Genomic DNA, 286464 nt, shown 5'->3' on the forward strand with positions numbered 1-286464 from the left:
CTTTTCTCCTTGTAAAAAGTGTTGTAAGAATTTTAAGTGGAAAAAAGCATTACTCTTTTGAAGCTTACCAATGTTTCATCCTAGAACCCATGGGATTAGTAATTGGACGGTAATTGGGGCTACATCCCTTAAAAACATGACGTTTGTCAAATCATGAGTGAGAGAGTAGAAGTTTATTCGAAAATGAAGAGAAATGAACAGCTGAAAAGTAACTTTGCAAGAAGGAAAAAAGTTGTTTTAAAGCGATCAATTGATCATTGCCTCCTTTAATTTTAGGTGGGGAAGAGGACTTGGAGCATTGATCAAATTATATCTGCATCTAAAAAGATTAATTACTAACTCATGTTTAGCCTTTTAGACGTAGATGTAACATCACTGCAAATGAGAGAAGTATGCCAAAACTTATCATCCGGTAAAGAAAAAAATTATGTAAAATTTGACTAGAGTTTGAAATTTTTCCATATAATTGTGGTCCAAATATTCAAATTTCATCGTTGAAACAAAATGGTGGAGTATAATGATTTGCTTAGCTCTTATTTGTTCATAAGAAGGAAAATCCAACCGTTTTGTAGTATATTCTAGTTAGTAATATAATTTTTTTAAGATGTGCAATTTTTCATAGAATAAAAAATTATACATGGTAATTTTTTATTAAAAATTGTAATATTTAATAATATGAATACATTTCATTGCATTAAATTCTATAATTTTTAATACAATTTAGAAAAATCGCTAATAATGTAAAATTATAGCAAGTCAACCTAAAATGAATGAAAGGAACTCATTTCATGATGTAGAACTTGTTTGCTATAATAATCTGCCTCCTATAGGTACATTTAATTTGTTTGTAAAATACCAAAAGTCTTACGATTGGAACTTTTAGGGCAACCCATTTGGAATTCACATGGATCTGGGCCCAAAAGTTTGGAACTAGAGCACAAGCACAGGGGTTGCAACCCAAGTAGCTCTACCCTATGAAAGGGGTTTAGGACCATGCTGCAACTGGACCACCCTATAGCTGAATTTCATTCAAATTGTTTAATCTTACGGTCAGAATAATATGCTAAAATTGAAATCAACGTATGATTGTGAATATGATTTTGGATTTGGATAAGCTTTGGTCTCATCTATAGTTTGTTCTAGGTTAACATTATTATGGTCCATTGAGTGTCACTCCACGAGGGTTCACCTCTAATTCTCACCAAGTGTTGGTCCATTCCCAATGGTGTCAAGGTCCTCCACCTAGCTAGCTATGAAATTTAAATCTCTCACTATCCTACTTCCCCTACTTCTGCAAATTCCTTTTGCATTCCAATTTTCACCATTTTCGATTCACTCATACACCAATCTGAAACTGTTGGACTCTTTTATTTTTATCAGCAAATCATTTTTGCTTTTGCTTTATTTTATTTCCATGCTACTAGTAACATGTTAATTTGGTAATAACGTATTTTCAATAAAATGATTCTTTTTTAAAAATCTTACTAATCTCAAAATAAATTATTTCAAATAAACACTCCCCTTGACTCAGCCTTTTAAAAAAGTGTTATGTACATATATTTTGAGATTTTTTTTGTCTTCAATAAGATTCATGGTTATATATTTATATGTAGGACGATTATTCTAAATTTAAACTCATAAAAATTTTAAAATAATCTCTTCTGTGATGAATGGATTATTTAATTGATTTTTTTAATAATAATTTTCATTATTTTTCCTCTATTTTTAATTACATATGGTTTTGTGAAAAATTTATTGTTCAAATAAAAACCGACAAAAAATTCGGCTGCATAGGCAAGTTTCAATCGATATTATTTTAATAATAATAATGTTCCTATCAAGTGTTTGGACGGAAAAGATCATGAGAAAAGACGTGGAAAAATCTTAAATACCATCCATTGGCATCCAATCAAGTTCAAAGAACGATTATTATCTTTATAAATTATTTTTATTGAATTTGTGCATTGAAATATTACGTCAACCAATAAATAGGAATTAATATACATAATCAGTACATCTATCAAAGATGTTTTTCATACCATATCGACATGCTTTCAACAGTTTATTACTCGTTCAAGATGGAATTTCTCATAATAGACAGCAGTTGATAACAATCATGTACTCAAATTTTGGTATGATAAAGTCCAAAAATAATTAAACTCGCAAGGAAGACCCAATATATAATATGAACTTGGTAGCAAAATCAATCACTATCAAGAAATTCCTTGTCACACACATAAGAGATATGAAATATGTTCACTTAGCTTTTGTCTTATTTGTGATATTAATAAATATGATGGGAAAGTCCAACTTGGTCATTTTCAATTTACACATGGCTCCAAAAATGCGTCCCCAGCCACGACTTTCCACAATAGATATAAAAGATAAATCCCTATCTATATAAGTACACACATCTTGTCATTGTTGCCCAAAATATGTGGTTAAGAGCTGAATATGAATTTTCCATTTTTTCAGTGGGAATGGAAGAACAATACTCACTCTTGCTGGCCTTCAATGTTGCTGATCAAGTTTTAAGACCTGGTAAACATTTTTATCAAATATATAAATAACTTTTTCTTCAATAATCATTTTTTCTAATTGATTTGGAAAAATCATTGTGATCCTATAACATTTTATCGTTATGTATATTCATATTGGCGACTAATACACACACACAAGTGGTGTTTTCTAGTTTCTACATGCAAGATTTGTTACATTGGAATGCTTTCTAAAAATATTACATTAGACAGTCATATGGAAGATGGTCATCAAGAAGCAAGATTGTTGATGATAATTAGAAATATTTAGAACAACCTACTGCACATGTAATTAAGCTTCTGAATTAGTTTTTAATTAACCAAGTTTAAATATAATAATGTATATCTTAAACAGCCCTTCCATGTGGTCTCATGTGTTTCTCCGGAGAGTCCACACATCTTTCTGGTGATGATATCTTCTCTTATGTATATGGTCAAAGAAGTTTCATAAGATGTAGTTTATATATAATCATACATATGCATCTATTCCTTCAGCCATGTTCTTCGTTTTCTTTTGGTAAACGGCTTGTCATGTTCTAAGCATATTCAATTACCTTTTCCTCCAAAACTAGTCGAAACATGTATAATTAATTAATCGTTAATACAAAATAATATTGATCATGTTTCTTTTTAGTTCTATATAAAGTATCTTTGCCGTTATGGTGGTTATTGTGTTGTAAAGAGTGTTCTATATTATGTCAAAGATGATCCCTTTTAATAATACAATTAATTAATAGGAAGACATCAAATAGAAGAAGCAAGCTTGTGATAAACTTTAAATTTTAATCAACTATGCACATTGTCAATTGTGCATCGAATTCGACTTATTTAGCGAGTGTGTGTATCTTTGTTGCTGTGGGCAATGTAAATAATTTGCATGGAATATTTAACATTTATATATATGCACCATTAATAAGAAGAACTATGACTCTTAAGTTTGACCGTGGAATCGTCATTACATAATAGAATATTTATGAAGAAAGATTTGAGCTTATCTCCCAAAAGTCATTATAGATAGAATTCGGGTTTCTTTTGTGATTAATTCAGTGACGCTTCTATTTGGATTGAAAATAAATCTTAAAAATGAGTATACGTGTTAACATGTACGTTTCGGTGCGGTTCAATGTTCTCTCCGTAAATACGAAACTTTAATGAAACAATAATGAGAAATTATTTATTTTTATTCTAAATAAATTTAAAAATATACATTTTTATTTAATATTGTTTTATAAGACGATGAAATAATTATTAAAAATATAGGTAGGTTGATATATTTTTAAAAAAAAATAAAAAGTATAAATTGTTACCGTGATTTATTATTTTATTTTTAAAAAAATTAACAACAATAACTCAATTTTTAAACCCGATTTGAGCTAATTAAGGTGTATTTATTCTCATTCTCGTTTATTTATTTATCATCCTTCCCATTTAATACTTTTTATTTAAATATTTTAATTTTTAGTTTCATTAATAAAGATTAAAAATGTATTAAATAAAATTTATTTCGATAAAATTATATTAAATATACTTTTAAATTTAGATATATACGGGTCATATTTGCTAACATATTAATAGTATTATTAATATAAATTTTTTAATGAAATATGTTTATTTTTAATTATTTTCATCAGTATTAATTCCCTAATATATAGAACTACTAACCAGTTTAAAAGTACATTGAATGCAATTTTGTTTCGTTCATACTGAAATCATGCTATTTAAGTCACTTTTACACACACATTTAACTTTTTTATTTTTATTTTTAATATAGCAAATTATAAACCAAATTAAATTGCAAGAGCGATTGCTTCGTGAAGAACAATTGATACGCAGAGCTATTTATCATACATGAAATATTTATTAAAAAGGTACCTTATGTAATTCTTAAAAATAAATTTGGTGATGAAAAAAAATAATTTCCGGGCTAAATGCATTTTGTAGTTTACACGTCTATTAGAGGTATATAAGCAACCATCATCATCATCATAATAATAATAATAATAATGGAATACAAACAAGAAATGTCATAAATTTCATTAGATTCTTCAAACATGTCACGCAACGATATATATGAAATTGGGATCTAAAGTAATGTGTTTATTGATATTCTTGTCGGTTGTGTGTTGCGTGGATATGATATTATTTTTCTTAAAACAGGATTTTAAGAGTTATCAATTAATGCGCGGTGTGTTTTTATTCAAATCTCTTATATATACTTGATTAGTTGATTATCCATATAAATATTTGATTTATATTCAAATCCTATTGTAATTGTAATTGTAATTTGCGAAAAGAGTTAAAATTTGGTAAGTAATTGTAAGGTCTTTTTTTTTGGGTGGGGGGAATATATTCCTCTGACGTAAGGATCATTTTAAAAAAGTATATGATAATTAATAACTAAACATATGAACATGTATAATAATAAAATAAAAAATATATATCTCGAGTAATAATTCAAAATTTTCCAAATACTCATGATATGGCATAATGATCAAGAACACATTGATTTCTCTTTAAAAGTAAGCCTACTAACTCGAGTAATGATTCAGTCTTTAAACTATACTTAGAGGTGAAAGCCTGTTGTTATTAGGTAAACATGGCTTAATTAAGTGTCTTTCAACCTAGTCATGTTAAAAGAATTATTAAGTGGACCAAAGGATGTACTGCACTTAAAAGTAGTTATTTATTACATTAATTGTATAATAATGCTTGAATATATATATATATATATATATATATATATATATATATATATATATATATCTTAGATCTTCTTTTGTTGTGGTAAGACTCAAACTTTCAATTTTTTTTATTCAAACGAATAGAGAAAAGGACAAAATTTTTTTACACAAAAATAACTTAAACAAATTTTGCATATTTATTTAAGCAAATTTTATTGTCTTAAGTGAATTTTATGCATTTGAGAAGAAAGAAATTGGATGTGGGAGAAGAAGGGATTGGAGATAGGTGGAGATGAGGGAGAGTGAATGATATAGGGGTGATAGTAGAAGGAGAAAAGGTGGAGGAGTTGTGTATGGAGAAAAGAGAGAGAGAGATGGGTATAGGGTAGGGTAAAAGAGGAGTTAGGTATTGAGTGGAGGGAAGAGAAAAGTTGGATATGAGATGAAAGGGAGAAAAGAGTTAAGTATGAAAGAATAAAGAGTGTTGAATATGAAAGTTAAGGAGTGAGTGTTAAAAATAGGGAAGAAGGAGAAAAAAAGATTGAGAGAAAAGATGTAAAATTTGCTTGAATCAACAAAATTTACTTAAGTTAATTTTGCATAAAAAACTTGTAGTGTTTTTTATTTTTACTTAAGTAAAAATAGAATTAGATGTTCCACAATGGAAAAGGATATGTATCCATCACTGTCCGTTAAATGTAAATTAAATGAAATGCTCAAATCAAGTGTAAAAATTTTTAAACTTATACTGATGTAAAAAAATTATTTTCTTGTATGTGTATATATATATAAGATCTTCTTATACTAGTGTAACTTTAAAAACTCTTATACCTAATCTGATACTTTCATTTAACTTAAATATAATGAGTTATAATTTATTACTTTACTGGTCATTAGATTTAAGTTAAAAGTTTTTCGACTTACATAAGAAAATTTCTCTCTCTCTCTCTCTCTCTATATATATATATATATATATATATATATATATATATTTGCATAATAATTCTCCAACAGTTTTTTGTAACAAACAATATGTTTTGGGAATTAAAATGTGATATTTGTACTTGTAAAAAAAAAAATCTACTTATAGATACACAAATTATAAATAACACACCTACAAATTTGAACTTTAATTTTGTCTAGTCCTCACTTATTTGTTTGCATTTTTTTGCTAGATATTTGTTAGCATTTTAATTATTATCTTTTATTTTTTTACATCTTCTTACACTTAATTGTGCTTGGTACAGGATTAAAATTTTATACATGCACTAAAAAATTTTTGTACTCCAGTAAATTAATCATATATTTGTAATTTAATTTTTTTTTTTAAGCATCAACATTTTATTAAGTACAAGTTTAGAATACAATAGTTACTCCAATTCATTACTACTTTAGAGAGAATTAACAATATATATTAAAGAATCATCAATTAAATTCACATACACAATAAATCTTTTTAATAGTTTAACTCTAAATTACTTCTAAAAATAATACTTAACAGAATTAAATAAATATTTAATTAAAAATAAATATAACATACTATTTTATCCTATCTAACATTTTCCTTATCACCAAACAAGTTCTTAATAAAATAATAACTTATGCATTTCATCAAGCAACTTAATAATTATTAATAAAACAATTCATTTATAATAATTTTTATACATTTAAAGACTAAATTATACAATAATTTAAATGTATTATTAATCTAAAATTATAGAAAAATAAACTTTAAATTTAAATATTTTATTATATAAAATATTTATATAATTTAAACTCATCAATTTTTACATATTTTTTAATTATTACCGATATAAAACTTTTACTTTATAAAAATTCATATATAATTTATCTAAGTCTGTTCTCCGTGACATTTTACCTATGCACTTAATGTATGAAAGGATTAATTTATATTAAACTTAATACGTTTAAAAACTAAATTGTACATATCTTACATTTTAAAGATCAAATCAATACAATTTATCATTAAAAATAAGCCAAATTATAATTCCCTACAAGTAGTTATATTTATTAGTTATTATATTTTAAATATAAGACACATCATTCTTAAAATTTTTAAAACTTAAATTTAATTGTAAATTGATTAATATAAATAAAATAAGTTAATAAATAATTACAATATTAAAAAATATTAACACCAACTTTTAAAATTAACTTTAAACAAATAATAACAATAAATTTTATTAAAAAGTTATTAATTAACTTTTATAATTTTAATATAATAAATATATTTTTAAACATTTAAAATCAATTCTAAAATTGAAGGTTAATAAACATTATAGTATTAATATTAATTTGTTTGTAAAAAAATATCTTAATCAACGCAATAATTGACTTAAAAGTATGTTTATTGTAAAGAAGTTAATTTGACTTTCTAATTTGGGAGTTATGATAAATTATGGTGTTCCCAAATACGATGGAAGTGGATCACATGGATTAAGTAATAAGGCATAGAAAACCAAAGGACGGTTACAATTGTTTCTAGGCAAAGACATTGTTTCTCACTCCCCTCATTCAGCCTTGAATAATGCCCTCCCATGTGCTATCAAAAAATTACAAACATTTTAATTATATACTTAATTTATCCTTTCAATGTTCATTTTTACTATATTACAATCAAACTATATTAATTTTTAATAATTAATTCACATATTTAGTAGTTAATTATATTATAATTGATTCTTATAAATCAAATAATTATATTTTAAATAATTTTTTGAATTAATTTCTTATTATATTTAGAAGAATGAAGTATAATAAATAAGTAAAATTGAAGGTACGTGCATGGATCTTCCTTCAGCCACGTAGATATGATAGTTCAAAACCTTTCCCTTTCTCGAAACAAAAACCAGCCGCTTAGCAGTGACACAATACGATGTTTTGGGTTCTGACACTCGGAATTTTCTAGAAAAACAGACTATAAAATGCGTCCTTCAATGAGGTAATCAGTGCAGCTATTCATCACCTTTTCAAATGCACATGCTCAGCACACACTTCAACTATTCTCTCAATTATTTTAATATTCTAAAATTTAATACAATTTTGTTAATGTTCATTTTTTAAATCATATTTATTTAAAACTCACAAATTATTAATAAAATATATTTATTATATTAATGACATCTCATTCATGTAAAAAAATATTATTGTTCACCATGTACTAACAAAAGAATAATCTTTTTCCTTTCAGATATCCACACTAGACTTAGCTTAATTACTGCTCCCAATATATGGGAAGATTAACACATGACTAATCATATTTTTATGTATATTTTATATTTATTATATTGAATAATATTTATATATATTTTAAAAATCATAATGTTCATGGAGGATTATGTTCGAATGTTGGAATAATTTTTAAAAAATTCAATATATCAATTAATATTATCAACTTCTTCTATTCCGTTTGATTTAATTGAAAGAGTTATTTTATATGTTTTTATGATATTAGCTATAGCCATGGAAGAGGGCGGCACCTAGGATACAGGGACTGGGGATTTAAATAAATAAAAAAAAAGGGGCAATTTATGGTAACAAAACTTATAATCAAAGCAAAAGTTGCCACATGCAAAGCCATGGTTTTGCCAGGTGCAATGACCCTATCCCGGATCACTAATATTGCCACATGACCTTTTACTTTGTTCAAACAATAATTTTATATATCACCAAAATTGAATTATTATTATTTTTATAAATATTAATTATCAATATTTTTTAATTATAAAATTTGTGTTAATGCGTTAAATTGTTATATATATATATATATATATATATATAAGTGATTATATTTTATTTTATAAATTAATAATTTATTTATTTATTTGTTATAAAAAGAATGGACAGAGTATTATAAAGGGATAATATAAAAGTATTAATCAATGTCTAAAGTATTAGTTAAAAAATAAAATATTATAATATTTTTATTAATATAATTTTTATTTGAAAAAACTTATACTAATGAAACTAATCTAATAATAAAATGTTGATAAATAAGTGTTTGGAATTGTGCTCTCTTACTTTTCTGTTATATAGTAAATCAATTCGGACGAGGAAATAAAGTCAACCCAATCAATGGGTTCAATGAATCATCTACAGTCTTGCTACCACCAAAACAAAAATGTGTTGTGCTAAAACTTTTAGTACTTGTAGTAAGTATTAATTCCCTCATTTATGTAAAGATATGTAAGATTTTTTGTAATTTTTTTTAACTAAGATAAGATGATTTTTTTCTTAAAATAAATTTTTTTTGTGCTTAATGATATATAGTACTTTTTATTAAAATAATAAAATATCATAAAAGTTAATAACATAAGTGTTAAAACCCTAAACTCTATAAATTTTTTAATAAAAATATTATTTTATTATCCAACTACAATGTTAAGTAAAATCTATAGTGTCTAAGGAGCATGAAATACTTTCATTGAATATATTAAATATAATTTTACATTTAAAAGTTAAAAAAATATTTATTTATTATTTTTTAATTATAATTATTATTAATATTTTCATTTAAAATTTAAAAAATACTATCAATAATAATAATAATAATAATTCAAATACAAAGTGATATATAACGTGTGGAAGTACTATTTATGAATAATATGTCCTTTTTATCGCTCGATGCATGTAATCACTCACCTCAAAAAGGAAAGGGTTTAATTTCTTTATCCTTAAATTGGTTTAAGGTTGTTCTCCAATTAAAAGGAATTTCAATTGAGGGCAAAAGCAATGAGAAAATTAGAGATATAATACCTTAAATATTTTTTATACTGTTTTAATTAAAATTGATTTTAATAATTTATAAAATAAAAATATTAAATAAAGAGAATAAATTTTAATCTTAATTAAAAATAATATATTTTGTCAAAAAGTTATTACATTTTACTTGAGTCTATTATCGAATTATTTTAAATATCATCATCACTTTATTTTTTTTTTCATTATTAATGCTAAAAGTAAAGTTGGAGGAAAGTTATTAGTAATTCAATAGTTTCATAGAATAAAAAATAAAACGAGAATAAAAAATATTATAGAGCGAAAGATTGAAAAACAAAAGTAGGCTAAAAGAGTAATATTTAGCATTTAACTTCACCGATAAATAAAATGTAGTAAATGTCAATGGGTTCAATGATTTGATAAAAACAATAATTATCTTTGATAAATAATTTATTAAAAATAGTATTTTATTTATAGGTTTAACATTTGTATATCATTTAATCATATTTTATTTAGTTTAAAAGGATTTTTTCACATTAACAGCATATTAAATTAAATTAAAAAATGTATGACCATGATAGTTAAAAAATAATAATTTTGATAGAGAATATAAAATTTTGTATACTATTAAGTAATTAAAATATATGCTAGATATGATTATTAAATTCATCGTTACAACATTCAATAGTTTTTGTTGATATAATAACTAATAATTAGATGATAGTATAAGGTATTTTTAGTCTGCAAATATATTTTAATTAAATTTATTAGGAAAGAGCACATCATCAAAAAGCTTTTGTATTATTGCATGTATTACATTAATTTCGATACCAATCTCGATCATAATGGGTTCCATGACAAAAATCCGACCCAATCATATTTTAATACCAATCATATTTACTAAGATTTTGTTCTCTCATATTGCATATCCAAACACATGCCAGAAAATATTCGGTTCAAGGAAAAGTGGGTATAATTTTGTTACTAATTAAAACAACAATGAAAGTATTTAGTTAGTCACGAGATAGAAGAACAAAAAAACATATTTTGAGAAAACGAGGATCTTCTAAAATCTTTTTAAGGTTCTTATTATGACCTCATAGATTTGTTCAGATTTCTTCTTATTTGTTCTTCTGGCTTTTATATTTTATTATTCATAACCATTATATATTGTGCTCTGCCATGTGAAACTATTGCTCGCCAGTCGCCACCATGAAACTAGGAGCTTTTTCTGATTAATAAGAGCAAATTAATACTAATTTTGTTTGAGCCAGTTGGTTAATATATTAATAGCTTAAATTATATGAAAAAATGAATTAATAACTCAATGACACATACTCGATTTTAAAATTTGGTAATTAAATAACCTTTCTAGTGCTTATATTTATATTTTTTACATTATATGTTTTATTTGCTAAAGAGGAAATGGTATATCTATATTTTGAATTTGAAACATTAATATTATGAGCTGGGTAACAAAGATTTGCTCGACCAGTAGAATAAAACATGAATTAAATGGTATTTTTTTATACTCTTACCATTAATTTAAGTCGAGTCATGGGTATTTATTAAAAAAATAATATTTATTTTTACAATTAAACTTGAAAAAATGTTTTATGTCACTCAAACTAATAAACCTATTTTGTACAAGAAAAAGCAATAAACCTATTAATCTTACGAAGTATTAATTTTGATTCATTTAAAATTTTATCAAAAGGCTGTCAATATATTGTACAGGTTAAGATGAATTTTCACAAAAGTTTTTTCACTTTGATAACTCTTTATTTATGAAGTAAATTAATTTCTTTACCCTTAATTTAATCATAAAATTAATTGAATTAATTTTTAAAATGTTATAAAAATATATTAAAATAAAATAATTTTTTTTATAAGAGTCCTGAACTAATTTTAAAAATTCTAATAAGCTCTTATACGATCTTTCAAGTGTGCTTTCTATGTTAAAAAAAAGTCATATATTATTAGTTTGACATTGGATTAGCTTTCATTAATATATATTTTTATTAAAATTAAATTATTAATAGGAATATTATGAATTTATATTGATAGAAAATAAAAAATCATGTTGTGTTAATTAAGATCTGTTATTTCATTTATTTAATTTGTTTGGGCCTTGCCACTACTATTACCGATAATAATAATAATAACACATAATTTTGTTTGTATAATTAAAAAACACAAACATATAGTATCGGTATATCGAATGTTAATATTATACTGTAGTATTATAATATTTATATTAATAATTTAATTTTTATTAATCAAAGGTTATACCAATAAAAATAATTATAATACCTAACACTTTTTTTTTACCATTAGTAAATGATAATTTTAAATAGCAATATATGTGTACATACTCAGTTAACAAAAATTTGATATAATGATAATTATTTTATGATAAATAAATACAAATTTGGCATTAGTGAATAATTAATTTATATTTAAAAAATGTTTTATTTTTTTAAATGAATAACGGGTCAAAGACCAAACGAGTCAATGAAGTTTTGTACACCGTATAAATATATAACAATTAATGTAATGGCGGTATGAAGTACTGATTTAAACTTACCATTACAAAGAAGAAATAACATTTGCGAATATACATAGTGTGTTAAAATTATCTACATCAGCATGATGTTTATTTGACAAAAAAAAGTGTTATAATTATAAATATTATAATTTTATATTAGTGATATGATATATTATGTTTTAATATTTGGTGTACTAATAATGTAATATATCTACCAATATTTTATATTAATAAATTAAATTTTATTAAACACAAGGTTATATTAATAGAAAATAATTTAATAATAAATTGTTAGTATATAACTTTTTTTCTGTGGCATGTGATGTCGTCACTAGTAATCAATTGTTCATTGTTGATACATGTATGTCAATGGTGTTTTATATTTTACCCAATAAAGGGGTGAGAAATGAGTAAAAAGAGTAAGATAAAGAAAAAAAGAAGAAGGAAGATGTTATAAAAAAATAAATAAAGGAAATACATGAAAAAATAGGATAAATTCGAAATCATATAAATATATATATATAACTAAACTGGGGATTGAGGGAAAGTTTCATTAAAAAGGTTATTGCAATCTGTTGGGACCCTTTGTTAATCATGAATTGAACCTAACCCTAGTCTCTTTTTAGTATGTTCTCATTGAACTCTAATGTTTAAAATATTAAATGTCATGTCAGCTTTCCTATCATGCCTAAAAATATAAGTAAAAGGGGAGGATTTATATTCCCTAGTTGACCTTGGACAAATTTGTGGGTATTTCATGACCCTACCTAACAATGTGTCACCAAAATATATATAGGAAATTAATTTTAAAGGAAAGAAAAGACAGATATCGAATTGGCTCAAAATTCACTGGATCTGTACACTTGCTACTAATCTTAAGATTTGATAAAAGTACAGAGAGAGTGAAAATTATATGAAATGTAGTTGTATATCGATATATTTATCATATGCACACTTGTTTTAATATATATTTTTTATGACTATCGAAATATACAAAAGGCCTATTCTAATACATTATTCATAACAATTTGTTTTTAACAATTAGAAAGTTAAACTAAAATATATCCTATAAAGACGGCAAAAGAGTTTCAGTTCCCTATTTGGGTTGAGCTTAAAAATATTATTTAAACTTTAAATTTAATGGCTCAAGATCTCTATTTGAACAAGTATATTTAGGTAGTGACTCTAAGATTAGCGAATGAAAGAGGAATTAGAAAGTGAAAAATTTAGAGAGTAAAAAGAGAGAACTTAGAAAGAGAACAAAAAAAATTAATAGAAAAAAAGAAGAGATAATTAGGTGAGAAAAATTTAGAGAGAGAGAGATTACATAGTTTTAGAGTTAACTTAGAAAAATGTCTTTTATAAATAAAAATATAATAATTTTACATGAATAAATTGGATATATAATCATATAAATTAATTAATGAATGGGTTGAATAGTTTCAATTAAATGAATCATGGATGGAATGTATTTTTCTTATTATATTTCTAATAGATCATAAATGAATTAATTTTACCCGTCCATATAATTTAATTTATTTCAAATTTATGCAAATCACCCAATTGTCACCCTACCCTTGAATTTTCTCTACTTCATTTTCTTTAAAAGAACGTTTAACTTTGAGAACTTGCCTAAAGTCTTTTTTTTTTTCCTTTGAATTTTTTCATAGATTTGAAGTGAACTCATTAATAGATATATAGATAATAAATGTAAATCCTTCAATTCTTTAACAGCACAAATAATATTGAAAACCTTGTAAAAAAAGTTTTCATACAATGGCACCATTTATCCTAATTTTTATTAGTATTATGAAGAATATAAAATGTATTTACGTTTTTTCTTGCCATATCTCAACTCTCTACACCATATTCAAGTTTTCAATATCACTTTAGTACGTTACTTTTCAACATAAAATGCAGGGGCATTATTTTTATTTTAAGTAATCCTTACACTATCACATTTAAATTTTAATTAATTTTGATTTTTTCAGAGTTCATATGAACTTTTCTTCAATTAAATTTAGGTTGGATCAATTTATTTAAGTATAAAATATAGGAGTGTTCATGGGTTGGATTGAGGGGATTTGATAAATAAAATGATCCAACTTGATCAAATTTTCATGAGTTGAGTTAATTTTGACCATTTTTTTCTTGACTTAACTTGAACCAAGCTGACCACGGATAGGTTAGGTTAAGTAGTCTAATTAGCACTTACAACGTTATATAAAATAGTTTGAAAAATAAATGGAGCAAGCAAACACACAAGTCAAGTTGTTATTGACATCGTAGAAGACTTGAAACTAAAATTGAAAAAGAACAAACATAAATAATATTATCAATGTCATAGAAGATTAGGAACGAATAAATGAACACCAAAAAAGAAAAAAGATCCAACATCATAGGCATTGTAGAGGTGAGGTCACAACTTGTGTTAGGGTAGGGAGCTAAGCCAGGTCAGCCGCTGACATGTGAAGGAGGATATGAAGAATAAATGATAGAAGGGAAGAATGGATCATTATTCTTGAAGCCTTTAGAGGTGGAGGAGGTAGGAATGTAATTAAAATTAAGGTCACTAACACCAATTGATCATTGAATTGTGTTAAGTTTTAACACTAAAAACTTGAGACTTCATCCATGCTTTATCAAATTTTAAAATATTTGTATGAACAGATTCATTTGCTCAAACCAATTCACTCATTTTAAATAAGTTAGGTTGGGTTAATCAGATTAATCAAATTTTGTTAACTCGTGAACACTTTGAATAAAATATTTATTTAAGTTGAGCTTAAACATTTGTTTTTTATTTGAATAAAAATATGCATTTTTTAATTTAACTTTATAGAACTTAAAATTCGAATTAGATTAACCTAAATCGGATACAGTTTGCAGTTAAAAAATAAATTAATGACCAGTTTCAAATAATGATATTTTTACATTCCTTTAAGCATGAGATAAAAAATCAGAGATGTGAAACATTTTATTCCTAAGTACCCTTGTAGGCTACAGTATTCAGCTTAGCAAATTATATAAAAGTTGGACACGCGTCTGTTTATTCAAAACCAAAGAGACCTTTCGTTATGATTAAGAACAAACATCCCCCTTGTGCATTTTTGCAAGAGACAAAAAAGAATAATATAACCCAAAAACTTTTTGGTGTCACGCCTTCTCATTCCTCTCGAACTCCAACAACAATCCACTGACTCAGAAATTTCTTAGCAGCATAACAATGAGAATGGGTAATTGGGAAGTGGGACTTGGAACTTATTTTTTTATAATCGAAAGTTGTACTACAGTTCCACCGCCATGGCCATATTCCAATGCAGAATGGGTTAACTTTCTGCTAAGGTGAAGTTGGCAATTGAGAATATTTCATCAATCAAAAGTCATTTGATCGCCCTTAAACTTCGAAGAAGCTAGCCATAATGTATAAACTTTATTTGTCATAGCTAGAGGCCACTGGCTAACTAATATTAAACTATAGTTGCATGTAAAGTAGACTATAATGAGTCTCAGTCACGCGTAATATATATATAAATATAAATTATCATAAACGCGTTTATTTTGTTAAATGTATAATATTGTTTAAGCGATCCTCGCCGCCGACTAAAAAAGCTTAATTAACTAATAAATAATTTATCTTGGACAAAAGTCCTAGCTAGGAAACCAATTACTAATTAGCATACAAAAAATAAATTAAAGAAAATGGTTAAAGAAAAAGGGAAGAGAATCAATAATTGGGGGGAAAGAAGTGGTGATGAATCTCACATAGTAACGAGAAAATGCCCTGTGCAATATGGGGGGGGGGGCTCCTAAGCCATATAGCTGTGGAGAGCAGTGCAAGGCTGGTGTGGAGAGCTTAGGATAAGAAATAAGACACATATCCCTATCATATCATGCACATTAGATATGACTAGCTAATGAAATTAACATATATCTATGTATATATTACTCCTTCGCATATCTTAGTTTGGTGTGTAGCCATTTGGATGATTGTTTGTTGGAGCATTATTTGATATATAGGATCACACAGTAGTACGCTACAGGAACAGGAGCAAGATTGGAATGATGGTGCCTCCCTATAATACCATTCATTCATTCATTCCAAAGCAAATTTAATAATACATCGATCAAGACCTTTAGAGAAACGCCAAGCTCGTAGCTTACAATCTTTTCATGAAAAGGAGAGACTTCTATGAAGTTCATGGCCTCATGCACATGCTTTCCTCTCTCTCCCATGAAATTTTAACAACTTCTCTAAGTGGAGATGTGGGGTGCTCCCTATGATTTTCTCAAAAACAGCTCCTCATATGCAGCCACATAGTTGTACTCGCATATATATCACCTATTTGCTAATAAGGTATTAACACTAATTAAAATCTAACTAGAGCTAGTTAGGTACTTTGTTTTATTAATAACACTTTACTGTCAACTCATTAAAGAGACTTGTTGTTAAGACCTACTTTAAGTTAATTAGTACTACTTTATCGTTAGTATGGACGTTAAGTCATATAATTAATTTAGATTATTTACAACACACCGAAAGCGACATTCTTCAATCATTTCTCACCAGTGAAGTGTACATATCAAGCACATTAACTTGAAGATTCATGTGTCCTTCTGAGTTCCAATCGAAGTACATGAAGGTGAAACTATATGCGCAACTTGCCTATGGGATAACCGGATTGTGTCGTAAAAAGCTAAAAGTCCAAAATCCAAACTAAAGAACTATCTACTCTAGACTGTAGTACCTCGCGGGCGTAGTGTTTGTTTCTTTTTAATCATTTTCATGATTTTCCGGAATGAAATAATTTATAATCTTTCTGAGTAATAGTAATATTTATCTTTCTACTATAAATTTAACATCTTTATAATATAAAACATTAATATTTTAGTAGGATTTAGAGTTTTTATTTAAAAAATACCATAATTTTTATTAAATGATTTTTTTTTTTAAATAACAACTAATCTTCAACATTGACCTTGCATTTATTTCTATGGATAACTAATGGTCGACCTCCAACTAAAAACATACAATTATTTAATTTTAATAAATGCTAAAGTGAGCATGAAGGAGTAAACAATATATTTTTTAACATATTTTTTATTGATTAAAATTTATTCAAAATTATTCTCTTCATTTTAAATTATAGATATTTTTTATTTCAGTATTATTTTCAATTTAGAAATTCAAGGTTTTGTCAATATTTTTTAATCATGTCTTCATTTAATAATTATATACGTGGATAATTATTTTAAAACTTGTCAACTAACTAAAAATAAATAAAAATATTTTAGTGAAAGTATAATAAAGTTTTACATAAGTTCTCTGTGCCTCAATTTTAAAAGACAATAATTTTAAAATAAAAGAAATAAAACATATACGGTTCAGCTCATTTTTTATTTAATAAGCTTTATTTGTAGTTTTAAATAAATTAAATAGTAATAAAAATTGTTAAAATTTATTGCTAACACTTTTCATTTGTTTTACACAAGACTTACTAATAAATATTCTAAAAATATTAAATAAATAAATACTTTTCATCAAGGATTAGTGTAAGATTATATTAAAATTATGAGAAAAGTATGTCAACAATGTTTTTCATATATTTTAGTTTTAATTTTATTTAATATCTTAAAAGTATTTATGAATAGTTTGAAATTAAACTTGTATGTTGTCGACGAAGAGGAATTCAAAAGCAAGAAAAAAGACATATATATTTATATGCATTAAAGAAGAGGATGTGGAAGGAGATTTAAATTCTTGTGTTTAAAAACGAGTATGAGAGTTCGTGAAGAAATACAGTTGGGCAAATGGGAAACAGACACGTGGCATAAGTGGTGTGTGAAAGTGAAGTTGGCAGAGTGGGCTATGCCAATTTGGGTCCAGCCTATTGCGTCACCTCAGCCTCTCGTTGCACCTTCGCTCAGCCACTCCACGTGGGTCGCCGACCCTTAGTCAGCACTCGCTTTGCCACCTCATCATTAACTCTATTTTAGATTTTTCTTCCACCAACATCCACTCTTTTAAAGAATGTAATTATGTTCATCTTGATTTAGATTATTATGTGTAATAAATCATGTTTTGTATTCAAAATCAAAACCTAGGCTAGAATGGTTGTTGTATGGCAAAACTTAAGTATATTCTTTGATGAAATAAATTTATTTTTGTTAAGCTTTTGTGTCAACTATAGTATGCTTTGCTTTATTTATTTATTTAATTATTTTCCTTTCACTATTGTATGGACTATGGACCCCAAGAATCAGATGAGGATGACTTGTCATCATCATTGCCTCCTTATTCTCCTTCCTATTCTGTTTGACTATGCTTATTATTGTAGATCCCTTCCTTCTCTAAAATTGATCTTTTAAATCTTACCCAAAGGTTTGCAAATATGTTTTTGTGTTTAACATGAAACTTGTATACCTCCATGAGAGTAAGTTGCTACCTAACTTAATATGTACATTGAAAATAATCGTTGTATTTTTTAAATAAATAAACAAAAAGTGAAGCCCCATTGTGATTGTGATGATGAAAGAAAACTTTCCAAGGAAATAATAATTTCACACAACATTATGTGCTAATCCTTGCCAATTTTTTTTTAACAATTATACCATAATAGAATCTAATAAAATAATCAAAAGGAATATAACGTTATAAAAGATAATAATAAAAGAATTGCCAATAACAAAGGCTCATGATTTGACAATCAAAATGATATTTGCACATCAAAAGTTCAATATCACAGTAACACATTACAAGTTGAAAAAAAGAAGATAAACAATGACATTGAAATGCGCCATTTTATTATTTAAAACACCAACGAAACTGCATAATTTTTTAATGTAGAAATATAATTTAATGCATTAACTCCCCACAGGATCACATGCACCTATCATACCCAATTCCCTATATAAACCCATTCCACTCACCCTCCTTCTTCATTCAATCCAAAACTCACATTCTCAATTACACAACCAAGTCCCTCTCTCTTAACTTCCAAATCATCATAAACCTTCTTCTTCCACAACCCACATACGAAAACAAAAGGAAAACATAAAAATGGAGAACGTGTTTCGCTTAGTGGATCACGAAGAGTTCTTCTCACGTCGTTGCATTTGGGTTAATGGCCCAGTGATCGTAGGAGCAGGCCCATCAGGGCTTGCCACAGCAGCATGTCTTAGAGAACAAGGGGTACCCTTCATGGTTCTCGAAAGAGCAGATTGCATAGCTTCACTGTGGCAAAAACGCACTTATGACAGGTTAAAGCTTCACCTTCCAAAGCAATTTTGCCAGCTTCCAAAACTTCCTTTCCCTGAAGATTTCCCTGAATACCCAACAAAGAAACAGTTCATAGAGTACTTAGAATCATACGCAAAGCACTTTGAGATCAACCCACAGTTCAACGAGTGCGTTCAGTCAGCAAGGTACGATGAGACAAGTGGGTTCTGGCGTGTTAAGACTGTTTCTTCTTTGAGTGGCTTAACCCGAAACGAGGTTGAGTATATTTGCAGGTGGCTCGTTGTTGCCACTGGCGAAAATGCTGAGTGTGTTATGCCTAATGTCGAAGGGTTGAGTGAGTTCAAAGGTGATGTTATTCACGCTTGCGAGTATAAGTCAGGGGAAACGTTAAAGGGAAAGAAGGTTCTTGTTGTTGGGTGTGGAAATTCTGGCATGGAACTCTCTCTTGATCTTTGCAACCACCATGCTTCACCATCCATGGTTGTTCGTAGCTCGGTAAGTTTTTATTGAGTAATATGATATTATCATGTTGACCCACATAGAAAAATATATTTTTTTATTAAACAAAAAACTTGGGGGGCTAGTTGTAAGATTCATTAATTAAATTTGATATAAAATATGTTTTTCTCTCTTTAATATGATTATGTAAATTGGGATGGAATTGGAATCTGACACGGGTTGTTCTGTTTTTGGATTACAGGTTCATGTGTTACCGAGAGAGATCTTTGGCAAATCAACGTTTGAGTTGGCTGTTATGATGCTGAAATGGTTGCCTCTTTGGCTTGTTGACAAGATTATCTTGTTGTTGGCGTGGTTTGTTATAGGGAACATAGAGAAGTTTGGGCTGAAAAGGCCTTCAACGGGTCCTTTGGAGCTGAAGAACACAAAGGGGAAGACCCCGGTTTTGGACATTGGTGCCTTGGAGAAAATCAGATCTGGTGAAATCAAAGTGGTGCCAGGAATCAAGAGGTTTAACAATGGTGAGGTTGAGCTTGATAATGGTGAAAAGCTTGAGGTTGATGCAGTGGTGCTTGCTACTGGTTACCGCAGCAATGTCCCTTCTTGGCTTCAGGTGAAAACATGTTCTAGATCCTTTGTTTTTAATTTTTCTTATAACTATAAAAAAATAATATATTTTTTTCTAGTATTCTCACCTTAGAAGATTGTCAGTTTGGAAAGCTTTTTGGGGCATATTGGAAGGTTTTGTCCTTTTTTCAAAGTACCAAAAGTTTTAACCCTTTTTTTATAGAAGCTTCTTTTCTTTGAATTTTAATTTTGAACAGTAATTATTAGCACATTTTTTGTGTGGGTGAATAGTGAACTAATGTTATTTGGGTTATGTTGTGTACAGGAAGGTGAATTTTTCTCCAAGAATGGATACCCAAAGATGCCATTTCCTCATGGTTGGAAAGGAAATGCTGGGCTCTATGCTGTTGGGTTCACAAAGAGAGGGCTCTCTGGTGCTTCATCTGATGCTGTGAATATTGCTCAAGATATTGGCAAAGTGTGGAAACAAGAGACTAAGCAAAAGAAACAGCGTACTACTGCTTGTCATAGACGTTGCATTTCCCAATTCTAAAAAAGGACATCATGACTAGCTACTAGTGCTGCTTTCTTTTTTAGCCTCAGGAATTTGTTGTATAAAACAAAATAACAATATCTTGTAAAAATACACAAACCAAAAAAAAAAAAAAAGCACAGAGACAGAGCCCTCTCCGATGACCAAGTTTTTTATGTGGTTGGTCATTTTTCAAATCTAAGGATGATGAGGCTTTTACTTTTTTTTTCCTAATGTTCGTCATGTGATTTATATCTATGTAACAAGTACAGTACGTACTTTAGTGATCAATTTCAATACTAGAATTTCAATTTCCCTTCCAATCTCTCTTTTTTGGTAAAGATTTAAAGGTAGTTTGTGTCAGTCATTTTTCCTTATTTTGGCAAAGAAGTTTATGTGATTGATTAGAAGCGAAAGTTTCAGACTTTCATTCTCATAAATAGTCTCCAAGGTATAAGGATGGAATATACGGTTGGGCCATGGGTGCATGAAGGGGAATTCGCGTTACACAGCCAATAGTTTTTTGCTACATATAGCAATCCCAATATTTGATGAAGAGAAAGGTCAATAACTGCTTTCTATTTTGAGACTTCATCTTATATTATCAAATCCTTTACTTTCTTTCTTTCCACTTGCTTCTTAAAGTCTATAAGCAAGGAAGGTACTGAATCTAGCGAAGAATTTAATTCAAAGCAGCCAGCCAACAAATCAATTGAATCAAATTTCTTCTGTGTGGGATGACGTATCTCACATTAAATGGTTCATGTGATGTAAGGTTTATTATCCTGTTCATCTGACACATTTGCAAATATGGATGTTGTAACTTGGGTTGTCTTTTCTCAAAATAGAAGAGACTTTACTCTCTGCAAATGACAAGTATATATGTCTTCATACTTAATTTTTGTACATTAAAACTAAAAGGTTTAATTTAGAGAGACTAAAACAAAAATTCTATCATTTATCATATCTTTCATTATTTTTATTTAATTTCACAAAATTTACACAATATGCACAAATAATTTTGGTGCAATGGCCCACCAATTGAGTGTTTGTGATTGACAACCAGCCCATAGAATTCTAACATTGAGAGGGGTGGGGGCCATGAAGAACCAAAGAAGGTTACTCAAATATTCCTTTTAAAAATGCTAAATTGGGCTTGATCCACATACAGTACAGAGATGCTGAGCTCATAGAGATGACTGCTGAAGTGCACATGCTTAAAGGTTAGAGCCACAAAGTTGTTGATGTAAATTACAGTCATATCATTTCTGTACAGCGGAGTTCCAAACTATTATACAGTTCACATCACTTGGAAACTAATTATTATGCCATATCAACACAATCACTTGTTTCAGGTTTATTGCATTCAAAATAAATAAACTAAAAAGGAAATCCTGTAACTCTCTAGGAACATGTTCTCCATGGTTAAGAATTGAAAAAAAAACATAAAAATACTGTACTGTGTAAATATTCATTGTTTTTATCACAATTAAAGTATAATTACACATAATATCATATTCAGAGTTAGTTTTAGTTATTCAAATGATGAAATTGATTTCTTTATTGGTGAGAACTCCTATAAATTTTTCGTAATGAATGATGTGCCATAATATATATAATGCCTGTACTTCTATTTCTTTTTTCTGATGACTAAGTTTTTTTAGTTTTAAAATTAAGCATATTTAATCTTTTATCAATTTTTTATTTAAAAATTTTAAGTTATTATTTAAATAAGAAATACAAAATATGAATTTTACATATCACTTATCATATTATTTTTTTCCTTTTTTTTATCTCTTTCCTTTCAACTCATTTTACATGCCTTGCATGAGTATGAAGCAAACGATTTTCATACGGTTTTTGTCAAAATTGTGCAACGAAACTGCCAATCATTTTTTTTCAAAATGACATTTTTTGTGAACTTATATACCAATTCATTTACAAAACATACAAAATAAATATTACTAAAGTGGAAAATACGCTACAATCCCTTCCTGTAATCAACAATAATATTTACTAAGTGTATAATTATTATTGTAGTTTCATAAGACTTTCTTTTCCTAAGTATATATTTATGCACAAAAATACAAATTGTTTTTGGTAACAAAAGTCTTTTTAGAACTTCAACTTTAGAAGCATGCAGGGTAATATTTCAAATAAAAACTGGTGTGAGGTTAAATATTTAACTAGAGATGGTGGAAAATAGTATAATAAAAATGTAATAAGATGCTAATGCCTAAACTCTGACCAACTTATAGGCCATGAACATGAAGTTACGGTAAACAAACTGCATTTTACCTGTTCTTATGAAAACAAGTATAGTCAAAGATTGAACAAAAGTCTAAAATACACAGTAAATATTTTATAGAGGGGATATATTGGCCAAATACACTGCACATCGCACTCCTAAAAATTTACACAAGACCTACAAGTTCGTAGGTACGGAGTTACATATTTGCACGTAAATAAACAACTCACATTAATTTATAACTCATAAATCAAATCACCACCTTCCTAGTCAATGCCATGCAATGGTAATGGTTCCTCTATGACCTACTAGAAAGTATGCGCATAGAATTTGTGTTCAACATTTCATTTCCTATCCCGAAAACTTCAAATTCTGAACCGTCTTTAATAATTTGTTTTCTTGCACTTCATAAACAATGGTGTCGTACACCCCTCAGAATTGAACTCTACTGTTATCCGCATATGTAGCAATATTCACGTAAGCATATACAATTGTTCAACACTTTATGAAGCTTTCAAGAGAGATACAAACCGTGGAAGCAAAACAAACCAGGATTCAACTTCATTTATAGAAATTTTAATATATATATATGATCAATGCATGTTTCGATAAATAACTTAATTAAACACTATGTATTTAACTATTTCTTATCAAAAGAAAATTTATTCATAAATTTAACCGTAAAATTTATAAATCATTTTTAAAAGTCAAAATAAACTCTTCCAAATAATTTCAAGTATTTAATCATATTAAGGTATAGCATTGCTTGTATGTATCGAAAACACCATCAAAGCTCCAAGAAATACTAGTAACTCTTTTACTGAATACATTTTTTTTTTGAAAAAATCATATTATTTTTTATCTTTTATCGGTAGCCTACCGGGGGCATAGAAAATAATGTAAACGTATAGATATATCCAATTTCAATATATAGGATCTGACAAGACTTAAGCTTTTCATCTTTTATAGTAATAGTGCATTAGGTCTAACCAAAAATATGAAAAGATAAGAACCGTTCGTTATACCAAAGTCGATCATTATTATAACTAGGCGATTAGCCTCCAATATTTTGTTAAGAAAACACTTGCACTGCCAAACAAACTAATTAACGTGTTGATTCTCTTTTTCACCAAGAAACTTGAACAAAAAACTACCTTAATTACAAATTGATCCTCTAAGACATGAATTGTTCTGGACAAACTACATAGGAGACTCGTTATATTTCCTTAAAGAATTCCAATTAATGACAAAATATATCAATATTGTCAGATAATTAAATGTTGAGACATTGATACCCCAAGTTGCAGAAAAGAAAGCTTAAACAACAATTGAAAAATAAATTGTTTCAGACAAAGTTATCATGAATTCGTAGTTGACAAATATAGAGTCTTATTCATTTTCATAAACGCGACGTAGCATGTAGAAACAGCCCATATGAGTGCCCATGCCGAATGATTTAAAAATTATGAAAGTTTTCAACTGTGTGGCCCATCTACTAAATTAATCTTCACCACAACAACCTCGAATCAACTTGCATACACAGTTTTCTTCAAATTTCACTGCATTTAACAGCTCAAATTTGTCTTGTTTCTCTTGGAGTTCATTAGATGTTTCCAACCTTTTCTCATTGGTGACATTCACTAGTATAAAAGCGTTAAAAATAAACACATGGGAACACCCTTATTCTTCTCCACCACAAGGACCCATCATTCTTCTGCTTCCTCAAACTATATTTGCTACTTGTGTGCGGATCAGAACTCGTTCTCTTCACATGCTAATGTTCACAATGGACTCACGCAGGTGGACCTACGAAAATCCAAAAATGAAAAACATACCTCTATGGGTAAGGGTTATGGATGTCAAAGCTACGATACTCATGTGAGAAAAAGCAATTTCTTAAAATAATTTTTTACAAGTAGATATGCACTACGTCGCAAAGAACATGTAACTGTGCACATACATATCTGTACTCTTTGTACGTTTTTTAAATGCTACTTAGTAATTTATTATTTGAGGTGAAATCAGTACATCTTAATTGATAACACGTTTATTATTAATTATACCTGTAACATTCGAATGCTAGCAACATACTTTTTTATTCTTCAGTGAAATTTACATATATAGGACACCGTCTATTTAGTGGAAATTAATTACATATAAATTTTCACTCAATAAGAAAGCCTCAAAGAACTATACATGTCGATAATATTTTGATCTTTCTCTCTTGGAAACACTGCTAAAAACATGATCAATAGTCATATTCATCCATCTTTTTCCTCTTGCTGCATTAGCTATTATATGTTACGTGTTATCAATTATGTCATGATCAGTTCTTATCTCTGCAACTAAACAGCAAGAAAAATTATGATTTCTTCCATATACATGCACTGAAACACATCATCAATAAATCAGAATGACTAGAAGGATGCATATACATCATTACATGTTTCTACTCACTCACTCTCTCTCACACACACACATTAACGAGAATCTGTACATTGAGCTGAGTGATCAGCAGCTTCATGATCAGTTGTTTCCCAACATTGCTCATATTTAAAATACTTCTGCTACTCATTTCAAATTAAATTAAAATCAAATGTTAAACGGGTTACCATTGGATCTAGCAACTTGCTTTTGGAACTGGTCACTAGTTCTATTTAATACTTACTGGATGGGACAGATCAAACAAAACATCCTCAAATGTAAGACATGGCAACAAAGATAGGGTCTCATGAGCTATGTTGGGTAGACAATAGCAGTCTCTTCTTCCCAGGCTGTAACCCTTAGTCATGGCAGACCTAGTTGTCAACCCATCCCATGTTAACTATAGGACAATGGTACTATATCACTATCCCACTAAAAGTGGGATCTCACAAGTAAACTTGTGAAATAGTGGACCATGCAGGAGCTAATTAGCTAGGAGTTCCAGGTTAAATTGATGCAAACTCATTCCAAAACCTGCCAACTACGAGCAAGATAAAAATGCTAATTCAGACAAACATTTTAATGCATTTCAAAGTAACTCCATCGTGGAAAATAAAATTACTAAATAAGAGGTATGTTTATTATACAATGCTGGGGCTTGTTTTGAGAATATCAAGGTATAAAGGGCGCCAAGAATTGATTCCCACACAGAGGACAAGCATTCAAAAAGTGTGTTCAAAGAAAACACATTAAATTATACCAGACATGGATTCAATATAGAAGTTAGAATCAGTATCATTGAATTAAAAGTAAATCTATATTTACTTTGAACGCAAAATCAAACATTTTATAAGTCTCATTAACGATAAAAATGTGAGTATACAAAGCCCACACACAATGTTTCTACATACAGCAGAGTTAATTAGATTGATTTTTAATCTTAATTATACTGATATACAATCCTAAATTAAATTACAAGGTTGCTCCTCATTAATTCTATGGAATATACATGATATGCAGCCATAAATATCTAAGATATATATTTTAACATGCACCAAGGACATAAAAAGATCCAAAATGATGGATATATCATCAACGCCAAGTATAAAACACTAATTAACTGAAGCTTATAAAGGTTTCATTTTTATACTTTTGGTTATATACGGAATGAAATGAAACTACAGACAAACGAACAAAAATGATGCCTAAAGCATTCCCTAGCTAACAGCAAGTATTGAAGTCCACCAGCAGCAGGGGTCCAACATCCAACGGATCCAAAGCTCATAATAAATATAAATTGTTTTATGGTATAAAACTATAATACAGGTCCCATCCACATAAACTACGTGTGTTGAAGAACTTCATCGATCTATAATTCAGCGTTGAAAATTACAAAATTCTTTAAAGAAAAAGAGGGGGTTGTTAATGAGAATAAGAAAAGGTGAATTTCAAAAAGCAATTGATAATAATATCATAATACGTATCTTAAATATCTATTGAGCTAGTCGCATACTGCTGTTGATAAAAAATAAACTTAGTTTCTTTGTCCATTATGGGAAAGCAAGTTGGGCCACCATTAATGGGATTTTGCGAGGAAATTCTAATAGAACTGATATAACTAATAATAGACGCGTTAACGTTGACCGAAAATAGACTCAGCTGATTGTTCATACTATAAGGGGAAGCAAGTTGTTAATTTCATCGGTGGACAATCAAATTAATTTTACTAGGGCCAACATTAGTGTGATTGTGAGAAATTTCCAATAGAACAAACTAATAATAGATGTGTGAAACGCTTGTTTGAAATTTTTGTCAAAAAAGGACTACATTGACTTATATATCATCTTCCCCTGCCGAGGATTGCTTCCAATATTATGATCATATCTCACTCATTATGAGGTTCTAACTCCTAACATTATTTTCTAGTCATGGGAAGATTTTTAATGTTTATTTTTTAGGAAGAAATAAGTAATTGAACAGTTGTTAATATGTAGTAAGAAAATAGGTCCCGTTTGATTGTGCTTTTTTTTATGAACGTAGAATTTATAAAATAAAAAAACTAAGTAGTTTGACAAAAACCATACCATGTGTATTTCGTGCCGTATTTCTGTGGTATGTTTCATACCAATAAGCATTAGTTCTTTTAAAAATTATGTAAGAAGTTATCTATTTATTAGAAACTATATGCAAAGTAAGTTTTTTTCACTTGGTTACATATATAAAAAGCAGCTTTTATTTTAAAATACAGCTATACTTTCAATTTTTTAGAAAGTACTCAGAGTGACTTTTTAATTCTATTTTTTCAAAAGCTTAAATAAACATACTAAATCATGTTAACCCAACCTGATTTCAAGCCATTATCACAAATTTTGATTGGACTAAACCTGGCTAAGTAAAAGTGGACTGAACTCTTTGTTTATTGGGTAAAAGTTGACCAAAAAGTGGACTGAACTCAGATTAAGGTTTGAACGCCTATTATATGGGCTCATACAAGCTATTTTTAACCCAAGCTCTGTATCTTGGGTCCAAACATGAAAAAGGTTTTTCTTTTTTTTTGCATTTTCCTATGTATCTTTAAGATAAATAATTATCTGGGCCAATATAAAAACCAAGTAATATTATTGAATGATATTATTAACATTTGGATGAAATAGAGACTTCTATTGCTATCCAACAATCGCTTAAATCATGACAAGGTTTATTTGAATTTTATCAATTTTTTGTCTTTTCTTTTTCTTTTCAGAACTAATATTGGTGAATTAGAGTGATACCAAATAATAATTTTGTTTTATTTAGAGTCTTTTGACAATTATTCATCCATCATTCAGCTTCTTCCCATTTTGTCATCTCTATATCCTTCATAAAGATAATGGCATGTGATGAAGAAAGTGGCCCAGCTACGATAAACATTCAATCCAAGCACATGTGATAAACTTACTATGAGTTGACCGAAAAACAAAGAAAAAGAAAACTTACTTAGGGTAATTATGGATCTGATTTGATATGCATAATGATTTGGCTATTCTAACCCTTGTAATTCATAAAAAAAGAGGGGGAGGGGGGTCTTGTTGAGTAGTTAGGTCGATTTTGGTTCAACTAGCTAAACTTTATTTGACATTGGGTTTTTCCATTTTTAAAAGAAACAAATTTGATCAAATCAGAACTGACTAATTTAAAAGAACAATGTATTAAGCGGTGTATCTTAATTTAGAATATTTGACCAGCTGTAGTATCTCAAATTGATCGTAAATTAGCTGTAAATATTTGATTGCTGGCACCATCTTAGCTAGTTATTTTAGGAAATGACGCAAAGCTTTATTGTATATATACATGTATGATAATCAATACAAAACAGAAGGGGATTCTCTTGATTAATCCTTTTTACAATGTTTGTTTTGTCAATAAGTTAACTAAATCACACAATTAATCTATGTTGAATTGATTTAAAAAGTGTAACTCTTAACTCGGTCAAGCCTAATCCAACTTATGATTATCTTAATATTTGTTGTTTTAAAAATTGGATCGTATTAGTTAAGTTGAGAATTACTCACTTGTCTGATTTACTTGTCCCAAAAATTAAGTGGTCTTAAAATTGGAGAGAATTTACTTATAATTGGTCGAACTGATCTATAATCAATAAAAACTGGTCAAAATTCAATTGGTAGAATTTTAATTTTGTTAAAAAATGAACTTTCTATTTCTAAATTTAATTTTTAACTAAATAAAAATTCAATGAGAAGTTATAAAGATTTATATACATGAATTTTTAACATTTATCCTTTTATTATTAATTCTTTTGTTATAAAGCACATAATATAAATATTTTATATTAGTTCAAAATTTAATGCCTTATTTTTTAATATTGTATATTAATTTATTATTGAATAAAATAAAAAATATTATATATATATATATATATTTAATTGTCATAAATTTGATTACAGTTTAATCATGATTATGCCATTAAATCTATTAGAGTTGCATGGCTTAATGATTAATAACTTTTTATGAAGTTTACTATGACATATCACTTTATTATTCATTTTGTATACAACTCAAGCAAATATCTACTCCAATAACTCTAAAAATACACAACATAGATCCCATAAGTTACCTATACCTCTTTTTTCTTGCATTGGATTCTGTTTTCTTGAATTTTTGGGTAGGATTCATACACATTGGAGCTATTTTCTGTTTAAAAGCATCTTTGATACTAATTTCACGTAAAGTTGCTTAACTTATCTTTTTTTTGTTTTGTTTTAAATGTGTCTCATATATGACAAGCCACCTCATTAATTTAGTTTAGTATATTGTTAATTTATTAAACTCAGCTATTTTGTCTCTTGCGCGCAGAACAATAACTTTTTTCTTACTCTATGTAAGAATTTTTCGGTAATCGATATAATTTTCATTTGGCTGTATTTTTCATTGCAGGAATTTTTAGTGATTAGTTACATTCACAAATGATTGATTAATGATTAATTACTACTCTCTAATCTATATAAGCCGTGTTTGAATCACATATTCTTTCCTCACCATTTTGTTAATTTCACCTTTGCATTCTATTTCTCTCAAATCACCTAAAAAGCTGATTTTCTGCTTCATTCTCTTGAGAAGAGTGAGGAGCATTTCGTTTTTTTTTAACGTGATTCATTTTATTTTTATTCTCTTGGTAATAGCCTAACATTGAGTGGCCTTAAAATGATTATATTAATATGCTCAATTACTTATTTCAATTATAAGTAGGGGAAGTCTCAATTTGCTATGTGTATGAGCAATTGCACATATAGAATGTTGTGTATAGAGATGAAGGGGTAGATATCATAGAAAATATGATACACATTCTTCTATATGAGAAGAAAACCCTTAGGCTTGTGACAGGAAATGCATGACGACAGTCAAATTACAACTAAAATAAATGACTCATTTGAGTTCCTCAATCTCATCCAAAGCATAATTGTTTGTGGATACATTAGCATAATTAACTTTGTTGAATCGAACCACAACTGGGTACCGAGTCTTAGGGTCCTGCACAACACAACAAAGAAAAATCAATGAAACAAGAAATAAAATTAAGGAGGGTTGCCTAAGGTAAGTGAAAAACTAACCTGATCAACAGCAACGACAGAACCAATACCATTGAACCAATAGGACTCCTTCCTAAGAATCTTAACCTGACAAGTGCAACAAACAAAAACTTAGAAGGAGACAAGCTTCGTGTTAAACTGGTAGTTAACTACACATTTCAAGTTCCAACTATTTTGCTTGGAGTAGAAGATTCAAACCAAATTGCATGAGTTCACTGTCCTAGTGTGATGCATGGAATTGAGTTAACTGCTGTCAAAATTTTGCCACATATAACAACAATTTACACATTCTTTCTTTTACATCTTATTTTTACTCTATTTTTTCTTTTTATTTCACTCTTCTTTTCTTATCACATCACTCATTACATTTTTTTAATTTTTAATTTTCTTTCTTTTTATTAAAATAACAAAGTCTAGCATTATTAAGTTAACAACAAACCCAAAAATATATAAGTAAGAGAATTATGAATATAAATTGTCTAAAACATTTTAAACAGACGGACTCCTCAAATTTTTTTTTTTGTCACTGTCACTCAAACTTAAAGCCCACTTATCTCTTGCTAATTATGGATCAAGCTCACGTTTAAGAAACACAATACTTCTCTCTTTTTTTCATTTTATCTCTCTCCTCCTTAAGTCTAAATAACACCAAAATCAAAGACAACTTTTTGTTGTCCAATTTTATCGTTGCTGAATGTTTTTCTTAAATTTATTGAGATAAATTAAAAAATATTTATAATAAAGTGATAAGCCTCAGTAATAAGTCTAAAAGATATGTTTAGAAGAATTTATAAAATGATTTTTGTTCATGTTATTTCAGTAAAATTTATAATCAAATTTACACTGTAAACCCTTCCATAATAAAAAATTTACTAAAAAAATCTTAAACCTAAATGCATCCAAAATAAAAAAATTGTATATTGTGACTCAAATTGACCCAAAAAGGACTATGGTACAAAGGATGATTCCAAACTAAGATAGAAGGGAGAAGTAGAGTGTAAGTCACCTTGGCACCTCTTTTGGGGCCAATTGGTGGAGGCTTGGGTTTGGTAGCTGATTCAGCTTCAGGTGGGGGAGTGGCTATTGCAGGTGTAACTGCTCCTTCTGCACCCTCTTCTGCTGCTCTCACAACAAGCCTACAAGTGTTGTTCTTAGGAGGGTACATCATGAGCATAGTGATCCTTGATGCTGAATTTGTGCTGCTTGTTACATTAGGTGACAACACAAACCCAGAAGCAGCTGATGCCATGTTGCAACTAGCCATCACTCCTTCTATCTCTCTTTCTATTATGGTAATCTAAAGTGTGGCAAAAAAAAATTAATAGCTGAGACAAAAGACAAGAATGAACTATGTCTGATTGTTTATTTTGGAGAATTATGATATCTCATCTCCAGAACTGCGTATCAATCGTTTCCTCCATTACGGTGCTGCCACCTATGCACCATATCCCAATCCTTTGGATAATGTTATTACAACTCATCTACGTGTAAATCTCCGAGTCAACTCACACTCATCACTCGCCCACAGTACATTGTCTCAATCCAAACTTGATAAATATACATATCACTCTCAAGCCTCCAATAAATATTTTAAGTTCTTACGTTAGAAATACTAATAACATTTTTTTTGGAATATTTTCTTTATTATTTGTTAAAATTTATTGAAAATTATAAAACTTATGTTAATCGTGTTCTTAATCTAATATTTTTTTATATTTTTATAGTTTTTAATAAATTATGTTAATCTGACCAAAAAGTTTATATGAACAAATAATGCATTGTACGATATTTGAAGTATTGATACCATATATTATTATTATTATTATTATTATTATTAGCATAATACATCCTATTATTACAAAATTACTTGCTAATGTAATATATTAACAAAATCTATATTAACAGTGTAATTTTATTAAAAAATCATAATAATAGACTATTTTAATATTAATTTATAATAACAAATAAAAATATAATTAAATCTTAATTTTTAAAAGTAATCTAAACCAAATCGATCAGGTAAATTAATTTTGACGGTTAAGTGCTAACTTAACCAAAATTTTAGAAGCGTTAACTTGGTGTAGAACAATGATTTAAAATTTAAGTGAAATATCATTCACGTTCAATTAAGTCTCCAACTGCCAGCAAATTAAATCAATTAAGCTAGAATATTAGATTTTAGTTGAAAGGTCTAAGCTAAGTTATTGTACGCATATGTTTTCTTAACTTGAATAACATTAAAAATATATAAATTTATTATTATTATTATTTATTATTATTAAATAATGAACTTATGTATTTTAATATATATATATATATATATATATATATATATATATAATCGAAGATATTTTCATCATAAATAATGAATACTTTTTATGTTTTAAAATAAAATTTTAAAAATACGAAAGTTTATGATAGGATAGCAATTCGTGTGAAAAAAGTATACAATCTTTGTGTCAATTAATTTAATATAATATATAAAATTAAAATTTAATTAATATTAAATTAAATATTTAAAAAATATAAATAAAAAAGAATTAAATTATATTAATGTAAATTATATAAATAAAAATTATATATTACTTTAATTTAAATAAATTTTAAAATATAATCAAATAATTTTTTTTCATATATATATATATATATATAAAGTTAAGTTTTATTTATACGAATAAGGTGTGAAATAAATTTTGATTCATCTAAATTTTTATAAACACGTTTTATGTGATAAAAATTTATAATCCAAATATTAATTTAAAGATACAATTATTTAATAAAAATTTATTAAATAATGTAAAAGTAAGTATAATTTATTTTTTTTATAAATTAAATATTAAAAGGTAAGATATTCGACATAAAAAGTCACAGCTCACTGAAAGAAAGAATAAATTAGAAGAAAAATTCTAAAACTTATTTTGATAAGGAAAACTCAAATTTATGCCCAAACTCACTTAAAAATAAAAAAGAAAATGCTAACATTTAAAATCGATCTTTTTTTTTTTTTGGTACCCTAGTTCTTCATTTACATATTTTCTTGTTATCCAATCCTATCACTTTAGCCAAGGTTGATAGATTTCAAATTTATGCCCAAGTTATGACATTGGTTTATATATCTCCCTCCATCATTAAAAAAACGCATACAAATTTCAAACTTCAGTTTAATAATTACTAATAAACACTTTTTAAATCTTAAATCCATTAATCCAATACCCATAAAAAATAATTAAGGGCTTGATGATATCTGAAAAAGATGTTGAAATGCTACTTTTCCACGGCTATAATCAAACGTTTTCGGACATGACATTGGTTTTGATTAAGGCGCATTTATTTATGATAACCACAAATATTAGAGGAAAAATCCATTAATTAATTGAGACGTTGCATGCATGTCGCTATCATCACTATCTCGTTTACTTTTATAGATTTTAGCTTGCTTCCACTTAGATGTGAATTTCCTTCTCAAGTGTATTTAATTTCTTACTTTGTATTGTAACCATGATGACTAAATGTTCTTTTTCATGTTCAACCCTTGAATTTGGTCGAAATAGTTCATCAATCTTAGACCACGTTATTTCATCCAAATTGGTTTAAAACAAAGTGTTTAGAAAAAAGATCGAAAGGTGATTATTACCGTTAATGGATCATAATTAACTTCCCTTGTCGTTATTAGTACTTTTTCACAAAAAGACACCGTCCCTATTTGCAAGCCCATTCCCCCACCAATATTTTCATTCGGGCTAAGACTTTTTTTCATATTTTTATATTATGTAAAAGAAATTATTTACATAATTCTATCATATTTTTTTATATTTATGTTCAGATTTTCAGGGTTATTATTTATCCTATTTTTAAATTTCATCTCCTTCTTTATTTCTAGCAGATTATCTATTAAAATTGTATTATTATTATTTTCACTTAGGTTATTTTTGCTGTCCGTGAGGATAAAAATGACGTGAGAAGCTTTAAAAAGTTGTAGGAAAAAGAGATTGCAAGAGGATTACATGGGATATGTTAAAATTCTGTAAGATCTTGTTCAAATTAATCTCCTAAGTTGCCTAAGTTTATTACGATATGAATTCATCCATAAGTTAAGATTATTGTATTTATTTAATTAGAGGATTGGTATTATATTTAATCAGTGTTGCATGTGCAGCTTATACGTCACAGACATAAGAAAGCGATGTGTGTTTTGTGGCCCATTCAAAGATTTTCTCCCCCGATTAACGGCTATGTTTTGTTTAGGTTTTGGCGTATTAGAGGTAACATCAAACAAATTAATCATTGCTAAGTCAAACTTAACAATATTAGATTTAGGGCTCTGCTTTCTTCTTTGTATCCCCCTCTTGTCACCTTTTAATCTATACCTTCTATGTAACACTCAACACACACAAAATCAATTTAATTTAAGAAACCACAGTGATTCAAAATCATAAAAAAATTTCTCAATTCATGACATTCTTTTATGACTCTTAAAGGCAGGCTTGCTTGATTACTTAACCTCATCCAAAATAATGATTCATGTAATAAAATGGCCTAAAGTATCAGAATGTTAGGCAGCGATAAATACATTTTGCCTTTACTGTTCAAGAAACTTTGTTATATCAGTAATTAAAATTGTAGCTGTGATTAATAGATCTTGCTTTTTATTTTTGCAGTGTTAAGGTTTTACAGTTATAGTGATTGAGAACTTTGAAGAGAAAGAGGGTAGTTGAAGCAATAATACCAAGTACTGCACTTCATTGTTATGAAAAAGGTCACAGTAGTTGGTGGTAGGTCGCTAGCATCCCCAACATCTACCAATGTTATTCAGATTTTAACTACCCGCGAATTTGTTCGACCAAAAACCTCTGTCACAGGTACCATTATATGAGTATAAATAAATATTATGAAATTGAAATAAATCGTAAAGTGAATTTAAATTTTAAAAGTAGATTTTTATAATGTTTTATTGAAAGCGCGTTATAGTCGAGTCCACATCCAAGTCACAACAATGGCGAAACTTCCCCGTTAGGTTACTGCAGCAGGTGCCATTTGTTAAGTCCAATGTCTTCTTTCTCCCCTCAAAGCTAACTTGTTAAAATATTCATTGGTGTATATATTCTCCAGCTATTTCACAGCACAATCAATTATCCTAATTTTTCTATTCGTATTAATTATCATAACAGACATTCATACTGTAAATAAAAGCCTCGTACACATTATTTATTTTTTACTAAGTTTTTAATTGTTTTAAACAATATTTATATTCAGTGTTCTAGCACGATTTTATGATCATGTCATTATTAAAAACGCGTTCTTAAATGGTTGCTGTATTAATTAAGCATTATACCTCACAACATAAGTTTGTTATTTATAATTTCTTATTAACAATTAAAATATATTTTATTCTTTAAAATTCTGTCCTGAGTTTAAGAAGAACCAAGTCTTAAATGTTTTACTTGCAAGAGTGATGATAACATGGTACAATCGTACAACAACAGAATATGGAACCTAATGGAAGCAAATCGTGCAGAAAAACGCATACCATATAAATCAAAATACAATTTTTTTAACCTTTTATTTTCATTGTTTTTCCCGACTTGTTTTTATTATTTTATTGAATAAATAAACTCCTAATAAGGAGATAGTTTCAAGATAATTTATTATCATAAAAAATGAAATAGTGTATATATAAAAGAAAAAGAGAAATGGTTAAATATTGATTAATAATAATTAATTAAGCAGAGGCGAAGAGGGGGAGAGTGTGTTTACTCGTAATCAAAAAGCGATATATGAATCGTAGTTAGGAAGAAAGGCTCTCAAGTCCGACAAAGAGAGTCGGTGGAAGTCACACACAGCTAACCACACAAACAACTCTCTCTCTCTCTCTCACACTCTCTCTCTACTTTCCGTGTCGCCGTCGCTTCCGGCACTTCCTCCGCCGGGAATGCCACGGTCGCCGGCCACCGGTCGTCGCGCCAGGTTAGCTCTCTTACTTTTTTTGGTTGTGTGAGCTTTTCAGCAACTATCCTTTTTGGCTTCGCCTCGATCTCGCTGTTCTGGAATCCTCTGCTTTTTCTCTTTCTAGATTTGCTTTTCTCTCTCGCAGCTTTTTCGCCTCAGCCAAATTTTCCGACCGAGAAGATTCCGCTTTCGTGATTTTCTTCCTTTTCGCTGTTTGGGATTCGGGAAGAATGTCCTTTCGCATTTTCGGGGGCAATTACTGTCAACAATATAACCTTCTCATCACTCTGCGTTTCTTTCCAAATCTGAACTGAACCAAAACCAACGGTTTTTATTTTCATTTGCCGACGCGTGTTTGTTGATTTGATTTTTCATGTGAATGCGCTCCTGTATTTGAACAATTTGTTTTCTCGTGCTTCGCGAAAGTTGTGTCTGTGTTCTCTGCTTACTCTCTTATGTTCGTGTTTCTGTTTACTGATATTCATTGCAAGATTACACTACATCAGGTCTATAGTGCTTGTTCTTGTGTTTTCTAGGTATACGTAAAGTATTCCTTGTGTTCATTGCGTTAGTGTTTGGATCTTGTGTTTTTCTGTACTCGTGTTGATTGGTTCTTCTTATTTTAATGGATTTGTCTAAATGTTCTTCAGCTTACAGATCTCCCCAACTTACCCTGATGTTGTGTACTTGTTGTGTGTGGGGATTAATGATGGTGATGTGTATGTGCAGCTGTTGAAATGAATGGGGTGCAAAATAGAAGGGTTCACAATGTTGAGAAACCTTTTCCAGGATGCTTGGGAAGAATGGTGAACCTCTTTGATTTGACTGGTGGTGTAAACGGAAACAAGCTTCTTACGGACAAGCCACATCGTGATGGTGATTTCTCCCTCTTTCTCTCTTCGTCTACACACTTGATTTTTCACGTTGCCCTGGAATGTTTCTCCCTTTTAACAATCCCCCCGGCTCCCAAAATAAAAAGCATTGCTTTGCTTGGTACTAGTCTTTCTGAATGATCTTGCTTAAACCATGTTGACACTGTATTTGGAACTGTAACTGATAGCTATCTTAAAATGAGTTTGTGGTTTTCTCTTGTTGATTTTGGGGTTTGGTGAAGTGCTGGGTTGAGGTGATGACTAAGAGGAAACTTAGAAAAGTGTGTAATTTGTAGTTTGGTAGTGGTTCCCTTTTTGCCTTGTAGTTTTTGGAGTTTATTTCCTTTGCGTTTTTGTTGATTGATTTCTGGATTAACACATAACTCTTGGTGATCTGTCTGGTTTTTATATATCCTGGGCATCATGAAAACCCAGCTGGAGGTTTTGCTAAATTGCCGAAAGCTTTTTTCTATTTCTAAGTTGCCTGGAATAATTATACTTATGATTTCTACTGTTGACAGTTTATGCCATTTTATTTTCCAATCTCGTTCTCACTAAATTTTACTTGAATTGCAGCATCTTCACTTTCAAGAAGTCAGTCCGATGTTGCTCGCATCATGAGTCCTCCGTTTGGTGGTCAGATAGAGGATAAGCTGGTAATTTGGAAGGGGGGATTATTATTTATTGTCATTCAAGCTAATTGGGTGAAATTCAAGCTAATTGTGATGTCACGTGGGGTGCTCCTTTTATTTTTGATTTTTGTATGCTTTGCTGTAGTTGCCTTTATTTAGTTATTTATTTTCCGTTTTCATGGACTTGGTAGATTGTTTCCGACTCAATGAGAGCTTCTTCAAATAAGAAAGTAAATGGAACACCCATCAAGATGCTCATAGACCAAGAAATGTCCAAAGAAGTTGTTTCCAATTCCAATCCACCAAATTTAGTAGCAAAACTAATGGGCCTTGAAGCCCTTCCACAGGGCGAACCTCATTTATCTGTGGACAGAAGCCATAGAGAAGATTATTCTCAACATATTTGTGGTCATTCAGGGTCACCATTCAAACACTGGCAACTGCAAGATAGGTTTATGGACAAGGAAATGCTTCATGAAGTTCATCTGAGCACAGAACAGATTGCTTACAAGGATATATATGAAATATGGTTGCAATCACAGAGAACAAGCAATGTAAGAGACAAGACACCAGAGAGAGAAAAGTCGACTGAAGATGTTAATGGGAAGAAAATGGCACTCATTCGCCAGAAGTTCATGGAAGCTAAACGTCTTTCAACAGATGAGAGACTTAGGCAGTCCAAGGAGTTTGATGATGCCTTGGAAGTTTTAAGTTCCAATAATGATCTATTAATCAGGTTATTGGATTCTCAAAATCTTTATGAACTTCAGCCTACTCCACTAGCAGAAACAAAGCGTATTACTGTTCTTAAACCTTCAAAGATGGTTGACAATGAAAAACCTGGTGGAAAGGGGAAGAAAAATGACAAACAGATTAAGAAACCAGCAAATGTTGGTGCTGCATGGGAGAAATGCAGTCCTGGATATTCTCCAGCTAGTCAGAAACTTGATGAATTTCCAGTTCAACCTACTCGAATAGTGGTATTGAAGCCTAGTAGCCCTGGGAAGACACATGAGATTAAGGCTGTGGTTTCACCAACAATGTCATCACCTCAAAATCTGCAAAGTGGAAATTTCTACCAGGAACCTGAAGATGATGAAGTGCTGCAATCAAGAAAAGCGGCAAATGAAATTACAAAGCAAATGCATGGAAATCTGATGAGCCATCAAAGAGACGAAACATTGTATTCTTCAGTATTTTCCAATGGCTATGTTGGTGATGAGAGTTCATTCAACAAATCAGATCATGAGTATACTACAGGGAATTTTAGTGATTTGGAAGTAACGTCACCATCTCCAAGGCATTCTTGGGATTATATCAATCGCTGTGGCAGTCCTTTTTCTTCATCATCCTTCAGTCGTGCATCTGGTTCTCCTGAATCATCAGTATGCAGAGAAGCCAAGAAACGACTTTCTGAAAGATGGGCCATGATGGCATCAAATAAGGGTCCTCAAGAGCAAAGACATTTGCGGAGAAGCTCTACCTTGGGTGAGATGCTTGCTCTTTCAGATATAAAGAAATCTGTAATAACTGAGGTTGAGGGTATACATAAAGAACAGGAACCAAGCGAATCTGTGTCTTGCAGTCGAAATTTCAATGATGAAATATGTGTGGATGGTTCTCCTAAAAATCTCCCCAGGTCAAAATCTGTTCCTGCTGCTTCTACTGTCTATGAAAATGGGCTCAATGTTGAAGTTTGTGATAATGATGCTGGCAAAGCATGTGGGTCCAAGGAGCTGACAAAGTCAAAGAGTATGAAATCATCATTTAAAGGAAAAGTTACAAGTTTCTTATTCTCAAGGAATAAGAAACCAACCAAGGAAAAATCTTGTCTATCTCAATCTAAAGATGAATCCCAATATACCATCGCTGAAACATCAGCATCTCCAGTAAATTCGCCTGGAATCCTTAGGGATGATGTGTCTCTAAGCTTTAACAGTGGATCATTTGGAGAGTGTTCTCTTCCAGCTCCATATGAATCATCGGGCAAAATTTTATCAGATTCTATCCCTAATGGACAAGGTGTTATACCTCTAGAGGTAATAGCTTCTATTATTCTGAATATTTTGATCTCCTTTTTGTGATGTATTATGTAATTTTTCTTTCTATTTATTGGTTTGAGGTCACTCATTAATGCCTTCTAAATTTCACACCTTGGTCCCTTACCTCCTTTTCCCCTTGCAAAAGAAGGGGAAGAAGAATGGACAAGAAAAAAAATATACAGAAGGGAAAATCAGTATTGAGTATGTATTGCTTCTTTAAACTTTGAAGTATTTTGTTGGGTTGTACTGCTGGCTTTTTTTTTTTTTAATCTGTGCTAGCATCTTGCCAAGTAACATGATAAGAACTGTCTTTAACTGTAGTCTATGCCTTCTCTACCTAACAAATGAAATTAGTCCATTGAAATTTGATGATGTTGTGTCCGGTTTGACAAATTGTTTGGGATTTTCTGTTACTACTGGAATGAAACAAATGAAAACTTTATCTGGTTATGAGCATCATTGGGTCCCAGTTGCTACTTGATAAGTAATAATAAGACTAGCTTTTCTTAGTCAGCATAGACCTAGTAATAGTACAGCACAGTACAACTTCTTTGATTTCATGTTATTGTAGATTATGGAATGATAAACTGAATTTCGTGTGTCCTAGTACCATACAAGTAAAATCTTATGTTCATACTAAAAAATGCTAAATAAGTAGACTGGAATATTCTAAGACAGTTGTGTTTGCTTTTACAGCCTGGATTGACTGTGTCAAAGCCTGCAGTACCCAGGGTTTCTAGTGAAAACCAGGATCAGCCTAGTCCAATCTCAGTTCTAGAACCTCCATTTGAAGATGATAATGCTGCTCATGATTCCTTGGATTGTGCGAAGGGTGGTCAGCTGGGTAATGCTTAGCCCTTGCTTTCAGTCTATTCCTATGGCTGCTATTTCAGGAAGTTCTTTTTGTATATTCCTTGTCTTCTTTATTTCTGTTTTATTACCTGACCGCAAGTTCTTTTCTGTAGGATCACGGGTGCCTCTGAAGTCTAATTTAATTGACAAATCACCACCTATAGAATCAATAGCACGGACCCTCTCATGGGATGCTTCTTGTGCAGAGGTAGCAAGTCCATACCCATTAAATCCCTCATTGGTTTCCTTAGACACCAAGGTAGAGGATCAAGACTGGCTTGTCTTCGTTGAGAAACTACTATCAGCAGCTGGAATTGATGATCAAGTGCAATCTGACTCGTTTTACTCTAGATGGCATTCCCTTGAAAGTCCATTGGATCCATCGTTGAGGGACAAATATGCCAATCTTAATGACAAGGAGCCTCAGCATCTCCATGAGGCAAAACGAAGGCAGAGGAGATCTAATCAGAAGCTTGTATTCGATTGTGTCAATGTTGCACTAATAGAAATTACTGGTTACGGCTCAGAGAATTACTTAATGTGCAGGTTGTGGAGTGGGGGCCACAGCAGGCTCCAAGTCCCAGAGGGTGCACCTCCCCCATTGGTGGACCTTATTGTGGCCCAGATGGAGGAGTTAATATCCAGTGCGATGAGGTCTACTTGGAGGAATTGTGGGGACAGTAACAGCCTGGTGGTGGAGAGTGTTGTCAGAAAAGAGGTTGTGGGGAAAGGTTGGGTTGAGCTTATGGGATTAGAGATGGATATTTTGGTGAAGGATGTAGAGGGCAAGTTGCTAGAAGAACTTGTGGAGGATGCGGTGGTTGATTTGACAGGCAGGGCGTGAATGGTTGAATCCCTGATATGGCTTTCCGCTTTGTTTTTTTAATATTGTAACTCTATTATTGTTGTATTCGATTATCAACGCATGGCCCTACTTACCTAATTTATTAAATTCTACTAAAAAATTGTTTCAATTTGCAGCTATTTTATTAACGAATCTGTAACACATTAATTACTTATGCAACTGCTTAAACTGAGAATATAAAGAATTACACAGGTTATAAATGATTATGCCAGTGTGCAATATCATGAAATTGGATTGTTTATGTTTCACAAGACTATCCGATGATAGAACACTGGATGTCTTTTCCCCTTTTTCTTCCCCTGAAAAAGAATAATTTTGCTCTATGGCAAATAAGAATTGACTAGCTGAAGTTTGGATAGGTCAGAAGTTTGTTAGTGTGATGTCTACAGATGCCACAGCAAAAAATCTCAAACTAAAACCTAACCCAGAAAAGGAAATTCAGGTCTTGCAATTGGCTACCCAGAAAAAGGTTGAAAGAGAAGAACAGCAAAAGTGGATTGATACACTGTAACAAGCTACATTGCAATAAGTGTGTAATCTAATTCAGCTCTGACAGTAGAATAAATTAGTAATGCACACTCGATTTTGAGTACTCAATCATCAACATCTCAACGGTGAGTGTATGTATATTTATGGTCACGTAACATTGTCAGAGTCTGTCTGAGAGGGTACAAAGGTGGCCATAGCTGTGGGCCTGTGTTGCTGCACCATCTGTACACTATGTATGGAACGAGGACCCACCATAACCCCAAAAGAGGGTAAACAGTTCAATCCTCTCTTTCATGTCTCCCTCTTGTAATGATCTGCTGGCTCCCATTAAATCATAATGAATGATGAATGAATGGATTGGATTTGTGATTCACATGTCTCAACATATGGCCACACGAATGATGGCTTTTCCTTAGCCTAACCGTATTCTATTCCACGATTTTAATTTCCTAAAACCACATAACAAAAGCTAAATTGAGAGCATGTTCAATTTGCCTTTTCTAAATGAATTCATACACATCTTTTAGGATGGCTGATGCTATACCAGTACTATGTTACAAAAACGCATGGCACCCACACCTTCCCACCAGCGTGCCCTTTTGCCCCAGCTGCTGTCTCCAATCTTGTCATTTAAGGAAAACCTAAATTACTTTCCTCTCTTTTATATTTGATCGGTTCAAACCATAATAGAAGAGATAGGGACGATTTTGTGAAAGTTTTATGTTTTGTATGTTTAAATTCACAGAGAATAAAAGCTTATATATAGTTAGTTTTTACTAAAAGTAATATACATAATATTAAATGTTATAATTTAAGAAAAAAATACTATTTATTGATTTTTTATTATATACCCTCAGACACACATTAAAGAATTGTACAAGAAATTTTACTAGTTTACTCAGTTTTATACAACTATCTACTTGGCTTCGCTTTTTTTATTAGTTGTGTCCTAATATAAGATTCCCTACAGTCCTACAACTCATCCAGTGTCTCATGTACTAAGAAAAGTATGTGGTCCAAGAACGGGTCACAGGTTGAAACAAGTATTTCCTGGACTTCTTGTTTTTTGGTTTTTATCTTTCGTCAAATCCTATGTAGAATTTGTTTGGTTTGATAAAAAGAGATTATTCAGGATTATACGGGCCAAAACTGGACTTGTGCCAAAAAGAATGCAACTCATTCCAAAAGTATTACGTTATTATATACATATATATATATATATATATGATAAAATTAGTACAAATTCAACAATTGAAAATGGATACAGATAAGGCATATTCGTGCCAAATTTTGCTTGCAAGTTGCCAATTGTGAAATAATGAAAAATAATCTACGTCTTACGAATAATCAGGAGATATAGGTGGTCAACTTGTATTATTTTATCTTGTGGAATGCAATGAAAAAGAAATAAAGAGAAAGATTCTTGGGTGCATATGATATGAGGCAGGTACTAGTCATAGCAGCATATTCTGAAACCTGAATAAAAAGGGGACAAAATTTTTCAAAATGTAAAAGGGTAGAGGCATTTGTCAACACTCAGAAAAAGGAGAAGAATATTCCCAAGTGGTAGCCAGTGGCAGGTGTTACTGTGCAATTTATAACTAGACTAGAGGCCAAAATCATAGCATTGTCAACTTAAAAATTGAAGCACAGAGCTCAGAAATCCCGTGACAGCTCTATCTCTATTAGACTCTGTTTTATAAGTTAAGCTTTTAATATCAGTGTATAAAATAGAATAATTAAATTGTCCTCTCCTTGAAATCCTAAAAATTGCAGGCTGAATCCCCAAGATTAAGCATAGCACGATTCTTGAAAAGGACTATGGTTTCTTTCCCACTTGTCATTTCTCTATCAAATATAAAAGGCATGTAGAGATGCCTCAGAGAGATATACGAAGGTAGAAAAAGCTTTTGCTGCTGCTGCTTCTTTTTCAAGATTTTGCACTTGCTGGAATTGTTACCTTGTCTCAAAGGCACGGTTTCCCCAGAAAACATTTTCAGTTTTAATTTGAATAAGTCTTTTCTATATTAGATCCCAAAATTAACACCACTAAATAAAACTTTTCCAAAATTTATAGAATTTAAATGGGAAAAATCTTAACCTCAATTAGTAACTAAAAGTGTAATAAATGTTATTTTTAAAATAAAAAGTTATTATTTTTATATACTCAAACCTCCTCTATATCTTTATACATGGAAATAAATAAATAAAAGAACAGAATGTGAGACCCAAATGTCTATATATAAATATAACGGATTCTCCAGAAAAATTAATGTTAAAAAAAATGCGAACAACAAAATTGTACACATATGTAATGTCAACAACACATTGTATTGATTGACGAAATTAGCAGTACTCTAGCACTCAATGCCTGACACTCATGCTTGATAGCTGCGCTTGTTACCATTATTCAATCCGTACACATGAAACAAGATAACCTACGTTATATATATATAATCATATTTACAGTCAAAGAATACAAATATGGACTTAGTTATTGAAGAAAATAATGTCTTTGGATCTGGATTCTTGTGTGGGAATTGTATATTCAATTTTATTTTCATTTAAACGAATTTAAACATGCTTAAATGAAAAACTTTATTCAACAAATTGTATGTGTCAAAATTATTCATTTGTTTTGATAATTTATTCGCTTGAGTTAACAGGTATGTCTTAAAATTGTATTTTTTGTGATGAATTTTTGCTGCAGACTGCGCTTGCTTTTGCCTCAAAGAACGTCAAGTGTTTTTAGAATGCTTTGTCTGAGACACCACTTTTTTCTTGAAGAGAGCTGCTACTTTTCTTGGTCTGAGACAATTCACTTAAACGAATTTGTTTGTTAAGCTTAAGTGAGTTTAAATTTGATTAAACAAAAATAAAACTAGGAGCATATTTGTTTGCATTTTTCAGTATTTAGAGAATTAAATCAGTAGAAATTTTTTAGAATATATGTTTCTGTTGCTTTATCATCTGAAAGTAGAAGTCATGTAAAAACGATGTGTACTGGATAGGGCACTGTTTGGTCTTATCTCTAGGAAAAGGTAACCGAGTACCTTTTGGTCTAATATAGCCGAATACACTTTGTCAGATTAGAAGGTAATTAATTCAATCAAGGGTAATAATCAGAATATTATTTACTTTAATTAAAGGGCAAAAATCAAGGCTGACTCAGCAAGTTCATTAGCCCATAACAATGACTATAAAGGAAAGGTAGGAAGTACAGGTAAAGTGTGGACTTTTCAATATAAAATAACATTTATTGCTCAAAACTGAATCCTGACTTCAGCATCGGAGTGCCTTTTGCAGGTACCCTCCTCACGTCAAGTAACATTAGCAAGATACGGAAGGACGTCACTCTATCCAAATAGAGACTTGAAGACTAGTGTTTCTCGAACATGAACATTTTGGCGCCCACTATAGGGCACGATTTGTCTCATTTTTTAAGAGTAATCATGGTACTTACAAGAAGCCAGCAAGGCGGATAGACTCAGCAAGGCGGAACCTCTCGGCAGCAGGAGGATACTACATCTAGTCAATTGATCCCTGAAGTTCTAATAGAGGGAGGTGGCGATGAAAGCCTCTTTGCAGTGTTGAGGCAACTCAAAGTAGAGATGATGGAAATGAAGAAGGAAAAGGAGAAAGACGTTCTTGAGCTTTCGGCTTTGAGAAGGGAAAATGTCAACTTAAGAGGAGAGATAAGAACCCACATACCTTCTCAAACTACACCCCTCGCCCAAGAGTAGGGAGAGTCCTCGACATTACAAGAAAAGCCTAAGGGAACTCCACAAGTTGGAATCCCTACTGAACGAGATGATGTCTCGGGTCAAAGCCCTTTTATTCAGCCTATCCTGGAGGCCAACTTACCCGATAACTAGAGAGGTTTAACGTTAGAAAAGTATAATGGAACGACTGATCCAGGAGAACACTTGGATATTTTCATAACCCAAGTTAGTCTGTATACAGAAAACGAGGCCTTATGGTACAAAATTTTCCCCACTTCCCTTCGAGGATTAGCCCTCAATTGGTTCACCAGGCTACCCCCTTCGTCCATTGATTCGTTTGTAACCCTCACCAGACGATTCAATTTACAGTTTACCACTAGTCATCCTCATCAACTGACCTTGTTGGCTTTGGTTAATATTCGCCAGGAGAAGAAGGAAACACTCAAGTCGTTTATCGAACGTTTTGGGCAAATGGCCTTCTCTATCCAGAACTTGGATCCGACAGTTGCGATGCACCATCTCACAACAGCCCTTAGGCCAGGGCCATTTGTCAACAGTATCTGCAATCAAGTACATGCAAATGGAAGAACTGGCCGAGTTCCACAACCAGGTCTAGATGGAACAAGTGCCCAGTTGAAGAGAATCTGAAGGGAACGAACACGCAAGAAACAAACACGGAAACAAAGACCAAAATATCCGAACTGAACATCTCCCGAGGAGACCTAGGTTTGTAAGTTACACAATGTTAAATACTAGCCAGTCCAAGGTACTCGAGCAGGCTTTAGCAACAGAGATATTGACAATATCAAAGCGCACGAACACTCCCTATAAGGCTAGAAATTGTACTTAGTAAATTTAGTGCACTCTTTCCTCACTCAAGTTTTGTCTTCTTTTTAGAACTTGAAAAGAGGTTTTTCAAATAAGGTCTTTAACGAGACACTTCATCAATAAAATGATAGAACTTTCTTTACAAGTCAATAGTCTCTTATTATTTCCTCCCGAGTACCCCACTCGGCTAAGGTTGAATTAAATATTCCCTCCCAAGTACCATACTCGGCTAAGGTTGAATTAAATATTCCTTTCCAAATACCACACTTGGCTAAGGTTGAATCAAAATTCCCTCCCAAGTACCTCACTTGGCTAAGGTTGAATTAAATATTCCCTCCCCAGTACCACACTCAGCTAAGGTTGAATTAAATATTTCCTTCTGAGTACCACACTCGGCTAAAGTTGAATTAAATATTCCCTTCCGAGTACCTTACTCGGCTAAGGTTGAATTAAATATTCCTTCCCAAGTACCAAACTTGGTCAATGTTGAATTAAATATTCCTTCCTAAATATCACACTCGGCTAAGGTTGAATTAAATATTCCCTCCTATGTACCTCTCGGCTAAGTTTGAATCGAAATTTCCTCCTGAGTACCTCACTTGGTTAAGGTTGAATCAAAATTTCCTCCCAAGTACCTCACTTGGCTAAGGTTGAATTAAATATTCCCTCATGAGTACCACACTCAGCTAAGGTTGAATTTAATATTCCCTCCCAAGTACCACACTTGGCTAAAGTTAAATTTAATATTCCTTCCCGAGTACCTTACTCAGCTAAGGTTGAATTAAATATTCCTTTCTGAGTACCACACTCAGCTAAGATTGAATTAAATATTTCCTCCCGAGAAGTACATCTACTCTTTGTAGAATATTGCATGATGGCGCCCTACAGATGGGGGAAGGTAGAGAAAAATATGAAGAAAAAAAATGGTAAATGATTTAGAAGAAAAAGAAATAAGAGATAAAACATGAGATAGTGAATAAGATAAAAGATTTGAATAACAAATTTTAAAAATTTTGTTGAATGCTACGACTTTAGTTTTGCTCTAAATTATTTTTAAAGTCAATTATGAAACAATGTACACCCACCTTCTCTGGGGATGGGAAATTAAATATGATTTTAAAATTTTTGTATTGTTATATTTAAAACAAAATAAATAAAGTCTGTTGTATTTTGTGTTTGGATTTTTTGGTTGTACCATATTAAAGGCTAAAGTCATGTTAACCGGTATCTTAAGAATTTTGTTTATGGATATATTTAGATAGTGTTTATTTTTTTAATTTAATTTATTTTAGAGTTGAAGTAGGTAATAGTCACATGGTAATTTTGATAATAATAACAACTATAATAATGATAGGTTATGCTAAAATAAGTAAGTTGTATAGTTAGGAATGAAAAGAAAAAGAATGTTCTATCTTATTTCTTTTATTTTTAACTAAATTTGATCTTAATATAACTTTTAAATTAATGAATATGATAAAATAAAATAAATAAGACAAACTTATTCTATACATCGTATTGACTAACTAAACAATAAACTAAAACAAAATATGATAGATAATTTTTTTATTTTCATCACAAAATAAATCTTAAAAGTTACTTTAAAATTAAAATTAAAAGTAAGAATTTAAAATTTAAAATTAAGGTTATTTTATAATTCTATTTAAAGCTAAAAAGTACTTAAAAAGAACTGTTAATAGGTTTTTTGTATTTTATATCTAATAATTTTTCTTTTATTTTTATGGTCTGGGGTATAGAATAGAACAACTGTAATTAAAATAAAGGTAGAATTCATTAGGTTTAGATAAGCCAATTAATGTGATGACGCCATGGAGAAAAATAATTGTTTTGATAAGGCTCCCTCTACCTTAATTTCTTTGTTAAGATTAGATGTCTTAGGTCTTTGGTATCTTTAAACTGTAATTTAGTTTTGTTCTATTTTTTAGGCCCCGTTTAGTATAAAAATAATAATAAAGGTAGAATTGAATGAAATATATAAATTGATGTCATTTCAAACTTTTAAAATGACAACTATATAAGAATATTTTTTCAATGACAAATAAAAAATGAAAGAAGCGATAATGCAAACATTTTAATTTTTTTATTAAATAAATACGACGATTCATAGAAGGTAATGGCCAAAGGCCCACGTTAAAACCCTATCAAAATTAAGCCGTTTACTTAAATTTGGACTAACTAATCCTCAGTTTCAACTGACTATAAGCTTCATTTTATAGATATAAACAGCTATTATTGAAGTGTTATAATCAACATTGAATGCCACCATTAAATGGCATTACAAAGGGTAGATGTGCATGGTCACCATACGGGACCCTCTTTTCCTTTTTTTAGATTTTGCCATTTGATTGATAAGACAAGCATTTTCTTTTTCTGATTCGTGTAATGAAGTAGGTTATTTCCACCAAAGTTGCTGAGTTTATCTTATAATAAAACCCGACCTAAAAGCGTATATACTATGCTTCCATCTAACATTTTTTAGGGGAAAAAAAAAGGTTGAGAATTGAGATTATCCATAACTTAGTCATTTATGCAATTCACATGGATACTCAATTTCATATACCAACCTAATAAATTGGACTGTGTTGGGGATCATACCTTAAAGAGCACACAAGGCTCAGAGCTACTCTTCAAGGTGACTGAAAATTCAAGTCAATGCAACGTGACCATTACGCTTTCATTATTACTAGAAAGGGACTCCAATGCACTCCTCAAGCAAAGTGCATTGCTCTTCAATTAGAGCAAACATGTAAAATGACACCCCAAGGATCAGGGTGATAGTTTATCGGTAAAAATAAATAGCCGATTGTAGTTTGAATTCAGTTTTATTAACATTTTTCTCTTTTGTTTAAAGAGTTGAAATAATTATGAAGTTCATGTAAATTATTCTCAGATAACACCTTCAGTCTATAGTTTAAAAAGTGAAATAAAATAATAGTGCTTGGATGTTAGATTTTTAATGGTAGAAATGTTCGAGCTAATGGTTTGTTTTGGCATAATATGTGAAAAAAGTAGGTTAAATTTTACGTGCATGTTTGAGCCAAGTGTGCTGTGTCTTGAAGAATTAAAGAGACCGAGCGTGTTTGGATAAAATAAAATAGATTGTTAAAATGGTTCCTACATACATCTTAATTGCATTTTGAGACACTGATCTTTCACCTATGTCCTATAGAATAAAAAGATGCTTTAAGAAATTTTATTAAGGAAAGTTTACAATGCTTATAAAAAGTGTAATGTGTTATGATAAAAGAAAAATCTTTAGAACTGTTTAATGAATTAATGATATGTAATCATATACTATATTTAAATCACTCCAACATTAAACGGGAAAAATATTGATCAACTTTTTTAAATTCTCAGAAAGTGATTAGAGGGAATATCCAGTTTTGTCAAAAACGAAAGCATGGGTATTAATGACATGTTAACAACAGTTTCTTTCTTACTTGAGTCGTTTCATTAATTGATATAGTTTATGGTTAGCAAAGTATACAGAACAGATTATATTGAATAATAAGCAGATTCCTTGTTTGTCAATAAGCATATATTAAAATCTGGACAACGCAACAACCATCATAAATGACACTAACATTTTCACTTTTACCTTCATATATGTAACATGTTTGGACACTGGCTTTCTTCAAAAGTATTGCTTATGTCATTTTTCGGACCAATCAGATAAACGTGTACCATGCACCACAACTGAACTTAAAGAGGAAGCTCATTAACTTCCCAACTTCCACTGTCTTCTCAATCCCCCCACCCCTCAGTAAAGTTTAATCATACGTCCAATGATTTGTTGAACTGATACCGTATATGCTTTTATCATCAGTTATAACACCATTCCCTTCGTTTAAAAAAACGGAGATAGATTCTTGTATAAAAGTATTGAGACATCATAAATTCTTATTATATAGTAGTACATTAAAATTGAATACAAATATTGCATATACAAAGTACATTAAGCATGTGTTTAGGTATTACGTAAATCATTTTAATGCTATACTCTATAGTAATTTTTGCGTGGGAGACATGCATACGCTGAAAATGCAATGTTATTCCAAACACCCACTAAATGATACAGTAAAAAAAACAATGTAATAAAAGGTTATATAAGATCATTGAAGGCTAGCCATAGATATCACCCACCAATTAAGTACTATATATACCAATATTTGGGAGAAGGGCATGATAGTGGTAACATAATTAAGCTAATGTCAAGTACTATGAGAGTGGTCCTAGTCATGGCCACCATGGTGGTGGCAGTGATTGTGGTTGATCCAAAGAGAACAGAGGGAACTCGTGCTTTCTTTGTGTTTGGAGACTCACTGGTTGACAGTGGCAACAACAATTACTTGCCAACCCCGGCACGTGCTGACTCTCCCCCTTATGGTATTGACTATCCCACTCATCGCCCCACTGGACGCTTCTCCAATGGCCTCAACCTCCCTGATCTTATCAGTATGTCAATCAATCACCCTTTTTTTCTTATTTCTCACGTTTCAACTATTGTTTCTCATTGAGATTCTGAAAAATGAAAAGCATATGTTGATATTGCACATGCTCTCCAATTCAATTTTCAATTCCCTTGATTCTTTAATTGAATTTGAATACATTATATATGTGCATGCTGACCCATATATGGTTTTGATCTTTGTGGGGTGTGAAATGTTGATGTTAGGCAAGCGAATTGGGTCTGAGCCCACATTGCCCTACTTGAGCCCTGAATTAAATGGACAAAAGCTTTTGGTTGGGGCCAATTTTGCTTCTGCTGGGACGGGAATCCTCAATGACACTGGCATCCAATTTGTAAAGCGCTCTGCTGCCCATATTTATTTTCTATCATATATATATATAAAGTGTATTCAACCTTTAAAAAAATGTGTTAGTATTCCTGAATAAATATGTAAACTGAGAAAAAAAATGAATTTATCGCTAATTAAAAGTTATATTTATAAATAGTTTAATTGAAATTAACAGTGGATGATCCTTAATTTTTTGGGTATTCAATTAATAGGTTGGTATTTTGAGAATGTTCCAGCAGTTTGCATTGTTCGTGGAGTACCAACAACGGTTAAGTGAAGTTGTAGGAAGTGAAAGAGCCAAAAGGGTTGTAAATGGGGCATTGGTTCTTATGACATTGGGTGGTAATGACTTTGTTAACAATTATTTCTTCACTCCAATCACTCCAAGGTCTCACCAATTCAGCGTGCCCCAGTTCTCTACCTACCTTATCTATGAGTACCGAAAAATTCTCATGGTCATTCTTCTCTTCTTTTTTTTTTAATATAATTATATTTTAACACTTAGTATTTTATACTATACACCTTATATAACTAACTATAGTTTATTTGCTTTTAATTTGTATAGAATATCTATACCAACTAAGTGTTAAAATAATATTATTCATTTTTTGTTTTGTCATCTCTAAATTTGATGTTGGTGGATTAGATAACATGTTAACAGAAATGCATGTGTTTATTTCATATAAGTTAGGATTCGTTAAAATTGATCAGGGTTATATATAGTAGTAATACACTTTTATATTCAAAACAATTTGTATAACATCTTTGATTTTAAAAACATTATAGGTAAAAATAGTAGTAACCATTATTAGATAAATTTTTTCTCTAGTTTCTTATAAGGAGGTGGGGTGAGTATTGAGATACACATGCCTGAATACTCATGTACCTACAATCATTAAAAAAATGATTAGAATGGTGCAGCCTGCAAACCTATTTCTGATTGAATTGTAGCCTAAATGTTAATGTAGAGATTGTATGAGTTGGGAGCTCGAAGGGTTCTGGTGACAGGAACCGGTCCACTTGGATGTATCCCATCTCAACTTGCTCAGAGGAGCAGCAATGGTGAGTGTGTCCCAGAGTTACAACAAGCTACTCAGATTTTCAACCCTATGCTTCTCCAAATGACTACAAATCTCAACTCCCAGCTTGGTTCCGACATTTTTGTTGCTGTCAATGCCTTCCTAATGAACATTAATTTCATCTCCAACCCTCAAGAATATGGTAATCTCTTCAACATTTAATTAATATTAAGATTAGGGAACCGATGCTTATTCATTTTTTAACGTAATTGTTGGGGAGAAAATGCAGGTTTTGTGACATCAAAGGTAGCATGTTGTGGGCAAGGTCGATTTAACGGGGTAGGACTGTGCAACCCTTTATCCAGCGTGTGCCCAAACAGGGATCTCTATGCATTTTGGGATGCTTTCCACCCAAGCCAACGTGCGTTGGAGTTCATTGTGGATGAGATCTTCAAAGGAACCAGAGACCTTATGAGCCCTATGAACCTTAGCACCATCATGGCAATCGACTCCAACATCTAATGTAACACACTTTTAATTTCTACCATCCTTGCTTAGTTGCTCTGTAATTCATGGGAGTTTCAATGTTTTAGTTTTCTATGTAATCTGTTCTAATCAATATCTGTCTCAACAAAAATGTCGTAAGAAATTTTTATTAATTATAATTATGTTATTATATTCTGAATTTTATTTTTTATGCACAAGAAATTTTTTGTCTTACATCATCATCTCTTGTACCGCATGCATTGTGTATTAGTCGACGTATGTATTGTGTACTAAAAAGTGTATATCCGTATGAGTACAGCCCAACATGACCAGACTCAATTCTCCAATGGAGCCTAGCTCTTAGGCCCATTCATATGTGGCCCATGTTTAAATTAAAATGTGGCATACAGCTACATGAATAGTGGATCAATTCTACAATCATCTATGATCCTTAGTCAGTAACAAGTAATCAATGTATAAATAGGGGATGGAATTGAAATTTTTATCATTAAGCGTATGATTATTATCAATATAGTCTCAATTTAAAATTGTTTTGAAGTGTTTGATCCCTAATTGAAAAAATATGGTAAATATGCTCTTACTCTTTACCGTATTCGTTATTCTGCAAAACCACTGAGTCTGTGACGTAACCTTGTTAGGTTAATCTTTCTGCACAATGAAATCGTTCAAAATCCATTCTCTTACGTTTATGGTTGAGTAAAATTCCTTATTTATAAAGTCTAAAACTAAATGTGAATAGAAAGATGAAGGAAAGTATTGATACACAAAAGCTATAATTTTGCTATGATAATAAAGTTTTGTATTAGTTGATTAATAATAAATAGTGTATAAAAAAGAGGATTTTGAATTTAAAATATTTTATAAAAATAAATCACTTAAAATTGAATTACTTTTCTTTGTTCTTGAATCGAATCCACCTTGAAATCCTTATAAACTACACATAAATGAAAAACGTTTAAAAAGGTTGAGTTTTTGAAGATAATTCTGCGTTGACTGAAAACCCAATTTCGTTGGGTGCTTTGTCCATTACAGAGAGCACAATGGGGGAGGCTCCATCTCTCATTTCTCTCTGCGTCGACACTCTCTCACACCACCTTCTCCATGCAGAGGACGATGAGCTTCTTCTCTTCGCTATATACGACCTTCCTTTCCACTTACTCAACACCTTAATCACGCGTTTGCCCCCTCTTGCATTGCGCAAATTCCACCATCACATGTATCTCTATTATTACATGATTCACTCACTTTCCTATATTATTAATTTTTAATTTTTGAAATGTTTTTTTATTTTTATTTTAACTAACCGTTTTCTACTTGGTGTTCCACTAAGCTGTGTTATTGTTGGAACAGACCGTTTCTGGATAGGGATGAGGAAGGGTTTTCATTCGATGACTCAACAAATAAGAGAAAACGTTCGAGGTTGAGAGCAATTTCTCATTCCTAATTTTGTGCAAAATGTATTCGATTGGAATCTTTGTTGTTTATGATTTTATTTATTTTATGAATTATAGGGATTGGAATCTAAATTCAGCTTGGGAGAGGTTGTTTAAGTTACGGTGGCCTGATCGTGTTAAGCAGGTTCAGCCAACCGATTGGCAGCAATTGTATTGGGAAAATCATTTGCAAGAGTATATAAAGTGCTATTTGGGTTTATCAGTTAAATTTTAATGTTGGTTTAACTCAAAATTTACATTTTTCTACAATCTACATGATATGGCAGTTGTCTAGATGAAGCAGCGGAGGTAGCTCTAATTCCATCTTTTAATGGATATATTGGTGACATACAGATTTCAGGTGCTATGCTAATTTGCTATCCTTTTTTTATATAATGAAAATTTCTGCGTGAAGTTGCCTTCTGCTTCTAGCTTAGGCAGAAGACTGTTTGCTTTTGAAAGTTGTTATGTATTTGAATGATTTAATTTTGCTCCTAAAATGAAACTGTTGTAGGTTTTTTTTTTAATTTGTACTTGAAGAGATTTGATTGTGACATGTGAGAATACAGATTAGTATCCCTTTTAATGTTTGACACATTAAAGACAGTCTGAGATGCTTTCAGCTGATAACAAAGAATGAATGAGCAATAATATGGATGTTTGAAAGTTTCTTCAATTGCTTGATCATCCCTTTGCATAAATCTTTCATGCTTTAAATATTTTTTGGCACCTCCTGCAGTAGATCTTTTGAGAAAAACCAAGTTGCGAAGTATTTACTTTTTCATCAGTTGCACTATAGTATTTAAGTATCTGTTAATTTAAGGTGTCCCCAACTTTGTGTGTAAATAATCTTATTTTTTGGGCTGCACAACCCACATCACCTTCCCTTTCTATCCACTTGTCTTTGATATTTTATTGAATTTTCTTTACTTTGACCCTCCTTTCAGACAGCATACTGAAATATATTGGCGGTGTGGGACATACAAGTCATTCAACTTGTGACCATTCAAAATTGTCTTACCATTGCCTACAAGTTGGCAGCCATGTGCGGTGAGATGTAAAATTTATGTTGTCTGTCATAATTTTTATGTAAATCAGTAAATGATCAGTTAGGATTGGCTTTAAATAATAAAGGAGAGAGCCATGGATTTCGTTTTTGTGTTCTTGGACAAAATAAGATATTTATCCATCGGCAAAGCTTAAGTGTTGAATAGTTAATTCAATTTTTCTTTGATTATTTCAGATTCAGCGACTAGTTAATCTGTGTTGTCCATCACTGTTGTCACTTGCCACAAGGTGAAAAGTAGGTTGTTGCTGCTGCCCCAAACTGCATCACTACGATGCGTTGAGGTAGTATGCTCACACCATTCTAGGGTTGTGGAAATTACTCATAATGACAATGATAACCCGAATACGATTTAAATGCAAATTAAGTCACGAAAATACTTTGAAGACATAATTTAATCCAGGGTGACTAGGAATGTAACAACGTAAGTGCACATCCAACCAAATGTAAATCAAGAGGCCAAGCAAGAGACGGCAGCAAATATTAGAGATTAAAGGGAGATGTCATTTATCGAGTCTCCTAAAATTGATAGCTGTTGGATGAAGGCTTGTGAATGGTTTTATATTTAACACACCCCCTCATGCCAAAGCGCTTTGGGCTGCATGGGCCCATCATACCTTGTGCTGAAATTCAACTTTAATTTAGTAAAAAGGGGCAATGATGATCGAACTCCTAAGTACTTGGTAATTGAGGCTCTTATATCATGTCATAGACCAACTCTCCTAAACGTTCAAGATATTCAATGAAGGCTCATGAACAATTTTATATCTAACTTGGGATAAAGGGGGAGAATCAGTAGCTTCAATCCAAAATATATAAGGCTATGAATAAGATCATGGAACTAGATGATAAAGGGAACTTTTGCTTCTGAACAGTATGTCACACACTGCTGGTGAATTCAGATCCTGTTTTTATCTTTATTGATTGCTAGGTAAGTTTAGGTGGTGTTTTTAGTAGAACAAAACACTCCTTTATATTAGATACCATTGGTTGCTGAGTCATTTATGAGAGAGTAAATAAGTGAGTTATCTGAAAATGCAGGATCTGATTGCATTAAACACATCATCAAACTTGCTTCCCTTGGGCCATCTGAGGCAGTGTGGCTGTTTTCTACCCTGCCTAGATGATGAAACACCTTTGATGACACTGTTTTCATTAGTTCAAAGTTTAATGTTGGCTTCTCGATGTAGTAATAATGCATCATGATTATATCCATGCTAGTAAATATGTTATATATCTCCGCATTTTATCTTTTGAGCAATTATTTTGCTTCTTATATTACTTTGTCTTGATGCAGTTGCCTGAGGCTGCAAAATGTTCTATGTACTGCAGAAACAAGTGTAAGTTATATTTTCTAGAATATCATGAAATAATCCTTAATTAGTTCCATGGTTTATTTTTTATTTATCTTTTCGGAATTATAGTCATATTCTCATCTGGTCAAATGCATATGTAGTTTTTACAAGCTTACAATGACTGTTCACAGTTACTAGTTTATATATTGTAAGATTCATAATATACTTTTTATTCATCGAGCACTCTTATAATTGACAAATTTTCAATTAATGTTTCTCCTAAGGGGCATTTCTTTAAGCACCCAATTTTGTTTGTTATTGTCACAGCATTTGGGAACTTGTGTTCAAAACTTCAATGATATAAATTTAATTCTTTTTAAATTTTCATATTGGAAAATTTAAAGCTTCTAGTTTAGGAGAATTGAATGATGAGATCCAACGATGTGCATTTTAAAATGCCAGTAAAAGGAAGGAGGAGGCTTCCACGAGTTATTATCGTTTTAGTTAACTGTTTGAGATAGGCATCATATGATGTTTTCCAAAATTTTATCTCTTTAATGCTTTAAACCATGTAACAAGACATGTTGTCATATACTCTGACTTGCAGGGTTTGTTGAGGGAATGCAAACTGCAGAGTCTGGTACTAAGATGTATCAGATCCAAGGAACAGGTAAGCTTCCTTCCTCCTATAGATCTGTATAATCTATATTGAAGAATTTGTAATTTTTAACTTGTCTGTAAATATTTATCTATCTAAATCTTTAATTGGTTGCATTTTTTTTCCAAGTTTCACTGATCCTGTGATTGTAAATTTGTGATAAAATGAGCTGAAACAAGATGACCGCTGTCCTTAAAATAAACAGAGTAGTGCACTACCAACTGTTTACTATTTATATCCTCTTACTTCTTATCTTGTACGGCCTTTCCTAAGACACATATTTAACATCCCAAATTCCAAATTGGAGTGGGTCAGCGAGGAGTGCTAAAAGTACATAAGGCTAGTGTTGTATGATAACTAGTATCTTGGGGCGTAAGCATTTTTGGGCATTGTGTATGTGGTTAGGTTGGGCATGCTCTCAACTTACTTGGACTACTTGGGTTTTCATATGTACTGATTGAAGTGAAGGTGAGATACCATGCCCCTTTTGTGCATAGTTGCTATTGATGGTGACTAATAAGTAGAAAGACATATTTAGCTCTGATATCTCTCTTTCAATTTGTCCTTGTGATGATTTATAATCAAAATATTCAGTACCTTTTGAGCAAATTGGAGAATGTTTTAAGTTTCATACTTGGTGGAGCACCTTCCGCATTGGTGTGTTAAACTATATTTACTTTGCAAATATGATCGATTATATCAATAGTTTCTCTAAGTGTAAAATGCATCTTTATGATCTTCTTGATGTTTTCACATGCATTGTTTCACAGATTTACGGATTATGCAAACTGCTCGCTCAACATTGTAGAACATTAACTTCTCTGGAACTTGTTCACTGCACACTCTCCACTCATTTTATTGATGCAATATTTGGTTCTTTACTCATAGAGAGTGTGCAAAAACATGCAATCCAACATTTGTCAATCATTGCCTCAAGCTTTCTGGAACCATGCTCAGTTTCTTTGCCTAGCGGACTAGTGTCATTTTTGTCTTCAGGAAGGTACATTAGCATAAATTCACCTTTTTATTTTTATTTTGTTGTTTTATGATTGCCATTTGGCAACTATATTCATACTTTGTGCTTTTATCAATGTTTGACATGTTCTCTGAGTAGTCATAATAACTATTTCAAAGACTTTGTTTGAGTTTAATATAATTAATCATAACTATTTCTCAAGGAATTATGTGTATAGTTATTACTCCAAGTTTTTTTTTTTTTTCCTTTGGGTAGAAATTGGTAGCGGAAAGGGAAACATTGTTTATATATAGCTTCCACTTGAATATAATATGACAAGATAATATATGATTATTACATCAATTTCAGAGATATTGAAGAAATTGATAACCTTCTTGAAAGGCATTTATCTTATGATAACATTAGATCAAATACTTCAATCTCCTACAGTCCTACTACGTTTTTCATGTGAAAAAATATTTGTTGGAATATACACAGTAGTATTAATAACTAGTTTTTATATCATTGGAATCTTAGTATTCTAGGCAATGCTTTCTAATTTATTATTCATGTAAATATCATATTTTTTTAATTTTCATTGTAGATAATCCTGTGTATGCCTACTGCCATTCACTCAAGCAATTTTACAAATTCTATAAGTTCTTAATTTCTTAGTGAGTCTTGTCATACTCTTTTAATCATTTGCAAAAGTTTGCATAATGATTAGTTATGATGTTTGGTGTATTTCACTTGGACGTATAACTATAGAATAGCTTTTCTGTCTGCTGAGTGTTTTCCTTCGTTCATGCTAATGCTGCTACTAGGTCCTTGTGCGCATTGAAATTATCTGACAACCACCATGGACGCACTTTTGCCAAAGCTCTTTTTGAGACTCTTCTCAATCTTTCCTCTGGCATATCTGTCCTTGACCTTTCTGAGAATAAAGTAAGTTTTTCATCTACATATGCATTATGTACCATCATTTTTATTATAAGCTGACAAAAAGTTTCATGCACACTCTTCAAGATAGCAGGGTGGCTTTCTGACTTTAATAGGAGATTCTCGAGCTGTTCACATCTGTCTTTAGGAAATGGAAAGTCCTTGCAGCAGTTACGCGTTCTCAACCTGAGGTAGCACCATACTAAATATAGTTGTACATTTTCTGTGATATGAGAACTCTTTAATAACAAACTTCTATTGGCTGTGATGAATAATCCAATGTGTACAGAAAATGAATGAGACAGTGTTTCTACAGTTAAATTACCTTTTTCTTTTGGTACATTTTGATGCAGTGTCTTAGTGCCATGTTTTTGAGTTAGTCTTAGTATGAGCTGCTGTATGACTGTTGACACTTGACAGGCTTGTTGCATTCATATTTCCGTTGCTGTCAGTGTTCCATGAAGAAAAATATTTTTAATCTGTTTATAGTCTTATAGGGGAAACAATTTACGGAAAGATGATGTAGAAAGTCTTAGATATGCTCTTGTGCATATGCCTAACTTGGAGGAGCTGGATATAAGTGACAATTTAATTGAAGATGATGGAATCAGGTCAATTGTATTTCCATTTTATCATTGTATTTTGAAGATATGAAATTAGAGTAGAGTGTTTAATTATGAATTATCAATCTTACAGGAATTTAAGTCTCTATTTTGTTGGATCATGTGAAACATGCCCTCGCATAACTTGTTTGAAATTAGAAAATTGTGACCTGTCCTTTGCTGGAGTGAATCATCTCCTACATGTCCTTTCTACCTTCAAAGGACCATTGAAGTCTCTTTCTGTCGCTGACAATTACCTTGGCAGGTTTGTGCAAAGACAATAAAATCTCTTTTCATCGCTGAATTCATCTCACGTATTGTGATTGGTTTTTCTTATATAGTCAAGTAGCTGAAGCATTGGGAAAATTTTTGAGCACGGCTATCGAAGTACTTGACATTGCAGGCATTGGATTAGGTTCTTATGGTTTTCAAGAGCTTCAAAAGCTAATAAAAGAGGAGCTTAAGTTAGTGAAAATTAATATAAGGTTAAGATTAATACTTACTGCTCTGCTATTGTTTTACTTTTATGTTGCACATACAATCACATGACACGTTTTCCTATTTGTCAGCGAAAATCGTGGTGGGATTGAAACTGCCAAATTTTTGTCCAAGCTCTTGTCACAAGCTCCACAATTAATTGATGTGAATGCAGCGAGTAATCTTATGCCAATAGAATCACTGGCCATCATCTGCTCTGCATTAAAAGTTGCCAAAGGTATTTGTGTTGGTGCTGTCTCTTCTATCGATGACTTGTTGGCTCTTAGATGCTGGCAGGTTGTAACTTCATGATTATTAAATTGATTAGTTGATTGCATGCCCACTAAATTCCCATTTGTGGTTACGTGGATGCTGCTAGGATCATATTATAATCGCAAGAAGAAACTACAGCTAGAAGAATAGTACTTGATATATGTGTTTCCTTAGGAATGTGAAACCATTTTAAATCTAGATAAAGTAAACTATGCCTTCAAGTCTCAACAGTTTACGTTTCTATCTCGAACAGCTTCAGATTTAACTGTGTTTTCGTTATCATGCTTTAGGTAATGTTCAGCATTTGGACTTGACGGGACACATGTGGGACTATAAGCCAGAGCATGTTTCCCTTCACACTGAATTTGTACATAATGGATCACCTATATTGGTTCTTCCATCCCCATCAGCCTCTGCCGCACCTTACGACGATGATCCTTAGAATACAAATTTTGTATGATTGCAATTTATGTTGCACAGCATATGCAATTAATAATTGTTTCTTTCTTTATTTGTCATTATGTTAGCCCAGTCACGCTCAATGCTTGCAAACATTTTATTGGTTTTTTCATGCCTTGATCGTTCACTGTACAACAATGTCGGAAATTTAACACCTGTACATATTGATCAATTTCTCTTTTCTGTGTTTTCAAACAATCTGATTTTTAACCTCTATTTATGGGGTTGTTTTGCTTCCTAGTCTGTATTTTGTAATTTTAAATTTTTAACGTAGCTTGTAGTTCATTAAATGCTGTGCAACGGGACCTGTGCAATCTGTTGTATCAAGAAACACTTGGTTTCGGATTACTTTTATATGAACAGTTAACATAGTGGTTGGAACAATCTACTGTTATTCATTTATAATTGAATGATTACTCTCGTTGCATCAGTTTTGTTCTGGGGCATTCTAACTTGGGGTTAATTTGTATTGCTGATCATGCACCCACCGGACCATCACTAATGCAATAATTGAATTGCAGTGATTTCAGATTCAATAGCGACTTGCTATCACTAAGATGCGACGGTAGCTTAGTTCTTTTAAAAAAAAATATATATCCGTTATAATAATATTAATTTGAAAAATCTGTCACTAAATTAAATCTTTTAAAAAATTACTAGCAGTTTAGTTTTCTAATAATCGTCACTACTTTAGTTCTTCATAAAAATTAATTGGTGACATTTCATATTTTTTAAACTTAATTTATCACCAAATTAAATACAATAATTCATTTTTCACTACTTGAGTCCTCCAAGACTTAATATTAAATCTTAAGAGAATTAATTTGATGGCATGAATTCTTTGAATGATTTAACATCCAAAAGTTTAAGAAGCTAATGATAATTAAATTGATTATTTTCCCTAACTCTTTCAAAACATTGTGTACAATAATCATGTCAGAATCAAGGGGATTTTTTCCGTAGTTTGTTTTTGCTTTTTGTGTTATGAAGTCTGGGTTTTCACTTTAACATTTGTGCGGGCCCATCTCAAAGCCTTCATAATAGACCTCCTTATCCTTCATTGTTGGACCCGCATCATGACAGTAGCAGAAGAAAGTAACTATCTAAGTCATGATGATATGAAAGATGACAAAGACATCCCACCCATTCGGAGGTCGACATTTTATTGTGGAAATCTCTGAAGAACAGTACGAGGAAGCAGCAAGCCTATCAGCTGCATATTTGTAACACCATTCTTCTGTCACCAATTTACTATCTTCATGCAGTTGGCCCTCTCAGTTAAACCATTCCAATTTAAACATTCTTTTGTTAAACTTAATTAAATTCAACCAACCATACAAGTAAATGTTGGTCATAATGGAAGTTGGTAAGAATCACTTGTCTTTTCTATATGTCGTCCTTCTTTTAATATTTCATCTGCATTTTATGTATAATTCTTTAGTCAAAGTAAGGGAATTACATTCAGCGTTGAAGGTTGTTTTAATTACCAAAGATTAAAATGTATATCTGGTTATTCCTTCTAAGTTTGTAAGTGGGTCTCGAAACTTTTAAACTATTTTTAATTGAGTCTATGATCGATTCAAACTAATTAGTTGAAAATTTTAATTAGTTCATAAGTTTTTAAAGTAACTAAACTTGCAACAAATAGTTATTGAACTGAATTTTTAATTAGGTGCTTGCACTTAATAAAACTCTGATGGAGGGATCTAACTAAAACTAATTATAAACTTTTAAAATATAGATTTACAAAATAATAATTTAGTAACATATAGATTGATTTAACTTTTGAGGAGCATTTGGTAGGAAAAAATTTTAATTTAAAAATATTAAATTATCATGTTTAATATGAATATTTAAAATAATTCTTTTAAAAAACTAATATTCACAATAATATTTTTTAATTCAATTTTTAAGAAAAAAATTCATAAAAAAACTGGTAAGCGAAGATTCTCATGAAAGGCCATTTTTTTTGTGATATAAAAATATAATTATACTTCTTGATATTCTTAAATTTATCATAATTATTATTATTTTCTTTATCTTGTCAATTTCTATTCAAAACCTTTGCTAGTATTCCATTATTATAATCAAAGATTATTTAAGCTATTGTGATTAAAATTTTACAACCATCATCACACATAATGATTAATTTAGGTGACAATGTCACTCAATACCACCACCTTGATTTTAATTTTTTATAATATTCTTATTTATTTTAAACTTTGATTTAGTTTTTAGAATTTTTAAATAAACATAAATTAGATGAACAGCATACATAAAAAATATTATCATATAAAATAAAAGCATACTTTTTTTAAAAACCAACATTCATATTTAAATCAAACCCGGCGTTGAAACATTCTAAAATACATTATATAACATTTTTTAACGATATTTAGACATGTGAAATATATTTTTTATATTTCTTAAAGATAAAATCATTAAAAAAAATATGATTATCAAACTAATATTTATACATGATTATGCTTACTTTTAGGTTTCATAAGTATAGATTATGCAATATTTTTCTCTTAATATTTTGTTTTATAACAATCAAATCTCTCTTTTATTGATTTAAAAAGGTTCATTCATTTGTTTACTATATATTTACTAAAAAAAATGTTAATGAGGTAACGAGTTATAATTTATATTATGACATGATATTTAATTGATTTAGCATCATGATTAACTTGTTAAAATTTTTATTTAAATATTTTAATTTAAATTACTAAATAGAAAATGAAGTTTTTAAATAGATTAAAGCAAGTTCACTAAAAGTTTTTATTCCATTGTTACATATAAAAATTAGTTACATCTTGAAAGCATGTTAGTAATTGAATAGTAGAGCAATGAAAGTACTCTTACGATTGATTTAAATTTTTCATTTAATTTATATCAAACTGTTAGGTAATTAGTTATAATTTATTACTTTATTATTAAATATAAATTATATATATATATATATATATATATATATCAAAGCAAAAATAATATCTATTTAAAACATACTTTTTTTCTTGTTGGCAGACAATCTTGGGCAATTTCGTGAGGAGCAAAAATATTTAGGACAAAATTTGGTGTAATTCTAAAAGTGTTTTAATATTTTTAATTAAAATTAAATTTTTATTATAATAATTTTAAATATAAATATTTTATGGAGGTAACAATTTACTCTTAATTTAAAAACAATACTAAAAACATTAAAAAAATTATCCTAAATTTTGTTAAAACATTTATTCTTATTTAAATGTCGTTTGCAACTCATTCCAACATTAACATAAACATTTTAACAGATCTTAAATCATGAAGAATTGGTTTCTGTTTCAGTATAATAGACAAATGTCTTACTCTTATTTGCGAGATGCCAAATTCCTTTGAACTTAAAAAACACACAACACGTCCTTCTCGCTAAAGCCAACCTGTAAAGATGCTAATTATTTTCTTGGTTCAAACTCGAACAATGTTAATATATTTATAACCTAACTCCTAACGTGATGAAGCAAAAGCGAAAGTGGACAACCCCTTTAAATATAAAATTCATATTCTTTTTATTATTTTAATCATCTTTAACTATGTCCAAAATAAGTTGTTCATGAGGCTTTGTCATTAAGTTACCTTTTTTTTCTTGGCTGTTTTCAATTCTCATTGTCCAATGCCAAAACTTATACTTGTCTAAATTTATTTAACAAACCTATATAATAATAGTCATTGAAAGACCCATCAACAATAACTTTTAGAGGGTGTTTGATGGTAAGAATAGGATTAAGATAAATTCTTAAGTAATTTTTTTTTATGTAATGATTCTTTTTGTCCGTTTCAATGTATAGTCTTAGCCATCATTAGGTCATGAAATGTTGAAGACGATGCAATGAATGGTGGAATCATCTTAACGTCTAATTTACACGCTGCCGTTAGACGACAAGAACAAGTGAGAGTCGTACCACACATCACTCACACACTTTTTCTTTATAAAGTTTTGCATTTTCCTTTCCCATTATGAACAAGAGAATAGATTGATTCTCTTGTTTTGCCTTTAGCTTAAGTGAAATGTAAACCCAGAATAAACCTCCATGAGATTTGAGTAACGGGATTATTAGGTAAGGCTCTTTAGTCACACGTTGTTGATAAATTGATATTAACTATTATCATCATAACTCTTACTTCTCAGCTGTGATAATTTTGAAAAGCCTTCGTGAAAGCAATTTGTAGAGGGAACTTAGTTTTGTTTCCCTAACACTTTTAAGAATTTATCCTTATTTTGGAAAATACATAATGTCAATACATATAAGAAAATGTTATATCAACCGATGAAGAATTGGCTCTGACACATTTTGCTGAAAGTACAATTATGATCAAACACATTCTATGAAATCTGTTTTTTCTTAAAATGGGTATGATTACTTTTTTTAGGTGAAATATCCCTGTTCATTTGAAAAACTATAAAATTATATAAGTTCGTCTATTATTATTTCAACCAATAAAAGGTTAAGTTACTCAAAAATTTATTAAATTTTAATTTCATTAGTTGTTTAATTTTCGGGTAACATGGATGAAAAATAAAATATCGAATAGAGTTATAAGTTCTTTCAAGATTCATTTATGAATTAGCATTGACATTGACTTTGTTTTTCAAATGAATTTTAGTTGTCTCGAATAATATAATATATAATGTAATGAATGTGACCTGTAAAATTTTTAAACACAAGTTTACTGTATTTTAATTATTTTTAACCATGCCATGCACAAAGAAAAACCTCATTAATTACTCTTATGCACCTTAGTTATAATTCTTTTACAGATTATCTGATTCTAATAGAATATTTATTTTTAAGTTTGATTAATAGGATATAAAGAATTTAATCAATATATCACAATATAACATCATGCTTTTTTTTTTCTTGTTTAAAATGAAAGGCATAACAATATAAAGTCAAATTGGTCCCATCGGGTGTTTTATAATCTAAAGCGAAATCTAACATTTTAATGTTTTGTGTTCAATATTCATTTATTTATTTCATTTATCCTTTTTTTCCAAGTCACTGACTCCACTGCGTAATTCTTTAGTGTTTACTAAAGTTTTTTTCTTTTTTAAATCACAGGGCACACGCACATCAATGATGCAGTGTGCTTACGATGGTAGACCAAAATTTCTTCACAAAAATCATTTTAACTTTAAGCTTTCTTCTGGTTCCTTTTTATGGTGCCTTAAGCAAGCAACTCCTCCATTCATAAACCTTTTTCTTCTTTTCATATTTGCGTTAACACACACACACAAATAGATTTATTTTTCATATATAGGATTTATATTTATATATATATATATATTAATTAAAATATGATAATTTTAAATTTATAAAAATTTAAAATTTTAAAGTTGTAAAAATGAAATTTTTTTATATAAATAATGCTAATTGAACATCGAAAAGTTTGAAAAATTACTCACAATTAAAACATTATAAAAGTCAAATTTTGTAAAATATAATTTTTAAAAAATAATAAAAAATTTAAAAATAAAAAATGGCTGCTAAATTTTTTTATTTTTTAGAGTAATAATAATTTTTAAAAATTTCTCATATTTTTCATTTTCTTCTCATATAAAAAAGACATAAACATTATTTTATTTAATTATAATATATTAATCATTATCTTTTTCACTCTTCAATTTTACAGGCTCGTGGAATGAAAAAATGATGCACACACTTTAATGTGCTTTATTTATTTTGTTAGCTTTTTTTTTTTATGCTAATCAAATAATTTAATAATACTAATTCTTAATTATTTCTTTCTTATTTTCTAGTTATTTTTTGAATATCAAATAAAGTACAAGAGATAACAAAATAAAACAAAAACTCAACCTAGTAAGACAAGTTTATTAATTAATAAATTTAATTTCAATTAATATTTAGTCTAGAAATTAAGTCAATGAGAAAAAAAGATAATTTAAAATAGAAAATATTAATTTCTTGGACTAAATTTAAACAACTAAAAATGGTTAAGATTTTGTTAAAAAGAAATTATTTATTATATCAAGAATGCAAAGATATTATATATATTAATTTAATAAAAAATATTATTATTAATACTTAACATTAATTAAGGTGACAAAATTGTTTAGAATCTATTTAAATAATATTATTTTAGGTTTGATATTTAAAAAATAAATAAAATTCTGAAACATAAGGATGGTTAAAATTTCAACCACCTGGTCCTCGACCACATAAGCAAGTTTTGATTTCAACTTCATTCTTCGTCTTCTTCCCCGTCAATCTAGCTTCTTCCTCTCTCTCTCTCTGAATTTGACGGCTCCGCCGAATAATCTCATCCGATTCTCTATCTTCTTAGGTTTCCGAGTTGAGCTTGCTCGCTCACTGACTCACTCACTCACTGAGTGCGAACCAGATCTGATTGTGAAGCAGATCGAAATGGAGGAAGCGCTGGAACTCTCACGTGCCAAGGACACGAAGGAGAGGATGGCTGGCGTAGAGCGTCTCCACCAACTCCTGGAAGCTTCTAGAAAGAGCCTCTCCTCTTCCGAGGTCACTTCTCTCGTTGACACTTGTTTGGATCTCTTGAAGGACAACAACTTCCGCGTCTCTCAGGGCGCTCTTCAGGCACTCGCCTCCGCTGTGGTTCTCGCCGGCGACCACTTCAAGCTTCACTTCAACGCCCTCCTCCCCGCCGTCGTCGACCGTCTCGGCGACGCCAAACAGCCGGTTCGCGACGCCGCTCGGCGACTCTTGCTCACACTTATGGAGGTACCTCTCTCCATACCTTACTCCATTCGTGACAACTATGAAGTGTAGTGGAAACTCGTGACTGTAGAATGCTGTTTAGGAATTAAGATAATTTTGATGTATCAAAAGAGGAAACTCTGCGGCAACAGAATCAAAATTATGGCGATTCTGCATGGCCTTTCTATGGTTCTGGAGAATGAAAAATGGACCAGTGGTTACTTGGGTTTATTGCTTAGTTCTTAGTAATATCGCAAGATCTTTGTTCACGACCAACTAATTAGCCGTAGGATCAGGAAGGATCTCTTCCTCGCGTCATTGCATTGTCAAAGTCAGATTTGTTATCTATATATGATCTTATTGTCGCTTCACTTGATTTTTTCTTTTATACTTCCATTCTGTATCTTTACCTAAGGCTATGTTTGAACTGATGGAAAGGGATGAAATGGACTGGAGTGAAGTAGAATGATGATAGGTTCCATTGTTTGGATTGTTTCTATTACTACCTTCATTCCTATTTATTTGTCGAGAGAGAGAATAAAAAATACATAGACCAAGGAATCCAATCATTTTGTCACAATTAATTGTTAAACCTACTGGTTTATTCTTTATCAATGGGTCTCCTTTTGATTTTTGATGGAAGAATAACAGTTAATATTGTCTTGAACTTCTACTGCTACATGGACAAAGAAATAGGAACTAAATTTTTCTCTCTCAAGATAGATAAATGAGAACAGAGGTAGTAGTATGGATTATGGAATGTGGAATGGAATATCACTTGATGGAATGCATTTCATTTCATTCCATTCAATACCCCTCTTTTTCTTTCCCTCCAGTTTGGGGAGTACAGTATGGAACCAGTTTATCTTTTCATTTCATTATAAAAATATCTACATAATGTTTTCCATGTGTGCCTTGTTGTTTATGTTATATCTGTCTAAAAGTGAGGTAAGTCTGTCCTGCTTAAATTTTGAAAATAAAATTTTTTTAAGTACCTTTCATTCTCCATTATTATTATTATGTGCAGGTTTCTTCTCCTACAATAATTGTTGAAAGAGCAGGGTCCTTTGCTTGGGCACATAAAAGCTGGAGAGTAAGAGAGGAGTTTACACGAACCGTCACATCTGCAATTGATCTATTTGCATCTACCGAGCTTCCACTTCAGCGGGCTATCCTTCCTCCTGTATTGACTTTTAAAATTAAGCCTTACATATCATTTGTATATTTAAATACTTTTGGGTCGTGATACTAACTCCTTTGCAAAATTGATCGATTGATCAGGTTTTGCAGTTGCTTAGTGATCCAAATCCTGCTGTTAGGGAAGCAGCTATTTTGTGCATTGAGGTAAGTATGCTATCTTGTTGTCATTTAATATTATATATTGGCTAAACGACTCAGTTACATAATTATGTTAGTTACCAAGAAAGGGGTTTGTGCCATATCATTAGTTAATTTCAATTCTTAAATTTCTTAGCCAAAAGTAAAGAATTGCTAGGGATGTTTCTCTTAACTTAAAGAATGAGAAAATGGCATAAATATTGAAGAATAAGAAAATGGAAGTGTGTCTAATGGAGCACATGGTTTGATGTTATACTGTAATCTCAAAACTGATGTTGTAAAAATTTTATTAATTTTCAAAGCTTGATGCTTGTGAATTTCATGACTCTAATTTTGAGAATTGATCTGATTCTGATCTGTGCCTTTGAAAGTTTGAAGTTTTGTATTAATGGAACTTTTTCAATCATGCATGAATCATGATCATGAATAACTTGATTATGCTGCTCTACTTAGTGGGAAAAGGCTTGGCTGTTTTTGGTATGAGCAATTGATTTCCACTAATCTTAATGGTGTATTGAATGGTTTAGTAATTGATATTGTTATGCAATAAGCTAAGGTTGATTTATTGATATGTTAATAGTCATAGCGATTATGGGTGTCTAAACTATGATGAATGTTATTGTTAATTCATTTCTTTGACATTATCTTTTTACAGGAGATGTATAAACAAGCTGGGCCTCAATTTCGTGATGAGCTTCACCGCCACAATCTTCCTTCATCTTTGGTAAACATAAAACAGGAATCAGTTCCTGATTTCGTTATTATTTAATATATTACAAACACACTTTTAATCTAATGATTTTGGGCCTTTCCATTTTGCATTTAATGTCATCTACTGTGAGAATTTGTTATCTATTGTTCATTGCATCATGCTGGTTTCAGGTGAAAGATATTAATGCCAGGCTTGAGGGAATTCAACCAAAAGCTCGCTCTTCAGATGGTATTTCAGGTGGTTATATTACTGGGGAAATTAAGCCTTTGAGTGCTAATCCCAAGAAAAGTAGTCCGAAGGCTAAAAGTTCCTCAAGGGAGAACTCTCTTTTTGGAGGTTAGAATATTTGTAATTCTAGAATCATAAATGTTTCCATTTGAATTTCATATTGATGCTATTTTTATGCATAGCATTGTGGCCTATATCTTATCTGTATAATTTCCTTCTTGTACTTGCTCTATAATTTTCAATTTGCTAGCCTTGTAATATTCTCTTTAATTAAATTTTGTTTTATTTGAGATGAGTTTCATAGTGGTGGCAATGCTGGAACATACTTTCAAATGTTAACTAATGTGGTCACTATGAAGATGGAGTATGGACATTTTGTTTTAGACATCACATTTTTTGGTTTGAATTTAGGGGAGTTTCAGCTCGTTTTTCTATCTTATTATTAAACTAAGCTTTCTTATCATGATTTTAGAATTTTTAGCTTTTGATTATACTGATGTTATTTCAATTGGCATTAATTGTGGTGATTTTGTTCTTTTGTGTGTCAATATGTTATTCAAACTTTGGGATGTTGTAGCCAGCATATGTATCCTTGGGTAATTCTGGAAAATCTGCCAGCATGATCTTTGGGATTATACCTTTAATTACATGTTGGTCCTGAATCTGACTGGCTTTAGTTGTCAAATGGTGGATATTTTCTTCTCTACTTCTTTAATGAAAATATTTTACATGAGATGCATGTGCAAAATGAGTAAAAATTTAGATGACTTTGTGGTGGAGGCCAAAAGATTAAAGGAAGATAAAATGATATGATTCAAGAGATGAATAGCATCCCAAGGTGTAAATTTGTAAAAAAGGAAAAAATCCACATCACATTGTTAACATTCTGTGTATAAATTAGTTAGACAAGCTGTGTACATTTATCTCCCTTGTTAGCCAATTTTTTGACATATTAATACCTCAATTATTTAAATATGCATTTTGTTTATTGAATTATGAGCAGGAGAAGGTGATGTAACTGTGAAACTCATAGACCCTGTCAAGGTATACTCAGATAAGGAGTTAATCAGGGAAATTGAGAAGATTGCATCTACCCTTGTCCCTGAAAAAGAATGGTCAATTCGAATTGCTGCTATGCAGAGAGTTGAAGGTCTTGTTCTTGGAGGTTGGTGGTCCCAAATTCCAGGACTGTGAGCAGAAATATATGTGCTTATAGTGTAATCTTAAGAGCTTATTCCTATTTCGAGTCTAAAGGGCAAGAACATTTGCTGTTGTAGAAATTAGAATATCTTTACTTGAAGGCTGTTTGAAGTGATCTTTTGTGAATTTGGTATTGGATATTATTTGTTGATGTTGATTCAATGCGCCAATTTTCGTCAACTGAGCTATGGCATTAAAAGAATAATGTCAATGAATATGTTTTTAACAAACAATAAGCAGGAAAATTAAAATCTGGTAGGAACATTGTCATTAACTACAACTGTTGAGGGATATCAGTCAAATGTCATTTCAGTTATATGGGTAAAGTTTTTGACTTTTTGGCATCCTAATTCTACAGAAATGAGGCAGGGGCTTAATTGGTGGCTTAAACATTGTTGCACTTTTCAAACTAAATTGATCAGGGTCAACATTATTTTAAGTCTATTATTTATTTGAATTATCTGCTTCATTTTACTCTTTTATCAATTTTTTTGTCTATTGCTTAAGGAGAAGTGACTAACTGTAATTTTCACTGAAATATTGAATTGTAATACAATTTGTTCTCGTGTGACATGATTGAGGAACTATTAAGAACATTCTTCATAATCTCGTCATCAGGTGCTACTGATTATCCATGTTTCCGTGGGTTATTGAAGCAACTGGTTGGACCTCTAAGCACACAATTGTCAGACCGAAGATCTAGCATTGTGAAGCAGGTGTGCTAATGGTTTCTACTGTCATATATTCTCTTTCATATATCTATATAACAAAACATTCTATTATTGTGTGAAGGTGAAAGTTACAATTTCCTGTTCCTCCTTTGCTGTTTAGGAATATAGGAGATTGGTGAATCTTTTCTCTTGAAGTAATACTGCTTTGTATATCTTAAAGTGAAACATTTATTTATTTTGATTAATTCCTGTCCTTAATATGTTTATTGGTTTTGTCTCGTTATAATTAAATTCAAGGACCTTGTCTATATGTTAGGATCTTATTATCATTACTAATACCCAACTGTTTTTGGTTTGTTTGCTTGCTTTCATCTAGGCTTGCCATCTATTGTGCTTTTTGTCAAAGGAACTCTTGGGTGATTTTGAAGCATGTGCTGAAATGTTTATACCAGTAAGCTCACCTTGTTATCTTGGATTGTCATTATTGTGGTACTTCCAAAATTATTAATTCATGATCTGATAATCAGGTCCTTTTCAAGCTGGTTGTGATTACTGTGCTCGTAATTGCAGAGTCTGCAGATAACTGCATAAAAACGGTAATGTAGTATGCTCATTTTATTATCTGCACCTTCTTATCTCCCTTGCTATCTCTTTTTCACTTTGACCGATTGTCCTCTACTTTCCAGATGCTGCGCAACTGCAAAGTTGCTCGTGTGCTTCCCCGTATAGCTGATTGTGCAAAAAATGATCGTAGTGCCATACTTCGTGCAAGGTATAAATTATCACCTATTGAAAAGACATGTGAGAGTTTTGGTTTATGATTAATACCATTTGCACTGTAGGTGTTGTGAATATGCTCTTTTGGTCCTAGAACATTGGCCTGATGCACCAGAGATACATCGTTCAGCTGATTTATATGAGGATCTGATAAAGTGTTGTGTTTCAGATGCAATGAGTGAGGTAGATTTTTTAGGTTATTTGGCATTTGGTAAATATACATTGTATTAAATTTGTGAATTTTGGCAAGCATTTTCATACGGTTGCTCCTTTCTTAGCTATCAAAAAATTGTGCCACCTTAGGTGTGTTGCAGTTCTGCAAGCACTTCTCTTCTTGTTTGACTATATTTTAGCAAAATTTCAGTTCTCATAAAATGTACAAGTACAATACAATAAATTGCAGTAATGATAATGACATTGTGAAAATCCATTAACTATTTCATTTAGTGGCTGGCTTTATGTCTCAACAGTGTGTCATGTGTTACTAAAAAGTAATTCAGGTTCTGAAAATTTGTGTAATAGAATTTATGCCAAATGATGACTCTATTATGGGTAGCCAAAGAAAAGGGGATCTGTCCAATGCTTTCTTTGCATGTGTGCATGCACAAACACGTGAAAATAAGACCAAGTTTCCTTTCCCAACATGATCAGGGGAGAAAATAAGTATCCAAGAGACAGTTATGTTGTGAAAAACTCACTACTCCTGCCATCACGTCCCTTAGGAGTTAGGACTCAGAATCAGTGACATAAGTCATCTTATTTGCATACGTGTGTTGTTTTTATCATTTGATGCCCACTCCTAATTTGTTTTATTCTTCTAAAAGAAATGGGTCCAAAATGGCATATAATATGTTATTGTTCTGTTTCATTGTATAATATTGATTGGGTAAGATGTTTTGAAAAATTATCTTGCAGCATGCAGTCGTGTTACTCTATATACTATGATCATTTACTTTTTTTCTAGCTCACTTTTTTATTTATCAAATTTCATTGATTTAGGACAGAAAAGTGATAGCATATTCTTTGAATATTGTTGAAGTGTGTGTATCTGAAATTGATTACCATATGAAAATTGATAGGTACGTTCTACTGCAAGGATGTGTTACAGAATGTTTGCAAAAACTTGGCCAGATCGTTCTCGTCGCCTATTTTCTTCCTTTGACCCTGTTATTCAGCGGGTATAAGCTTATGGTCTTGTGGATGCTATTTTTACTTTACTTTGTTACTCAAGTCATCTTTTAAAGTGAATATAAATCACAGTTAATAAATGAAGAGGATGGAGGAATACATAGGCGACATGCTTCACCTTCCATTCGAGATAGAGGTGCACTGATGTCATTACCCAGTCAAGCCTCTGCTCCCTCTAACCTACCTGGTTATGGAACTTCTGCTATTGTTGCAATGGATAGAAGTTCAAGTATATCATCAGGGACCTCTATCTCCTCTGGCATACTTCTTTCACAAGCTAAGTCACTTAGTAAGGGTACAGAACGTAGTTTGGAAAGTGTATTACATGCAAGCAAACAAAAGGTCTCTGCTATTGAAAGCATGCTTAGAGGCTTGGATTTGTCTAATAAGCATAATTCATCTTCACTCCGCTCATCTAGTTTGGATCTAGGTACCAGATAAGTTCTCCTGTCAAGTGTTTTCTTTTTTTCACCTCAACTTTTAGGACTTTATGCCATTCAAGTGGTGTGTTAGTGTTTTTCTTTAAACTATTTATGAGCGGCTAAATTTTTCTCTTATTGCCCCTAGTGCAGGAGTTGACCCTCCATCATCTCGTGATCCACCTTTCCCTGCTTCAGTCTCCGTTTCTAATCATCTTACAAGCTCTTTAACAACAGAATCAACTTCTTCCAGTGTTAGTAAAGGTAGTAACCGAAATGGTGGTCTGGGTTTGTCTGACATAATCACTCAGATACAAGCTTCCAAAGATTCTGCCAAGTTATCATATCATAGTAATGTGAGTATGGAGCCTTTATCATCATCATCATCATATTCAAGTAAAAGGGCCTTTGAAAGATTACAAGAAAGAAATTCTATTGACGATAATGGTGATATTAGGGATTCTAAGCGATTTATGAACCCCAACCATGATAAGCAGTATTTGGATGCTCCTTATAGAGATGGAAACTTCAGGGAATCACATAATAGTTATGTGCCTAATTTCCAGAGGCCACTATTGAGAAAGAATGTGGCTGGACGTATGTCTGCTGGTAGGCGGAGGAGTTTTGATGATAATCAGCTATCTCTTGGAGAGATGTCAAATTATGCAGATGGACCAGCATCTCTTCATGAAGCTTTGAGTGAAGGACTCAGTTCAGGTTCTGACTGGTCTGCTAGGGTTGCTGCCTTTAATTATCTTCATTCTTTGTTGCAGCAAGGTCCAAAGGGAACTCTAGAAGTTGTCCAGAATTTTGAGAAGGTAATGAAGTTATTTTTCCAGCATTTGGATGATCCCCATCATAAAGTTGCGCAGGCTGCTCTCTCAACACTTGCAGATATTGTTCCAGCATGCCGAAAGCCTTTTGAGGGCTACATGGAAAGAATATTACCCCATGTGTTTTCTCGTTTAATTGACCCTAAAGAGCTTGTTAGGCAGCCATGTTCAACAACTTTGGAAGTTGTTGGCAAAACTTACAGTATAGATTCTCTCTTACCTGCATTATTACGCTCACTAGATGAACAAAGGTCTCCAAAGGCTAAATTAGCTGTTATTGAATTTGCAATCAATTCCTTTAACAAACATGCAATGAATCCAGAAGGTGCTGCCAATATTGGCATCCTAAAATTATGGCTTGCCAAGTTAACCCCTTTGGTTCATGACAAAAATACAAAGCTTAAAGAAGCAGCAATTACATGCATTATAGCAGTGTACTCTCACTTTGATTCAACTGCAGTTCTCAATTTCATTCTTAGTTTGTCAGTTGAAGAACAAAATTCTTTGAGACGAGCACTGAAACAATACACCCCTCGCATTGAAGTTGACCTAATGAACTATTTGCAGAACAAGAAAGAGCGACAACGTTTGAAGTCTTCCTATGATCCATCTGATGTTGTGGGAACATCCTCTGAAGATGGATATGTTGGTTTCTCTAGGAAAGCTCATTACCTTGGAAGGTATTCTGCTGGCTCTGTTGATGGTGATGGTGGCAGGAAGTGGAGTTCCCAGGATTCAACACTGGTGAAAACCAATCTTGGTCAAGCAGCTTCAAGTGAAACTCAGGAACATCTGTATCATAATCTTGGGACTGATCCTATTAGTGTTAGTCTTGGTTCAAAAACTAAAGATATTGCTTATGCAATGAATCCAGTGGGTGAAAACATTGGCTCTCAAACTAGCCAACATGGACATGTGGACAGTAGCATAAACATTGAGGGTCTTTCAACTCCTCGTCTCGATGTTAATGGTCTCATGTCATTAGAGCATTTAAATGTTCCTGAACGTTATGTCCATGACAAAGAGCATCCTTCTGAAATGGAACTTAATCATCACTCAGCTGAAGATGTAAAGATTAACTCCATGACAGACACAGGACCCAGCATTCCTCAAATTCTTCATATGGTGAGTTATGCAACTGGTATGGGATGAGTTGGATTTTCAATTTTATTATTATTTGAAAAAATAAAAGATGTTAGAAAGAGAAATAGAGATATTGGGGGAAAAAAATAGGAGGGTGGTTAAGAATTCTCCACGAACAGCAAAGCAGAAAATAATAGAAAAAATAAAACGGCTCTCTGATCTAAATATCAGTAAAACCCACCTTTGCAAAACATTTCAAAACATCCCTAAAAGCCATTGGCAAAAATACTCAAGGAGGCCAAGAACACAGCCCAATCAAGGAGAAAGAATGGCTGTCATTGATGTTAACTAGCATTATGCTGCGGCTAGTAAGAGCAATCATAAGAAACAGGGTGCACTTTTCCCTATTTGGCAGGGCGATTCCAAACCTTTGATGATGAGTTGTAAGAAAGTTGTCTAAGCCTCTAAAATCAGGGAAAGGGATTGTTATAAGCTACCATGACATATCATGTTGTAAAGACACTTGGCTGCTAGTGGATACATCCATATGTGGTCCCTGTGCTTCTCTCTGATCATTGCTTATGTTTATTTTAGAATTGTTAGGACAAGAATATTTCACATTGCAACTGAAAAACATAGTTGTTTTGTGTAGATATGCAATGGGGGTGATGGAAGCCCTATTTCAAGTAAACGGACTGCACTTCAACAGTTAGTTGAAGCTTCTATGACAAATGATCATTCTGTTTGGACTAAGGTATGCTTGATTTTGTGTAACTATCTTCCTGTTCTCAAGTTGTATGGTTGTCAGTTAGTCATTTATTATTATGATTCAGGAACTGATAGAAGATGAGAGAAACTTAGAAAATGTTGAAAGAAAATGCTCATTGATCTGAATAATATGATTTATTTTAACCGGTTAACCCTAATGTGACATACACATCTATACTTAGATGTTTCAGACTAAAAGAATCTGAAATAACTTCTTGGTCAGTATAATACTGCCAGGCTGGCAATCAGTTAACAATTAGTTAACTGCTGCGGCTGTGTTGATACCATACTTAAAAGGCTGTTTATGCTTCTTTTTTAACCAAAAAGCACTATTTTAAGTAAAAGATCTGTTTTTTCAAAAAATAATTATATTAGTAATTTTTAAAGCTCTAAGGAATAGCTGTATAGTGACTGTATTTAAGCTCAAACAAATTGGATAACAATCTGTTTAAGAATGGGAAAAAATAGTTCATCAACTTTATTATTCAAATGTGGTCTCTTGTGTAAAAATGTTTTTAGTTTGATCGTTAATATTAAGTAATGTTCTGTATCTTCCTATTCCAGGATTGTTTTCCAAGTTCATTCTAAATTAATCCCTTGTTAATTTCTTTAGATTTTTCAAGTTGAGTTTTTGCAGCAGATTTTTTTTTTAATTTATCACAAAATTTAACCTGGATTTATACAGCCAGCTGCAGCTAATTAGGAAAGTTTTTGTTTGATCATGTTCAGTAGGTTTTACCCATTATTTTTATGTGCAATCAAGTATTAAATTGCTAAATATATAAATTCTGTTTCTAAAAGGATTATAATTTCTTCAATTTTGTTAAACAATGAATGATGTTTAAACTGTTAAAGAGTGATTTTAATGTGTCATAAAGAAGTTATTTTTTTCTTTGTAGTTTTCTTTTGGCATTTGTATGTAATAGTACTTTCACGGTGTACTTGCAGTACTTCAATCAGATCTTGACAGTCGTGCTTGAGGTGCTGGATGATTCAGATTCCTCTGTCAGAGAGCTTTCTCTCTCCCTGATAGTCACCATGCTTAAAAATCAGGTTCTTACCCCTTTTGTGCCATTTTATGTTTGGGGATTATGCTCTTGATCGCATCTGTACTTGGAGTTATGCAAATTTCTTCTTTTGTATGCATAAAGACATTTTTTGGACTTAAAAAGTTATATCACCAACTTTCTTTTCTTTTTCTTTTTTATTTTACTTATGCTTTTATTGTTTTCAGAAAGATGCCATGGAAAATTCTGTTGAGATTGTAATTGAGAAGCTGCTTCATGTTACAAAAGATATCATCCCTAAGGTAACAAAAGTTGTTCTGTTCTACTTCTACATTGGCTTTCTTTTCCTAGCCTCAGCTTCTTCCATCCGTTGTTTAGGTCTCAAATGAAGCAGAGCACTGCCTGACCATTGTTTTATCTCAGTATGATCCATTCAGATGTTTAAGTGTATGTACTTTTCAAATTTGGCTACTTTTTGGCCCCTTTACTCCCTGTAAAACTTTTGAGAAAAGGAAGTGGGGTTTTGCTCTTTAACACAATGCTAAAGCTCATGATTTAAACTGTTTCAGGTTATTGTCCCTCTACTGGTTACTGAGGATGAGAAAACACTTGTCATTTGCATAAATTGCTTGACAAAGGTAATTGTCCCTTGAATAACCATTTGTTTATTTTGGAAAAAAGTGCCCAATGAATCAATGATATTTCAAAATGTGTGAAGCATTACTTTGTGCCCATATCCTATACGGCTATACCAATATGCTTATGATACTCTTATCAAACAGGCAAATTTTAAGTAGTGTACATATGCCATTGGTCACGAAAACAAAGTATATAGCATTTATTGTGAAAGAAAGTATTTATTATGTCAAAAACACAAAAGTCATTTAATCCTTGCATTTTTAAGTAAATTAGAACTATTTAATAGGGTGTATTAAATGTTCCATAGAGCACTTGTTAACAAGACCCTAAAACTAAAACACATCCTGGGAGTATCTTGCCTTTTTTATTTTTATTTTTAATTTTAATTATGGATACAGCGTGGCCACCTCTTGGTTATCCTGCCAATATACCATTTCTTTTGTCCATTGGCTACTACTTTATTTGATTTTATACTGTTGTAATTCACCGAAAATAGAAATAGCCTGAACCTGTGAATGACATTACTAACATTGGTAGTTAGGGGTCTTAACGAGTCAAGTACTTGAAACTCAAGTTAGGCTTGTGTAAAAAATATTATGCACAAGTTTGACTCATTTATTTAAACGAGTCAAATTTAAAGTTTGAGCTTAAATTAGAAAATTTGAAGTTTAAGTTTGATTTATTAGTTTTTTTTATGACTTGTCATTTATTTTGACAAACTTTAAATAAAATTTTATTTATTAATATGGTATTCATAATATCTTTATGCTAGAAAAAGTAGAGTATGATAGTAATAAAATATAATTTAATTTATGTAAAGATGCTTATAGATAATAATTTATTGATTAATAAAATTTTGATTTTTGATTGAGCTTAATGATGTCATATGATTTATATAACTAACCTTATCTAATGGGTTATTATAGTTGTAAAAATGTCTTAAGATTAAAAATAAAATCATTGATTATGAAAATGGTGAATTTCTTTGAACGAGTATTATGATGATTTATTAAAAATATAGTTCTTGCAAATTAAAATTTGGTAAATGTGATATTATAAGATAATAATAATCAAAATTATGATTTTCAAGTTTACACACACACACACACTCAGAGTTTTTAGCTTGACTTATTTAAATAAGCAAGTCTAATTTTAACTTTGAAAAATACATAAGTTGATAAGCATTTAATGAACCAAACTCAAATAATTCATGAGCAGCGCAGCTTATTATTTACACATCTATATGAAGCACATGGGAAAGTCTTTCCTTCTTCCTTTTTTATGAATGTGTTTATGTATCCTACCTGTATTGCATCCCATATTTTTAAGTATTCACTATATCCTCATGTCTTCATCTTTTTACACTTGCACCACATCATACCATTGGTTCGGTGGAGGTGGTCCATTTTTATGCATAAATTAAAAATATGCTTTATGAACATTTATCTTGTTTAACAATTAACACTATTCCTTTCTTCAGCTTGTGGGCCGGCTTTCTCAGGAGGAACTAATGGCTCAATTACCCTCATTTTTGCCTGCTCTTTTTGAAGCTTTTGGAAACCAGAGTGCAGATGTTCGTAAGGTACTTTGGATCTTTACCTGCTGTAATTTTTGGTTCATCACTTCATACATCTTACGAAATGTCAGACGGTAAAAAATTTCTTGTTAGTTATAGAACAATGCAAAGTGCGTACGCAGTTTTAATGAATCTATGACTACCATGATTGGAATGCTTGAGACCTTTTGGTATCCTCTTAAATAGTTATCTGTTCCAACATTAATAAATTGTTGGGTTAAATATCAAAATGCTCCTTGTGATTTGCTTAATGTTCAAATTGACTCCCTATAGTTCATAAACTTAGGGCATGTGTGGTATTTGAAAATGTTTTTGTTTTCACTTTTAATTATAAAAGTGTCACTTTGTTTTCATTCTATTTCTTGTTTTATAAGTTTGTACAGGAAACAGTGAAAAAAGAAGTTGTTTTCAGTGTTTCCTGTACAAATATTTGAAAATAGAAAACATTTCCTAAAACCAAACAACCCCCCCCCCCTCCCTTTTTCACCTCCAGTTTTGATTAAACTGCAATTCAAACAAATATTGTTTAAACAAACATTTTCAAGTGGAAAACTGAATCACCCCTATTTTGCTAACTATCTTATCCCTTTGGCTAAATCAAGACCTTGAGCATGCAGTTAATATTACTTTTTGTATGTCCATTTTTGTTTTTGTTTAGATAATTTTTTTTATTTCAATAATTGATTACTGCAATTGATGAGTGAGTTGTTCAAACATATTGAGTAAAAGTTACTATACTTTTATTAACTTTGACATAGTAACTGAATCTGAATAGTCAACAACTTGATCGTGCAATTAAGATGGTCAACAATACAGGGGTGCTTCAATTTTCACTTGAAAATGTAATTAGAATAATTTGTTTAAATTGCAACTTAGTCAGAAGTATAGGGAAACGAAATGTAGGTTTCTGAAAACTATTGAGAGTTAATTTACTCGTTAGGAAAACCCCAAGAAGATTTTTGGTATTTAACCCTAAATTATTCTGGGCAAAAAGACAATGGTGTCCCTGATTGAAACATGGGATTATTGAGCTGAACTTGCTTTGAACGATTGTGAACAATTTGTCCATACTTTATTCCTAGTATTAATTTGCCATATTGAATGAAAGAATAGAATGGAACAATCATTCTTTATCCATTCCCTTCCATCATTAGAACAAAATCATTCCAGGGGATCATTTATAACATGTTAAGTGCTAAGAACACACTCTCTAACACATTATTTTTAACATACTTTAATTATTGACTAAAATTTATTAAAAAATATGAAAGTATGAGAGAGAATCATTAAATTACGAATGAGATCTATATTTTTTTATATGATTTTTAATAAATTTTAAGCTATGTCTTGAGTGTTACTAGCATTTTTTTAACGTTTCTAGAAGTTTGTTCTTTTAATGTGTCGAGCTCATTGTATTTCTGCGTTAATGGTTTGATATTTGAGCCCCCCTAAACTTGCGTTGGACCTTCCTTTACTGTGGCAAATCTAATCAGTAGACTACTCTCTTAATTTCTTTGTAAGGTTTATGTATTGAATTTAGGTGATCAACAATAATACACAGCACACTTAACAAGATGACAAGTTTGACTGGCTTAGAGGATCATAAATGTGTCTGGTTCTATCTATAAACATTTTCTTTGAATGAGGGGTTTAGGTTATTATATTTATCACTTTTATAATTTGTACTTTGAGTGTCCTTTGTTTCCTTTATATATACTATGCTGTTTCATTATTCTCATTTTATGTTAATGGTGGATGGCTACAGACGGTTGTTTTCTGTCTCGTGGATATTTATATCTTGCTTGGGAAAGCATTCTTGCCATATTTGCAAGGGCTTAACAGCACACAGTTGAAGTTGGTCACGATATATGCAAATCGGATTTCACAAGCCAGAACAGGCAAAACAATTGATGCCGTTCATGATTAGCAGATTCATTGGTAGAAAAAATTTGTGGGTTTTGGGTGTTGTCTTATTCATTGTTGTGTATTTTGTATATTTGCGTGCATACGAATTTAGAAGTGGGTTTCCATTGTCTTTCCTTCCTCTCTCCATATATATAGTTTCTTTGGTCTTTCCTTTTTCCATGCAATGTTTGTTGGAATTTGTAGAGTGCTGGTGGTGAAATGCAGTGCGCAAGTTGTAATATACACCGAGAAAACATTGATTGTGGTAAATGGTTTTCAAGAAAGTCTCATTGGCTCAGTTACTTGAACATTTTGGACTTCTTTATGAGGACCAAAGCCTTTGCCCAACGAAACTACAAAGCACTACAGGTGCACATGCTAAACACGCTTGCTTTTGGGGCGAACAGAAAACAAAAGCAACTTAGTATTCGAACTGGGAAAAACAACTTCGGAAGACTCAAGTTTGTCATAAAAAGAGGAACTTTGCTCACGTGGGTTGGGGCCTTTCGCCTCTGTCTCGTGTTTAATAATCCTTTTACAACATGGTTTGTTATGCCAAGTGTATGAATGATTTCACTCCAATTCTTGACACGTTTCTTCATGTGATAGTTTATAGAACTAGAAGGGTGAACAAAACAGATCCGTTTGCTTTATCTTCGAGCAAATCCTTAAATTAACCCTTGTGATTGCATGATTTGAATATTTTAATATCCCAGATTTTAAAAATCCCATATTAATTTCAAAGCTTTCAAAATAATTATTTGTTTTCTTAGGGAAAAATGACAGTATAAAATAATTAAGAATTATATTTTACTAAGTAGGGTTTTTGAAGTTTCAAACTAAAATATCGTGTTTATATAATCACCAAGATTAATTTAGGAGTTTGTTCCTGTATCCTTTATTAAATTTATCTTTTATTTATAAGTAATAAAGATAGTATCGACCAAATTTCAAACCATTTAGTTACGTTATGAACTAATGCTCCCAAAAGTCAAATTTGTTGATTGGGGTACAAATTTGAGTTGACTAGAAGTAACTGAACACAATCAATAAATAAAGTAATTAAACAATTTTTTCTTTTTTTTAAATCACTTATTTTTCCATTGAAGTCACGTTAAACATCACCAAACACGCATCTGATGATGTCCACTGCCAAACTCAACATAGCAAAAATGGAAAACAGTCTGTCTGGGATAAGGGGCAGCTCTCTTAACATGACGACGAATTTGCCCATCTTAGAATTAGCATACGATGTGGTTTCCTACTCCCAACAAAAATTGGACGATTATAAGTGAAGCATTAGATAGTCGTTACCTGTAGCTTTGAGTACTGTGATTCAACACAAGAACTAAACAGACTCAATGTTAGGCTAAAAAATTGAACTTTTTACTTCCCTTTTAACAAATTTAAAAAGGATTTTGGAAACCTTAGAAAATTACATGAGCACATTAGTAGCATCATTAGTTTCAATCACTCTCTCAAGAAGCAAGCTACTGTCTAATTACTCATATTCTCTACTTTAATTTAATAACTAGGACTGGGTTTTTAGTCTAACATTAATTATCTTTAACAAAACTGCTTCCGTATTTTTCCAAGTGAATGTGACTCATTCTATAGAAACACTTGGCTACTTACTGTTAAATGGCGAAAAAGGTGTTTTAGCTAGAAGATAGGGACGATAAAAAGTTAAGTCTCGCTAAAAATTTTATTACAGACCACAAAATATAAAAGAAAAAAAAAATAGTAGTCCGTAAACGATACATTCCCAATAAATAGAAGAACTAACAGTTACAATCAGTTATAACAAAACAGTTATGTTAGTTAATAACAAACAGAAGAGCAGTTAAGAAGTTATTGACAAGTTAGGCTACTGGAGATAAACAAGTGGAGCAACTGTGATCTTATAACACGGAAGCATCTTCCTCTGGAATTCCATTTATTTTAATTTTAGACTCAATCTAGATAATTTTTTTAACAAGCATTTATATAATAAGTTAAAAAATCAAGAAGGTAAATGAATCATATATCTTTCATAAATTGAAATCAAATTATATACTTTAACTTATAAGTTAGTCATTGATTACAGCATATCTAAATTGATTAACGGACCAACAATCTATATATTTTTCTAAAGAAATGTTAGTATATTGATCAACTGATATACATTCTTTAGCAATAATTAAGAATAACTCAAAAAAAATAACAAATTTTAAATAGATATATCTTATACAGTTGTTAGCGGTGTTAATTAAACCTATTTATTTATTAACTATTCAATTTACCGATATATGAATTCAATCAATCTATCTAATTATAAAAATAAAAATTAATAAATAAGTCAGATTAGATTATTTGTTATCAGATAAATAATAATCCATCTAACACATTTTATAATTCATTAAGTTAAGTGGGCCAAAATTTCTTAGTAATTAGGCATGAGTCTTGACGAAACGAGTTTTAAATTTTATAGTATTTCAATATATGAATTTACATAAATATTAGTTTTTACTTTTACAAGATTATTTTATGAGAAATATAATATAATTTAAATAAATTGGTTGGACTTTTTATTTTATCAACCAAGGAAATTTTATGACAAAAATGAATACAAGGGGTATTCAAACCTTCGAATAGATGGGTTAGACTTAGATATCTATCTGTGTTAAAAGTAGTTAATAAACAGGCTAGATGATTTTTTATTATACGAATTATGAATGCATTGAATTTTTTAATACATGTTTAACATATCATAAATGAATTAATACTTTATTTTTATCGACAAGCTATGAATTTTTTAAAAATTATCCAACTCTTTCATACCTCTACGCAGAGAAGATGAAATAAGAATCCAATTCTATTTATAAGCAGGACAAACTAGCTAGTAGCATTCTATGATTCTAATAGCAGCTGTAGACACCACGTAATGTATTATTCTCGTTCTGGTAAAAAAAGTAATGTGGGCATGTGTGCTTACCCATGTTTATTCTCTTCCTTGCGTTGTAAGGTATGCATACACTCGATGGCTCAGGAAGAATGAAGTTATATAATAAGTTTGGCATACTCGCGCGCTCGGTTTTCGTGCCAAAGAAAATGAAAGGCAAATAACAAAAGGACCCCAAAAATATACTTCGAAATTTCATTGTCTTCTTGTCTTGTGAAAAATAGAAAAAAGGTGCCCTACGAATTTATTCAAGATAGGAATCATCCCTCTTTTGGGAAAAATATCACTCTCCCTCAGATTTTTAGATTTTGAACAAAATCCAGAGACTCTCTTCCAAACTCAATGTTGATGCTAGCTCACATACAATCTAACACTTCGTTCCTTCTTTTCCATTTCATTTCAATCTTACGTCACAGCTTACTCAATTAACCACATGGGAAGGATATGTGTATATATCTATATATATATATATATATGTATATAGCAACTCAACTAGCTAGCTAGCTATATATTGATCCATTTTCATTCTTCCCCTCCTACTCATAATAGTGGCTTTAGTCTCGGAATTTGAAGAAAAAGGTCTCATTCAGGTTAGTGCTCCTGCTACATTCTCTTGAAACCTAGCTACATGCATATTAACAACTGGGTTTTACTGATCAATATCTTAAATGCATTGATTAAATAATTTTTAAAAAGTTTAAAAGTATGTTTAGAATGTATTAAAACATTAACATATATAAGAGTACACTAACAATATTTGAACAATTTTTTTTATTTTTTGAGCACCGATTACCATTTGCCTTAATAGTTATATATCCTTGTTGTCTAAAGAGGAAAGCATACTTATTAGTTCTTCATTTATTTATTTGTGCAACAAGTGGTGAGGAGACGTAAAAAAGTTGTGGAATCCCAAAACAGAACCCGATCGAATGGCATCTCAAAACTTGGTCACCCATTTAACAGCACTTGTTGTAGATGACAATATACTTAACCGAAAGATTCATCAAGAGATGTTGAAGAGTGCTGGAGTGAAAAATCAGGGAGTGAAAAATGGCAAAGAAGCAGTGGACATTCACTGCCATGGACAAAGATTTGACCTAATTCTCATGGACATGGATATGCCTATTATGAATGGTATTGAGGTACTTGATTAATTATGTTACACTCAAGTTTACCGCTAATCAATTGTGTTCCATATAACAGGCTAAGGAGTTGAACGTTATTTGTTTAGACTTGCTTTACCATTTTAATAAGGAAGCTAGAAAGTATGAAATAATGATTGCCCAATGAAGATGTTTTTATTAAAAATAATCGTGTTTGTTCTTGTTTTTTTATGTTTAATTGTTATATAGGCAACAAAGGAACTTCGTTTAATGGGCGTTCGTAGCATGATTGTTGGTGTCTCGTCACACTCTAGGGAAGCAGAAATACGAAAATTTATGGAAGCCGGGCTGGATGACTACCAAGAGAAACCCTTAAACCCTGCTAAGTTTAGTTCAATTCTTAATAGGATCAACCCCAATTTTACTGGTAAGTGAAAACCCAACCGTGTAGTGTATGCAGGAAAAATTACTTATATTGGGCAAGTTATCAGTTCCCTAGCATGTTTGCAAATTTCACATAGGACTTTTTCTTTATGGTAATTATGTATTCTTCTTTAACTATGGTCAATTATTATCAATCTTTAGTGTTCTCAGATTCTATTTTCTTAGAGCACAAAGTACAGTATCTACGTGAGTATAAATGTTGCTCAAAATAATTAAGGAAAAGACTTGAGAAAGAACACTAGTTCAACTTCTTTAAAACCTAGATATTAATATCTAGCTGTACTGTTTCGCTATATGTAGTCTTATTAATTGCTGGGTATTTTGTATATTGCTACGTGCATGAAACTTTGGTGGCGTTCGTGTTTTATTTCTTTTCTCATTTTATCTGCATCGCCCATATTTTTTGATGCTGGATTAGAGAGGGAAAACGGTAGTCATTGAACAAAAACATAAAAATATTGCGTTAACGGTGTGAAATGAGTCTCCTTTTGATGAACAATTCAATATAAAATGGTATACCCTATTATTTGATCGTGCCAGCATATAATTGGAAAGTAATGTAACATTCACCCATTGAAACCTCAAAGAAAGGATTGTGCATGGGTTTGTAGTTACTTGAATTTAGTTTGGATTGAGGTGTAAGAGTTTGGGAATATATTTTTGAAGGTGTAATGCTCCTTGGAATAGAAGATGCATATGTTACTCCACACTTGCGCTCACGTACGGGTGAAAATGGTTTAATTGCAGGATTGAAAATTAACCAAGCTTACCTCATGTTCAGCTTGATAATGGGCATATAATGCTAAAGTCAAGATGTCAGAATCAAAGAGATCTGGCAAATAATAATTTATTAGTGGAGATAGTTAAGCTTTATGGAACGAAGTGGATAATAATTAAGAAAGAGGTTAAATAATTGAAGGTGTGATTTATTTTTTTCAGTTTTATTTTCTGTGAAATTTTATTTGTTTTAGTTTTTAAAAATTATAAAAAACAATATATTTTTAGTTCCTAATAAATTTGGGATTATACTATTTTATTTAAACAAGAATATTTTGTTAATTTAATTCCTTTTAATTTGTTTGAAATACTTCCTTCAATCGTCTCCAACTATTCAACATCTCTCTCTCTCTTTCCTTCTTCCCTTGTCTACTTTTGCCTTGTAAATTAAACATTCGCAGCACCGTGCTCCACAAAACAAGCAAATGTCCTTTACGAGTGGTAAAATTATATACAAATGGTAAAGTTACTATGAAGTCATCAATACTAAAGCAAGCAAATGTCCTCACCATGCTCAACATATATACATAGATATTTTAAAAGTACGTGCTGTGAACTCATCAAGAGCCTAATTACCTCCTTTTAAAAAATTATAAACAAAGGAGTTCAACCTGAAGATTGAAAGTCTGGAATATTATCTCCTACAGAAAGTAGGCCATATAATATTAACATCGATATCTTCTCTTATTAATCAGTTCCCTGTTTAGTAGTAATTGTCTCTGTAGAACTTTAATTTGACCTTTTTATTTGTATCATTAATATATCAATTGTCTTTCCTAATACCAAAAGATTTGTATTTCCTACAGTCACTTTTTCTTACTTTCATCGTTCCCTTTTTGTTTTCACTTAAAATAAATTTATCTTTTCTAATAATATTTGCATTAAAATTCTCTCTCTACTTTTTCACATTATATAAATTGTTCTTCTTATCAATATCACTCTAGTCTCTAATTAAAATTATCTCTCTAATCAATAAGCATTGCAAAGAGAGCCTCTAAAGTTCTCATTACAATCTACACGTCAATGTTTTGTGGTAGCCCGAGACGACCATTTTTGTTGATAAATTAAGGCAAGCTTAAAGGCAGTTTGATCTTGAATATTAATTTGAAACTTTTTCAAGTAACTTTTTCACTTCTTGATCAATCGACTTTTTCATTTCAAAGTATATTTAAAGCAATTTAAGTTGTATGAAGAACTTTTAATTTTCTGTTCTATATAAAAAATGAAAATTAAAAGACACGCTAGAAGAAAAAAATTTGATAAAAAAAAGTTGCTTCTACCTTGAAAATTTACTAAAATATAATTATAACTCAACTATCAATAATGGATTAGATTTATTTTTGAATTGAAAGTTTTGAAACAAATTATACAAGTGGAAATATCACTCCAGCGGACACCGTCAATCATATAAAAAAAAACTTGATTTATTTTCGAATTTAGATATATTTTTAAGAATTATGGTAGCAATTCTTGCAATTATTGCTTTAGAGGAAAGAAGTTTTATAAAACTAAAATTGATAAATTGTAGAGGAAATAACTTAATTGTATAACGATTACATTTTATGAGAATAATAAATAAATGTGCATTTGTTTTTCTAGTACAATTTTTTTCCTGTTGATTTTTTAAAATATTTTGACCAGAAGTTTTTAAAAATAAAATAGCAAATTCAAATCTATATAAATATTTATTTTCTAAATTAAAATAGAATATGAAATTTAACATAACTCGTGCGTTACAATAACATGAAACTAATTAATTGCCTCGTATTTGTTTTTTTCTTAAAATCTACTATTTCCAAAACACCTGTAACAAATAGACGCAAATGTAACCGCGATGCATTTTGCATGCATATATTGTGATTGCTATTTAACCCACAAGAAATGGTTCAAGTGATAAATATACTTCAGAAATTTGGCTTAAGTGATAGGTAAAAATACTTGTAAAGAGTAAGGATTTTAATGTTTCAAGATAAATTAATTAGTTTTACATTAAAAGGATGAAAACAAATATAATAAGTATATTTTGTAAATTCAATAATATAGCTAAATATCTCGTTAAATTCAAACGTGTGTGCGTGTTTGTTTGGTAATCTGATGGCATGCAGCATATATATAGCTCCTATTAATAATATAGAAATGTTTCTAATGGACTATTGAAGAAAGTGAGGGAAACAAATAAAAATAAAATTTCTAATGCATTTGAAAAAATATGAAGGTTCTTTATTTGTGTAAATTCACGACCCTTGTTACAATTATGGATTAAACGAAGAGTAAAGATGAAATTAGTGTGATACCACCTTTTAATTAAAGTGGACTATATGCTTTTTAATTTAAGCTCTACACCATCAAAGCGGCAACCTATTACTATTTATGTTCTGGTGGCATCATGAGATTATCATCATTATCATATCAAGGGACAGACACAATGTACTGAACATGCAAAGGTGGTTTTTGCTAATTTTGTTTTGCGGAAAAAGAAAATTCACTTCTTCAAATATTAGAAAATATATAAGAATAATGGATACTATCTGATTTGATCAGGATTATCCGTAAAATTTTAGATAGAAGCCTAATACCTAAATAAGAAAATAATCTTTAAAACAATCGCATGCATATTTATTAGCTTCTTTAAAAAAAAAAACATATTTGACTTTTGTATTTCTCAAGCTTTAAATACAAAATAATCCATTTATGGCATAATTAAGTTTCAGTTGTCATTATTGTAATTCTAATATTAAAGAGAAGAAAACCAAAGTTGGACTAATGAATCTAACTTCTAAGAGATATACAAAGTATAAAATGCAAAGAAGATCAATGAAATGGATAAAAGCGACCAAAGAAAGTAAGAATATTCCAAAACTATTTACAACTAGGGCACACATATGGCATACTATTACAATATTTTAGGCACTAAAAGTTAACTAATTGCTAAGGATCTGGTTGGGGTAATTGTAGTCCACCACGAAACGAATTGCCAACTTGCCATGTAACATCAACAAACAAGATTGAATGTGACAAAAGTTATGACGCACAATAAACAACATTGAGTCATATAAAGTAGTATTTTTCACGGTCACCCAAATTGATTTTCACTTTATATAGACCCAAATCATGTAATGTCCTGGTGAGAAAAATTAAATGTGAACTATATTTTAATAGAAAATTGGAATGAACATATGCCTCTGCTTTCTTCTTGCATTATTGTACGGTATAGATAGACTTGATGGCCTAGGAAGAAAAGTGATATTTAAAAAGTTTAGGCATAGCTGTTTTTTGTGCCAAAGAAAATGAAAGGGATTGAATGGAATGAAGTCTCCTACCTCTCCAAAAAATAAAAAAATAAAATTACTTTGAAATATTTTGTCTGCCTGTCTTGCTCAAATTAGGAAAGATGCCCTGGAAGTTTATTCAAGATGGGAATCAACCCATTTTAGGAAAAAGTTTAGAATTCAACAGATTTTGAGATTTTGAACAAAATCCCATAAGATACTTATCCGAATCCAATACTGATTAATACCACACTTTTTTTCTCGTCTCTCTTCTCTTCCTTATGCTTTAATCAGCAGCACACAGTTCTATACCTCTTTGAACCATACGGAAAGAGTATATATATAGCTCTCCTAGCCATCCACTTATCCATCATTCACTCCTATTTGCTTTTGGATAAAGAGTTATCCATTCAGGTCAGCATTACAACATCAGTTATTATAGGATGATCGATCTACTAGAGTTTTAGATCATCTATAATTTACTAATTAATTAATTAGTAATTTGTTTCATATTTTAAAATTTTACATCATCAAATCCAACAACAGATATAAATGTTGGACTGCCAGTAGACCAAGACCACACCTTATACATTTTCCTAGAGCATTATATTTGGACACACAAATATATACACGTATCTAACAATTGCAATTTTTTGGTGTTACAGTGGAACAGACAAAACCAAAAGCTGCTTTGGTAGGAAGAAGTGAAGACAATTGAAAGTCATGGGATCTCGCCAATTAAAGGCACTTATTGTTGATGATGACATGGTGATTCGAATGATTCACCGCAAGATGTTGAGCAGTGCTGGAGTGCAAAATGAAGTTGTGGAAAATGGCAAAGAAGCAGTGGACATTCACCACTCAGGACAAAGTTTTGACCTAATTCTCATGGATAGGGATATGCCCATTATGAATGGCATCGAGGTAACATTATTTTCACCAACACAATGTTCAATGATTCACATCTCAATTACGCGTGATCCTTAATGTTTTATAATAATAATGACGTTTACTATTACCATCATTTAATAAGAATAATCTTGGTAGATTTTATTATAACAAGATTGATTTTTCTATACGTTGGCACCTAGGCAACAAAGAAACTTCGATCAATGGGAGTTGATAGCATGATTGCTGGTGTATCTGCGCGCGCTGTGGAAGCACAAGTACGAGAATTTATGGAAGCAGGACTTGATGAATACCTAGAAAAACCTTTGACCCTCTCTAAGCTTACTTCGATCATTAACAAGACTAACGAATCGCATAACTGATAGATTAGATGGTAGTGGCTGTATATCAATAAAAATGTACCCTTTATTCTTTGAATATTTTTATGTGAAGCTTTCATTTCTTCAAAATATTTAATGAATAATGCACATTATACTTATTTATTTGAGTGTTATTCTGATGCAATAAAATACCACACTCGGAGGACATTCTATTTACTTTGATTTTTATTTTAGTTTATGTATTTTTGCTGATAATTATAAAAATATCATATTACTTTTACTGTAGAAATAATATGAAACTTTTATAATAGGAATGAGAACATATCTATTCAAAGTAAAAGAGAAAAACGATCCAAATACATCTCTTAGATTATCTCAATTACTCATGTTTGTTGTGATTCTGAATTAGTTTTACACGCTTTCAATTTGACTGAAATGTGAGTTGTTTTATGTTAAAAAGACAACTTAAATTACAGATGAAAGTATTGAATTTCGTCAGAAAGATCTAGGCAGAAGTCATTCGTTAATTTTTTTCTTTGTAAACAAAATGATTAAAACTGGAAAATTTTGCAATTGATTAAAAGTTAATTTTAAAGCATAATATATGTGAAAGAATTTTATATTTATTAATTTGTTAATTTTGTCTTTTCATTAATGAGTTTGACCAGGGATTCAAGCGTCTTACAGTGTACACGATACTACTTTTAGCAAATTGCATGTTTAGGAAGAACTCTTTTCAGCTTACATGTATGGTGTAAATCTCAATCTCTTACTTGTGCTCTGGATAGAGTGGACGATCCAGCGGCATTCGGCATACATATCTATTGTTTACGCTAAATGCCTGGTAACAGATAGAAGATCATTATATCTTATGTAACTGTTAATATAATTAATTAATTTAATAAAAGTATATATTCATACCAAATTTGATCATAGTCTATAATTTTATAATAATAACATATCAAAGTTAAACCTAATTAGCTCATTAAAAACGTTCAACTTATTTAATTAATGATGCTCCGATCTTTAAAATTACAATCCCAGGCATTGATCGGATCATTCAATCCAACCATGCATTCCCCTAACTAATATCACTATTCCAAAGTTATTAATAAATGGGCAATTATGCATGCATGCTAAATGGCTTAATTTTTTACTTATGTTTTCTTTGATTTTTTTAATGAGCTTTGAATCCTTTTAGCTATTAAAATTTCAAGCTGAAATTAGTTTTTTTTTTTTATCAAAATATGTGTACTTAAAATTATGTTAAAAGTATTTATAAATATAAATTCAACAGAAATTATAACTAATAGCATTAAATAAACATAGATCCGTAACCTTTCAAATGTAAATTTAATCACTGATATGTATATTAGAAAATTAATTAAACTGTTTTGGTTGATTTTCATTTTAAAATTGATATATATAATTTAATTTGTTAAACCATTTAATATGACATACTAAGCCTCAAATTAAATTTTCAATACAACGATATTGTTTTCACCTAATATTATTTAATCAAATTATGTGAAATGAATATGTAAAGGGTAATGGATACTCTCAATTGAAAGTCTTTGGAAAGTCATCCTAGAAAACTATACCGACTTGGTGAGCATACAAAGGAGCAAATGGAGTAAATTTCCCAAAGCAAAAGCAAGATAGGAGCAATTGGACTCATTATAGGATAAGCAAAATCTATGAAGGCCCAATTCAAAGTGTGAAGCCTCCTCACCAGCTGCCAAAAGTAATTTCCACATGTTTATAACGGGGAATGCATAATCTCCTATATAAAATTTTAATATGACTTTTACATTTCTCTCACTTTTGGTAGACACTAAAGGAGTAAGATCTAACTAATATTTATTCAGAAAGATTTACAAAATTTTAACATAACCTACCATATACAAAATTCCTTCTTCTTGACACATGCTAACTGGTTTGATAAAAACCTTAAATCTTTCACAAACCACCTTATTACCACGATTTTTCTAGAAAATCTAAACCTTGATTTGCTCCAAATTAACTATGTACTCATGGATGGGATAGTGCTATTTTAAAATGGATTTGTTTCCGAAATGAGTCAGGTATATTTATCTCATTTAATATAAAGTATATAAAAATCTTAATTATTAAATTCAATTAAAAATGGCCTCAATTACTAGCTCGTTTTAGAGATAATTTGAACCTTTTTCCTTTTTCTAAGATATTTCGCACCAGTCTACTAAGGAAATACCAAGTGTGGGTTTGCCAGCTTGAACTGTGAGCCCAGAAACGTGTACTGCCTTTTCTTTTGTTTCTACATCTTTCCGTGGCTTCTTGCAATTGGGTGTTTTAATAGTTCCATTTTTAGTTTGCTTTTGTTTTATTAGTCATTTATTTGATAGATTGGAGGGAAAAGAAAAGAAAAAAGTAGGGTATATATGATACTAACGCTTTTTAACCTTCTAATAAGCATTCATTATTGTTTTGATCATTTTCAATTTGAAAGTTTTCTATGCATTGCTGTTTATGAGTTGATAAGATAATTAGTAGTATTGAATTGGACAAGAAATTGCGCTGCGAAAAACTTCAAATTAATTTGGGTGTTGTTGAGCTTCGTAGTAATGCCATTGAAGTGATTCGATTTATGGTATACCATATAAATTTTGACAATGGATTGCAATCTAGCTTACTGTAACACCGTTGAACTGTTGAATTGGTTGCTGGAATGATACTATTCAAAACAAGAGCATAAGAACTAATTAATAACCAGACTCATTTTACTCTGCTCGTACGTCATGATCCTTTAATTTTTCCCTTTTCTTGGAAGGGTGCCATTAACTGGGGACAGGTAATTTCAATTCAAATATTACTTTACAACGCATAACCGGACAGGTGATTTCAATCTTGGGGGGTTAATCCACTTAACTATCTTTCAAATGATATTTTTTGGCACTATGAAATTTTATCTACTGTCTATCTTTCTCACTTTTCAATAAATTTCGGTATGTACTGCATTCCTCAGGACATAAGGTAGAATGTAATTTTGGAGCTCTTAGGTAGACAAAAGATGGTTTTACCGTGGCAAATAGCGTTCAAATTAGATATGATCTAGAACATGTGTGTTACCCTTGTAAAGCAGGTTCCTAGTGCAACAAATAATTTTGTTAAGCTTTTGGGATAATTAAGTTTATGGCTTGGTCAGAGTCTTAATGACCAAGTGGTCTAGATTTTCATCTCATTAATTTAACCAAAAGTTTAGAATAAAAGAAGTGGGTTTGTGAATTAAAGGACTCTTGTTTGAGGGACGGGTTAGAATTGTACTATAAAATTCATGTGACTTAACAGTTGGTTTATGCGAGTAGCAACAGGGTTGTGCATTTGTCTGCTGATGTAAAATGATTCATTAAAGACTTGTTACGGTCACCCTTTCTGCAACAGTCTTTACACATGCCATACTGACCAAACAGTGCAACGTAAGTCACTAGCAGCAGGAACCAAGCCATGGACCTAAATAGCTTGAGTTTATGGATTCATCAAAGGTTTTTTAATCAACCTTGTACTGATTACCGGAACTCACAGAAGCGCTCAAAACTTCTGGGAGGTGCTACTGTTCTAAATAACCATATCTTTTTCATATGTTAGACTAAGTGTATGTTTAGATTCGCGCTTGATGACCTGTAAACGTGGATTTAATGCAGAAATTATAATTAGTAGCGTTAAAGTAAACGTAGATCCATAGAAACTTCCACATGGATCCAAACATGCTTAATTTCAACTTTCTCTTGGTTTTGCTTAAAAAACATTGTTACGGTGACTAACTCTTCTTTATCTTCATGACATACCTTCCACTGTAGATTTTAAGGTACTGCTAATGAAGATGAAGTTGATGAAAAGGAGATCTAGTAACTCTGTACTGATGCTCTAAATGCCTCCAAGGCTGCAGTAGAAGGAATTGTAGTATTGTACTGGTAGTTTTTTGGACTAGATCAATACACAGGTTAGTGTTTCTGGACTAACAAAATTGCTGATAAAATTAAGGCTTTCCTTTTGTTCGAGTGATATTGTTCCACTTATTTATACATCAAAGGATCTCTTGAAATAACAAACCTCGAACTTTGATCAGAAGATTGATATGTACTATGCAGATAATTCACAATGCTGTCAAGGTTGGACCTTGAATGCTTTTGTTCATGGCTTACTGCATAGAATGGAGCTCCATTGCCCTTTAAACGAAAAATTGACTTAATCCAATTTCTTATTGTAGTATTTCCAAATCTTTGATGTAAATTCCAAGTAGTCACAATTAGCCATGTCACAGAATAATGACTTAATACATTATCAAGGAAGAATTACGATTTAGGAACTTCTGTTAAAACTATTTCATCGACTCAAACATAAATTGAGATTGAAAGTGTTTAATAACGTTGAAATTGTGGCTGGTGTTAAAATTTAAACAAAAATTGTTTAATTATCATAAATTGAAATTATTTCTTCAGCCAGAGTTCCTAAATTAAAACGGTTGTCCCAAGCTAATCATAAATGTTTGTAGTATTAAATATCGTATTGTTGGGGTATCAACTCAATGCGGAAGACTGGATCAAATTTAATTGGAAATAAAGAGAAGTAAGAGAATAATGGAGACAAAATTTTAACGTGGGAAAACTCCAAATCGGAGAAAAAAACCCACGGATAACGACGAGCAAAATGATTTCACTATGTAAAAGGGAGAGTACAAAAAGTCCTCTAAAAATATGATGACAAAGAGTAATAAATCACTCTATTTTTTCTTTTAATAAATACTCTCTCAGAATGGAATAAGAGTTACAAAATAACACTCTCAAATTTCTTCTTCTGATCAGTGAATGATCGATTTTCGTATCTTGACCTTTCGTAATTCATTGCCTTTTATAGGCAAAAAAACTGCTACAGTAACTCGTTATTTTTTCAATGTTGACTGTAGCAATTTGACAAATCATGGACGGTGCCTACCAAGCGACTGTAGCAATTTGACAAATCATTGGACGGTGCCTATCAAGCGGAAAAATTGAGCCATCAATGTTGACTAACAATTAATTTTGACTAACAATCTCCACCTTGGATCAATTTTGATAAATTGTTCGACGTCGTTTAAACCCCGAAGGGTGTTCAAGTGGTGTAGAGACCAACCAAGTCCAAACAATGTTGGAACTTGGTTTTTGGAAGAGGCTTAGTAAGCATATCAGCTGGATTCTCAGATGTATGAATCTTCTGAACCATGACTTCACCTTTAGCAACAATTTCTCGAATAAAATGATGTCTCACATCAATATGTTTTGTCCTATCATGGTAGCGGTTATTCTTGGTCAAGTAAATAGCACTCTGACTATCACAAAACACAGTAAGAACATCTTGTGTAAGACCAAGTTCATTAATCAGACCTTTAAGCCAAAGAGCCTCTTTTACACCCTCTGTTGCTGCAACATATTCAGCTTCAGTCGTAGATAATGATGGAAGAGACTGAAGCTGAGCTTTCCAACTAATAGCACAGTTACAGAGAGTAAATATGTAACTAGAAAGAGATCTTCTTTTGTCAAGATCGCCACCATTATCCGAATCAACAAAACCTGTAACTTCAGTTGTTGCATGATTTCTATCAAATACCAAGCCAATATCAGAAGTACCTTTGAGATACCGAAAAATCCATTTTACAGCACTCCAATGATCTTTTCCAGGATTATGCATATGCCGACTCACCATACTAACAGCATATGCTAAATCAGGTCTAGTGCATACCATAGCATACATAAGACTGCCAACAGCACTAGCATAAGGAACGCGTGACATACGCTCCATGTCTTCCTCTGTCTCAGGACAAAGATCAGATGATAACTTGAAATGTGCAGCAAGTGGAGTAGAAACAGGTTTGCAATTAGACATATTAAACCTGTCAAGCACTTTCTCACCGTATTTTTGTTGAGATAGGAACAATTTACCAGCTTGACGATCCCTGCAAATCTCCATACCAAGAATCTTCTTAGCTGCACCCAATTCTTTCATCTCAAACTCATTATTGAGTTGAGTTTTTAATTTTCTGATCAGAGACTTGTTACGTGATGCAATCAACATATCATCAACATATAGTAACAAGTATATGTAAGATTCATCAGGAAGTTTTTGAAAATAAATACAGTCGTCATATTGACTTCTGCAATAACCTTGCCCAATCATAAAGGAATCAAACCTTTTATACCATTGTCTCGGAGCTTGTTTGAGTCCATATAAAGATTTCTTCAATCAGCAGACAAGATGCTCCTTACCAGAAACAATAAATCCCTCAGGTTGCTCCATATAAATTTCCTCTTCCAGCTCTCCATGCAGAAAAGCTGTCTTAACATCAAGTTGCTCCAATTCCAAGTCAAATAAAGCAACAAAAGCAAGCAAAACACGTATGGAGGTATGACGAACAACAGGTGAGAAAATCTCATTAAAGTCAATACCTTCCTTTTGACTGAAGCCTTTAACAACCAATCGTGCCTTGCATCTAGGATCTTCAACCCCGGGAATGTCGTCTTTCTTCTTATAGACCCATTTGCATTTCAAAGGCCGTTTGCCCTTGGGAAGTTCTGTTAAACTCCAAGTACCATTCTTATGAAGACTTTCAATTTCTTCATTCATAGCCACTAGCCATTTTGAAGAATCAGCACAAGAAACAGCCTCAGTATAACTGGCTAGTTCAATGTCGTCATTTATTTCTTGTGCAACAGATAATGCATATGCAATTAAATTATCATCACAAGCATAATTTGCATATCTAGCTGGCTTAGTAATCGTCCTTCTTGGTCTGTTTTGGGCAATGGAATACTCCTCTTCCTGCTGCTGAATTGGAGAAGTGGTAATCTCATCAACATCATCATTACCACAAATATCAGCGCTAGACTCATTGATAGAAGTAGATGGAACATCAACATTAGGAGTTGTAGATTTCAACTCCAACTCCACCTTCTCGCTAGTACCCTGCAGATTATTAGTACTAGTAGAAGAAATCACAGAAGTTTGTTTTCCAAAAGATAATAAAGCATCCTCATTAAAAGTCACATCTCTACTGAGAATTAATTTTTGTGACTTAGGATTCCATAAACGATATCCTTTAGATTCAGATGCATAACCAAGAAATATGCACTTAACAGCTCTTGGAGCTAATTTGCCATCATTGACATGTGCATAAGCAGGACATCCAAAGATTCTCAAATTGGAATAATTAACAGGATTACCTGACCAAATTTCTTCTGGAATTTTCAAATTAAGTGACGAGTGTGGAGAACGATTGACCAAGTAACAAGCAGTTGATACTGCCTCGGCCCAAAATTCACGTCGATGCCATAACCCAGCATTTGAGAGCATACAACGAGCTCTCTCAAGTAGAGTCCTGTTCATTCGTTCTGCAACACCATTTTGCTGGGGTGTTCTTGGAATGGTTTTATGTCTAGCAATTCCATGATTTGCGCAGAACTCATTAAATTCACCGTCACAGAACTCTAATCCATTATCCGTTCTGAGCTTCTTGATTTTTCTCCCTGTCTGGGTTTCAACAAGAGTTTTCCACTTCTTAAAAGTGGGAAATGTCTCATTTTTATACCTAAGAAAATAAACCCAAACTTTGCGAGAAAAATCATCAATAATAGTCATCATATAACGGCGTCCTCCATAAGAGGGAACTTTAGAAGACCCCCAGAGATCAGAATGAATATAATCAAGAATACCCTTTGTACGGTGAGTTGCAGTAGAGAAACTTACTTTTTTTTGTTTCCCAAAGACACAATGTTCACAAAACTCTAACTTACCGATACCTTGATTACCAAGGAGACCTTGCTTGCTCAAAAGATGCATGCCTTTTTCACTCATATGGCCCAGGCGCATGTGCCATAATTTGGTGACATCATTATCAAGCATAGAAGAAGATACAGCTGCTGAACCTGTCACAACAGAACCTTGCAAGAAATATAAAGTACCAACTCGGTTACCTTTCAACAAAACAAGGACACCTTTTGATACCTTTAGGACTCCACCTTCAGATGAAAACTTGCACCCAAGAGATTCAAGGGTGCCAAGAGAGATAAGATTCCGCTTTAATTCAGGAATAAAGCGAACATTAGTCAGAGTCCTGACAACACCATCATGAGCCTTGATCTGAATAGTACCTATTCCTTCAACTTTGCATTGGGTATCATTAGCCATTAAGACAATACCACCATTAATTGGTTCAAAAGTGGTAAATAGATCCTTATAAGCACACATGTGGTATGTGCATGCAGAGTCAAGAAGCCACTTATTTTTACTTCTCTTGTCAGAAGAGATAACAGATGTCATAACATCTCCATCAGAATCAGTCTCAATATTAGCAGCTTCAACAGGTTGTTTACCTTTTTCTTTCTTTTGTTTATTTTCTTCTTTTTTCTTTAAGATAAAACAATCAGAAATATCATGCCCATATTTTTTGCAATAACGACAGGTAGTGTTGGATTTTCGTCCCCTAGATTTGGATCTACTCTTTTTGTGACTAGTACTCCCTTTGACTTGAGTTCTACCTCTAACACTTAGACTCTCACCCTTGTCCTCAGAATGAATTTCAAGATCAAATTTTTCTTTGGATAATAAATTAGATTTAACATCTTCAAAGGATAAGGTATCATTATTATCATACAACATAATTTCTTTGAAGTGTTTGTAAGTAGAAGGTAAAGAGACAACCAACAAAACAGCTTTATCTTCATCATCGATTTTAATATCGATATTTTGTAGATTCATAATAATAGAATTAAACTCATCAAGATGAGATTGAATGGGAGTACCTTCTATCATACGAAACATATATAATCGCTCCTTGAGACGAAGCTTGTTAGCGAAGCTTTTAGTCATATACAAAGTTTCCAACCTTAACCACAATTCCGCAGCGGTGGTTACATCGGCCACTTCACGTAGAACCTCCTTGGACAAGCAAAGTTGGATTGCTGAAAGCGCCTTTTCATCCAACTCATCCCATTGCTCATCGGTCATGGAAGCCGGTTTTTTTAACTTTCCATCTAAAGCTTTCTTTAATCCATTCTGAGTGAGAACGGCTCTCATTTGGACTTTCCAAATAGAAAAGCTAATCTTACCATCAAACTTCTCAATGTCAAATTTTGTAACGGTAGACATTTCCAATTAAATAACAGCTCTGATACCACTTGTTGGGGTATCAACTCAATGCGGAAGACTGGATCGAATTTAATTGGAAATAAAGAGAAGTAAGAGAATAATGGAGACAAAATTTTAACGTGGGAAAACTCCAAATCGGAGAAAAAAACCCAGGGACAACGACGAGCAAAATGATTCCACTATGTAAAAGGGAGAGTACAAAAAGTCCTCTAAAAATATGAGGACAAAGAGTAATAAATCACTCTATTTTTTCTCTTAATAAATACTCTCTCAGAATGGAATAAGAGCTACAAAATAATACTCTCAAATTTCTTCTTCTGATCAGTGAATGATCGATTTCCGTATCTCGACCTTTCGTAATTCATTGCCTTTTATAGGCAAAAAAACTATTACAGTAACTCGTTATTTTTTCAATGTTGACTGTAGCAATTTGACAAATCATGGACGGTGCCTACCAAGCGACTGTAGCAATTTGACAAATCATTGGACGGTGCCTACCGGAAAAATTGAGCCATCAATGTTGACTAACAATTAATTTTGACTAACACGTATGAATGTTGAAAATATACAAACATAAATTGGATTTTTGCAACTAGGAATAAAAGTAAAGTTGGGAAGTCTTCTTTGACAGTCACAAAGGGTGGTGAAGTGATGGACTTAAAGAACCTAGGCATGTGAAGAGGAATAAAGTTGAACTATCATGTGGGCTGCACAAAGAACCTGCGCATCTACTTTGAGATGGGTTAGTTTTCTTTGTTGCTATGTGGGGGCTTTCGGTTTCTTTAGCAGATATCCAGTGAGAATATAATGCTCTTTTGAGATGATACTTTTTTTCTTATTGTTTCCTTCTGCCCCATTTATTTATTGCTTTGGGAGGAGTCATGATTCTGATATATTCTTCTTCTATCCTGATAAAGTCCAACATCATTCATCAGGGTCAAAAGAAAGACGAAGAAAAATTGGTTCATAAGGTATGTTTTCCATTTGAGGCAAGCAAGCATGCTTACAAGGATGATTTCGGTTATAAGCTTTTATCAGTTTATAAATACCAATTCTCACAAGTCACAATTGTATCCAATGTTGTAGTAGAGGGGTTGTTTTTGGCATGTAATTGGATTAGGATAATCCTCACCTAGGATAAGTAGCTACTTAAAGGCTCAGCGCTTTTACAAAGTAAAGATGTCTAAAAGCATGGGGACAAAAGAAGGGAAAAAACGGGTTGTCTAGTATATCATATACAATGTATTATTCTTATAATTAAACTACTTTTACAAAAAAAAAAATATATGTAAGCATGTACTAAACATAATAGCTTATGTTAATCTTAATTTATTTTTTTTTAGGAGACACAATCTCTGTTCTTTCAACAGGACTAATTACAAGAATCAGTTCCTTTTTGAACAAAAAAATCTCATAGCTTTATCATTGGTCTGCAGATGTCGTATAGTTAATATTGAGTATCAGTTGTATTCAAACTTCTAATAAAACTATTTTGCTTATTAAAAAAATAATATAAACATAAAACACATTTCTCTTATTAGAATAAATATGTATACCTCTGTTTCATAATATAAACATAAAGCATTTGATGACGACAGTGAGGCTATTGTTGTAGAAGTAGAACTTTCCAAGGACAAAAACGGGAACTGGCATGGGAGAATTGGGTTAATAGAATCTTCACTAGCATGCTAGTTTTTCAATTTGACAAGGTTATACTTTTATTTATTTATTTATTTTTGGCTGTTTCCCTCATAGGCACACCATTTACAAAGAAATTGTTATGACATATACAATGTCCATAAAAAACACATATTAGGAGATCAATGGCAAAGATTCTTCTTCCACAACTTTTCTAATTGTGAGCTATAATCCACCTTTTAATACCCACAAGGACTTGTGTCTTTCTGTCGGCCACCCCATTCCCCATTGCCCGCCCCCTTTCAATTTAACGAAATATTTCCTGATCAAGGTCTGCTTATATATATATTCCAGATATTTGATTATGTTTCTTTAGGAAATGTTAATTAGTAGCATTTCTTATTAAACAAAGCCAAGTAGCACAATCACAGTACATTAGCAAGAAAATCTGTTTAGTTGGAAAAAAGGTGTACTCATCTGGCAATGAATGAGTTTGGCTTGACACTGATGGATCGAGGCTTCACGAGAACCTTAGGATTCACTTTTGCATATATAGCATAGTTAACGGGTACGGTGGATAGACAGAGACTAAAGCTACATGGTGATTGGGATTTGGAAAATGGTGCTTCATATAGACTCTAGAGTTGTAGCCCAAAGCAGTGCTGGAACTAGCTTTTAAAGGAAGAGTAATAACAGTGGAGATCATTACAACGCTACAGCGCAACATGACGAAGCTAAATAAGTGTGGAGATTTCAGCTAAGTTGTTCTCACCAGACGGGACTAGTGATTTATGACTTGTCGCCGATGGAATTACCACAAAATGCTGATACTTTATTGTATAGGAGCTTTTTCTCTTGCTCCTCCATTTATTTTTGGGCATTTACTCTTCACTTTTTTTATAAAAAATAAAATAGAAAGATAAATTATAAAATATATAATTATTTAAAACTAAAAATTACTCCATGATAATCATTTAAAAGATGAAAGAAATCTTAAGACTCTAAGTATTAAATGAGTTAATAACATTTAATTAATTTCTTCGACAATATATCAGGTATATAAAAAAAGTTTTACATGAAATAATAAATATTTTATAAAATTAAACACGTTTTAAAATTAATTAATTTTAATTTATTCAAAATAAGATCCATAATTTTTAAGTAATTAGACTTTAAAATTACTCGGTAACTTTTTAATATAACTAAATGAAGACTCAAAAAATTAATTTTTTTCAATTCAGTATAAAAAATAAACTAATTATCATTAAAAGAATGAAATTATGTTAACTAATTACTACTATAGTCTAGTACGATACCACCACAATTTATATAATCTATTCTACAATTGTCATTTTTATTAATTTTATAATACTAAAAAAAATTAGTGAATCTCAAAACATTATTTATTTAAAAAATATTTATAATTAATTTTTATGTATTTATATTTTGTTTATCGATTACTTAAATAATTATGATTCAGGTGATATATATTCTTTTAGTTATATTTTTATTTTATTATTAATGAATTTTTATTTTTTAATTTAAAATATAATTAATATTATTTCAGACTTAAAAAAATGAAAGATAAGAAAAACTTATAAAAAGTGAAAGATCTAAACGATGAGAATATAATAATATAAGAGTTTAATTTTAATATATTGTTAGTATAAAAATTTATATTATTAATTAATTAAAATATATAAAAATTAATTATCAAATTTTTTAACATACATTTTTAAATATTTAAATGTAATAAAATTTTATTAAAAAGTATATTATAATAAAAATACAAAAGTATAATAAATTTATTTTTTTAATAAAAACTTATTATTATTAAATGTTTAAGCTCTACGACGTTCTGTATTATATTAACTGTAATATTATTATTAAGTAGTTTTATTGAGATGAAAAGAGTGTTTGAATAAAATCAGATATTAACAAGTTATTATCGTGCAAAAACAATAAATCGCGAATGTTGAAAAAATCATTTCAAAGAGTTTTATTACTTGGATGTGATGAGAGTAAAAGAAAAACAATTATTTCGATTGTTTAAATAAAGATAAATATATTTTCTTATTTAATAAAAATTAAATTTATTGAAAAATAATTTTAAACTTGTTAATATTACCGACAAACAAATGATTGGATAAGTATATCTAAAATGTATTAATTTGGGTAGAAGAAATTTATATTTTTAAAACATGTTATTTTAGATTCAATTTTAAAATTTATATGTATAAAAAATACTATTAAGAGAGATCTTCACTTTAAATCATGCTGGGAAAATTTTAAGAAACCAAAAAAGATAGATAAATAAATAAAGTTTTCCTTTATATAAACTTCCTTCTCTCCTATATTTTTCTCATAACTGGGGATTAAAAAACTTTTTAGCTACGATATACAAGATTATTTTCCTCTCATATTTTATTTATAAAAAAAAACAAATTTCCTCATTTTCTCTTCACAATATCATCATATGTAGAAGAGTTTAATCCTCCACAACAATGGATATTTGGAGATTGTTACTTTTTTGAGGAATTATGACTCACAAAGGATTGTAACTAAGACCAAATTTGAAAGTAACTGTCAAATACAAGAAAAAACCTGTTGATCACCATGAAAACTCTATTTAAATTGATTCCAATTATATAGATTTTCACTCTGTAGGTGACAATCTGACCTGTTAATAGTGCTTTGCACTTCCAAAAGGCACCATTTCCTTAGCTCTACACAACGAATCACAACTTGAAAAAATAATGGCTGAATTGGCTTTGGTATATTCTCCATTCACTGGTTGAGACGCGAGCCCCTTTCGGAAGTAGAAGACCCTGCCTAATTAGTGCTGTGTAATCATCAAAAATTTATATTAATTAACAGATTGTTTCAAGTAAAACACAATGTCTGTCTTGTTTCAACAAAAGTTTTGGATTTGAATTTTGTGAATACCTCTTTTTAGTAAAATGCTTGTGATTTAAAAAACACATATCAAATTTTTATACTATAGTATTAGTAGAAAGAAAGCAACTGCAGGTGAGAGAATCCTTAAATATCACACCCACTAAATATAATTTGATTGTTTGTTTAAAATGTATTCAAACTTACTCTCTTGGAATTCAGACTCTTATTTATTGATTTAGTATTCAAATGAATTGAGAGTTTTAGAAGATGCGATTCTTGCCCTGTGTCCATCTGTAACCCTGTCTTCTGAGTGTCATGGGTATATATATATATATATATATGATCACAATTTTCAAAAATTTAAATAAATGCATTAAAAGAATTAAAATGTTAATATTGTTGTCTAAGCAGTAATATTATATTAATAAAAAATAATTCTATAATATATATACCGTATATTTTAGTTAATTAATAATATTAAATTTTTATACATATTTATACTAAAATTAAATATTTTTATGAGTTTAATCTTAGTACATTGCTGGTGTAACATATTTCATACTATCAACTAATTATAATATAATATAAAATTTTATATTAATTATTTATAAAAATTATAAAAAAATATTATTTATATGATATTTTATGATTAAATAAAACTATAAAAATAGTTATATTATTATTATATTTAAATTAATTTTTTTTATCATCCTAACTTATAAATAACAAACTAATACAAAAATAGAAATCGATTTTAGCGGGCGTGTACAATATGTTATTAAATATAATATTGTGATCCACACAATCACATTCGATAAAATATCATTAAAAAAATGCTCAACTCTTTTTTATACCTACTATTAACCTACACTCAGACACGTATTGTATTATATTATATTTCGGAAATTTTATGAAAAAAAATAAAAATATTTTACTCAATATCCTAAAACTTAATTAATATTTATCGAAATTAATTTATTTATTAATTTTAATAAAGATAAGACTTAAGATCAATATAGATAAATACTTTTACTACTATTCTATAATTAAGGTTAAAGTTTTAGCGCAAAAAAATATCTTTAATACTGATTACCTGTCTCTATTGTACATTACAAAAATAAAACTCTGTTTTTAATAATAATAAAAAAAGTAACACTAAAAATTGTCAATAATACGTACGAGGAAATGATTGGATCATTGATTATAAATAAAAATAAAAAATTGGAGTGAAAAAATGATTTACCATGGCTTGTTTGAAAGTGTTTATTTAATATTTAATACATTTTTTTCTAAATATTGTTAATTATTTTAGAATTAATAGTACTATAATTTTTAATAATTTGAATAAATTAAAGAATTTATTTTATTTCTTTAATAAGTAGTTTGGTGTCACTTATTAGTTATTACCAAAGTGTGTGGTGGGCTCCTTCACAGCAAGTCGTGCCCCCCATAGCACGCACTCCAGAATCTATGCTCCTCTATCCGCACACTTCACAAAACAGGTTTTTTTTTAACGGATTAGATTATTATATTATTATATTTTAGTAAGTTTACTTATTTCTTATATATTTTTATTATTGTATAAAATAATAATTTTACCTTTAATAATTAATGCATGTTTAGTAAAGGATGATTAACAAGTAGGATATTACTCTTCATTTGTTAATAAATTTAATGTCATTAATTTTAAAAAAAAGGATGAGGGGAGTATTTTGGTTCAATTTATTTCTTGGTGTTCTTCTTCTAATACTCTCCTATTTTCATAAAATATGTATACTATTTGAATAGTTTAAGAGTAATAATATCTAGTATAATTAAATTTATTATTTAAATTGTTTTGTTTTTCATAAACTTTGAACGATAATTGATGTTATTATTTTAATTACAACATGATATATGGAATGATACTAAAGAAGAATTTGAGGTTTGCATTATTGGGAGGGAGAGATCTTATCTGTGGGTGGGAAGAGGGAGAAGAAAAGGAAGACCGACGAACGCGTTCTCTCTGGACTGCACCTCCATTCAACTCTCCGTCAGCTGTCCTTTTTGGCCTTCACCCACTTCCCTCCCTTCTTCTTCTTATCTTTATTTTTATTTATATGAATCAAAATCACTGTGTTCCAGATTTCCAAACTCAAATGGACGAAGAACAGGATCAGTTCCCGATTCTCATGCCTTCAGGGTTACCTCACCAAAACAAACCCTCCATGTAACTTCTCTGTTACCTATTTTTCTTTTTCTGTCGTTTAATTAGTTAACGACCACTCGTCAAATTCAAATTTCAAACAGTGCAGAAGAAGACATCATCGAGCTGCTATGGCAAAACGGTCAGGTTGTCATGCAGAGCCAGAACCACCGTCCTCTCAGAAAAACGCCGACGCAGAGAAATTCCAACCACGCCACTCTCGCCGGTCCATCCACGCCGAGGGAGGTTCCACCGCTGGTCCACAACTACAATCAACATCTCTTCATGCAAGAAGGAGAAATGGCTTCCTGGCTTCACTATCCAATCGACGATCATGATTCTCCCTTGGATCAAAGCTTCTGCGCCGATTTCCTCTGCCCGCCGCCCACCGTTAATCACAACAGTGTCATGCAAAATCTTGCCCGTACATCTCAGCCGACGGAGCTCCGGAAGACGCCGGCGTCGATGGCTTCTCGACCTCCGATTCCGCCGCCTAGGAGGACGGAAGAGGCGCCGCCCAAGACGCCGAACTTCGCGTACTTCTCGAGGCACAATGCTAGAGCCGAGCCGGGGCCGTCGTCGACTTCGAAGACCGCCGCGAGGGAGTCCACGGTGGTGGATTCGTGCGACACGCCTGCCGCCACGGCGGAAGTGGCGGCGGCTTCGAGAGTTTCGGAGACTGTGAGAAGCTCGGCAGAGCCGACGGAAGAACCCAGCGGTGCAGCGGCGCCTTCGACGACGAGTGCCGGCGGAGCAAGGAGCACGATGATGTGCGATTTGACGATGACGTCATCGCTGGGCGGCTCGAGTAGCAGCGGCGAACCGGTTCAGATGGCGGCGGCGCAGGAGCGGAAGCGGAAGCGGAAGGGTCGGGAGACAGAGGAATGGGAGTGTCAGAGCGAGGTGAGTGAGTTGACTCTGCTTTGTTTCTTTGTCCCTCTCTCACATCACATTCCCTATGCGTTGGCTATTGTGCGCAGGGGGTGCGACGTGGGTTTTCGCGAGCACTCCCATCACCGCTGCATTGAACATATAACTTTGGGATTCCGTGGCTGTGGCCGTGCCTTTTTGGTACCGTCACTTTCACCTCGCGGCCACGTACGGCCGCGCCACGTGTATGGTGTAATAAATTATATACTTTTGTTCATGGAAATATTGGATGATATTTTTCCGCTAGAAACTTTTAAGATATTTTTCAATGTTCCAAATTAATTATAAAAATCTGAATATAGTTAAAAGGTAGTAGTTTTGTTGAAGTGAAAGATTTGATGACTTGCATAATTGCAGTGTGTACACTGTTGGAATTGACCCCTTCTCATACCGTAGGACGTAGATTGATTTTTTTAATTATAAAAGTGTAATCATATTTTAGTTCTTAAAAACGAATATAACAGTTAAAAGATAAAAAATGGTATGATAATTTTTAATTAGAAAGAAACAAATAAAAAATATTTTTAAGAATCAAACAGCTCCTTAAATTTACAATATAAAATGCTCTTAAAGTACTTATTTCATGTTAGGAACAACTTCTATTTAAGATAAATTTTAATGGAAACATAATTGAAAAAAACTTTTTTTTGTGAAATTAGCATAAATAAATTATTATTTTTAAAATAAGTTGACTTAAATACGCAATTAATTTATTTTTCTTTTCTTTTTGGTTTTAGGGGGTGTTGGAAGTCTAAGTATGCAAATGAAAAAGAAAATTAATCAAAGACCACGTGACCTTGGATCCTACAAAATATTTTCATGCAAATGAGAAAGGAAAAAAGGCAACTCCCTGATAAATCAACTTTACCACGTTAAATCACAAGTAAAGATTTTGATGGCTATAGAATCCGTGATGATTGCAGTGGCTCATCCTGCATTTGGTCGAATCTAGTTTTCTGGGAAATTATGGATGGGTAATGAGTACTCAAGTAAGGCATTAATTTGTGGCACAGTCACATCAACTCAATTGCATGTGTGTCTAAAATTATTAAAAAAGCCATAACCTTTTGAGCAGTTATTGTTAGAGGAGATTTCTATTACTAATGTGACGAGGCATGATTTAATAATAGTGTACACTAATGAATCAAAATTAGCCGGGTATAATACTTTCTTGTTATTATAAATGTGATGTTATTTGTTTTTTGTTCTTCAAAAAAAAGATGCTGATTTTAGTCTACAAATTTAAAATAGTTTCCGTTACTATTTAGTGATAACAACACATCAAATACTACTCTAAAATAATTGTTAACATAATATGATTAACTGTACGATCCATTATTATTATATGATGATAAGAATTATTTCTTAAAAAATTATTTGTGAATGTTCAAATGATGTTATCGTTATGTTCAAATTGGAGATGGAACTCAATTTGTATTCTCTAAGTTGGGGTTTGAAGTGTGGTGAACTATAGTCCAAACTACAAACATACCACTGACTGGTGAGGAGGCATGATGCATGTCTTGACATGGACAAATTATATTTGTAGCACCAGTTGCCTGTGTCACAGCAGTTGATGACACATGCCGTTGTTATGTTATTCACTTTTTTAATTTGTTTATAAATATTCTACAATTTGTTTATATTTTAATTTTATTAATTGTTTCTTTTATATTCTCGTTTCTTTTTGTCTTGCTGGAAAAAGGATGTTGATTTTGAATCAGAAGCAAAGAAACAAACTCGTGGATCAACATTTGCAAAGAGATCACGTGCTGCCGAGGTCCATAATCTCTCAGAGAGGGTCCGTACTTTCATTTCTTCTCTGAGTTCACATCTTTTATTCCTTTTTTCTCAGAAAGTAAAAGTGTTCACTTGGCACTTGCACACAGAGGCGTCGTGATCGGATTAATGAAAAGATGAGAGCTCTGCAAGAACTTATACCTCGTTGTAATAAGGTAAACTGACTTTTTGAATTTATAAGTTTTTTTATTTCTTGAGAATATAATGGGAAGAGTTTTAGATTTTATTTCCTTAAGTTTTTGTTTCTAATTTTGGTTCCTATTCTAAATTCATAGTCTGACAAAGCTTCAATGCTGGATGAAGCTATTGAATACTTGAAGTCATTGCAGTTACAAGTGCAGGTAGATTCTGGTCTGAGTTTGTGTTCTAAATCCATTTCCATGTATACTTCATTCTACTGTGTGCAGATAAATCGCTTAGGCAGATTAATCAGTAATCTATACTGAGTTTATTTATTAAATTATTTTTTAAACAAAATGGTTGTGCTATATGCACCATCTTCCGGTGCTGGAACATTAAAGCAATCTTATAAAGATGGTTTATCTGCATCCACCATTTCCAAATTTGCGAAAAAGATTTTAGGAGGAAGGCGTAGGAAATCTAAGGATGGCAAGGCCATGAGATAGAATGTTGTATACTTCAAATAAATTTTCTTTAGAAAGAAAATTTACATCTTTCAATCGTGAAGTCGACAGACCACGGATGCCGTATATTGTATTATGTTATTCAGATGAAGGATTTTAATATTATTTATTGAAGCGTAAACAAGTATTAGAAAGGACATATACTGTCAAGTGTGGTTATATTAGAATTTTAATGAGTGGGCTAGAAATTTTACAGACTTCTTTATCTAAAATGCTTAAGGCGACCTCTTAGTTATATGCCCTTTACATGTTACTAACCCACCAACTGAGGGACTTTTTATCTTAACAAGTTATTTACATTACATGGCCATATACTTTATTTTTTACACAAAAAGAGAGGGGTACTCATGCAGATGATGTCCATGGGATGTGGCATGGTACCTATGATGTTTCCTGGAATCCAGCAGTATATGCCAGCAATTGGAATGGGTATTGGCATGGAAATGGGAATGAACAGACCAGTAATGCCATTTCCCAATATGTTACCTGGTTCGGCTTTGTCAGCAGCAACTGCAGCTGCTCATTTGGGACCAAGGTTTGCTATGCCTCCTTTCCACATGCCACATGTTCCTGCACCTGATTCATCTAGAATGCAAGCAGCAAATCACTCAGCTGATATCAATATGGCCACCTCTGCGGGTCCACCTGAACCAAATCAGTCACGTATCCCGAACTTCACTGATCCTTATCAATACCTTGGTCCCCAACAGACGCAGTTTCAATTAATTCAGGTATTTTATCCTCTAATATTACTCCTGATTTGGACTTCTGAAAACCATGTGCCAAGTGAAGTGTTGCACGACAGATCCATTAGATTTCTCTGCCACAACGACATAAATTATTTTAGTTTGGTGCGTCTTGTAATAATGTTCTGGTTCGCAAGCCACGTAGTGTGGAAAACTTGTTATTCTGAGGTATCATAATTCCGATTTTATTTTTTACTCCCTCTTAGTTGGGAGGGGAAAATCTCTCAGAACTGCAAAGGAAACTCTAGTTTTGCAAAGTTGCTTATTATCCTTATTTTTTTAATTGATCACAAAGATATATATGGACGTTTATGAGATTCATTTCGGTGTGTAGAATCAAGCAGTGAATCAACCAAATGTTAGCAGGCCAAGCGCCAGTAGGGGCCCTGAGAATCCAGAAAACCATTAGTCAGGTGAATTACCTTATCCTAGTGTTCTACAATATTCGATTAGTTAATTTGGGCGGAAAGAAAAGGATTGTTTCTTATGCAGTCTGGGTCTTAACGATTTTGTTTTGTGCTGTGTTCTTGTGTCATATAAGCTTCTGGAGCACATTAATTTCCACATTTGGTTGTTTACCGTGTCAAAGAAGTATGCTATTTATTTTTCAGAACCAACTGGAGTGTGCAATTTTTCGGTTGTCCTTTTGATATTATCACCAATAATTTCTGCTTGCTACGCATAAAAATTCTACTGATTATTTCTGGATATTATAAAGTATATTGCTACTTCTAAATATTTCAAATTTCTTCTATGACATTCAGGAGAGAATTGATTGTTTGATAGTTACAATCAAGGGCTGACTATTCAATTGGTGCGGCATATAATTGTATAGCTTTTACCAAATGGCAGTGTGCATTGTAAGTCCCGAATACATGATATTTCTGAAAACAAGGATAACCATCATTAACAACTGTGTGCATTGCAGGTTAGATTTTCAGGCACCTATACTACGGCTACCAAATTTTGTAGTGTAAAAGAGATAAAAAGAACTGTTTAGCAGTTCTCAGTAGCAAGCTAATCTATACACGGCAACATGTAAATTATTATAGCTAAGTTTTCTTATTCTTTTTCTTTTATCATATATTCGTTCCCATCTTAAATTTTCGCTGTTCCGAGAGATTCTTTGATATGGGAGGAGGAAATGAATAGATGGTACAACAGATGAACGTCCATTCTACGCCAAACATGGAGGCCACTTTCTTGCAATAGATGAACGTGTAGTCCTCCTCCTGATTCACATTCTTGTTCTGTTCGCATGTACTATCAATTTTCTCCTACTGGGCGTTAAAGCAGCCTATGGACGCTACTGATTAGGAGTGAAAATGAAGCAGTTCTTGATCTACATCACCCAGATGGCTCTATTGTTACGGTATGTTTTAGTCCACTAAAATAGGGAAATTTAAATAAAATTTTAAAATTAAAGTACCGTTACTCACAAAATATGTAATTAGAGTGAGGGATTAAGAGCTTACCATTTAGTTAAATTAAAAGTTAGTAGCAATTTGTGTTTCTCTTTTGGTGAATAGCATTGCTTCGTGCTTATGTGTAGACATGACAAAAACACATCAGTAGGCTGCTGGGCTGTAAAGAACTTGCAAATCTTGCTGCAAAATTTAAAATATGAGCAGATATTCCCAAATCTGAACTAGTTTCGTGTATTATACGAATTTTTTCTTTTAATTTAGATGTAATTTATAAATGAAAAATTAAAGGAAATGATTATTTATTTATTATTATTATTATGACTATAACTAAAATAAAAATTTCATTTAAAAAGACTATAACTAAAAATTCATTAAAATGTGAGGACTTAAAAATATATTTAAATTTAAAAATATTGAAAAATTTAAAGAAAAAAAATCACATAGTTTAATAAAAATAAGTAAAGGAGGTTGAGACTTAAAAAGCATGAGTAAAGTCTCTGTGAATTGGCCAAGTTTAACTTGTTAAATATTTTGTCCAATATATCATTTGTTTTATTAAACTAATAAATCCAAATTTAAATTTAAATTTAATTAAGTGAGCTAAACTAAAGATTTTTAAAGCACTAAATATTATAATGAGTAATCATATGCAACGTTTCAATTTTTTCAAAAGTTGAGTAACACTTGAAATTTTTATATCCTCTGTGAGACTATATAAACAAAGAAAATACATCCTCATTTGAGCTAGCCCAAGGAGTCTGCTGCCATGTCTACAATTGCTCCATAGTAGAACATGCAAGGCAAAGAGTAAAAGAATCGTGCAATTAAGTTTAATGCTCAACTAGTAAGATGTCTATCTAGATGAAAACATTTCCATCAATCCTTCCATTTAGATTATTATCTTCGAGAGGACAGGGAATGGGAAATACTCTTCTTTCTTCAATCTCTACAAATAATATATGAAAGGCAAATTACCTTTTGCAAACTGACTGTATAAATTAAAGTTGAGGCTATTAAAGTGATGGTTAGTTCAGCTGTAAAACAGAGTTATTTAAAACGTTTAGATTATTGTCTATAAGTATCATTGCAAATATTGTAACTTGTCATACTTTTAGAATAGAAACTTTTTTCTACCACTTAGTTCTAGTCTATGCTTGAATTAGATTATTTTGAATAGTTAGGTTTAAACTTTTTCCAGCTTCTTAATAGAGTATGTTTTGGTGCAATTATCGGTTACCAAACAGTTAATTAAGAAAGAGACAAGGTTCATACTAAACATGGAAGATTGAGTATTTGAACAATATTGATCATATCTAAATCCTAAGCTATAAAAGCTACAAAATATTAGTTTAGAGGAAGACATTCTAGAAAAAACAAAGTGAAAATTGGATAAAAGGTATGAATGAAAGCATCCCTATGCAAAGCAATATGTTTAAAATTCATTCAAAACTCTTTGATTATCATTAAATATTTGCTAAAAAAAGAACAGCAAAGAACCACGTTTCTAAAAGGACATGATCATCAATATTAACAAAGGAAAATAATAATGATATGTGGCCTAACCCAACGACGTAGCTGAATTATGTTCATTATTATATCTCAAGACCCTGTAACACAAATTTCAGTTGACCCGTGAGCAAGCCATGGGATGAAAACAGCCAATCTCATTCCCCATTATTTTTCTTATCCTATCAATAAAAAAATATACGTTATTAAAAAAATAACTCTATCTTTTTCTTTATTTGATGTCACAAGTATATATTTTTTTATAAGATGTAACTTTCTTTGAATACAGTAAAACTATTAAGAATCGTAAAGATAATTATAATGATAATAATTTCTATTGCTCGATTATGATATGTAGATGAATTAAACGCCAACAGTAAACAGAGAATCCAACCGTTTTGAGTTCAAGCATGTAGCACGACAGAATAAAATAATATACTTGCCGGCTGGCATCAAACGTAGTCAACAAAGTTTTCCGTTTAATTATCTAAAAGTAATAATTTTTTATTTAAATATTTATTATATTTAAATTTTAACAAATATTTTTTAAATAAAAAAATATTATTTTTATAACGTCATTGAACATATCAATCGACATTTGTTGAAGATCGTATTAACTTGTGAGAGACTAATTGAGACTTCCAACATTCCTCTAATGGAAACTTTGGCATATCCAAAATTACAAGATGATGCAATGAGAGAACTCTATGAAGCATCATTAAACGGATGTGTAAATACCTTAAACACACTGATTCAAAGAGACCCTCTTATTCTGATCAGAGTTTCACTCTATCCCTTCTCTGAAACCCCATTACACATAGCATCTTTGCTTGGACACTTGGAGTTTTGTCAAGTTCTTCTTCTCAAAAACCCAAGTTTAGCCACTGAACTGAACTCAGAAGGACGTTGCCCTCTTCATCTGGCTGCGGCTAAAGGGCACACTCAGATTGTGAAAGCCCTTTTGCTCACAAACCAAGAAATGTGTTTGGTTCGTGACAAAGATGACATGCTTCCTCTCCACTTTGCTGCAATGAGAGGGCACGTGGAAGCCATCAAGGAGTTGATCAAAGCTAAGCCAGATTCCATTTGGGAGATGACTGCGACTGATGATGGTTCTGTTCTTCACTTGTGCGTTCGCTATAACCATTTAGAGGCCTTGAAATTGCTGGTGGAATTAGTGAGAGGAGACCATCAATTCCTATCAGCCAAGGACAAAGAGGATTACACTGTTCTGCATTTAGCGGTGAGACGCAGACAAATCAAGGTACAATTTACTGTTGGTCTGAATACGTTTTTGAATCACAATTTTTTTAGTTATTCGGAACTAATTTTTATAGTTTAGCTCCCTACATTTAATTTCATGCAATTTCGTTTTTATTCTCTCTTACTAACATAGTATAACTAAAAATTAATGTATGATAATCTTTTAATGGATCACGTTAATAATAAAGACTACAAGAAAAAAAATTCATAAAAATACAAATATCAAAACAAAATAAATTATTCAGAGAAATTTTTAAAATCTACTAACTAAAAATATATATTTAAGGCATTTACCAGTTATGCACCAAATGAATTTAGGCTACCTTTTGCCAATTTTGTCAAAGAATACAATCATTCAAGTCAGAGAGATACTTTTACATACATAAGAAATTTAACTTTTTTGTATGTATATTAACATTGCAGATAATTAAATACTTGCTTTCACTCTCCGAAATGAGTACAGCAATAAATACTTTGAATAAGGAGGGTTTAACAGTTATGGAAATTTTGAAGCGCTATCCTAGAGATTTTGTTAATCTTACAATTGAACACATTTTAACTGAAGGAGTTCAAAATGAAGTTATTGCACAAGAACCAGTTTCGTCACCAACCCAAGTTAGCCAACAACAAACGAAACCAACGCCCTCACAAAACATAGCTGTTGTATTTGTGCAACAAGAGGCACACTCACCAAGCAACAATGTCCCTCCACAAGCGCCAAACCTACCCTCACCAAACAACGGTCCTCAACATGCAGAATTCCCTTTATCAAGCAATGATCCTGAACCAGCACATCTATCACCAAACAACGATCCTCCACAACCATCACCAAGCACTAGTCTTCATACTCAACAAACACCAACCCCCTCACCAAACAATGATCCTTCACAATCATCATCACCCTCATCATCAAGCAATGGTCCTCTCCAACGTACAGTGACATCATCAAGCATTCCTAATAATAATAATGAGAACAGTAGATGGAACAGGTTAGAGAGTTTCTGCAGAACCTACTTGCTAAGCCAAGGTAACTTCATAGACAAAAAGACAAGAGAGCAATTGATGGTGGCTGCAACTGTGATTGCTACAATGACTTTTCAGTCAGTGATAAGTCCACCGGGGGGTGTATGGCAATCAGATACAACAAGCGATGGGCATGCATGCGTTGAGTATGGTTTCTGTGAAGCAGGCACTGCGGTTGTAGGTTATGCTTGGTCACCAGATTTTATAAAATTCGTTTTCTTCAACACTGCTTCTTTCTTTTCATCTCTGTGTGTGGTGTTGGTTCTCATAAGCGGGTTTCCACTTGAGAACAAGGTCATCATGTGGGTATTGGCTGTTTTGATGATAGTTTCCGCTTCGTGCATGCTCCTCACGTACATGTGGGCATTGGGCTTGGTTAGCCCTAATCATATTTACTATAGGATTCGTAATATGGGCTATGTTTTGGTTGGTAGTTGGGCTTTCTTACTTGCACTTGTGGGCTTGATTCAAGCAAGTCGAATAATGTTCTGGGCAAGGTCACGCCGCAAGTCCTCAATAAATGTTATACCGAGTCACAGTTCTCCCTAGCTAGATGGCGGTGTGTGGAGTTTGTTGCTTTATGTGCCTTCCTTAATGTGGATAACTGGAATTTTTCTAATATACTTGTATTAATGCTTTAAGGAAATATGAAGTGTGACAACTAACATCAGATTTTAGAAGTGATATTTATGCCGATCGAAAATGATGATTTAGGATATTCTGCTAATGATTCGAGTATACATGAATAAGTGTCTTTGAAATTAGCGTGATTTTGATTTGATTTGAGCTATGGAAACATGCACTTGCTTGTTTTGGAGTATTTTTAGGGGGTCTTATTACAATTTGCTTTGCTTGAACTTAGTTAATTTATCTTTCATTCCTTCAACAAAATAAAACTACCTCTGTTGAGCAATTAATTAATATAGGTACCTAATATATGGCAAAGAAAAAGAGACAAAGCATTACTCTGGATGTATCTAATCTCAAAATTATTGTGACGTCCAAAATGAGTGTTAAGCTGGTATCCTGAATATCACCAAAAGCCAGGGTGATCATGATCATGGGATCACATGGCATTTTACATTCGCTCGACTTTTGGGGTTTATTACAGTTTATTTTTTATTCATAACTATATTTTATAACTATGTTCAAAATCCTATGTGAGGCGCAAAGATTTGCAAGTAGCATTTTTCATTTTATGACGTGGATTTGGGTCTTTTTCTTTCCATTCAGGCATTGTTTCTTGGAATAATATTTGAAACGAACTCTTTAATATATTCTTTTTAACACAGTCCAACTATTAGCTAAAATTTTCCGCTTACAAAAAGTGTTGAAATCAACACATGGAAAATTTCTTGATGAACTAATAATAAGTCTTAACATTTTTTCGGCTTGAATAGAAATTATTTACTTTTTCAGTGGACATCAAATGCTTTGGACAGATCCTCCAGTTTAAATGAGAACTGCTTGAGCAGTTTGTCAATCCAACGATGACTTATTTAGCTATGTTAATAGTTTCTTGGCTGTGCAGAATTAAACAATTTTCGTCAAGTTAATGAAAATTAGTAGACGAAGACAACCATGCTGGTCGCAGTATCTATCAGTAGGGTATTATTCCACGGTCATCATATTGAAGAGACACGATGGCCGATAGGCACTACTTCCCAGTTTATTTTGCTAACATTATTTTATATAACATGCCATATGCAAACCGGGTGAAGTTAAGAGACTATGAAACGTTGACTTAAATTGCATTAACATTAGACGAAGGTGCCCCTCCCCAACCCCCGCATATTATGTCCATCATGATTAATCCATAACGAGAATTGACTTGCTAGGAAGGAAAATCAAGTATCTCAAAGTGTGATCGAAGCTAAGGTATATCTCCAAGGAACTAAACAGAAAAGCAGGAGCTTGATCCTGTTAAAAGTAAACCGACTGCATTGAGCAGTTTCTCCACGCTTACTCCAAAACATAACATTAATGAGACACAAAAGGCATGCATATTACTAACAAGAATGAAAGACTGGACGGACGGGTTCCTTCGTAATAAGGAATATGGAAAAAAAATTTCCAAATTTTTGAAATCGAAGAAAACTATATGTAACTATAGTTGAGATTAAATCCCATGATAACTAAGGCCAAAACCGACCATAATTAAAAATACAAACAAGTAAACATCTTTGGACCGGAAAAAAGGGTAAACTTTTGTTCACAGAACAAGAAAACGATTATGATAAAGAAAGAACGCCGGGGTAAGTGAGGATGATACTTCACATATACAGTCCTTCTGGCACACCTTCTTTCTTCTTAAACATAACTTTATCCTTTGCCTTCTTAAAGTCGGCATGTGTCACCTGAAGTACAAGATATGAAAAAGCATAAAAATAATGAGACATAGAATGTTGGTATCTTGTATTTATTGGCACATTGCTTCTGCTCCAGCATTAAAAGAAAATTGACAGATTCAATTCATTGAAACCCTGTTCTTACAGGGAAAACAGTAGGAACTCTATGATCTAGTCTAGGTTAGGAAGCAGGGAATTACAAATGTTTTACATCCAATACCAATGTCTTTTTACGTTTGTTTTCAAAAATTTAAGGTGCTATGATGGCATTTGCATGCTACCATTTCTTAATATAACAACTCGTTTGAACTAAATTCCAAGAGATAGATTTAGGGGGAGATATTTCCTCAATTTTTCTAGCACCTCAAACCCCTCAATTTTTTTCTGCCACTTTCATCAATGATGTGATGTAGGCTGAGAAAGTTTGATATGTCTAAACTTGAAATATCCAACCAACCTATGCCATATTGTATCTTAATATATGAATGTAGACCATAAACTGAGCTTATTTGTCGTATTACTAAATTCTAATTCCTGACAGCAACAGAGTGCCATAACTGTAGAAATATATAGAAGAAATTCTAACCTTCATTCGCCGTTCCCGTAAAGCAAGTAAGCCAGCTTCAGTACATATGGCTTTAATGTCAGCTCCAGAGAACTCATCCTTAGTCATAACAAATTCTTCTAAGTTGACATCATCAGCTAATGTCATCCTCGAGGTGTGTATCTAAATTTCAGAAGTACGAGACCTTTAAGTCATTTAATTAAGTAGTATTTTCATATTAAGATATCACAGTGAATAAGTACAAACAGTATGCGGGTTGTTGTTTTTACAAAACTAGCCATGCCTACCTGGAAAATGCGTCTTCTTGTTTTGATATCAGGGAGAGGAAATTCAATCTTCCTGTCTATTCGGCCAGGTCGCAGCAGAGCTGGATCAAGGCTTTCAATTCTGTTGGTTGCAAGAATCACTTTTACATCTCCTCTTGAATCAAAACCATCTAACTGGTTCAGCAACTCCAACATAGTCCTTTGAATTTCACGTTCTCCACCTGAGTGAGCATCATACCTGCAATGATATAAGGTATATTAAGAAATGATCCAAGATATCACCCCTCTACCAGTCTCACACCCATTGCGCCCCTCCCAAAATAAAAATCAAGAAATGAGGATTGACAATGTCTCAACACAGTGTTCTAAGCTTGATGTTCAATAACGTACCTCTTTGTACCAACAGCATCAATTTCATCAATGAAGACAATAGATGGGGAAAGATCATCAGCAACTCGGAAAAGTTCCCTCACAAGTTTTGGACCATCTCCCAAGTATTTTTGTATTAGTTCACTGCCAACAACACGTAAAAATGTTGCTGATGTTGAGTTTGCTACAGCCTGAAAGTAAATAAGACTGTGTTAGAGCAAACTGATTGTGCAGTGTGTACTAAACCACAGGCCATACTAAAAATAGCTGAAACAGTGTGACATGAGTCAATGAATGTGTATCATAACTACATACTGGTTGAATTGCATTTGTTGTAAAGATCACAACGTACTAAATCAACTTTAATTAATCAACAGAGAAAAATAAGTGCAGGCTTTCTTAGTTGTCTCCAAATGCAAACTATAACTTTTTAACTGAGTTCAGAGTTAAATGATGTCTAACACCTACAAGGAATATATAATTTGATATAGAATTTTCAAAAGCTTACACAATATACAATATGAACATAATTTTAGCCTAATTGTTCTCAATATGTTAAACATGCATGCAAACCCCACCCCCACCCCACCACCCCTTTTTTTTTCTGCAGGAGAAAGGATAAAAAAACACTGTCGCGCACACATGATCAACAGACATAATATTATAAACCGTATTTAACAGTGTCTGTTATAAAACCACTTGAAGCCGCACATTAAATAAATTAAACCTAATATACACTCACCCAGACTTTAGATGCTAAGTGGTAGAAGAAACTCCAAGGTTCATACTTGTTAGAATATATATGAGAATTTTCCTACAGTACCTTGATCATCTCTTTAGAATTATTTAGAGTATATTACATTATGTCTTAAGGATTAGTTTCCATGTTTTCTTATTATCTCACAATTTATTTCCTTATTTAATTAGGAATTTGGGATTATAATCTAGTATTAGTATAAATAAAGGCTGGTACTTCTACGTTTCTACCATTGTAACACGTCACAATACTCAGGAAAAAAATTCTTCGAAGTCTCTGTTCTCTCAATTTCCTCACTAAACTGCTATGACCATATAATTTCAACAAAATCAGAGTGAATTTTTCTATCTTCATCAATCATTGGTTATGCTTAACACTTGAAAAGATTTTTCTTTTGTACATAGATTGTTAAATAATAGGAAGTCTCGAAAGAAAAGGGTTACAAAATGTCATCCAGGATTCGAAAAGCCAATGATTACTAGCTAGAAAATAACAGAATTTCAGAACGTAATATGACAAATATAAATCAATGCAGATTGCAGACAATGTCATAAAAAAAACACTTTGTAATCCACAAATCAAGTAAACAAGATAATTGCCCAAATCACTTTTTTCCACAAGTAGACATGAGAAAAGAATTTCAAACCCCGTAATATTGAACAGAGGAAATGAGAAAAAGAAAAGATGTTGAATTATATTCCAACACCTTATAAAAAACACAAAAAACTGCACACCTTTGCAAGTAAAGTCTTCCCAGTCCCAGGCTCTCCATATAAAATGACTCCCTTAGGTGGCTTGATACCAATGTCTTCATACAGTTCAGGATGTGTTAGAGGAAGCTCAACTGCTTCTTTAATTTCCTGTATCTGAGCATCTAAACCACCAATGTCAGCATATGATTCCAAAGGTGCCTTCTCAACCTTCATGACGGAGACCATTGGATCAACTTCATCTTGAAGAAGCCCAACAACAGAGAGAACCTGGGAAAGAACCATACATAATAAGAAGCATTAAGTTTCTTGCATGATTGCATCTAATCACATCAACTGTACAATACGAGATGACTGATTCCAATAGTAAAACACTTATGTCAACCTCCACACCACGCTTGTTCCTAAAAAACATATGGTTCAACAAAAATATTTTACCCACAACCCTTCTGACCCTCTTTCCACGATCTGCAGCCCACAAATCAACAAGGTGGTAATGTGCTAGCACGTCTAACTCACATAAGGTTCATCACTTCTTCAACAAGATAGGAACAGTTCCTTGATTATGTTTCTTCCGGATTATGAGACAGTTTTGCCATGTGTACAGTTAAAAGATCTAAAACCTTCTTTCGACACATAATTCCACTCTTCACCAGACTACAACACGCACGAAACCCTGACTCCAAATTTTCCACCTAATCAACAAACAAACCAACTTTCATTCGACTTAACTACAACAAAAAGTCATTAACCTCCACCAATTCAATCCAAAATCACAAAAACACAGCCCAAACCAGAAACCACCACTCCTCATCATTACTTTCACCCACAAAAACATACAATTTAATTTAACCACTAAACCCTACCTTTTTATGCAATAATAATCCAATTTAACTACTAACCCCCACCTCTACGAAACACATTACTAAAATTAATTACAGATTTAACGAATTAGAAGCAAAATCCTACCTTATTATGCATCAATATAGCGCATCCAGGCTCGAGCTGATCCTTATCGACAAAAGACAGGATGCCAACATAGTATTCAGGTCCCACCGAAGACGAAACAATTGCATGATTCTCGTCGATGAGTTCTTCGAGGTTTCCAACGCTCATAGGAGAACCCCTAAGGTCATCGACTTTGGATCTGTCCTCTTCGGCTTTCTCCTCCTGAGGCTTGAGCCGCTCCTGGTTCGCTACGAACTCCTCCTCCATCAAAAGATAGTCCTTAATGCGTTCCAGTTTCAACAGCCTCAGCTTGCACTTCGACAGCGGCGTCACCGTCGGCAACCGCGCCGCCGCTTCCGGACCTTTCTGTTTCCGCTGCTTCCGCCCCACGCGTGCTGGCGGAGCTGCCGGCTCGAACTTCTTCTCCTTCTTGTCCCCGCCGTCGGGTTTCCTGTCACCCGGAAGACCTTGCCGGTTGAGACCACCCGGTGTTCCTTGACCCATGCTTTCTTCCGAATCGCGATTAAGACACAAAGGTGAGAGAGAAAGAGAGAGAGAGAGAATGACGCACTCTACTTGCCTTTGTGCTCAAGTTAAAACCACCGATTGGGCCATTGAGCGCGTTCATTTAACTCTATTTATCCCCGATAATAAGTCTGGCCCTATAAGAAAAAAAAATTGAATTTTGAAATAAAAAAATTCATTGGACCAAAAAATCCAGATATTGTTACTGGACTGAAAATATATATCCAATGGATATTTTGGGCTAAACAGTTGACAATGACGAACCTTTATTAATATGACTGATGGCTTTGCAATTTGTGTTTATGACTGATTTTTTTTTATAGCTCAGTGATAAAGCTCAACAGACATGTAACATAAGATTCAGGGTTTAAACTCAATGACGTGCAAAAAAATAAAAAAAAAAGAAGATACAATTTTATCTTCTTAAAATTGATATTTCAAAGTTATAATTAGAGAAATTAATTTCATTTAAAAAATATAAGTAATTTTAAAATATAAATGTAATCTATTTTTATAATAATTATGATCTTACTTCTAAATTTAATTACATTCATAAAAAACATCTTGAAAAATTAATTTTATTGGAAATTTTAATGATAAATAGCTTTAAACCTAACTAATAAGTACTCACTAAAAAAATCGACAATGAATAGGGAGATGACATTTTAAATGTGTTTAAAAAATATTATCAATGTATGTATAACATTATTAAAAACACTGTAGGTGGACCTTTGGTAGAGAAGAAGATGTGTCTGTGTAAACTATTATTTTACAAGTTAAACAAGCCTGATATTATTCTAGAGGAGACTAAACAAACTTTCTTATAATTTATAATGTTGTTTTGTAGTATTTTAGACACGAAACATATATAACACAATCAGTAACATAATATTTTACAACTCTAATTTGACTTAACAACTGATGCAAAATCTTACTTTATACTAAATTTTTAAAATATACTAATAAATTTATATATGACCCAAATAATGTATATAAATAAATGAATAGACCTAAAACTTTTATGTAATCCAAAGAATATAAGCCTTTCAACAGAATAATAAATATATTTTTTTTAAAATATAACAATATCAATCACACTATCATCGTATTATTTATATTTAGTTAAATAAAAAAAATCCAACGTTCATCGATTCAAATGAAAAGGATAATTGTTCTTTTAAGTAGGATATGAATTTATTATCAACAATAAATAAATAAATAAATATATATATATATATATATATATATATATATATATATATATATACCAACCTGATTAAAATTTAGAGCATGTATGATATTTTTTATACTTTGTTTGATACCTTTTTAAAGGGAATGATTGTCAAAATCATATATTAATTTTATTCTTATTTAATTATAATTTATTTGAAATAATTTTATTTTTATTAACTAGAATAATAATAAATATATAAAGGTGACAATGATCTCTCCTGCCCTATTCTATAAAAAATAAATAAATACAAACTCTATAAAGACAACGAGAACTATGGATAGTGTAAAATGAAGAAAAATTTGCAAAAATAAAATATTTTAAATATTAAATTATGTATATATCTCCAAAAAAAAATTATATAAATGTTATGATTTGAATTGCATAAAAGTTGATTAAAATTAATTTCACACACAAATATAAAAGTTAATTATAATTATTTTTTACAATGCAATAGGAAAGTCGATTATAATCGACTTATGTGTTAAAACATAGTCAATTATAATTGACTTTTGTAATGTATTTTTCACGTGTTATGCATATCCTGCTCATATAATTTATTTAGATTTCTTACCCAAATTAAAAAAAATAATAAAAACTGTTAATATTTTCATATAATAATTTTATAAATTATTAAATAATATTAATATAAAAAAATATTTTAAAGAACATATAATTTAACTTATAGACTATATAAAATTCAAATTTTAAAGTACATGAAATTAAAATTCTAAAGTATAGAAAATAAAAATTCTAAAGTAGAGAAAATTAAATTTCAAAGTATATAATACATAAAATATGTAGATCATCATGCAGCATATATGACTATGGGTCACGCCTGTTGCATCTAAGTCCAGCAAGGTGACTCACTGTTGCACAATGACGATATACAATCTATAATATAGGTTTGCAGTGTGCATGTTTCTCCTCCTACTAACTTTGGTCATGCATGTATTGATCATCTATTTTCTGCTGTTGGACAGGTGTGTGATGTTCCTTCTCCTCTGATGAACCATAAAATGAGGGAGTTTGAATATGTGTTGGTGATGGTCAAGGTAGATTATCTGATGTTGGCACAAATATACTTGTACCGGTCGAAGTTAGCCAAGTCATAATCTCAGGCATTTAACATGAAAGGTGGACTAAAAGATATGTCATGCAATATTATCATGAGTTAGACCTGTGACAAAATATTGCATAAGACTATGAGTAACCTCAGAATCTGACATGAACTGATGAATAGGGTCTGTCATAAAATGCTGGCTAGGGGTCATACATGGTTGGCTAGGACCCGGTATGAACTGGTGTTGAGAAGAACCAACCTGTACTGCTGTTGGTTAGGTCCTAACATAAAGTGGTGACTGGGGTATGTGGGTGTTGGGTGGTATATGTAGTGTGAGTTATGTTATATAGTTGAATTTGTATCAGATTCAACATCGTGTGTTGGGAGATCGACTGATATACTATGCCCAATATGGTAGAAAAGGCAAATAACCTGCAATCTCGGTGACATTGTATTTCACCGCATGACAAAGGGATGTTAGAACAGCAGAATCTCAATTATAGTTTGGAATCTCAGTAAAATCAGTTCAAAAAGGTAGTCACTTCATATGAATCCTAAATCCTGATTTATCTTAAAATAATACCCTACCAAATATTATCATTATGTATGCTCTAGTGTAACGGATAATAGTCTGTCCATCAACATTATGAGGTAATGCTCCAAATGTATCTATAAACCACTGTAAATTTATAGAAAATTCTTTTATGTTACTCTCATAAAAAACTACTCCAAGTAAATCCTCACACAATACCTATATATTTTGATCATAAAATTTTTGCCACGCTCCAATACAACCACTCACAGGGATTTCATCCACACGTAAACTTAACTGAAACATAACATTCTTCAAAGTGATTGTACATTATCCGTATGAAAAATAAAATATATCGATCTCAGCTCTAATGTTCTACAAATATACTTATAAGTGTCACATCATAATCAAATAGTAGAATCATCCGTGCAACATGCCAAAAACTAGTCAGCCTAAGAAATTGTTCCATTATTGAGTCTGAAGGAACCATCATATTATAATATCTACTTTTTAAAATTTGAGCTTCCTGTACAATAACAAAATAATATTACAAGATTTAAATGAAAACATTATATCAAAATTATTATAATTATAAATTACTATAATACAAAACTAAATCATCTAATAATTACAAATATATAATAGAATTTTATTTACATTCTTCAATATAACAATTATAATTGATTTAAAAGATAATAAGTATTAACATTTGGACAAATTTTCAAACATATAATTACATAATCAATAATACATTAAATTAAATACAAAAATAACTAATTATAAATTAACTAAATATATTTAAAAATTAATTTACCTGTGTTAGCAGCTTGCTTGCAACATAATCAACAAAATTAAGTTGATATAAATAGTTATCTATCTTCTGTTGTCTTTACTATCTCCACTATTCTTTGATCACTCTCTCTTACCTCATTTATCTCTCTAATTTTGATTCTCTCTACTTACTTCTCTCTCTTCTTGCCTCTTTTTGGTATCGAGCTATATGGTAGTCATTTAAAATCGTATCTAAACATTAACAGAAGTCAATTTTAGTCATTTTTTGTGCATTATGAAAGTCGATTATAATCAATTTTTTTAAATTTAATTTGCAGTAACGTAAAGTTAATTAAAGTCGACTTCTTTAAATAATGAAAGTTGATTGAAGTCAACTTCTTCAAAGATAAAAATAGAATATAAAAGTCGTCTGTAATCGACTTTTGCATATATGTTTTAGAATATTTATGTAAAGAAAAAAAAAAAAAAGAAGCACATGTATAATTTGATATTAAAAAGCTACACTTATGTAAAAAAGGCTTTTTGAAACTTTGGGCTAAGATTTAAAATGTTTTTTTTTAAATAACTTAATCATTGATAATCTTTAACTAGGCATTGTGTTGTATGTTTAATAAAAGATACATTAAAATTTTTGTTTCATTTAGTTTAATCTGAATCTAGTCTGAATTGCATATTTAGATATAGTAAGTAAATTTATTATTAGAGATTTTTTGCATATACAAAAATTTAACCTGAGACAAAATATTTTTTATTAATTTAAATTTAAATTACAAAAACAAATGAACATTTTTTTAAAATAATATATCCTAAGCATGCATGAAATACATTTAAAAAAAAATTATCTGATTTTTAATAAATAAAACTGACTCAACTTAATGTGAATTACTCATAAATACCGAGAAATCACCAACTTGCTATTCTGCTAATTGAATTTAAGCCATTATAGCTTAAAGAAATGATAAATATTATAAAACCGGAAAATTTTGCTGACTCTGTCGCCTCTTTCTATAACAGAGCAATTTGCAATCAGTGTTTATTAAACTTAGGAGTAATGAATTTGCATTTTCCCAATATAGGTTAAAAAATTTTAAAATAATATTATTTATTAAAAATACAGTATTTAATGTTATTAATACATTAAATTTTATACTATTCTATTGTTTTAAATAAAATTTATTATACATAATTTTCTATTAACTATTTGACGCCGAGCGGTGTTCTCTTTTGCCCACTGCCGGGAACAAGTGAACAACCTGTCATAAGAACATGCTTGTTAGGTTTTGTTACAGAGGTTAGAATAGATGGTAGGTGCTAGTTATTTACTACCGTTGACGCCCCTTCAATTCTTATTCAATTTAATAAAGACATTTTAAAAATTTATAGATATTGTTAATTAATATAATTTTTAATTAAAATTAGAATTTTATTTTAGTAACATATATCGACTTTTAATATTAATATATCATTCTTTAATAAAAAATTATTATATACGTTACTAAAATAAAAAAATAATTTTAATTAAAAACAACATTATTAGTATCTACTGTACTTTATCTAAATTTTGTTGTTTTATATTTAGGCTTTATTTGTTATATTATATGACGTATTATGTTTTTTATATTTTGATCTCATTTTTTCTCACACCCAAATTGTATCTGCTCAGAATATTAAGTAATAAAAAAACTAAGGTGAAATAATAAAAAAGAAATAAATTTTCTGGTGAAAATGTGATGACCATGTTGAATTGGATCACTGAATTGACGTGTGACTACAACTAGCTAGCTGCCATGTCAGTTGCAAGGTAGCATAGTACTGGAACAAGTAAATGTAACACGGAGACTGTTGCCATCTGAAGACTTTAACTGGGCCTGGGCCAGCTACTCCTACTCTATTCAAAACTTCACCAAACTCTGCTATTACTACTTAAATGCCCTTTCACTACCAACAATGTTTTCATAGTTTGTATAATGTTTTTAATTTATCCATGTCATAGAATTTGACATTGATATACTACTTTCCTTGTTTATTCTCTTCCTTACTTACTTAAGAACTCAAGAGACCACACCTACTGAAAGAGATATCACTTACATTTTGTTGAGGACCACCCTATAGCTAGAGATGAGGAGAGTATTTTCTCCTACAAATTCAAATAGTGATAGTTAATCCATTATATATAGAAGGTTGCAGCAAGCACACATTAAATGCTTATATAATTACTTAGGTTTATAGATATAAACATCTTGTTCCGAATTCATTCTTCTTTTATGTGTGTTGGGTTTTTTCTTATAAGAGAATCCATGTGTAATTACATTGATAAAGGCCGTTGAACCTCTAACATACATTCCATATCTATATATAGGAGTAATAACTTAAGTTAGACCTAACCTATGACATCTTGTCCCAAATTCATTCTTCTCCGGGCACTACTTATATCATGTGTTGAGATTATTCCATATAAGAGAATTTACATGTAAATAGCATTTAATACATTATGGCGCACAAGCAATTGAAACTAGTTTTTTTAACCCTCTCTCTTTACAATAAAAAGAATATATATCATACTTTGTAAAACCATATATATATATATATATATATATATATATATATATATATATATATTATAAAATATCACGTCACTTAATAAAAATATATTAAATAAGGTATTTTTAATAAATGTAAAAGAAATTAATTAAAGGCAATTGATGAACAATAAATATATTGGTGTTCATGTTTATACACACTTTATAGTACAAAAAGTGGGATGGATTTTATTCAAAACTGTAACAACTTTAAACCTCAAAAGTTGAAATCATTTTTAAAGTAAAACTTAGTTGTAACTCTTTAACTATGTCAATATTATTTTTTAATTAAATTATATTTTTACTTTCATTATTCGTACACTACAAATTATCGTTCAAAGTTGCTTCGTATTGTTAAATTAATTTTTTTTTATTAAAATAAGACTTTAAAAATACTTAAATAACTTCAACTATGCTTTGTCTTATTTAAAATATTTTGATTATTTTTTAAAAATACTAGTTATTCTACTGAAGTTCAGAAAGAACGCATAAAATTAGTAATTTTATTTGTTAAATAATCGAACAAAATAAATGCACAAGAGAGAGTGAGAAAGAGATAGAAAGAGCATGTAGCAAGTAAGTGAAGCTCATATAGTGATTACATTACTTCCAAGTAAAACAAAAGAACGACGTATGAGTACTATGTTGACACAAAACCTAAGCAAAGACGGACGAAGAACACGTTACAAGATAAACTATATATTTTACTTTCAACGGGCCAGAAACTCTAAAATGCTTGGACGAACGACACATACATAAACCACAATTATTTCCTCAACGAAAAAGAAATACTAGGGTAACTAATTCAAAGAAACTGCGGGAAGCCACCCATGCATGTGCATGACACATGCATGCATGCATGTATGTTCACGATCTCAAGGGAAAGGAAGAACACCGGTTCCAGCACCACCACCAACACCGGTTCCAACACCACCACCAACTCCACCACCAGTACCTCCGAATCCACCAAGTCCACCTATTCCGGTAGTACCACCAAGACCACCAAGACCACCAAGACCACCACCAGCTCCACCGCCAAAACCACCACCTACTCCAGCACCAGCTCCTCCAAAGGGTAATCCATTGTTCCCAATTCCTGAATAACCACCAACCCCACCATAGGTGATGAAGTTCTTCTGGTCCTTCAAACCAGCATCGTTAGGTGCGTTTCTGGCACTTGTAGCCACAGCCAAAGCAAGAACCAACAACGTGATACACCACCTAGCCATTTCTCACCGAGTGAGTAATGATGATATTGCACTCTTCGAGTTCTTACTCTTCAAGTTGAGTCGTGCCCCAAAGTGTTTGGAGAGAGTGTTTTTTTATAGGGGAAGAAGTAAACTAAGAGGGTGAGGGACAGTTGAGGATGGTAAATGAGAATTTAATGTCACTGCGCAGAACCTTGCTGTCATCAGACACATTGTACCAAATACAATTTAAGACTAATTTTCGTATACGTGTATGTATAATTTGGGAGGGAACACAGTATAGTGCCTAAATAAAAGGGACAGGTGAGTCATGAATGGGATCCACAGGTGTCAATGTAATGGAGTGCCAAGGTTTGGATCCGAGGCTAAAGGAACCAGCTGCGGGACCAATGAAGCCATGCGGTCAAGATTATGAGAACTAGATGTCTATGCCAATTAATGACTCTCTGTTACCACCGTTAGGTTATTTCCCTTTTCTTTTTTTTCTTTTTTTTTGAGAAAAACAGAAATTTATGCAACACACACGAGATAAAGAGCAGAGACAAAGTTGATATGATATAATCGGAATATATAATATTATAAAAGTTTATGAAATAATGTTAACACTGATATATTTTCTTTAATCATTGACAGTGTTACAGACTATAAAAATTATGTGAATTTTATTATTTTTAAATTAAATAATGTTTTTTACATTTTTTTATATTTTCAATAAATTTTAGTTAATAATAAAAAATGTATGAAAAAAAATGTTAATATTTTTTATATTTTTATGGTTGAGTAAAAAAGATTATTGTAGCTTAAATGTTATAGCAAATATAATTATATTAAATATTTTAAAAGAATAATTTTGTCATCAACATTAATTTTTTTAAAAAAAATATTTTTTTTGCTAAAGAAAAAAATATTTTTAATAAAAGATACTTGTGTTATAAAAAGTATAGTTTATGTTAAGTTAGTAATTTATTATAAAAATATATATTATATAAAAAATATAAGAAGTATATGTTTGAAGAAGAAATGTAATTAAATATTTATATAGTATAATCTTACATATAAAAAATTAAAATTAAAATTTAATTGTAAAAATTATTTTAAAAATTTAAAAACCATTATACTAAAATATATCAAGAAATTTATTAATTTTTTTTATAAATTATAATTTTTTAATAAATTATTTTTTAAATATTAACTAAATGACCTTTAATAAAAAAATTATTTTAAAATGCTTAATTAATCTTAAACACTGATGTTAATAAAATAAAAAATTATGATATGAATAATATAACTTTTCTATAAACGCAAATACCCTTGGCCCAAAACTTGCAAATTTCTACTACATTAAGTATTTCATGGGTGTATAAATCACCAGGGGTGATATTAATTTTAAGTTTGATGATAACTTACGGACACAAATGGTGTCAACGTTAAAAACGGTAATTTATTAATTAAAGTGTGAAATGAGTGAAAAAATTTGAAAGAATATACAAAGAGATAAAAATATTTTTAAAAATGAAAAATAATATAAAAATGTGAGAAAATCAAAATCTACTTAAAAGGTGCAAAACATTAATTCGTTAAATATTTTATTAAAGTCTAATTCATTTAATTAAATAAATAATCTTAAAATGGAAAATTAACTTCAATTATAAAATGAAAAGTTTTATAAGTTAATAGATCACGTGTGTATATATTATTATTTATCCTGTTGTAACATTTAATGCTTATCTTTGTGTAATTGTACAGTGATGAACATATGAGAAGAAACTACCCTACCAATAAATTTAAAGATACAGATTTTACTCGTGTATTATTTCTATGTTCAGCAGTATCAACTCGCTCTTTTTAGTCATTTAAATATCATTAATTTTAAAACTAGTCTATAAAAAAATGTAAGAATTTTGCCTATCAACATTAAATATGGAATCTGATTAAGAGCCATTAAGGATCAAATTCCAATTAAAAGCGGGGCATGATGCACATTGCACATGATTGTTAAAATTAACAGATATTTAATTTTTAGGATTCGAAGAAGTGACCGTGGAATATTTTTGTACCATAATCTTAAAAAATTGTATAAACCTGTCAAATCTGGTCAATCAGCTGTTAAATAATTATTTGACCCCATGGTTTTTGCAATTATTACTCCCTTACCTTACTTACCTTACTTTATATATCATTTAGTATAATTTTTTTGATATTTTTAATATAATAAAATTAATAAATAAATTATGATATTTAATATTATTATTTAATTTTAATGTATTATATTTTATGATTCTTGATAAAAAAATGATTATACCCAAGTTTTTATTTTGTGTACTTAAATTTACATTAAAAGTTAATTTAATTTTATCTATATGTTTTTATTAAAATTGTTATAATTTGTTAGTTAATAAAAATTGCTTTATAGTAAGTTATTAGTAAGAATAATTCTTAATAAATAAATACATTATTAAATAATAATTAATGTTTTATAATAATAATAATAATAAATAATGTGAAAAATAAAACGTGTTAAAATAAGTCTAAACTGAAATAAAGAGAATAACAAATAATTACTAAGTTAATGTGCAAATACGTGGTTGTATTGGAATAATATTCACTGCTACCTTTTACTACCCAACCTTGCTCTAGAAATGGCAAAATAGGCGATTTGATTTAGTTTTTTATTTTTATCCGAAAACTAAAGCAAAATGTAAAAATGGAGACTTTGTTTAGTTTAAGTCAGTACATTTCAAGCTTAAGATTTTATCCAGTCCAGCAAAAACTAAAACAAAAATTCCTACTTAAACATTAAAATGGATAAATTCATATCTTTTATATTTAAATAAATCAAGTGAAACAAAATTTGATTAAAAAAATTTCAAATTAATTGAACAAAATATTTTTTTTATTTTAACAGTAACATAGAATGTTAAATTCATGTATTTATGTTTAAATAAATTAAGTGAAACTAAATTTGATTAAAAAGAAAGTTCAAATTAGTTGGATAAAAAATCTTTCACAACTTATTTGAATATAAATTTTAAAGTTAAGTTAAATTTATATTTTAATACATTTAATCAAAATAACTCATTTTATTAATTACACTTAAATTCTAAAATTGCAATCATAATGCTAATGTTACCTCATTATTGTATAAGAATACAAAAGGGTTTTCCAATCTATGCTTTAAAAATATTAGTTAAAAAAGGTATTTTTTATTAAAAATTATAAATAAAAAAATGTTGATATAAATTTTATTTTTTAAACTTCTTAATTAATACCTTAAAATAACTAATGGGGTTAGTATCTACCAGATATAATATAAACGATAATTGGACTCGTGGTAAGTAACAAATGCTCGCGAATTAAATACTCTAGTCACAATACCTAATACTCCTACTTTATTTAGTACATTATATTCAAAACAATACCAATATTATATTTACAGCACTACAATTTTGATGATTTAATTTTTATTCTAAAATTAAAAAATTTGTCTTCTTCTTATTATTTAAGTTTGAATGTCAATGTAAAAAAATTATATTTTTAATTTGAGTCATATAATTTTAGTTTATGTTTTTGATTTAACCAAAAAATTTATATATATTTTTTCATAAAATAAATAATTTATAATTATTATTATATTTAACAATTAAATTGCTCCACGTTATTTCCTTATAATATTTTATATTGAGTAAAATAATATATTTTTACTTGAATCTCAGACATTATTTATCCATAATATTCTTAATAATCATATTAAACAATAATAATATTGTTTAAAATTAATACATTATTATTTTGTACTCTTTCATAAATCATCCTAACATTTTAACTGATTTTTATGATAACTTTTTTAATTTTGTATTTATATTTCTATAATTTAAATGTGTTATATATAAAGGCCATAATAAAAAAAATATGTTATGTATAAGAATTAAAAAAATATATTTAATTATATTATAACAAAAATTAATCACATAAATTTAGAAAATATTTTTATTTAAAATTATATGTTTTTTTTATTAAAAACCAATCCAAAAAAAAAAATTGAGAAATAAAATAATATTTAAGTTTATTATTAAATATCTTTATTTACTCAATAAAGTTACTCTGTCACTGTATTGATTCTTATTTTGTTTGATAATTTTTACTAAAATATAATTTTGATATATGTAACTACTAAATTATGAGATATTATTTTATAATTAATTATGAAGCTTATATATAATTGTTCAAAATCATTTATCGACCTGTGCTCTTTTGTTCCCACTGTCCCACAATTTCCAAGAGAAACAGAAAAAATAAATGCAGTGTTTTTAATATTTTAAATTGGATTAAAAAATTTAATGGAATAAAAAATGATGTTGTTTAATGTATTAAAAGAAGGAAGCTTTTGATGAACCCTTCTATACAACTATCATTAAATTATTACACAGAGTCTATAAAATTCTTTAAATAATAACTGATTGTTAATTTAAAATTTAACATGTAAGAGATTGAATTTTAAATATACTTTTGTATAACTATTTTTCATCTTATAGTTAGAAAAACGTTTAAATTTAAAATATTAGAAGACGCGCGATCTAATAGTTTTAACTTAAACCTTTGACATTAAAAAATCAATCGTTACCTAAGCATTGAAGTTAAACCAACTAAAATATTATAAATGATCATATAATGACTGTCTTCATTAACTTTTGTATACTAAAAAAACATTTTAATTACTAACAAAAAAAAGTCACTTTTAAGAACTAAAAAGTAAAAGCTATTGATATGTACATCATGATGGTTAATATTTCTTTACCACCATTTATAAATATAGCCAAGTATTTTTACCATTATTATGGTTTCATGCCGTTGTTATTTAATTTTTTTCCAGAAAAGTTACACACAATATATCGTAGTAAGAATAAATGTTGGACTCGACGCCTGATATGCATGGAAACCAATGAAGAGGCGTTTCAAGTATATAATACTATAATCTTCTATAGTATTTGTTTACTAATATTCCTAATACTTCATAAGAAAAAAAATGAAATGAAAAGGTAAATGTTTTTAATATCTTAGAAATATAATAAACATTCAACACAAGTATTTTTAATATTAACTTCGAATAATTTAGATTCTCTCATGGTTATTTATTGTCCCTATGAACAGATATTTTCCATTCAAAAGCAGAACTCCAAGTTCCAAGTTTCAGATGGGTCAATGCTTGCTAACATTGTAGGTTGCATGTTCTGAATCAAAGTGGTTGACACATGGAGCCAAGGAAGACTATTTACTAAGTGTAGCAGTTAACTGGTCTTCATTCTATTTCGTGTTTGTAAATTCATGTAATCATGTGAGATCAAGAAACTAGTTGGTGACTTTTATATAGTCAGCTCACCAACCAATGAAACTATTTTAACTAATGTCCTTAAACAATATTTGGTTTGAAGTCAATTGGATGCGTTCAATCTTTCGGTTCAAAACTTATGTTTCAATCTTCATTTCCTTCAGTGTTTTTCTCAAACTTTTAGCATCTTTGGGAACCCATTTACTTGATTTCACAGGTTTCTGTAACTTATTTTGTAAAACTAACAGTAAATCAACTGTATCTAAATTACACAGTACCAACACAATATGAATTCTAATGACACCGTTTCAAAACTATAACAACTCCCATCTATGAGAAGTGCTAGAGCTGCAAACTTTAATTTGCTGGGCTCAGCACAAAAATTCAGATTTAGAGGTCTAACTTATCACTAAAACTAAACTAGTTTTAAAATTTAGAGTTTTAATAAATCAAATATTTAAATTTACTTTATTTTTTTTGTCCAGATTTATATTAGATCTCATTTAATAAAATCAGATTTTAGCTATCAAAGTCAGATAAAACAACAAGAAGTCTCTTCTCTTCTCTATAAGCTAATGTGATCAAGTCTAAAGCTTCAACTGATACAATATTAAGTTGAGTCATCTACATGTTTCCAATTAGCAGAGCTGTAATCACGTTGAAGTTAATAATTAATTTTTTTAAAAATAAGATGAATTTACATTTTATCTCAATAATAATATGCATAACAAAAATGTCTTTGCTTTCATGATACAATATTAATTGGACTTCGAACATCAAACAAATTAAACAGGATTCAAAAGTTTTTTATTTTTGGGTCAAAAGTTTAACTATTCAATCATAATCGATTTGGGACAACTAGATATGGACCAAAACTATCTAGCAATGTTAATGGCCTACTAACAGCCCAATGACTGGGCCGAAATTAGTTTTAAACTATTTAATCTGTTCAACTTGACCCAAAAAGTATCTGTGAAAACATAGCCTCTTATTATTTAACATTAAATTTTTTTTATGCTTCTTAAATATTTTTTAAAAAAATAAAGTATATTCATAAACATTAATAAGAAAGTTATATATAATTAAATACATGTATATGTCTAATAAAATAGAGTTTAATTTTGTTATTATTAATATAAATTTCTTAATTATTATCTAATAAAAATAATCTTAAATTTGAATTTTAAAATGATTATTATGAAAATTCACTAACTTTAATCATATGACAAGTTATAGACGACAGAATAAAAATAATTATACAACTAATATATATTTTTGTCCAAAATTAAAAAATTAAGAATTGTCTACTATCAATATATTTAAATTAAATTAATAAATTGTTGACTTAATAAAATGTTTTTTTTAACTTTCTAACATATAATTATAACTATAAGTAATCCTAGAACAGTAGTAATTTTGGGTCAAGGAAAAAGAGGAAGTGAGTTTTGGGCCCTACTACTCTTGTGCAAAAAATACCGTATCCAGTGAAGGCTTTAACCTACATGACCATAAACAAAAACACCAAAATCTTAACCTACGAAACTCCCTGTCTCCCTGTAATAACGGTTCCTCAATTACCCGTTTTCTCCCTAATATTTTGTCTTTTGCCTCAAACTCCACACTGCACTTCTTCTGTGTTCTTTTCACGGGTCATCGAAGAAGAAGCAAATAAAGCCTTTTTTGTCTCCTTCAGAAGAAAGAATAGGTAAAAGGGTCTAAGTAGAAAACATGGTTATTGATGACAATAACATTCTCGTTGCTTGCACAAGTTCCTTTTTTCGACACTCCGATGCTTCTCCTAAAAGGTTTACCCCGTATTTCATTCCTTTTTTTTTTGAGACCCTGTGTGTTGAGTACTTGACTTTGCAATTTATCATGTTAAATAGAATTATACACAAGTTATCATTTTAAATCTTTTATTATTAATAATAATAATAATAATAATAATAGTAAAGATTTGAATTGTTGATTCCTTGAAACGTGGGTGTGTGCGAATTCATTTATCTGATTATCTGATAAATATAGGGCTTTGATGGAGGGAAGATATAGTGGGGATTGATCTGAAGAAAGTGTCTACGAGGTTGTTATATTGAATTGTTATTGAGATGGCAATAAAACTCATCAAGAAGATGAGGTAAAATGGGGGATTCCCGTGTCAATGCTTTGTTAATGGAGAATCATCACCCATCCACTCTCTTGTCCATGGATTCAAGTGCATCATCTCGTGAGCAACTCGATTTGGAGATGAATAGTGAAATTATACCTTTAGGTCCACCTGATATCAATTTGCCTCTGTCATCAGAGCGCGGTAGCTTGATTCCACAGCCATGGAATTCTGTCACGTGTGATATTTTGGATGTTGGTCTTGGCACACATGGATATGAGACTGATACTTATCTCAACTCGACAAAAGCTGGAAGAAAGTGTGCAAAGCGGGTTGATAGTATATGGGGTGCTTGGTTCTTTTTCAGTTTTTACTTTAAGCCAGCACTGAATGATAAATCTAAGGCCAAGGTTGTCAGGGATAGCAATGGTGTTACGGGGTTTGAATTCGATAAATCTGATCTTAAGCTTGATGTTTTCATGGTCCAACATGACATGGAAAACATGTACATGTGGGTTTTCAAGGAAAGGCCTGATAATGCATTAGGAAAGATGCAGCTGAGGAGTTACATGAATGGGCATTCTCGCCAAGGGGAACGCCCTTACCCGTTTAGTGTTGATAAGGGTTTTGTTAGATCTCATAGGATGCAACGGAAGCATTATAGGGGACTTTCAAATCCTCAATGTGTGCATGGCATTGAGGTTGTTCCATGCCCCAATCTGATAGGCCTCGAAGAGGATGAACGGAATAGGTGGATGGAACTCACTGGCCGAGATTTGAATTTCACAGTCCTGCCTGAAGCAAGCGATTTCAGTTCATGGAGAAATCTTCCCATCATGGATCTGGAGCTTGAAAGGCCAATTCCCCCAATCAAGAGTAATTCAAATTCACACACTAAGAAACTACTTAATGGATCAGGGTTGAATTTGTCAACTTATCTGTCTAACCATAGCAATGGTGATGGGTTGGACCTATCTCCTGTCAGCAGCAAAAAAAGGAAGGACCTTTTCCCTAATGGGAATGATGAAGAATGTTGCTTGACTGTTAATACTCCATCTGATTCCAATCAAGATATGGAAATGCAACCTTATGCAGAGCCACTTTGGTTGAATTACTTTAATGGGGTGATGAAGGATGTTTATGGACCTGTTACTGCTGCAAAAACTATATATGAAGATGAACTAGGTTACTTAATTATTATCAGTCTACCATGTGTAGATCTTCCGAGTGTCAAAGTTTCTTGGAGGAACACTGTTACTTGCGGTATCATTAAGGTTTCTTGTATGTGCACATCTCGGAAGCCATTAATCAAGAGACAAGACAGAACATTCAAGCTTACAGCTACATCCTCTGAGCACTCTCCTCCTGGTGAGTTTGTCCGTGAAATTTCGCTTTCAACTCGAATTCCTGAAGATGCAAATATAGAAGCTTACTATGATGGACCAGGATCAGTGCTGGAGATCATGGTGCCAAAACTTCGCACAGGACCAGAAGAGCATCAAGTCCGCGTTTGCCTTCGCCCTCATCTTCAAAGTAATGATCTTATGTTGAGATAGCCACTTAACAAAAATTGTTAGGATTGCCAACATGTTACATAAATCTTTGTTTTGCTAATTTTATACCATATATTATCTCTACAATACAAATGTCTGTTTCTCACATTCTCTCTAGACTATAACACAAAATGAGTGCCTGCACATTTTTCTCTAGCAATTTTAGCTCACATGCAGTTCAATTGTAAGAATAATTAATCCTTAAAACAAAGATTATCAAATCATACCTTGCTTTGTATGTTTTCTATATTTTGCATGGCTTTGGAAATTTTTATCATTTTAATTGTCCTTACATATTCAAACAAGTTTGCTTTGTCACCCAATTGATCAAATCTTCTTTATAAGTTGGTAAAAGTGTAAAAAGTTAACTAAAGTTCCATTCAGAAGCATCTATTAAACTAACCAGTTTTCTGCCACGATGGTCTAATCAAATATGATATAAATCTACAAAAGAAACAGAATGCCTATTGGGTATTGGCGAAGGAAGGACTCGCTAGTCCATGCACTATTGTGTAGAATTTATGAACGGGTTTCCCACAAGTTTCAGGTGAGAGCATATGGTGCATCATCTTATTTGAGAACAAGCTTTTAACAGATGATAAATAATATAGAATTTATGAATATAAAAAATTAAATATTAAAACTAGATTTAATCATATTTAAAAAGTATACAAATATATTTGATCGTTTTGTACCCAAAAAATTGAGTGGTTTATATAATATAGATTTAAAATTTAATATTAAAATTAAAAACTACACCAACTTTAACTAAAAATATTTTTTATTTTAAAATGTTCAAAACAAAAATTAGCAGGTACCCTAGACAGACTTTAATGTTCTGGCTTTAATTTAATCTCTATTCTGAATAGCGTGTCTTTTTTCAGGTAAAAAAAATTACAAGCATGTGTTACTTCAATGCTTTTGGTATCTTCAATAACAATTTGCCTACGATCCTCAAATAATAAATAAAGGCCTACCCGAAAAATCACTTAAAAAAAATATCCTAAAAGGAGGTTACTCAATGCTTTTAATGTAATTTTTCCCAAGAAATGACTTATTACTATTTGAAGGGAATTTCGAGCCTGTGTAAAATAGGTAATTTTATCTAGTCATTTTGATTTTACCCACGCGTCTTGAACATTTAAAAACGACCTCAATTGTTGTCTTAGCAGTTTTAAAAATCTATCAAGACACATTAGTGGTTACTATTTAATGTCTTTAGCGATCATTGCATGATTAAAAAAAATTGAAATTCTTTGCATTTTGCATTAACAGGGAGAGAACGAGCTTATTTTGATGTGCCATTTTAAATTATCTTTTACATGTTTGATAGGGTTTTCTAAAAATTAAGCTCTAAGAAAAGCATAATTTGTACCTTAAAACAGCCTTTTAAGCTTATAATAATATTTTAAAATTGTAGACAAGTTACTTAAAAGTTGCATTAAAAAAATTGCAGAGCACTCCGTTTAAATACAAAATAGTTTTTAGTTTTTTAAAAGATCTTTTAAAAAAAATCACACAAGAACAATCTTTTATAAGTTCATTCAAGCGAAGCTTGATATATTGTGAAATCTCTAATATTATAGTGGAAAATAATTTGCAAAGAGGCCCAAAATCTGGCCCAAAGGCAGCAGAATATACAGGGCTCAATTCTTTGCTCAATTTTGTGGACCAAAAGAAAGTCCAACTCTTTTTTTTACCATTTCATAGAAACTGTAAGGAAAGAGCATAAACTCCATTTATCGTGTATGCAAACAAGTTCACGCTTGGATAAAATTAATGTACAAGATTATAAGTATTTTTATATTATTTTTAATCAAGTTTAAACTTTTACTTCCATAATAATACTAGTATATTTTAACTTTAACTTTCATTACATATATCATATAAAATATATATTTTAATTTAAAATATAAAAAACACCTTTAAAATATGGACAAAAATTAATAAAATAAATAATATTATAAATTTTATTTAATTTTTATTATATTTTTCATTTACTATATTAATAAATATCTCACTTATTTGTTATTTTTCTTTGGCATAAATGTCCAACAAATAACTTAGTAGGAAGGTTGTCATTCCATTTTGTAAGTTAGTATTGAACTAATCCTTATTAATGTTTCAAAATCGATCATAAGCAAGACATTAATTTGATTTTTTTTTAATAAAATAAAGTAATGACTTTTGCAAATAAATTAATTAAGACAAATCCAAAGTCATATGCTATTCAAAGAATCAATTTTATTTTATTTTTGAGAAGTCATTAAAATTGATTTTAAGTACTTAAAAGCAGAATGTTGTTGAAGAATAAATGAGAGGGATCCGGGTCAATCCGACCCGGTTGAATATGAATGTAGGGATAAACTTTTGCTATAGTGAGACGGTATCCATCTAACTCTTCCCCTCTTTGTTTCCTTTCACGAGTTGAATCCCACATCAAAATATTTGTTTTCTATTTTAATTTCTTTGGGGGTAAAAAATAGGTCAAAGCCTAAAAAAGGGTAGATACAATATATATGATGTAGAATTGCATCCTCGCATCTGAAGCTTCTTCTTCTCCATTTTCTAATGATTATTTTTCAAGGTATTCCTTTAACATTCCCTAAGATTCTCATTTTGTTTCTCTCTCTCTCTCTCTCCCTCTCTTTTTTTTTTTTTACCTTAAAAATCTTTTTTTTTTTTTTTTAGAATTTTGTGTGAAAAGAGATACCTTTTTTGGTTTGAAGATTTATGGAGTCTAAGAAAACAAATTTATAGTTTTGTTGGAAATATTTAGTTTTGTTTTTACAAGGTGTGAGGATAGTATTATCATCTGATTTGTAAATCTAGGGTTTTGATAGTGAGGAATTGATATGATGAAGGTGTGTGAGGTTGTTTTGTTGAATTGTTTGTGGGATGGCAACATTGAACCAAGAAGGAATAGAACTCATGAAGGAGATGAAGTAAAATGGGTGATTCTTCTCTTTTCACTTGTCTGTCAATGGAGAATCATCACCCATCCACGCTCTTGTCCATGGATTCAAGTGCATCATCACATGAGGAACTCAATTTGGGGATGAACCCGCAAATCATCCTTTCACTTCCCCCTGATATTAATTTGCCTCTCTCAACAGAGCAAAGCCCTCCTCCACAACCATGGAACTTAGATTCATGTGAGATTTTAGATGTTGGTCTTGGTACTCAAGGATATGAGACTGGGACTTTTCTCAATCTTCCAAAAGTTGTCAGGAAATGTTCTAAGCGAGTTGATAGCATATGGGGTGCTTGGTTTTTCTTCAGGTTTTACTTTAAGCCTGTGTTGCATGAAAAGTCTAGGGACAAGGACAGTGATGGTGTTTCAGGGTTTGATAAGTCTGATATTAAGCTTGATGTTTTCATGGTCCAACATGACATGGAAAACATGTACATGTGGGTTTTCAAGGAGAGGCCGGAAAATGCATTGGGTAAGATGCAGCTAAGGAGTTACATGAATGGGCACTCTCGCCACGGGGAGCGCCCATTTCCATTTAGTGTCGAGAAGGGTTTTGTTAGATCCCACAGGATGCAACGGAAGCATTATAGAGGGCTTTCAAACCCCCAATGTGTGCATGGCATTGAGGTTGTTCCATTACCCAATCTAATTGGTCTTGATAAGGATGAGCAGATAAGGTGGATGGAACTCACTGGGCGAGGTTTGAATTTCACAATCCCTCCTGAAGCAAGTGATTTCAGTTCATGGAGAAATCTTTCCAACACGGAATTTGAAAATTTGAGCTTGACAGACCGCCTCACCCTATCAAGAGTGCTACTAATCCTCATCCTAAGAAACTGCTTCATGGATCTGGTTTGAATTTGTCAACACATCCGTCAAACCATAGTAATGGTGATGACATTGATCTTTCTCCTATAAATGGCAAAAAGAGGAAGGATTTTTTTCTTTATGGGAACGACGAAGATTGTTACTTGGCCGTAAATCCTCCATCTGACCATCTAGATATAGAGATGCAACCAAGTCAGCATCACTGGTTGAATGACTTTAGTGGGTTGATGAAGAATGTTTGTGGGCCTGTTACTGCTGCAAAAACAATTTATGAGGATGAAAAAAGTTACATGATTGTTATCAGTCTGCCATGTGTGGATCTTTCAAGTGTGAAAGTTTCTTGGAGGAATACTCTCACTAATGGTATCATAAAGATTTCTTGTGTGAGCACATCTGGGAAGCCATTCATCAAGCGACATGATAGGACATTCAAGCTTACTGATTCTTCGCCAGAGCACGGCCCACCTGGTGAGTTTGTTCGTGAAATCCCTCTCTCAACTCGAATTCCTGAAGATGCCAACATAGAAGCATACTGTGACGGAGCAGGATCGGTGCTTGAGATCATGGTGCCAAAACTAATTGCTGGATCAGAAGAGCATGAAGTTCGTGTTTGCCTTCGCTCTCATCTTGGAGGGAATGATCTTATGTTGACTTGAGTCAGGAACTTATTAGATTTAAAAATTATTGTGGTTGCAAGTATGGTCTGAAAATCATTATTTTACTTGTGTAATCCACAATACTAAAGTGCATTTCACAATTGTCTCCATTTTTTATCATACTAATTGCGATCGCTGTTTTGGGTCCATGCATCTATTAGGTTTTGATCGTAATCATTCTTTATCTTTTGATATCCAATTCTGATCATTGAATTGAAATTATTAAATCTTACCTTGTCTTTATTGGTATGTTTTGGATTTACTTGTCTGAGCATGTGTTTCGCAGACTTAACCCCAAAAGTGAGGAAGTGCGGTTTAGAGGATAAAGTGCAGTTTTAATTGTTAATTAGAAAATCAACGGTTTAACTAATTTATAATTTGTTTTATATATATATATATATATATATATATATTTTATCAAAATATACGATTACATAGACCAGACAATCTAAACCGTTAATTTTCTAATTAGCAATTATAAAGGTATTTGTTCTTCTAAAGTTTTATCCTTGATGATAAATCCAAGTTTCTTGGTTTCTGTTTTGGTTAAAAGTCTGGTTAACGTGAGGAAGTAACATACCTTCTCCTTGTAAGATCTCTGTTAGTTACCGCCAGTCTAGTTGTTATGCCTATCTTTTGCCACCAGTTACGAGACTCAGTTTCACACACCCACTGAAGAAAAAGTAGTTAATTATTGGATAAATATGTCAAACTACTTGTTTATATTTTCATTTTTCTTGGAAATTGCCTTTGATTAAAGCATTCAACAAGGTAACGAAAGCAACCCAATAATTAGGAGTTTGATAAAACTAAAATTTATGATTCAAGTTTATTTGGACGACTTTTGGGTTAATTATTGTCGCAATTTTATTTTTCAATTGCAAATGTTGAAAGTTGTGGCATTATAGTAATTGTGTAATAAGCTAGTTAATTGTTCAAATTAAAAAATTCTTGTTAAAAAATGAACTATTGAACACTAACTTGCAACTTCACTTCAATTGGAAAATTAATGAGTGTCGTGCTTTTAGTTTTCTTTTTATAAGAAAAATTAGATAAAAGTGTTCAGATACATTGTTAAAAGTGTTCCTACTCTCCAAATAAAACGTTGAGTTGATGCTACAACCATCTAGTGTGATTTCAAATTTTATCTGAATTACCATTTTATTTTCATCCATTGGAATTTAATAGCAATATGATGGTCCTGATCAGAGATTTTAACACGTGGGTATAGATAGTAGGTTTCCGCACCTCATACAAGTGCAGTACCCATTAAGCAGATTTTAAAGAAATTTATTATTAAGAGTATCTAGAGATATCTATCTGTAGATATTAATTATTTTTTTAAAAAATTAACTAATTATAAAATATCTCATTTATAATATTATAATTAAAAGAAAGAATATGTCACTCAAAATTATTTAACTAGTATATCATATATATTTCAATAAAAATAACACAATATTAAGCACATATCAAAATTATTATAAAATAATAAAAGGTAAAATCCATATTAATTTGAAATGTATAAGCACATTTTAATAATTTTTTGACAGATACCCCAGTATAACAGATATTCCAATTTCCTAATCTAGACGGCTAAGACGGGTAGAGAAAAATTCGTACAATTATAAAATAAGAGTTCAAAACACAAAACTGAAGATGCCACACGCGTGGAGAGGCAGTGTATGAATCTATAATTTCTAAATAAAAGATAGAGATAACAAAATCTAATTTCATCTTTATAAAATTTAAACCAGTACCTCTTGGAAGATATTTTCATATAGTGGAGTTGTAGACATATAATTTAGGCTAAAAAGTTGCACAATAAGTTCGACAGGCGAAGAATAATCGCCGATACCAAGTGCCAACAAAATAACTTCATATTTCAGTGATAAATATTTCCTATCATGGGATCCGAGACATACAACTGGTGTTACAGAACTACATATTCGAGCGAACTACAAACAGAGAACTCCTGCGCATCTGTAGGCTAAAGACAGCAGGATAACTGTATCGTGTTATTCAAAGTCTGAAAACAAAACATAATAATTTCTGCAGGTAAATTGCAAATAAATATTGACTATCGTCTAACATCCAATTTAATAAAAGCAAACATAATAAATGCGACAAAACGCTAAGGGGAAATTGTCTTCCTTTCAACTAACTAAAACCATGCAAGTTAAAAAAAAAAAAAAAAACCAACCAAAATGTCATCAAATAAGTAGAAAAGGAGGAAATCAGGTACATTTAGTCGACTTCCTCAATCTTGGGGCCAGCACCACTGCCACCAGAAGGAGGAGCATAATCATCATCGGCTCCACCACCCACATCTGGACCAGCACCACCCTGATACATCTTGGCAATGATAGGATTGCAGATGCTTTCCAATTCCTTCATTTTGTCCTCAAACTCGTCTGCCTCTGCAAGCTGGTTGTTGTCTAGCCACTGGATAGCCTGCTCAATAGCGTCCTCAATCTTCTTCTTATCAGCTGGAGCAAGTTTTCCGCCAATCTTATCATCCTTCACAGTATTCCTCATATTATATGCATAGTTTTCCAAAGCATTCTTGGCCTCAACCTTCTTCTTATGCTCTTCATCCTCTGATTTGTACTTCTCAGCCTCTTGAACCATCTTTTCAATATCTTCCTTTGACAGTCTACCCTTGTCATTGGTGATAGTGATCTTATTCTTCTGACCAGTGGTTTTATCTTCGGCAGAAACATTCAAGATACCATTGGCATCAATGTCAAAGCACACTGTAATCTGTGGAACACCTCTAGGAGCAGGAGGAATGCCTGAAAGTTCAAATTTGCCCAACAAATTGTTATCTCTCGTCCTTGTTCTCTCACCTTCAAAGACTTGGATCAACACGCCAGGCTGATTATCAGAATATGTTGAGAAAACCTGTTCCTTCTTTGTTGGAATTGTAGTGTTCCTAGGGATCAGGACAGTCATCACACCACCAGCAGTCTCCAAACCAAGAGACAGAGGAGTGACATCGAGGAGGAGAAGATCCTGAACCTTCTCATTGCCCTCACCACTCAAAATTGCAGCCTGAACAGCAGCACCATATGCAACAGCCTCATCAGGATTTATGCTCTTGCATAACTCCTTTCCATTAAAGAAGTCCTGCAAAAGTTGTTGAACCTTGGGAATTCTGGTAGAACCACCAACAAGGACAACATCATGGACACTCCTTTTGTCCATCTTAGCATCTCTTAAACATTTCTCAACCGGTTCCATACATTTCCTAAAGAGATCCATGTTGAGCTCCTCAAATCTGGCACGAGTAATGGTAGAGTAGAAATCAATTCCCTCATACAGAGAATCAATTTCAATGGTAGTCTGAGCAGTAGATGATAGCGTTCTCTTTGCCCTCTCACAAGAAGTTCTCAACCTTCTAAGAGCTCTGGGGTTGCCACTTATGTCCTTCTTGTTCTTTCTCTTAAACTCTTGAACAAAGTGGTTCACCATCCTGTTATCAAAATCCTCACCTCCAAGATGAGTGTCTCCGGCTGTTGCTTTCACCTCAAAGATACCCTCCTCAATAGTAAGCAAAGAAACATCAAATGTTCCACCACCAAGATCAAAAATCAAGACATTCTTCTCACCAACGCTTGTAGCCTTCTTGTCAAGACCATAAGCAATGGCAGCTGCAGTAGGCTCGTTGATAATTCGCATAACATTAAGACCCGCAATGACACCGGCATCCTTGGTAGCTTGACGCTGAGAATCATTAAAGTAAGCAGGTACTGTAACAACAGCATTCTTAATCGTAGAACCAAGATAAGCCTCAGCAATCTCACGCATCTTCATGAGTACCATAGAAGAAATTTCTTCTGCTGCAAATTGCTTCTCTTCACCCTTGTAGTTAACCACAATCATTGGCTTATCAGCAGCACCAGCAATGACCTTAAATGGCCACAACTTAATATCACTCTGGACAGAGGCATCATTGAATCTACGACCAATCAACCTCTTAGCATCTGTGACACAAACAAAGCATCTTACAATACGCCATCTCGCATTTAACACTAACAATCATAAAAAATTCAGATCTATTCTGAGAAACTCTAAAAATTTGAAATATATATAAAATATAAGTTAAAAATATCAACACAATGCGTCACAAGCTAAATAATCAGTGAAACCTTCTATAACAAGCTAGATCTAAAAACATGCAACCGTTTGTACTTGAAACAAACTTATAAACATGACTATATTTAAAAATATATAAATAAACACATACAAACAAGGCTATTTACACAATCACATTATAGATCGAGGAAGAAAAATAAAAACGACTAAGCGAAGCTGCATGTGAAAGCAGATCTTACCGAAGACGGTGTTGATAGGGTTCATAGCGACTTGGTTCTTAGCGGCGTCACCGATGAGACGTTCGGTGTCAGTGAAACCGACGTAAGACGGCGTCGTTCTGTTACCTTGATCGTTGGCGATAATTTCGACGCGGTCATGTTGCCAGACACCGACGCAAGAGTAAGTGGTTCCGAGATCGATTCCGATTGCAGGACCCTCTCCTTTTCCAGCCATTGTGTTTCACTGTTCGGGTGTGAGGGAAGAAGAGAGAGAGATCTGAGAAGAGGCTATGGAAACCACAGCGGCGAGCGAGAGGAAATAGAGAAATGGTTCGCTTATATAGTTAAGGTTTGAATTCCTTCCAGAATGTTCTCTTGGTCTAAGCTCGGAGTGGTTGCCAGTTGAATCTGGGTAGCATGCACACTTTTCACGTTTGCATAGTTGATTTTTTGAAACCGTGGGCCCGTGGTGGGCCGTACTGTGTGTCACCCAACAACTCACTTTCAATTTTAATGTTGTTTTCCTCTCCCTTCCTTAGACAGTAGTTCAATTAAGCAATTATTCACAAAAATAAAAAATAAAATTCTAATGATTATTTATTTTAAAAAACTATTACTTATTTTAATGAAATTTTTATTTAAATTATACGTTTATTTTATATAAGATATAATTTTATTTTAAAAAATATTCATAACGTAATTGTATTTAAGAAATAATGTAATTTATTATTGATAATAAAAAAATTATATATAATAAATTTATATTATATCATAAAAAATTTAATATTAAATATTTAAATTAATAAGTTATATATTAAATAAATAAATACATTAACTTATATAAATATTAAATCAATATTTTTTAATATAAATTATTAGTAAATAAAAATATAAAAATTCATAATTAATAAATCTAAAAAATTGTTTATTTTCATAATTAAAATAAAAAACATTGACATTTTTTATTAAAAAATAAAAAAAATACCTACAATGTAATTATAATATTTTAACTAATATATTATAGATCACTTACAGTTGATATAATAATTCAATTTTAAATTATTGCAATTTAGTTCTTTTGTCACTATTTTTTACTTAAATTCTCATTTATTATTCAAAATCATGATAAACGACGTCAAATAAGTTAGTATAAACTTTATTGGCATATAACAATGCCTTTACTTTAAATTAACACATACAAAAAATAGAAGTAGTATTTTAAAAATTTAACTTGATTACACTTTAGGTAATTCAATTTAGACTACGCATATATTTTTAACATTAAATAAAACAAAATTATATATCAATTTTTTTATAAAATATTCACATGTCCGCTTTTTTATTTTAATATCTGGAGCTTGTGATAGATTTGTTATATAAAATATTTTTCGAAGTTAAAGGTATAGTAAACATTTGATAAAATATGAAAAAATGTATACAGTCAGATTAGGATTTAAAAAGAGAAAAAATTAATATATTTTATTTTACATAAATAAAATATTTTGATTAGTGTGTTTTGAGAAGAAGATAAATTGAAAAGACAAGGAATGTAATTTCTAAGTATTTTGAATAGAATACAAAAATTGTAGATTTTACGTAAAAAGAATATCAATTAACCAAAAAAGTCGAAAGACCAAAAAATGACATCTAATTAAATTAAAGATGCTAAAAAACAATGTATTTATTATATTTAGTTAATTCTTTTTAAAATACAGGAAAACTATTAATATTAACTATACAGTAAAAAATGATGATTAAGTAAAATCATCCTCTAGATAATGATTTGTTTTTTTATCTTACGTAATTCAAATATCGCGAAGTGATTACGTTTTCAATTCAAATATTACGTAATTAAAACATGATTTGATCATAGTATAACTTGTTAAAATATCATTAGAAAGTCTCCTTAATTAAGGTTTTGTTTGCCTATTACTCTTTAAAATAGTTTTGAAACTATTTATTTTGATATATGTCATTTTATTTAAAAAAATTTAAACTATTTTTCAAACAAAGAAAAAACCACTGAATGTTGCTAAAAATAGTATTTTGTTTTGAAGGTCACAATATGACGAATGACATTTTATTAATGGCACTTTTATAACAAAAAATTGTAACGAGAATTTAATTCCGGAGTCCACTATAAATAAAAAGGTGTTCACTATGTCTGTTGTCTTTTAAATAGCTGTGCCGATTTGATTGTTTGAATGTATAATGACTTTAAAAACAATTATTTATTTAAGAAAACGAAAATTTTAGATTTGATGGGTGATTCTTACTTTGTACATTTGAATGCAATAAAAAGTTTCAAAGTACGCATTTCTGTAAAAGCTAATAATAGTTATCAGTTGGCAGATTTAGTTTTTAAAATAAATGTTTTACAATTCTTATTTTCCGTAAATCTCATTATGTTTTATATATTGTTTATGGTTACAAATTGTGATTGTTGTTGGCCAATGCAATAACAAACGGAATTTGTAATTTATATTTCTAACCAATGTTAAAGTTTCTTTTGTTAAAGCCGTTAAATAGCATTTTATTTAAAGTTTATGTTCTAATTTTTCCAGAAATAAAAAGGAACAGTGATTGTGAATAACCTTTATTTGTACATTATTTTTGTTGATTTATGTGAATTTTTCATCCAAAACGTCTATTATATAGAGGTTTATAATTCTTCTTAACTTTCAAATTGACAAAAACTATATCAATAAAAACTATCTTAAGACAATGTTCATTTATTAATAATTAAGATTTCTTTTGTAGCGGGAGTTTTAATAAATATTCAGTTGCACTTCGTCTCGGCTTTATGCATGCATGTCAAATTCAAATAATACTTTTAATAATAGATGTTCAATTAAAATTTCTTTATTGTAATAATTTTCAATTCCCTATATACTTTCCTTATAGCAGAGCCCCATGAAAGCTATTTATTAAGCTTAAACACTGAGTTTTTGTTGTGGGAGAGTCCCACAGGAACATGACTGTTAAGTTAAGAATTCAAGTAATTTTTATTTGTGCTAAGCTGACTTCTTAGAGCTTTGCGTGAACACTAGTTAATTGGTAGTTGTACATTAGAATCTTAATGTCATCAAATTGTTCGGCTTGTATTCTACGCACAAGGCAAAGGGGACTATGACTGATTCCATTTTTATTTATGTAACTAAAATTTAGAACAAAATATCACGTTCACCTTGGGGCTGAGGGCAAGGTCTTCTCATTTTTTTATGCGCTGGGAGAGTGAGGTTTTACATTTTACGGAAGGACAAGCGAGAGGTTGATGGTGCACTGTCAAGAATAGTTAATTAAGTAACGTAATCCAAAAAGTAAATTACAAAAGAGTATAACCTACAAGCAAGACAGGTAAATAGCGTTAGAATATAGTTAAATAGAAATAATTTTGAAAATTTTAATTACATTAAAAAATGTGTTTTTTTAATGCGCGTGTAGAAGTATAAGAATTTATTTTTAATGATAAAACAGATAAAAGTTTAATCTATGAATTTTTTATTAGAGATACATCCTTTAGTGCGAAAAATATGCAATTCTATGTTATTATAATTATATTTATCTAAACATATGTTAATTAAATAATACATATTATAATTAAAGAAAATTAATAAAATAATAATTAAAATTGAGAATTAATGTTTTAATTGTAAAAAGAAGATAAAATCCTACTTTCTCTCAATGTCCATATATAGAAAAAAAGAGTGAGTGTGAGAGAGAATACAAGCACAGTAGACTTTGCTTGCTTGGTCTGTCTCTGAAATGTTATATTATTTACCGTAAATTGAAAATTAAGCAAGGTTTTATTATATATTATTTTGGACAATTATATTTGTATTTGTTGCAGATTCATTAAGACAACCAAGCGTTTCTGCTAGTCTGAATGGGAAATGTTACATCTCTCACGATATTTTGAACCTTTGATGTAAAATTAAGAAAAATAAATACAACAAAGTATAAAAATATAATATTAATGTTTTAAAAATCCATCCAAATAATAAAATTCAAATTTTAAATTAATAGTGTCCTCCCCGCCCTCATTCCATTTATTTCACACTGAAATGATTGTCAACAAAACATTTTGTTTTTTCAAAGTACATCGGAAAGTCCAAATGGATTATTATTATTATTATTATTATTATTACTACTACTTTGCTTTAAGAACATTATAAAAGGTTAACCCACGAGGCCATGCAAGATAAATCAAGTGGGTGCTAGTGAAAGCATTGCGGTCGTCTTTCTCCCCTTGGACTATTGTGAAGTTGTTGCCATCGATTTTTGCCATTTATTAGGAAACACACACACACTCTTCAAATTACACCAAATTAACTCAATTTTTCTTCTAGTTCATCACATACTCTACTTTCTTCGTTATGTCAAAAACATCCTCAATTTCTAACACAAGGGCAGAGGTATGGCGAACTCGTCTAGGTTCTGCTCTACGAACAACCTTAGCATGCAGCATAGCAGGTTGCATCTCATACTATAGTCCTGCACCTCTCAGACGCTACTTGGAATTCCCATCTTACACTTATTCAACAACAGTGCTCATAGTGTCGGATGCAACACTGGGTGACGCGTTAAGAGGTTGTTGGCATGTTATTTGTGCAAGCGTTCAGATTATGATTATCTCCATTCTTAGCCTGCAGGTAATAGGACCTCACAACTTCACCAACAGCGTGGCTGCGTTGGCGATGATGGCAAGTACGTTTGTAATTGCGCTGCCAGAATCAACCCACTTGGTGAGTAAGCAACTAGCATTTGGACAGCTAGTGAATGTTTATGTAAGCACAGTGATTGATGGTGGACAAGAAGGGGTGTTTGTGCACCCAATTTCCGTGGTTTGCTCTACTGCCCTTGGAGCTGTGGCTTCTGTCCTCGCCATGTTGTTCCCTTATCCTCGCCTTGCCCACAATCAGGTAACTTGTTATGTCTCCAAAAAGGGTTTGTCTAAGATACTATACATGCCAAATAACTTTATTTTAAATCAACTAATGAAATTAAGTAATTGTAACCAAAATTGTATCAGTTTTCGTTTTCATCTAGCTAGAATGGAGTTATTTATACTATTCTTATGTAGAATTTGAAAAATGTTATGAACTGTTATGTTAATACAGCTGAAACAAACAAGTGATCATCATATTAATTGATTATTCTTTTTACAAATTTCTTATTACCTTTTTTAGGTTGGTTGTATAAACTAGTCCGTTTTACTAACTTCTCTTTTATCTTTGTGATAAATCTTTATGACACTTTTTAACTTTTTCTTCGAAGTGTCATGTCGTGTATTCATTAGAAGAGAGTTATAACCAGATTTTAATTTTCTTCCGGAATTAAAATTCCAGTTTTCAAATATTTTCGCAAACGTCTAACGTTGTGTCTCCAAGTGTCTGTGGACGTGCGTAAAGAGAGAGACATATGGTTTGTTCTTTCCAGCATTTAGCATCACATGAAACACATGAACGGATAGAAAACAAGCCGAGTATGTTAGTTAATTAAATTTCAATATCCAGGTAACTAAAATTTATTATCTTATATAATAATATGCATTTTTTTTATTTATGTACACATTCATCTCAAAAATATATTAAAAAATAAAGGGAAAGATCCAAAGTTATCCAAAAATCATTTCTCCTAATAAATTTGTTTTTCTAGATAGCTTATGAGCATCAGTATACGTTTGACACCTTCACTTTACAGTATTCTAGAATTAATTTGATGCGTAATACTATTTACATGCGAGTTTCTGACAGCAATACTTACATTAGGAAAAGAAACAAGAAAATAAGAAAAATATATGCAGGATAAGGTGAATGAGGCAACGGAAAGAGATAAAAGAAAAAGGTGTTGTAAAAAAATATTATAAAAGATTACTGTAATTAAAAAGGGTATTATTCTATTTGATACTAGTAAGTAGTAAGATGAATCTTAACATGTCACCACGATCACAATCAAATTCTTATTATAACTTGATAAACGGAGAATTATCTGACGTACCGCAAAAAGTTCTTTTAAGTAAATTCTTAAAAGCGATTTCCCTCAAGATAGCTACAATCCTGTTTCCATGTGCATGTTTATAATCGTTAGGGACAAAGAGAGAAAAACGAATTTGGCTGAATATACCCCCAGCATTTTGACAGGTCGAGCAAACGATATGAAAAACTGAACTAATAATAAATAAGTCAATGCTTGTTTTAGATAACCTTTTTCTACTTTTTGTTTTTTTCAATTGCTTTTGACATTGACGAAGTATTGTATATTTTAGAAGCAAATTTAACATTATTGAGAACCATCTTTTAATATTACAAGTATATTTACGATTCTTTCAGAAATCAGTAGCAGTTTTTCACAACTCTTTCTTTAAAAATTTAAAATCAGAAATATCTTGCAACACAATGCTAAAGGAAAATATCTTGCATCCCTGTGCACATGCTTAGCATTCAACAGAGTCACGGAATAAGAAGTAACAAAATGAAAGAGTAGAAACTGCGTTGTTTATTAGGAAAAGGAAATTATTGGAAAGGCAGAACTTCATAGAAAATAAAAAAGGAATTAATGGACAACCCTAGGCTAACGACTTGGATGAGCCCTAAGTTCTGCATGTATCCCTGTCGACAAATGCTAAGAGCTCAACATTTTATATTGGAGGATGCCCTATTTTGCTAAAAAGTGCAAATTGTTATTGATTTTATTCAATATAATAAGAGAAAAAAAAAAGACACTTTCAATTTGCCTTGCTTTCAGACAAGGAAGTTCTATCGATTATACGCTGAGAATACTCTTGAAAGGTTAAATTGCAACATAGAGGCCATCTCTGCCTCAGACAACTCAACTGCCGTTGGTTTCTCCAATCAAGCTAAGTTTCTCTTTACCACAGGAGCCAAGCTACAAGAGAGTATCAGAACTAAGCTGGTGCGTAAGACTAAATCATGGCAATCAACGCTGAACTTACGGCTTCAAGCAACTAATTTTCTAGGAGTTGCAAATGAGCTAAAATATTTTATATTGGTTTTTTCAACAAACAGGATGGCCTGCGCTGGGAACAGCCTCAAACAAGAATTTTCAACCCCGATTGGATTGACCTAGAAGAAAAACTGCAAGCCTTGGAGATACCAATTAGAGGAATGGAGATTGCTCTATCTAGTTGTACTTCTTTTCCTGTTGGCGTCATTGATGAGGAGCTCAGAGGGGTCTTGCACAACTGCAGAGGACAGTTGAACCAAAAATTAGATCAGCAAGCTAATTGCTTCGCTGATTTTGATGCAACCACAACTTCAAAGATGAAAGAAATTATTTTGACCAAAAACCTTTCCATAGCCTATAAAAATCTGCCCACCTCGTTCTTTTTATACTGTGTACATCTTCTCCTAGATAACTCGCCCATTGCAAAGATAAATGATCACATGCTCGGAAAAACTCAAAAAAGTGTGGATTGCCAATGGAACTCTAGAAAGATCAAAGAGATTGTGATGAACTTGATCCCTAGCAGTCACAACTTGACCTTTGCATTCAAGTGCTCTTTTTCATTAGGCCTTGCTGTGTTTTTCGGTTTGACATATAACAAGGAAAATGGATATTGGTCTGGACTCTTAATCGCCCTCTGTTTCATGACTGGACGACATCCAACATTCTCAGTTGCAAATGCCCGAGGACAAGGAACTGCAATGGGATCAGTATACGGGATAATTTGTTGCTTCATTCTCCAAAGGTTTGTGCATTTAAGGTTCATATCTCTTCTACCATGGGTAGTTTTCTCTTCTTTTCTTAGGTACAGTAGAATGTATGGTCAAGCTGGTGCGGTTTCGGCAGTTACTGGGGCCTTATTAGTCGTTGGTATGAGGCACAGTGACACACCTATACAATTTGCACTTGCTAGACTCGTCGAGGTTGCGATAGGACTCCTTTGCTTCGTTGTCGTAGAGATTCTTTTTAATCCCTCAAGAGCTGCAACTTTAGCAAAATCTGAACTCTCTCAAAGTTTGAGGACACTTCAAGATTGCATTGACTGGATCACCCATATTACTCCTAGGGAAAGGGACATGCTATCTTCAAGCTATCAAGCATTGCGAGAAGGACAGAAGAAGCTGAAATCTATTGTGTGTCAACTAGAAGAGTTCACTGTAGGGGCTGAGTTGGAGCCAAATTTCTGGTTCATTCCATTTCATAGTGCCTGCTACAGTAAGATGCTGGAATCCCTATCAAGGATGGTAGATCTCTTGCTTTTTATTGCATACTCAATGGAAAATGTCACACGATTGTCACAGAAGGATGAAGCATTCTGGACAGATCTCCAAGATCGAGTGAATGAGAATGTGCGGATTTTTAAGGACAACATTGGCCGCACACTGAAATTCCTTGAGGAGATAACAAGGATCAAGTCTCTCAGGAAACTTGAAAATGAATTGAAGAAAATAAATCTTCCTTGCGATATTGAGTCACAAGAGTATCTAAATGCAAATGCATTTAGGATATTGAATGGAGATGAAGAGGTCGAAAACATTACAAGCGCTTTCCTCCAACATGTAGAGGAGATGGCTAACAAAACCGATACCAACAAAGATGAGGACATGTTTAAAGGTCAGATGCTTTTTCATTACAGTTGCTTGGGATTCTGCGCCAGTAGCTTGATGAAAGAAACAGTAAAGATTCAGAGCGAACTAAAAGAACTACTTATGTGGGAGAATCCCTCAAGTCAAATAAACTTCAAAGAATTTTATACTAAGATCAATGCTGTGTTCACAGTAAATCTAGCACCGTGATTTAGGGTGACTCTTAGAAGAGGTTTAGCCCTATGAATGAACCAATAACATGTTGCTGGTATCTTATACAAATCATCCAATTGAACAAAATGGTCGAACTACAACAACTAATGTTTGAATTACCCAAAAAGAAAAATCAAAACTTGATGTAACATCAATAAACTCTTGAAGAAAGAAATTACCTAATTCTTCAAGGCAAATTGGATAGCATACTAGCATCCATGGCAAACATATCAGTGACACCTTAGCCTGAATTACTTATGCTAAGAATGCAATATAGAAAGTCAACAAAGGTCACTTTGAAACTCCTGGAAGCAAAAAAATAAAAAATAAAAAAATACAATACTAAATTGCTTATTAGTTTAAATTCTAGCAATAATTGCACAAAATATAGTAGCACATCATCTAGCCAAATCCCCCAAGCTTTAAATTTAGTTTTATCATTTACTTTTTAATTAAAGTTCCTTCACTGCAACACATAGCTTATGGAAGCACAGATAAGTATAGCAAAAAATGAAGGGTTAAGCTCCTTTGATGCTTATGAAAGTTTTAGTAGAGACCTATAATTCAAATTCTCAAATTGAAACTCTTGACTACATCAAATTGATTTTCCATTTGCAAAGCATCTCTGTCTACAACATGAAAATTACATCTTCAAATTTAAAAGCGTTCCTAGTTTCCTTCAAACTTTGGGTCAGCCATGACAAAGTGGTATGCTATCACCAGTACAAAGATGAAGACGCCAAGAAAATTGGCAAAGAAACCCAGATCTTGATCATCAATCATCTACAACATCATAGTCAACAAAATCGATGTCAGTACCTGGTTTCAGATCTCACAAACCGATTCACAACATGCACATCAAATCTAAAATTTATCCAATTAACCACTCCCCCCCAAAAACAAATTTCGATTCTGTCATGACATATCAGTATACAGTCAAAAACACAAATTCCAAACAAAACAAAAATCATAATAGATGCTTCGATTTATTTTATTCCACAACAAGAAGGTTAAAGGAATTAATTTATTTATTGTTCAAAACCCTCATTTTGGACCAATTAATCCAAATCATGCCGATATTATATATTTATACATCAACAGAAACAATAAGACCCGATCTGAGAACTGATACAGAGGCATATCAAGGAAAAAAGTGATAATCGGCGAAAAAGCATAATCGGTATTGGCATTGTAAATTTGGGATGTTGAACGAAACAAAATTAAAAATTTACAAATGGAAAGCAGAAATCGGTGAACGATCTCGTCCATGAGAATAAGGAAAGCATTCAGAAGCGAAATTGAGAGGGGAAGAATACCTTTTTACGCTGTGTCACTTTTCCCTGGGTCGAGTGTTGTCGCGCTTCTAAGGTTTCCCTTCGGTGTTCCCCTACTGTCTTTCAAACGCAAATAAGAAGACGAAGAGTGTTCCCTTGATTGACCATTTTGCCCATCGCAGTTGCCAAAACCTCCACACAGAAAAAAATGAGTAAATATATGAGAAAAACTTTATTTAATCTTTATAACATTATAAAAATTTAAATTTAGTCATTAAATTTCACGATTTCAATCAGTTTAAGGACATCATTAAAGGAAATAACTGTTAAGCTTACAAATGATGATTTAATTTAATTAATCGTAAATTTTGATGACGATAATCAATTTAATTTTTAATTTTATGTTATGCATCAATCAATTTAATCTTCAATGTGAGAGATTAAAATGACTGAATTAATTAATGTCACAATTGTTGTTCAATTAGTAAATTAAACAATTTTCATTATTTATTTCTCTTTTTTTATTTTCTTTTACTTTGCATTCTTAAATCTTAATTTTAAATGTATTTAGGTTTATAATTTTAAAAATATTTATTTAATAATTTATCTTTAAATGATAATTTATATATAAATTTATTTGAAAAATTTATTAAGATAAACTGAAAAATTAATTTTAATAAAACATAAAAACTATTAAAATAAAAAATATTATGTGAGATATATTTTTTATAATCTATTTATAATTTTTTATATATTTTTTAAAATCAATATAAATCTTCTGTATGATCCAAAATTAAAGTGTAACGTCTTAAAATTTTCAAAGACAATGAGAACTAATAGCGTGTTTTTTTATTTAGACTAATGCTTATTTTACATGTCTTCATAATAATTTTACTTAAATTTAGGGTTTAATTGCAACGATCACGTCATTTTGGAAAAATCATTTTATTTAGGCCCTTTAAAACAATAAAAAAATAAAAAAATAAAATTCAATAGCAAAAAAAATTAAAAATAAAATTCCCGTACTCTAATTTAACCAAAAAGCTCACAAGCAAGAATGATAAAATGTTTTAAACTTTTTTCTTTATTTAAAATTCAACTAATCAAAACTAAAAAGTAACAACGCTAACAACTCAACAGGACACACACGTCTTTTCTCATCCCTTCCAAAAGATAGATGCTAGTACTGCAAACAATAAAGAAATTAATCGAATCATATTAGCACTAATCTACTATGTCTGATTATAATTCTGCAGTTAACATAATTACTATTTTGGACCAAGATATTAATGGAAAGTATAAAAAAATAATTTTATTTAATTTTAGTTAAATAATTGGTCTAATTGATCTAATTTAAGTTTAATTTTAACTTTATTTATATTTTTATAATCTGTTTAAATATTTTTTCATTAGATTTGAGGTAGATTTAGTTTTGGATAAACTTATAAGTATTTATAAGAGTTAAAAATAAAATAAAATAAATTTATTTCACAAATTAAAATTACATTATATATATATTTTTTAAACTATGTTACTTGACTTTTTAAAACTTTTAAAAGACGAGTTATTTCTAATAATGGAAATTTCTTTATTTGTTGTATTTTTTGTAAATATTTCTTAAAAAAATTATCTAAATTAAGCCATGGTCTCCTTTAAAATTTAAATGATGTAAATTACTTTTAATTTATAAAAGAATGTTTATTAATTTTCATGTCAAACTAAACATAAAGAAGGAAGATCTTTAATAAGATTTTAGTTTATATAAGTAATTATAATCATCAATAAAAAATATGAATTTGTTATCAGAGTAGATTAGTATTTTATCTCTCAACTTTTAATTTTTTTTTAGTTTGATTATTTATTTTCTATTTTAATTAATTAATTTATAAAAATATATTTTATGTATAGCTTTTTCATAGAAAATATTTCCCTATTAAAATTTTATTCTTGACTTATTAGCACTAATAAATTTTGGTAAAATGTAATATATTTTAATTAATTTTTAACTACATTGTTTTCTTATTTTGATTCTCGTCATTTGAGCATTGATAACAGGTAAGATGAGTAAAAAAGTGAAAAAAATTAAAATTAAAGATTTTAGTTGAACTTGAAAGGAAGGGAAAGAAAAAAAATAGATAGTAAAAGTGAAGATAAAGAAAAAAAAAAGACAAAATATTTTAATTAAAATTTGATAAAACAATAAAAAATAAATAAATAAAAAAGTAAAGATTTTAATTGAAATTTAAACGACGGAAGAATTGCATATGAATGTGTTAAGAAGAGGTACTAAAAGAAGAAACTTAATATTTTTATTAAAGATTACAAAAAGAAAAAAAAATGAAAACATGGATCATAAGTAAAAGAAAGAAAAAAAAGAAAGAAAGAAACTAATTTGTTGCTAATTTTTTCTCTTAAAATATGCTATATTTTTGTTAAAAATAATTTTTTTATTAGTTACATTTTTTAACAAAAATATACTTATTTAAAATATTTTTATAAGTTTAATAATTTAAAAAATTAGAGCTTTAAATTTCCCTCGTCTAAATAAATAAATTAAGCTTAGTTTTTCTTTTTACAAATTAAATTCAATTTTAAAGAGTTAAATTCGGCATCCCTACATGTGACGCATGTTTATGCTTATTGGACTTTCGTATTTAAACCAACCCAATCATTAATCAATAGACAGCGCTGATCTCCATAGTCCAAATAACTTGCCACGTCACTAATCCGCAAAGTAGCGACCCATTCGAAGTTCAAATCATGATAGAATGGACACCGTCCATCGCTAACGATCAGCGGTTCCACATGGTTCACTTAGAAAAACGCGGATCGCAATCGTCATCCGTCGATAAGATTACAATCAACGACCAAGGTCGCGCTTCCGATTCGGTAGACGAAAAACACAAATCGCACCTGTGAAGACTTCGCTCTATATAAACTCCACCTCACACTGTCGTCTCTCAATTCATAACAATCCTCAAAACTTTCACATTCGAAATTAGAAGCAACGTTCGAAGATGTCTGGCCGTGGAAAAGGTGGAAAGGGTTTGGGAAAGGGAGGAGCGAAGAGGCACAGGAAGGTACTTCGTGATAACATTCAGGGCATAACCAAGCCCGCAATTCGCCGATTGGCCAGAAGAGGTGGCGTTAAGAGAATTAGTGGCCTCATCTACGAAGAAACTCGTGGTGTTCTCAAGATCTTCCTTGAGAATGTTATTCGCGATGCTGTTACCTACACGGAGCACGCTAGGAGGAAAACCGTGACTGCTATGGACGTTGTTTATGCCCTCAAAAGGCAAGGCAGGACTCTATACGGTTTTGGTGGTTGATTCTGGTTTTTTTTATTATTAGGGTTTTGATTGGCCTTTAGATGGTCATTGTTGTAAATGGTGGTTTAATTGGGAGTATTGATTTTGTGTTCTTGTGTTAAGCCTTTTGTTAGGTGTACTTTTTATATCCGTTTGAATTAAAATGTCATTATTGGTATTTTGTTTTTTCTTTGTGATTTTAATCTTAGGAATTGACAAATTGTGATTCTGCAATTTGTTGTTATCTGTCGATGACCTGTTTGTTTAATTGCGAGAGGTAACTTGTATATGATCTATACTGTAGCCTTTAGATTATAAATTAAAATCAATGCAATGCAATCTCATACGCATTTGGGTTTTCACATATTAGAATTGTCTACTTGTTATCTATAGGTTTTAAATGAAGCATCACTATGTTAGAATTACCCGGGATTCATTGTCGCTAGATTCTGGTTTATTACTTAATCAGTGATTTTAATAGATTCGAGGAATGGCCATGTCTTTAATTTGTTCCACTGCTGGTGCCAAGGCGTTTTTCCAAACCAGCGTCTGTTTTGCAGAAAGATGTATTCCTGTTCTCTAATACACATCCTCAAGATTCCTGGCTTCCAACATTGTTCGTTGCCATTATTATATAATTTTGTAGATAAGATGTTTTGCTTTGACCTCTAATGCCCGACTACATTCATTACTCATCCTAATTTGTAGTCAACACAACATTTATTGATATCCTTTTATGTTGAACTCGACGCGATTGCTAATCCAGAGGTTTTATGAATATCCCCGAAGCTTTTGAGAATGAATGAGCATTCAGTGACAAGTTTCTACGACCACCAGCTGTACCATTAATAGCTTTGGGAACTAGAAGACGTGCAATTTAGAAGTACAGAGGACTCTTCCGTCCAACAATCTCAGTTTTCATTGGCTCCATTAGTATATTTCTCTTAGTAGCGGTCTCATTAAAAAAGACATCATGCTCTGCATGACAATAGGTGGTTCCTAAATTTGATGACTATCCTTAATCTTTCGTATCTATCATGATTCATAATAATCCAACTTAATTTCGTTTTCAGGTCACAAATTTCACAAACCTGCTGACTTAAAAGTTTCCTTGTAATGCTCACGTTTTGGGACCTTATTTAACTAGGATAATTTCAATCACCAGTTTGCGCTCCAACTTTCAAGGTTGAGTGGCCGAGTGATTTGAAGTTGATAAATTAGATGCCAAGGATAAAAAATGGTGTTTTAGAGCTGATACATTGTATTATTATAGAAGGTAATATAACGAAAGAAAACCGAAGTCTTTATAGTTATTGTGTCAAAGAACCGACTTTGAGCAGGGAGTTCCTTGTCTGTTGGAGGGTGTGATGTGGGAGAGAATAAGGGTGGTCCTCATAGGTGCTCTTATAACACGTCCTGTTCTAAACTCGAACTTTAATTGAGTAAAATAAAGAATGAGTAATGCTATTTCAATTTAAGATGTGAAATTAACAAGGGTTGGTTGTAGTCCACCCTGAAGAGACAAACAACAGTTGGAATTACATTTAGCGCTTGACTAATTCTTAACCAAAATTATCTTAAATAAGGTTGTTTTCTACAAAAGATATTTGTGAGAAAAAAGGATGTATTTGTAGATTATTTTCATATTTAAAGGTAGATAATTCATGATTTATAACCAAATAAATAATACAATAACTAACAGACGTATAATATTTACGAAAAATTTTATTTTCTTACCATATTTTAGCATCGTTGTATTCCTACACTATACGTATCAATATTTGACACCTTTACACTTAATAAAATTCATCAGACATGTCTTATTTTAATTATCAAGTGATTAATTAGCAATGCATAGACTAATTATATTGTCTTATTTTAATGTCAATGAATTTGACTAAAACTTTAGAGGAAGATCAATGTTCTGTAAATATCATGACGGTGGCATAATTATTATTAAATGCTTTTGTTTTCCATATGCCCAGAGTAAGTTATTATTATAAGTTAAATTTTAATTAAAATATATTAATAATATATGTATGCTCTTATATAATTATAAATTGGTATATAAATGAATTTTTTTTACTTTTATTATTATCAATATAAATTCATATTTATTGTATGTTTTAAGATTTTAATTTTAATAATTATTAGTATAAAAATTTTATATGGTCAATTAATTAGAATATATTAATATAATTTTAACATTAATTATTGCAGAAATATATGATATAATTAAATAAAAATGTAAAAACTGTTTACACTATTACTATATTTAAATTAAATTGATATTTTAATTCATTAAATGTTAAATTATATATATAAATATAAACAATACGTTAAAGTCAAAATTTATAAGTCACCCTGCCACGCATTTTAGGCATCGTCAGATGTATTAGGGCTAAAATTAAGAAATGTATAAATATTTTATTATATAATAAAAATATATAATTTAATAAATAAATAACACAAATTTGTATTTTTATAAACAATTATATATAACATAGAAAGCAAGATGTTGTATTAAAAAATCACCGGTCACATTAATTTTTTTTTTATGCTCTATAGAAAGCCTTTTTATAAATCCAAAATTATAAATGATTCCAATCTTTTACTCGTGGATATAATATCAAAGTCGATATTGTATGAGCTTCTATGTCGCATCCAGCTAATATGATAAAGGTTATACGAAATCATATAGCTTTTCAGTGAGAACCTATCCCTTCCTCACATGTATTTATCAACTAGCAAGTTTTTTTTTATTCTTAATCTGATGAACGATTTTTTTCGAAAGTGATGAATGATATTTTCAATAGTTGAGAACAATCAGCCTCTTAAAATCTTTTTAAACTTTTAGCACTACTAATTATTAATTTTATACATCTAAAGAAATAATAACTGTATTTAATTTTATATGTGAACCAGTTCTTCCATGTTCATTGTCCCTTGTTGGTATTGCAAACTGAATGTGAACCATCAACTGCACAACCACGTTGCACTTCGTACACTTCCAAACTACGACTATGCAAATTATAGAATCCGGAAAATGCCATAAGCACCTGGGCAGAAAATTAGAGGAACTCAAAGGTAGCTATAACTACTACTCATATTTGAGTCATTCAAAATTTCAAACATTCTGTCCTCCACTTTTTCTTTGAAAGCAGTCGGTTGTGACATTGATTTTTCCTTTCTGAGTTTGACAATATGAGAAAAGTAGATAATTGCAAACATCTAGTGAATGGTGGAAAATTAATTATTTCAAACAACTGACCCATGGGATCTTATCCCATTCTTTATAGTTTGATTCTTTGGTTCTACAAGACTGCTTGAAAACTATGATGTAATTGAGACCATGGCATCGTATCCCACACCAACATTATACTCACCAATGAGAAGGGTGGTGGTGAAGGACTATTGTTAAGCATAAAGCTTGTTCTGAAGTGGCTCTAAGGTTGATGATGCATGGAGGCGTGTAGCTATAGTGTGTCAGGGACTCACCGAGGAAAGGACAACGGTGGTGGTGGGGGTGAAAATGTGCTATTTATTTTCTAAAAATATGTTAATATGCTATCATGATGCATTTGGGTGTGCCTAACAGCTTACATTTTTGCTAAGTTTGTTTTGCTGATAAATATTCCTTTATTGTAAGTATGTGAACATTTAGCTCTTGAAAATAATTTAGTACTTTGTACAATTATTTTTTTTACATGATGTATAATTTTTTTAGTGAAAATATGTTGTCTCTTTTTTAATATAAAAATTATCTTTATAGTTTATTTATATTTAATTTTAAAAAATACTTATTATTGATGGTAAGATTATTTATTCTTTTTAAAATTTAAAAATTTTGTACTATAATTTTAACTTTTTTGTTTAAAAAATTTATTTAAATTAATAATAACTGTATTTAACGATGTATTTCAACTAACTGAAAGATTACTTTATTAGTTGAAAAGTTTGTTTTATTTAAAAAAATAACACTATTTAGTAAAATAGTTCAAATATGCAGCTATTAATATCTTTGTTCCTGTTAATGTGTGCACTGTAATATCAATTTTTTTAAAAAAATTTTCAGTTACTCGCTCGAAGTAATTTTTTCATTTTTTTATTTTAAATAATTCTTTTTATATCTATTAAATTTCTTAAACTCTACTTTCTTTACGTTTGTTACATGAAAAAGAAGACAATATGTAAAAAAAAAGTTACAATATTCATTAATTTAAAAAAATAATAAATAGTTAATGTGTTAAAAATTTTAGAAAAGTCATTCAATCTTATTATTTATAATAAAACGTTAATTAAAAAGTACAATTAATTTTTTTCTTAATTGGAAGATAGTAAATAATTTTAAATAAATTAAATATAAAAATTATAGTTTTTAAAAAAATATATAATTACTTAATTTAATTTTGGTCTACTTAATAGTAATGTATTTGTTCATTATTTCACATTTGTCAGTTAGTCTAACAATTAATTTTTAAAATATTTTTAATTTAATAACTAATTTTTCAACTCTTAATTAACTTATTAGCTAATTTTGCCAAACACACAATATATACTTGGTACACATAGTTAAACCTACTAATATAGTATGCTAAATATATATCTTATAGATTACAAATTTTTTTAAAATTGTAATAATAATAATAATATTCTTATTAATTTATTATGTAAATTTTTTAAAGAAAAATCATTGTATAATTATTCATGATAATTTTTTTTAATTCTTATTTTTAATTTTGGACTTTAGAAGAATTATTTATACTTAATAAATTTTGTATACACTTATTTAAAAATATAATATATGTAGATTGCATATGCTACGCATTACTGAAAAAAAATTGAGTTTGAGGAAAAAGAAAATAAAATTTACCACTTTATTGTTTATTTCAAATCTCTTAGAGGTGAAAGAAGGTGGATTTTTGGTGGATCCACCCAAAATAGATGTTCATTATGAATTGGGCGAAAAGACGGAGAATAGGTGCATTTTTATAAATTTTTAGTTTTATTATCCTTAGTTTTTAGGGCTAAAAATTATTTGAAAGTAATAATTTTTATTAAAAATTATTTATTATTGTATATCTAATATAATAAATACTTATATTTTTAATAAAAAAAATTGCTTTTAAATATTTAAAGTTAACCTTGATAACTAAAATTTAAAAAACTGTTAAAATTTTCATGGGTCTATCACGCATTCTATTCTGCTCACATGATGCGGTATTATTCAATTACTTGTACTCTTTTATCTTTGTAACATGATAAATATAATAAAAGAAATATGGTTTTCATAATTATTTTTCTTTTCTCGAGCAAACCAAAGATATTAGTTTTGTGATGTTATTTTTGAAGTATAGTGTATTGCCGTACACGTTTATGTTGTTGAATAAGCTAGCTAGCATACGTATATGGTGGGAAGAGGAAAGGCTAGTTTTACTTTGTGAGGTTTTCTGTTAATATTTTTGAAACTCAAGTTGGAGTAATGTGATAAAGAAAAAGTGGGTTCCCTTATTATTTATTCTCACGTTCTTCTTCTGGGTGTAGTACGAGGATATTGAATCTTATTAGGGATCCTCGATTTGTAAATGATTGATGTAATAGTTAATATAAAAATTTAATGTAGGGTACATTTTAATTGGATAAAATGCAAATATTTTTATACAAATAATATATCAAATTAAAGTGGTTAACTTAACAGGCACGCAAGTTTTATTGCATCTGGAATCCTATATTGTGTGAACTAGTCTTAATTTGTTAAAATAGAAGAATAATGCATCCTATGGTGGACGTGCTTAATTTTTTCTGGGTACAGCAAGCTTAGTTAATACGAGTCACTCTATTATAAACAATAAAAAAAAGGGCAATAATTGTCGTTGACTTTGTTTTTAAATTTGAAGCGTAGAAAGTGCGATGAATATTGTTAAGGAAATGGTACGAATACGCGATAGCATTGTCATGATAAGAAGTTAATCTGTGAGAGATGATGTTGGTAACATAATAAAAATGCTAAGAAAAATAAAATTTGAAATATAATGAAAAGAGAGTTTATTGAATTGCCGCCAGACAAGGAATAATGATAAAAAAGATGACACAGATGGATAAAGCGACACGCACCCTCCCTGATTGCATCTTTTGAGCCACAAAGAGAGTTATGAAGAAAGCTGAATGGTGCGCTTTCTCGTTCTCCTCTATAAATACCTTGTCATACTTACTTACTACAGCCATAGCAATAAACAATCTTTTCTCTCTTCATATTCATTCCAACTTCAACGATGCCGTTGAACATAACCTCCATCAAAACCTCCTCTAACGGAATATGGCAAGGTGACAATCCTTTGAACTTTGCCTTTCCACTCCTAATAGTTCAAACCACCTTGGTTTTACTCGTCAGCCGCTCCCTCTCTTTCCTCCTCAAACCTCTCCGCCAACCCAAAGTCATTGCCGAAATTGTTGTATGTATTATTTCCATTTATACGATTCAATTTACGCATGTGATAGTAAAATTAGAATTTCTGACTTTTGAAATGACCAGAATCAATAGTATTGACAATGTTAATATACAATTAAAAATTAAGGATCATTGGCATCCGAAACTTGATTAATACTATAATTAGAATAAAGAAGTGAGTGAAGTGATAGAAGTAATTAATTAATTAATTAATTACTGCAGGGAGGAATTCTGCTAGGGCCATCGGCATTGGGAAAAAACAAAAGCTATATGAATCGCATATTTCCTTCATGGAGCACGCCAACGCTTGAATCTGTTGCCAGCATAGGTCTTCTTTTCTTCCTCTTTCTCGTGGGGTTGGAGCTCGATCTCAACTCCATTCGCCGGAGTGGTCGGAGAGCGTTCAGCATCGCCGCCGTCGGAATTTCTCTCCCCTTCGTCTGCGGCATCGGCGTCGCCATCGTCCTCCGCAAGACCGTCGACGGCGCCGACAAGGTCGGTTTCGCTCAGTTCCTCGTCTTCATGGGGGTCGCACTTTCTATCACCGCATTCCCCGTGCTGGCTCGCATCCTAGCGGAGCTCAAGCTCTTCACCACGCGCGTTGGAGAGACCGCCATGGCCGCCGCCGCATTCAACGACGTCGCTGCGTGGATTTTACTCGCGCTCGCCGTGGCCATATCGGGGGACGGTAACGGCGGGAATCACAAGAGCCCTCTGATTTCCGTTTGGGTTCTGCTCTCGGGTCTGGGCTTCGTGGTATTCATGTTTGTTGTTATCCGACCCGCGATGAAACGGGTCGCACGGTGGTTTTCGATGGAAAACGACGCCGTTGACGAGGCTTATATTTGTTTGATATTGGGAGGGGTTATGGTGAGTGGGTTCGTAACGGACTTTATTGGAATCCATTCGATATTCGGGGCGTTCGTTTTCGGGTTAACCGTTCCGAAGGATGGGAACTTGGTAAAGAGGTTAATAGAGAGAATAGAGGATTTTGTTTTGGGATTGTTATTACCACTTTACTTTGCTTCTAGTGGGTTAAAGACTGATATCACTACTATTCGAGGCGCTGAAGCGTGGGGGCTTTTGTGTCTTGTCATATTCACTGCATGTGCTGGGAAGATTCTTGGGACCTTCATTGTAGCAGTGTTTTGCATGATCCCCGCGAGGGAGTCGTTGACACTTGGCGTCCTCATGAATACCAAAGGCCTCGTCGAGCTTATTGTACTCAACATTGGAAAGGAGAAAAAGGTATTTCTTTTTTTACAAATTCATATATGCGAAGGTTTTCTAGTTCTGGAAGATAGCAAACAAATCAAATCCATTTTCCAACTTCAACTTTTTGGTCTTTGTCACGCGTGGTTGCTGTTTAATTTATTTAATTTGTTAAATGCATTGCACCGACGTCACTACATGACAGTTTCATTTTACTTAAATAAAAGCGTCGCAAAAGTGAACGTGCCTGCTAAAGTTCAAATTGATTTTAGTCACTCCTAACCCCCCCTCTACCAGTAATTTGTTCTGACTTGGTTATGATGATAAATGAGGGAAATATGTAGTAATTATCAAGGGTTTGGTCACGGTTTTGCTGGATAGTTCTGGTTGAGTGTATATATATATAGCGTATGAGATGAGAATGCTGATTAGTCCAATTGAGTTGCATGTCATTTGCAATTGGTCGCAGTTCTGGTTCAGCACGTAGATGCCGTGTGAGATATAAAGTTTGATCAAGATGCTGACTAGTCCTGTTGAATTGAATGTCATTTCCGTTCAAACATCTTTACTTGCCTTTTGGGGCTAGTGTGGTGCTTCATTATTCTTGGTCCTGAAAACAAACAAAGTCTTGTGAAGGAAGGAAGACTTTATTGATTTCCCCATCGTCCTAGAAAATTGGATCTTGGAAATACCGTATTCATCCATCACTTGTGTTTAAACACCCCACCACCCCAAAAGGCTAAAACCAGCATAACATAATTTCCAAAAAGCATTTCTTTTTCCATGTACGACGCGAATATCTCTATTTTTCTCACCCAACTTTTTCGCATGCTGTACCTGTTCTTTTCTCCCCTGCGATTCCATCCAATTACTGCATCAAATGCATATAGCATTACCACCTTTTGCTTTCCAAAAGCGAGATGATTCTGCGATAAATTAGGAAGCTAACACTCTGTTTGCATGGAAAGAAAGAGTGAGGAAAGAGAAGGAAATAAGGAAAAATGATGGGTTTGGATCTTCAAGAATTAAGGAGAAGAAGTTGTTTTTACGTGGCGCTCTCTAGTAAAAAGAATCCCGCTAAATGGGGGAAGTGAGAGAGAGAGAACGAGGGCTAAGTGGTCTTTTTATGTTTTTAAATATTAATATAATATTAAAAATTATAAAAATTATATTAAGGACAAATATTATAATAAATTATTAAAATTTTAAATTAATTCAGTTATTAATTATTATTAATTTATAAATATTTTTAATATAATGTAATAATTATTTTTAAATTTTGTACTCATTTAAATAAATAAAGGAAATTTATTATTATTTTTTTATTTTAATCCATCTAAACTTTATATGTTTTATTTTATGTTTACTTTATTTTTACTTGGATTTAAATAAATAGTATTTTACTTGGATTTAAAAAGCCAAATCCTTTTTATTTACTCTTCTCCTCTGCTCTTATATTATTTATCATATTTATTACTTTATTTTCTCTTTCCTTGTTTCGTTTTTTCCTTCCGAAGTTACACACAATTAAGTGCGTAAAAGTCTTATTTTATGTACCAGAAATAGTAATGTGAAGTGAACGCAGACTAATGTTGACTTTGCCTTCACTCATGTACACCTAAAGACAAGCATGAGCTCTTTCCCTCCACTTTCCTCCCTGTCATTATTAGAATCTAGGGAAATATTAGAACCACATTTTAAAAAAGTTTCATGTGAATGGGTTTTTTAAAATTAAAGAAGTATTTAATTAATGAATTAAAAAATAAATTAATCATAAAAAGTTATTAAAGAGTTATTTGAACAAGCACGTTTCAAAAAGTATGTTGATCGTAAATATTTAACTTGTTGGGTGAAATGTCAATCAGTGTTCTAAACTTCGTGGACCTTGTTTTATGCGAGTCAGGACCATCATGATTCGATAACCTTGATTTAACATTGACAATTATTTTTTCAAAATGAAATAAAATAGTATAAAAATTCTTTTAAAACAAAACAGCACGCTAATATTAATTGAATTTTTATTTTATTTTTTATACGTCTTCCCAACCTAACAATATAAATATTATTTGGTTGTCAGATAACTAAAAATTGTAAAATTTTGCGAAGGATTTTCAGTATATGACATTTTGTTTGGAAAGAAGTCATGCAATTTATATTTTAATGTAGAATTGAAGATGCAACCATATAAATAATTATATCCACTTGGTGATGACATTTTTTGCGAAATATTTACAGAATGTGGACGTTACATATTTTCATTCATAATGATAATAACATGCATGTTCTTAATTCACAGGTTTTGAACAACGAAATGTTTGCAATCTTGGTGCTAATGGCTCTGGTGACCACCTTCATCACAACTCCAATAGTGATGGCCATCTATAAACCGGCACGTGGCACCTCAGGGAAGAGTCGGCGCAGGCTAGGCAATCTCTCCTTTAGGTCCAAAGATGAAGCGTTGGACAAGTTCCGAGTCTTGGCCTGCATCCATGGCCCAAGCAATATCCCTTCCATCATTAATTTCATTGAATCAATTCGTAGCACCAAAAAGTCTTTCCTAAAGCTTTTCATGATGCACCTTGTTGAGCTAACGGAACGTTCATCTTCCATTATCTTAGTTCAACGCGCTCGCAGAAACGGTTTCCCTTTCTTCAGCCGCTTCCACCGCGACGAGTGGCATGACCGGCTCGCTGGAGCCTTTCAAGGCTACAGTCAATTGGGCCAAGTCACAGTCCGGTCAACTACAGCTATCTCTTCTCTCTCCACAATGCATGAGGATATATGCCACGTGGCAGAGGAAAAGTGGGTGACCATGATCATCTTACCCTTTCATAAACAGTGGAGGGTGGACGTGGGTGATGACAATGTGATTCATCACGTGTTGGAGAATGCAGGCCACGAATGGAGAGGGGTGAACCAAAAGGTTCTTCAGAATGCACCTTGCTCTGTCGCTATTCTTGTGGACCGTGGATATGGGAATTCGTCTCTGACTCCAAGCCCAAACACCACTGTGGCCCAACGCGTGTGCATTGTCTTTTTTGGTGGCCCCGATGATCGTGAAGCTCTAGAACTAGGGAAGAAAATGTCTCAGCACCCGACAGTGAGAATGACCGTTCTAAGGTTTGTTGAAATTGAGAATGATGGATTCAATGGAAATAACCTTGTGTTAAACCTCTCACCCAATGATAGCTGCGATGAAAGTTACAGCTTCTCCACTGCTACATTCAACCGCCACAAAGAAAAGGTAAAACTCTAAAAATTATGAGTCGCAAGTAATTACATTCATAATTTACTTGATTTTAAATGTATTATAGTTTTCATTCGTTAAAATTTAATAGCAGAAATTAATAGGTTTATTTCAAATAACTTACTCTAGTAGTTAACGTGCATGCTTATGCTACTTGTTATTTATACAATATGAATAATTTGATGTACTTGTCGTTTTATTACTTAAATTGATTAATTGCAGGAGTTGGATGAGAAGGCAATAGGAGAGTTTCGAAGCATATGGGATGAGAGGGTAGAGTTTATTGAGAGAGTTAGCGATAACGTTGTGGAGGATGTGTTAGAAATAGGGAAAAGTGGGAATTACGATCTCATAATTGTTGGGAAGGGTCGATTTCCGTCGAATATGGTGGCTGGAGTGGCAAGGAGGGAAGCGGAGCACGCGGAATTAGGCCCTATTGGAGACATTCTAACCTCGTCGGAACACGATGTGGTGTCATCAGTGCTTGTTGTTCAACAACATGACTTTGCTTTGGTAGATGAAGCTCCCGTGTGCAAGGAGCATCGTGATGAGTACAAGCACCACGAAACTAATGATGATTCATCTCTTAGGGAGGAAGGGGTTTCGATAGCCAATGACAATATTGTGTAATAGGGTATTATTTTGGAAACTAGGGTGAAAGGGCAAGTGGGCAACCCCTAAACAATAACTTGTGCACACACTCCACCGAAGCGAAATATATTCCAAAGATAATTATTTTTGAAATAAATAAAGATGTAATCACTCCTAAATTTAATAAGTTCAAATTGCAAAATGTTTTAAAACAAATGAAGTGTGATTACATCTTTAATTATTCACATGAAGAACAACTTATTTTGAATTGACATTTCTTTTCTCTACACTAACATAACAAAGGTCTATTAGCATATGAAATCCAAACAGAAGCACTGACTAGGAAAAAAAAATGTCCCTGGTCCTAAATATGCTGTTGCTAATTGTTCACATGCAGCTTTTGCCACCTAGAAGTCAACGATAATTCATATTCAACTAGAGTTGTAAGAGTACATTTTTCTTTAAGAAATCAAGTACGTATTGGTTAGTTTCCAAAATAAAGTGTAGCCTGATTTTCTATGAACCACATTAATTAATGCATCTCATTTGCTCAAAACCGCTATTCATCGATGTCTTGATGGCTTAAATTCATCTTTCCAAATTTTAAACCAATATTATAGTTTTATCAATTCTCAGTGCCCATTGTTTGTTAAATTATGTTGTTTATTTTTTAAAAAGTAAAAGTAATTTGTTCATATAAGATATTAAGATGTGATATGATGAAAAAATCAATTTTTTTTATTTAGTAAATAAATATATACTGACAAAAGAATTTGTGGGCACTGGGCACCTTACTAATATATTATTATATGTATGTGCACAAATGCATTATAATGTATTGTCAAGCTTTTGATGTTTTCAAATTAATTGTTGGCGAACAAAAAAAAAGAGAAAAAAGTGCGTTTTCTTTTCATGATGTTTGTTGGGTGGAGAAAGTGCCACCTCATTCTTGTTTCCTATTGGCCTAGGATGTATTCCTCGTTGCCATTGATTTCAATAAAATTGTTCCACTTTTTAAAAAAGAACATAGGACATCTCTCGTGTGTAGGGTTGAAAGAAAAAGATGATCATTCTTTTATTGTGAGATAGAATGTGGAGACGAATATATGATTAAAATTGGAGAGAAAAGATTACAAATAAACATGAGTCGTACATAGATCAAAGTGAGGATTTAAAAATATTTTTTTGATATTTTGGGTGCATGTGTTATATGAGTTATGTGCGCTCATTCATCTTTTCTTTTCAATTGTATGTTCATATTTTATTATTATTTTTCAATGCAGCTCATACAGTCAATTAGTGCATTGCGGAGCGATTTAGTTCCCAGAATATCTACTGTCCACCGTTTATTGTTTGTGATGGGGTTGATCATTTTGTTTCCATTTACTTATTCTGAATAACAATTTAGAACATGTAATTTTTTTAGATTAAGGTTAAGTAATTATAAATAATATTTTTATTAAGATATAAAATATTTATACTTTTTAAATAAAGTCTATAATTCTTAATATTTAAAATTAGTTTAAGATTTGAAATGAATAGAATCGTAAAATATATACTGATAAAATGTATTTCATTTTTTAAATTTTTTTATTTGTTTTATTTTAATCACTCTCTTTTTTTTCTTTGCGTATAAAAAACTAATCATTTTTATTAGTTTTATTTAACTTTATTAAAGGTGATGTTCAGTAATCTTTAAAATTGAATTTATTTTATTTTATTCTTTTAACTTTTAAAATATAATAAGTTAAAAATGTGAATGTTTTATTAAGTACACGAAAGACACCACATATTGAAATTATGCCATTTATATTTTTAAAAATTATTAGTTAACGGCTCAACGTTATAATTCTGTTTAATTTATAATGAAATTATCCAACAAATAAAAATGAATTATTCACTGTCAATTTAAATATTGTCCACGTTGACTACTGGAATGCTAAACATGAAGAGGTCCTGCAACATTAATCTTCTTTATACAATTAACTATTACTACTTAATAGAACTTTTAGGATCAACAGTTATAACGTTTTAGAATAGGAACCATCGTTTTCTTTTTCATAAAGACTAAAGCAATTTAAGGATTACTTATAAAGACTAAAAAATTATCTAAGTTACAAAACAATAATAACAAAAATTAAAAAATGAATGCTATGGTGACACGTCTCAACTAACATAAAAAAATTTGTTTACTTCAATAATTATTAATTAACAGAAAGGGGTGAAATCTCAAGCAGGTTCCAAAAATAACTTTGGCCCACTTCAAAAGTGGGTTAAGATAAGATCTTACCAAATAATTGTTTAAAAGAAAGTGCCAGAGAAATATGTTCTTAGCGGTTGTCTCAACTATTTTTAAAATCGTTTCTTTTGTATATGGAAAAATCCCACTAGTAATGTGCAAAGCTTGCGTAGGTTATTTTTGATCATTTGTTTCCAATCGTGACTCTTCCTTTTTATTTTTTTAATTAGATAGCTAAGAACCACTAGTTTTAATTACTTCAATTAAATATATCTTGTATATCATTCATTCTCGTTGCCAACTAGTAATTAAATACACCTATTTTCATCAATGAAATTTAGTTTAAGTGATAAGTAACTTAATATTATTTAAGTAAAGTTTTAGGTTTAAATTTTATGTATGTAAAAATTTTTTAATGATAAATTTACTTACCAGAGATGTAGATGCGCGACTCGTGTCAGAATTTTCTGTTTAAACTAAATAGAAAATAAAAAAAAAATACATTTATTTTCTGTTTAATTTAATCTTCTTTTTCTTAAGAATTTTGTATTTTTTTTAACAATTTTTTTTTAAAAAAGAATTTAGAGAATAAGAAAGTAGAAGATAAATTTTATATTTTAAATAAATATATTTACATAAATTTAATATATTAATACTTTATTTATCATCATAAGTAATATTAAATTTATTTAATATATTTACAATCCTGTGAAGTAGCATGTAATTAAGAAAAATACTAATAACATATTTTTTAATGTATTTTTAATTTTTTTTTGTTTTTAAATAAAGTTTATATAAAATTATTAAATTAAAACTGAGATACATATTATTCAATAAATTTTATAAAAAATATCACTCAATAATTAAAATATAAAATACACTAAAATGGGTTAAAATATAATATTAATTTTTTTCTCATTTCTAATTTTACTTATAATGCTAGCCGATTGGAGTGCTGTAGTCATGAGTGGGTGTGACAAATTAAATCTTAATTTATGAATGCGCATTCCACTTTGATATAATTTAAACAAAAATATTCAAATTTATCTGATTAGAGTTTTTCTTCGATTTGTAAAAGTAGACGCGGGTTCAGAGATTAACCTTCCATTCTACCTTAATTCAACTACATCCCACAATTAAAATTACAATTATATAAAATAAAATCACTTCTCTTATTTTTTAAAGAACAATATTTTAGATATTTAATATAATTAATATTTTTAAATTAAAAAATATATTTTTTAAGCTGTAATATAAAATACTTATTTGCAATTTTTATAGAAGAAAACATAACGCAATTAGTCGCTCTTTGCGTTAGGAAACTTTCACCTACACGACACAAATCAGTAGGTAACTGTTTAGCGAATGCCATAGAATAAAAAACATAGAATATTAGTTTTAAATAAAAATATTATATGAATAGGATAATTATTTTTTATCTAATTAATTAAATAGATATTTTGTGTTATATTACTTGATGATTGAGATAAATGAAAAATGATAATAAATTAATATTTTAAAAATTTAATTTTTGGGTTAATTTTCTCAAATTTTAACATAATGCATATAAATATTAAAAATTATAAAAAAATTAAAATACTTTTGTGTATAAATAATGTTGGAAATTCGATATTAAATTATAATGTTTTTCAAATTACTTTTACAATTAAAATTTAACATTTTAATAACAGATTGTAGTTAAAATAAAAATAAAAGATATCTATAATTAAAATTGATATTTTTTTAAAAAAATATTCTTAAAATATTTTTTTTTTTAAATAAAATAGATAGGAGGGAATGAGATACAACTAAAAAAAAAAGGTTATTTCATCCAGATAATTTTTAAAGAACCACCTCATTTGAGATAATTATTAAGCCACTGCCTGCTATAAAATACTTTTTTGTATCTTAACCATCAAATGAACCTTAAAATTATGTTGGAAGAAGAACATGTAGTTAAGGATATCTTACTTTTAAAAAAAAGCATATCAAAAAACAAAAACATGTGTTTCAAAAACAATATTAGCACTCCGTTGCCATAATTAGAAACTGCTATCATAACCTTTTGAATCTTCCCATTAACATAGTCAGTGATCTTTGAGCAGTAAATCAACCTCTTTAAGGGCTTACACAGTGTTATGGTTAACAGCACAGTGCCATTTACCGATAATGCATCCTTCTTGGCTGGCATAGTGGCATGAATCAAGCGGTTTTTGTGAATGTTGACATTGACATATCTATATCCATCAATAAGAGTGAGTATATATGCTTTTGTAGTGGCGATCAATTCATAAATTTCCCCACCCCTCTTCAAATAATGGCAAAGATAGCCTTTTTTTAATCAATTTCATGTGGATTTATAGGAGGGTGTTTAAATGGTAAGATTTATGGTTGTCAGAATCGGGGGTAATCATGGTTTTTCTGATTGATTGAGACAATAATAATGTCGGGTAACTATTGTATATTTGGGTGGAACGGTACAACATTAACATGAACTTTATTAGTCTAATGTTAATTGCAATCATATCTATTTAATCTATGGAAGCACAATCTCTCCCTTGAAAGTTGATTGGTCCTTTATTACGCCGTCATCCTTAGTGTGTGTGTGGCTTTGTTAGATTAGTCTCCACTCTGCACTAAAATGGGATGCATTCAATTCTCTGTTATGATCTGTCCACACCTCTCCTCCAAGTTGATTAGTGCATACTTTTTCCTTTGATGTTGATATTGGCCCAATTGTTTGGGAGAATACGAGAGTGGAGTTTCTGGGCTTCCTCTGTCACCATTCGCCAGTACAATTGTTTTTTTTCTTTGTTTTTCTTGTTTTTAAAAGTAGCAACGTTGACATCAACTTTTCCAACCAGTTTCATTTGAATAATTAAAAAATAATACTGCATATATTACTATATACTATTATATATATATACTCTAAAATACAAAGAGATACTTAAAGGTATTTTTCTTCTAATGGAATATAAAATATTTATCTTTTTCTATGACAGTATATTTTTGTTAAATTTTTTAATGTGCATTTAAGAGTATAAAACAAACAAATAATAATAAATTTTTATTAATAATTACCTGATTTAATGTATTGAGAGAATTAAATTATAATTGCGTACCTTTTCACAAAATAAAAAAATTGTTTTTATTATTGCCATGTGTTTTTTTTTTATAATTATTTTTCAAATATTTATTTATGAAATGTGTTTTGTTTTATGTCTGGGGCCACTTTCTAATTCCGAAAGACTTTAAACTAATTCTCGTTTGTGGTTGATGCCAACCACTTAAGTGGTGACTGGATTCGAACATAACCTTCTAGTAAAGAGATCCACTCACATTTATAAATATAACATATTCTAACACTACTGTGATAATCTTTCGAGTTTACAAGATATTTAATTTAATGCTATAAAAATAAATTTAAAATATAAAATATTAAAAATATATTTAATGCATATCAGGAAATGAAGATAATATAAACATGTGATATATAGCGATTTATAGTGCTCCAGTAATCTTAAAAAATAGTTTTTTTTTTCTTTTGAAAAAAAACTCAAACATTTAAGTCAGAAGATATTGAGAAATTTTGTTTAGAGTAAGAGTAAAAGGTTGTGATCGATTATACCTGGACCAAATGATTTTTTTCATTATATAAGTATTGATGAATTTATCATTGACATTGACATTGTAATTATTAGGTAAAAATATATTTTATATGTCTGTACATTGAATCATGATTTGTTGAATAAAACTATCACTTATCAAAAAGTTATAGAACATAAATGTGCATACGTAACAATTAAGTCATCTTAATTAAAGTTGAGATATATTTCAATCTAGATAAATTACTATTCATAATAAGCGCACATAATTATTAAGGTTATATTTAGAAGCTATATTTAAAAAGAGAAGAGAGATTAAGAGAAATTTAGAATAAATATCTATTCATGATAAATGTTTTAATAAATAAATGTGTATATGTTAAATCTTGTTTAAGAATTACTTAAATAGAAAATAAAGATTTAGAGAATTTTTTTAAACTATACAAAATTTTTTGAATGCTAGTTTTTTTAGTTTTTTATTTTAGAAAGTTTTTCCTCTTCTACTTTCGTGCTATTTTACAATTAGATGTAAAATATAGTAATATCATAAATATAATTAAACATTTTATCATCTTTTTCTCTTAATATTAACTATTTAAATTTTATTCTTTTATTCTTTTTTTTTCTTCTCTTTTTTTTAAACTCTTTTCTTTTAAACTCTCAAACAAAATTTTAAAAGACATGAAAATGTACATAACTGAGTATGTTAAAAAAAAAATTATCTTTTATGTAAACCTTAAGTAGAACATAAATAATTTTATTAATTTAATTGTAATGATGTGTTAAATTTATACCAATATTAATAATATTGTTATATATAAAATATTATTTAATATGCCAATAAAGTATATTTTCAAAATTCTATAAATATCATAAGATATAATTTTTTTCTTTGATAGTCGTTATAAGTTTTAGTTTTTGTCAAATCTTTATTACCAATTACTACCCATGACATGATAAATATCTACAGTTGTTATGTTATGTCATATATTACTTTAATATACTAATCAATGTGATATAGTTAGATACATATTCGATTATCATTATTGAGTGATAAGAATGATTTTTAAAATTTGTGATGGAAGAAGAAAAAAAAAGAAAAAAGAAAAGGTTTATGGTGCACCATTTTATTCCCGCACCCAAGTGTTGTTCCTCTATAAAGTGGGCTTGAAAACTTAAGAGTTGATCATCACACATTACTAGTTTCAGTTATCTTCATAAAAAGAATTTGAGGATGAGATTGAACACGAGCGCCATCAGAACGTCGTCAGATGGAGCCTGGCAGGGCGATAATCCTCTGAACCACGCCCTTCCGTTATTGATCGTTCAAACCATCTTAGTAGTCTCTGTCAGTAGAACACTCGCCTTCCTCCTAAGACCCCTTCGTCAACCCAAAGTTGTCGCTGAGATTATTGTAAGTTAACATCTTCAAAGCTGCTCAATCTTATACACAATAAAACAAAACTTTGAGCAATTCTATCCACCCGCTCTCAAATCCATTTTTTAATATATTTTTAATCACGTAATTTTTATAATTTTTAATAAATTATAACCAATCATTAAAGAAAATGTCAAAATATTAATAAATTTAAAGAATTTTATCAATTATAATATATTAAATTTATAAATTTTATTTAAAAAATAAATAAATATTATATTATATTATATTATTTTAATGTGTAACACATTAAAAATAGAAATCAATATTACATTTTAAATAATATAAAAAATTTAAACATAGTATAAATTTATTATATATAATTATTTTTTACTATTTAAAGGGACTTAAAGTTCAAAAATAAATATAACTAATTACCTAATCTAAAGTTACAAACACACCTAAAGAGTCTAGGCTAAAAAAGGAAATAAAAGGTTGGTTAAATAAAAAACTGTTTATCTATGAGGGCCAACGATTAGCATTGATTTTTGTTACACTGGTATGCCAGGGCGGCATTTTACTTGGACCTTCAGCTATTGGACGCAACAAAAAATTGATGGAGATAGTGTTCCCTTCATGGAGCACTCCAATCCTTGAATCAGTGGCGAGTCTTGGCCTCTTATTCTATCTCTTTCTAGTGGGATTGGAACTCGACATTCACACCATTCGCCGGAGCGGCAAGCCAGCCTTCAACATCGCGGCGGCCGGAATTACCCTCCCCTTCCTCTTCGCCGTTGGAGTCACCTTCCTAATTCAAAGAGCCATTCACTTCCCAAACCACGCCACTGGCTACGTTCAGCACTTCGTCTTCTTGGGGGTTTCTCTCTCCATCACTGCCTTCCCTGTGCTCGCACGTATCTTAGCGGAGCTGAAATTGTTGACCACACGTGTGGGAGAAACCGCCATGGCTGCTGCGGCCTTCAACGACGTCGCTGCGTGGGTTTTGTTGGCCTTGGCTGTGGCTTTGACTGGTGGAGGACACAAAAGCAGCTTCTTGACATCCATTTGGGTGCTCCTTTCAGGTGCCTAACAAAAAACCATTTTATGATAGTGACACCACATACATTTTCAAATTGATAACTTCCATATTAAAATAATTCTTTAATAGAGATTAATTTATTAAATAATTAATAATTTTTAAAAAAATTAATTATAAAAAGTACATTAAGAAAATATATTTTTAATTTATTTTAAAGTCAATCAATTACTACAATTTTAAAGTTGTTTCTTATAGGTTTTATCAAGTTATTACCCAATTTTGTGACTGTAATTTAATGAAATTGGAGATTATAACACACGTTGTTTAAGAAGGATTAAATAACACATTTATATTCAGAAGCTAAACTAATTAACGTATGTGATTTAATTGATTAATTAAGTGTATTATCGTTTCAGGAGTGGCGTTTGTTGCCTTGATGATGATCCTGATTAGACCGGCGATGAACCGAGTTGCCGGGAAGTATCGCGGCGAGCATGACCCGTTGCACGAAACCTATCTGAGTATAACACTTGCGGGGGTGATGTTATCAGGTTTGGCAACAGATATGATAGGGATTCATTCCATTTTTGGAGGGTTTATTTTTGGGCTAACGGTCCCCAAAGGGAGTGAGTTTGCGAGCAAATTAACGAGAAGAATTGAGGACTTCGTGTCGACACTGTTGCTTCCTTTGTACTTCGCGTGCAGTGGGTTGAAAACTGATGTGACTAAGTTGCAGAGTGTGGTGGATTGGGGAATTCTTTTGGCGGTTATATCGACGGCGTGTGTGGGCAAGATTTTGGGAACGTTCGCGGTGGCTGTTATGGGTACGATGCCGGTGAGGGAATCGTTGACGCTTGGATTTTTGATGAATACAAAAGGGTTGGTGGAACTCATCGTTCTCAATATTGGCAGGGAGAAGAAGGTCAGTTACCACTCTTCCAATTTTATTTTCTCATTCATCTATTTATGATACTCGTTATATTATTATAAATTAATCGTTGTACTTTCACATTTATTTTGTCTAATTTTTATTGTAAAATAATTATGTTATACCATTTATCAAATTTAAAATTGTATATAATACTTCATGTGTGGAGAGTATATGTAATATTAACAAAACATGTAAAATGTATATATCATACTTAGGAAATAATTTTGTGAACTTGAATTTTTAGGGCTAAATTTAATCACACAGGAATAGTGAGTTTTTATTTTTATAGAACATATATATTACTTAAATTTTAATAGGATGTTAGTCTTGACCATTTAATCTTAGAAAAATGGTGAGAATTATACATAAAAGGTGTTCAATATTTGCTATGCTCCCGACAGAATTTAGGGAAAGTTTAATAGGATGTTGTTAGTTGATTTAAATTGGTAAAAATTCTTTTTCTTTTTTAATCTTTCTTCGAGAAATATTACTAATATATTTTTATTATTAAAATAATTTTATGTTAGATTTACTGAATCATTCAAATTTTACTCTCCATTTTAATAAATTGTTCGTGAATTTCACTTAATAAGAGTGGTATTGTCATTTCTTATAACTCTAAAAAAGAATTCTCATATATACTTACGTAAACAAATTATTAGGCATTATAAAAACTTGTATTGCTATAACATTTATGAATTCAATTATTAATAATATGAAAATATTTAAACTAATATAATAATAAAATTAAATTCAACATTTATTCAATGAAAATTAAATTGTTAAAATAAATATCTTCAGCTTATATTTGAAATTGATGCATAGTACTATTAAAATTTGTATAATATACCAATTGCATATGTCAATTTTCGATAACAATCTAATCAAATGTTAGTATTATAATGTTGATATAAACAATTATTATTATTATTATTATTATATGAGTTTTTTTTATACTCTATATCCTTTTACATAAGATTTTTTAAAATTTAAAACAAATTATGTGCAGATATATTTACCTTATATATTAAAATAAAGTTATAAAATATAAAATATTAAATTATTTGTTCATTGATTGGATTTTATTCCATTTGAAAGAATTCTCCTAAAAGCTTAAATTAATTATAAAAAAAAAATCACGACTGATTTTACATGTAATAAATATTGTATTGGCTTGCTCTGAGTGGTGAACATTAACGATATGTATAAGAATATCTATTTCAAGTGGTTTCAGAAATAGCAACTCTTGTATTCTTTAAGAGTCATAATTTAAATTTTGAATATTCTGACGTAGGCTTTTTTAGAAAGACGTTTATTTTACATTGAAAATGAAAAATGCCATTTTGAATATTATTTAATAATTTTTATATCTAGATTCTCTCTCTCTCTCTCTCTCTCTCTCTCTCATATGTATATATATTCTTTCATTAATTATTCTGTATTCTTTTTTGACATGTAAGGACGCATGGGCCCTTTTGCGATTTATTCTCATTCCAATGCTTCGCTTTTCACTATTCCTTGTTTTCTGGATCAAAGTTCACTCATCACTGTATACTTATAATTATTTAACACAAAAATTCCCATCAATTAAACTAAAACTATTTTCTAACTGATTTAATCTAATCACCACCACCTCATTTTGTTTAAACATTATGCTTTATTTTATGAAACCTCGATTTGATTTGATATCCGAAAGAGGAAGCATTATGATATGCAACCCCCCTCTTTCTGTCTTAGGAAATTAATTTTAATGAATTTATTCACTCTAATTAAAACATTAAAAATAAAAGTTGTTAATTGTCTTTTATTGTGATTTTCATTACACTTTACTATAAGTTTTAATAAGAGTTTATTATTTATTAATCAATATTTTAAGAACATTAATTATAAAATTCTTATTTTATCTAAAACGAACCTCCTAATTTAAAAAGGTAAACTTTTTTTAAATATATTTTTGGAATATTTCAGTTCAGTTTATTTATTCTAAGAAATGTCACAAGATTTTGCATAAAGTTTTGCATATGATTGTTCTGCATTCATTTATCGTTTAAAAAAGGGATGTTACTTTTAGGAATAGTGTTCTTTCTCCCATCTCTTAAAAGTGCAGGTTGGGTAGAAGGAAGGGAAAAACATTAAGAAAAGAAAAAAGAAATGCAGATAAAGTGAGATAAGTAATAAGAGAGAGAGAGAGAGAGAGAGAGAGAGAGAGAGAGAGAATAAAAAGAAAAGAATCTGAAAAAAATTAAAACCTTTAAAGAATACCACTTATTTTGTACATTATACCTTGCTTAACAGCATAGAATCTCAAATTTATTTTAAAATCTTATATAAAGTTACGAACAAATTCAGCCCTGATTATCCCCCTGTTTTGGAATAATGTGTATAATTCAAAAAGAAAAGAAATATTGTTAATTCTCGGAATATCTTATATATACAGGACAATCAAATTATTCTAAAAATAATTTTAACAAAAATTTATTTTCTAAGTAATTATTTATAAATATTAAAGATCGTCAATTTAATTGTTAAATAAAAAGTGATGTATTGATATTTAATATCATCAATGTTTGATTTGATATAAATATCACCAATTTGATATAATTTCATATTTTTCTAATAAAACTTTTTTTATTCGACTTTGCAGAAGTTTTTGGTCATTTAGATGATATTTATGTTGAAAACTATTTATTCCAAAAACGTAATTTCTCACCCAAACTGTTTTTATTCCAAAGTAAAAAAAATGCATAAACACTCCTATTTCGTGTTGAATTTTAAAAAAATATTTATTTGAATGAAATTTGCTTTTATTAAATTCTTGATCACAAGAAACTAATGTTGTGTTATGCATGAACAAGATTGTTCTATAATTTAAAATTAAGTATTTGCTAACATAAATTTGAGAAAGTATTTAATACCTTTTTTAATTGAGGATTGTAATTCTTCTAATTTTAGAGATTAAAAATATTTATATATTTTTTAAATAAATCACTAACTCTACTATCTATTAATGCAAAATTAATATAGATAATTGTTTTATACGTGAGAAGGTATAAGATGCCCTCTTAATTTACATTTTAATTTAAAATTAGTTATTTTGAAAATATTTTAATTCAAATTAATAATACATATACCTTTATTTTTTTTATAGCAAATTTCAATACATTACACACACATTAGTGTGTCGACACTTGTGTTTATCCTTGTGTTTATGCGCAATTAAGTTTAACAACACTAAATGGTTGAGCAGGTACTTAACGATGAGATGTTTACCATCTTGGTGCTCATGGCTCTCTTCACCACCTTCATTACAACTCCAGTAGTCTTGGCCATATATAAACCCTCTGCTATTGTAAATTCCAGATCGCCAAAACCGCCACAGCTAACAAACTTGCAAGAGAAGCTTCGCATTCTTGCTTGCATCCATGGAACTAGCAACATACCCTCACTAATCAATTTTATTGAATCAATACGAGCCACCAACACATCTCAGCTCAAATTGTACGTGATGCAACTTACTGAACTCACTAATAGCTCATCCTCCATCTTGATGGTTCAACGAAGCAGAAAGAATGGGTTTCCTTTCATCAACCGCTTTAAAAAAGGAGCCATGCATGAGCATATAGCCACAGCATTTCAGGCTTATGGTGAAGTTGGTCAAGTTACTGTGCATCATTTGACATCCATTTCCTTATTGACTACAATGCACGAGGACATATGCCATGTTGCAGAAAAGAAAGGTGTAGCTATGATCATAATGCCCTTCCACAAAAGGTTGGGAGGGGAAGATGAAGAGGTGACAGAAGATTTGGGACATGGTTGGAAGGAGGTCAATCAGAGGGTGCTTCAAAATGCACCTTGCTCGGTTGCGGTGCTAGTCAATCGTGGGGTTGGTAGAAGGTACGAAGAAAGAATCGACAATAGTGTTATTGCACGGAAAAGGGTGTGCATAATTTTCATTGGTGGACCACATGATCGCAAGGTTTTGGAGTTGGGTAGCAGAATCGCAGAACATCCAGCGATTAGAATGTCTGTTGTGAGATTCACTTCGTACAGAGAAGCCGAGGACGAGGGACTACACAATAACTCATCAGAATCCACAAATCACTGGGAAAAAGAAAAGGTATTGTCCCTTTAACTGAAGGAGAAAACTTGGGTCAAATCTTTTATATCCTTGTAATAAATTTATCAATTAGTAACATTTTTTTAAAAAATTCTACAACACGTAATTAAAGGATGATATTTAATATTTGAGAAGAACATTCATATATTATCATTTTATCAGGGAACTTAAAAGTAAGAATTGAACTTTGATCTTAATTTTGTTCTTAAGAGCCTTAGCCAAAAACTAGAAACAATATATGAATATGGCTATGATCCGAGGCCAACCATTCTCACAAATTTAAATATCATGTGGGCAGGAGCTGGATGAGGAGGCAGTAAACGTGTTCAAGACTAAATGGCTTGGATCAGTGGAGTACATTGAAAAGGACGCAACCAACGTAACAGAGGAGCTGTTAACAATAGGGAAGGCTAAGAAGTACGAGCTTGTAATTGTGGGGAAGCAACAGCAGCTTGTGTCAACGATGTTGACAAACATTGATTTTAGTCCCGAGCATGCAGAGCTGGGACCCATCGGAGATCTCTTGACCTCTTCAGGTAATGGCATTACGAGTTCGGTGCTCGTTATACAAGACACACATTTCATAGATCCAGACGAAACTACTCTCGCAAAGACAACAACGACCAAGAGCACTCTTACTACCGATATTAGCTCAGAAATTTAACCACTCGTAGAAATGATATCAGGTTTGTATAAGCAACGTCCGCATAAAATGAAATCGCGTATCTGACAACTATGTATGTAATGTAGCAACTATATGAAAAGCGAGTTCAAAAAAAGTATAATATTTAAAAAAAGAAAGAAAAAAACTTCTTTGAAAAAGTATATTTTGCTTACCCCTTTTCTGAAAAACATTATAAGCCATCCAGTCGATGGAAATATATCGCCATTCTGTATGCTTTACATAGGTGGCACAAAATTGAAGCTTACTCCCCAAATTAGAGGCTTTTTTATACAATGGATATTGACAAATTATGGGAAAATAACAAAGCAAAAAACACCGGTTCAATATGGAGCACGTAAAACTACAAACAAAGGTAAATTAAGTTGCTATAAATTCAAAACAATTATGAAATTTTTGTGTCACAATAACGTTTCATCACACTTCCAGGTAGAAGTAATCTTAAATTTGGGCAATTTGCCCTGTCTTTGGACACTTGTACATTTAAAACTATGTTTCCAATCATACAGAAGTCCCCAAAAAATTACATAAAAAAAATAAAGACTTGCAGACAATACACTAACCTCAAATATCATTCTTCCAGCACATATGGGGCCTGATTAACAGTGACCAACAAAATAGTTCCAAATCTGGTCACGTGCATCATGTTAAACTACATCCCTGTTTGGTTTGTAAGCCACCAGTCCAAAAGATACTGTATTGTTGTCATTTAAAATTTGATACTGACGACAGAGATAGGGTCAAACCTGGTTCAAGACATAACAAGTTGCATTCTAGTTCAAAGGCATGTACATGAAATCAGAGCTATAACAAAGACATTAAACATCAAAATGATTTCAAATATCAAGATGCTGAATACTAAACATGCAAGCATCCTCCCTCCCTCCCTCCCCCTTACCAATACACACACAAACAAGAAGCAGATAATAGAAATTAAATAGGTTCTGAAGTCTCGCTGGTTAAAATTAAAAAGGAAAATCACTGTTGCAGACCATGTAAGAATGGCACAGAAAGATGATTCTGAGTTGAGTTGAGAATTTGTTCAAAGTTCAAACAAAATGTGAAAATTTTCATTAGTTCCTTTTCTTTTATCTAAGTTCACTATCCCCCTTGAGTCTCCATAAGGAGTATTGCACAATACAAACCTTAGAGAAAGCCTCCTTCTGTCCATGCAACACCCGACTTCTCATTATGACCAACAGCTTTATTATTAGATGCATTTCCATATATATTATCAAATCCATCATCTCTGGCATTATCCCAACCAGCCCAACCATCACTGCTGTGGGCAGCTGACCCTTTAGCTGGTTCTTTCTTCCCTGTATCTTCATTGTCCCAATCATCCCAAGAGCTTGAATTATAAGTACCAGACTGCCCACCTGATGATTGATGAGCTGATCCTTTAGCTGGCTCTTCCTTCCTAGAATCTTTGTGGTCCCAATCATCCCAAGAGCTCGAGTTGTAGGTATTAGTTTGTCCACCTGAAGAAGGTTGTCCTTCTCTGGCATAAGAATTCCAGCCTTTATTCTCTTGATGAAATTCCTGATAGAACCCATTTCTATCATTTTCATTTTGTTGCCAGTTATCAGGCCTCCAATTTGGGTTATCCCTAGTGTATTCCTCAACCTTCTGTGAAGCCAATGCCATGACCCCTTTCATTATACCCCATGTCCTATGTCCAATCTCTGATGTCTTCTGAGTGACAACATTGACAGTCTCATTGACCTTGTGATCATAACCACCCTCTTTTACCTGAATCAAGAAATACAGTTAATCAGGCAAAAAATAACTGCAAAGTGCCAATAACAAAATTGGAGGGAGAAGTATGATAAGCAATAAAATCATGGTCTTCTCCACCTTTCTATGAAAGGAAATAAACCATAGACAATTTTACAATATCCACAATTCCTTGGCCTAAAAGGAAATGCCAAAAAGCTCCAACCCTTCATAAACCATCCCCACATAAAAATAATAATGAATGCTAGTAGTATGACAGCCCCAGAAACTGTATTGCAGAGATGAACTCCAACAATGCACATCTAGTTAGCAATTCGCAAATCTGACACCTCAGCACATCTAGTCACTAGTAACATTAACCCACAAACTTCACCAGATCATCAACTTGTCAAGGAAAGAACTAATACAGTAGTAGCCTTATTAGAACCATTAGCAACAGCAGGCATCCATCAGCAATTTCAGCCAAAAACCAGTCATCAATCAATTTTATTCATAAGGCACCAGCGAAGCAGGTTGAAAGAGAGAATCAAACTTGATATTAGGCATGCATGGCAAAATTTCCTCTTCTCAAATATAAAACTGAGTGAAAATATAAACTGACTCTAAACTGCAATATATAAACAATATTTTTCCTCATTTTAAGTTACGACAACCACAACCAAGCTTTATTTTTAGTTATAAGCTAAAATAAAACAATTGGTAGAAGGTTGAAACAGAAAGTGTTTATTCTCAATATATCATATCTGGTTAAGGGTAAAAATAAAGAGGAAAAAACTTAGGTGTTGTTTTGTAATGACTGTTAGTGTTGTTTACCAATTAAAATTAGAGTTTGATTGTAGTAAAATATTTACATGTAATGTTTATTGTCGTTTACCACGATAAAACTCCAAATTTGATTGGTAAACAGTATCAACAACACTTCAGCAACTGCACCTAAGCTATGTGCAAATAAAAATTAAGGAGCGTCTCATTTTTTTTAATCCATTATTTTTGCTGCATTAAGCAAGCTTAGAATGATAGTAACTATAACAATATTATCACATCATGTTAATCTTATTGGTTTTTTCCCTGAATCACTTGTATATCAATATAAGAATAAATGTCAAAAAGAAGAGAAAAAAGTCTTCTGCTTTCAGAAGCATACTAGAGGTCCTCTTCCAAGGTAACACTACCAACACAATTTAATTTCCATATTTGACAGATACTTATATCTGACTCATGGACAAAACATTAATTAACATACTAGAAATATGTTCCTGATGAAGAGAACATGATTATATCTCCCATAATAAGAAGCATAATTTACCAATCATTATTTTGTCAAACGAATTGCTAAAAACCATGCAAAAGAGTTTGGAAATTGTTTTACACTTAATCTCAGCAGGTAAGCAATCAGTGTACACTTTGATCCCTATGGTTCTCAATCCTCGGAAACAAGACAAAACTCAAGGGAGGCATAAAAGTTATATATCAATAATATTCTCCCTCACACACCCTATGGCCAAGACAGCATTTTTAACTCCAACGACAAAAGCCAACGATGTGTATGTGTGGTGTGTGGAGGAAAACATTCAACCCTGTCTCATCTCATGTATTGCTTTATTTTATTGTTTTCTAGATGAAGAAAAACTCTTTGTTCAAAGATAAACAACGGAAGAAGCTACACATCCAAAAGTTGCAAGGTAAGAATATCCAAAAGCTAAATGAAACACAAAACACATAAATTATTTAATCTTGATGTCAAGTAGAAACTCAGAATAATGTGTTGAGCAAATAAACTAAACAAACAATGCACCAACAGAATTTATGCAAATTACCTTAGCACTGATTTCTTTTGTCCCCGCCTGAACAACATTAGCAGCAGACTGAGCCGCAGAAGCAGCAACCAACGATAATTTACCAATTCCCTGAACACACAAACACAAAATATACAACCTCAATAAAAAAAAAAAGTCTCAAACGATATATAATTTTCCATCAAAATAATAACGAAAGAGCTTCAATGCATGACCTGAGAAACGACAGACAAATAATCGTTTTGCTGATTACTCCTCTGCATAGGGGCGGGGCTAGATCCGAACCCGACGTACTTCCCACCCTGCGACGGCGGAAGCCCCTCCGGTCGCGATTCGTTCTCCGCCATCTTCTTCGCGAAGAAACTCTCCTTATTAGCCGCAGAAGCTTCCAATTGCGTGCGCGTGTAGATATCCTCCGTCGATTTCGACCTCGCCGGCGCGCCTCCGGCTCCGCCAAACCCCCTAACATCGCCGGTCGACTGGTTACGGCGGATATCGCCGCGAGATCCGAAAACCGCGTCGTTGTCCCAACTATCCCAGCCTCCGTTGTTGCCGTTGGAAGCCAACGGCGGCTTCCCCTTGGAGGCAGCGGAGCGTACATTCTCCTTAACGACGGGTGGATCCCGCCAGGGACGGCCATCGGCGATGGCCTGAATGCGATCACGGTACACCGAAGCGGCGTTAGAGTTGTACTTTGAAACGATATCGGTTTCCTTAGCGATACCGTATTGAGCGAGGAACGCGTTGAGTTTATCGTTTCCTCCTGCTTCCATCTTCTTGATCTGGATCTCAGACCATGAATCCATCGTAACGGATCGCACGAACGAGATGTGAACGCCGAGGCCACGGTGTTTGCCGGAGCACTCTAAGCACATGAAGACTCCGTATGATACTGAGGCCCATTGAGGGTTCTTCTGGGAACAATCGACGCAGATCTTGTTCGCCGGTTGCGATTGGAGGTCCCGGAGCCGCCGCGACGCCGCCATCGGATGCGATTTGGTTTTGGAACGGAACGGTTAATTTGGGAACGATGGATAACCCGAACCGAAAGGAGAAAAGCGAATGAATGAGTTTGGGTTGAGATTATTTGTTGAATTGATTGAGAGAGAATGGGAATGGAAGGATTTTGGTGAATCACCGACACCGTCAAATTAGGGGGTTATTGGATGCTGACTTGGTGCGCTATAACCATTATGTTGGTTATTTTTTCTAATTTTATGTTATTTTCTATTATGTTTTTAATTAAATTTCTATTTTTTTATTTTTCGGTAAATTAGAAATATTATTAATGTATTTTGTTAAAAAATAATTTGAAAACTTTAGTCAATATTCTTAAAGTTTTAAAATGTATGGTAATTTAAATTTGAATATAGTTCAATTTATTTATTTTTATAACTTTAAAAAAAAAATTTGGTTTCCAGGTATTGAAATCATCTTTTTAAAAAACATCTCATTTTAATTGGAGCTTTTGTGTTTCTTAGTGCCTGTTCAATAGCTGTTCCGTGGTGGAAGTGCAGAGAAAGCGCGGCACACTGAGATGCTTCCATAATGTAACGTGAACATGTATTTTGTTATTAAGAGGACTGCATGCACCTCATTTCTACATTTCTGTTTTATTTGAATAAATCGTTTATCTGTATTTACTATTTTCCAACACAATTTAACTACCTTTACATGCTTATGTTATTGCTTGGACGGAAAAAATAGAAATAAAAAATTATTTTATCTTTTTCATTTTTTCACAGTTCACATTTTCATTCTGTTCTCAAATTTTTCCTTTTAAATAAATAAATTATTGGTTTTGAATATTTTGTTCGAAGATTCAAAATTAATTTGGGGGTGAACGTTGTTTTAATCATTATAAACATGACTATTATGCGTTTAGTCTTTTAAAATTTATTTTATTAGTTTTAATTCTCATGAATTTTAAAATTTTGTAAAGCGGTTCTTAAAAGTTATTATCATTTTTACCGCAAGTTTCTTCTTCTTTTTCTACGATCATCACAATACTAACAGAGCATAAGATATTGGAGATGCTATTTGAGATCTTGAACCAAGTTTTGCATAATTGAATCTCTAACCCAACAAGACGTAACAAGAAGAATAAGATAATTAGTTATTTCAAAACAAGAGATACGTAACTAAAACAAATATTTTAACTTCATTCGATCACTTTTGATAAAAGTGATTATGGGAGTATTAGAAACTTCAATTTTGTATCGCATTAATAACTCGTAAAAATTTGCTTCTGTATGCTGAAAGGGAATGTTAATGGAGTCCTAAACCATGACATGAAACATCGGTTTCCACCTTTAAAAGCTTGGTGATATAGGTCTTAGTGGGCTTGCCTGTGGTAAATTTTGGGAAGTGGGTTATTTGGGTGCATTTTGCTAGTTGAGGTAATTTTGAGGTTTGGAAGAACTGGTATAGTAATTTGGTGCTTCTGTTTATAGTCTAGCGGTGGTTTGGAGAATTGTGTATTTAGGTATGAAAGTATATGATTTGGAGGCTTCATGCAAGGTAGTGAAGTTAGTTGTATAAGTAAAAGAGGTATGATTAAACGTTCGCACTAGCATCTATTTCTGATGCTCGAGGCTAGCAAGCAAATTTCTCCAAATAAAAAACATATGTACACTATTAAACCCTCCTAAAATAGTGCATTTTCTTTTTTTTGGGTCAAGATCAACATGGTGGGTCAGTTAGCTAAAAGGAAATGGACGAGGAGGGTTCACCTGAAGCCCATAATGACGAAGTTATGGACAATTTGTGGGAACTCATCTCGTGTCATCTTAAGTTGGGCTCTGACTACTGAGAAGACAACGAAAAAGAAATGAGGACAGCCACAGGGCCCAACCGGGTTCGAACCGGTGACCTCTTGATCTGCAGTCAAATGCTCTACCACTGAGCTATGGACCCTTGAGTGGCGATTAGGGCACACATGACACTTTTTAAAATTTAAATCTTATCAAACTCTACTGTCCAAATATGTAAATAGCTTGACATTGTAAAAGTCCCTCAAAAGGAAATTTACGATTGCATTTCCAAATGGTTTAAAATATACATTTATAATAGACTAGTAAGTATTAGTTTCAGTATATTTCATAAATATTCTTAGATTCAGGTTAGATATAAAAATATAATTAAATTATATAAATATGAATTTTTTAAAGTAAATTTAACACGTGTCATTTGAAAAATAATCTGAACATTATCAAATAAATAAAATTAGTTTAATACACAAGACGAATGTTTATACTTCAAATAAGATATTTTGATAACACATAATCCAAATTAAAGCCCAAAAGTAATAATTAAATCTTCCATTTTCATATTTTTATTGTTAATTTACTTCATCAATTATGTAAAATGTTGTCAATTTTTTTTTATTAAAGTTTAAAATGAATATAAATGTGGAAGAATGCCTCCTACGAAAAATATATGTAATCTAAAAAAAAATGTCATTTTTATTCAACAGAATAAAAACTGAATATAACTGATTCTTACTGTAAAACTAAAGTTGATAATATATTTTTTTTTATTTATGTGCTATTTACTAATTTAATGACTAAATTTTTTGAAAGATTACTATAGTGATACAGATAACTTTTAAAAGATAAGTGAGAGTTATTTTATTTTTTAAAGTTAGTTTTTATTTATGTTTTGTTCTTTTTTAGTCCTTGAGCAATTGTAAATTTTAAAAAATAACGTATGATAAGAGACTAGAAATATATTAATTGTATTAAATATATTATAAACGAACAAATAACATACATATATTGCATGTTCAGAGACTAAAAGTAGATTTAAAGTTTTAAAGTGATATTTTCTCTAGTATTGAATTAGTAAATTAGTAGATATTTTTTAATACAGTACAGGTATTTTTAAATACAAATGAAATATAGTTTAAAATATCTGAAAATCAGTTTGGTCAATAAAAAAATATTTTACTGGTAATAGACGCTTGAAACTTTTAATTATAAAAATATTTTAAAAAAATAAAATGATATAAGATTAGGAAATTTAATTGATGCAGATGACATTTAATTTGAACATAATTCAAAAGTTAAAGTAAAAATGTCCTTTGAATAGCATATACAGCTACGTAAAAGAGAGTGTATATTAAGTTACGTTATCATACTCTCAACAATAAGGAATAGAATCTACTCTATGAGCATGAACTCAAATACATAAGATTATAAGTAACTTTACTTTTTCGGATAGTAAAAATGTTTTTGTTAACAATTGAATTCTTAAGCTTAATCTATTTGTTCTTGTAATCCTTGCTGTCAAAATTAAATTTCCTTACGAGTTTACTCACTTGTGTGATTTCTCACATCCTTTTAGCAGAACAATCATTTAATTCAAGAGTCAAATATGGGTAGCATTGGATGTGGTTTCAAATATGATAAGCAACAATAGCAACCAAAGTGAAATTAGGTCAAAGTTTCAATCAATAAATTTAAGGGAAAACAGTGGTCCATTTAACTTACCTTCCCTGAGGGGAAAACAAAACCAACTCCCCTGAGTTGAGTTCATTGTGTGGTCTCAAGTTTGAAACCCCAAAGTATACAATTGGTTTGGTGCATGCTGTGGTGCCTGGCTAGAGTGCAGCATGAAAACCCACAAGTTGTTATTGATTTCAATTTATCGTTTTTATTTTAATAATTTAACATTATTAATCAATAATTGTACAAATAAAAATAATTCTGACAATTTTTTATCTAATTTTATTTATTAACAGTTTTTTGTTTGATCAGTCCATGTTGCATAAACTTTTTTTAACTAAAATTAAATTATAATATAAACATTATAGATTATACTAACAATTACATGTATTCTTAATGTACCAGTACAAGTAGTATAAATCAATTCCTATACCAACATAATTATTAGTCTAAATATATAATGTTTATGCTAGATTTTATTATATAAAGTCTATATTAACAAAGACAAATCTAACACTAAATAGTTTTTTATGTAGTGTATTAAATATTTTTTTGTAAAATATATTTCTTCAGTTTCGTTTTATAAAGGACCATTTAGCATGAGGTATAAGTGGTGTAGATATTATTCTATTTAAATGTGTAAGATCAATATATTTAACAATGAGACTTTATAATACTACACTAAATAATTTTAAATATACTCTTTTATATTTTATGTCGTACATAAAAAATTATTAGAAGGTAAAAAACTTATGAAAAAGTATAATAAAAATATATTTATAATATTAAATATTAAATTTTGTAATAAATCCGTTAAAAAAACTGAAAATTGTTTAATTAAATAGGTATTGCGTGAGTTGACGAAAATTGAGTTAACGTGGGCTCCATTAATTCCAATTTTCTCATACCGCCAGAAGTAGAAGTCCAGTTCTGACCCCGTTATTGAGAATAAATGCAGAAATAGCTGAGTGAGACGTAAGTGGTTGAAGGTATTAACAGTTTTTCACCGGTGCATATTAAATAACTAAAAGTTTACATTCATATAATATTATATATAGTCTTATTAATTTTTTATTTACTTATTATCATCTCTATACAGATATCTTAAAAATATACTTCAAAGGTTAAAAAAAAACTACTATTGTCCTCTAAAAATTATAACAAAATTATTTCTCCGAGATCAACATATTTATCTAACGATTTTTTAATGTATACACATGATAAAAAATTATTAAATAATAAATTTTTATTGAAATATTATTTAATGCTATTTATCTATTAAATTGAATGCTATAATATAACTTTTAATAAAAATTTATTATAAACAACTTTTATCGTGTGTCCTAGAGCATTCTTAGAAAAACTGTTTAATTTATTCATTCTTATCTTCTGGGTATGTGTGTATATAACTAGACAGTGATTACTTAGTGTCACAACTCATAAAGGAAAGTTCAGAGGTTTCTACACTTGATACGGTGTGGGCACTGAATTTTGGTGCTAGTTGTCTTGACAATGGTGGGTGTTATTTCGTTGGTAACAGGGATGCCAGGTCGAAGCGGGTTTGGATCAGCTTCAACTGCAGAACAGGTTACTGAAGGAATCGATGCAAGCAACCTCACTGCAATCATCACAGGTCAGTTTTTGCAATTTTAATATCCCTCTCTATATATATTAAGGTTAGTTTCACTTTCATATACCGAAAGTGTATCAGAATATTGGTATTCATTGCCTGTGCTAACAACATATTTGTTGTGTTCTGCTAAGCACTAAAAAAATAATGCAGGAGGAGCAAGTGGTATAGGCTTGGAAACAGCACGAGTCTTGGCTCTTCGAAAGGTGCATGTCATCATTGCAGTGCGAAACATGGTTTCAGCAAAGAAAGCTAAACAATATATACTAGAGGAGAACCAATCTGCACGTGTGGACGTAATGAAGCTCGACCTATGTTCAGTGAATTCTGTCAGATCTTTTGTGGACAAATTCATCGCTCTTGATCTTCCTCTGAACATCTTAATGTTGTTTTTTTTCCCACTTTCTATGTTGTTTTCAATTTTTAGGTTCATTTGTTACTACATTTGTAGTTAGTCATTCTTTCCAAATATGGATCAACTCATGCTAGCATTGGGTTTTCATGTCAGAAACAATGCTGGAATCATGTTCTGCCCCTTCAAGCTCTCAGAGGATGGGATTGAAATGCAGTTTGCAACAAACCATCTAGGTGATTTCTCAACACTAGGAATGTTAACAACATATGAACACACTTTTGAAATTGATCAGTTTTTTTAAAAAAAGTAAATTTATAATGTGAGATAAGTGCTTTAATTTTTTAAAAATTAAATCAACTACAAATAGTATGTTAAAGAGTCTCTTTTAGAAAAAGGGTGTTGCCAGCACCCTTTATCTCAGCATTCGTGGATGACGTTTTTGGGTTAGCCCTTGTAGGCTAACTTAAAGTAATAGTAGTAACAGTGATTGTAGTGGTAGTGGTGTGTTCTCTTACCCCTTACCCTTTTCAGGGCATTTCCTCTTGACAAACCTTCTTCTTGACAAAATGAAACAAACTGCAAAAGCCACTGGAATAGAGGGAAGGATCGTAAATCTGTCATCAATTGCCCATAACTACACTTACAGAAAGGGGATAAGATTTGATAAGATCAACAAACGAAAAGGGTAAATTTCACTTTGATTCTAATTGCCTCTGCCTTGACTTTACTGCTTCATCATGCATGTGATTCTGATGAGTAGAACTTTACAACTTTTTTTACCATTGCTATAACTTTTCAGCTATGGTAACAAGAAGGCGTATGGGCAGTCCAAGTTAGCTAATATATTACATGCAAATGAGCTTTCTCGTCGCCTGCAGGTGATTTAAACATGAAGTAAATTAGTGATAAATAAAAATAAACAATTTGTTATCTGTCTTGTTTATGTCATGAATAATTTTAATTTTCCTTACAATATTTTTTTAGTTACTAAATAAAGAAAGAACTATTTTTTAAATATTTAAAATATAAAATATATTTATTTTTAAATAATTTTTAAAAAATATTAAGAAAATTATAAAGAGGTTATTTAAGATGTAAAAAGATATAACATATCTCTTTTGCATATTTGAAATGACGGATACTTTGTTTAAACGTAAATCAAATTAACTCAATCTTTTATGCTGTAAACATGCGTTTCAGAGTTTACTACCGTGGAATCAAACATACACATACATTTTACCTTTTCTCATTGAGTTACTAACAATTTCTTTCATTGATCGTATTAAAAAGAGAAAGTATCAAAGTGTCCATAAAAGTTGAACATATCCTAATGACTAGTCGTTGAGCATGCATCAATTTACTTTTTGGTTTCTGACATTTGTCTATAGGAAGAGGGTGTGAACATCACAGCCAACTCAGTCCATCCAGGAGTGATAATGACTCCTCTTATGAGATACTCCTCTAATCTCATGCGTATGTTGATTCTCCTTAAAAACAAACAAATTACAAAATAGCACTTTTTTTTTCAACTAGTTACTTCTTGTCTAATTCCATATTATAATATCATTTTTAACAGATTTACTGAAAATCTTCACCTTCTACATATGGAAGAACGTTCCACAGGTATTTTATTTCACTTCATTCTATTAGGATTCTGATAGAGGTGCAAAATGTTACATATTTATTATTATTACATACACATTATTCTTTTAATGACACGCAGGGAGCAGCCACTACATGCTATGTTGCTCTCCACCCAAGCGTGAAAGGTGTAACTGGGAAGTACTTTGTGGATTGCAATGAATTTAAACCAAGTGTTTTTGCCTCAAACAAACAACTAGGAAAGAAACTCTGGGATTTTAGCAAGCAGTTGATCAATTCAATTTCAAAAGCTTGAATGCAGTTGCAGCTTGGTGTTTTCTCTTTAGGGACACATATATCGTCGTGGTTACAAGTTTATCAAAACTCGTTATGCATTAAGAAGCCGTGTTACAGTTACAGTTATTATCTATCGTGTCTAGGATGTTTCCAAACATTTCATTTCGCACTGTTCCACTAGTAGGCGTTTCATTTTATTTCTGTTAGGAATAATGGGAAGCATGTTCTTGCTTCTCACATATCCCAAATAGCTCTCTTCTTGTTGTGTTAATGACTTTATATAACCCTTTTATCCTGTACTGTGGAAGAATGGATTATTATTTAAACAAGTGAAATATTAGTAACACTCTCTTCGTAGTTCATTTAATTAATTTTTTAAAAAAAGTCAAATATAAAAAATTTGGGTCTAATTTAATCCTTTTGTTGTTGTTGGGTGAGAGAGATATTACATTCTTTATTTTGGTGAGGCGTGTATGTTATAAAGATAAACCTTCTACTACCTCTTCCAATTAGTCCTCTCATTCCTTTCACCTCTTTCTTTTCTTGTTAAGAGCAATGATTAATGAAAACTCCAATGAATTCAGGTTTTGAGTGCACAGGCTGTGACTTATTATTATATTAATCTTTGAGAGTAAGGTTAGAATTAAGTTGAACCTGAGGTCTATTAACTTTTTGCTTTCAAAACAATAATTTTTTAACAGAATAACATTTTTTTTATTCTAACTATTAATTTCAATCCACATATATTTGTACTGAATATTTCCTTTCCCTGAAATTTTTTTGATAGGCATTCCTTCGGAAAGTGATCTTTACTCTTAAAATTGAGTAGGTGTGACTAAGGGCTTTGATTGTTTTTGTTTTGATTTTTAATTTTTAAAAATTATATCTTAAAATAATTTTAAAAATTTGTTTTTTTGAAGAAAATGAAAATAAAATTTATCAAAAAAATAAAATTTAATTGTTTTTACTTTCAAAAAAATTGTTCTTAAAAACATAAACAAGTTCTAAGTATCTACCTTAGGTACACAATTATTTTTTTTATTAGATTTCTGTTGATCTCCCCATCATGTTAGTGGCATGGTAACAGGACTAGAGGCATTATTTTCTTCTAAGCATTCCTTGTAAGTAAAATAAAATAAAATGTTTCACTTGTAAGTATGCTTGCCTTTATTTTTAACTGTAAGTAGCTTTTTTTGTTTTATTCAAAGCAAGGCTCATAAAAGATCTTACAAGGAGGAGGGAGCAGGGGAATAAGCAAGAGACATAAAGCTTGTAAAGGATTGAATGCTACTCACAATTCATGTCTTGCAACTAAATTGATTGAGCCAATTTGAAGGGACAATAAATAGTTTATGTAAGTTAACAATTACCAGATAAATTGAATAATATAAAATAAAAATGAATAAAAGTATATAATTAAAAGTATATGATAATAGTTTTACATAGTTTCTGTATCATTTATAAAAACTTGTTCATCTTAAATACTTTCGGTTATTTACTGTTTTTGAATTCAACGGGTATTATATTTAGTTGAGGAAAAACTAGATACGAATTTTTATCATTTAACAGTATTATTGTAATAGTTAATAAATTAATATCTTTGATAATTATTAATGACTGACAGTGATTGTCACCACCTCAAAGAGTGGAAATAAAACACAACAATTATTAATAACTGATACGTGTCATTGCTATAAAAAAATGTACTGTGTTGTTTATGATAATATATAGATATCTAATTTGAGGCTCTCCTGGATTTTGAACTTTCCGAGAACAACCAACCAAAGGACAACAATGTAAATACACTTTTTGAGCATTGCAAGTGTTTTGTAATCAAATTCAAAATTTTATCTCGGTAATCATCGCTGATTTTAGCATTTTATTCTGCCAATTATTATTGATTTTAGTAATCAAAATAGCACTGTCACCATCGGACAGTTGTAACAGTATAATAAATATGTGTTCAAAAAAAATATTTTTAAAAAATAAAATTATTTAAAAAAAGTCATTATTAAAATTTATTTTAAAAAAATTTTAAATTTTTTTAAAATAATATAATCTTTGAAATAAAAAATAATGTCATAAGTCATAGATATAGTTTATTTAAAAATGATTATCTTAAATTAATTATGTAAATTTATTTTAATTTTAAAAAATATTTATTTAATCCTTAAACATTAATTATTTTTATTTTAGAAGAAGAAAAACTATTTATTGACATGTTAACTCCATATTTTAAAAGAAAAAAAAATATTTTAAAAAATATTTTGACTTGACGGGTACGATTTTTGCTTTTACGTATCCTTAAGTGTAATGAAAAACTCAAAGTCACGTAGTTTTATTTAAAAATTATGAAATTGATTTATTAAAATTAATTTTAGTAAAAAAAATTATTTTTAGATTAAAATTAATTTTCATAATATTACAACATTTAAGATATAAGACAATGCAATTATACATATATCTTATAATAAACAACATAGAAGGTAAAGAAAGATTACACAACAATTACATTGCAAATCGTTAAAATAAAATAAAAATATTTGTAAATAAATAAATAAATAAAAATTTAGAATTTATTTAGATTTGACAATTCATATTAAGAAAATTTAAGATATAGTAAGTTATACATAAATTTCTTATGAATTATTCGACAATCGAAGACAATGTAAATTATACATCGATGTTACACAAAATTTTATAATAAAATTACATAATAAAATGTTTTGTTATTTAATTTATCAAAATTATAAATATGACTTAAGAAAATAATAAAAATAAAAAATAAAATAAAATAAAAATTTTTATTTAACAAAAAAAATAAATATATTTAATTGATTACAAAGATTAAAACTTTGTTTGATAAATTTATATTACATAAGACCTAAGGTAACATTGGTATACATATGTCTTAAAGATTTAAAGCATAGAAAGGTAGAGACACTATAAAGTAACACTACAAATCGTTCCATTAATATGATGAAAATATTTTAGATGATGAATTTTAATAAAAATAATAACAAAAATAATTGATTACTTTTAGAAATCGGATAAAATTTTTAATATATTGATGTTATATAAAACTTAAGATAGCATTGGTAGATATAGATTTTGACAATTTATGACACATAAAGGTAGAATTGCTAAACATTAGCATTATAAATTGTTATATTAATAAAAATATCTTTAATTTAAATTAATCAACTAGTATATTAGTAATTAAAAGAAAAAAATCATCTTGATCGATTATTAAGATAATTAGTTAATTAATTAAAGATAACATAAGATGAATTAAAATTGTATAAAGTTAAAGTAACATAAATACACTTAAACTTTATAAATTTATAATACATGAGGAGAGAGAAGTTATACGTTAGTATTATAAATTAATACAATTATATTATCACTCATTAATTGATTAAAAAATATAATATAGAAAAGATAAATCATAAATATAAAATTGAATTACTATCTATATTCTACAAATATACAAAAAAAATAAAGAGACAACAACTCTAAATGATAAATAACAAACATAATAATTAAGATATAAATAATGAGATAATATAAAAAAATTTTAAAAAATTTATTGCTAATGTTAGAATGAAATAAATTTTATAAATAACAATACAATTCAAATATAATAAATAAATTAATAAAAATATTATGTTTTAATTATTTATTATTATTATTATTACTTTAAAAATAAATAAATAGACAAAATTAGGAACACTAAATTTAAAAATAAAATATATTTTATTTAAGATAAATTAAAATAAATAAAATATAAGGTAAAAATAATAAAAATAAATAATGAATAAATAAAATTATAAATCTAAAAATAATAATAAAAAAAGGCAAGGAACAGAAAAAAAAAAAGATAATTAAATTTAACCAGTCAAAAACAGCAAAAGAAAAAAAAAGAGAAAACTAATATGCTAACGGAAAAAGAAGGAAAAAAAAAAAGGTGAAATAATAACAACGTTGAATAAGCTTATGTGCAAGGACTGCAAAGCTAACACTCGAGCTACGAATTTTGTAATCATCAAATCAAATCACATCTAATAATTATATTAAAAAGGAAAAAAAAAAGTTATTTCGACGCAACTAATTTCCTCCAACTTTACGGATCTCTCAAATCAAATTGAACAAACTAATGAAATAATATTAAATCACAATAACTCTATATAAAACAAAACAATAAAATAAAAGTGATTTAAAACTTTTGTCTTTAACTTTCATTCATTAAGTGGAAGTTTAGAAAAATAATGAAATAGAAGAAAGAAGATAACTTATCAACATAGTAATTCAAGCAATGATCAATAGTATAGTATTTTTTTTTTCTCTTTTTTTTTACACTTATTTTTCTTTAATGTTATGCTCTCTTTTATTTTTAGTTTTTCTTGTGTTTCTCTTCTACTTTACTGCCTAGATTTTTAAAGTTCCTTCTCTTACAAATTTTGCTCTTCTTTTTCATTGTCTTCCTAAAAATTTTCTAAAAAAGAATATTTTTTCTTTTCTCAGATTTTTTAAATTTTTCTTAAAAATTTTGCCGCTTTTCAATCTCTTCCCACTTTGAAAGCTCTCTTCCTTAGAACTCTTACTTGTGCTTTTATATTGATACGTACAAAATTTTTACAAAACGTCAAAAGTTCTAATTTTTTCTTTTTCATACTTAAAATCAATTTTTGATAATGGATATAAGTGTATAATGCAAGCTTCTTTTTTCAAGATCAATAATTTTTTTTTTAAATTTGATTTTTTTGTAAAGTAATTTTATTATTTTATTTTTATATATATATTTTTTTAAAATTAGAAACAAAAATTAATTTTCACAACCACAGTTACCAAAACAACTATTAGCAAGACGAAATTCTTATTTTAATTAAAAATCAGGATTAACATTTGTCCACAGTCTAACACTCAAAACGCGAACCCAAACGCAGCATAGCCCAAAGAGAAAAGACAGAAAAAATAAAGGAAAGCAATTTAATAATTCTGAAATCTATTATATCAATATCATTTTGTGGATTTACAAAGACCAATAATGACCATACGTTTATAGAATCATTGAGTTAGCTCAATCTAATTCTTAGCTTTTTATTTGCAAACGAGGGAAGCCTAATCTCCACGCCAGGTCGTGTATAATAGAAGTTCGTCCCAAGATGATGGCTCCCTCGAAAACATAATGTAAGAATCACAATTCAAACCTCCCATTTAGGCCCAACTTTGGTGTCAAGCCATAAATCTTGCACTCAAGCATCGTTCTGAAAAATCTGATTCTAAAAGGAATACCAAGCTAATTCGCTTCTGAACGGTTTTGATAATGCTCCCACAAGCCCACAGCTCGCACTACGCAAGCAGAAGCTGCTACAATTACCGCTGCAAAGACGGGTGGAACGACAAGATCAATCTTGGATTTAATGAAGAGATGAGCAGGAAAACACAGGATGTCTCCTGGAACATCTAAGGGCATTCTAATGGACCCATCAGTGCTGCACTTCTGAGAGAATGAAGAGGAAGGAGATATGGCAGAGACAAACGCCACCTGCGGTGAGAAAGAGGCCACTGCAACCGTCAACGTTAGTAGTGTTATCCAAGTGGCAGCATAGGTTAGTAAAGGCCATGGGGTTGTGAGGCACAAACGGACCAAGTTACAGAGCCAGAGAGACATTGAGGCTTGGGATGGTGGGGGTATGGATGAAATCTTGGTGTTTTGGGTGGGCACTTGTCTTTATAAAAAACAGGACAGAATTGCAGTGAAATTGGTGCCGAACAACCTAATCATAACTACTTTTGAGGATGTTAGTGATTTTGGTATGGAAATATGGTTACGGAACAACTAGTGTTGAAGTGGAGCATGACTTCAGTGTTAAATGATGGCCGTGCTGACTAAGTTGTGAGGTGTAGAATTGGCCATTGGGGCGTAGTTTTTGGGTTCGGTTTACTTTAGACTCTAGACCGGAGACCGAACCGCTACATTAAAAATTAAAGTATTGTACACGTGGAAAAGGGGTAGTTGGCTGAATATTTGCTTCCGCACTGTACTACGCAAAGGTCAAAACAGAGCTCTACTTTCAGTTTTTCACATCTTACCCGAGACATTCTCCCCTGCAGGTCACATATATTGATCTGAAATCAGATTTAAATAACCTACAAAACTATATGTGTCTGCGAATTTTGGGCATGTGAATAGTATTGCTAATAAAGCCTGTGTTTTTCTAGGAATGTTCTTTAGTAAATAACTAATATAGTCATGTGGGCTTATAAGTTGAATTTGTCACAATTTATACATCTCATTCAACTGAAGAAATGTCATCATAAAATAACTTGAGTCCAGACTGAAAGGGTTACACGAGAGAAGACAGAGTGTATAGGAAAATCTACTATGCTTGCAGCTGAAGTAGCTTTAAATTCACTAACTGGTGGAGGGTGATGATGCCTTCCCCACCTTCAGAGCAAGCCATAGAAAACTACCGAATGAGAAGCATAGAAAAGCAAGCATAATCACAAGCACTGCCTGGAACGAGATGTGCGGGGCCGAAAAGAACATGATAGCAATTGTAGCGCTTTGCCATATTTTTAGCTGAGCAAAAGCCCCTTCCTGCACCGGAAAGCAACATAGACTTGACGTTAGAGACAGCTTAAACCGATTATATGAGTAAATAAAAAAGTATCAGAGATATTGGGAAAAAAGGTGATGGAGAAAATGCAAAAAGCATGTCCAATATGAGAACGTTATCGGGGGTTGGTGGGGGGGGGCGGGGGCGGGGGGTGGGCCAAGTCGTGAAATGAAATATATGTTAGGGAGGCAATCAATATAAAGACAGGAACAAGGAAAATAATTCAAACAAAACAGTCGGACAGACAACCTTAATAAAGTATTGGAGAAGCAAGTAAACATGTCAATAGGGCATGATTTGTATACCGTGTCATGCTTAAATAGCATTCCAAGCAACGCATTCAGTTGTGTCATCAAAACTCCATCACCTGTGCCCAATAATGCAGCCAAAAAGAGTAGATAAAGAGTACCAAGCAATCCGCTAGCAATGCTGCATCAGGGATAGCAAAAAAGGATATAGATGAGATTAAATTACATGGGGGAAAATAATATTCATCAAGCAAAAGTAATTACTGCTGACCTGAAATTTAGCAGCAGTAAGATTAATACAACTGCCTGAGCAAAAACTCCAACAGAAACTATTGATGTAATAGATGTGAGGCCAGAGGTGAGACGACCAGCAAGCAGAGAACACTGTCATGTGCAAATAAATTAAGAAAACAAAACAGAACCGAGGATATGCATTTTGATGCAGCAAAGGGCTCTAAATTTTAGAAGGGAAAGAGAGACTGTGTTGTTCAACCTCCTGTCTAACCCCAACCCAAAAAAATAGAAGTAGAACATAGCAGTATCCTTGCCCAGATATTGGCATCAGTTGCTCAAGACATTTAAGAATATAAAAAAATTAAAGATAATAAGAAAGAGATGCTTACTAGCATGATATAATCAAGTTTTCAAACAACCAACAAATGCAAAGAAATATAGTTCTACATTATGATTTTTGTACTTACTATTCCATCAAAAGCCCCGTAAGCGGCCATTGTACTACCCACACCGGAAACACCAATTGCAGGAGTTACAACATACTTGGTAAATTCAGCCCTATAAAAGAGTATTGATTAAGGAACAAGAGTAATGGGAATAAAAGGACACCATAAAACATAGAACCATAATTGAAAGACGACAAGGACGAATGCCTTATAAATATAATTCATAAGAAATTACCACACAAATGCTTGTTGTAGACCTGAATATGCAATAAGGGGTATGATCAACAACATCTTTACATCAGTCAATGCACTGGTGAGTGATCTATAAAGAGATTTAAAGGATGAATTTTCAACAGCTTCTCCACCCGAGAGCTCATGTCCCTTACTAGTAACACTGCGCTTACGCAAGAAGCACATTAGTATCGCACCAAAGGTCATAACGCAAAGGAATACAACAAACAATAAAGTTGTTCCATTGGTACTTCCCCCCTGCAATGATGAGTAACAGAATCAAATCCTGAGAATGAGTAGGTCATTTTAAATCAATACTTGAAACTTGTTTGTTTGTGAGATGAGCATTTATTGTTGAAGTGTACAAGGAAAAACTGAGCTCATATTTACATTTCCTTGAAATCTTTTGCATATTGTACAAATTAGCATCTTTCCAAATATTAATATAACATAAAAAATGGAAATTAAAAGGATAGGGGAAATGCTAAACTATTGAGTCAACAGAATGAGCCTTAACAGCAAACTATTACAAGCGCTCATTTTTAAATTAAAACAAATTAAGAAATTATTTAAAAGGAAAGTTAATACTATTTCAATTCAAGAAAATTTGGACCAAGGGTGATATAGTTATAGTTAGTTTTTTTCAGAAAATGTCACAAGCAGCAATACTTCTTTCTTAATAGCTAAAAAGGAAGGGGTAAGCTTGAGCATATCATGAACTGATAGTTAAAAGAAACATTAAAAGAAAATTTGCATAGGGTTAACTTGAAGACTAACCACCACATACCTGCCCATCACTCAGTAGAGCAAATGTAATAAGATTTCCAATAAACTGCAAAAAAGGTTTTTTCTCAATCAATTTTGAATTCTAAAAGAGTTGTAAAAATAGGCAGAAACAACAAAGTGACCAGTCCTCATAAAAAAAAACAATCTGATCACCTGGTGGAGTGCATACACAGCCCAGAATTCCCCATTGAAGTCACCAATTACTGCACCTTCATGCAAGTTGTTATCAATGGCATGGCTGCGTGCAGCAGAAGTGAGATATGTTCCCTGACAGGTCAAGCTAAGATTAATGAAGATTCAGGTTACGAATACAATTTGAAGGAACTACAAAACCACAGGTACCTGTCCAACCCATATTATAGAAGCACAAAACCCAAGAAACAAAGAGGCAGGAACCAGTGTATACCTGCAGGTAATAGTAAAGGATATGCATAATTAGTTAGTATCATGACAGCACAGTCACAAAGTAAAACAGAATTGATGTTCAGATATAAGAGCATATCTATGGTATGAACAACAACCATAAACGATAGTCAACCTTAAACATAAAAGGGTTAAAGTAGATTTTGGTCCCCATAGTTGTCATTCATTTGGATTCTGGTCCCTTAGGGAGCATCATGGAAAATGTGGATCATTAAATATTCATGAATAGAAAATATGGGGACTAATATTCAAATAAATGAAAAATATTGGAACTGATAATAATTCATGAATGCCAGAATACAACTAATTACAACATATATGTGAGATTCTGAGTTCAATTACACTAGATTGGTAAAATATAATAGTAGCCCAAAAACTCAATCAAATTGCCAATTTAGGGGCATACACGGCACCGTAACATATACACTGTTAATTACAACTTAAGAATGCTAATTTTCAGCCCTGCTGCATATTTAGTGAGATTCTTTTACAAGCAACTCCTTACTAACAACTCGTTTTTGCTGTCCCCAACATACTCATTAGCCAGGAATACGCAATTCCACCTCAAAAACTTCAATCGAGTCAGAATATGAAGCCGACAGTTTCATGATAGCGAGTAATTACCAATTCGGCTTCAAATTTGCAGCCACATAAAGCATATAACCAGTGGTGCCAATAAGCAAAGCCTTCTTGGAGCCGAGAACCCGCACCACCAAAGAAGCAACCACAGAGAAAAACATGAAAGATAAATAGAGAATCCCAAGCGAAGTGGTACCCAAGTCCTGCTCCTGAAACCAAAAGGGAAAACATAACAATGAAATTGGGAACGGAAGATGCAAAGAGTTGAAAGCAAGAGAGACTAACAGTGTTGAGAGTGCTTTGTAAATTTTGAGCGGCACCGTAGGCAAGAAAAACCAAGAGAAAGGCTAAGCTCAAGATATGAACATCTCTGGTGTGACTCTCAGGAGGTTGAAGTGAGGAATTATCTTCGGCGACCAGTGGAGTCTCTTCGTCGCGAGGGATCGAAGGGGCCATTGAATCAAGTTCTCGATTCATGAATCGATGGATGGTTATAAATATATAGAGATTCGTTTGCGTCTGACGTCACGCATTAACGTCCAAACAGAAGATTATTTGCCGGCTCTAACTTTGCACGCTACAAGACGCATATAAAAGTTTGAAAAACCTGAATGTGTTATCATCAAACGGAAACGCCGTTTGGTCGCCGAGAGAGTGGAGCAAAAGTGGTAGTGTGCTAAAGAGTCTTCTAATCATGTTCCCCAAAATAAAAAAGAGAAAAAAAAAAAAAAGGGTGCTCATAAGACCGGTTTTGCTGGTTGACATTATTTTTCTTAGTTTTCCATCTGCATTTGTCCCGCCACTCCGTTAATTTTTGGTAGATTCATTAATTTTCTGAAATAACTGAAATTAAACGAAGAAGAGTCTTGTTGACATGATATATTGTTAATGCAGCTCGATGTTGAGAAGACCTCGTTTTCTTCCATTAGTTGGTTGAAAATGGAGCAGGGGTTCCAAATAAAAATTTAATAAAAGTTAATTTAATTATATTTTTGGCCTCTTTAATTTATATTATAAAATTTTAAAATTAAGTTTCTATATATTTAAAACTAAGCAAACGTAATCCCTTTATAAAAACTTTTCTATTTAAAATCCTTTTTTATTTAAAATCATTGCAAATTAAATGCATTAACTTGTTTTAATTTTTATTTTCTACACAAAAGTACCAACAAAACATCGAATAAAACAATTCTCAATATTTTCTTTATAAAACTTTTTAACTTTTATTAATTTTTCATAAAATTCTTATCTTCCACAAAAATCTAATAATTATGAGGATTTAAATAGAAAAAATATTGACAAAGGAATAAATTTAATCAATTTAAAAAATAAAAAAAATAATTTATGAAAAAAAGAACACTAGAATTTAAATTAGAAATAACTCAAACTAAATGGACCGAAGTTTAATTTAACCAAAGAGATTACCCTATAAGCAAAAATTAATAATATTATTAGTCAACAAAGCATTATTTAGCAAACGAATTATATTTGGAATACTAATAGAATTGGATATTTTAATATTTAAACTCAATGCCAAAATTATTGGTAAAAAAAATTGTTCCTTTATGTTTTTAAATTGATTTTGAAAATTAGATATCATGTACACTGCTGTAGATTGAAATTTGCGTTTATGATTAACCATGGAAAGAATTGTAAAAATCATTATTCTTATTAAATGCTGTATAAAGCAAAATAAGGGAAAACTCAGAAGGAGAAATATCAATTGAGACCGGCCAACCTAACATGCTACTAGGGTGAGACCCACTATTACCTAACAAGTGAGTCCCACATTTTAGCGGATTCTGATTTGATACCCACATAAATCCAAAAATTGGAAAAGAGACAAGCGAATATACTAATATTCTAATATGAAATTAATAAATTATTAGTACGAACGGGGAATAAAACCAGAAACTAGGGCTAAGGTCATTTTTAACGACTGCCCAACTCAAAATATCAAAAAGTCGATAAATAGATAAGCAGTACTAGTCTATTTTGAAATTTTGATGGCATGTTACTCAATCATGCCATATCCAATTCATATCCATTCCACTCGATCATAAATAGAAAATTTTGTGGCATGTTCCTCAAACGCACCGAGGACTCCATGAGGTTTAGAAGATAAATAAACAAATATAAGAACTTAGTATCAAAAAGAATTTTAGAACTCAACGAGAATGCAACGAGAACTCGACCAAGTCACAAGAACCAGCACAATATCAAGCAAGGAAAGGGCCACAGTGGCATTGGCTATAAATCAGGCCACATATGATCAACGATTCCTGGAAGATGACCACGCAGAAGATGATCTTGAACCCGCACCAGAACCAAACGCAGCTCTGCGATCATCACTACGCCACCTGTCACCGTCTTGCCTGCTGCTATTCCAGCGATCAGTTTCTGGAGGAGGAGCAGCTGCTGTGCTTTCACTTCTATCTCGCCTGAACTTAGGAACGTATTTGCCTGCTGCTGGGGCTGCAGAAGCTGCGGCAGCAGCAGGAGCATTAGATCCAGACTCCAATGGACGTGCAGGGGGCTCAGAAGGCCTCGGAGCTGGTTCAGCGGATTTGCCCAACAATGATTCTCTCCTCTGTCTCTCCTTTTCCTCTAGTTCCCTCTCTCTTTGCCTCTGCTTTTCAGCTATCTCATTCAATTTTGCAATGCGTTCAGCCTCCTCCTTCTTTCGTCTTTCAGCCTCTGAAGTTCAAAAACCATAAGTTGGGTAAATAAAAAATAGAAATCATCACAATCTTTGTGAAATTTGAAGAAACATCTTCAACCTTCTGGAAAAATATCTTAAAATGGCTTAGTCACTGAAGTGTTACTGGGCAGACAAAGTAAAATGAAAAATTACCTTCACGCTTCCGAGCCTCCTCCTCCTCGCGCAATTTTTGTTGTCTCTCTTCTTCTAACTTGAGATAAAACTTCAACTTCCTCATTTTTTCCCTCTCCTGTCTCCTGGCCTGTAAAATCCTAGAGATCCGCTCTTCCCTTTCCCTCCTCAATCTGTTAAACTCTGCTTGGCGATGACTGACAACCCTCTCTTGATATATCTCCTGCATGGTCAATCAAATGACAAAACCATCAGTCCAAATGCAAGGCTGGGAATGAAACATCAAGAAATGTTTATCTGTAACATAGATTCAATAATCTCCTATGGTTCCGTTAATTTGATGACAAATGACAATAATCAATAGTCAAAAAAGGTCTTTCACCTGTGTCGTAGCTTGTAACATCTTGCATAAAAATTTATAACACCAAAAGACAGATACACAATTTCTCTAGGACAGGAAACATAACAAAGCCAAAGATTCAACAATACTAACTTTGTTGCCAATCATTCGAGCAAGCCTCTCTTTTTCCTTAAGATCTCCCTCATGCCGCTGCTTGCTTACTTCAACCTCTTGCTGAACCAAACCATGTTCAGACCCAGTTAGTACCCAGATAAATGTAATAACTCAATTATTTTCAATAGAAAAAAGAAATGCAAAACTCAATATCAAAATTAACACATACTTGTTGCTCGCGTTCATGAAGAATCCTCTCTTCCACTAGGCGCTGTTGATATGCAGCTTCAATCAGGGGAGCAGCCTCTTCTCTTTTCGCCCTTTCCAAATAATCCATGGTTTTAGCTAATTTTTGCAGTTTCTTTTCCATTTCCTGTCTTTCCCGAAGTTGTTCAGTCAATGTCAGTTCCATCAAGGTCTGCTTGGTAATTTTGTCCTACAGATAGTGTTTATCGTCAACATTTGGAGAGCAAAAATAAATCAGGAATCTAATCAAAGGCGGACTTCAACTTACCCCCTCAATGATTGGCTTTTTCCCCTTCTTTTTAATACGCTTTTCAGCTTCCTGGAGTAAAGCTTGAGCTTCTTCAATTTCTCTTTCCTCTATTTCCCTAAGGATCCTTTGATTCTTCCTCTGTTCATACTCGGTGGCAAGACGTCTCTGTTCTGCTTCTTCGGTTATTTTCTGCAGTCTCAACCTCTTTGACTCCTCTTCCCGTTCCTTCAAATATAAACATTAAAAGAAAGTTAATCATTTCAAAAATCATTAACTTCTAATATGCAGCACATTCAGAGGATGTTAGCATTAACCTATTTTGGAGAAATATTTTTTTTAGAACCTTCTGAGAGCTTTTAAAAAAATGATTACTTATCAAAATTAAGCAGTAGATAAAAGTCATAATTCATAAGATTATACCATTTCAAGCAGCTGTCGCTCTTGTTCTTCTTTCCTCTTCTCGATAATCGATTTTCGAGCAAGAAGTCTCTTGTGTTCTTTGGCCACAACCTCCGTCAGAGTCGGAAGTAAAGCTCCAAGTTTTGATGGTTTCCTTTCAGGAGGATGAATCATTTGTCTTGCCTTATTCAATTGTTCAGCAAAATTGGCCAAGTGATCCTTTAAGCCATCAGACTCAAGAGTCTGCATTAGAAATCAAGAAACCTCCATAAAAACAATTGATAATTTGAGATAGACACAGTGCTGACATGCAATTAATACTTGAATGTTAAAAAATGATTCTAGACATTTTAGAACATTGTTAACAAAAGGAACTATAATTTCTATACAAGACCTAGTGATTCAGCAGAAACACAACGGATCATCAAACCCATGTATTCTTGGGATAGCATAACATGTCAAAACTTTTATCTGTAATTTTATTTTGATGAAAAAAATAGCATACCTGCATCATGAATTTTAACAAGGCAAACACCCAAAATGAAGGAAAACATACCGATTTGCAAAAAATTACAACATTTTTCATGTGGTCAACTTTCATTGATACAAACTTCTGCTTAACAGCATCTACAGAAATCTTTTCCACCACAGAAAATTCAAAGAAGGGAATCATTCCAGATAAGGTCTCAATCTTCATTGTCTGGTACACATTAGACACCTAGAATACCAAGAGGTGAGAAAGTTAACATGCATAATCACCAAAAAACAAAAGGAAATGAACATTTAATACAAAAAGAAAAGAGCAAAAACTGAAAATCCACCTGCTGTAGCAACCTCAAGGTTGCTAGTTTTTCCAGTGCCGGGACATACTGAGACAATTGCACATCTGGAATAATTGGAGCACTGGAAATCTTACCACCTAGGCTTGAGATCTTAGTTAACAAGGGGAGCACTTTTAATGCAAGATCTGAGGGAAGAAATTCATGCTCCAGAAGATTGTAGATGTCTTTCACTTCCTGAGTTACACAAGACATCACCCCCTTCGATGCCTGTAATGAACCCAGAGATACAAACTTCAGACTGAGTCCTACCATTAAATGAAAAGATTGCATTTAACTTGGTAATATTCAAGGTAACCCAGAGACCCCACAACCCCAAAACCTCAGGATAATGGGTTTTGATAAAATATACAAGGCTTGCAGTTGAAGACAAAATGAAATTAAGGAAAAGATATACAAAAGCACATATAAGCGCATTGACATCAAGTCAATAATTAAAGATTTGTCATCAAAGCAGTTACAGAGAAACTTAATCAATGAACACCATCAGCTGTCTGTTGGGTAAAAGGTTTTAACAAATTAGATAATTGAGATAAAAATACATTGTCCACTGTTCAGAATTCAGAAACTGTTAGAACATTAAGATTCTCATCATTTTCAGTCTTACTACATTAGTATGTAAATCTAGATGCACTAGTACGTAGTTGTACTACACTAGTACCTGACTTAGAAAATTAAAATGAACATGGAGTACTAGGTAGTGTTTTCTACTACAACAAATATCATCCCATTAATAATATTTTATAACTTTTCTCCTTTTCATTTTCATCTAATCCTCATAATATAAACAGCCAGAACAGCAAAGGTATATTGAGGTTAAAATAATTACCATGCAAGACATATTTAAAAGCACCAGGTGAAATGCAATGATCAATTACAGAGATGTGCACAAAAAATATCTCACACAAACTTGAACAATATAGAGAAAAAGATATGTTTATAATTTGGCATATCTCGGCAATAAGTTGAAAAGAAAGAAAGAACTTCAAATTTACCAACCATGCTAAATACAAATAAATAAATATATATATATATATATATATATCACACAAAAACAAAGTTTTTCAGAAAATTAGGCATCCTAAATATATTTTTTCAAGCAATTGAAGTTCCACTCCACACAGCATTCAAATGAAAATAATAATAAAATACAATTGCAAATACAAAAGTATCCACCAAGATCTTATTCGTCCATTAAAAATAGCAGCACTGGACAAGGAACCTATGGAGTGCGCAAAGAAATCGTATATTCCTCAAACAATGCAGATAAGAAACTTGATAAAAATGACAAGATTAAACAAAGAATATCTTACCAGTTCTGCAAGAAGTGATGACCTTGAGAGCTGGGGACAACCAAAAAGGAAACAGAATGCAAATAGTAAGATTTACGAAACAGACATGTATATGCAACCTTGGAATACATTTGAGGGTAAGTAAAATACCACTTCTCTGCTTTCGGGTTTAGTTTCAAGATTAAAACCAATGAGATTAGCCATTCTCAAATTTCTCTCTTTTTCATGCTCAAGCTCCAAATGTGATGCACCATGAGTGCGATCATGAGGAGGCACTGAAAGTGCAGCCAGAACAACAGATGAAGCAATTAATTGCAAATCCTTCTGATTCAGATTCTTATTGAAGCTTTTTTGTAACAAGAAGAGCCTGAACCACGCATATGCATGATATAGATGACTTGATGATATCCAAAATATTTCTGTCAGCTTGACATAGTAAACTACCATCAAGGATGCCTTGGGCACTTTTTTGACCATGCACATCAGTCCATGTATATCTTCCACAGATCGGAAGGCTTCCTGTATCCAGAAACAAATTGTCAGGTCATATTAATCAAAAGTTCCAGCTATGCCTTAAACATTAACAAAAACAATGTGCAAAGAAAAAAAAAAAGAAATGACGAACCTGCCAGAGCTCAAGTTCAGTGGCAATTTTCAGCTGCTCAAATCTAGTATCAAGATACAGTTGCAAGCTCTCAGGAGCTGAAAGATCAGGTCGATCTCGTTGGTCCCGATATTTATTAAGGTTGGCCAAATGGTTTCTTATGATTTCACAGAGTCTGCGGAACTCTGTTGTTCTTTTATACTGCTTACAAAACTGGAAAGCTCGATGAGCTGTCATCTGCACATGGAATTATAGTCTATAAAAATTTCAACATTAAAAGTATCAGCTGTGCAACTTTAAAATTATCATTATCATTCTCTACAGGAAAACATACAACAATAGGAAATGACAAAGAAAAGTGAGAACAAGTTAAAAACAATAACAGTAATATATCCCCAAAACCAAACAATTAATTACTACTCATCAGGAATGCTTTTCACTGTTAAAATTCAGAAACCCTATACTATGTCAAACGCGGAGAATATGAAAAAATTATTACCCCCCCCCCGAACACACACACAGAATAATTCACAACAAATAACAAATAGCTGCCGTCATGTAAGGAAGATTACAGCATAGTCAAACATAAATATAAAAAATGTCGATAGCTCAGGAAACAGTGAAAAGAAAGAAAAAGAAAGATTACAGCATATAAGGCTTCCAGTTTAGAGTTGTTCCGTAATATTTCAAGCACTGTCCTGTATGTTTCCCAAAGAAATTTAAACCATGGGGTAACGAGCTCTCGATCAGATCTGTCCTTTCCTTTCTCACCACTGACATAGCTTAACATCAAGTCCTCGGGCCTTTTGTCTGCCTCTAAATCATCAACATCAAGGGCTTCTTCTAATGCCTGTGCCTGGCTACGGGCTTGTTCAGCTTTCTCAGTTGACAGGTGCATAAAATGCTTGATCACCTCCTCCAGCGAACTAACATTCACTTGCTGACATATGATTCTATACTGAATAAGCCCATCTTTTGCAAATCGTCCCTTGCGCATGTCTACGCACAGCTCTACATACTTGAACATAATCCTTTCAAGTGTCTTCTGCCATGCTCTGTATCTCTTAGAAGTAATAAGGTCATGAAGTGTCTGCAAAGCGTCCTGCTTCTGCCCGACATTGATTAATTCTGTATATTGAATTTTACACAGAATCATTCAATTGTATCATCGTATATATAAAGACTGGAGTAACATTTTTTGGGCAAAAAAGGAAACGTAAATAAGAAAGGGTATATAATATAATCATTCTCTTGAACTAACCTTCCGCCCTTTTGAGGGCATTCTCAGGCTTCAAGAATGAAGTCATATTGAGCACTCACAAGAATCGCACTCCCCTGTTGAAGTATAAATAAAAACAAAAAATAAGAATGATAACTGACAACAAAAAAATCTAATAAGATGTTGGCCTGAAATAACGATATAACACACATCTAGAGTAAAATTGTCTGCAGACGGTTGTACAGTTCATGAAATTAAAATAAGTTAACGGAGAGGATATTTATAAACAAAAGGAATCGACTAAAATTGTCTGTGTTAGCTTAACTCTAAGGATTGACTATTAATGCCAAAACCAATACATAATACATCATCATCGGAAAAAAAAATAGATAACGATTGAATTGGGCAAAAAATGAAGCGAATGACCGTTTAAACAGCAGACGAAATCAATAATTGAGAAACGTTAAAAGTGGAAAGACTATCAGAGTTGCAAAATCAAATAGAACTAACAAGGATTCAATATTATGAGGATCTGGTAAATCGAGAAAGTGAAAGCTTATTCCACTGTGAGGAAGCGTCAGTGGCAGTGGTGAACGTGCAGTGACAAAGATGGATAGGGTTTCGAAGGAGAAGAGAGAAGGAGGTGTGAACCTGCGAAGAGAATCGTTGGGAATGGCCGCACTTGTTGTTCGAGTGGCGCCGTGGTTACCCTAGCAGACGAGAGGGGAGCACAAGCGAGTAGTGTTTAGATTGGAGTGCCTATTCTAAATCGTAAATATCTGGGCCCGAAATAGAGCAATCTGTGTCTTCAAGAGTGCCTATTATTTATTGGGTTGGGCCGTATTCAGCTTACTTATTTACGATGTTTTGTGCGTGCCTTTTTTATTTTATTTTTGTTGTGCGGGCTTTGTGCTTTGGAGCTTCGGTGTGGTTCGACCAAAAATTTGAAGGTTGACCAGAAAACAAAAAGAAACCCAAAAATATTCAGGCTCTTTTTATATGAAAAAAATAAAAATATCAAAACATGATATTTTGCAAACAAATTATGGAAATATAAAAAATTTTCAAAACCATCGATGACAATTTTTAGGACTTTAAAAAAATTTTATTTTAAAAAATCGTCAAACAATTTTATATACTTTATAATTTTTAGCTGTTTCATATCTGAATATTTATATTTGTACCTTGTCAAATTTTTATTGTGTAGAGATTAAATAAAAAAATGTAAAGTTAAAAACTAAATTTATAATTCAACATACTTTTTTATATATTTTTTTTTGCTATTTTTCATAAATTATTTATAAAATACATTTTTTAAAATTGTATGATATTATCCGTTTGGACAGGATTTATAAATCCGTTGAACCCCTCTCCCACACACACATTACAGCAACACTTTTTAAGAAGTAGAATTATATAAAAGCGAACTAAAGAGAATAATAAATATTGAGTAATAATAAGTATTTTATCACATTAAATAATAATAAATAAAAGAGACAAGTCCTTCAAGGTAAAAAATAAAAATTATTTATTAATATCAATATGGGTATATCATAATCCAAAATTCAATAATTAAATTCAAATCAAGATTGATTATGATTACAACAATTATCAATATTTAACATTTAAATCAAAATTAATTTAATACTAAAAATTGAAATAAAACGCTTAATACTAAAAATTTGCGTAGCTTAATGTGAATGAAAGTAACTTTTATACATATTTTTATTTGAAAAGACAACTCAAATATATTATATAAGAATAGTTGTAATAAAATTGTCTAAAAAATGTCATTTGTCAATTTTTTTTCATATATTTTTTAATTGACATTTTTCTCATATTAAATATTAGCATAATAATGGATTCATCTCTCAAGCTACGAAGTCCCAACATAATTATTAGGTAGCTATATCCTTTAAACATATAATTAAAATTTTAATTTTTGACTATGCGTAAGAGAAATATTATAATTTTAAAGACTTAACTCACTTAAATAATCTCTATACTCTTTTTTTGTTAGATAAAGAGGCTAAAAACAAAAAAGAACTAACAAAAGTTAGAGACCCATCCTAAGTATCCAATTGCCTAAAGAATTAAGACAAAGAAAGGAAACTAAGAAAGAGGGAGCAAATTCAATACAAAATGACACTATTAAATCATCAAGACTTAGTTTAGTTAAATGGTCAGCACATTAGTTGAGTTCCTTGTAAATATGACTAAATTTAAATCTTTATATCATATACATTAAAATAATATATACCAACTCTTTATAAAGTCAAATCAATAGCCAAAAGAAGTTCGTTATTGATTTTTCATCACGTTGGCTAAAGATTAGGGAGTTCAATACCACTCTCCCACTGTTTTCGTAGGGCAAAACATCGGCGTGGTGCATCATAACTTAGTTTTGACTTCTGATCAACACCGCCATATAAACACGATGTTCAAAACTTGAAACACTAAACCAGTCACGCTGAGGCTGAGTACTTAAAATTCCTATACCGCGAGGTAAACAGCAAGAAGTTTTTTGAACTGTGAGATCCTTGTTGTAGAAGTTCAATCTAAAATTTTCACCGGTACAAACAAGCAATTTGTTGACGTAAAAAAAAATGTTTTGACACTCTGATTTATGTTCTTAACAAATAACACAAAACCGCGGTCTGCCACACGTTAAATAATTTTCAGGAATACATGCCAATACTTTCATGGTATTATTCAAGGTACTAACTCGGCTCGATCCCTTTTTTTAGGGTTAACTATGTTCACAAGGGATTTCACGCGACAATTCATTCTTTTAAGACGTAAAAATGAATCTCAGCCAGTTGTAGTCAAAGGTGTTAGTAAAATGAACAGTGTCAACATTTAAGAAACAACTGAACCCAAGTTTTTGTCTGATCACACACACGAGTTACAAATTTAACTAGGAAGCATAGGGCTAAAATGCCACTCAAACACAGGTTGTATAAAATCACAAACCACAAGATACACTGGACAAGAGAAGATTGCCGAAGGTTCAATAGACTTCATGTCAAAACTTTGAACACTGAGATCGTAATTAGCCAAGTTGAACATCCCACAGTATAAACATTTCAATATGAGCAACTAAGGTTGAAGGAAACTACCCATCAAACTCCTTATACTCATAATCATTTAGTTTGCACGGCTTTTGAACACGTCCAGACCCATCTCAGTAGGATCAGTTGCTTGCAACTCTACTTGGATTCCATCAAGCTCTCTCTTGAATCTGTCCTTGGAGCTTGCATAGATCATCTTGCTTCTAACTCTTGATGTATCAGGAGACCTTCAAACAAAAGCAACAGAATTAATATGGATAATATCATTATTAAGTATGGGTAATATTTGCATACCAATTTCTCCTTTCTTTACATATATCATTACCAAGCAATGAAGAAAATTCTGCTTTTCTGGCAATTCTCTTCTGTGACAAAATCAAAATCATAAACAGCATATCGACACTCATCAGCAGGAAGACTGGCAGTGAAATCCTCATAACCCCTTGCTGGCTCACCAAGTGTCTCCACAACAACTTGCTTCTGCTTCTCCTCAATCTTGAAAACTATAAACCGGTATGTCCTTTTTGCCTTGAGTTCCAAAAACTTTAATTTGCAGTCATCATGAACAGCCATACCCGATGCAGCATTTGCCTGAAAAGTTGCAAGACATTATATGCATCAAAATATAGTTAACAGTTGACACAGTGTAAAATATCTATACATTAATACTAGAAACAAACAGACCAACAAATTTGTGATTTGTAAATAGAAGGATAACTGTTTTCACAGTTTAATGTGCAGATAAAAAAAAAAGAGAAAAAAGGAAAACATCTATTTAGTCCATGATAAAATAACTACAACATCAACCAAAGCCTTTCTCACTGAATAGGATTGACCATGCGTTCTGTCTAAAATCAATTCTAACGACTAAATGATGAAATGGATCCATGTAATTTACAGCAGAAAATCCAACAGAGAGGGCTCCAAATATGAAACACACCACGTATTATCCCAAACCACAATTGTCACAAAAACATCACAAAATTAACTTGAACTACAACATCTAGGGCGAATCGGAGAGCTAGCAGCATAATCCATAGTCCAGATACTGAGGCAGATCCATAGCATTTCCAATCAATCAACACCGCACACAAAATAAAGGATCAATTCTCAAATAATTACATTGGGCCAATCGCTAAACGTTACTGTACAACGCGATTCCACACTTAACACTGAAATCGACATAAAAATCAGATCTACAAGCAAATGCACGATTAACGGAACTAAAAAATATGCATAACAGTAACAGTCCACAGCGTTGATTATCAGATCGCAAAGGAACGGAACTCGAACTCAGCATAATTTTCAGATGAATCAGTAATCGCTGAAGAAATGAAAATAAGCTAAAGAGCAGGAAGGAATCTTCCCCCTGAATATCCGAAAAAATATTTAAAACCATGCACCGATTACGGCAAATGAAAATCCAGCTTCTTTGTTCGTTTTCTGATGATTCATTGTTACTAAGCAAAATAGAATGAAAAGTGGAAAAAATGAAGAGAGTAGAAAGAACTAACCATGGCTTTTTGCGTTTGAGAAGAAGAGTGATGGAGGAGATATAGGAATGGATTGGAATGGGTTTAGTTTGGAGAGGAAGGGTTCTTAGGATGCAAAATGTTAACTCCGTTGCTCTGTGGGATAATTAATATGAGAATGGACTTATGAACGGTTCCACCTGTCGTACAAAATACGGGTACAAAATAGATATGTACTGTGACTCGTGGCTTGGCTCATTAGACCTACGCCTGGATAGTGGAGTCGGCTACTCACGCCGGCGCATCAACGCCCTTGCTTTTTTCCAATAATAGTAACCATAATAACATGTTTCTTTTTATATACGAAATAATTTTAATAATATTTTGAAAAGGTCAAAAGTTATTGCATTTTAATATTTGAAATGAATGTTGCTGATTAGTTCTCTAAGGATCAAGAATGTTGGTTAAGGAATTAATAAAAGGACGTGTTGTGAAAAAAAAAAATATGGTTCATAACTTGTCACATGTAATTATTACAATTTTTTAAGCTATATAATCATTGCGTATTTATTTATTTAGTCCATTTTTCAACTCCCTCTTTTACTAAAAAGAAAATAACTCACTAAAAACTTTATAGTAACGTTTTATTGCCATTAATGCGAAGTAATACTCGATCTTCTTAGTTAAATGAACTATTGCATCAATTTTTTAATAATATCCGAAATCAAGTTTAAGCTTTAGTCCGTTATATTTGAAACACTGGTAGATTGATTTGTCGAATGCTGTTGCTAATTGAAATATATGTACGTCTAACTTTAAGGATATACACGTATGCAGGGATTTTTAAAATACATGAAAAATAATTTGTTTAAAAAAAAGTGTATGTTAATAAAATTTATGTTCATAAAAACTTTGTTAAACATGTAAATTAGCTACTGTAAAGTTATTTTAACTTAATCTTTGAATTTAAATTTGAGTAAAGAACAAAGTTTGCTATTCTTATAATTTTTTATATAAATTACATGATCAAATTTCATGTATTAAAAATAATATTTAAAAAGGTATAATGTAATTAAAGAACGTGTGATCAATTTTTGTACCAAATATTTTTTTAACCGATTAAATATAATTGAAATGAATCAAGCTTGTGAATTTTTTTAATTAAATATAATCAAATGTATTCTCAATTTAAACTTAAAGAATCGAATATTTATGAAAAAAATTCACAATAAAAAAGAAAACTTTATATTATACATATATTAATAATTTTTAATATAGAAAAAAGATAAAAACAAAATAACATAAAAATAATAGGAACAGTTGAGGTGAATATTTTTAGGTCAAGAAAGTAAGGTAGTTGAAGTTGAGTTAGATTCACTGGGTTTGAGAAACAGTGTCTATACACATAGGTGGGATATACAGACCAATTATACTAGTATTGTTTCGCACAAGTCTGCGTTTAATTGGGTCAATTTGCATAAATTTACATTTAAATGGATTAATATTTAATAAACTTTCATAAATTAGTAGTTCACCCAGTTGACTCATGAGTGCTCCCATCTATACTTACACACGCTTATTAAAATTTATATTTATATATAATTTTTTTAAACACATCTCTAAAAGATAATAATCACGACTTATGCGGCTCAACTCGCATAAATGTGCAATTAAATAGGTTATATTTTTAAGTCATGCATATACTTTTATGAGCTTTTATCCATTAATTTGTAGATAAAATTAATATACCCACGTTTGTTTGTACTTAATTTAATAATAAGTTGCTATTTTTATATTATAATCTAATATATGAATTAGTTCATACTTTTGTATTTGGATAGAGTTGAATTAATCAAATTCACCGATTAAATTAGAAATATAATCACTCTTATATGCAATGTCTCAAATTATCTATTATAGTTGGGACATTTTATTTTTCTTAACAACGAAGGGACAAAGGTGCATTGGGTGGGTGAGTGGCTTACCATTCAGCCGGCGCGTAGTCACAATTAGTGGCGTGGTTGACATTTACGTTAAATGTGAATAATTTGGATATTTCCCGCAAAGCAAAAGCATGAAAGAACCATAATAGACAAATTGAGATGAAAATGCCCATTAGATTTGGGTCCCTTGAGATTCTCTACCCGCGTCAATCCAACGCGACCATATTTTTATTTTATTGATACATAATAATATATAATTATTTTAACTAGTAATTGTAACGCTAGCTAGCTGCACATTCATGTATCGATCCCTCGCCAGTGCCCACCACGATGCAACCATTTAACAAAATGTTAAATCACATATCTTTTCATAATCAATCATTTAATTGTAGAGCTGTAAATTATAAAGCAATGCTAACAATGATATATGTTATATGCAATTATGCATATGCAATATTTTTTACAATGTTAGGGGAGTCTTCCATAATTATATATTTTTTCTATGTACAATAATTCGTTTCTATGTATTAAAACAATGATTCAACAATGTTTAGTGTATTCTATTTTTTAAACTTTTAAACTTTTTTTTTTAAAAACTGAAAATCCCTCTTCTTCAAGATTACCCGTTTAATGTTTTAAAATAACTCTTTTTTAACTTTTTTATTATTAGATGAATAATGATCTCATGAATTAAATGGTTAGTTTTAAATTCAAATGAAACATTAAAAAATAAAATGAGGAAATATTTTGTAAAATTATTAATGAGATGAACATATTAATTTAATTTAAATATAAAATAAATATTGTGTTTATATTTAAAATTATATAAAATATATGCATAGTAATAAAATTTCAATAACTTAAATTTAAAAATAGCATATATTGCCTTTTAAGAATATCAAACTAATAGATTTATGAAAGTTACAACTACAACAGAATGTTATAAAATAAACTAAAAGAGATTTATTAAAATAATAAATATTTTTATAAGTTTAAAATATTTGTTCGGGACACATTCTGAACATGTATTTATAATAATTATAAAAAATAAATGATTTATTTTCAATATTTGTATTTAAATTCTAGATTGGTAGCATGATTACTGAGGAAACGTTTACAATCCCACAGAAATATATGCTTTTATTTTCCGAAATAAAACTGACTAAATGTTTTGAACATTAAATATTAAAAATAAAAAACTACTAAATAAAAAATAAACAATAAAGAAGCGAGTATTCCACAAATACAAACAACTTTTTCTCGACCCCAAACATTATTATTGTACACTAAACTAACGTCAAATAGAAATATTACGTGGCGACTATGGCAACTAACTGATAAACTTCTTTAAAGTTGTTTGGCTCCTTCATAAATGGAGTCCAATCAGTATAACAATGTTAAAAAAATCATAAGAGAAACACAAAATTATTAAATAGACAGTTTAATTATTTACTGATTTGATATTTTTTATTAAATATTTTTCATAAACTCAAATGTATAAATAATTTTGAATGAATTTAATTAAATTGTTAAAAAAATAATTATTTTAATAGTTTCAAATAATAATTTTCAAACACTTAAAAAGTTTATTTCCACCGATCCCCTTCTTCCATATGAGTGAAAAAATCTGCAAGGAAATATCATCTCGAAGAATAATAGATAGTCTTAGAAGGCACGAATAACAGAGAATCGGGGGGAATGATTATGATGATACCATATAAGAATTGTGTGACTATTACTCGTTCTCTAAACAAGGTTTTTACGAAACAAATCCCAACCATTAACAATGTCAAGCCTAGCACTATAACTTGTTTCTCATAACACTTGGATTTAAGGTTTGGGCCTTCTTAAGGACAGGACCCCAGACATAGTGAACAATCGTAGCTTGAACTCAAGCGTATGCTAATGACCAAAAATAAATAAATAAATAAATAAAATAAAAAGAGAAAAGGATGAAAGAAATAAATTTTAAAAACTTGTAAAAAAATAAATATTTGTTTGAGTTGTTTGTTATGGAAAATAGATAAAAAAGTTAAAAAAAATAATTATTTTTCCTTATTTATTTTTCTGTCCTCCTCACATCTTTGATTATTAATAACGTAATAAAATTATGTAAATATAATAATTCAACGACACAGTCGACATGATATATTTCAATTAATCTTATTATAATTTTGTGGTATTTTTTTATTCAAAAGTCACAAATAAGGAATAATTAAAATGTCAATTATTTCCACATAACGTGTAAATTAAATAATAAGTTAAAAACGTACTTACTTGAAGAAAATAAGTTTTACTGTAAAATCACGAGAATATGCATCAACCATATAATATTTAGCTCTGAATTTATATAAGTATATTGCCAATAAGTGTTATTAAAACACTTGTTAAATAATTTTCATTAAAAATAAATTATAATAAAATAAAAATTATGAAAGAGGTTTTTTAAAATTATTTAACCAATGTCTAAAATTATTCTTGATATATTAACATTAATCCAACTTCAACATGCTTGGATTGAAAAAATTATTATATATTTATATTTATAATATAATAAACATTTTTCAATAAAAATGATTTTTTTATAAAACTCTTAAAAGTTGAGCCAACATAAATAAAAAATAAATAAGCTCTCAAATTATTCTTTAATATTATATAAATGTTTCGCATAATTCAAAAATTGAAAATTGAAAATTTGTTATTAATTTATAATTTTGTAAAATGTTATTTAAATTGAAAACTTGATGAACTAAAATACGGAATTCATGTTACTAAAATGAATATGTTGGAACTGGAATGGAGATGAAATAGGTCTAGAACATTCAGCCAAGTCTTATTTTGGGTTTAGGGAAGTGCGGCGAGGGTTTTAGTTTTAAGGATCTTCGAAACCAAATCTCTGAAACTCCGAGGTTTTGTGTTGTATGAGATGGCTTTTGTTCAGCGCATGCTTCGCCACACCCCACTTCTTCGCTCTCACTTTGCTTCCATTCGTCTCAGTTCAACTCTCACTTCCCCCAAACTTTTCGTCAGCGGTGAGCTATTTCCCCTTTCTTAATCACTATCTATTGCCTTTCCTTTTGACTTAATATAATGATTCAGTAATCAATCTTAATTCATACTCCTTTCTTGATACTTGTGACGTGTTGCGTTCTGTAATAAGTAGATAGAAGAATTTAGAATTTGTGGAAGACATGTTAGCTGGGCAAAACATTGTAAAACTGGAAATATTGGTCAAACTTTAAAATTTGTTTGTATATACAGGGAAGGAATAGAGAATATATGAAGCTTATTGGTTCATATCCATCCTGCAGATTTAATTTGGTTTAATTATATCTTGCTGCAGTTGGTTGTACCTTAAATTCTTGTTTCTAGCAATACTGATTTAAACGAAAATAAAATATGGCTGTGACATTGTAGGGTTTCTTTCAATGACTTATTAGATTTTCCTGGCTAGTTTGCACTTGCGCCAACTTTTAAGGCTTTGTTTGAGAGTTGTTTTTTGGATAAGGGGAAGGAAGGGGAAGACTTATGTGATGATTATCCATGTCTAGGAGATTTTAGACAAGTGGTTGAGGGTTTATAAATCTCCCAATATGTTGGGTTTTGTATTAACCCTCCTTCTTCTTCCCTTCCCTTCTCCTCTCTTACCTTTTAAACTCTATTCCTTCTCTCTCCCTCCAAAATCCCAAACAAAGCCTAAGGGACCTGTTTCTGGTCTTTTTTCGCATGAACTTCAACAAAGTTATATGCTATCTTTTGCCAAATTGGCACCATTTCCTGTATGGAGTCACTAGGTGTATAATTTTCTGTAATTATGTTATGACAATACCTGGTGCGTGCACATGTTTATTTTTAAAATCCTTTTTCTGGTTAAAAGACTGCAATACAATTATCTGGCATACTGCAATTTAGTTGATTTTGTAGGTAACATTTTTAAATATGAATAATGTGCATCTTCTTGTGATATTGTCTATGATATTTGGAACAGGTCTGTCAAGACTGACAACAGATGAAAAACTTAAGGAAGCATTTTCTTCTTATGGGCAGCTGATTGATGGTAATAATGGGCATTTTCCCCCTAATGTACTTGAGTATAATATCCTGATTTTAGTTCAATTTATGTTGTGCTTGACCTTTGGTCATTTTGACTATACAGCTAAGGTGATTACTGATAGAGCCTCTGGAAGATCGAAGGGATTTGGTTTTGTTACTTACACAACCATTGAAGAAGCTGAAAAGGCAAGAGAAGGAATGAATGCTAAGTTTTTGGATGGTTGGGTTATATTTGTCGATCCTGCTAAACCAAGAGAGCCCAGACCTCCTCAGCAATCACAGTCTCAGCCCTCTGAAACAGGTTTTACAGTTAACAAAACAGTCGGGTGGTGTGGTTGATTATTAAAGAAACTTCGATTATGCTCACGATGTTGTGATGATTTTTTCAGACTATAATTCAACTCAACCAACTATACTGCAATTTGTTGAGAAATATTTGTATCAGTCAGTCATAATTGATGATTGAACAACTTTGGCAATGAGGCTTTACTATTTTTTATGTCTCTTGGAAATCAATCCTTCTTTTGCTGATCTGATATCTATCCAATTTCTTTTTTCCCTGAATTGATCTTATCATTTTTTCTATTGAGAGATTTCTGCTAGTGAATTTTCATTGCTAAGGTCATTTTTAAGGGTTACAAGTTTTGTTGAGGATTGTTACATAGCCCAATCTTGAAGTCAGAAAGCAACTGTTCCTCTACCTAAGTTTTTCTTTATTTAAAAAAAAAAAAAAGCATCATAGAGAGATTTTGGAATTTTGCATTGATATTGATTATCTGATCCTTTCATTTGTCTGATGTAAAAACGAGTTAATTTTCATTGGTTAGTCGTGAAAAAAATACTGTAATTATGGTTGTTTTAGTGTGGATACATAAACGCCATTCATTACTGTTCCACAACACAAGTCCAAAATTAAGGTTGGAAACATTTTTGACCTGCAACGTTACCGTACCTATGATATAATGTATAATGTTGATGTATAATATTCCTAAATAAACATGGCTTATTTTATTTTGAATCATATGATGGTCATTTAGTTTTGTTTTTGTTTTAATTTGTATAGGAATACTTAAAATAATGAAATTTGTTCTCATCGTTTTCTATATATTTTTTATAGCAAGAGTTGTTTCAAATTTGAACTATAATTTCGAGTTTTAATTTTAATAGAATTATTTTCAGTTAAAGATATATGTGGTCTAGAAAAAAATCATTTATTTTTAAAAAATTGTACTCATAAAAAAATCAAGTTGTTAAAAGAATAAGAAAATTAAAATAACCATTCTAACAATGAGGTCCAGTTGGGGTTCAATCAGTTACAAATATCTGCCCAATGGCACCACTGAGAGGAATCAAACTGTAAAAACTGTAATGTTACAGAATGAAAATATTACAAATCGCAGCATACTGGCCTATCAATTAGATCGGTTTAATATTACTCAAATATTTTCTGGCAAGGTTTAACATTACTCTATCCAATAAGATTTGTTAAACCAATCTAATCCATTAAAGATTGGATTGAATAGGTCGACCCAAATTGTAATGACCCCTCTCTAATTATTTTAGGGCATTGACGCAATGGACTCACTACAATTAAGTTTTAACTAGGAAATGATATGCATCGTTGCAGAGTGTGGAGCAGAAAATCTTAAAGCTTATTATTGTTTAGAGGTTTTTAGATAAAAAAAATATATTAATAAATCTTCTAAAACTTTTTTATTATCATATTTTTAAGATTTTCAAATTGAGAATTTTATATTAACATTCATTCCTTCTCTTGTTACCCTTGCCTACAAAGTCTTTCGTTCTCGGTCTCTTTCCAAATTCCCGTTCAAAGCTTAAAGTGCTCCTTGTGGAAAGGGTTTTTGGGCATTCTTTCCTGTGAACGTTCATAATTATGGCTAAAGTCAAAGGTGCTATTATTAGTTGACTCCACGGGCGTATTTCTGCAACTCACATAATTACACGCAAGACTGAAAATGATACTTGGAACTTGTGCAACACGTATCACTTGACAGTTAAATCGCTAAAGTAACAGGACAAAATATAATCCAAACAAAATCACGTTTATAAATTTGAGAAATACTAATCAGTATCTTAAAAAAATTTCTTGAAGAATAAAAAAATGATTTGAAAAAAAAGAAGAAAATCATGTGTTGCAATATATTCGTAATATCATTTTAATGAAATATTTTTTATTAATTGTTTAATCGATGTCACTAGAATATTAGTTTGTAAAATCCTACAAATTTTATGTTCTAGACAAATCAATTGGCTTCAACTATAAGCGAGTAGCTACAAGGGACTACTTTAGTCGGTTGCACCGTAAAAATGTGATAAAAAAATGATGACAACAAAAGCGGTAACAGTCAAATAAAAAGAAAAAAAAGAACTTTGCTAGACTGCTGAAAAAGACGCAAGCTTGGGAGGTGCAATAAACTTTGTTCTAGACAATCATCTAAACAAACACAATTTGACTTTGGAAACAAAGTAGTCCCAAAACACACTGCTTTGAGGTTTCTTGTCTGACTCCTTGGTGGCGTTGTTTTCTGCGATCTAGACTCCTGGGCATAATTTCCAAACCCAGTCCCAAAAAAGGAGGAAAAAAAAGGTAGACTGCTAGCCAAAAGTGTATTTAATTAAAAACTAGTGACAACAAATAAGGAGCCGTTTTGGATTGCAAATCGCAATAATGTCCCCATTCTTAAAGCGAAAGGATCCTACAGATATATCATATAAAAATTGTATGTATCTATTTCTTTATTAAATTTTATAAATTCTGGTAATTTAATGCCTATTAAGTGATAAACCCAACAAACACCAAAAAAATATGATGTTTAAACAATCATGATCTTGATATCACAAATTTAGATTTTATAAGTACCATTGATCATCAACAGTAATATAATCTAAATACAAATCGCACAGATAGACCAAAAAACTCACATAGAAATGGTCAACAAAAAGGTCACTACAGAGATCCCTCTTTCAGAACTGGCGCCTGGAAAGCTAGAAGCCCAGATATGACCTCATTCACAAAAGGTTGTCCCACATTACAAATAAAATGGCATTCTTGACTGCCCTCTATGAAGAGTGTCAATCATCTTCACCATACAATCCTAAGTCATTTTTTTTCCACCACACAAGCCAACAGCAAAATATTATTTATTTATGCACATAGCTGGAAATGAGTTAAAACATTCTAAGTATTTTAGTCATAACGCTTCTGCAACCGAGTAGTGCACTTCTGTAACTGAATTTTTCAAGAAACTAGTTCCACAGTATGAATCTTGGCAACGAACGTCAAGAGCATCAAATTCAGTAGAAGCTCCAATCACTTTATCACCAGGATCCATTGACTTGTAGCACAAACCAGAGGTCCCACTCAGCTTGCGAAGATGCTTATCTTTGCTGCTGCCCCCTCGAGATGAATTTCCCTTTTGACCCTTCTTCCCATTCTTCTTTTCAGTCTTCTTCTTCCTAGATTTCTGCTGTTTCTTGTTCCGGACAGTATGTGATATTATTGTAGGTACCGGATCATACACATCAGGGGCCCATTTTACATTCAATTTCATATGTGATCCCCCATGTTTCTCACGGCTACCTTTCATGGCAGATATAAGTTTCAGAGGAGCCTGTGTTGTACAACACAAATAATAGAAACTATTAAACAAGAAATGGCACATTCTAAGTGGACATTAAATTAATTCATAATAATGAGCCCCAAACTACATTTTGCCGAATGTGTTTCTTTTACCTATTTTGGAGGCAATCATATATATACACATATTAAGGTAAATATTTTCTAATCCCTTAAACCTCATTTCTACCTGGAGAAGCCCCCCAATAGAAAGGGAATTGATACAAAGAGACAAAGTTGTAACATTGCAACCATACAAGCTACGTTTATCCCATAAAATAAAACACTTGAACTAAAATAAACCATACGGGGACAAAATACAAAATATAACAATCTGTGATACTCTCAAACAAAGTAGTTTTGGTAACTGCATTGAATTCATAACTAAAATATAATGGACATTGATATGAGTATTAAACACTAAAATTTGAAGTGTATTAACATAAAGTTTGTTTTATTATGCCTTTTTGGGTAGGAATATATAAGTTGTAGAGAAACTAAAAATATGTAAAATACATAGCAGCAGTAAAAAATCAATCATTGTGTTCCAATGGAAAAACTCAAGCCTGCAGATCCAAACGGCAAAACCAAATCTACAATCCTTTCTAATCTGCAACTCCTGGTTGAGATATTACTAACAATCTAACACTAACACTGAGAACTTACAGGCAATGATACAGAACGTGTGTAGGTTTGATGAGGAGAATGCTCAGAGAGTGATTCTGTAACTGATGTATCAGCCTCCTTGTCACAAGAGCTAGAAGGCAAAATCATATTAGGAATTGGAAAGGTTGCAGATTTTTTCAAACACATCGTATTTAGTTTTGTTTCTTGCTCTTCAATTTCTCCACACAGGTTTTCCTCTCCCACATTGTAGATATCATTTCCCTCAGATGTGTGTTCAGATTTCAGATCATCTTGAATATGTAATGACTCACTGAAAGTCCTTTCAAGATTACTTATGAACTTGTCCTCGTGCACAGCAATAACATGAGAGCCCGTGTCCATCAATTGTATCAGGTCCAAAGAGGCAACTAAAAGAAACAACATAGTAATGAATAATATAAAAAAGCTATCACTAATCTTCATGAGCATTAAAAATTCCACAAATACATATTTCAGCATTTTTCTAGGTATATTTTGGACCGTGATTAAGAAAGTTTAGAAAGGCATCACAAAGTTTCGAAAAATGCAATAGGAAATCACAAGCTTCCATTCCAGGAAAAAGGTGGAAAAGATACCTGTATTATTACAGGAATCTTGTCTCAAAAACTAAAATGCTCCAGCGATGCATAATATTATGAAGAAGATGATCATTTATTTTATTCCATCAAAGGTAAAATTTGTGTAAAAGAAAGGACCACGCACATAGCCAGCATAAGGAGATTTGAAGGGATTTAGATAACATCGGAATCAATTATAAAATTTTACCAACACACATCACACCTATAAAATATAATTATTAATAAATTTTACCAACACACAGTAGACCAATAAATTATCTTAAAAAAAATATTACCAATCCAACGTCTTTAACCATTTCCATAATAACTGCATAGTTCTTAGCTTAAATGATCACTCTATGAGTCAGATCTGATCATACTGTCACGATTTTGACCACAAATGAGTTAAGACAGGCATAGACACATCACACATCGTTATTAACTAGGAACATGTTTTACATAGATAACAAAGGCAAAGCTCGTTAAAATCAAACACGATAGAAATCACTTCGTACATTACAACACATATCAGAAAGCATAAGAAGCATCATCAGCTATCTTTCACCAAAACATAGCAAAGTAGAACAAGATTAAACAAAAGTACCTTGAAAGACGACGACGTTTCGAGCAGCAACTGCAACAATCTAAAAACAGGAACTAAGAAGATTACAAAAAGTACAACAATATCAATCCCTTAATCCCCGATCGGTTGACGAATTAACTCAGAACCTCGATTAGAGCAAAACCAACAACGACGACGAAGAAAAAAACGAGAAAGGGATGCAAAACCAAAGTGCTAGTGTTAACTAAGATTACCGCGCCGATCACTTTTTTCAAGATTTTTCAGACGATGAAAAGAGGATCCACCATGGAAAATGGTCAAGGAAGGAACCAGATGGAGATGAACGGGCACCGAAGGCATTATTCTATGCTCTTCGAAACCCCCTAATACTCACACGCCTAACAAAACGAAATCAAAACACAACAGCGTTTAATTGAAGGAAGAAGCGAATCGGAGTATTGAAAGGCTACAAATCCAAATAGAAAACCTAGGAAACGAAAATGGTTAGATCAGAATTAACCCATAGAGAGATCTATCTCCCTTTAATTGTTAATAGTTATGAAGAAATACACAAGGGAAGAGAAATGGTGGATCGGAAAAGAAGGCGCGTTTGACACAATATTCCGGATTAGGTCGATAGAATTCGGGAGAAAAATGAATTTATAGGAAGTGAAACCTGGAGGGTCAAGGATCCAGTTGTTCATATTGTTGTCTATTAGCCACACCTAATCTCCATCGTACACGTTTCAATCATCCGAGTAACGTTAGATATTTTTTTTACCTTGTCTCACCTATCCATGTCAGCCCATTTGCATGCTTTTAGGCCCAATAACATATGTGGGCCCTCATGTATGATTAAGTGAAAAGAACGTTGAATCTAATCTTGGTCTTAGCCACCATGCACGTTGGTTATGAATGATGCTATCAAATTAAGTTAAGATTAATTCTTTGTGCAAGTTGTTTAGATGTAAGATGTAAGTCTTTTTAATGATTTTCATTAATCTTTTTTGTCCTTTTCTATTTCGGAGACTGATATCATGCGGGGGATAATCAATCTTCTGAAATGTCCTCCATTTAAGTTCTGAGGTCTTTATCAAGGTTCAGACGTGATAACTTAAAAATTGTCAGATGAAACAAGTATTTAATATTTTAAAGTGAAAAACTAATGTTATACTTTATTCTCAAACAGCTGACTTACCTTTATAAACTAACGTATCTATTTTATAAAATAACCAACTCGATATTTCAGAAAACAAGTAATTCGAATTATGTTAGAAATCAATGACAAAACTATTAACATTTTAAAAAAAAATCATTTGATTTCAAAAAATAATTAATTTTTGTTTGAATTTTTATTTATTCTTTTTTCTTTGTTTAATTTTATGAAAATTTCATAAACCTAATATAATAAATAAAGTATTTAATATTAAATTAACTCAATCCCTCATTCCCTCTTCATTACTGCTTCCTTAAGTAAGTTTTGGAAATAAAATATGTATAAAAGAATCCTCATTACATCAGCAAGTACAGCAAAAGCTTATAATGCTTTTCCATTCTATTTATAAGAAATATTTTTTTCAAAGTTTAAGAAATATTTTTTAAATATATTAATTGTTATTTTTTATATCCTTATTGATTGTGAAATTTATATTAATAAAGTTCTTACTCTCTAAAATATTAACATATGACATATTTATTCATTTAATACATAAAACACTAAAGTACTATGAATATTTCTAATATAAAATATAAATTTATATTATATAACTATTGTTTATTATTTTATTAATAATTAAATATATTTTTTTTTATAAACAAGGCCAAAGGTAATATCTATTATCAGCACCTTATCCTGTTCCCATACCAGAACTACCAATCATACCACTCAAATCCAGTGAAAAATATGTAGTGGAATTAACATGAATGCATGCACACATAATCTGGACTCTAGCAGATTGTAGCAAGCTGGTTGCCTAAGCCCAAAAAAACACTGTTGATTGCAAAATTGCAAGTAAGCCTTGATATCTACTACTATATATATATATATTATCGGAGACATTACTGTCATATTGACTCCTTACTATCATAATTTTGGGGGTTCCGGGGAAGATGCAGAGAATTCAAAGAGTAAGAAACTCAAACTAGAATAAATAAAAAGACTGAGCAGCTATTGGTTAAAAGAAAATTAACAAATCATATCCCCTCAAGAGGAAGGATGTGACATTTCTGAAGGCAAAACTATTTCCCAATAATAAAATGCAAAGCCATTCACATTCTAAGGCAAAGCCATTTCCCAACAATATATGTATTTTTAGATTACATAACCGTGACAAGCATAAGATTCTGAGTAAATAAAATAACTTACTAGCAAACTACATTCAAAATGCAGATACTTGAAAAAAGGATGTCAATGGATCAAAATTTTGTAGCTAAACTACCCCTACAAACAAGAATTTAACTGGGAGAAAAACAACAATGGGAAACAGGGACAAAAATTGTTTAAGACAAAATTAATGCTTTATCAACACATAAAGGAATACGCCCGTAGATGCTTTATCAGGCTCAGTTACCCACTACCAAGTTATGTAAAACCTCGATTACAAGGGAAAACAAACATTTACCTATCCGCATTCATTCAGTAACTGAGTCACAAACAGACATTTATGTTTAAACAGATCCAATAATATCGATAACAGTAAGCTCAATCAAAAAGCCTTCAGTTTGAACAAATACTACATAGAAATCAGCACAAACAATATACATGCTGCATTTACATTAAATCACAAGTAGACACTTCAATTGGCACAAATACCACACGTAGATCAGCACATCATTTTTTTAATAAAGATGAAAATTGAATGTTGTACCACAAAAGTCAGCACACATTATCAAAATAAAATTCCAATTCTTATTGCAAAATAGGCCTAATAGCATCCATGATACTCATAATTCCATATCTAAACTTCATCCTTTTAATAAAATTGCATTCCACTAAAGAAAAAAACAACAGAAAAAGGGAACACCAAATCAAAATTCTTTGAAGCCAGAGAACATTGCTCAAAGTTTATAAAACATTCCCATTTCCCCCCTAAACATTGCCGCTTGACAAAGATTTGATTCAAAGTATGCGGCAGTAGGGATAGGTAATCAAGCAAAACTAAAACACGCAGTTAAGGCAAATATTCCACTTCCCATTGAGGCTTGAAACCTATGGTGCACTAATTGGGATCAGTCCAAGAACGTAATCACCGATAAAAGAGGGTCAAAAAACCAATTCAGTTACTAACATCAAACAAGGCAGGAAACCATTATGATCAAGTCGAATTCACAACGGCACGGAAAACCAAATCAATGATAACATTATTCAAATTAAAACTTCAATTATACATCTACATCCTCTAAGTAAATTAAGAACCCTAACTACTAATTAAATGAAAAAAAACCGGGTTAAAAAACCCTAATCGAAAAATACAAAAGCGAACGAATCAAGAACTGGTGAATTTCGTGACGGCCTTAGTGCCTTCGGAGACGGCGTGCTTGGCCAACTCACCAGGGAGAACCAAACGCACTGCCGTTTGGATCTCCCGAGACGTGATGGTTGGTTTCTTGTTATACCTGGCCAAGCGCGAGGCCTCCTGAGCGAGCTTCTCGAAGATGTCGTTTATGAAACTGTTCATGATTCCCATGGCTTTGCTGGAAATTCCGATGTCAGGGTGAACCTGCTTCAACACCTTGAATATATAAATCTTGTAGGTCTCGCTGCTCTTCTTCACCCTCTTCTTTTTTTTGTCGCTTCCTCCTTCCTTCGATATCTTCTTCTCTGCCTTTGGCTTCTTCTCTGCTGGTGATTTCTCCGCAGGCTTTTTTTCTGCTGGTTTCTTCTCGGCCTTTGTGGGAGCCATTGATAATGGTGAAGAGGTTTCTGATTCTTAGGAGAAGAGACGTGAATGGAAGAACAGGTGCAGAATGACGGAAAGAACAGAAGAGAATGTCGGTATATATAGGAGAGAGAGATGGGTTCTAATTGGAAGGGAATGCGTCACGCGGATCGGTGACGTGTCGTGTTTGAATTTTTTTTATTGATGGTCTCTTTATTGACGGTTGCGATTGCACCTTATTTTTTCAGCACCCAATAAATAATACTACTAGGGACTCGAGAGTTTTGTTTTTGATAAAGTAGGGATAAGAGGGCTTGCACGTTTCGTATTTGCCATTCCGATGGCCCAAATGTGTACAAAACATGATAAGTTTTTCCTACATTCTTCTATCTTGTTAACATCTTTAATTATTGTTTAAATCTTTGAGATGACAAATAAAATATTCACAATATATATATATATATATATATATATATATATCCTCTACTTTAATAATTTTTTTAATATGTAAGAATGATGATTTTTATTTCTCAAAACATTTTGATTTATTTATGCATAATTTGCAGAACAAAAAACCAAAACCCTAAACGATTAATAATTATGTAACTGGAACATTAAGGTTTAGCCAGTGAGTATCATATGTATTGCACAAATATTATTAAATTAAAAAATTTTTAAATAAAAATTATAGATAATTTATATGATTATTTTTAAATATAATATAATTTAGAGGTTTTTATAAATATTTTAAGGTTAAACTTTTTATAAAAAAATTAAAAATATTTAAAAAATAATGCTCAATACCAAAAAACAATCACATGGCATAATAAAAAAGTGAGAATAACTCCTAAAAAATGAAAGACTATTAAATATAAGAGTTTTTAGACTTACATTTATATAAAAAAATTATTTTATATATATCGAAGTAAATATAAAAGTAGCCTTGGCACATAATTATATAGACATCACTGTGTATTTTGTATAAAACAGAATGATATTCCTTGTCAAGCCATTCGGCTCTTTTTCTTTTTGGTCAGCTATTTGCCTCAATTGACGAGAATGACAATGTCCAAACACTTTAACGAGTCAATTGATGGAGTTTTTTTTTAACCTTGGAGCTTGGGTGTACTATTTGCTAAAATTGTCAAATATTATTTTTTATGAAAAGAGTATTTTAGGATATCACTATTAAGTGTAAATCGAGCATATTAAGGTTAAAAAAAAAAAAAAAAAAGGAGTTTTTAAACGCAAAAAGAAGGAAGTATCCAAATTAGGGTGAAAATATATTAGGCTATTTGTTTTGAACATAGCCTAACATCCATGAAGACTTAGGTCATAACTACTTACTAAATGAGGCAAGATTTTTTAAAAGTTTATCTAAATTAAAAAAGAAGACGATTTTTTAAACTCGCTCTTACATGTTATTTAAAATTCATTAACATATTTATACGTAGAAATATTATTTTTTTACACATGAAAAAGGTGTTTTTTAATTGTGTTTTTTACAACACAATCTAACTTTTTAAAAAAAGAATCAAGTAAAATAAATAGGCTTTTTTATTTTAATATTGTAATTTAAAAAACTATTTATCAAAATATAGTGATTTTGAAATTATTTTTCTGTTTAGAGTGATTTTGTCAACGTGGCAAAGAGTTTTGCCAAAACATCTAGTGAAAGTGATTAATTTATAATTATTTTACTAAAAAAAAGCAAAATACGTAAGATCAAACACATGTCAAACAAGGAATAGTTTTGCCATTTGACTGATGAAATAAAAGCAAAGTTTCAGCACTATCAAAGCAAAAGCAATTGAAAAGTGACATGTGGTGGTAGCGATAATGGTTTCACTACTGAAATTGCGAAAGTCACCATGTAAAAATTAAAAAAAAAATAAATCACATAACGAACGATTAGGAAGTTTTTAAGACACGTGACTTTATCTTCACAGTTTCGTGTTTCTCATGACGAAAGAGTGTTTTGCTATACCATTGGCAAAAACAATTATGTATTGACACATGTCCGGCTATAGTAACGTCACTGCCCTTCTTCCTCTTCTCCTCCCTTCCTAATTTCGTTTTGCGTTTGTTATTTACATTTTTGACCTCAAAATTTTTAAATTTTGTACATATTTTAGAGGTATATATCATTATTTGTATATTGATATTCTATTTTTAAATTAATTTGTGTTATTTGAAAATTCTGAGAAATGATAAAAATTAAATTTTAAATGTTTATAAATTTTATGCATGTGATTAAGTAGTAAAATAATTGGCTTGAAGGTTTATTGAGTTTAGTAAAAAAAATTTACAAATTTAAATATTTTTTATTATTTGTATAGACTAATATGTTGTTTAAAAAATTCAATTAAAGTTGTAGTGTAATAAATTAAAATGTAAAATTATAATTAACTGTTAAAAAATTTACTTAAATTTCATTTCATATAATATATTAGCATAATATTATACATATTATATTTGTTATATATTTGTAAAAATAAAGAATAAAAAAAAATAGTTAATTAAATTATTTTAATAATAATTTATATTCAATTTTATTGTAATACATAATTTTTACACATATATATTAATTTAAATGAAATTTAGAAAATATAAATTTTGATACTCAGTAATAATATAAAATGTTATGACATATTTAATTAACATACAATCATAATTTGTATGAATCTTATGTATATATAAATTTAAATTATTAAAAGTGTAAATTAAAAAAAATTGTATGTAGATAATTATATTTTTTCAATTTAAAAAACGTAATATTATTTATATAATTGTAAACTGTATGCAATTTATGCAAATTTAAACTGAAAATATGAAAAAATAAAAATTTAAATTAATTTTATGTTAATAATTAGAGCTTTTTTATTTAAATAATGTAACATTATTTATATAAATTGTATTAAGTACATTTTTATATGAAAAATAATTGTAATAATTATAATTTTGTATATCTTTTGTAATATGTATGAAAATGTAAATAAGAATATTTAATTTTAAAATGAAATTGATATCACGTAAATTATAATTTGTATATAATGTAGGTTATGATGAGATTATATCTGATATCAATGTTTATAATATATTGCATTGAATATATATTTATGTCATTACAATGTGATAATATTTAATTTGTAAATTTGTTTAACTATTATAAAATATGTAATATTAATTTTGTTAGTAAAATATAAAATTATTATTGAATAAAATTTTATTACTTATAGTAATTTTGTTGTATAGTTGGCATCATCTTCACGACAAAATAGGATTATTAATTCCGAACCAGAAGATCTATCACTTCTTCAGTTTCAGAGTATTCATTTTTCTGAACATATTTGAGATGGATATGATCACCCGATATTGAGGATAAGGAAGAGTCAAAATATTACTGGTGGAATAGAGGGTGTTCCAAAAGAAATTATTATGCATTTGGAGTTAGCAGGTTTTATTGGAGTGACTAACTTATTCAAATTTCCCGTAGGCGTGGAATTAATTATTGCTTTAGTAGAAAGGTAGAAGCCGAAGACGCACACCTTCCACATGCTCCCTAGAGAGTGTACTATTACTCTTCAGGATATTACTACCCTCTTAAGATTATCCATAGATGAGAGACCTGTTATAGCACCTACCAAAGGTAATTATGCGCAGATTGTTGAAGACAACCTAGGTATTAGTGATAAGTCTATAATTAGGCCTTCTTTTACAGTCCATATATTCATATTTGACCTTTATTTTATTTGAGTTTTTATACTAATTTATATATTAATTATACAGTTTGGTATAAAGAGGCCGCAAGTAGATTTTGGGCCCAAATTGATGGAATTTTAGAGCTTCGCAACAGTTAGCACGTCCAGACTCATTCAATAAGCACGAGGTGCTTCGAGCCCATGCACGGCCGTGCTTAAGGCTTTGCACAGCCGTGCTCATTTGCGGGAAGCCCAATTATGAAGAGTTTTAGGGTTTTCAAACCCTATAAAAGGGAAGACCAGAGATACCATTGGGGGACCATTTTTACATCTTTGCTTTTGCTCTAGAATACATCTTTCATCTCGTCTCTCTTGCACGGGATCCTTGGCACATGCTTGCGAGACTTGGAGCTTCAAGCGACCGTACTTAAAGACTGGAAACTCATCATACTCTAGTTTTTCTATTTCTTTTCTTTATGGCTTTATTCATGAATGTTTTAATTCTTTTCTTTAGCATGAGTAACTAAGTCTATAGTTAAAGCTATGAGAACTATTGTTTATGAATTTATGGGATTTTGGTGTTTGAATCTTAATTTGATTTCCATTATGTGATTAGATTTTATCCTATTATGTTTCTTTCTTAATCCAAATTAATTATATCGTCAGGCGACCGTACCTCGGTTAATTAATAGATCTATAGGGTAAAACGAGACAAAAGATTAAGTGGACCAAATCAATCTTTCTCTTCTAATCGTTATTAAATTAACAAGTTCATAAGTTCCTTAAGCTTTCTTCAATTGATGCTTGCATGACCATTGAAAATGTTAATTTAGAGAAAAGAATATTAATATTACATGACCATTGGGTATTAATAGTATTTGTATGAATGATTGGTAATCACAAGGAAATCGGATTGAGTTAAATAGAAAAATAACATAAAGGATTGAATGAGAAAACTCATATGCCCTAAGTTACTCTCCGATAAGTTTAAGCAAGACGTGCATTGTATACTTACTCTTAGTTTTATAATTAATTTTATAAATTATTGTTTTTAATTAATCTCGTATCTTTGAAGCTTAAACAATTGAACTAGGAAATTTTTAGTAATTAGAAAACAATTGTGAGACGATATTTCAGAAACTTAATTTAAGAACTCTTTATTACTTTTTGATGGGTACACTTGCCTTCCGAACAATTAGACCAGGATCAAATACTTTTGTAGGTAGTTTCTTAAACTTCACTCATATTGTCATGCATAATCAGACTCCACTTAAGCTTATTGGAGAGTTCATACTTCTTGATCACTCTAGCAGTAGAGTATCTGTGAGATATTTGCCTTTGCTTGAAGTATTATATATATATATATATATATATATATATATATATACACTTGCCTTTATCATCACCTTTGCAAAATTAATCAGAATGAGACACGTGTCATCCTGGATAATTTTGCTTTTCTCTTGACGAAAGTTGATAACATTTCGCCAGTCGTTTTAACAAAACTCTTTGCCACGTTGACACATTCACCCCAAACAGAAAAATAGTTTTAAAATCACTATATTTTGATAAATAGTTTTTTAAATTACAATATTAAAATAAAAAAGCCAAATAAATAAGTCATATTCAGGCCAAACAACAAATTAGACTCACATTTAATAAAGTCTAACTTAACCTATTTCCTCCCATACTACTGGCGTCTATGACAAGAGCTAGCTTTAGTGGAAAATGGCAAAGTAACAAATTGCTGTGACATTAATAATCTGATCAAGATAACCTATTATTGAAGAAATGTCTCACATCCTTTACAGTATGTAATTTGAAGCTCAAACAGACCTAGATGTAGGCTTGACTCTGAGATTGGCACTGTGAAAAGCAGGGGAAATCAATCTTTGCCTCGCAAAGGAAATGGGATGCTGCTTATAACCTCTGCTTGCAACACTTTGAACTTGAATTTCCAATGAAGAAACAATTCTTGTCTAGTACCTGTCACAGCAGGGCAAAACATGAGAGAAGTCAAGCATGGAAGCATAAAACGTTCAATTCAGTTGCAAACATGCACATTGTGCAATAAAACAGGTAATGAAAATGCTAAAAAATTTCATCAGTTGCCTGTGGGTAAAACTGTAAATATTGCTCGCATAATAATGTAGAATGGGGACGAATCACATATCCAAATGACAAAATGGTATTTCGATGAAGATAAAACAAAGCTTTACTATGGTCAGCAGATAGAGTGGTGTTAAAAGAGGGAAGTTACCTGTCTAAGGAAGTGCTGGGACAGAAAAAACTGACAGTAACTACTAACAACAGCTATCATACATGAAGGGTGAAATGAAATTGAAAACTATTTTACAGTTGTATTCACAATTCACGCAGGGGTTCACTGTCCATGGAGTTTCCCAGCTTCTTTATACAATGACAATAACCGTTTTATTATTTTTAGCAAAATACTTGACCAAAAGGAACAAAACTTTTTATCTTCGCGTCAGGAGGTTGACACTTAAAAAACAGGCTAAAGCTTCAAAAAAGGAGGCACCGATATAGTTAACAGTAAGATGCTAAAGCTAGTTGTGTACTAATGAGAACATCTCCTTAACCTCCAAGGCTTTCAACTGAATCCAAGCCAGTGCAATAACACATGAACTATGTGGATAATTTCAAATCAACTGCGGTATTGTATTAATGTTTCCTGTAATTTTTTAGGCTTAATTACACTCTTGTTCTCTTATTTGTGCCAAGTTCAACTTCACTCCCCCATATTTACAAATTCAACAATATTTCTAGTTCCTGTCACTGATTTTACAAAATGCCATGTCATCTTCACAACAGCAAAGTAAACATTAAAGAGTGATATGCCATAAAATTTACTGTAAAATCAGCAAAAGAAAAAGGCACGGCTATGTCAACAGAGACTAAGTCACATCATGAACAACTAACTCAAAGGAGTCTTAATTGCATCAATGTCAAATTATTGTAAGACGTTATTACAATTGAAATAAGGAGGATCAACTTTTGGTGAAATTAGACGGACCAAAACTGTAATCCCACCAACAGTTTCACTGTCTAATTTTGCACCCAGTAGACAACATCTAAAACTCGCCATTTGCAATGTATACATATGAAGGTAGAAAAAAAATATAATTGACACTGGATTATTGAGTGACAGTGACACTTCATCCACTATAAATATGAAAGCAGGCTATAGATCTACCTTCTTCTTAAGAAAAACCTTGTCAATATCAATTGATCTAAAATGTCTTCCTTGAGCACTTTTACGAATGAGTGGCTCGCCTAATATACTCATTCGTACAATCACATCTTAACTATGCCTTTTGAAAAATATTTAATTAGCCATCATCTAGACCACAAATATCATCAGGTGGCACAATAAATAGATGGTATTCTTTCACTCCATATGAGCTACCGAGATGTTTGTCTTGTGTTCTAAATGATAAGAAAAAATTTATTACATACATTACTCAATAATAGTTATACTTAATGTCACATATATTACCATAATGGTATCCTAATTTAAAAAAAAAAAGTATCCGTACATAATGTAAATCATAAAAAGATCAGACAGTTTTTGTTTTAGGATTAGAAAATCAGTTCTCGCACTTTCCAATAAAAAAAAAATACTACGTTAAAATGTAAAACCAGTGGCTGACTGAGATTCATTTGAACGTACATCGCAATTACCGTTAAAATTAATCGGATCAAAATCCATTCTACTAAACTTTAAACCAAGCAGCTCTTCACACCGGCACTACACAGCTAAAGCATATATTAGGTAGCAACCATGACCAAAATTCATTCGTAGTGAGAGGGGGGAAAAAAAACTCTGAAGATTGGTATAAATTCAGATGGGGAAAAAGCTTGTGTTAACTAACGGTATAGTTATCGAAATTGGCAAAGGAGAAATATAAGGAAAAGGAACCTGGGTGAACCAGCATTGATGTTGCGATGAAGAATGCGAGCGTCGGTGGAATCCTTGGTATCAATCAATTCCCTCAAACCCTGATTCTCCTGTTTTTCCTCTTTCTCCAGAGAAGCATCAGCGTCAGCAGCAGAAGGAGGAGGAGGAGGTTTAGGCTTCAACCTCTGGAAGTAGTTTCCATATATATACTCAGGCGAATAACCGTGTTCTTCGTCGAAGACCATGACGTGGCCATGCCACTCCCACACCCGATAATCCGAACCCTCTTCCTCTTGAAACCCCACGCATATGTGGTGGTCGCGAACCGACACGGCTTGCCCCGAATTCGGTTTCAGTGAATCGGCGTTGCCACTGAGGATGATCTTGATTAGTTCTCTTTCGAGCTTGGCTTCTTCTTTGGCAAGCTCTGACTTGCCCTCGTCGTTGTCGTCTTCATCGTCATCGTCGAGGTCGAAGAGGAAGTCTTCGAGGGATTGAGTGACTAAGGGGTTGTTGATCGGAGTTCGAAGGTGGAGTCTGCCCATGAGGGTTTGGAGGAGGAGGTTGTCCAAGTTGGAGTTGTTGGGAAAGGTACTCATGGTGTTTGATTTTTGTTCTCACTGAAGGGGAAAAGTGAGGGGTTTACGAAAATGAAATCAGCGGCTCCTGAAGGGTTTAAGGCTCGTATCGTTTTTATAGACACGTCCATAGGCCACCGCCAAGATATTTGTGCTATTGCGTATTACTAACTACTACTTTTTTAATGGAGATGGGAAATCGTTTTGGGCCTGGCCTTCCTCCCGTTCAAAACTTAACATAAATAAAACTATATAATGGATTAAAATAAATTTTTTAATTGAGGAAGGAATACAAAGAATAGGATTTTTATTTGAAAATATAAATTTTTTGAATATTTACTTTATTTAAATAATTAAATTATTCAATAATTTTTTCTTAAATATTTTTTTATTTAAGATATTTGTAAACAAGTCTTTCATAATCCTTGATACATCGAAATTAGAGTCCTCTGATGGAAGTTTTAAATTTAAGAACATGCGACAAACTCGTAAAAACTATTATTTAAACAAAGAAGAAAAATGGCAATAGATTTTAAAGCGGCCATTGACGAGTTGAGCAATATACTTCTTGTGTATCCATTTTTCTTTTACTAAAATAAAATTTCTAGAATAGGTTCCCCTTATAAATATGAATTATGTGGAATTGTATGTGTGCGGGTTTCGTTGTTATCGTTAATTGATATATTTAATTATTCTATGACAATCGTTATTATGTTTGAAACAAATTAATTGAAATAAAAATACTTATAGTATTTAAAAATAATAAAGAAACTCATGCAAAATTTAATAATTATGAGCTATTATGTTTGTTTCTATATTCTTGTAATTTGTATTCACTTATATTTTCGTAACATCCCAACAAAGCCCATAAAAAGCAACACACCTTGAAACCAGTTGTTCTAGTATTAGAAAGTAAGGCGAGAACGTAAACTATGCAGAGGTAGAAACAGTTCAAATTAAACACGTGTAATATATGCATGTGCTCAAGAGGTATGCACATGCGACTAAATTTCAAAGCTTTTTTTTTTTTTTGCACTACATAATGACGACGATGCAGCCTTTCAAGTAAAATGTCTTCCAATCGGTGCGCCAGTAAGACGACCAAACCAAATCCGTGCCAAGTATCAACGGCTAACGCCTCAGGCTTTCCACTATGTAGTCCGCATACAAGCTCCTTCTCAATAGAAGACATATGAGGAAAATTGTTAGTACGCACTCATGCAGTGTATATATTTAGAGAGAGAAAGAAAAGTGAGAGAAGTAAAAAAAAAAAAAACGGTAATAAACAGTGTAATACTGTTTATTACACAAAAAGTGAGAAAGAAAGTAACAAAAAGTATTACACAAAAATTAAAACTCTAATATCTGTACAAATAGTAAAGTACTTGAGAGTCATACGACTGTCGCTTACATGGATCTCTTAATCGCTTCAAAAGCAGCTGAGGCAGGCAAAAAGTCATTTACTGCAACCTCCTTGTTTTCATTCTTCTTGTCTAAATCCTTTGTGAAGGAAAAAAAAATCTATATATAATATGCTGCACAAAAAGAACCAGTGTGTTTCATCATGCCTATAGATGGTGACAAGTATAAAATCGTGAACCGAACATTAGAAATATAATTTTAGGAAGGATACAGTCTTCAAAAAAACGACGAATTTCAGCTAAACGATGTGGAGGAAGCTCCTTGATATCAGTGTAATGTCGATACTCAGGATCATCAGCGCAGACAGCGATTATTTTATCATCTTTCTCACCCTGTATTTCATCGCAATTCATGGTTGCTCAATATTGAATAATCAAAAGTGGAGTTCAGGCCATGTAGGAAATGGTAATGTCTAATATACCTGATCAATCATAGGCATGAGACCAATTGCTTTGGCCCGAAGAAAGCAACCTGGAAGAACTGGCTCCTGTCCAAATATGAGCAACGTTTTTCATCTTACAAAACATGCATGACATAAATTAAGACAAATTTAATAGTATTATGAGAAGATCCATAATTATAAGATGATCACCAAGCATTTTTAGAATAGAAGAGACTATTCATTCATCAGTTGAAATTGTGAAATTCCTTATATTTACATATTGATATCAACTTGAGTCCGTTAAAATTTAGATCACCAGTGCATAGCATAGCAATAAAGGTAAGGTCCAGTGCTTAAAATAAATTGAACAACACATAAAGATTACTTCATAAGAAAAATAGGATGCAGACAAATGTAGGAATTTAAAAGAGAATATCTTAAGGAAAGTTTAAATGCTGCCAAGAGGAAATACATGATGTACACTGATTTACATGGAAAATTTGATAATATGAACGGATGCACAAATACCTGCATAATAACCAAGACATCCATGGGATCACTGTCTTCACAAATAGTACGTGGGATAAATCCATAATTGTGGGGATACACAACTGATGAATAAAGCACTCGATCAATCTGTGAATAGATAGTGTTTAGCAACTTGTCACACAAACTATCCATAGAAGTGAAAATAACTCACAACTATTACAACCTTAATAAGCCCCGATTTTTTGTCCAGTTCATATTTCACTTTGCTCCCTTTCCCAATCTCTACCACCTGCAATACTCAGCCAAGTTGGATTACAAAATTTTTCAAATGTAATGTTAGGACACAATCATTTTTGTTTTGGGTCCTTTGGAAATATAATAATAATACAACTTAACTTACAAATTTATGTTACCACTACCAGAGAAGCATCAAAACTTGAGGGGAAAAAACTGTTTTTCATTAGCTATGGGTTTGACAACAAAGTTTGTAACTACTACTTCAATAGCATTTAAAGGGAAATGAAGAAACAAAAAAGAACAAAAGAAAACAGAACAGAGGGTATTTACTTGATCCAAATAAATTCTTCAGAAATTATAGGTTATCCAATAAGTTCCTTGGTTTTAACCGTTATAACCTTAGGTTCTAAAGAAATTTTATTATTCAAGCATATGCAAACTACATGGGTCCTACATTGTAATGTTTACTGTTCAGGCATGCTTACACAATTAAAGATCATTGGAGCACCAGGCCCTGCATTGTGGAAGAAAACAGAGTTAGCTTGGCAAACCAATTAAAGAAAAGAAAAGAATAATCATAACTCATTGCAATTGAAGATATTGCTTAATGCTTACCTATCTCAAGGTCATGCCACGGGTGTGCAGCAACAGATCTCCTGGTCATGGATGAAATAATCCTCTCATTAAGAGGGGGATGTGAGGAATAATGAGAGACAGGAACATTGTTCGGAGTCTCATTGTGTGGAACCACATCTGCAGCCTGAAAGAGTCATCAATAATACAATAGCTTTTTCAGATATCATCCACTACATGAAAACTTAATTTCTCAATCTCAAATATATATAGTGTGTGTATATACACACACACACACACACAAAATATTATAAATATGCTTCCAAATCCAATTTAACCTTTCTGTGATTACCAATAACACGTGATCCAAAAAACTAATTTTATAGTGACATCATGAAATGAAAATATAATCACACCATTTGACATGTGCTATCCGAGCAAAATCACAAATATGATATGGTTGCAGTTATTACGAGCTACAACTTACAGTTTCGGTATCCGTCACGATTTCAACCATCACGTCTAGTCCTTCTGATACAGTAAGGAAAATACATCAGCTCCAAAGAGAATCAAACCACACTTCTTATATACTGTCATATACAAAATGAATATATAAACAAAGGTCTCTTAAAAAAAGATTTTAAAAAAATCCACGAGATATTTTCCTTTTCCGTTTCCAAAACGTCAAAAGCAGAACCGAAAAAAACCGAAAATGGCTATAGATCTAAGCAATCTGAACGGAGTTTTGCTGAACCATCACACGGCACCTCAAATGATGGGAACAAACGTGCTTCGCAAAGATATCTACTGATCAGTGGTCCACGCTTTAGATTCAAAAGATAATTTAGAAAATTACATTAAGAGCATGAACAGAAACGTTAGCATGAGTATGCCTGCAAATAGTTTCGGTAACGTCGCAAACGCTAAAAGCGAACAAGAAAGGAAGTGATCGGGCTGATGAACAAAACCTAAACAAACGCAACGTAGACAGTTTGAAAACACTAGCGAAACGGCGACGTACGAGTAGGAGTGAAAGCAGCAAAAATAGAAACTAACCGGCACAGTATAAAGCTATTCTGCAGAAGGAGGCAAAGCAAGTGAAGGTTTAAGCACAGATCTCGAGAAGACAAATAAAGTGTGTGAGAGTAGTTAATGTTAGGGTGTGTGTGTGTGTACAGTGCAAAACATATAGGAAAAGAGAAGAGGGGGAGATGAACCTTGAGGGCTCTGCTTGCTATTCTGCCGTGTAGAGAAAGAAGAAAGAAGAAAGAACAGAAATAAGAGTGGAAAGGAATAAGAAAAAGTAATTTCAAAGAAAATTCTTACCTTGCTTCCCTGTTTGGGTTGCCGAAGAAAAAGGGAAATTAAATTGTATATTATTAATTCCTTATATTTGATATATGTCCCTGATTCACCTTTATAAACTATTTATATTTAATCAGTTTTTGTATTCTTATTATAAAAAGCGTCTTAGCAATTTTCAATAAAAATAGAAAACGGGAATGACGGTGGCAGGATTTATCCGTTTTCCGGTTTTTACGCGTCCTCTGCTGATTGGGTGTACATGAATAGGCCACGGACCCGTCGTTGATAGTGACGGCGTTTCTAACGGTCGTGCTCAACTGAGATACCGTTAGGTTTGGTGCCAAAAATTTAAAGGATATTCGTTTTATGTTAGGTCCAGAGAGAAAAGGATATTATTCGACATGGTGAGGATCAGGGGTTGCAACTTGCAAACATTCTCGGTTGTCTAGTCTTCCTATTCTGTAAACTCACCAAAAATTAGTTCTTTCCACCATGTTTGGTGGAGATTTAGATTTTAATAAAACACGCGTAAATAGGATTATTATTTGATTTGATTCATTTAATAAAAATGAAACTTCCAAAAAGTTTGTTGAAAATCCTCGTAATATAACTATTCTAAATATATATATTATCTGACTTCGGTCTCTCCTTGCACCAAAACTGATATACTTATTACCAAATCATATTCTGTTATTTTCACTTTTTGGTATGTCTAATTTATATTAAATAAATCTATAAGATGTTTAAACTGAAAAAGAAAATAATAGATATGAAATTTTATTATACTTCTTAACATTGCATAATACTAGAGATGATAATTATATTCAGGTTAATTGGGTACCTGTACAAAAAATTTATATCATATATAATACCTTTACTCATCAATATAATACAGTCTAAATTAGAGTAAATTTGCAGAGCGTTATGAATACAGATATAAGTCCTATAACATCTAACTTATTTTATAATAAATTTTTCCTCTTATTTGTTCTCAATAAGTACACTTGACTCAATTTGAATTAGTTAAATATCTGGTTTAATTTATAGATAGTAGTGGTCGTGGGAAAACAAATTTATAAATGCATAGTTCATATCTTCAAGTCTTTAAAGAGAAAAAAAAAAAAGTTAAAATGTCAAACAATTAATTATTAAATTCATGCTAAAATATATCTTATACTTAAAAACAATTAAATATTACATTTATTAGTATTGTTTTTATGTATTTACTGAAAAAATAATCAATTATATCCAATAAGGAGGTAAGGCATATTATTAATAAAAGGGGCCAAAGCCCAATATACCATCTACTTGTTGTAACTTTTGCTCTTTATAATATATCCAAACTTAATGATTTTATAATCACATATTATATAAATTACACCAATACTAATTTTTATATAGTTACTAATTTATATAAAATGTAATTTTTGTTTATACAATTGTTGAATTACAATATATTAGTTTTATTATTATAATTAATTGAATATGTATAAGAATGTAAATAAAATGTATTTTTAAAATATATATATTGTATATAAATAATATATCGGATAATTTTTTCATCCACAATAATCTTATCTAACTAAAAAATAATTATTTTTAATAAAAGATACTTGTGGTCTAACTAAAAATATCACATAACTTTGATGTGATAAAAAAACTTATATTCATAATTTATATGATTGAAAATTTTAATTTTACATTTTATTTTAAAATTAAATTATTTAATATAAAGTTATTAAATAATTTAAAAAACGTATTTGACATCGATGTAGTTCAATGGTCTAAAAGTAAATATACTTTATATTTATATTAATATGATTTGAGCATCCCAGGCTTTGAAACATTAAATTCTATTCCCAATACTGTTGTGTTTTATTTTGGTTCGATAGTAGTACGGTGTTTTGTACATTGAGAAAGCGTGGTGCTTTTGTGTTTCGAGAATAAGAAGGGCCAAAGGCCCAATACAACACTCACCTGGCCGAAGGCCCATTATTGGCAGGCGCGGTGGACAAATGCACATCGCATAATGTGACGGCGAGGAAACAAGCTCAAATGGTAGACTGACGACTATCGAGAAGGGGTTGAAAGAACCCTCTGTGTGTAATAACTTATTAGGAAGGCTATACCGCCCCTACTCCTTTTTTTATCCGGGATTTTATCTTAAGTTTACAAACGATTTTTATTAAAAAATATTTAAATTAACCCCTCTTTATGTTTTTTTTTTCTTTATAGTTCTATTATATGTTGTTCTAAAGATAATGGTTAAGCAAAAATAAATAACGAGGTATTTATTATAAATCATGGATTGGGAGAGAGGATGTGAGAATTTGCTTAAGACAAGATTCGAACCTTATCTATCGTACATGTATCCTGCGAGCTATCATCGTTATTAAAAGAGTAAAATTGCTTTGAATCTTTAACTATTTTAAGAGATCTAAATCGGGCCAGTTACCAATGTTTAGTCAGTACCTAGCTGAAGATGGGTCGCTACCTTTTAGCATTTCTGGCAATCTATGCCCAAACGAGGAAGAAAGGTTCACGCTTCCGTCTTACATTTTACCTGAATCTAAAGCCCTTCATTTGTTGGCTAGCTGGCACCTCAAATCCATACCTAACCTATTTATTCTTCCTTTATTTTCTTTTTGTCCTTTTGTGCTTTCACTCCCTGCGAGGGAGAAAAAAAAGGGTATAATCTGGATTAAAAATTTGGAGGGAAAGAAAGAACTTTATATTTTTCATTGTAGAGAAGGACGAGAATCTCTTCGAAGCTTCTTATTCGTTGAACCGAAGAGCATAAGCGTACCTCAGTAATGACTTTCATTAAGTTGATTCCGTAGCAAACGAAACCATGTTCATAAAGACAAATGTTAATGTATATTTAGATAAGTGTTTACATATTTTATTTAAAATAAGATTGATTTTATAACGTTAATATCAAATTACTTTAAAATAAAATAATTTATATCTGTAATTTTAATTTTAAAATAAAATTTACAATAAAATTTTTTATATATATTATTTAACGTATAAATAATTTATTTCCTCAAATTAAAAAAAATGAGAAAAATTTTAAACCTTAATTGTTTTAATTTATAAAAAAAAAAAAATCTAAAAGTTTAACCTGAGTCGGGGCAGCAATGAGTCGACTTCCACGAGCACCATCCTATTGTAGCTTTAAGCATCAACTTTTCTTTACACAATTGTTGCTGAACACGTTCTTTCTTTTCATATTCTTTCAGTCTCATCATCTTGATAGTTGATATGCAATAGCAATATCAATATCAATAGCTTTCTCTTTCACCAATTGTTAACTAAACGGTACAGAAGTTAAGCCATCAGATACAGGCATTATAAATACACTGATTAGTTTCACAAAGTGAGGTGCAACGCAAGAGAAGGAGGAAATAGGAGACACTTTGAATTAATACTGATCGCGCACAACCTTTAAATCATATCCGAATCAAGACAATGATATGCGCAAAAGACAACCCACCACAAAATGGACTGTTATCAAAGGGTTTTAAAACATGGACAAAAAAGTATTGGATAAACCGCGTAACGGCCATCAAATCGCAATCGAATGAATACACTTTTATCGGTTGATTTGGATGCGATGGGACCTGAATGGCACATAATCGTTTCGCTTCACACATTTTGAGCCAATCACAACGCAAATCATCACCCATGAGATATCCGTATGGTATCAGCTGACGTTGAAATCAGGTCAATATTTCATTCAACAGTTCAGGACTTGGAAAAAACAAAAGAAGGGAAAATATAGAAAAAGAAGTAAGCTACACCAAATTACCGACGTAGAAAATCGTCAAGGAAAAATAAAAGACAAATAGATTCTATCTGTCTTTTTTTTGGCTGTGGGGTAGAGGAGGGGGGGAGGGGTTTGCAATTTGCAGAGTTTTATAATTAGGTGGAATAGATTGGATTGGATTAGGTTTTTTTTAAAGCTAAAGTTTAACCTGGTTTTTTAATTTAAGATTTAAATTTAACTTATTTACATAATATAAGTTATTTGTTAAGTATTGTCATTAGGCTCCATCACTTGATCAAGCAAACCTGCGCTTCAATGATTAGTCTTATTAACGTTGGCAGTTAGGAAAGGGATGTGCAAACAGTAAAGGTAACAACACCCTATAGAGAATGATTTAAACCTTACTTCTCGTTTGAAAAAAAAAAAGAAAAAGAAAGAAAAGCAGAATATATAACGTGGCAAAACAAAAGAAAATTTAAAAGCAAGGCAATGCGCAACTACTCAATCTTAGAAAAAGAATGACAATCAGCCCAGAAAAAATAAAGATGCGATTCTTAATTTTTTTAATGAAAATTCACCTGGATTATAATATTAGTAACTACTCAATATAATGTCATGAAATGAGCTTAGAAACTGTTTCCCTTTCTTTCTTATAAAATAGTGGACGGCTGATAGAGTTTCGTGAAGAATAAGGAGGTTTCAGTTTCAAAACTGCATCCACTTCTTTTATGTTGTTGTCACGAGCACTAAAACTCGATCATTCCTCCATTTATGCAATTTTATTTTGAAGAATGTTAGTCAATACCCCAAAATTACTTGTTGAGAATAAAGACAAATAAATTTGTCTACAAATTATAATATTTAATATTCCAATGAACTTTTCTAAAAATTTATTTATTAATTTTTAAACTAATATTTTAAAATATTTATTAGTAAGATATACTTTACAATCTTTAAGGTGTGTGTATGGACTTGGTGAATTACTTGAATTGGACCGCAAATCATTTAACAATTTGTATTACAAAGATAATAATACTCTTACGTGTTCCCCACTTTCTCGGCAGGGGCCCGGACGAGAGCAAGTGGTTTAGCATTGTTTTGTAAAAGTAAGTTAAAATGTGAAGACAAAGTAGGGTAGGAGGGATCCACTTCAGTATTTTTATGAACATAGTACAATTTATTTGAATTTATAACTTCTTGAGTCACAAGGTGCAACTAATATGGTCAACAGGGCAATTGTGAAATATGCTGATTGAGTTTTGATACAGCTTTTTATACGATTTTTTTAGTAACTGCACCATTATATATAATGATTATTTTAAAAGATATAAAAATAGTTATAATTAGAAGTGATGGTGATGATTGTTGGTGGTATTCCGATTACTCCAAATGGGTGATGTTTTTGCAGAGAACATTCTAACACTCAAGATAGTAGAATTTTGGTGAGGATAAGGATATAGGATTGTGAGATGAATGATATTATTTTCAGTGACGGACAAATTTCTATATCGGTACTTCGAATCTTTGATATTATTTGACTATTTGTTGGCCACAATGAACCGGAATCACTACACCTCATGTGTGCAAATTAATGTCCGTTCCCATCAACCGACAACTTGGGATTATTCCACATGCATTAAAGCTAAAAAGTTTTAATTTTTTTTTGTACTTTTTAACTTGTAAATATTACACGTATAAAAAAATACATATTATAATTTATATTTTTAATAAATAATTATTATATATAAATTTATATTTTATACAATATTATATAAGTTAACAAAATATTTATTAAAAAAAGAGTAAGAGATACAAAAGTAAAAAGGGTAAAAAGAATAAAACCTAAATGAACAAAGGTTAGAGAAATTAGAATGTTAATGGCAGTAGTTCATTTAAACCACTTAGAGAAAACCATTGCTAATGGCAGTGCATTCCTATGAACAAGAGGATTGTATTCCTCGCAAATGTCAATCTCTCTTCACACTATAGTTGTGCTTGTGAGTGGTTTCACAAAATAATTAGAAGCCCTTTGCTGAAATTACTAACTTTAAAGTGGTTTCATCAAGTCATAAACCACACAACATTAATATTGACAGCTCCAAGTAACCAATTTCATCAATATTCTCACCCTCTTCGCTATACAGGCAAGTGTCAGCTGCAATACTGTTAATGTATACTTAGAGTCGTCTTAACCATGCTGGTTTGTTTACAGGAGCACGGACTTTTAATTTTAGGCTATAATGAACTTTAAATTATTGAGTCTTCTATACGCTGAATTCACATAATTATCTTGTTCAAATTTTGTGTTTTTTTTTTTTTTTTGGATAAATTATGTTTCTCTTCCTTAAAATACACATATTACATTTTCTTGTTATTTTATTTTAAAATAATATAATTTTCTCTTAAAAATTAGAATGGATCACAATTTAATTTATTTTACATTTTCTTGTAAAGTATTATTAAACACTTGTTTATTATTTATTATTTGCCAAAATACTCTTTTTAATAAATTCTATTATTTCTTTGTTAATATTTCAAGAAGCTCAATCAGTTTGATGTATTTTTTTATGTAACAATAAATACTTATCATTATTATAAAAGTTTTTCAGTTTTGTTTTGAAATCAAATAATAAAAAAAATTAAAATTTTAAAACATATTTTAACCATTTTATTGATACAAGTTATTAGGCTGAATTTAAATACATATAAATAATAATATTTAATTAAAAATATACTATTTATTATACTTTTATATTTTAAAATAAAAAGTATAATAAATAGGGTTTAGGGTTTAGGGTTTATAACTTTTAATTATTTATCTTCAAATTAAATTTTTATGAAAATAAATTTTTATTTTTTTTTATAATCATAATACTCTTTCATTACGTTTTCCAGTATGTTTTACAGCATGTGCCTCAAGCTAGCAAGGGAGGGAAAAGTCAACCAGACAACAACAAAAATGGGAGAAATTATTATATTTTTTTTATACAATATTTAAAAATATTATACATAGAAATATAAAATTTTAAAATTATAAAAATATAAGAATTCAGAAATCTTTATTGATGATTTTTATATAAATCTAGTTAAACAAAATTAGTTAATTTTATGAACTAAAAAATCATTAATAATATTTTAAATTTAATTAATTTTATCTAAAAGTTGTTAATAACAATTTTAGTTCTCATACTTTTATTATTTTTTAAATAATTCTATATTAGTTTCAGTATTTTCAGATCTCATGTAAAAAAATTATCCAATTATGAGTGGACTTCCATGTTATTAAATGCTAAGACATCAAAATATGAACAAAGAAACATGTTTTTTTTGCTTTAAGTTTGTTTTCAATTGATTTTTTAATTTTAATTATTGATATTTATTTTTAATTTAAATAAAATTATTACCTAAAACCTTATCTAGTAATTAACAAAATTATAATGAATATGTGACATATTATTTAATTATATAAATTAATAAATAAATATGTATAAAATATTTATAAGGCGATTTGTGATTCATACTTTATAAATAAATATTCTTATTTATAAGATAATTTGTGATTCAATAATGGCGTAAAATATTGCCACATTGTCATTACATTTTAATTAAATTTTATATTGAAATGTGAAAAAAGTTTGAATATAGACTACTATTTCAGTTTATTGAATTATTGTAGACTAAAAGTATAATATAAGATCTTATAATTAATACTTGATAAATAAGCAGATATATTTAAGTTTGGAGAATATAAAAATATTTAATATTTTTGTTATTTTATTAATAAAAAGATGTTGGAGTTACACTTAAAACTATTTCAACTCAAATTATAGTTAGCATGCCAAAATTTTGATTTAAAGCCCACATTTACACCAGATCATCAATTACTTAATATGGACCATGAAAACTTTTGTTCGTCAACGTAATTTACCTTAATAGGATAAAGTGATAAAGTTGCGTCTTGAACTTAGATTGTACGAATAGAAGTCATATTAATCACCTCAAGTTTTCCCAGATTTGAGGTAGAAATTATCACTAAAACCCAAAGGAAAAAATTGTATCAGTTCATGAGAATAGTAATCTTAGAGGTAACTGATGCGAGAGAGAGAGAGAGAGATAGAGAGACAGTACATGCAGAAGCCTGGTTGTGGAGTGGTTAAATAGCAAAGCAGTTCGTGCTTTCAGTCGCAAAGATGTTTCATCACGTTTGATATGCAAAGCAAAATCAAGCATACTTCTTACTTTTCTTTTTTCTTTTCTCCTTTATTTGAATTTAAAACAAGTAAGATTCGTTGCTAATTAATGCTGTTTTTCTCTTGCCCGTATTAATACTATCGGTTGATTGCAATCGTTTCTGTTTTGTTCATTAAAATCATTAGAAAAGACATCATAAAATCAAAATTCTAATCGAAAAGGACTAAAGATAAATATGCCTTCAAAGTAGCTGTAGCTTTAAGATTTATTAGTATATTTCTTTTGTATTTTGCTAACCTTAATTTTTTTTAAAAATTTTATTAACCTCAATTCTAAGAATTGAGTTTAAGTATCTACAAATAAAAATTTTTATAAAAAAATAATTATTATATTAAAACTATAAAAATACAATAAATATTTCTCATTTTAATAAAATTCTATTTCTTTTTAATTTGATTCTCCTTCTCACTTTAATCAGTATTGAGTAAACTTCTATTTTAATATTGAAATTATAAACTCTGATTATTTAAAATTTAATTTATAAAAATATTATTTTAGTTTTATTTAATTTCATTTTATATTAAAAATATTAAAATAAAATTTACTCAATCACTTATCTTTTATGCCATGCAGGGAACAAATGTGAAAGTGGACCCGCGCATTGAGTAAGACTCCATTGTCTAGGATGTCAGAGATCCAATAAATGTCTGAAATTGGTGGTGCATTGAAGTGCTGACCTCTTTATTATCCTCTGCATATTTTTCAGATCTGAATTTATTTGTATTTATTATAATGTTTAAAATGTTGTATATAAATATCATAACCTATGTGTATACTTCGCGAATGAAAATATATGACACTCTGACACTCTTCTTATTTCAAATGTCGGAGCATTGAATTTGTGTCTAACAACAATATTGTTTGAGTGTCGAAATATCAGATACTTATCCGACATCAACTGTCGTTCTACATTTGTTTAACATTTATTGGACACTCTTCTTTAGGAGATGTTCACTTAAAACATTATTTTTTATTAGCTCAAACATTTTAGCCAACACACTCAGACATTTTAATCGATAAATTAATAAGATAAAAATTCTATAATACTAGTATTATAAAAAAAATATTAATTTTAATTTTTAAGCTTGAGTTTAAATATTAGTAAATTTTTATTAAAAATAAAACACTATTTATATCTTAATATATTTAGTGTAATACTTTTTTATAATAAAAATTTACTATATTTAAATGTTTAAAGACTGAAATGTAAAATAAAATATTAAAAAGCCTATTGTCATAAGAAGGTAAAACAAATAAGAAAATACAAGTTAACATTTAAAACTTTTTGCTATGAAGCTTATATTAATTTGATTTGATTATGTGTGTGTATAGTGGTGTCTTGATGTCCTATATATTTCACATTAACTGTGTCGAAGGGTTGGTGTCTATATCTCAACCTGTGTCTATTTTAAATATCTTTATGGTATTGGAAATCCCTTTTGTTTGTTAGCTTTAGATACTCGTAGCCTCTTCATCCTCTGCTTCACAGAGATTTCATTGACTGACATATCAGAGCACCAACTAGCGCTTGAAATTGGTGGCCTTGGAGTCCTGACCTCCTTCTTATCCTTTTCTAATGCATAGGATAGTTTTGAGTTTTAAGTTTATATGTATTTATTATCATGTTTAAATGTATGTTGTATATAACCATCATCACTTACGTATACACTTGAAGAATGAATGAAAATCATTCTATTCTAAATATCTTTATGGTATAGGAAAGCCCTTTGCTTCATTAGCTTGATTCTCAGTGCCTCATCATCTTCTACTGAAAGGTCTGTCTCCTATTCCGCTAATCCTAGGGACGCCTTTGAGCTCAACACCACACCATTTTATCATGCATGATACAAATAGCTTCTTATTTCTCCTCATTTCCCCCTTAACTTATCCTTTCTTTATGTATAGTATAATTTGGAGTTCTGAATTTATTTATTTATTTGTAGTTTTGAATTTAAATAAAACCATTCTGATGTTCTATTTTAAATCTCTTTAATAAACACGAACAAATAGTGTTTGTTTTTACACAAAAGTGGGGGCACAGACCCACTTGTAATTAAAGTGGGTACCGGAGAACAGAAGGGGGGTGGAGTATCCAAATAGTCAGGCTAGTGGCTGTACGTATGAAAAGCACAAAGAAACAACCTTGCTTAAAAAGGCTTAATGCCACCAGCTACGAAGTGGACCTGAGTGCTTACCACACTTTGAATTCTTGACCTTAGACCAAACTTTTAACACATTACAGTGGAAAGCAATACTAATAACGGAGGATATGATTATTATGCTTGTGTTAATCATCCTTCATGTGTCACCCTCGACTATTGGCTCATTGGACTATATTCAATAATGCAGCTGAATAATTCACAACCCTTTTTATCCAGATCTTTTAGAATATTTCATCCTCTTCCATTCACTCCCCCAAGAAAAAAACAAATTAGTATACCTAAAATTTACAGAAATATACAAATAAAAAAGATATTTGTTAGTCCAATATAGGAATTTTACGTCCAATTGGTGCTATCACATGGTCAGATAAGCTAACTCATGAATTCTAATTATACTTTAAAAATAAATAAACAAGTCATTTGTAAGACCATTGCTTTTCCTCCTCCTATAATAAAGTACGGAGAAATATTGTCTACAAAAAATATTTACTAAGTTGTGTTGTGGTGGGTATCATATTTAAAAATTATACTAACAAAAAGAAAATATGTAACAAGTTATAGAAAATATATATTATTATATATAATTTATTATTAAATAAAATTATTATTTAAATATGTATCTAAGTATTGTGAGTTGAAAATTTGTTTTGTACAGTGTAAAAGTTTTTTAAAGATACCGAATAATTTACTTTTCACCAATATTTCGCAAAATCAAGTTAAATGACACAAGAAATAATACAAAACAGTGAATGATATTATAAAAGCTATTCCATGATGAGTAACCCTCCAACTACGCAAAAGATAGAAATAATTGAAAGCAGACACCGACATTTTAAAGAATTGTAAGGATGAAGTACGTTGATTACTGTGACTCCCCACTTGGTTACGTAAAATAATAGAGCTCCTATATATATTATATTATGTACGTATAATGTATTAATGTATACTAATTTTTTAAGCACTAATCAATTATATACCACAGCGTTCTATATAAACACGAGCCTTCAGTGGTGCACCGGTGTGCTATTTCTTTCTTGTGGCTCAAGAAATAGGTTAGTTTCGAGCTGAAACAAGATGGACAGCGATAAACAAAAACTGTTCAACAGAATGAAGCCATTCATAGGTGTTGTGTTCTTACAGTTTGGATATGCTGGTATGGATATTCTATCTAAGGCTGCACTGAACAAGGGAATGAGCAACTATGTACTTGTCGTGTACCGTCATGTTTTTGCCTTCGTTGTCATGGCTCCTTTTGCATTGATCTTGGAGAAGTACATTTCTCTCTCTCCCCTGTGTGTGTGATTGTGCGTGAACATGATATTTAAGTAGTGCTATATTATTTTAACAGGAAAGTAAGGCCCAAGATGACATTTTCAATCTTCATGAAGATAGTTGCCCTCAGCTTTCTAGAGTAAGTTCCTGCATGCCTAGACACATTCTCCTAACCATGGAATACATAATAGTACACTCACTTCTGATATTGTTTTTCTTAATGGCAGGCCGGTTATTGACCAGAATTTATATTTTTTGGGAATGAAGTACACCACAGCAACCTTTGCCGTTTCCATGTACAATGTCCTTCCTGCCATTACCTTTGTCATGGCTTTCATTCTTAGGTAATGTTTTCAGTTTTCACTCCCTGCGATAAAAGAATATTGCAGATTTTGGTATTAAATACGTGCACACAACTTAAGTGAACTTAACGATATATATTTTCTAATATATTTGCTTACTTTGCTAGAAAAATATTTAACTACCCAATTGATGCTGAAATATTCAGATTCTTTAATGACTGTAACCGGATGCATTCGGGTCCACTAAAATATTTTTTTGTCAAACCCAAAAACATATTACATGAAGTGTTAATCTCTTATTTTGGATTGAACCCGTAAAAGAGTTCCTTATGCCATTTTTAAGAAATTTATCTAAAATTTAAGTGACAATCCCAGGCTTGAGAAGATAAAAATAAAAAGTAGACGCAGTCAAGCAAAGGTGGTCGGCACTTTAGCCACTGTTGCAGGTGCCATGGTCATGACACTAATAAAAGGCCCAGTACTTAATCTTTTTGGAATACACGGAAGCAATCCCCACAACCCGCAACATGGTGGGGTAAATCTCCAACATGCGATAAAGGGATCAGTGATGATTACAATTGGCTGCTTTAGTTGTGCATGTTTCATGATTCTCCAAGTGAGCTATTATCTATCGCTATTGATAAAATAATAGATCCCAATAACATTTTTTTGTCTTTCTAAGTTCATGGGATCACTAATACAGTCTAATCTCTTTCTCTAGGCTCTTACCATTGAAGCCTACCCTGCTGAGCTCTCTCTTACAGCATGGATATGCCTATTTGGAACTGTTGAAGGTGGCATAGTGGCCCTGATTATGGAAAGGAGAAACCTTTCGGTTTGGTCTCTGAAATGGGATACAAAACTGCTTGCTGCTGTCTACAGTGTAGGTTATTTACTTTTATGGTGAACACAACCACCACCACTTGACCAGACTTAAGAAAAAACGCACATCTACCACTGAGTTTAAGAAGAAAATCCTAAAAAGTCGTACTAATACCACACAGACATCCAAAGCCTAGTCTAAGTTTCAAAGGCATTGAACAAGATATTATAACAAAGAGGATGAATTGACGTAATTGGTCACTATAGACGGTTCACCATATCAGCATTGCCATTCATAAATCATACATTAACCCTTGACACGATGTGATTAATTTTAAAAGAGAATTTATAAATGCCACCATATTGGGACCATCCTATCCGAAGTGTCAATTTTAGATATACTTTAAATAACAACAAAGAGATTTGTAAATAAACTAGTTATGCTGTTAGAAGAAATAAAATAACTATTTTTTCTTCTATAATAAATTTACAAAATATTGTCATGCAGGGCATAGTTTGCTCAGGAATGGCTTATTACATCCAAGGAGCAGTGATGAAAACTAGAGGCCCCGTCTTTGTAACAACTTTTAATCCCCTCTGCATGGTCATTGTGGCTATCATGGGCTCCTTCTTTCTGGCTGAACAAATTTCCCTTGGGAGGTAATTGGAAAAATCGAGTGCAAACCAACAAAACAGATGGCCATAAAACTATATGAAAACATTAAAAAATGAAACTAAAGAAATCTATGAATTTTACAGGGTCATCGGAGCTATTGTAATTATTTTAGGGCTGTATCTTGTGGTGTGGGGCAAAAGCAATGACTACGAGTCACCATGTCCAACTACCAAAGAACATACATTGCCAGACAAGCAAACCGTAGATGAGAGCAACAGCATAGAGGAGCATTCTAATCACGAGGTCATCAGTCTCAGTAACTTAGGTGCGGGAAACATAGCTCGAGATGAACAAGTATAAGGAGACGTACTAAATTCAATATAAATTTCGGTAATCAGGGATATTTCACCTTCAATGCACTGTTTCCTAACAACAGAAACTAGATAGGTTCCTAGCAGTTTGATCCTTCAATTATGATGTAATAGAAGACGTTTTTAATATAACACTATGGTATGTCAACAAGGCAAGAAAATCCCAGCAAAAGATGACGGTGCAACTTCGATCATATACATTATGTTGATGGAGCATGATATCAAGTATTAATCACAATAGCTAGAAATTTCAGAGGTTGGCGATATAGTCCGAACGGTCATTCGTCAATTAATTTAGATGACACCATCGAATTAGCAAGTGCATCTAATATTAATACGAATTTCCTTTTCAATTCAGCATAAAGAAATAGTAAAAGGTTCATCACCTCAAGATTCTATTGCTGCACCATCCTAGAGAGTCAAAGAGACATAGTATAATGGGGCCCACTTACCCATTATTCCCATATCTCTTTATATCTGCTGCTGGATTGTGCAGTGTCCATGGCTCAACAGGCAAAGATAATACTAAAAAACAGGGTTAGATGAAAAACGTTTCCTATCTAATGGGAACACAGCACTCAAAAAACAATAGAGATGGAAGATAGACCAAGGTCTTTTATCTTTCAAAGGGTACAAAGAACTCCATCGCACATAAAACTGAGAACACACACCAGAAGACTTAATATCAAAATCAAATATTTTCCATGAAATTTATTGATTACTTACCGCCATCGCACATGCAATTAGTGATACGTATGTTACATTTTGTTTTGCAAGTTCCCTCTATTATCGCCAAGGATGACTTGACCTCAACTGAGGAAATATTCATATCACCTACGTTGTTGTTAGTTAGTCAGTAAAGGTGTATCCAAATGATTTACTCCAACGTCCAACCACCAAACAACCATCTTTCCAACTCAACTTACACAATACTCCCATGTGACAAATGCTTCACATCGCATTTTCCATATATGCACTGGTGTTCCAGTGTGTCAACGAAAAAGGAATCTGAAAAGGAGATAGAAAGAAGAGAGTGTCAGAACTCCGAGGGAAGACACTTTTAAGTGAAAAAAAAAGGATTTTGCATCAACCCAAGAAAGATATAAAGCTAATAAAAAATATTAATTAAACGGGATTACCTTTTCAAATTTAGAAGGATTTTTTATTGGCAGGTGAACCAATTATTGTCCGAATCACTTTAAATAACATATTCTGTGAGTACTCATGATTTATTGTACTACCCTCTGCGGAGTTTTCTCATTACTGATAAATGTGATTATTCAGGTGTTTAGTCTTGCAACCAGCACTCATGCAGTAATAAGCAAGAGATACGTAACATAAGTCAGAAGCAGCAATTTAGCTAAAAAATAATTCTATAATCACGATCAGGATAACAAACTTGCCTTTCGAAAAATTGCATGACTCGCAGCTGCATAAATACCCAGAACCTTCCATGACACCTCCACTGCAAAAAAAATAAAAAATTACTAACTCGTTAAATTTTAAGATTAACAATAATTTTAATTGTCTTTAAATTTTATTTTAGTAATTATCAAACTAACATTAAAATTGGCTACAATAAAATTAAATTTATGACGATTTTAAAGTTTACTTCCACACTTCTATTCAGTCTTTATCTTCTATTCATCTTTTTCTTTTACTTTTTAAATTCACATTACATTTATTTTTTAACATCACAACATATATGTTATATAATTTATAGTGTAAAGTTATTGAAGGATAATTATTTTTAAAAAAAGTGAAAAAGATAGTAGAAGATTATCAATTTGTCACAGTTAGAGAAGACATTTTGACAGTAGTGACAATAATAGTGATGGTGTCAATGGTAGAGAAGAGAGTGGCGGTAGAACTCAATGAGGATAAAGTAGAAGTAAAAGGGTAGCTTTGAGTGAGTGATGGAGAATGGATGGGAGTGGAGTGGTGTTTCTTATATTATGTTATTGCAAAATAATGCTAAATTTCACATTTTTTTTATAGCAGTTACACAAAAATGTCCTCTAAATTCTGCAATTTTGCAAGGTTACATAAAACTACCACTAAATTTTGTATTTTTTGATGCAGTTATTAAAACTGCCATTGATGAATCGACACTATAGGACACATTTTTTGTAGTGCTCGAAGTTCATTCTAGCAAGCATAGGAACAACCACACAAGTGATTAAGGTTAAGCTACTGTCCAAGATTAATTCATGAATACAAAAATTTACCTCTCATCACCAGGACTTATACTTTACAGGGACTCCATCCAGAGACTACTAGAGAGGAAACTTCTGACATTTGAAGGGAAGTTGTTACTTGTTTGAATGGGACTTCTTAGACATTATATCTCGTTTTTTATCTTGGAAAAATTTTGAGGTACAGAAGCAAATGTCCGGGCATAACTTCTGAGGGAATTAGAATTAGATTTAACCAACTGTTTGTCATTCAGAGCAGGAAATGAGTTTTCCAGAGGGACATGTGATCTTTCGACATAGAATAGCCATCTGCTTTGTTGTAATTTATATCCCTTTATTCAACCTTTTTAAATCCTTTATCAATTGATATTGTATCACAAATCTCTCTGTATCTTTGACCTGTAGATAAGTTGTCATTCCCTTGTTAGAAGATGTGGATAAAACTTATTGATGTGGAATTATCATCACCCTTGCAAGCATGAGTTTGACTGGGTTGTTTATTATCCTCTCATAGCGATTATTTGTAAGAACAGATACGACATTCTCAGATTCCTTCACCTCAATAGCTTTAACTTTTCTGATTCCACCATAATTAGAAACTGATCTATGATCTTCTAATGTGGTGGATATGTATGAACCAAATGAAGAATCACTCTCAAAAGGTACTTCATCATTTTTCTCTGGACTCAAGATATCAACACTAACAGAGGAAACTTTTCTGTTTTCAGATTTCATAGTCCTTGTTGCTGCGTCTGGGTCAAATAATTGTCTAGTAAAGCGACTAGTCAACAATTGAAAACATGAAAATTTCCCGGAGAAATATTTGTGCTGAGAATTCCAGGCAAGAAATTGTTGAGAACTTGCATTAAGAGGACATTTGGATAGATTCTAGGAGAGATTCCCCATGCCTTCAAGTGTCTATTATGCTAACACTCAGGATTCTTTGCAAACAAAATTGCCTGATTGTGGAAAGATTGTTGAAGCAAATTCCTCAGAACGACGCCCTTAAAAAGAATTCTAAGAGAAAAATGCTAATTCTATATCTGTGCTTTAGAGAAACTACGATTTAGTTGAGTTAGAAATAGCTTTAAAAAGAAGTTCTGGTTGTCAGTTAACAGAGCTAGAGTTCAATCATGGCTTCATGTAACAGTCAACTATTTAGTTGAGTTAGTTGACCACGCTGTTGGGTAAAAACAGAAAAGAGAGAGTAGTCCTCTCTTTTTTTCTATCTTTAAACCAATAAAATTTTATACTACACATTACATATTATATTTACTGTAGCAAGTGAACACAAAATAAACTTCTTATTTATAATATTTTGTACCCATTTTTTCTTATGAATTACTTTGATCCAAAAAATTCTCCCTTCTTTAAGTTTCACATTTCTTCAATTTGTGAGTAATTTTTCTCTTTATTTCTTGTTGCAATCCTCTTTTCTGGTAGAATTCTTTAACTAATAAGATTTTTTTAAAACTTGTAAAATGAATAAGTTTTTATCAACTGTTTCTCTTTTGTTTTCCTTCATCTTTCACTAAAATCTTGCTCTGATATAAACACTTAGATGAATCTTAAGTTTTGATACCACTGTTACAGGCGATAACAACGCAATAATAAAGCCATTGTAAACATGGCAAAAATTAATCTCCAAATTTGAAAATTCTAGGAAGAGTAATAATAAAAAAAATTAAACTTCAAGATTTTTAACATGAAAAATCCTTTCAATATAAGAATTAAGAAAATGAAAAATACTCTAAAAAACAAAGCAATTGTGCAAAAATAATATTCCGTGACTAAGAACTACATGTCACCAATATGCTCAATAAATTTAAGCCCTATGAACAAATCTGCGGTAGCGATTTTACAGTGACAGTTTTATAGCGACTACCTTGGGTTTGAGCGTGAAAATCTTCTCTCCTTTCTTTGTGTTACTCTTTCTTGACAGAAGGACTTCACTCTTACCCTCTTTTCACTCGTCTCCACTTACTCAATAACACATGGTCATATATATCTTATAAATGCATGTACACCTATATCAATCGTGTTGAACAATGGATTTGCCTTTTATCGCATCATCTGATTCCCAATGAAACAAAAACATATAACAGAAAAGTCAAGCAGGTCATTTTTCCCATTCGAGTTTATCACATTCAAAAAGCCTTGATCCACTCGAAATTCAAACATCAGAATGTTCAACAGCACAAAGCTTCGGGCACACAAACAAATACAAAGATGCAAAGTGCGTATCGCAAACTACCACAATTACGAAGTTCAAACGAAGCAATTGCACGTAAAAACCAATGGGCGTACAAAAATCACCTTGAAAATTTAAATTAAATCTAAAATCAGATATCACTGGTGAAAACGCCTAGCAGGCTCATATGTCTAAGAAACAGGGGAGAGTCAAAATACATAATCGGTTTCATTGAGGCGGGAAAAAATAAAAGGTGGTAACACCGCACGATCGCAGAGTAGAACGCCATCTGAACCGTACATGTGGTAAAGCCAAGTTCATTGTATTGAAATTGAAATGAGTTCCTTCATCGAGATTTTGTTATTATGTGAATGAAATATTATGTATTTACTGGTTTAGATTCATAATTATTAATGCTTATTTCTTCAAGTAATTTATTGCATAATTATTTTTTATAATTATTTTTAAAAATATATAAAGAAATTATTTTCTTTTTCAAAACGACTCTAAACTCTCCTGAGATGTTACCTAATTACGGTAGTATCGTTTTTGCTACGATATTGTAAGTTTATGGCAACTGCCATACAATGGTAAGTAATACACGTGCAGACTGGCATCTTCAATCAGTCATCTATTTTATATGAATAAAAGTTGGGAATTGTATTAAAAAATATCTATAATCAAACAATAATCATTCTTACGATTGCAATTTAAAATTTACAAATATAATCAATTAACATTTTTCGCTCCTTCAAAATTTGCTACATTTTGTAGCATATTGACAGCTATCCTAGTCACCGCAGGAGTTGTTGTGAATTCCAACAAAAGTCTCCTACCTAGTCCCAAAAAAACATACATGAGTTGTTAGGGTAAATGGATTATGATACTCAAAAGAGATGGATTCCGAAGTACTTTGTTTCCCTTCTTGCAAGATCCGCCACCAGAAAAATCTTCTCCCTCTCCAATTTTTGTGGAATACATATGGTGTCTCATCATAATTACCCATCAAATCCCACACTAAACCGCGAGCTGCGGTTAATTGAAGGAAGGATTTATCAATTTGGAAAGTGCCTCTATCTGGGTACGGAGTCAATGCAACTTTGTGTCCTCGTTAGCAGTAAGAGCTGCTCTTCAACCTGCACTTTAGCAGCGCAACAAGTCGATGACAACGCAGCATTAGTCAACGGTTTTAAGGGGCAGGACCTGGGCATAGTGGCTGCCGAAGGAGCGAGATTCTTGCTTGTCATGTCCACTTGAACAGAGAATAGTGAATACACGGGCCTGTGATCCGAGAATTTTGATTCACCTCGAACATACCACATTTGATTGATCCCTTCCCCTTTCCACAGAATTCGATCGCACCTGTTTTCACATCCCACAGAAGCAAAACATCTATCTCAGTTACAATAAATCAGTAAGACTAAGAAAGTATCATTTAGTACAACCATAATTAGTATATAATATTATAATAATAATCCTAATCAGTATTCTAATTCGAAAAGGTGCCTCGTTAATGTGAGCACGAGACTAATGAAGCATGGTCGGTTTCCCAACGTGACATCACTTAATTTAAATATATGTTTGATGAAGAGGGGCTTCTCATTGGCAACAAATCAACGCAATTATTCAATGATAAAACCCGTATTTATTCTAATAAATATAAAATGCTTATTGAATCATCGCATCATTAAACAGCAAAAACATATCATACGTCACGAGTGAGCCCCCTTTCAAAGCACATACGCCTCTAGTTGCTAAACAAATGCAAATGGCATTACTAATAGCGACCTCAGCATATGAAAATGTTCAATTAATATGGTTTGAATTCAAATGGATAAAGCCCTCATCTGACCATGCCATAACAAAGCGCATAAACAATTATCAAATTAATGTTTCAAGAGACGTGCGCCCTTTGTGGATGACAAAACGTAAAATAAACTTCAGATTAAAAAGGAATTTTCAAATCTTACCAAGCAGGGGTCCGTCGTTTTTCCTTAGATTTGAAGGTTTGGGCAACATAGTGGTCAGAATTGGTCAAGTATTTGTATGTGGGAGCAAAATATATGTTCCCTTCATTCCAACCTTCAAATACTCGTCCAGCTTTCTGCTCTATCCTTAGCTGCCCAGTAGAGTCAATGCAAATTGTGTCAGACCAAAGAGACGGACCATAAAGAACATGCTTTGTAAGAAACTGAAAAGACCAAAAATTAAAGAAAAAAAAAGCTATAAATATAAATCATAGCACACTTACCTGATCCTTCTCTAGTAATGCCTGCCAATTATTCTTCTTTAATAGTTCATGTGTATCATCGTAGCCAGCAGCAAGCCGATAATTTAAATCCCCAAGCCAAATGACATTACTATACATATACCCAAAAATTCATGAGAGAATCAGAATACGAAGTAAATGGTGGAAGAAAATAAAAATAAGATGAAAAAGTGTGTAAATAAAGGACGTACTCGTGTTCCAGTATGCTTTCAGGACGGAGTGGTTGACCAAGGGATTTAAACGAGTGAGAAAATTTAGTTTTCTTCAAGATTTCCGAGACGTCCATGTTTCTTCGCAACTCGTCACCAAATTTCTCCCCAGAGGCCAAGTGGGTGCAAACAAAGCAGAACGTGGTGTGGTGCAATGTCATGCTAATTGATGCTGAACCCTGTTAGCAAGCACCCCATAATTAAAATGTGAGCAATCAGAAGCATTTTCCGCGTTATTATATATCCTCTCAATGAAGTAAAAATTAACCAATTAATTTTACCCACTATAATTTGTGTAGGACTCGTTAATTTGACACTTATAACATTCTCGGTTAACTTACCACCCTAATATTGGACATGCAAAACTATAGAATAGAAGTGTAAAAGCAAATTGTAGCAACGAACCTTATTTCCAAGATAGCCCATGATGCCTCTGCCAACGCATGACACTTTCACATTGCTAATATGGTCGCAAAGATCAGTTCGTACCCACACGGACAAGAAGATACCTACCATTTGCTTGCTTGCAGCTAAGCAATAGCGTCGCGGACTCGTAGGAGACCTTTCTCCATTATCCAAATCGTCCTCTAAAGAGAGGAACTCCGAGAAACTGTGTCTACACTTGAGGTTTCCTTCTCGGTCATCTTCACGCCCTCTATTATTGGGATCGTCGTCGTTTTGATACTGTGAAATTTCATGGTCGCACTTGTTGCTGTTCAAGGCTTGACCAATAAGGGTCAACCATTTCGCTGCTGGACCACTGTCCTCCGGCCCAAGCACGTTCCCTGCATTTAGCGGTACAATTTCTTGGAACCTATCAATAATCATGCGTGAAAAATTAGACTTTTCCTGTTTTATCCCAAAACTAAAGTGCATAAAATGTTTATTTGAATATAATAGATACTATTTCCAATTATCAAGGGAAACTTCAAGCTGCCATAGTTACGCGTGAAACCATTTATACTTGTTCCAGTGACCAAAAGTATAAAGAGAAATCACCACAATTACAAAGAAATGTTAGTAACATTTAATGCTATTTTTCTGAGTGAAATTAGTTAAGAAATTTAAAAATAGAAAACTACAAACATTTCTAATACGAACTCACTATATATTATACACTGCTGTATGTAATACAGCAGTTTAAAGGAATGCTTTAGTCATTATTTAAAATTTCATTAATAAAGTTAGTTATTTTTAATCTATTTTAAATATTATTTTCTCACAAATTCATTATTTCTACTTTTATTAATATCATCAAAGAAAATATAATTAAGATAAGAATCAATCAAAGCTATAAAAATATCAATGCGATGCACATAGGATTTATTTGGTCAACGAAACAGGGTATTTGATGCATACTAAAATTATATATATATATATATATATAATTTTTATTTAAATATTCACATAAAATAAAGTATATTATATTTTATTAATTAAAATTCAATTTGAATAAATTTATATAATTTTTTATAAAAAATACAAATATAAAATTTATAAAATTCTTTTATAAGTTAAAATATATTATTTTCATTTACTTTTTAAAAAATATTTAAAATTTTCAAAATATAAGATGTATATTTATAAAAAAATATGTTTCTTTTTTATTTTATTCTTCTAAAAATATTCATACAAAAAATAATCTAAATTGATCTTAAATGCATATTAAAAATATAATGAAATAAAATTATTATATTATATTTTCTGTTCTACTAATAGACCCACAAAAGCGGGAACAGAGGGAAAAAAAGGAAACGGCGAAAATTACCCTTTATAGTCCTGACACATGAGGTCTGGGTTCAGTGAGTCATTGATAAGAGAGCCATAACAATTAGCCGATAAAAAAATAGTTTAAGGTTGCAAAAACTGGCAGTGTAATTATAGCAGCTTGTACTCGTCGAATATTTAATGCGGCTTCTCGTTGATGCATAAGAGTAAACAGAAGACAGATGGACACAATAGGAAATTAAGCAAAGTATATTCACATATTACTGAGAGAGTAATTGGAAAAAAGAAATGGAGAAAAAAATGCATACCCAATAACATAGATGTCAGCTGGTGAAGGAGACGTCAGCCAATTCCTCAAGTTCAGCCTTTGGTTCGGTGACTTCCCTCCGACATTCCACGTCCCCACGAACATCCTATAGTTATACAAACGAGTCATTCACACCAACACCACAACCCTCAAATCCATAATCATTTTCTCCAAAGTCAAGAACACTCCAGAATTCTTTTACCAAAATAAGTTCATACGACTTTTTTTTGGATAGCCACATACTTATTTCAACAATGGCCATGATGGATGTATTTACCTAAGGTCCAGAATATCACTCACAGGACTTGATTTCTTCCCAAGTGCTGATCGTTTCATTCCATTTGCAGCATCTCTCACCCACCCCTCTTTGAAAACAAAGCCAAAGTTATTTCAGCATCCATAAGCAAAGAGTACACAATAATAATAATGATAACAAACTGTGACTAACAAAAATATGTTATTAAAAATTATATTGAATTGTATTCAAAATCACAAAAAAAAAAAAAAGGTTTTGATTCTTTAAACAATGTTTTTAGGGTACTGATTAACATTTATAATCGCCCAATATCATGATTCTCAGAAAATCAACCGTCCACGTGGCAGGCCCATCGGAAATTATTTGGACTCAAACCAAGAGACGGGATTTTCCGGTTTGGCCTAATGATATTGACCAGCCGGTAATCTGATTCGACGGCGTAGACGCTGGTGAGACGGTGCTCGCAAATCACCTGAAAAATCCTCTGGACTTGATTCGACGAGGTAATGATCTCGGTCCGAACAGCTCTTTCTCCTCTCGTTCCCAGCTCCTGAGTCCCACATAGGCAACAAACTCCCACTTTCAACCCAAAACGTGAAAACGAAACGCAAATAAAAAACTAATGACACCATAACTGTTGAAGAATCGTGTTTCACCTGTTTCACAATTCTCTGAGCGAAATTTCTCAGTGCTGCTCTTTGCATTGAGCCACTTCTTCATGGCTAATTTCGGCCACAAAGGCTGCAACCCCAAAATGAATAAAAATGAATAAAATTAAATAAAATAAAGAATAGTTTCACTATCAGCAAGATTATTGCATACCTTGGATATCTTCTTCGATTCTGTTCTCATTGTTCCTCCACCTTCGATGACTTAAAACTGAGACAAAATTAGATAACAATGAAAGGATCAGATAAATCTATAAGGGTCAAGCATGTGGCAGCGACGTTTTAATAGCAAGATCCAGATTATCCAAATCCACTAGAGAATCTTTTTATATTTCAATTTGGAAATTTTGTACTAATAAGAGGAAGTCGTATATGGAAAATTTTAAATAAAATTACGTAGACCTAGATATTTATTTTTCTTTTCCAAGAAAATTATGTTAAATATTAATGATTAAAATCTTAAACTAGTGTCGAGCGGTTTTCAACGGCAATATAAAAGGTCTAGTTGCAGGGGAAACAGAGACAGCTTATGAGTCCCAAGAAAAAAAATTAAAAATATATATATTATATACAAGAGCAATAGATAAAAAGGCCGGGTTCATCGTTTTCTTTGAGGAACCCAACGTTTTGCGCTTTACAGATAAGAAAATAGCGAAGTGGTTTCTTTACTTTTTCTTAATCTTTAGGTTCGATCGGTAATCATCTTAAAGCAAAGATTGAGATCTCAATCTCAAACACCATCCATTGAAAAAGTGCACCTTTTCTTACTTTTCTCTTACAATAAAAAAAATAATCAACGAAGCAAGATTTGCACACAAAATGACTCGTTGAAATTCAAACCAATATAACTGGATTCAGAATCAGATTCCGCAAAGATTGCTTCGCTTTATTGCAAACATAGGAGACAACCAATACATAGAGAAAACGAAACGCAAGTTAACGGAACGTGGGTCAACGGCATTACTGAAAAGAGACTGTGCGGTGACGGTTTTGGAAGGTAAAAATAATAACCGAGCGAAGAACGGAAGAGGAAATGGGATAATAAACAGATCAAGCAGTCTATAAACAAGGGAGAGAAAATAGCACTTACATGAATCGACCAATGTTTCGGTTTACAGAGAACGATGTGGTGTTCAAAAGACAAGTTTATTTCTGTTCCCAGCTTCGATTCTTTCTTTTTCGTTTATGATGTAACGAAAGAGGGTAGCCCAAGGGAGAGAATAATGCAATATCAGAGTGTCCTACAACTTGCTTGTTTGTCTTGGTTTGGTGGAGTTGAGAAAGAATGTGGAGAAGGCAACTGGGGTGTTCCTCGGAAAAGCAAAAAGGGATTTGTGGTTGGCAAATTTATATGTGCACAGACATTTGAAACTCATGAAAGAATATAAAAAAAGTTGAAATGATTAAAAGATGATAATAAATAAATCGCTAAATATTCGTTTATTAGAAATATTTATCATAATGTATATCAATAATATTTATGATAAAAAATTATTATTAATATTTTTTGTTACTAATATTATTTTATACTTGTTACAATATTTCATAAGTTGGTTTATTTTAATGTTTTTTTAAACAAACTTTTAAACTATAAATATTTAAAGAAAAGATTCTGCTAGTTAGTATCTTTGTGGCATTAGTAGAAAAATAAGAAACATTTTTATCAAAAACTATATTAAAATATATTAATAGATAAAAATAATTATATCATTAAAATTTTTTTTAAACTTTAACTTGTATTCTAAAAATATTTATTAGATTTTTCACCAATTAAAATAACAAGTTTATTGTTGATTTGTCGTGATGGGTGGTCTGGCCTTTCTGAAATGGCAAGAGCAAAGATGTTAAAGTCACTATAGTAGTTAAAGCAATTGAACCACCAATCTTGGTCGTACACATGTCGTGGAAATGCTTATCCATGCGACCGTATCCCATCCAACGGTCAGGGAAAAATTTTTACCGGGTAAAGTCTTTGTCTCACTCATTATCCACGCATGGACAAGCACACAATATTTTTATAAATGACACTTTTTATTTTATAATTTAATTTTTCTATTTTAAAAATTATTAATTTAATTTAATTTAATTTTAATTAACATGATAAAAATATTTATTATTAATAATTAGGATTTTTTAAAATTTGCAAAGCATTTTAAATTTTTATCTAAAAATTATGTTAAATTAATTATAATCGTATAATGTATAAAAAAATTACTGACCTGTCTTAATATATAATTTGTGAGTCTTCGTTTTTAAATTATAATATTTTTATAAATTATTTCAAATAAAAACATTTTTAAATTTATTTTTTTAACATTGTGTCATGTGACATTTTATCTGTTTAACATCTAAATTTTTTAATTTTTATAATTTTAAACATTTAATTTATTTGATATAAAAATACTATTTGTCTATTTGGATGAGTAAAAATTAAAATAATTATTTATATAATATATAAATATATAAAATAATCTAAAAATTAGTTATTTATTGTGATCTATTTATGAATAAAAATATTTTTAGTTTTTACTTGATATAAAATTATTTAATAATTTAATTAAAAAAATCCATGCTTTTTCCTTTAACTTTATCCTAAATCAAGTTTTTTAAGTCAACCCAACGTTAAAAAAAAAATTTATGTTCCCTCCCTCCATTTAAATATACAAACCGTTTTTTTCTCTCTTACGAGTAAATATTACATTAGAATAGAAAAAGAAAAAGAAAATTGATGTGCCAAATACAACTAATAAAAACTCGACAATGTATTAAAATACATTATTTTCTGTTAAAAGTTAAATAAAAAATCAATGTCCACTAAATGAAAATAATTTATGAAAAAATATTTTTTATTTTAAATATTTATTTAAAAGTTTATATTAATTAAAAAATATATGTTAAAAAGATTAAATATTTATACTTCGTTCAGGGTAATAGAAAAAAATGAGAACGTAACAAGAAAGAATAAAAAAAAAAAAGAGAAAATATAGTTGTGTGGCAAGTAAAAAACATGAAAGAAGTTCAATAGAAGTTTCGTTTATTGCCTATTTGTCCCCTATAATGACAAGGTCTAATTGTTTGTAACAAATGATATTGTCAGTTTGTATAGGTTTATACTTGTATGTATTTTCTTAACTCAGATCAAAAGAATAAACAATATAGGATTATCATGAGTTGTTTTTCTTTTCTCTTTTACTATTCAAATATCTTTAAACAAAAAAGATTTTAAAAGTTGTATTTTTTATTTGTTCATTTATAAATATTTACTCACCAAAAAAAAGTATAACTTTAAAGGGAATGCTAAAAAAAGTGTTTTCACATGCTTCTTTAGAAGAAAAAAAAAAGTAAACAAAACTTGTACATTAAATAAAAAGCACATTTTCAACATTTTTATTATATTAAATAGTTTTTGTATATTTTTTTGTTACTCAATAAGGGACCTTATAATACTCATTAATAGGTTTATTAGACTCAAAAGTTATATTAGTTATTTTCATGTTTATAATGTTATTATTTTTTATTTAATAATTTCATAATAACCATTTGCTGATATTTCTAGGAGTTAAGATAGAGAGTTGAAATTTTTCTTAGCTTCACTCGGTGAGTTGTTTCACTTCCAATATTTTATTTTATTTAACAAACGTCTTAAATATATTAATTAATAAATATTTAATACATTCTATAAGTTATTTTTTCATTCTTTAAGTAATAATTAATTTTCAATATTTTCAACACAAGAAATAATATTTTTTTAATATTTGTTTTTGTTAATATTAATATTTTTTTGTTAATACAAAACCTTTTGTTAATCTAAAGATACGAGCATGATTTTTTTAGACAAATAAATAATTTTTCACAATTAATTGTTTTGACTTTTTTAAATAAGTACTCTTTCTGATTTTTTTTATAAGAAATAAAAGATTAAATCACTATAACTAAAGAAAATAATTAATTCTATTATATTTTTTATAAATATAAATTTTATTCCAAAAAATTCATGATATTAAATGGTATAGTTAATAATTTGTATATTTAATAATATTAATAAAATAAGAGTATAAAAAAAATTTAACAATTAATGCATATTGAATTTATAGTTTGTTTCTTATAATAAGGACTAAGAAAATATTCTATTTTATTTCTTATAAAAAAGAGTGAAATGTGTATTAAATAAAGTTTATTTTCATTTATGCTTTATAAACAATATTTTTATTTTTTGTTTTCTTTAAACTTCTTATGTTTACATTCTAATATATATATATATAATATTTTCTCTTAACTTAAGTTAGAATTATACTTATAGTAATATATGTTTTTAGTCTAATAAACACATGTTATTTGTATCCCTTCCTTTTATATTAAAATTCTTTTATCTATGTTTTCTCTCCTTTAACATATTTTTATAGTTTACCTACAAAAAATTATGTAATTTTTTATTTTAGCTTATAGTTTTATACTCTACCTAAATTAAAAATAAGTTTATATTGATTGAATATTTTTTAATCAGTTTAATTTTCTTAACAGTTATTGATATGTATTTTATTTTTTAAACATAGATAAATATTAATATTATTGTGTAAATTATTCTTTATCTCGAGAAATGACTATTTGATATACAAAAGGGGGAAGAATGATTCGGGGCTGTAAAATGGACGTGGAATCCTTACATATAAAAGTATATATCTGTAAAAGGAGAGAAATGCTTGTACGTTGTTTTTATACGGTAATACACGTACACTGTATCAATTTACGAAACAACGTCCATCTGATACGTGTAAAGTATAAATGAGTCTTCTTCAAGACTCAACGTCACACAAAATTTTCATAGATTGCGTAAAATGCATAGAAACGGCATGTTGACTTTTCCATTGTTATATTTAATTGTTTTTCAATTTTTTTATAAAATTTAAATCGAAATAATTTAACAATCGGTAAAATTACAAAATCTTAAGTCACTTTATAATTGCTCAGTTACGCAGCGAAGTAACTTCAATTAAGATTAGGATTCAACACGTGCTGTGTTCTCATTTTGCTTGCGAGGGTCAAAGATTAGCTGACACCATGTAGAATGGAAAGAAATCCATTGATCGAATAAAAGGCATATTAATTAGCCATCTATTAATCACTGAGAATGAAGGGTTAAGTGCCATAATCATGCGCCCATTTGTTGAACAAATTAAGATAAAATTGAGATTAAAAGGTAATATTATAGAGGAACATGACGAGAGGGACGAATAGAAGGGAAGAGAGTGTCATGTTCAGGCAGCAGTGTATGGTCCGTGTGTCAAGCTCTGAGCAGATGGGAAGATTCTATAGATCATGCCTATAACCTAATCCATCAAAGTCTCTACTAATAAGCCAAAATATTCATTAAACAAAGAAAGAAAAGGTTTTAATTTTAAAACATATAAAATCTTTCCAGGTTAGAAAGCACGATGACCAGGAAAAGGGGGACTGAACCGCACTCAAAACACCAAGATTTGTACTTCAATCTTACGGACTGCTTTCAGGAATTTCATTTTTAACACAAAAATTAGTTATAGATACTTTTATTATATATATATAGTTGCTTTATTATAATTAGTGTATGGTTTTATTCTTTTTTTTTCTGAATTTAGTCTCTTGGATTTTTAATTGTTATAAAGTTCTTAATTTTTTTTATTGCTGTAATAAACTTTTTTATTCAATTTTCCTCTAATTAAAATTATCAATTTATTTTTCCCTATAATATTCACAAACTAAATTTATTGAATTATTTTAAGACAAATTCTGTGTACTCATAAAAAAATTTTAAGGTACCATACATGAAAAAATTTAACCAATAATATTTAGATATGTGTTTAAATAATAAATTATTATATTTGTTACATTTGAAAAAATTAAAGAGTATTTAAGTTAAAACTAAACAAATTAAAATTTTAAAATAAAATAATATTATTATATTAATATATTATTTATAATTCTTTTTATTTATAATAAATAAAAATTACTTAAATATGAATTATATTTTATTTAAAACTAAAAATTTATAAAAAATAATAAAAAATAAAATAAGAAATTTAATATATAATATATAATATATAATAATAATAATAATAATAATAATAATAATAAGATTATGTAGCAAATAACATAACTAGTATAATTTTAAATAAATTATATATAATAATATTTTTTTAATTTGACATGTGTCTCTTTTTTATTAATATAAATTTTTTAGGTATGGTACTCATAAAATTTTTTTAAAGTACTACTGCACACACCTTATTTTAAACCCTCTTCACTTAAATTAAACCTATCAAAAAAAATTTCATATTTTGTCCTACGTTAGAAAACATCATTTTTCGATTTGTTTAAGAAATCCTAACATCATACACTATACAACTCTCTTCTTAATTTCAGCAGAATTTTTACTTATTAAACATTCAGATCAATTTTTATTTCAAATCCATCTTAAAACTGCTAATTATTTAAATAACATCAATAATCTAAGGTTTTTAAAATAAAAATCTACACATGTAATAATTAATAATTAAAATGTAAAAGAATCAAATTTTTAAAAAATTATCAAATAATTGAAAATACATATTAAACATAAAAATTTGGTAACACATTTTAGTTAGTCAGATTATAAGTTTGTTTAAACGAAAATGACATTTTGGCAAGTGAGCTTATCTCACTAGCTCATAGTATTATTACAAAGTTACTTAGAACAATATTTGAACTTATAATTTATTGTAAATTTGTGTTGTTATAATTTTTATACTATTTATTTGAATCATAATAAAACAGTTGAGATCTAAACAAATGATAGGAGTAAAAAATGATCCGATAAATATAAAATTATAATTATTTAAAAATAGATGACATATATCATATAAGCATGTTTTTGTATGCCCTTTTTCTATTTATAACTAATTGATCTTTCATTCAATAAAAGGCCTGCATTAATTTTGTACTGAATTATTAAGATAAAATCTTAATTTTTATTGAAAATAATGAAAAAAAGCATCTAAAAAGTTACACCTATATTTTATTCTTCACCGAACATTTTTAACTTTCGAGTTTCAGTTAAATATTTAGCTATTTGTGCTTTACATGGCCATGTTATGCTATTTGCTACATTATATCAAGTTTTTTGTATTTTTTCACTTATGTTTTCACAATCTTACAATTTTTTAATTTGTGATATTAAGGTACCTTTATATAGTTTGTCAATCAAATGTTTAAGTAATGAAAATGATGATTTTACAAAAGCGATCTCATAAAATTATAAATAATGGAATATATTATATCATTACATCTTCATTTTCCAAAATGAATTCCATTATATATTCGGTATAGTAATGGGTTTGTATGATCAAACAACTATATATTATACGAGACCGAATATATAATAGTTGATTAAGGTACGTAAATTTATTGATTGGAGTTTTTTTTCTCCCTTTATTTTGCTTATTGCATTATATGTGAATACCCTTATTAAGTAAATCTGGATGATAAGGGTTTACTGTTGTGTTACTCAACAACGTACTGAAACCAACCATAAGAGAACCAAATGCGGACAAGTAATGGCTTTAAGTTAAACACAATCTAAACTAGAGAGGTCTAGAGCAAACAAAATTCCAATCAAGCCTTTTTAAATTAAATTATACATGTCTTTAATGATGATAGTAAATAATTAATTAGCGAGTTACATATGTGTGTTTGTGAATTATGACGTGGTTGAGACTAGATTATTTTATTTTTTGCAAATGTAAATATTTATCGAATATCACATAAAATATTTGCAAATGTTTTTATCTCCGTTGTATTCAAAGATTATGACACCTCTACCTCATTCCCAACAAGTAAAATAGCAATTTTTAAAACACTACCTTTTCTCTAACGGATCAACAAGAGACGTGGTACAAGTTAAAATACATGCTCGATTTAATTAATCAAACAAGTTAAACTTTCATGGACACGTACACTAATTACTCATAATTTTTATTGGGGACTTTATTGACAGACGCATGAAGATATTGAGCTTTTTGACTAAAAATATCGAAAGAAAATTGTTATAGATTGCAACATCTATAGGCCGGTTGAATGTAGATAGATTTTGTTAAATTTCTTATTATGTGAAGATAGTAACAGACGAGTTGGCAAAACCATTATAAGAAATCCATGGATTTGAAATCTAGCATGATGCTATGCTAATCATCTTTAAAGAATTAATGGTCTAAGAATTTGGATACACAGTGTTTCGCAACTTAATTATTTTGTCTCTTATAAAGCTATATAGAAGCTCAATTTCATGTGCTACATACGAATGTCTCATATCTCCGGACTCAAGACTAGTCGTTGAGTAATATTATTAAGTAAATTAAATTTATAAAATTTTATACACTAATAAAATTAATACATACTTTATCATTTTGTTTTAATTTAATAAATTATATATTATTGAAATATAAAGAGATATAAATTATTTAATAACATATCTATAAATATGTAAATTATCTAAAATATGATATGCATGACGTAATTTAATAATATTGTATAATTTAATTATTATGTTAATAAATTTCATAATGTAAAAATTATTAAATAATATAAACATTGTTATTTCTATTATCTTTAAGTAAGTATTAATAATTTTTTTTTTATATATATACAGTATAACATTTTTCAATAAAAAACTATTATTTTTAAATATTTAAATTCAAACCTAAAAATTAAAGTTAAAAAATCATCGTTTCTTTCCCTTCCTCCTCCCCCCCCCGCCCCCACCCTTAAAAGTCATTGTCTAAAGTTAATAGGTAACGATTTTTATTATTTATAAATGAGATTTTTGTCCTAGTCCAATGTATGTACTTATATAATATGTAATACTTTAGAATTAATTTATTTTTATAGAGTGGAAAAAATTATAAAGTAATACAGTAAAATTTTATTTACTATTAATTTAAAATTAGACATATTTTTAAAATATTTTAATTTAAATCAATAATAGATAAAGTTTTATTATTTTTATTTTACACATTCTCACTTTAAGGGACTGATTCTAATACTTTAATTTTATATATTTAATAATTAATAGTAGTATTCGATAGTTTTTTTTTATGTTAACCATGTATGTAATAAAAAGTTATTATTACTTAAAAATTATTTATTATTTTTTTATTTAATAAAATATCCATGCTCTGTTGATATATGAAATACAAATTTATCACATAATATACTAAACTAGATATTTATTTAAAATGCTATATATATATTTTAAATGTAAATGTATAGTTAATGAAAGGTAAAATTAAATTAACTTATAAGTAAATACTCAAACATTTTTCTATTAAATATTCCAAGAGTTTGGATTTATATATTTTGCCAATACTAATATTCTATTTTTATATCTCTAATATAGTTTTTTAATTATTAAATAATTTTTTAATATAATCAATATATATTTAAAACATATTTTATACCTGTTTGTATTTACGTTTCTACTAATAATAACATAATTTTACAAATGCTAATACAAGTTTTGGTGGCAGCTGTATATATATATATATATTTGTACAAAATGCAAAATAGGAATTTGATAAGTCTGTAGTGAAGCAATCAAACCCTAAATACAAACCGTACATAGATTGGGACTGTTTCCTACCTTTGGCACGCGGAGACTTAAGAAACAATATGGACGGCAAGTACAAGGCTGGGGCACACATTTTTAATTTTAGTTGTTTACTGTTCCATAAATACTTGGTGTAACTAATACGAAGCACAACATACAAGTTAAGCTTGTCCCAATCTTCTTTACTTGCCAATGATTCTGATGCTAATTAACCTAATGAATACCATAATTAGGTCCATATCCATTCATGTTAATTTTACCAGTAATTTCCACTTTCCTCAGACATTTTTGAACTCAAGTGGGTCAGAGTCATAACAAATAGATATTAAAAATCAACGGAGATAAAAAAAAAAAAAAAGGTGTGCAAATTATATATATCTAACTCTTCTTAAATATTGGATGAGATTCATATTTTAAAATCTTAGCTCAATCAAAAGAGAATAATTATTCAAGTCTTTTAAAGAGTATTTTGAGTCTATTCCTAGATGCATGGAATTTCTAAACATTAATCGGCTAATTAACTATCTTAATCATCAATATGACATGCATCCATATAAGATAAGCAGATTTGTATATATATTCATGGATTTTCTGGGCATAATCTTTCAATGATAGTAAATGACTGTAGAGCTTTTCCAGCAATGTTTGAGGCTTATGTGGTTAAGCTTTATTGATTGACCTTGACCTACTCAGGCATGTTGGTGCCGTGACTTGTCTCTCTCACTTTCTGGTTTTTTGATGCTTAGTGTTTATCGTAGTTAAGCTTAACCTGTGAGATTATTATATATGCATACAGTACTGCAAAAGTATGTGATGTGTTGTCTTGAAATTCAGTGAAACAATCGAGATGCGATCGTCGCTTGCAGACATAAATTGTAGCTTTCTATTGACATCTTCAGTTTGGGATATTTTAGCTTTGGTTAATTATAAAGACATGAAGGCCCGAATGATTATATATTGTCTGATAAAGAGTATTAGAGAGTGTTCAGGGATTGGGATGTATTTAAAAATCTATCATTAATTAGACAACAAATCGAGTATTTTAAAATTCTATCATTAAGCTATTTAATCAATGAAAATATGAATTAGCAAATTGTTAATTTAATTATTACTGAATTTTTATTGAATAAGTAATATTTTTTAATCCAACATCAGAGACTATGAAATGTTTCAAATTTTATTTATTTAAAAATAATCTCTGCTTATGGTTTATAGTTGCCAATTATAACAACTCATTAATAAATTTCCAACATAGACCTTTACAACTTAACATCAAACTTTTACTTCTAAAAAACTATTTTGGTTGAATATGAAAATTAAAAATTACAATAAGATTGAAAATTGAAATAAGCTATTTAAATTGGTTTTTGATCGATTTCGGACAAATATATAGTGCTCAACATGAATATGTCGTGCTTTTTTGGTCTCGATGATTTTCTTGGATGAAAAAAATAAATTAAATTAAATTAAATTAACTTAACGGTACATTTAGACAAATAAGTTAAATAAATACTTACTTAACAAAATTTAGTGTAAATTTAAAAAAAAATAAAAAATAGTTATATAAAAATCATAAATTATATTTATAAGTTTAACTCAATACTTTCTAAAATGCTCACATGATATAATCGAAAATGTAACTCAATATTTTCTATGTTCCAACTTTAGAATTCAAAATTTTGAAGAGAAAAACATAGGTCTTAGTTCAATATTCCATGGCATGTCTTTCATGAAACTAGTGCGTCGTATTGTGTGCTTCAAAATGGGTGCCACTCTACCAACGTCAAAAAATGGTTCTTCTAATTTGAAACAAAAAAGTCTTTCAAAAAGAATGGTTAGAAATCTAAAGAGAGGCAGCAGTTAGAAAAAAAAAAAGCCCATCATAGTTAAGCAGAAAACGGCGCTTACAAAACACACTTAATAGACCGAAGCGAAGTTTGGACCAAAAAACAAAAAAAGAGACGAAAACGGACTAACCTATATTGAAAAAAAATTAAAAATTTACATATTTTATTAAATAAAATAATTTTTAGCTTTTGTTGTTTACAATTAATTCTAAAAAATAATTAAATAAACCGACATTTACTGGTCTAAGTGATAAAGAGTTGAATTTTTCATTAGGGTTTTAGACTTCAAGACTTACGTATGTAACAACTAGGCGCTAAAGAATTTTGTTACCTTAAGTGAGTTTATTTAACTCAATTAGAATTGGTTTCAATTTAAACTAATTTTTGAATACTAATGTTTAAAATTAGCTTTTAATCTATTTTAATTTAGTCATATACAGTAATAAGTTCTCTCTCTTTAACACTCGGCCAATACCACAATTTTTTTTTCACGAATCATCGTACGTAATGCTCTTTTTCGTTTTATATATATATGTTTTTCAGAAGGATATTTTATTCTTATTTATCAATGTTTTTAGTAATTAAAGATGATATTATCTGTTTTGTTTAATTTTTTTATTTTATCTAAATTTTAAATGTTTTATGTAGTCATTATAAGTAATAAAAAATAATATTAAAAAATTTAAAATAATTTCAATATAATTGAGAATGTTAATTATATTTGTGAATTAATGTACTGTTTTCTAAAACAAGAATAAACAGTGATAATATATGACACAAAGAAAAATACTCCTCCAAATGTAGTCCTCCTTCAATGTTTTCGTTCCTGTTCCCAGTCACCTATCTTTATAAACCAAATAAATAAACAAAAACGTTTTCTCTTGACATTTTTTTCTCTCCAGGGAATGCTATATAATATAGTACTGTTCTGCCAACGCAAATGCAAATGGTCTTTTACCAACAATAGAATGATCTTGTTTAAAGCTGACCTTAAACTCACTGATATTCAACTCTTGAAAGGCTGAAAAATATTTCCTTTTCCCCACTTCATTAGTTTGCCTGATTTTCAAAGTAAGAAAAAGCAACAATCTTTTCTCCCAAACAGTTCTCTAACAACTTCTCTGTAGAAACAACAGTCAAAAATCACAAAAGTTCAACCTTATTTTTATACAAATTTGGAAGGAGTAAAATATAGTTTTAACATTTGTAAATATGATCATGTTATTTTTTTAATTTTTTTTATTATTTCTTACTAATGACATGACAT

At 30.9% G+C, this 286464-nt stretch overlaps 33 protein-coding genes and 1 non-coding gene across 59 annotated transcripts; 18 read left to right on the top strand and 16 right to left on the bottom strand.

The window, feature by feature from the left end:
* The first annotated feature begins 19557 nt into the window (after window positions 1–19557).
* On the top strand, window positions 19558–21325 carry LOC113863467 (probable indole-3-pyruvate monooxygenase YUCCA5). Its single transcript, XM_027497061.1, has 3 exons — window positions 19558–20241; window positions 20447–20818; window positions 21098–21325. The coding sequence occupies exons 1-3, from the start codon at window positions 19567–19569 to the stop codon at window positions 21323–21325; spliced, it is 1275 nt and encodes a 424-aa protein (XP_027352862.1). The 5' UTR covers window positions 19558–19566.
* Window positions 21326–30739: 9414 nt separating this feature from the next.
* On the bottom strand, window positions 30740–32433 carry LOC113862714 (photosystem I reaction center subunit IV B, chloroplastic-like). The gene is made up of 3 exons (XM_027495854.1): window positions 32070–32433; window positions 31085–31150; window positions 30740–31004 (listed from the first exon to the last, which is right to left on the bottom strand). Exons 1-3 carry the CDS (start codon window positions 32325–32327, stop codon window positions 30900–30902), a joined length of 429 nt encoding a protein of 142 aa, XP_027351655.1. The 5' UTR covers window positions 32328–32433; the 3' UTR covers window positions 30740–30899.
* Window positions 32434–36809: 4376 nt separating this feature from the next.
* LOC113861081 lies at window positions 36810–43573 on the top strand. 7 transcript variants are annotated; one of them, XM_027493690.1, is made up of 7 exons: window positions 36867–37027; window positions 37155–37336; window positions 37739–37885; window positions 38458–38537; window positions 38705–40552; window positions 41252–41399; window positions 41521–43573. In XM_027493690.1, the coding sequence occupies exons 3-7, from the start codon at window positions 37747–37749 to the stop codon at window positions 42249–42251; spliced, it is 2946 nt and encodes a 981-aa protein (XP_027349491.1). In that variant the 5' UTR covers window positions 36867–37027; window positions 37155–37336; window positions 37739–37746; the 3' UTR covers window positions 42252–43573. The 7 variants fall into 7 exon arrangements, with proteins under 7 accessions (XP_027349487.1, XP_027349491.1, XP_027349490.1 ...); XM_027493686.1 differs by lacking the exon at window positions 37155–37336 and having other exon boundaries at window positions 36810–37027; XM_027493689.1 differs by having other exon boundaries at window positions 37155–37885.
* A 3381-nt stretch (window positions 43574–46954) lies between these two features.
* LOC113860789 (GDSL esterase/lipase At4g28780-like) lies at window positions 46955–53669 on the top strand. The gene is made up of 6 exons (XM_027493296.1): window positions 46955–47093; window positions 51509–51784; window positions 52005–52132; window positions 52341–52583; window positions 53097–53349; window positions 53437–53669. Exons 1-6 carry the CDS (start codon window positions 46955–46957, stop codon window positions 53667–53669), a joined length of 1272 nt encoding a protein of 423 aa, XP_027349097.1.
* Window positions 53670–54628: 959 nt separating this feature from the next.
* On the top strand, window positions 54629–62194 carry LOC113861736. Of its 2 annotated transcripts, none has more exons than XM_027494737.1 (15): window positions 54629–54870; window positions 55005–55073; window positions 55166–55282; window positions 55375–55448; window positions 56035–56137; window positions 57451–57493; window positions 58056–58118; window positions 58877–59106; window positions 59886–60006; window positions 60088–60191; window positions 60498–60611; window positions 60697–60867; window positions 60944–61087; window positions 61172–61317; window positions 61643–62194. In XM_027494737.1, the coding sequence occupies exons 1-15, from the start codon at window positions 54695–54697 to the stop codon at window positions 61792–61794; spliced, it is 1827 nt and encodes a 608-aa protein (XP_027350538.1). In that variant the 5' UTR covers window positions 54629–54694; the 3' UTR covers window positions 61795–62194. The 2 variants fall into 2 exon arrangements, with proteins under 2 accessions (XP_027350538.1, XP_027350539.1); XM_027494738.1 differs by having other exon boundaries at window positions 54664–54870; window positions 56035–56132; window positions 58995–59106; window positions 61643–62117.
* A 5853-nt stretch (window positions 62195–68047) lies between these two features.
* LOC113861774 (CLIP-associated protein) lies at window positions 68048–83534 on the top strand. The gene is made up of 21 exons (XM_027494802.1): window positions 68048–68566; window positions 69570–69725; window positions 69824–69886; window positions 70536–70604; window positions 70763–70928; window positions 71824–71985; window positions 72639–72736; window positions 73068–73142; window positions 73219–73287; window positions 73378–73463; window positions 73534–73651; window positions 74548–74646; window positions 74729–75086; window positions 75229–77033; window positions 77644–77745; window positions 78708–78812; window positions 78994–79068; window positions 79145–79213; window positions 79336–79404; window positions 80886–80987; window positions 82747–83534. The coding sequence occupies exons 1-21, from the start codon at window positions 68234–68236 to the stop codon at window positions 82906–82908; spliced, it is 4341 nt and encodes a 1446-aa protein (XP_027350603.1). The 5' UTR covers window positions 68048–68233; the 3' UTR covers window positions 82909–83534.
* A 3222-nt stretch (window positions 83535–86756) lies between these two features.
* Window positions 86757–87365, top strand: LOC113860790 (two-component response regulator 24-like). Its single transcript, XM_027493297.1, has 2 exons — window positions 86757–86969; window positions 87180–87365. Exons 1-2 carry the CDS (start codon window positions 86757–86759, stop codon window positions 87363–87365), a joined length of 399 nt encoding a protein of 132 aa, XP_027349098.1.
* A 4778-nt stretch (window positions 87366–92143) lies between these two features.
* Window positions 92144–92691, top strand: LOC113860792 (two-component response regulator 24-like). Its single transcript, XM_027493298.1, has 2 exons — window positions 92144–92344; window positions 92512–92691. Exons 1-2 carry the CDS (start codon window positions 92144–92146, stop codon window positions 92689–92691), a joined length of 381 nt encoding a protein of 126 aa, XP_027349099.1.
* Window positions 92692–108253: 15562 nt separating this feature from the next.
* LOC113861860 (transcription factor PIF1-like) lies at window positions 108254–114284 on the top strand. 4 transcript variants are annotated; one of them, XR_003504359.1, is made up of 9 exons: window positions 108296–108550; window positions 108631–109429; window positions 111162–111257; window positions 111346–111411; window positions 111532–111597; window positions 112254–112631; window positions 112981–113059; window positions 113411–113506; window positions 113575–114283. XR_003504359.1 is itself a non-coding variant. In XM_027494936.1 (8 exons), the coding sequence occupies exons 1-7, from the start codon at window positions 108441–108443 to the stop codon at window positions 113053–113055; spliced, it is 1590 nt and encodes a 529-aa protein (XP_027350737.1). In that variant the 5' UTR covers window positions 108254–108440; the 3' UTR covers window positions 113056–113059; window positions 113411–114282. The 4 variants fall into 4 exon arrangements, 3 of the variants coding, with proteins under 3 accessions (XP_027350737.1, XP_027350736.1, XP_027350738.1); XM_027494936.1 differs by having other exon boundaries at window positions 108254–108550; window positions 113411–114282; XM_027494935.1 differs by having other exon boundaries at window positions 108269–108550; window positions 112981–114284.
* Window positions 114285–116192: 1908 nt separating this feature from the next.
* Window positions 116193–118414, top strand: LOC113860795. Its single transcript, XM_027493301.1, has 2 exons — window positions 116193–116843; window positions 117266–118414. Exons 1-2 carry the CDS (start codon window positions 116235–116237, stop codon window positions 118412–118414), a joined length of 1758 nt encoding a protein of 585 aa, XP_027349102.1. The 5' UTR covers window positions 116193–116234.
* Window positions 118415–119847: 1433 nt separating this feature from the next.
* LOC113860995 (26S proteasome regulatory subunit 4 homolog A) lies at window positions 119848–124441 on the bottom strand. Its single transcript, XM_027493592.1, has 6 exons — window positions 123850–124441; window positions 122905–123150; window positions 121435–121604; window positions 121066–121282; window positions 120800–120940; window positions 119848–120222 (listed from the first exon to the last, which is right to left on the bottom strand). Exons 1-6 carry the CDS (start codon window positions 124330–124332, stop codon window positions 120139–120141), a joined length of 1341 nt encoding a protein of 446 aa, XP_027349393.1. The 5' UTR covers window positions 124333–124441; the 3' UTR covers window positions 119848–120138.
* Window positions 124442–131425: 6984 nt separating this feature from the next.
* Window positions 131426–131779, bottom strand: LOC113860996 (glycine-rich protein 5-like). The gene has a single exon (XM_027493593.1). It carries the CDS (start codon window positions 131777–131779, stop codon window positions 131426–131428), a length of 354 nt encoding a protein of 117 aa, XP_027349394.1.
* Window positions 131780–138646: 6867 nt separating this feature from the next.
* Window positions 138647–140909, top strand: LOC113862684. The gene is made up of 2 exons (XM_027495808.1): window positions 138647–138889; window positions 139110–140909. The coding sequence occupies exon 2, from the start codon at window positions 139224–139226 to the stop codon at window positions 140742–140744; it is 1521 nt and encodes a 506-aa protein (XP_027351609.1). The 5' UTR covers window positions 138647–138889; window positions 139110–139223; the 3' UTR covers window positions 140745–140909.
* Window positions 140910–143484: 2575 nt separating this feature from the next.
* LOC113863020 lies at window positions 143485–145205 on the top strand. The gene is given in 2 exon segments (XM_027496391.1): window positions 143485–144483; window positions 144486–145205. Coding segments are annotated over 2 exon segments (1506 nt in total). The 5' UTR covers window positions 143485–143691; the 3' UTR covers window positions 145200–145205.
* A 1715-nt stretch (window positions 145206–146920) lies between these two features.
* On the bottom strand, window positions 146921–149875 carry LOC113863801 (heat shock cognate 70 kDa protein 2-like). Of its 3 annotated transcripts, none has more exons than XM_027497520.1 (3): window positions 149537–149875; window positions 148221–149185; window positions 147168–147830 (listed from the first exon to the last, which is right to left on the bottom strand). In XM_027497520.1, the coding sequence occupies exons 1-3, from the start codon at window positions 149748–149750 to the stop codon at window positions 147447–147449; spliced, it is 1563 nt and encodes a 520-aa protein (XP_027353321.1). In that variant the 5' UTR covers window positions 149751–149875; the 3' UTR covers window positions 147168–147446. The 3 variants fall into 3 exon arrangements, with proteins under 3 accessions (XP_027353319.1, XP_027353321.1, XP_027353320.1); XM_027497519.1 differs by having other exon boundaries at window positions 147168–147781; window positions 147947–149185; XM_027497518.1 differs by having other exon boundaries at window positions 146921–149185; window positions 149537–149868.
* Window positions 149876–153891: 4016 nt separating this feature from the next.
* LOC113863134 lies at window positions 153892–158309 on the top strand. The gene is made up of 3 exons (XM_027496579.1): window positions 153892–154437; window positions 156263–156430; window positions 156544–158309. Exons 1-3 carry the CDS (start codon window positions 153892–153894, stop codon window positions 158275–158277), a joined length of 2448 nt encoding a protein of 815 aa, XP_027352380.1. The 3' UTR covers window positions 158278–158309.
* LOC113863135 (dolichyl-diphosphooligosaccharide--protein glycosyltransferase subunit 4A) lies at window positions 156286–159670 on the bottom strand. Of its 2 annotated transcripts, XR_003504518.1 has the most exons (4): window positions 159597–159670; window positions 158928–159063; window positions 158460–158585; window positions 158169–158307 (listed from the first exon to the last, which is right to left on the bottom strand). XR_003504518.1 is itself a non-coding variant. In XM_027496580.1 (2 exons), exon 2 carries the CDS (start codon window positions 159061–159063, stop codon window positions 158950–158952), a length of 114 nt encoding a protein of 37 aa, XP_027352381.1. In that variant the 5' UTR covers window positions 159597–159670; the 3' UTR covers window positions 156286–158949. The 2 variants fall into 2 exon arrangements, 1 of the variants encoding a protein (XP_027352381.1); XM_027496580.1 differs by having other exon boundaries at window positions 156286–159063.
* A 2861-nt stretch (window positions 159671–162531) lies between these two features.
* On the top strand, window positions 162532–163016 carry LOC113861708 (histone H4). Of its 2 annotated transcripts, XM_027494700.1 has the most exons (2): window positions 162572–162616; window positions 162668–163016. In XM_027494700.1, the coding sequence occupies exons 1-2, from the start codon at window positions 162572–162574 to the stop codon at window positions 162881–162883; spliced, it is 261 nt and encodes an 86-aa protein (XP_027350501.1). In that variant the 3' UTR covers window positions 162884–163016. The 2 variants fall into 2 exon arrangements, with proteins under 2 accessions (XP_027350500.1, XP_027350501.1); XM_027494699.1 differs by having other exon boundaries at window positions 162532–163016.
* Window positions 163017–169084: 6068 nt separating this feature from the next.
* Window positions 169085–175235, top strand: LOC113861632 (cation/H(+) antiporter 20). 2 transcript variants are annotated; one of them, XM_027494589.1, is made up of 4 exons: window positions 169085–169314; window positions 169533–170558; window positions 172819–173766; window positions 173992–175235. In XM_027494589.1, exons 1-4 carry the CDS (start codon window positions 169135–169137, stop codon window positions 174397–174399), a joined length of 2562 nt encoding a protein of 853 aa, XP_027350390.1. In that variant the 5' UTR covers window positions 169085–169134; the 3' UTR covers window positions 174400–175235. The 2 variants fall into 2 exon arrangements, with proteins under 2 accessions (XP_027350390.1, XP_027350391.1); XM_027494590.1 differs by having other exon boundaries at window positions 169127–169186; window positions 173992–174429.
* Window positions 175236–181398: 6163 nt separating this feature from the next.
* LOC113862647 (cation/H(+) antiporter 20-like) lies at window positions 181399–188460 on the top strand. Its single transcript, XM_027495747.1, has 5 exons — window positions 181399–181618; window positions 182151–182664; window positions 183038–183543; window positions 186800–187672; window positions 187971–188460. Exons 1-5 carry the CDS (start codon window positions 181439–181441, stop codon window positions 188334–188336), a joined length of 2439 nt encoding a protein of 812 aa, XP_027351548.1. The 5' UTR covers window positions 181399–181438; the 3' UTR covers window positions 188337–188460.
* Window positions 188461–188702: 242 nt separating this feature from the next.
* Window positions 188703–193073, bottom strand: LOC113860613 (probable ADP-ribosylation factor GTPase-activating protein AGD6). The gene is made up of 4 exons (XM_027493043.1): window positions 192103–193073; window positions 191909–191998; window positions 189500–190106; window positions 188703–189100 (listed from the first exon to the last, which is right to left on the bottom strand). Exons 1-3 carry the CDS (start codon window positions 192871–192873, stop codon window positions 189501–189503), a joined length of 1467 nt encoding a protein of 488 aa, XP_027348844.1. The 5' UTR covers window positions 192874–193073; the 3' UTR covers window positions 188703–189100; window position 189500.
* A 1658-nt stretch (window positions 193074–194731) lies between these two features.
* On the bottom strand, window positions 194732–194803 carry TRNAC-GCA. Its single transcript has one exon. It is a non-coding gene; the product is annotated as a tRNA-Cys (tRNA).
* A 3041-nt stretch (window positions 194804–197844) lies between these two features.
* On the top strand, window positions 197845–200214 carry LOC113860614 (short-chain dehydrogenase TIC 32, chloroplastic-like). Of its 2 annotated transcripts, none has more exons than XM_027493044.1 (8): window positions 197845–197965; window positions 198116–198347; window positions 198471–198550; window positions 198849–199002; window positions 199117–199195; window positions 199706–199790; window positions 199894–199940; window positions 200041–200214. In XM_027493044.1, the coding sequence occupies exons 1-8, from the start codon at window positions 197845–197847 to the stop codon at window positions 200212–200214; spliced, it is 972 nt and encodes a 323-aa protein (XP_027348845.1). The 2 variants fall into 2 exon arrangements, with proteins under 2 accessions (XP_027348845.1, XP_027348846.1); XM_027493045.1 differs by having other exon boundaries at window positions 199894–199931.
* A 4973-nt stretch (window positions 200215–205187) lies between these two features.
* LOC113861328 (UNC93-like protein 3) lies at window positions 205188–210474 on the bottom strand. 2 transcript variants are annotated; one of them, XM_027494081.1, is made up of 10 exons: window positions 210051–210474; window positions 209811–209974; window positions 209106–209169; window positions 208917–209030; window positions 208765–208809; window positions 207982–208235; window positions 207768–207858; window positions 207338–207450; window positions 207124–207247; window positions 205188–206799 (listed from the first exon to the last, which is right to left on the bottom strand). In XM_027494081.1, exons 1-10 carry the CDS (start codon window positions 210240–210242, stop codon window positions 206614–206616), a joined length of 1347 nt encoding a protein of 448 aa, XP_027349882.1. In that variant the 5' UTR covers window positions 210243–210474; the 3' UTR covers window positions 205188–206613. The 2 variants fall into 2 exon arrangements, with proteins under 2 accessions (XP_027349882.1, XP_027349883.1); XM_027494082.1 differs by having other exon boundaries at window positions 206112–206799; window positions 209811–209968.
* On the bottom strand, window positions 205483–205899 carry LOC113861329. Its single transcript, XM_027494083.1, has one exon. The coding sequence runs from the start codon at window positions 205867–205869 to the stop codon at window positions 205495–205497; it is 375 nt and encodes a 124-aa protein (XP_027349884.1). The 5' UTR covers window positions 205870–205899; the 3' UTR covers window positions 205483–205494.
* A 1145-nt stretch (window positions 210475–211619) lies between the features above and the next one.
* LOC113860933 (eukaryotic translation initiation factor 3 subunit A) lies at window positions 211620–218693 on the bottom strand. 3 transcript variants are annotated; one of them, XM_027493498.1, is made up of 14 exons: window positions 218553–218693; window positions 217944–218017; window positions 217329–217810; window positions 216704–216919; window positions 216229–216597; window positions 216100–216129; window positions 214769–214996; window positions 214504–214665; window positions 213969–214190; window positions 213567–213773; window positions 213282–213488; window positions 213092–213172; window positions 212620–212821; window positions 211620–212462 (listed from the first exon to the last, which is right to left on the bottom strand). In XM_027493498.1, exons 2-14 carry the CDS (start codon window positions 217987–217989, stop codon window positions 212038–212040), a joined length of 2877 nt encoding a protein of 958 aa, XP_027349299.1. In that variant the 5' UTR covers window positions 217990–218017; window positions 218553–218693; the 3' UTR covers window positions 211620–212037. The 3 variants fall into 3 exon arrangements, with proteins under 3 accessions (XP_027349299.1, XP_027349300.1, XP_027349301.1); XM_027493499.1 differs by having other exon boundaries at window positions 218412–218647; XM_027493500.1 differs by having other exon boundaries at window positions 217944–218580.
* Window positions 218694–220737: 2044 nt separating this feature from the next.
* LOC113861381 (actin-depolymerizing factor 2) lies at window positions 220738–222631 on the bottom strand. Its single transcript, XM_027494166.1, has 3 exons — window positions 222487–222631; window positions 221298–221563; window positions 220738–221199 (listed from the first exon to the last, which is right to left on the bottom strand). The coding sequence occupies exons 1-3, from the start codon at window positions 222487–222489 to the stop codon at window positions 221049–221051; spliced, it is 420 nt and encodes a 139-aa protein (XP_027349967.1). The 5' UTR covers window positions 222490–222631; the 3' UTR covers window positions 220738–221048.
* Window positions 222632–227191: 4560 nt separating this feature from the next.
* LOC113863314 (organelle RRM domain-containing protein 2, mitochondrial) lies at window positions 227192–228969 on the top strand. Of its 2 annotated transcripts, XM_027496851.1 has the most exons (3): window positions 227192–227419; window positions 228376–228444; window positions 228544–228969. In XM_027496851.1, exons 1-3 carry the CDS (start codon window positions 227314–227316, stop codon window positions 228777–228779), a joined length of 411 nt encoding a protein of 136 aa, XP_027352652.1. In that variant the 5' UTR covers window positions 227192–227313; the 3' UTR covers window positions 228780–228969. The 2 variants fall into 2 exon arrangements, with proteins under 2 accessions (XP_027352652.1, XP_027352651.1); XM_027496850.1 differs by having other exon boundaries at window positions 227205–227419; window positions 228376–228941.
* A 2301-nt stretch (window positions 228970–231270) lies between these two features.
* On the bottom strand, window positions 231271–234497 carry LOC113861214. 2 transcript variants are annotated; one of them, XM_027493885.1, is made up of 3 exons: window positions 233905–234497; window positions 232744–233111; window positions 231271–232072 (listed from the first exon to the last, which is right to left on the bottom strand). In XM_027493885.1, exons 2-3 carry the CDS (start codon window positions 233083–233085, stop codon window positions 231653–231655), a joined length of 762 nt encoding a protein of 253 aa, XP_027349686.1. In that variant the 5' UTR covers window positions 233086–233111; window positions 233905–234497; the 3' UTR covers window positions 231271–231652. The 2 variants fall into 2 exon arrangements, with proteins under 2 accessions (XP_027349686.1, XP_027349687.1); XM_027493886.1 differs by having other exon boundaries at window positions 231273–232072; window positions 232744–234497.
* Window positions 234498–237219: 2722 nt separating this feature from the next.
* On the bottom strand, window positions 237220–237824 carry LOC113862811 (probable histone H2B.3). Its single transcript, XM_027496026.1, has one exon. The coding sequence runs from the start codon at window positions 237762–237764 to the stop codon at window positions 237348–237350; it is 417 nt and encodes a 138-aa protein (XP_027351827.1). The 5' UTR covers window positions 237765–237824; the 3' UTR covers window positions 237220–237347.
* A 5162-nt stretch (window positions 237825–242986) lies between these two features.
* LOC113863096 lies at window positions 242987–246050 on the bottom strand. The gene is made up of 2 exons (XM_027496516.1): window positions 245382–246050; window positions 242987–243427 (listed from the first exon to the last, which is right to left on the bottom strand). The coding sequence occupies exons 1-2, from the start codon at window positions 245957–245959 to the stop codon at window positions 243421–243423; spliced, it is 585 nt and encodes a 194-aa protein (XP_027352317.1). The 5' UTR covers window positions 245960–246050; the 3' UTR covers window positions 242987–243420.
* A 645-nt stretch (window positions 246051–246695) lies between these two features.
* LOC113861420 (soluble inorganic pyrophosphatase 4-like) lies at window positions 246696–250439 on the bottom strand. Of its 3 annotated transcripts, XM_027494221.1 has the most exons (11): window positions 250259–250388; window positions 250098–250117; window positions 249529–249572; window positions 249084–249228; window positions 248954–248982; window positions 248455–248520; window positions 248271–248378; window positions 247782–247847; window positions 247572–247692; window positions 247350–247431; window positions 246765–247112 (listed from the first exon to the last, which is right to left on the bottom strand). In XM_027494221.1, the coding sequence occupies exons 3-11, from the start codon at window positions 249556–249558 to the stop codon at window positions 247070–247072; spliced, it is 690 nt and encodes a 229-aa protein (XP_027350022.1). In that variant the 5' UTR covers window positions 249559–249572; window positions 250098–250117; window positions 250259–250388; the 3' UTR covers window positions 246765–247069. The 3 variants fall into 3 exon arrangements, with proteins under 3 accessions (XP_027350023.1, XP_027350024.1, XP_027350022.1); XM_027494222.1 differs by lacking the exon at window positions 250098–250117 and having other exon boundaries at window positions 246696–247112; window positions 250259–250368; XM_027494223.1 differs by lacking the exon at window positions 250098–250117 and having other exon boundaries at window positions 246764–247112; window positions 250368–250439.
* A 10047-nt stretch (window positions 250440–260486) lies between these two features.
* On the top strand, window positions 260487–264268 carry LOC113861584 (WAT1-related protein At2g37460-like). Of its 3 annotated transcripts, XM_027494503.1 has the most exons (8): window positions 260487–260521; window positions 261635–261799; window positions 261877–261939; window positions 262028–262144; window positions 262478–262718; window positions 262824–262985; window positions 263433–263584; window positions 263684–264268. In XM_027494503.1, exons 1-8 carry the CDS (start codon window positions 260487–260489, stop codon window positions 263898–263900), a joined length of 1152 nt encoding a protein of 383 aa, XP_027350304.1. In that variant the 3' UTR covers window positions 263901–264268. The 3 variants fall into 3 exon arrangements, with proteins under 3 accessions (XP_027350304.1, XP_027350305.1, XP_027350303.1); XM_027494502.1 differs by lacking the exon at window positions 260487–260521 and having other exon boundaries at window positions 261501–261799; window positions 263684–264205; XM_027494504.1 differs by lacking the exons at window positions 260487–260521; window positions 261877–261939 and having other exon boundaries at window positions 261500–261799.
* Window positions 264269–269370: 5102 nt separating this feature from the next.
* Window positions 269371–272915, bottom strand: LOC113863509 (type I inositol polyphosphate 5-phosphatase 8-like). Its single transcript, XM_027497113.1, has 8 exons — window positions 272806–272915; window positions 271724–271757; window positions 271482–271618; window positions 271181–271385; window positions 270758–270954; window positions 270549–270657; window positions 270268–270416; window positions 269371–269659 (listed from the first exon to the last, which is right to left on the bottom strand). The coding sequence occupies exons 1-8, from the start codon at window positions 272913–272915 to the stop codon at window positions 269371–269373; spliced, it is 1230 nt and encodes a 409-aa protein (XP_027352914.1).
* Window positions 272916–286464: the final 13549 nt, after the last annotated feature.

The sequence above is a fragment of the Abrus precatorius genome, unplaced genomic scaffold (assembly GCF_003935025.1).
Source record: "Abrus precatorius isolate BTA unplaced genomic scaffold, Abrus_2018 Scaffold3, whole genome shotgun sequence".
Taxonomy (NCBI): domain Eukaryota; kingdom Viridiplantae; phylum Streptophyta; class Magnoliopsida; order Fabales; family Fabaceae; genus Abrus; species Abrus precatorius.

Bases quoted from the DNA above. Each gene is read 5' to 3' on its own strand.
- LOC113863509 (XM_027497113.1), bottom strand. From the start codon at position 272,915: ATGTTCGTGGGGACGTGGAATGTCGGAGGGAAGTCACCGAACCAAAGG. The intron at 270,417-270,548 runs GTAAGTGTGCTA...TCTACTGGGCAG, and splicing joins CATTACTAGAGAAGGATCAG to CTAAGGATAGAGCAGAAAGC. The intron at 269,660-270,267 runs GTAAGATTTGAA...ATGTGAAAACAG, and splicing joins AAACGACGGACCCCTGCTTG to GTGCGATCGAATTCTGTGGA.
- LOC113862714 (XM_027495854.1), bottom strand. From the start codon at position 32,327: ATGGCTAGTTGCAACATGGCATCAGCTGCTTCTGGGTTTGTGTTGTCA. The intron at 31,151-32,069 runs GTGACTTACACT...TGCACTTGTCAG, and splicing joins GCCCCAAAAGAGGTGCCAAG to GTTAAGATTCTTAGGAAGGA. The intron at 31,005-31,084 runs GTTAGTTTTTCA...TGTGTTGTGCAG, and splicing joins CTGTCGTTGCTGTTGATCAG to GACCCTAAGACTCGGTACCC.
- LOC113860795 (XM_027493301.1), top strand. From the start codon at position 116,235: ATGGAAACTTTGGCATATCCAAAATTACAAGATGATGCAATGAGAGAA. The intron at 116,844-117,265 runs GTACAATTTACT...TTAACATTGCAG, and splicing joins TGAGACGCAGACAAATCAAG to ATAATTAAATACTTGCTTTC.
- LOC113861736 (XM_027494737.1), top strand. From the start codon at position 54,695: ATGGGGGAGGCTCCATCTCTCATTTCTCTCTGCGTCGACACTCTCTCA. The intron at 54,871-55,004 runs GTATCTCTATTA...TTGTTGGAACAG, and splicing joins CGCAAATTCCACCATCACAT to ACCGTTTCTGGATAGGGATG. The intron at 55,283-55,374 runs GTATATAAAGTG...ATGATATGGCAG, and splicing joins TGGGAAAATCATTTGCAAGA to TTGTCTAGATGAAGCAGCGG.
- LOC113861584 (XM_027494503.1), top strand. From the start codon at position 260,487: ATGAAAAGCACAAAGAAACAACCTTGCTTAAAAAG. The intron at 261,940-262,027 runs GTAAGTTCCTGC...TCTTAATGGCAG, and splicing joins GTTGCCCTCAGCTTTCTAGA to GCCGGTTATTGACCAGAATT. The intron at 262,145-262,477 runs GTAATGTTTTCA...TGACAATCCCAG, and splicing joins GTCATGGCTTTCATTCTTAG to GCTTGAGAAGATAAAAATAA.
- LOC113861214 (XM_027493886.1), bottom strand. From the start codon at position 233,202: ATGCTGAAATATGTATTTGTGGAATTTTTAATGCTCATGAAGATTAGT. The intron at 232,073-232,743 runs GTAAGTTCTCAG...TGTACAACACAG, and splicing joins CACGTTCTGTATCATTGCCT to GCTCCTCTGAAACTTATATC.
- LOC113861860 (XM_027494936.1), top strand. From the start codon at position 108,441: ATGAATCAAAATCACTGTGTTCCAGATTTCCAAACTCAAATGGACGAA. The intron at 109,430-111,161 runs GTGAGTGAGTTG...TGCTGGAAAAAG, and splicing joins AATGGGAGTGTCAGAGCGAG to GATGTTGATTTTGAATCAGA. The intron at 111,258-111,345 runs GTCCGTACTTTC...ACTTGCACACAG, and splicing joins TCCATAATCTCTCAGAGAGG to AGGCGTCGTGATCGGATTAA.
- LOC113861381 (XM_027494166.1), bottom strand. The intron at 221,200-221,297 runs GTAATGATATAT...TTTTGTTTGAAG, and splicing joins AGAATTTTCTTCATTGCTTG to GTCTCCTGATACATCAAGAG.
- LOC113863467 (XM_027497061.1), top strand. From the start codon at position 19,567: ATGGAGAACGTGTTTCGCTTAGTGGATCACGAAGAGTTCTTCTCACGT. The intron at 20,242-20,446 runs GTAAGTTTTTAT...TTTGGATTACAG, and splicing joins CCATGGTTGTTCGTAGCTCG to GTTCATGTGTTACCGAGAGA. The intron at 20,819-21,097 runs GTGAAAACATGT...TGTTGTGTACAG, and splicing joins ATGTCCCTTCTTGGCTTCAG to GAAGGTGAATTTTTCTCCAA.
- LOC113860995 (XM_027493592.1), bottom strand. From the start codon at position 124,332: ATGGGTCAAGGAACACCGGGTGGTCTCAACCGGCAAGGTCTTCCGGGT. The intron at 121,605-122,904 runs GTGTGCAGTTTT...ATTTACTTTCAG, and splicing joins GGAAGACTTTACTTGCAAAG to GCTGTAGCAAACTCAACATC. The intron at 120,941-121,065 runs GTAGGCATGGCT...TCTGAAATTTAG, and splicing joins CAAGAAGACGCATTTTCCAG to ATACACACCTCGAGGATGAC.
- LOC113861081 (XM_027493686.1), top strand. From the start codon at position 37,747: ATGAATGGGGTGCAAAATAGAAGGGTTCACAATGTTGAGAAACCTTTT. The intron at 38,538-38,704 runs GTAATTTGGAAG...TGGACTTGGTAG, and splicing joins GTCAGATAGAGGATAAGCTG to ATTGTTTCCGACTCAATGAG. The intron at 41,400-41,520 runs GTAATGCTTAGC...TCTTTTCTGTAG, and splicing joins TGCGAAGGGTGGTCAGCTGG to GATCACGGGTGCCTCTGAAG.
- LOC113863134 (XM_027496579.1), top strand. From the start codon at position 153,892: ATGTCAAAAACATCCTCAATTTCTAACACAAGGGCAGAGGTATGGCGA. The intron at 154,438-156,262 runs GTAACTTGTTAT...CCTTGCTTTCAG, and splicing joins CTCGCCTTGCCCACAATCAG to ACAAGGAAGTTCTATCGATT. The intron at 156,431-156,543 runs GTGCGTAAGACT...TTCAACAAACAG, and splicing joins AGAGTATCAGAACTAAGCTG to GATGGCCTGCGCTGGGAACA.
- LOC113860933 (XM_027493498.1), bottom strand. From the start codon at position 217,989: ATGACTTCATTCTTGAAGCCTGAGAATGCCCTCAAAAGGGCGGAAG. The intron at 217,811-217,943 runs GTTAGTTCAAGA...TTCAATATACAG, and splicing joins TGCCCTCAAAAGGGCGGAAG to AATTAATCAATGTCGGGCAG. The intron at 216,920-217,328 runs GTAATCTTTCTT...TTCCATGTGCAG, and splicing joins AACTGGAAGCCTTATATGCT to ATGACAGCTCATCGAGCTTT.
- LOC113861632 (XM_027494589.1), top strand. From the start codon at position 169,135: ATGCCGTTGAACATAACCTCCATCAAAACCTCCTCTAACGGAATATGG. The intron at 170,559-172,818 runs GTATTTCTTTTT...CTTAATTCACAG, and splicing joins ACATTGGAAAGGAGAAAAAG to GTTTTGAACAACGAAATGTT. The intron at 173,767-173,991 runs GTAAAACTCTAA...GATTAATTGCAG, and splicing joins TCAACCGCCACAAAGAAAAG to GAGTTGGATGAGAAGGCAAT.
- LOC113863314 (XM_027496850.1), top strand. From the start codon at position 227,314: ATGGCTTTTGTTCAGCGCATGCTTCGCCACACCCCACTTCTTCGCTCT. The intron at 227,420-228,375 runs GTGAGCTATTTC...TATTTGGAACAG, and splicing joins CCCCAAACTTTTCGTCAGCG to GTCTGTCAAGACTGACAACA.
- LOC113860792 (XM_027493298.1), top strand. From the start codon at position 92,144: ATGGGATCTCGCCAATTAAAGGCACTTATTGTTGATGATGACATGGTG. The intron at 92,345-92,511 runs GTAACATTATTT...GTTGGCACCTAG, and splicing joins CCATTATGAATGGCATCGAG to GCAACAAAGAAACTTCGATC.
- LOC113863135 (XM_027496580.1), bottom strand. From the start codon at position 159,063: ATGATTGATGATCAAGATCTGGGTTTCTTTGCCAATTTTCTTGGCGTC.
- LOC113861708 (XM_027494699.1), top strand. From the start codon at position 162,572: ATGTCTGGCCGTGGAAAAGGTGGAAAGGGTTTGGGAAAGGGAGGAGCG.
- LOC113862811 (XM_027496026.1), bottom strand. From the start codon at position 237,764: ATGGCTCCCACAAAGGCCGAGAAGAAACCAGCAGAAAAAAAGCCTGCG.
- LOC113863096 (XM_027496516.1), bottom strand. From the start codon at position 245,959: ATGAGTACCTTTCCCAACAACTCCAACTTGGACAACCTCCTCCTCCAA.
- LOC113861329 (XM_027494083.1), bottom strand. From the start codon at position 205,869: ATGTCTCTCTGGCTCTGTAACTTGGTCCGTTTGTGCCTCACAACCCCA.
- LOC113860790 (XM_027493297.1), top strand. From the start codon at position 86,757: ATGGCATCTCAAAACTTGGTCACCCATTTAACAGCACTTGTTGTAGAT. The intron at 86,970-87,179 runs GTACTTGATTAA...ATTGTTATATAG, and splicing joins CTATTATGAATGGTATTGAG to GCAACAAAGGAACTTCGTTT.
- LOC113862684 (XM_027495808.1), top strand. From the start codon at position 139,224: ATGGGGGATTCCCGTGTCAATGCTTTGTTAATGGAGAATCATCACCCA.
- LOC113860789 (XM_027493296.1), top strand. From the start codon at position 46,955: ATGGCCTTCTCTATCCAGAACTTGGATCCGACAGTTGCGATGCACCAT. The intron at 52,133-52,340 runs GTAAAGCGCTCT...TTCAATTAATAG, and splicing joins ATGACACTGGCATCCAATTT to GTTGGTATTTTGAGAATGTT. The intron at 53,350-53,436 runs GTAATCTCTTCA...GAGAAAATGCAG, and splicing joins CTCCAACCCTCAAGAATATG to GTTTTGTGACATCAAAGGTA.
- LOC113860996 (XM_027493593.1), bottom strand. From the start codon at position 131,779: ATGGCTAGGTGGTGTATCACGTTGTTGGTTCTTGCTTTGGCTGTGGCT.
- LOC113862647 (XM_027495747.1), top strand. From the start codon at position 181,439: ATGAGATTGAACACGAGCGCCATCAGAACGTCGTCAGATGGAGCCTGG. The intron at 182,665-183,037 runs GTGCCTAACAAA...TTATCGTTTCAG, and splicing joins CATTTGGGTGCTCCTTTCAG to GAGTGGCGTTTGTTGCCTTG. The intron at 183,544-186,799 runs GTCAGTTACCAC...ATGGTTGAGCAG, and splicing joins ATATTGGCAGGGAGAAGAAG to GTACTTAACGATGAGATGTT.
- LOC113861774 (XM_027494802.1), top strand. From the start codon at position 68,234: ATGGAGGAAGCGCTGGAACTCTCACGTGCCAAGGACACGAAGGAGAGG. The intron at 77,746-78,707 runs GTATGCTTGATT...GTGTACTTGCAG, and splicing joins ATCATTCTGTTTGGACTAAG to TACTTCAATCAGATCTTGAC. The intron at 79,405-80,885 runs GTAATTGTCCCT...TCCTTTCTTCAG, and splicing joins GCATAAATTGCTTGACAAAG to CTTGTGGGCCGGCTTTCTCA.
- LOC113861420 (XM_027494222.1), bottom strand. From the start codon at position 249,558: ATGGTTGAAATCGTGACGGATACCGAAACT. The intron at 249,229-249,528 runs GTAAGTTGTAGC...TGACTCTTTCAG, and splicing joins TCGTGACGGATACCGAAACT to GCTGCAGATGTGGTTCCACA. The intron at 248,521-248,953 runs GTAAGCATGCCT...TGAGTATTGCAG, and splicing joins CTCCAATGATCTTTAATTGT to GTGGTAGAGATTGGGAAAGG.
- LOC113861328 (XM_027494081.1), bottom strand. From the start codon at position 210,242: ATGAATCGAGAACTTGATTCAATGGCCCCTTCGATCCCTCGCGACGAA. The intron at 207,248-207,337 runs GTCAGCAGTAAT...TCCCTGATGCAG, and splicing joins TTACTGCTGCTAAATTTCAG to CATTGCTAGCGGATTGCTTG. The intron at 206,800-207,123 runs GTATACAAATCA...TTTCCGGTGCAG, and splicing joins TGCTATTTAAGCATGACACG to GAAGGGGCTTTTGCTCAGCT.
- LOC113860614 (XM_027493044.1), top strand. From the start codon at position 197,845: ATGGTGGGTGTTATTTCGTTGGTAACAGGGATGCCAGGTCGAAGCGGG. The intron at 198,551-198,848 runs GTGATTTCTCAA...TACCCTTTTCAG, and splicing joins GTTTGCAACAAACCATCTAG to GGCATTTCCTCTTGACAAAC. The intron at 199,003-199,116 runs GTAAATTTCACT...ATAACTTTTCAG, and splicing joins AAGATCAACAAACGAAAAGG to CTATGGTAACAAGAAGGCGT.
- LOC113860613 (XM_027493043.1), bottom strand. From the start codon at position 192,873: ATGGCGGCGTCGCGGCGGCTCCGGGACCTCCAATCGCAACCGGCGAAC. The intron at 191,999-192,102 runs GTCATGCATTGA...TTGTGTGTTCAG, and splicing joins ATTTGTCTGTCGTTTCTCAG to GGAATTGGTAAATTATCGTT. The intron at 190,107-191,908 runs GTAATTTGCATA...TTCTTGATTCAG, and splicing joins CAAAAGAAATCAGTGCTAAG to GTAAAAGAGGGTGGTTATGA.
- LOC113863801 (XM_027497518.1), bottom strand. From the start codon at position 149,750: ATGGCTGGAAAAGGAGAGGGTCCTGCAATCGGAATCGATCTCGGAACC. The intron at 149,186-149,536 runs GTAAGATCTGCT...TTTGTGTCACAG, and splicing joins CCCTATCAACACCGTCTTCG to ATGCTAAGAGGTTGATTGGT.